Source organism: Colossoma macropomum, unplaced genomic scaffold (assembly GCF_904425465.1).
Source record: "Colossoma macropomum unplaced genomic scaffold, Colossoma_macropomum, whole genome shotgun sequence".
NCBI classification, from domain to species: domain Eukaryota; kingdom Metazoa; phylum Chordata; class Actinopteri; order Characiformes; family Serrasalmidae; genus Colossoma; species Colossoma macropomum.
This window is the reverse complement of record NW_023494784.1, coordinates 24,917,568-25,181,863: the sequence shown is the minus strand read 5'-3', so window position 1 is coordinate 25,181,863 and position 264,296 is coordinate 24,917,568. Positions and strand designations below refer to the sequence as shown.

General features: G+C 39.5%; 5 protein-coding genes and 1 long non-coding RNA gene across 15 annotated transcripts; 2 read left to right on the top strand and 4 right to left on the bottom strand.

The window, feature by feature from the left end:
• Positions 1-1,611: 1,611 nt before the first annotated feature.
• Positions 1,612-17,520, top strand: epsti1 (epithelial stromal interaction 1). 3 transcript variants are annotated; one of them, XM_036565392.1, is made up of 11 exons: positions 1,612-1,972; positions 5,734-5,792; positions 7,354-7,437; positions 7,541-7,614; positions 7,706-7,789; positions 8,335-8,408; positions 10,627-10,711; positions 12,431-12,514; positions 12,982-13,055; positions 13,208-13,385; positions 15,285-15,542. In XM_036565392.1, the coding sequence occupies exons 1-11, from the start codon at positions 1,809-1,811 to the stop codon at positions 15,414-15,416; spliced, it is 1,092 nt and encodes a 363-aa protein (XP_036421285.1). In that variant the 5' UTR covers positions 1,612-1,808; the 3' UTR covers positions 15,417-15,542. The 3 variants fall into 3 exon arrangements, with proteins under 3 accessions (XP_036421285.1, XP_036421276.1, XP_036421294.1); XM_036565383.1 differs by having other exon boundaries at positions 1,613-1,972; positions 13,208-13,389; positions 15,286-15,542; XM_036565401.1 differs by lacking the exon at positions 15,285-15,542 and adding an exon at positions 17,100-17,520 and having other exon boundaries at positions 1,614-1,972; positions 13,208-13,389.
• Positions 17,521-37,300: 19,780 nt separating this feature from the next.
• tnfsf11 (TNF superfamily member 11) lies at positions 37,301-44,437 on the bottom strand. The gene is made up of 4 exons (XM_036565373.1): positions 44,189-44,437; positions 42,058-42,087; positions 39,359-39,485; positions 37,301-39,271 (listed from the first exon to the last, which is right to left on the bottom strand). The coding sequence occupies exons 1-4, from the start codon at positions 44,432-44,434 to the stop codon at positions 38,850-38,852; spliced, it is 825 nt and encodes a 274-aa protein (XP_036421266.1). The 5' UTR covers positions 44,435-44,437; the 3' UTR covers positions 37,301-38,849.
• Positions 44,438-53,349: 8,912 nt separating this feature from the next.
• On the bottom strand, positions 53,350-78,646 carry akap11 (A kinase (PRKA) anchor protein 11). Of its 3 annotated transcripts, none has more exons than XM_036565345.1 (12): positions 78,538-78,646; positions 72,774-72,871; positions 67,809-67,919; positions 67,449-67,502; positions 67,128-67,259; positions 66,437-66,674; positions 61,115-65,405; positions 60,799-60,954; positions 59,189-59,275; positions 58,241-58,287; positions 57,263-57,444; positions 53,350-56,371 (listed from the first exon to the last, which is right to left on the bottom strand). In XM_036565345.1, exons 2-12 carry the CDS (start codon positions 72,834-72,836, stop codon positions 56,204-56,206), a joined length of 5,529 nt encoding a protein of 1,842 aa, XP_036421238.1. In that variant the 5' UTR covers positions 72,837-72,871; positions 78,538-78,646; the 3' UTR covers positions 53,350-56,203. The 3 variants fall into 3 exon arrangements, with proteins under 3 accessions (XP_036421238.1, XP_036421255.1, XP_036421247.1); XM_036565362.1 differs by having other exon boundaries at positions 59,189-59,272; XM_036565354.1 differs by lacking the exon at positions 78,538-78,646 and adding an exon at positions 74,578-74,693.
• Positions 78,647-80,809: 2,163 nt separating this feature from the next.
• Positions 80,810-156,216, bottom strand: dgkh (diacylglycerol kinase, eta). 6 transcript variants are annotated; one of them, XM_036565289.1, is made up of 31 exons: positions 155,979-156,216; positions 154,519-154,662; positions 135,811-135,921; positions 133,982-134,128; positions 130,548-130,628; positions 117,300-117,404; positions 116,031-116,163; positions 111,061-111,167; positions 110,773-110,898; positions 108,981-109,083; positions 104,943-105,105; positions 104,341-104,449; positions 103,425-103,564; positions 101,764-101,845; positions 101,518-101,609; positions 101,327-101,426; positions 98,973-99,273; positions 97,959-98,090; positions 96,725-96,859; positions 94,578-94,695; positions 94,398-94,508; positions 94,181-94,277; positions 93,715-93,822; positions 91,954-92,067; positions 91,676-91,810; positions 91,318-91,584; positions 89,697-89,789; positions 89,372-89,491; positions 89,094-89,199; positions 86,434-86,564; positions 80,810-84,398 (listed from the first exon to the last, which is right to left on the bottom strand). In XM_036565289.1, exons 1-31 carry the CDS (start codon positions 156,024-156,026, stop codon positions 84,312-84,314), a joined length of 3,846 nt encoding a protein of 1,281 aa, XP_036421182.1. In that variant the 5' UTR covers positions 156,027-156,216; the 3' UTR covers positions 80,810-84,311. The 6 variants fall into 6 exon arrangements, with proteins under 6 accessions (XP_036421182.1, XP_036421190.1, XP_036421224.1 ...); XM_036565297.1 differs by lacking the exon at positions 133,982-134,128; XM_036565331.1 differs by lacking the exons at positions 86,434-86,564; positions 133,982-134,128.
• Positions 156,217-157,424: 1,208 nt separating this feature from the next.
• vwa8 (von Willebrand factor A domain containing 8) lies at positions 157,425-255,763 on the top strand. Its single transcript, XM_036565268.1, has 45 exons — positions 157,425-157,712; positions 158,427-158,504; positions 161,324-161,454; positions 161,582-161,692; positions 167,651-167,818; positions 168,550-168,714; positions 168,804-168,853; positions 168,991-169,099; positions 169,192-169,296; positions 170,016-170,147; positions 170,457-170,591; positions 171,250-171,327; positions 175,338-175,498; positions 175,579-175,692; positions 184,440-184,608; positions 184,993-185,070; positions 185,274-185,389; positions 186,273-186,376; positions 186,763-186,869; positions 189,031-189,102; positions 190,260-190,336; positions 191,657-191,732; positions 194,395-194,530; positions 194,616-194,735; positions 195,847-196,052; positions 198,885-199,036; positions 200,358-200,466; positions 200,751-200,889; positions 201,788-201,975; positions 204,410-204,532; positions 204,722-204,786; positions 204,871-204,996; positions 205,204-205,313; positions 207,722-207,876; positions 209,444-209,636; positions 209,733-209,814; positions 210,583-210,787; positions 234,421-234,529; positions 234,649-234,805; positions 240,711-240,819; positions 246,977-247,102; positions 248,521-248,679; positions 253,026-253,124; positions 254,169-254,407; positions 255,248-255,763. Exons 1-45 carry the CDS (start codon positions 157,574-157,576, stop codon positions 255,354-255,356), a joined length of 5,691 nt encoding a protein of 1,896 aa, XP_036421161.1. The 5' UTR covers positions 157,425-157,573; the 3' UTR covers positions 255,357-255,763.
• On the bottom strand, positions 255,384-256,332 carry LOC118804689. The gene is made up of 3 exons (XR_005007010.1): positions 256,217-256,332; positions 255,861-255,942; positions 255,384-255,496 (listed from the first exon to the last, which is right to left on the bottom strand). It is a non-coding gene; the product is annotated as an uncharacterized LOC118804689 (long non-coding RNA).
• Positions 256,333-264,296: the final 7,964 nt, after the last annotated feature.

Here is a 264,296-nt window from a genome sequence, read left to right as displayed (position 1 = left end):
TTATTAAGACAATATAACACAAGGCTGTACATAAACTGAAAAATATATACATCAACATAACACTTCCTAGAGGTTTCTGTGCTGATACTGAAAGTGGCTGAGGCCATGTGGAGACTGTAACCATAACAATGGAGCTCTCAGGTCTGCTTTGTAGTGTTAAAACCACTGGAGGAGTGTCCAAGTCAAGGCCAAGACCTGGACACATCAGGTCAGAGTCAAGACCAATATCTAGACACACTAGAGGTGAGTCCGAGTCAAGTGCCAAGATCTGGACACATTGAGTCAGAGTTAAGACAGAGATCTGGACACACTAGAGGCCAGTCCGAGTCAAGACCAAGATCTGAACACATCAAGTCAGAGTCAAAAATGAAACCAGGTTTGGCTGAGACGACTTTTTTCAAAATATGAAAACAAAAAGAATAAAGCATAAAGAAATGAAATTCATTTGTGGTTCATTGTGCTTTTATTATGAGTCTTTATACATGACACACATTAATAAATAATATTATTTTATAACATTTTATAAATTAACACATTAAAAAGAAGCTTACTGATGAATAACTGAAATAAGAGAATATCAGTAGATGTATATGGGCTACTCATCACAACACAAGTTCAACATGCACACTGTGGACTCTGGAGCAGTGGAAACATGTAATCTGAATTGATGAATTGTGTTTCACTTTCTGGCAGTCTGATGGACGAATCTGGGTTTGGTAGATGCCAGGAGATGCATAGTGCCAACAGTAAAGTTTGGTGGAGGAGGAATAATGGGCTGGGCTCCTTAGTTCCAGTGAGGGGTAATGTTAATGTTATAGCATGCAAATACATTTTAGACAATTGTATGCTTCCAATTTTGAGGCAACAGTTTGGGAAGGCCCTTTGCAGTTCCAGCATGACTGTGCCCCAGCAGACAACTCCATATTAATGGCCATGGTTTTGAAATGGGATGTCCAATAAGTTTATATAGGTGTGATGGTCAAGTGTTCATATATATTTGGCCATATAGTGTATCATGGTATCAGGCAATCAGATAATATTTCAGTTAGCATTAACAAAGCTGATGAACCCATGCTTCTTGAGTACTAGTACTCTGTGTTCTGTTGTAAGGAAACTTACTATTTATTTAGCTTTTATGGATTTTAAACTATTCCTTAAAAAAATCTGAAACCAATAATTATTAATAGCAGTTAACTGTCAGGTAGTGGGTACCATGAGTAAAATGTATAAAATAGACTTAAAAACAAACTGCTTGGCAACAAGGACACTACTGTTTTATGGGCATTATATAATGCACATAATCCTCATTATTAAATCTATCATTAAAATGTCGCTACAACTTAAAGGCAATATAATGGTATGTCATCATGCATTAATTGTCATGAGTGTTGGAGGTGAAGGAGGTGGAATTGGCAGTTTAGGCCACTCATACTGGACCCCATGGGGCCTGACAGGCTGTCGAACAGTGGCAGATTAATATTATTATTATTATTATTATTATTATTATTATTATTGCATTGTTGTCGTCATTAATGATTTTTTAAATCCCAATTACAAAACAACAGTACATTTTGCCATAACACAGGAGCACTTCCCATCACCACCACCACCCTCTGCCCTCTGAACAGAAACTTTATACCAAGCTCTCATTAAAGTGGATGTCACAGGCGAAACTGAATGAGGACACACCTCAGTTAGGCTGGCAGAAGCTCTACTCGTCCCTCTACTGATTCTGTAGTAGCGACTTAGGAAAGGACTAGCTCAGAAGTCAGTTTTATTCCTGTACATACTTGAATCACATTCAGCTCATGAATCCAAATCCCAGCGGTGACATTTGGTCTGTGCCAAAAAGAGGAATTAATTGCGAAGTGGACGACATGCAGGCAGGTGAGAGTGGAGATACCCTCAATAACGACCAAAACCCCCCAAACCCCCAGAACCCTCAGGCTCCAGAAGCTCGGACACCGACACAGTAAGTGAACACCAGAGAACTGAAATGGTCTATTTTGGTCATTGCGCTTCTAATCTTTTCATTTATTTGTGAGCTAACAGCTAACCTAACCTATATTATCCGTCGAACAAGCTAGCTACACTGTATAGACTATCTATGGATTCAGGCAAAAATATTACTCACTATAGAGAAATACTGCGTTGTACAAACCAATGTTCATAAATAGGCTACAATTACGGCTTTATGTTAATTATTTTGCATGAGTAACAAGCCATTTATCTGAAGTCTCTGTTCCTGTAACTTTCTGTTTCGTTTCAGCAGCAGCGCTCGGTGCAGGCGCTGGAGTGTAAACAAACTCGGCGCATGCGCGCTAGCCTGCTGCAAAAATTAGCCTGTGCTGCTAATCCCAGTGCTGTAGTGTAGATCACTATTTCTCCTAACTGAACTCAGGACGGAGCTGTTCTTTATGAGTGGAAACAGCTGTGTTAGAAGAGATAAGATTTAAGAAGAGCAAGATAGTTTTTTCAGTATGATGAGTTGGAGCCAGAGACGGTTGTTACGTTTACTCAGCTACATGTATGTCAAACCATGATGGATGCTTTCCTGAGTATTTTCACTGATTATGCCCTTACTTATGCTCAGTTATTGAAAAAATGAATACCCAGTTACATTTAATCATTAACATTTAGTAACTTATTCCCCTTTTATTATATTTGTTGGTTACAGCATCAATACTGCTTTGTGAAAGATCAAACTTCTGATATATGTAAAAAAAATGTGGCAACCTAATCCAAAGGAAGTGCAATATTAAGACATTATTCTCACTACTTTCTGTTATTTTCGGATTACTTGAGAAAAAAATTCAACATGACTTTAACATAACACAAAGCAAAAAGGAAAACAACACAAAATCATATTAGGTGATGTACTGTGTGCTATTTGTGTGCTATTTTACATCTATTTGAAAATTTCAATAAATATTTTGTTGTATTCAAACACTGAAACACTATGAAACCCTATTATCGTGTGTAGGGGTGGAGTGCATTATGGCAAAACACTGTATAAATGCAAAGACTACTGTAGTGTTGATTTTAACACATTTATAAAATGTTGATAAACATCAAAGAGTCTGCTGAAAAAGGGCTAAAACAAGTGAGACTCGCTCGTCTGGATTAAATGGAGCATGATCACGCCTAGTCTTAAAGTTACTTTAATGTTAAAAAACAGGTTTTTAACTCTAAATGTAGATCACTTTTCTTTCAGTTGTATATTTTCAATTTCTTACTTTAAACTGAGCAAGATTTTGACACAGTACCTATACTTTCGCTTTAGTACAGTTTCTCTGTAGTTCCACTCCTGGTGATGTAGAACCACAGAGAAAGTGGGGACATAAGCATTTTGTCTCATACAAATGGTAACTGATCTCACGTTTAGCGGAATCTAAGTGGAGCAATATGTAGAAATATTTTAAACATAAAGATGAAAACCTTGGTACAGCGTCAGTTGTGTGAGTTATCATTCTGTAGGCCAACTGGTAGTAGGTTAAATCATGTAAGCCTAAATGCCTATGCCTAAAGTTCTCCACAATACGGAGCAGCATTAGCATTCACATAGGTTTTGTATGCATCATTAAAAGAGAGAGAAAAAGAAAGAAAATCTCAAAGTCTCAAAGTCAAGGCTGCAGCGAAGGTAGGAGAGACCTTGCTTGCACTGGTAAGGAGGCTTCTCTACACTGATCAGTCACATGCAAGCGAGGTGATTTTGGTAGGCTATACCGACATGTCTCAGTTATAAGCAGTGTTTCACATTTAAATCTTACATTTAAAAACATTACATCAAAATTGACATTACATCATGAACTCTGGTGCTGCAGCGTCTTGTCATTCTTAACTATTTCTGACATTTTTTAAATGTATTGTGCTGCATCTGGTGGGCTGTGGGTGATTAAAGGTCTCGAAGGGTACTCCAGCTGAGTCCTTAAAGTTCTCAGAAATGAAAAGTGCATTTCTGCTACAAAATTAAACAACCTTCAGTGCCAATAAGTGCAGGCCTTCTCGGCTGTATCCTTGGCTTTGCAATGTGAATTCTGTACCATGAGTTGTTTCTGAGTGAAACATAATATTAGTCAGGGTCTCTTAGCTAGTAGAGCATTTTTGCTCGATAATAGGTGGGGATGATGGGAGAGGGAGGTGAAATATTATGTTGTGCATGGTGATGTAACCAAAAATCAGAAGATGTTATTATATGAGCGAATTTAATAGGAAGATGAAACACTTGTCTTTTATGACTTTAATGACTCTTGCTTAATATGACCAGGGGCATGAAATAACAAGGTAAAATCTGATTTCTGGTTGACTGTGAACTGCAATATTTAATGAAAGATTCACTGTAAATTTACAATATACAAAGCAAAGAACACACCATTTGAATGTTGCACAAGATTAAAAATCCCTATTTAAAGCAATATCTGCCATAAGTTGTATTTAACCATGTGTGAAAAGTGAATGTACATCACAGTTATAACACAACATTGAGTCGCTGACAGAAATTGGCATTATTGTAATGGTGATAATCTGATAAATAAAGGATACGTACAAAGTAAACAAATTTGACCACAGGAAAGAAGATTACTAGGAGTGCAATGTCAGAGTGGTTGTAATATAATCCTGCTAGTAATCACCTTATTTTAATAACATGTCTTTAATCTGATTACTGGGTTTTTTTGTGCAACTGTAACAGCATACAGTTACCTCTTTCTGTCCTGATTATGTAACGCTGTTATGTGCACAATAGCACTGCTACATGCACTATAATTATGCATGAGTTACTCAGTACCTAATCAGCTTTTAAAACCTGGTAAAACTCAAGTTGCTTTGGGAAAGACACTGTTCTTTTATTTGAGTATTTCACAATATTTCACATTCAGTATGGGTTTAGGATATTCTTCTCCCCTTCTCTGGTTAGAGCATAAGATATCATAGGTTGCTCAAAGAGAGGTATGCCAGCACTCTAAAGTTTGCTTTCATTTTGGATGAAAGTTTATTTAATGGTCTTAGGTATGTTGTCCATAATGGTGGTAAGATAAGATAAAATGTAGCAGTGAAAGTTCTGCTGGTTAAAGTGCCACAGGTGTTCATCTGAGGAACGCCAAGATCAGCAGTTCTGACACATAAAGTAAAGCAAAATTTAAATAAGTTAATGTAGTTGGTTTACATTGCTTTACCTTTATTCATCAGCTAGACATTATCGGGCACCTGAGCAAGCTTGGATTTAAAAGACTAGTCATAAAAACTTAGGTAGTGCGGTACATCCCCAGTGAGGATTATGTTTAAAATGTCTTCAAAGGTAAGTCTGTTACAAGGCTTTATGGTAAAATCATTTAGTAACTATGGTAACTATACACTGTTTTATGACCGTCTAGTAAAAATTCTGTGAGGGAATCAGACAGTGAACATCTGTTTAAGATATATAAGATAATGGCAGTGAATCAGCTGTGATACAGATGTGCTTTTTAGGGTGTGGATTGTAAATTTCCTTTGCCAGCAGGGTCTTTCTGGATGGGTTAATTTGTGTCATAGCTGTCTATGGTGAGGTTCGAAGGGGAGTTCCCGATGGTTGTTTGTGAAAATGTATTTGGACTTTGTTTACACTTAAATTGCTCGTGCCCCACCTTTGTTTGGGACATTCTTGGCACATGAGTTAATGGTGTTTGTTAAAATCAGGGCACGGATGGAGTGAGTAAAACTTACCTGCTGTAACTCATTATGTTTCTGCCCACTCAGCTCTGATGGATACAGCATCATACCACCGAATGAATCAAGACGGAGCAAACTGCAGAGGAGTAAGACTGCTATTGCATTTTTTCCATCTTCTTGTCGTCTGCATGTTTCTCTTCTATAATTGTTACCAGCAGGTGCAGTTTCACTAGATAGTTCTGCCTGGCGATGCCTGTCAGGAAAACATATGAGGCTTGGTTAAATGTAATTTTACACACCATTAAAATTTGTCCTTGTCTCTTATTGCTAAGTGTTGGTAGCACAGTCTGCTTGGCCATAATATATTCATGGATCAGAGATTTAAGATTTGTGGTATTAAATAATTTGTGGTATTTATAACAGCCACAAACACGCCTACATGAGTCTATCAGAAATGTCCAGTACTGTCAGAGTAAGTCAGACACCACCTTTGATTTACTTACTTTCCAGTCAAAACAGCCATTGCTATTCATTTTTCAATGCTAGAAAAAAGAGAAGAAATATATGTAGTCGAAAAGAACACCAAAGCCTCAAGAACGAAATAAATCACAAAATGTTTTCAGCTTTTACTGTGTCCACACTTTGCCATTGTTTTTAGAGACTTGCGTTCAGTTTTTTTCCTGAAGTGTTTTTCCACATTTCCAAAGTTCTTAGACATTGGTTGCATTTTCTGTTCTGGGGTGGTCAGTCCATTGTTCTGAGAAAACCGGCAGCTATGTAACAGCTTCTTGACAGCTATACATCCTTTCACACCCATAGTGTTGAGTTGTCTTCTTACAGTGGAAGGATGGACAGAAAAAACACTGGGTTTTTGCAGATCTGAAGCAAGAATGAAGCTTGATTCTTTCTGAAAGGTGAAAGCTTTAAGCACTGTTTATGATGGTGATAGTCTACAAGGTCTTGCATGATTGTTAGAAGTCCCGTTTTTTAATAATTTTTTATTTTAAATGTAGTTCTTTCACTTCTTTCACTTCTATTTTGTCACTTATTTTCATTTGACTTTCCTTATGCAAGTGCTTTAACTTATAGCTAATCTCCTCAGAAATATCTCCTAACGTACTTAATGGCTATTTTGGCTGGAACTAAATAAATCAAGACTTTGTTGAGAATTTTAAATGTTCAAAATGTTCCTTTTTCTATGATAAATACAGACACATAAGGTTTACTGGGTAACTTCAACTTTTAATGATCTGTCTTGCTTCATTATAGTAATATAATATATATTTGAGTGGTTCAGTATGTTAAAGCTGAATTTTGCAGAAATGTTTATATAGCTGTGAACGATCAAGAGAATTGTTGGAGGAAGTATTTTGTGAAACGTCCACTGTGCTTCAAAATCCAGGAACCAGAAGTGTTTCTGAATGACCTACATTTTAAATGGCTATGTGGGGAAGACATGCGTCATACAGAAAGAGCTTTTACACAAACATCATTGCAAACCTATCATTACATTATAAACATAATATATAACATTGGCACTTTTATAATAAACCTTATACCTTTAACAAAATCAGAGCTTTTCAGAGTGTCCTGATGGGGGCTTTACATGTAAATAGTATTCAAACCTTACACTGCAAACATATTCACGATTTAGGGATATTGACAGAACAAATACAGAAGTAGCTCACTTCATCCTTTCTTTTGCAGTGGCTGAGAAAGAGCTGGATGATCTGAATAAATGGAAGGAGGCACATCGGCCTGGCCCCGTTCACTTGGCCCCGGAGAAGCTAGGTATTATGGAGATGTATGACAAATATCCTCTGATCTGCTAAAACAGACACAAAAATCAAAGTGAAAGACGTCCGAGAGCCTGCTAATGTATTCCCTCTCATAGGTGGCAGTGTATCCTTGGCAGAGGTCAGACAGAGACAGCAGGTGGAGGCCCGCCAATCAAAACTCCAAAAGAAGGTTTCGACTTTCTGTTTAAAACAGATATTCATTCTCTAAAGACCGTGCACTCAGGCGTGCTTATATTGTACCACATTGTTATGTTCTGTAGCTCAAAAGAGAAGACATGGACAGAATCAGAAAACAGGCAGAAGAAGAAGAGAATCAGAGGAAGAAGGCCATTCAAAGGGAGAAGGTCTGACATGATGGCAAACTGACATTCTGTATTTTCTACAATGTTCTTATTTGCTTAGATATAGTAAATTCTAAACCTATGAAATCATTGGTATTGGTAATTTAAAGCTGTTGCTTTGTTACATCTTTGTAGTTTCACTTTAAAACTCTAGATGTCACTGCAGGCACCTGTCACATTCAAGTCATCAAGTGCACTGCAATTAAATCAGATCAAACTTTGGACCTCTATGTAGACATGAGGAGGTTTGCTGATTAATGAGTCCAGTTATATTAGAAGCCACAGACAGCGGTAATTCATTTTGTCACACATGCTCTGGTGACTGCTTGGCTGTTCACTTACTGCGATAGTGATTTATATCAGTAGCTGATGAAAATATTTTAAAGTAAATCCTTCTTCACCCTCCAATTTGTATTTTGTGCGAAAGTGACATTATATGATACTTTCTAGTCAAGACTGCATAAATATATGCTGGCAATAGTTCTACGTGTTCATAAGAATAGAGACCTTACTGTTAAGCACTAATAAGTGTCTGAATTGCATTGCAGGCCAATAACCTAGAGTTGAGGAAAAGGCAGGAGGAGGAACAGAGAAAGGAGCTGTACCAACATGATCTACGAATGTATGTTCACATATTTTCATTAGACATTGCCAGATCCCCCATGGTGTTAAGAATGCAGTGCTCAGTTATTAGAAGGAAGCTGGCTGCTGTAGCTCGATTGGCTCAAATCCAAAAATAACAAACCTGAGAACACAGTTTCATGGCACCACAACAGCATTTTTCCATTACAGTTGCTACAGTTGAAGAGGTAACACTGATGCAGGAGCAGTATGAGTGCAGGACGCTGGAGCCGACTGGAAAACCAAAAGAGGTCGACAATATCAATGACGTGAAAGTCCTGAGCTGCCAAACTAAACCAATCATCCACTGCCAGTGTGTTTATTTATAGCTACTGTCACCAGATGATATTTTGAACTGTTCTGTTGTTGTTGGATGTGGTATTAAATTAGTTCCTAACGGTTATGTCAGTAATTAACCAAAATTCAATTAAATGGTACACCTAATGAATTAATACAAACAAATGAAGTACAGTATTAATGGATAATTGTCATTTACATGCAAGCTTACTATTTATAGTAGGGCTGGCCCAAATAATTTGAATATTGGGGTAACGTTATTTGTTGGTTATGTTGTGTCATTATTTACTGTCCAGAAGCTTCATTTTTTGTTAACCCTTTAGACTCCCTGAGGAATTCTAGAACACTCTTGTGGATTAATGATAATTTCATAAGTTACACTGTCAGAAAAAAAGGTGCTGAATCTGTCACTGGGGCAGTACCCTGGGTGGTACCCTTTAATCAGGGAACATAATTGTACCGTAATCAATTGAAATTATATTTTCTAAGTTGTATTGACTCCACACACCCCGTCTCGTCTCCAGGCTTTTTATTACATTGTTCTGTTTTAAAACTTTAGGTTATGAAAAGGTACAAATATGTACTTTTTACCTGGGAAAAACTTAATTAAAGTACACAACTGGACCTTAGAACCACTGTTTTTACATTTGCATTGTTTGTACCTGCATAGTACCTTTATTTCTAACAGTGTAGAGACTTAGAAGTCAATATAATCTATTTAATCATAAAACAAGAAGAACGTGGCAATTACTGGATGGTATATCAGGCTATAAAAAATTGTTTGATTATAGTTTTGAATGTTGAAGGACATTCAGGTGAAGAAGCTGAGTGTGTGCTAACCCACCACAGAGCCAAGAGACAGAGACAAACAGAGATAGTGGGCTAGCTAATCGCTGATTCCTGTAAGATATAAACGACCATAAATCTACACCAATGTAGTTTTACACAGAGAAATAACTTGCTGAATCTTGAGTCCTGAATAAGATTTATGTGTGTCTATCAAAGTTATTTCACACACGACCACCAAAATGTCTTATTTACTAGTGGGAAGCTCAGATTTTTTGTTGAGCCCCAAGTTTCCGAGTTGGTTATTCACCAGCCACATATGAACATTATAAGCTAAAATCTACGCATAAAAATACAAAGGTAAACACGTGATGCTTCTAACTGGATAAAAGCATTCATCTCATAAGCATCCTCATGAAAATGAAAAGAATTCTCTTCAGTGGCAGAAGAACAAAAGAAAACTACATTACTTCCAGTGCACCTCTCTTGTTTCTGACCAAAACCACTTGAACACAAAAGTTGTATATACGACCTTCAAAGTTGTCACTTCAGAGGACAACCTGAAGGCAGCAAAGCAGCAGGTCATACAAGACCAGACTCCTCTCTCTCTGAATAGATAGTGACCTAAAAACCCAGAACAGAAAGCCAACATACAATTTTAAAAAACATATTTAAGATCACTGGTGAAATCTGCAGGGTCTCCCGCTTGCGGCTTTACCAGCAAGCCAACTGTCTCTTTTGGTTGAAGGACGGGACTTTCCCCATAAACAGATGTCATGTTGAGAGCTTTTCAATTCATTTTCCAACTAGTGTTGTCCTGCCTCCTCCTTCATAATTTCTCTGCATTACAGCATCTTTGTCTCTTGGCCTCTTTGGGACATCTGTCATAAGAAGAGATGTGTAAATGTATAATACTATTTGTGAAAACTGGAATATTTTGATTAATCTAAAATGAATGAAAAAACTGTGGTTAATTCATTAGTTATAGTTAATTATGAAATGTTCTACGGATAATAGATAGTATTGAGAATGAGTACTTGTTCTGAAAAACACAAAGTATTCAAAGCCTGTATAATGCTGTTTGGGTCAGCCCTAATGTATAGCTATAATCATTAATGTGACTTTACATTCTGCAGGAGAAGAGAAGAACAACTTCAAAGGCTGGAGAGGTCCAGCTCAGTTCCTATGGCAGCGAGCAACTCCACACCAGCGTCATCTTGGGTAAGATGGCAGCCAAAGAATGCAGTGTGTGCTCCGTAGGCCCGAGTTCAAGCCTTCGCAGCATAGCTGCGGCACTGAGGTTAAAGCCTGAGGCACTGGGGTAATTCACACCAATTGATCTGTCTTTGATACATATTTTCTGAGTAAACACACCCCGCACTGAGGCTTTCATCAACATGGTGCATTTTAGTGCAGAAGAGAGGCAGCCTACTGAGGGGTTCAGCCCCACTCCCCCCAATTATCTCCTTATTACCCTCACGCTAGAGAGAGCTATCTGAGCACATGATTGAATTTTCCCAAATATAAATACACAGGCTTTCTCTTCATGACCAGCCAGTGCAAGGATGCAAGCGCTGCTTCTGCACAGCGAGGCAAGCAGAGTTCAGGGGACTTCCCAGAGTTCATATCGAGCCTGTCTCACAGAGAGCACAGAAGGATGTGTGAGAGCTCAGGAAAAGGACAGACAGACTGGTGTGGAATAACCTGCATTGTTCTAGTGAAAGTACCTGGACAGAAGCCAGAGTCTGAACCAATGGCACAGGCAGTCTCAAAGGATATAATTGGAGGTGTCAGTCACTGAGTCACTATAATTGCATCACTGTCACTTTAGCAGTAAATATGTGTCGAAATATGTATCGCGCAACTGCCTTAGGAAACAACAAACAAAATGGAAGTCTTTTTTTTTAATTACAAAATGACCTTGATTTTGCCATCAGAGTACTAGATTCTTCCATGGAACCGACATGTTGGAAAAAATTAACTGTAAAATCTGCAAGAATACAGTATTTTTGTTAGTCGTTTTGATTTAAGTCTGTGCCTCGGCAGGCCGGGGATGATTCTACAGACAGGAGACTGGAGTGACCATGGGAAGCTTGAAGCCTGGCTGTCTTACTATATGAACCACTTTATGTGGCATTTGACAGCATTGTTAACATTGCATTCCCAGGTCCTGCGGTGAGCTAAGAAATGTTTTCGTGTGGCTTACTGCGTTGTTGTTCTTGTTCATTTTCTCTGGACGTCCAGGACTTCCCTCTGTATGTCGATGGAGGAAAATCCCTCCACTCTAGACATATAATGCATTTTGTGCAGGCGTGCTGCAAAGAGGCACAAGTTTTAGAGTGCTGCAAAGTGCTCTGGTCCTGTCAGTTTATGAGGAGAGGGAGGCCTTTTTTGATTGTGCTTCTCAGCGTATTGATTTAAATGTCTGGAGGCCCTCCAGGCAAAGTAATGAAATGCTCCAACCTAAATGTCGTAGGCCTGCCGATCAAAGTGTTTGTGGAAAGGCAGAGTATTGATGTGGTTTTGTGGCCACTGAGAATTGTTATGCTTTCAGTGATGGTTCCCCAAGACAGATTAATCTCCTCCATATCCTCTGTTTGTGCAAAGGATCCTTTGTGTTGGCTTCCCAGGGTGCCAGGCCCAGGTCGTCCCACCTATTCCCCTTGCTCTCGGGCCATTCCAAACAATGCAGCCCTTGCCCGGTGTCCCCAGGCCGTCTGACCAAACACACAAAGGATCTCTTCATCTCGCTAGCTCTCTCTGGCCTCACCCCTCCTCACAGCGCCTCATTGTACAATGCCTTGAGAATCCCACAATTACATCATGAAAAGAACAGCTAACACCCATCTGACTGTACAGTACCAGACTGAGCTGTGTGGTCGAGTCACCTGCAGTGGGGGGTAGGTCTGTCCTCACTCATGCTGTGACCTCTCTTCACAGGCTCAAGGGCGTGAGTACAAGGAGGCCAGGAAGGCTGAGGAGCAGGATGCACTGGAGCAGATGAAAGAACAGCAGCGGAGAAAGGTGCCACACACTACAAACCAAACAGCTGCCCTTTAAAACATCACCTGCACTGCTAGTTCACAGCAGTGCTAATAAAACTCTGGACCACACCCAAGAAAAAAACACTGGCCTGGCTTGTTCGGCATCAGCATGTGCTCTTGATTACAGTGTTGTAGGTTATAGGATGTAGTAATGGGTGAAATAGTGTAAGGATTTTCCAGCTGGCTATAAAGCGATATTCCTGCGGCTTTGACTGTTCCCATGTTGGTCAAATATAAATTTTATTCAGTGATATTGATCAAGCACTGAAAGGTCCATATGGCTATAATGTGGTTCAGATTGTTCTTTGTATATCAACTGTGTAATTACACTGTTGCGGCATTGTAATTAGTTGATAAACAACTGCTTTCAGGTCTGTTAGGCAGTGTTGTACAATTAGGTAGAAGTTCATATCAAGGATTAACCTTCCATTAACATATCATTTCCAGAGTGAAATTCTGGAGAAAAAACAAAAACAACAGGAGGAGGACAGGAAGAGGCGAATGGAAAGTGAATGTCTGCGGTATGGACACCTAATTCTGAAAGAACTTTACCAAGCCATGAATGTCAGGGTTAATTACCAATTTGTAGAAACATGAACAGCTTCAAAATAACACTGATGTATTGGTCAGTCTGAAAGGTGGTTATGAGGTAGTGATATATGGCTTCCTCCAGGGTGAACTCGGCCTTTCTAGACAGACTGGAGGCGAGAGGATCAGGTAGAGTGTCTGAGTCCAACTCCTGCATCCCAGAGGGTGGTAACATCTGGCAGACGGAGGAACCACAGGACCCTGCCTCATCCCCGGTGCCCTTCCCATCACAGGTCCACACTGACAGTGCAGAGGAGGAGGAGGAGGGTGAGCCAGATTTATGTGCTAGCCATTATGTGTGTTTAGTCTTAGGCCTTTCAAAGTACTTCTGTAATTGTTTCCATTGCAGCGTCTTCTCTCATCAAAAAGTAATTTGTCTTTGTGTGTGATTGATATTATGCAGAGCTCTGCCGTCCCATCCCCAGTAGTCAGGCACCATAAGACAGTGTAGGGTATTATGTAAATAAAAGTAAGCCTCTAAATCCTCCTCGTGCGACAGAAATGCAGTGCATTCAGACGCTGTCTTAGGGCTCCAGAGGCCATGAAGGCACAACAAAGCTAATTAGGTGCACCCACTGAGAGAGAAAGAGGCCATTTCACTGACAGCAAACTGCATGTTTGACAGTGGTTTGACTCGCGTCCAAAATGCATGCCAAGATCATCTGCACCATAAAACATGAGTTATTGACATGCCTTCTTGCATTGAAGTATGATTAGTCTCATGTCTAAATGCTTTTATAGGAGTCATTACTGGAAAAACCGGTGAGCTGGTGAGTCTGGTTGCTCTGTTCTTACTTGTAGACATGCACTCTTCAAACTCGCTACATTCAAGACCAGCATCGTTAAAGCCAGGTTTCAGAACCTAAAGTCTAGAACCTGTCTTCAGGACCAGACAAATAACAAAAGTTAGTCTTTCTAAATTGAAAATGGATTAATATGAAAAACACCAGTAGATAAGCATGTTGTTTTTACTTGTGATGGTTTTAATGTAAATAAGGATATATCCTGAATGACCTGTTGTTATTCACATATATTCTTTAACTAGGTGAACATTCGCTGGGGAATCCTTAACTTTGCTTCTTCCAAAGCCTTAGATTGAGAGATGATTTATAGCTTGATTCAGTGACTGGCCTTAGCCAAAAACTGTGTCCACATTTGAAAATTCCTCCCTCTTTTTGCCAAGAGGGATGGCTCGAGCTGTCTTTTCCGTGAGCTAGCAGTGTTTACGGAGTTCATGCCGCATGACGGAGCAGGATTAATGTGCTATTCACCTTGTGTCTGTCTGCAGTGTTTCTAAGATACTTAATGATACATTACATGGGCATGTTCTGCCTCAGCTACATTTGAATCACTGTGAGGACGCTGACCCTCATCCTTAGCCGTGGTTTGGGGTTAGCCGGGTCCTCCTATTCTCAAACTCTCAGCTCTGCCTCTGATTGCTAGAGACATTCAATACAAACCTCGCTTAGAGCCAAGAGTGTCCCAGGCTGCCTCTCAGCTGGCTGTGGTCTGCTTCAGCTCAGTGCCGTGCTCATGGCAGTGATGGCCCTGGCTGGAGTGGCTCGTAAAGGTCCTGGACATCTGGTGCTCATGCAGTACAGCTCAGACACAGCACATAGCCCGCCTATGAGGTTCTGACGTGTGCTTCCGTTGGGCTCCTGAGCCATGCTTGTTCTATCTGTCTCAATTATTACAGTGATTAAGCCCTCAGCATGTCACCGCTTGCCTTATTCAATTTCCTCCTTGGTGCCTCTGCAAAAGCCCAGCCTGCCCGGCGCTGCTCCTGCTGGGACTAGAGCTGTACGGATGGGACATGCGTCTGCCACAGGACTTGTTTTGCCCATTAGCATGTGGTTAGAGGACCAGGATGGCACTGTTTGCGGAACAGGGCTGGCAGGAGCGCTGCGGTTTAAACAAGCCTTCCCACCCAGTCTGTACTCTTACATGAACTAGATGAACCAGCAGGGAGATTCACTTATGCATTCAGCAGCTAAGCCTCAGCCTCAGTTTGGGATTGGATAGAATGGGATGGGATGGCATGTGTGTTTTCCCATGCTATGCCATTCTTTACTTTCTCCTCATCACCTTTCATTTTCAGTGCCACTTTGCAAAAACTTGTTCTGTGTTATTCTAAGTGATTCGTTCTTTGTGTTTTTCTTGTAGATACTGACTATGAATGGACTGTTATGAGGCTTCAAAGTAACTTCCCTTACTATAAGCGAGAACTCCTGGAAGACATTGTTTCTCAGTGTAATGGCAATTATCAGCGAGCTTACGATCTACTCAATGTTTAAATGAGAACATACTTGGTTCAACCCTATGAACAAGGAGTAAAAGACAAAAATAATATAACGCTGCATTAGCCCTACATGGGTGGGTTTCAAGGAAAGATCAAAACAATAAATGCACGTTACAATAAATTCCCTGTCACTGTTTCCTTCTTCTTCTGAATTACAGCTACAATAAACCTTCCTGTTAAGTAAACTAGCTGAACAGGCCAGGCGTATCATTCTCTTGTTTCAGTTATGAAAGTTAGTAGTGTTGTCTGAGATTTTAAAAACTGGGGTGGGTAGATGAAAGTAACTGATATGAAATTACTCATTCAGTTCAAATAAAAAAAAAATGTTCATGTCCAAGCCCTGATTTATTATGCTGTGAATGACAAGCTCAAATTTTGCCACCGTCATAGGAAGGAACAGACATGCAGTAAACAGAATACAGATCTCTGGCCACATGAGTATTGTGCTGGATCCTTCTGTGCTTTGCGGAAATTCACCGCTTCAGCCTTTGTTTGTGTGAAATCCAGCAGATGTAATCATGAGGAAATGGAAATGCGGCTTCATCTGACACCAAAAGGGGAAGAGTGCAGGTGCATGTGTGTGGCCAAAAGTCAGTGCGGGTTCTGATCCAAACATTACATCCTGCAGCACCGGGCTTTCCCAGGGCTTCAAAGTTAATGGGACATGAACGCTAAAGCCTTTTCTCCCTGCTCAGAGAGGCAAACACTACAAAGACCGGTGTGCTAGGTTCAGAAAGCTGCCTTGTGTGATCACTAGTAATATTGCACCCACCCATGTTGACATTGAATCAAGATTAATCATGGGTGAATACAGGAAGGGTTGAATTTGCACTTCTTATGTTCATGTATCCCCTATTAAATAGGCCATTTCCTCTGATAGCCTGTTTGGCTTTTGATCTGTGAGTGCGTGAGAGAGAGAGAGAGAGAGAGAGAGAGAGAGAAAGAGAGAGAGAGAGAGAGAGAGAGATGATGATGTAGAGAAATGAATGTAAAAGAGGGGTTTTCCAAAGTGTTTCGAACCTACAGAAGGGAAATTAATGAGTTATTTCTGAGGAATTTGAGTTACGCATTTAACACATGATAAGAAATGTTTGTAGGGCAAAACAGCACCTGATTCACAGAAAGACTCGTTCCAAAGGGTCAAACTACGCAACTTGAACAGCCAACGTTCTGCATCCACAAGAAATGTACAGGACCCAGATTAACTCAGATGCAGTAAGGGGGATTTCCTGTGGTTCCTCCCCTGAATTAGGTCACTGTATTACCCATATCACAGAAGAATTTTGGGGAAAAATAATAAAAACTACAGACAGTTTTAAACCACTGAATACACCCTGCAGATCTGGAGGCTATTATCCTTTGGTGTCAAAGACAAAATATATTGATTCTTTACAAAACTACTCCATTAGATTTTTGTTTGACCCTCATCCAAACGTGGTGGAGGCAAAAGGTCAAACTGTGCACTATGAGTAACACATTTGTTGCAGTATTTTTTGAAAATCATCTGAACTGAAAAAAGGGTAATGAAATACAGCCTTGCCTTCCACAAACAAAATGTGACTGAAAAGATTACCCAGCTTTGAATTCCCAATGTCTATAAAGGATTCAGTTTTATTACAGAGGACTGTGACATTTTTCCACTCAGACTTTACACACTGGGCGTCCTGTTTCCTCACAGCTATCTCGCCTTGTCGGAATGGAAGGATATTTCAGGCCAATGGAGGACCTTAATGTGAACTAAGGAAGCATGCCATTCGCAGGACCATAGCACGCAGAAATCTCCACACTCGACCACAACTGAGTCACTATACTTCCTGGGGAAAATCGGCTCCACGAAAGAGAGGCCATGGAGGCACGCCTTGGCTGTTGGTGAACAGTGCTGACAGTCTGCTAAGCTTTTGCACTAACACTCTCTCACACAAACACCCACACAAGCAAACAAATTTACCAAGGACAGAACAAACACATTCACAAGCACTAGAATACGTTCTACCAGAGACAACCTTATACTGATCTAAAGAACCATTCAAAACTTCATATTCTATCTGCTCAGGCTTGGTGCCTTCACAAAAATGTAAGTCATGTATGCAACATTAGGCATGGGCAGGGTGTGTTGTCTTACAAAGTATCAAAGCATTTTTGCAAGCAACCAAAGAACAAAGCACGAATGATTTGTTCCTGACAATTGCTCATCAATTCCACTTCATATGCAGCACAAATGGTCTGTAGTATACATACTACAGTATAATAAACTGCAGATGGTCTTTGGTGTGAAATGACATTTTATTCTCAATTCTCTCACTTTTAAAAGTCATAAAGAATCATATACAGTACTGTGCAAATTCTGAGATGACCATTTTATTCATTTAATTTCCAGTCAAAATGGCCAGTGAGTACTCACTATTAACAAAGCAGCCTCAAATTTTCTTCAATATGTAGTGAGTCCAACCTTTGCCTTTGTTACAGTTTCTATTCTTTTCAGTAGACATGATTCAGTTTTTCTTAGAAATCTGCAGGAACATTTTCCATGCTTCTTGTAAACACCTCCAAAGAAGTTGAAATCTTCGAAGTTGGTTGCATTTTCTGCTTCTCACGATCCAAGTAATCCCACACACTTTTATGGTGTTGTGGTCTGGACCCTGCCCAGTTTCGGTGTTCTAAGGCAGGGGTTCTCAATCCCAGTTTTGGCAACCCCACATTATGCACATTTTGTTCTCATTGAGTACACCTGATTCAACCCATTAGCTAATAAACAAGCTCCTTACTTGTTGGGTCAGGTGTGTTAGAGTAGAGACAACACAAAAAAAGTGCAAAGCATGGCAGCCCAAGGACTGGATTGGGGACCTCTGATCTGAAGCAAGAGTGGAGCTTGATTTTCTCCTTTCACAGAACTGTATATTGTCACTGTCAGGAAAAAACAGTTGCATCTTCAAAATGGAAAGAACGTCTGAATGTAAAAAAATGTAAATTTGGATCATTTCTGTATGTCCTTTCGTTTTTTATACAATTTAAAGCTGGAAATTAAAAAAAAAAGAAAAAAATCAAGTCATATATATATATATATATATATATATATATATATAAACACACACACAGCAGAGTACACTGTGCTCCTACACTCCACAAAACACTTAAACATGGAAAAAGCTGGAGCGGCTTCAGCAGTGATGATACGACAGATCTCATACCACATGCTTATGCTGTCATGGTGGTGTGAAGCCAAAACACAGTACGCTGGTTGGAAATCTGTCACCGGCCTGGCTTGCTTGCCATGAGAGTGTTTGAGGAAAGACTGAGAGGTGATGAGTTCCCTGGACTCCAGTACAACTGTCTCACTCTGTCCTTATAGGACCTCCCCCTTCCATGAAGAGAGGCATAGAGTGGGATGCTGACGCCACGCAAAGTCCCTCACAGCCTGTGTGATTTAACACTCTAATTACCACTAATCTTATTTTGCCAGAAAGGTTTTTTATCTTAACCATTCCCCCACCAAGGGCTGGCCTCATTCCAGCCTAAAGTTGCTCTACATGGAACCTGCACAGCTGCAAGACAAGAAAAATATTTGCTTTCTCTGGTCTGGCACTGGCTCAAAACCCAAGGCCATAGCAAAGCAATAAAGCTGCCTGCTTAGAAAACTCTCTGCTTATACCCACGGTTTGGTTCTCCAGCAACCCTCTTTGGAAAACAGTGCTCCTCAGACTCTTGCTGTGGATTCTCACGGGTAGCAGTAGCTGTCAGCCCAGATGAACTTCCTCTGCCCTGGGTCTCCTCGTCACTCGAACCTGACCAACCTCCCTTGCTCATACGTCCAGAGACGACACCCTAGCCTTCCTTCCATGGAGCACAAAGGGGCACCCCATGCAAGAAACCACTAATGCACGCTTCTGTGGCTGCTGTGCGATGGACAGAGCATGCTGCTAGCTGCTAATTAAAGGCCGTGGCAGTGCTGGAGACCAAGCATCAACAGTTTCTCATTCGTCTGCAGAGTTGCGCTGTCAGTGGCTGTCTCATATTCAGAGCGGATTACTGGATGATAGGTTTGCACGATGACTTGCTTTGTTTGGGCTCACAATTTATGGCAAAGTTTCGCAGTGGTCATTTGTCATCAAAACAAATAAGTGATGCTGGATTATTTTCAGGGATAGTGTAGAACATGTTGCTAAAACAGAAGAACCTTCCTTTGTGTATTCTGTTTTCTGTTCTGAATTACAAGAGCTAACATTACACAGTTGGTAAATTGTAACATAAAACATCCCTATTGCTCGAAGACATGTAGGAAATTGTTAGAGGAAAAATAAGAATAATACAAACAACTGCAATGAACCCAACAACAGAGGTCAGTTCGGTTTTACAAAAACATTCCACCAAATAAACTCAGTGACTTAATTTAGAAGTTGCACAGGACAAAAGCCCTGACCATGCTGTGGTCTTCTGTCTCAGTAATATCCTCAATGATGCATCTGAACTCCCAGCAGTATCCCAGTTTATTCACAGCGTAATCAGTTCAGGAGCCTGGGGGAGGCCTTTGACCAGCAGACAGTCAGGCCACTTTCACAACACTGATTCCACTGTAGCGAGTTCTTGCGTAAAGTCCAATTTCAAGCAATTGTGGTATTCTACCAAAGTGGGTCTCTGAAGACCAAAGCGCTCCAGCTATACTGTACAAAGAAAACGATGGTTTTGATTCAACCAAATACCCTTCATTAATTTGAAATAAATCAAATATAGGAAAATGCCGTACATGTTTTAGTGGTAAAGCAATATTTAGGAAAGGGATCACAACGGGAAAAGAAAACAGATATAAAAAAGCTTGTGCAACTACTCACTGTCCTCTTTGCCATATATGTATTACTATATGTGTATGTCATGTATGTCTGAATTGTTTTAACATAATCCTCTTTCTTCAGGTCTGCTGTCATGTACTGTAAGAGTTTTGAGGAGGTGTTGAACTTTGAGCACTGACCGTAATAAGCACATCTAAACAAGTCAGACAGTTCCTAGCAGGCATGCAGAGCAGCCCACAGAGTACCCAGCGAGGATCAAGCTGTCAAGTCAAGCACTTTATTTTCCACTGACTCTTTGCAAAGATTGTGCTAACTTAAACAGCAGTGCGCAAACACTGCTCTGTACCAACAAATGTTACATTAATTAGGTGGGGAAGTGTTGTGTAAACCGATCTTGTCTCCTGCCTCGTGTATTCTGAGATTAAAAGTCTTTATGGTGGCTCTATTACAGTATTTACCACACAGTATGTGTTGGGATGAGATAAAGTGAAGACGGCAGAACTTGGCAGATGGATTCGCAGACTTTTAGAAAGGATAACAGAAGTAAATATGTGGACAAGAAACATACAAGAATGGCACCAACTGTGTGGCTTTGAACATGTTATTGTAACTTGTTTCTTGAGTTATGGCATATGGCGGAGAGACATCCCATTCATGTTACTCCTGACAGCAGTTATGGCTGTTTTGGAGCACCGCTGGCCACTCCCTAGAAAGTAAGCAGTCGTTGGACTAATGCAAGAGAATGTTGTCATGTCTGTGTTTATAGTCTGCCTTTTGATTCCTGAAGCAATTACACAAATCATTAGATTAATGTCTAATATTTATTCTCAGAAACCATACTTCAAGCGTTCCCACTACATTTCTCAGCTATCACATGACTGCTGATGAAATAGCTCCCTTTTACATGGAGGGGATCTGTTGATCTGTTGACATGTCCAGGACCTTTGTGGTGCAAAAATGAATAGTCAAAAAAATCAAATGTACACAATTTTCTGTTGTTGACCAGCCAGGACGTTTGCCGTCCAAATTTTGCTTCATTAGTTAGCGTTGGAGCCACTAGGCTAACAAGAGAAGTCAAAAGACACCCATTTTATGTAAACTCTAAGGATGTGCATTCTGTCTAATTTTGATATTCGAGTATCCACAAAAGTTAATGAACAGGTATCTGGTTAACCACAGGTTAGTACTTAAGCTGAAATTAACAAAGGGCTGGTGCTGGAGGCTTTTACTCTTTTAGTTAATATCTCTGGGTTAAGAGGCTAAAACGGGGATATATATTTGAAAAAAGTGTATTATTTAAAAAGCTGAGTAACCTAGTTTTCGTGTTGGATGAGTAACGTTAACAGAGGCTGCCTCTTCAGATGAGAACTGTCACAACACTGGATGTTGATGAGGACTCGCCCTCTTACATAATGTATTTTCTCCTCGGTGGATGATGTGCCAACATGTTAGTTTCTCAGAGAAATATGTGTCTACTGTTTCTGGACCTCGCTAGACTTCAGCTAGAGTAGTTAGCCTTGTTAGAAAAAAAGCCACGCTACAGCTGTCTTCTCAATCACATCCTGAACAACATGCTCCGCCTCCCGTGCTTGGAGAGGCACAGTGTAATATACATACTTACTCACAAACACAGACAAAAGCATAGCATTTTACAGCCTTGTTAAAACATAACAGTAATTGTCAGTCTATATTTTTAACATCTTACTGAGATGAAGCCGAACGAGTACCCACATAGTTAGTTATATAAATAGTACTCACAAAACAGAACCTGTCAGAAGTGGTTTTGCAAGCAGTATGACTTACTGTTAAAAAACAATGAAATACATTCACTTCACTGTGTAGCTCAGTGCTGTAGTCGGCCATTTTAGGCAACAGGTGTGTCGAATTCTAAATCCCCCTTATGTGCATGTATGTCATGCAGGAATATGGATACCATAGATTATGTTCACAAGTTATGTTGTTTCTATCTATATTTAACCGCTAATCTTTATTTTATGAACTGATACGTTAAAAATGTATAAGTTCACATAGGTATAAAAAATATAGGCCACAGTAAATCTACCTGCATCCTTAACCGACAAGATCTGCGGTTTGAGCAAGTTGAGAGAAGTTTTGGGATGTATTTACGGAAGGAGTGGGTGTCTTTTGACTTTTAATGTTTGATAGCTAAGATTAGCCTTGTAGATCCAGTGTCAAAGTAAAGAAGCAAAATTTGTACACCAAACGTCTTGGCTAATCGAGGACATCGGAGTAGGTGGGAAATTTTGAAAATTTGATTTATATATTTTTACCAAATCATTCCTTTAACCAGAATGAGAATGGTAACTGTAGGTCTTCTCAACACTGTTGTGTGTAATAGCACATTGTCTACATCAAAAGCATCAAGGTTCAGAGCCAGCCACAGGTTTCAGGCCTTTAAACACTTCAGATAAATAGAGCCGCCCCCTCGCTGTCTGCGACATGGTGCCATGTGAAATTAACATTGTCTAGAGATGAGAAGATGGTGAAGATCAATTAGAGAGTTTAGTCAACCTTGCCCAAAGCTTCAGAAGAACTGCCAGCTCACCTAGCACGGTCATTCAGCATGTGGAGCACAGTGTGGTGGAGTAGGCACCAAATCCTGACCAGTGTTTAGCCTGACGCTCTCCACTCTGTGATTTGTTGAGTCACAGGGAAGAGGGACAGGACCACCGGTGTGAATGAAATTACTGTATTCTTCTCACGCTATCAGTGCACATTCAGCATCATATCCCTGTTTATCTTAGAGCAGTGAGACTTCTGACTTCCAGGAACTAATGTAGCTCGACTTTTGATTGTGCCCATGTAAAGCATAGCTGATTATAAGAATACAGAGGCCTGGCTGGTTCCACTTGTCTTTGGCCAAATATTTCTTGAATGTGCAATGTAGGAGCCCATAGGAATGTGTAGTACTAATGTGACAACAGATTGATGTGCTAAGCTGTGTTACAAATATAGAATGGAATATTTGAGGTGACACAGATAAGTGGCCTCTGTGGTTTCGTCAAGCCTCTGAATCTCAAGCTCTCTATATATTTACAGTCTAAACATCTTTATGCACAGTAAGCAGTGCCTCCGGAAAGCCCCTGGTCATGTTGCAGCCTCTCTAGAACCAGCACTGAATGATTTTTTTTTTGTGATGGTTACCTGATTAAAAGGTTGCATGGTTCATGAGAAGTGTATCACTTTGTACAGGCAAAGTTTGGAGGAGTTCAAAGGGGGTGAAATCTTGTTTCAATATGCTGACAGTCTTGTAACGTAGCAAAATAACCCCATATGAAATAATCTAATGATCTGATCTAGGTTAAGTAAATTCATATTCATCAGTCCATATTCATTGCAGACCCATTTGTACCCCAACATCACATTACAGAAAATCAATCCAGAGAGGGATGAGATGTGAGTGTAAGTTTTATGTTCATTAATGAAACACATTTTTTTCCTCTCTCTCACATCATCATCATCTGCTGAAATGAAGTGCTGTCTGGGATTTGAGCAGCAGCCTAATGGCATTGTAACATGCCTGCACATTTTCCATGGCATCTGAACTGCATCTACCAATCACTCACTTTGACTTACAGGCAGAAGTACACCCTGTACACACTGTAAACCTGAAACCTGACATGGTTGAATGAATGTCTTCCTTCCTGCACTGGTTGTCCGTGTGTTGGAGGGGCTTGGGGAGCTGGGGAGTTTGAAAGGTAGAACACAGAACGTTCCCATGACCATAAAATCACAAGCATCTCGACGGTGTTTGTTCTTAAATTTCAGAAACCTGTGTTGTGGTCTGCTCTGTGTGTGTGATGTAAAATTGCTCAGGAAACTTGGCTGCCTTTAAAATGCTTTGGCTATTTTTGCGCTCTTGCCAAGTTCTACTCACAGTGAGAAAAGGCCAATGATGTGTTTATGGACGGAGTGTGTTAGTGTGGCCTGCAGGTGCAGGGCAGTGACTCTTCTCCTTTATGTGGTCTCTGAATCACAGTGCATTCCCAATACTGTTTACTAAGCTGCTCTACGTGCGTACATGGCTAAAGTGACGTGATTGGCTACTGCGATGTATTATTCATGGTGATAAATTACATATGCCATATCTGTTATTGGTGTAAAAGTAAGTACACTACCATTCAGAATTTTTTAATTCTATAAATCAATTTTAGAGCTGTAGGTGATTCCATAATGACTGATAAAGCTGTACAACACTGAGAGTGAAACAGAATCCATATTCAAGTGGTGAGTGAATCTCACTGGTTAAATAGCTATTCAAATATAATTTTGTGACAAGAAATTACTATAAATAGTTATGAATGAAAGAAGAATGAAAAAGCACAGCATACACAAATCATTTAAGGCCAACACAAATTAGCTGAGGAGATACTTATCTAAATCATTTGTTTAAATTCAACTTGTTGACTTAGAAAAAATGGCAACATTCTTTCTTTCAGCAATTCCGTACTGTTTCACGATACCCTCCCCATCGCATGTTTTTGTACATAACGCAGAAAGATAAAAGTATACTGTCCTAAACTGCATTCGACTAGTGCATTCCATCTTGTCAAAGCTTCCAGACTTGTAATTTAGGACCATTCAAAACAAGGAATGGTTTTTCCATTAGAGTTTCCACACAAGACTGATATTAGTTTGTCAAACCATCCAATACAAAGAGAAAAGATCTGACTGAATGTCCCACAAAGTCCCAGTGAGGGGAAACTGATTAGCTTCAGGATGAACTTTACCCAACAGGAATGAAAGCCCCTGACCAGTCTATCTAGACTTAAGGACACCAGTAAATGCTAGAGATTTCCACAGAGCCCGTTCTGTTATTGTGAAGATGATCATTAAAACTTAATATCTAACAATAAACTGTAAATTGCTGTTTTCTTTTCCATACATTGGATTTGAGGTCGGTATTAATGTTAAAGCTAAGCACCATCGTGCAGTGCTCAGTCTCTAGTCTTCTTAGAGTGAGTGGGCTTTTTGAAAGTGTTTGCATGTTTGGATGTTGCATGAGTATGGCTCCTGTCATGGAGTTCATTACCCAGCCTCTGTAATAACAAACAGATGCGACTGCTGCTGTAGCATACACCATAATGATACCAAACTGATACTGCTCCAGCTAACCACAGAGGCGTATGCAGATATTGAACTTCCTCTATGAGAATTGCATTTTGTTTTACAATGCCGGCAGACAAATCTGAGAGCTGTTTGCAAAAATTAGCTCAGGCGAGGACTGGGATGCCATGTGTTATCTGGATTCATATAAAAGCCCTCTAAACTTTTTGAAGAACACCATTCAGGGACAGATTCAGTCTTCATTTGACGCTCCAGGGGAAGTGCGTAGTGTTAAAGTACATAAACATTCAATGCTTTCGTGAACAGGTAAAATGTTTGAAATATTCATATTCCTCAGTGATTCTTGGCTTAGACCTGCGGTTCTAGCAAAAACATTATGTGGAGGTTATAAAGGTTATAAAACTTTAAAAAGGCTCATAACAATTACTTCTCATTTTCAAACATAGTTCTTTGAAGAGCCATCTACTGAAAGGTTCTTTAGGGAACCAAAGAACCCTTTTATATAGTTGGTGGTCCACTTGGTGGAGAATTGATCTTACTTATGTTACATACAAGCACATCTCCAATGTGCCAATATTAAGAAAGCCATTTGCCAAACGGTGAAACATTAAACTAATGAATACTCAAGCTAATGTTTAATGTGCTTATTGATTATATACATACCAATATTATAACATTTTGGTCCACATTAATAAAGTCAAAAGCCAAAATTGTGAGCACTTACTGCAGTGGGAAAGGGCTGACTCTCATATTCCTTCACTGAAGGCAAAGAATTACTCCATTGTTTATGACATACTGGAATAATTCTCTGCTTAGAGACATCTGTGGTTTTGTGATGGCTGTTTTGTAACGGATGGCAGCTTTACATTATTTTCCCTGTGCTGGTCTCTTGGCATAAGCAGGCAGGGAAGGCAAGGCTGCACCAGTGAGGCACCACATCAATGCTGATTCCTCTGTGATCACTCCAAATGATCTTGCGGCATCATCAGGTTTCTCCTCACTTCTGTTTTTTTTTGTTGGGTTTGTGGGTTGAGAACGGAAATGTGTGATCCTCTACAAGGATCAGACTTCTTAATGCAAGCTTTCATTTTCTCAGCGCATCTCATTTTCATCTGAAATGCAATCTTTCATATCTCCAGTGCATCTGAGCAGCGTGCAGCGCTGCTGTTTGGCTGACAGATTGTTTTTAAAAAATTAGCCATTGACATACTTGTCTGCCAGTAATCCTTATTCTACTGGTCCAGAGCTTTTCTTAGTGTGTCCAATAGTACGAGCAGGGAGTGACTATTCGGTAACACTTCATAATAAGGGTATGTGAACTGGCAGTAATTAAGGCATTTACTAATGAATAACTAATCAGAAAGTAATGAGTCATTAATCAGGAACAAATGAATAAGTCATATATTAACAACCACAAGACTAAATTACTAACGCATGTACTAATGAATGAAGATGAAGGTAATAAAGTTTTTATTCAGTGCCTGAATTAATTAGGAATTCATGTGTTAATTAATGTTGTCCCAAGATCCCCCTGAGACACAGTGCTCTGGAATATTATGCCTATCAAAGTCAACTGTTTTTTTTTTTTTATAGCTCCATCCTCTCATCATCTTCTCCTTCTTCTTCATCATGTAAGCAGCCCTTGTATTTGCCTGTTTCTATCTGTCAGGTCTTGGGTTTATTGTTTTTGATTTCTTATGTTACCTCGTCTGTTTCTACCCAATAAGTGACTGTTTAGTAAAAGCTTACACTGACATTGTTTTGCAACTAGTCCTCATTTGTGACAGTTGCCATAGTTTTAATTCATCTTTCATGTAAATAATATGACATGTTTTAACTCCTGTATTGATACACAGAGCCTCATGAGGGAACAGTTTAGCCTACAGTTACCACTGAACTCAGAAATGAGTTAATTATTGGAGTGTCTTTCTCCTGGGGTCATAAGAATCCTTAATTGTATGCACATTTTTGTGCTTTCCCAGATCTAGTACACCTGATTGAACTCAACTGCTAATTTACAAGCTCCTGTTGTGCTGGTTGAGGTGTGTCAGAGTGATAAAAATACAAAACTATGCAGTGTCAATTCTCAATTCACTATAAAGAAAACAGTGATTACTGATAACTCATGATGAATTCATAATGTTTGTGCCCCCTAAAGTAAAGTGATGAACCAATCACACTTCATTACTCATTAAATACTGATTCTTCATAATGAATTCATGTTTGTGCCCCTGAAAGTGATGAGCGAATCACACTTTATTACTGATTATATACTGATTCTTCATGATGAGTTCATGAGCTAATAAAATAGCAGGGGTTAATCATTTTACTTACCAAAATGACAGTCATTCTTTTGCCCTCTCAAGAACAGCGATGAAGGATAAGAAGCAACAATATGGCTCATATGAAAACATGACATTGACGAAATTCACAGGAATAAAAAGCATATTTTATTATCATCTTATGACTTCTACACAATACACAGAACTAGAGCACGTTAATTTGTCACTGTAACACGGAAAATGAAGAGAAACCAAGACATACTGGTTCTGTAGTTCCACAAACATCTGTAAAACGGACAGAACTGCTAGCTAATTAAAGTCACAAAGATGTTCGTACTGCAGCGGTGTTTCCAAATAACTCACACAAGCTGAAGATCGAGTCTGTGACTCAGCTTTACTGAAAAACTCAGAACGGAGCACAAAAGAAAAGGGAGAATACGACGCTAGGTTATCGCTCGGCTAAGGGCAGTTAGCGCCCTCTCGCTGTCTCGGCTCAGTCTGTTTACTACTAGGCCCTGTGAAGCACTGCCACCGCACACACAGCCCTTCACAATAACAGTCCCTGCCAAAGGAGGAATAACAAATGAACCAAGCAGCATAAAATTAACATGTGATTTTAACCAGACAGAATAGACGCGCCTGATGCCGCATATTACTACTACAATCACACGGCGCTCGTGAGACACACAAACACCTTACTATTAAATCCAAAAAGGTTTATTGCAAATAACTAAGCACAAAACCAAATATTTAAGCTATGTTATAACGAATTTAGAAATAATAGTTCCTGCAAATCCGTTCTGTTTCACCACAGATAACAGCTGCATGTTTTATACCTTAGTCTAAAAAGAGGTGAGGCACGAACATACATACTAGTACTCACAACACTCAGACAACAATACCACTTGTAAATATTATATCTGCGATGTAAATTACATATATAATACACTATGCATATGCATAACTCACCTTTAAAAGTAAGAAAAATGCGAAATATTGCAAAAAGGCGAAAAGAGAAATGTTGATTTTTTTAAAATTATTTCAATTATTTTCATTTGCTTCTCTTAAACGTTGTACTAGAGATATTCACTCAAGACTCTATGGCCGCTTGACATATAGCATTTAATGCAATTACTGCCATTTACTGGCGAAGAAAAATAGCAGTAATTTCCAGCTGCGGAAACAGTTGAAGTGTTACATTGCAAAATGCTGTGTTTCCATTAATAAAACATTTAGATATAGCAAATTTTTTAAAAGAATAATAGATGTATAATGGGAAACACATTTTCATTTTCTGAAGGTGGTATTTCTCAGAATAACTGCAGCATATATTAAGATAATTCACAGTTTTAATTAAATCAAATGCCTATTTTCAGTAAATAAAGTAGTTTACAGTTTATTAAACATACAACAGTTCATGTTTCTGTTGTAACAGTATGACATTGCAGTATGACATAGGTAATCATAAATTGCATGAATAGAATGAAACTAACAGAGCTTCTGGCAGTTTGCCAATGTGTACTAACATTCTTTTTGTATGCTTAATTAACACATGAATTCCTAATTATTTCAGGCACTGAATAAAAACTTTATTACCTTCATCTTCATTCATTAGTACATGCGTTAGTAATTTAGTCTTGTGGTTGTTAATATATGACTTATTCATTTGTTCCTGATTAATGACTCATTACTTTCTGACTAGTTATTCATTAGTAAATGCCTTAATTACTGCCAGTTCATGTACCCTTATTATAAAGTGTTACCGACTATTCTATACAAATTCATGTGCACTTTTCTAGTATTTTTGCGTTTAAAACTGCGATTAATCAACGGTACTAATAACTCAACCACATACATACTTGTAAGAGCTTGTGGAAGAGACATGTGAGGTAAACACTACACCTTTTCATGACAGTCAAAGCAGCTTAAACTCTTTCAGTCTTATTATACATGACAGACACTGCACACATTGTTTGTCATCATGTCATAGTTAGAACCTCGGTTGCCACAACTGGTTTCCAAGTAAACATCTGACATTTCCATTGTTGTTTGACACAGTTGTATGCACTCAAATAAACAAACCACAGAGATACTATCAAACCTGACCCGTAGCTATGTCTGCTATGCTTTACTTCAGCTCATCTTGTCCCCATTTGATCCAAGTACAGATAAGATCCCAATCACTCGGTAAGCCCATCTTTTTGCAGGCAGATTTCGTGCATAGAACCAAACTGTGAAGATATAATCAGTTTGGGGTCTCGTAATTATCTGGGGTACGTAAAGGTTCTGGGAATCTTTAACAAATGCTTGCGGTTGGCTGCTATGTCAGCAAGTAACCAAATAGGTCTTAGTCATTGCTGTGTCTCCGTGTCCCTTACTATCCACACATTATGGTACTGTGGAGAGAAATCAGCATCATATGAATAACATTCAATTTGACCTTCAGCCTGGGTGTGTTGTTGCTGGCAGTTTGGGGAGCTGAGAGATTTAGCAGACATAAGTTTATGTATGCCACGTCCCAGCACGATGCTTGACTCTGTGATTTTCCATAACTTTCTGAGGCCTGAAATGATATCAGTTCGATGAAGCAAGACTATAAATGCAGCTCAGTCAACATTCATGTATTCAAGAGAAAAGACAAAGACTGTTATCAGTCTAATCGGGTCCCACTTTCCCAAAGGCATCTTATGAATGGAGAATAGAAGGGAGGGTCTGAAGGTGGAAGAAAATCTGAGGTGCACTGCATGCTCATTTTTCTTGGACTCTGAGACTGTGTTTTTTAAAAGCTGCTCCTGGCTACGCATCACTCAGCTGTGCTGGCAAACTGTCATTTTGACACGTACAGTCCAGGTGTATAGCTAGAACTTTTAGAATAGAATGGCCAGGTTACACTAGAGATTTCACTGGCATGGTGCCAGGAAAAAAGTAAAGTAGCGCTACTACATAAAAAGTGATGCATTGGTAGTTCTCTGTACATGACTAAACGTGTCAATCATTTCCACATGAATGAAATCTTACATCAACACACACATTTCCTAAGCCACTTATCCTTCTGGGTCACGGTGGGGCTGGAGCCTATCCCAGCAGTCATTGGACGGAAGAGTGGAAACACGCTGAGCAGGTTGTCAGTCTATGGCAGAGCAGACAGACATATATTCACACACACACTAACACCTAGGGGCACTTTAACAAGTCCAACTGGCCTGACTGCATGTCTTTAGACTGTGGGAGGAAACCCATGCAGACACAGGGAGAACACACTGACTCCACACAGAAAGGACCCTGGTCGCCCAGCCGGGAATGGGACCCAGGCCCTTCCTGCTACATCAACACAATTATTGCAAAATATAAACTGAAAGACAAAATTGATGTAATGTATTTTATTTATTTTATGTTAATTAAAAAAAAAACATTTAACGTAGTTAGGCCATCACAAGCATATCACAGCAAGATACAATAATTATTAAATGAAGTGCCATTAGACTCTCATAATGGACTGGTAACTACCCTGATGGCAAATTTTCATCGTAATGTGCAACTTTTAACACTTTTTTCTGCTCACATTTATTTATGATGGCTGACTGTCCCACTTTCTATAACTCAGGTTATGGTCCAGTCTAAGGTGGCTCTGGACACCACTTGGCTACACCTCTAGTACAGACAGAGAGTACAGCTACTACTGTTAATTAGCAAATGTAGTGCTGCTAGAAAATACCAGCTAACCTAAACTATCAGTGAAGGACTGCAAGCACTAATCCTCCTTTTATTATCTATCACGCATAAACCACTGCACACAGAAACAGATCACAAAATATGTCTCTCCCATTGGACACTATAGAAAAAAGATTCCTCTGTCTGCAAAAATGCAAAGTTTTTTATGTCATGTGATATTATGGAACATGTCTTATGTTAAGATCAATAATTATTAAATCTATTAATAATTAAATCTATGAACAAACACATTAATTTCAAATTTACCCTTATTTGAGAGGGGAGTTCTGCATGTCAAACCGACACATTATGATTAGGCCTATAGCCGAAGATAACCAGTTAACCAGTGAAAGATGAGTTAATAAAATAGTAAATCTGAGTTAATAATCATGTGAAACTCTAAACACTATGTTGCATTGATTGAGCTATTATATTACCATATTAGGTTGGATAGAGAGCCAGCCAGCGAACTAAAAAGGCAACATTTCCATGGTTTTAAAAACACCTTACTTGGTATAGAATTACATAATGTGGAGGTTTTTTAAACATCTCATTTACATAAATGCTTCTATAAAGAGATATTGAAGGGTTCTTCAGGAGACCAAAAGTGGTTCTTCTACTGCATCACTCCAAAACACACTTTTTAACCCCTTACATGGTCAGGGCTTGCCGGCGACCCAAGGTTTTATTATACATTTGTATAACCTAATAGTAGCTCAGCTAGCACTGAAGTCCCTGTAGTTAAAAATAAGCTTTAGTATGTAATAAGTATTTAGTATCATATGTGATATGAGGAACAATGAGTATTCTTTCAACATTAATATCACTCCACAGACTAGATCTCAGGACCATTGCACTCTTACATTGCAATTGAATATTGATTATCATGTATGATATGCAAGATATTTCAAGAGAATTCAAAGAATCCAGTGATGTTAGTCTGCTCGCTTCCTGCCACAACATCAAAAGAGATAAGATCATGATGTTAGACACTAACCTGAGAGCTGCTGATGTAAGTGTTATGAAAACTCTTAGAATGATGAAGCCAAGCTCAGTATATCTTTTTTCATTTTTCATAAAGCTCAGTGTGTCTATACACAAAGGTTTCATTGTTGACAGTGTGTGGTTTCAGTTCCATTTTAAAAGTTCAACAGCAAAACCTACTAAAGGAGCATTTTATCTGTAATGATTGCAGCAAACAAAATTAGATCAGCGAGATAACGGTAATGAAATATCATTAAGTTCATACCATCCTATATAGCTCAGTTAAAATCATTACCTCATGCATATCCAGTCATCTTATTCATAAGCCAGGCTCTAATCTAGGATTTACCCTACCTTGAAGGGGAAGGCACCTAAACTCTGGATTGAGACAGGATAACATCATCATGACTCAACAGGGGATTCCCTCTCTAAAGCACTGCATATCCTGTTTGTTACTGAGATAATATGACTGAAGCTCCACTTCATGGCTGTTCCTGAACATCAATCAAAAGATGTTTGTTTGTTTTCGTTGTGTGTGTTATAGTTGTTATTTGCAGTTAGTGCTGGGTGATTTTTAATAACATTCCCCATTATATCATATATAATGTCATATATAATATCATAATATTTTCCAAATATAGCTGTGCATTAGATAACATATATGTCAGCATTAACAAAGTTAATGAGGTAATTCCTCCAGCTAAAAGAATATTTCACCAACCTAACACGTTTGTTTTGATTGGGTTGTTACATGGTTTTTCTTAAATTACACGGAAAGCATCACACTGTACTATAAGTGTTAACCAGACAGAAAGAACATTTACAGAAAAGAAAATTCACTAATTTCTTTCAAATCAATCGGAAACACCCAGTTAATGAGACACAGTATTGTGCAAAATCAGACTATTCATTTTTCAGTGTCAGGAAAAAAAACAGAAAACATATTTAATTGAAAATGACAGAAGTCTCAACAACAAAATATAATAAAACATTTCTGTATTTTGTGTGTCCACCTTTCATTTTCATAATAGCTTCCATTCTTTTTTGGAGACTTCTTTTTTCAGTTTTTTCAGTTTTTAAAAGAAATCTGTAGGAATATTTTCCCATTCTTCCAAAGTTCAGTACTGGAAATTGGTTGTGTTTTCTGCAAGTAATTCCAAACACAGTCAGTGATGTTGAGGTCAGGACTCTTGGGTGGTCAGTCCATTGTTCTGAGAACATCAGTAGCTTGATTTGCTTATTTTCCTTTTTGTTTACTTTTCTCAGTAACGGCTTCTTCATGGCTACACATTCCTTTATATTCATAGTGTTGAGTTGTCTTCTCACGGTGGAAGGATGGACAGAAACTCCTGTGGATTTCTTCTGATCTGAAGCGAGAATGGAGCTTGATTTTCTCTCTCAAAAAGTGAAGACTTTAAGCATTGTTTATCTGATGGTTTTGGTGGTCTACCAGGTCTTGCACTATTGTTAGGAGTCACATTTTCTCTGTACCCTTTAATCATTTTTAAACCATTTTGGAAACTCTTGTTTTTTCACATATTTCCTTTCACTTTCCTTGTGCCAGTTGATTATCTTAAATCTAATATCTCCTGAAAAACAAATAACTTGTTCTCATTGGCTGTTTTGACGGAAATTAAATAAGTAAAGGCTAGTCACTGACTATACCACTGATCACCCTTAAAAAGTGCTACTTTAGGGATTCTTTAGCAAAGTCAATAATTTCTTGTAGAACTGTGACAACTCAACGACTCATTTGAATGCATAAATGTTTATTTGCATTTACATTTTAAAAATGTGATGCAACTATGCTTAGATATAAAATTAGCATCCAGGAAAAGCCTCATCCTTTATGAGCAAGGATGAGTACAGGCTCACCACTTTGTCAAAAATGCATCAACAAAGAATCCAACAGTTCAAAAATAACATTCCTCAGCCAGGATTTTAGGTATTTCGCCTTCTGTAATGCATAATATCATCATGAAATGGACTGAGGCCCTGTAGAAACGTGTGCTGTGGTCTGACGAGTAAACCTTTCAGGTTATTCATGGAAATAATGGATTTTGTGTTTTCCAAGGCAAAAAAGAAAAGGATCCATCCAGTTTGTTACCACGTGAAGTTCAAATGCCGGGGGGGGTGGGTTACTAGTGTGTAACTTGCAGATCTGTGAATGGACCATTAACTCTAAACACATTTTGGAGCAACATATGCTGCCTTCTACACATCGTCTTTTTCAGGAACATCCATGCTTATTTCAAAATGACAACACCAAGCCATATTCTGCACATATTACAACAGCATGGCTGTGTATTCAGAGTGTCCGGCTGTTACACTGTCCTGCCGGCAGTCCAGAACTGTCTCCCATTGAAAATGTGTTTCTTATTAAGCTCAGAATATGACAACAAAGGCCAAAGACACAGCTGAAGACTTCTACATCAAGAGAATGGCAAAAAAATCCACTTATTAAAATTAAATTAAAATTAAAACTGGATCAATTGGCTATTAAGTGCCGTTGAAAGGAAAGGTAATGTAACACAGTGGTAAACGTGCTCCTTTCCTAACTTTTCTAGAATGTGTTGTAGGCATCTAATTTGGAATGAGTATACATTTACCAACAACAACAAAAAAATGTAAACATTAAATGTAGTGTTTTTGTACTGTTTTCATGCAGATCAAACTGAATTTACTAATCACTGCTTTCTGTTTTTATTAGCTATTCATATGCTTTCCCAACTTTTTCGTAATCGAGGTTGTATATTACCAAATATATCACTGAAAAGCAATATCACGGTGTCCAATTCAAGGCATACCAGTACCGATTATATTTTGTCCAATCATATGCACAATATTTTTATACACTAATAAGAAGCAATGCATTGAATGTACTTAATTCAGACTCAATTGAACAAATAAAATGAATAAAATATGTTACATCAACACAGTTTCTTTCAGTTTACTTATGTTTACATTTACATTTGAATTAAGTTTATGTGTTCAATGCATTACTTTTTTAGAAATGTTCTGTAAACAGTCAAATATTGAACATATTATATCACAGGATTTCCTTCATGGAAGTGAGATCACTATTCATTCATTTTTAGAGACAGTACACCTGCTTTTCCAGATCCCAGAATAACAGTTAACCTAATTGTGAGTTGGTCATGCTCAGGGAAAATGAGTGCAGTCATGCAAGTCAGAACTAGTCAAGGCCATTTCAGCCTTGATGGATCACAGTGATTGGAACTGTGCTGTCCAAGGTCCTGAAGCCTGCGGGAGCACTAACAGAGGTCAGCAGGGGGGCCCTTTTTTCACCAGTGTCAACCCTGAAAGGGCCTTCTAGTTACAGCTCCAAAGCGTCACGTGCCACCTATTAAAAATAACTATTGGAGCTTAGTCAGCAAAGGAGTAACGCGTGAGCGTGCAAACTGCTAAGTAACCTTAATGTGCACAACAAAGCTCCCAGCTGCTTCATAAATCTAAATCTAACCTTGGAACAATTTCCTTCTCACCACAGAATCCCATAAAGCAAGGTACCCTGAGTTTGCTAATCGTATAACGTATCAATGCCTCCAATACATGCTGACAAAAGCACCATTACAAAAACCTGCCTTCAGTCCAAGCCCACCAATTATTTCAACCTCCCAGATTCCTTTTTGCAATGTTTCCAACTCACAATATAATTGCAGAGATATATTAGTGATTCAGTATGAAAATCTCACCTCTCAGAACTGAAGTCCAGCAGGGAAACTCAGTTTTCTTACTTAGAATAGCAAATGAATGCCCTCAGTGGCTTTAAACAGCTGCGTTTAATTGCTGACATGAAACATGCCTCTTTATGTGTGAACAGTAAATGCGAAAGGGAAAAAATAGAAACTCTTCAGCTCTAGCAAAGCATAGCCTTAATGTCTTTAGTGAAGAAAGCATGTGTGTACAAATGGTGGAGTTGGCACAGCTTGCAGACATTGTAACACTACCTCTCAGTGCCAAGTATTGTGAAATCAGGCATCTTCACAAAAGTGTAACTACAGCATGGACTGCTGTGTTTGCATTCTGAACGACTTCTGCCTTGTGAAATACTCAAGACTGTAAAAAAGAGCAGTACCACAAGTAGGTGTCAGAACTGTAAAATAACATGGCTGGTTTTCATAAACAGCAGGATTTCTGTTGTTAAACAACACAGCGATAGTGATCGTAATGATGCGTTACAATGTCAAGTGTGATCATTTCAAGACATGTCGGTTTTGAAATATTTTAGATATACAGCCTACACGGCATTTCTTAAACATCAGGGTAAAAATGGGTGGCTGTCAGCAGCATATAGTAAATACGGGTGATAATCAGCCCTATATGTGGCTAGCCCCACTGGCTTTTGGTTTTCTTTAGAAACCACAGTGCTTAGACTAGAGGCCTGTGTTGAGCAACATACAAATGCCTTATGAAGTTTCCTCCAATGAACATACGAAAATGAACAATCCCCAGCCCTTATGTTTGTTCAGTTTGTGAGATAAACAATAGAACGCTGTCAGCCTTTAGAATTAAGTTACTCTGAAAAATAGGCTTTTGGAAAAAAAAAAGACCCAGTGGAGTGGTAAACTACTTCACCCTTTGAATTAATGATTGTAGCATTCAATGTAGTCTTAGTTAGTCTCTAAGGAAATCAGGACTGTTTACAATAAAAAAAACACATTATAAGAAGCAAGCAAATAAACAAAAGAGAAAAAGTTGGTGTATCCACTAAACTAGCATAAATTCCACCAGACAATAAGAACAGAACCCACTATCCTTTGGTACTCAGCTACTGTATGACTGTACGCCTTGTTTAATTGAAGCAGATCGGGGAATGAAACCTAGTGTGGTTGAAGAAGCAGCCAAACTGTATCTTTTTCCACATACTACTAGCAAACTGCCAAATGGAACTTTAGTAAGATTATTCAAAACATTGACAAACAAAATAAATCCAACCTCAAAGGATTCTCCTGTGAACAGCCACAACACCATTTCATTTTCATGAACTCAGAATGCAGCACTTTAGGCATATTTAGAAAAGTATTTTTATTAGTTAAAATGATATAAATAAACATACAAGTAAACAAAACTGAGATATGAAAAATTCTTAAAATTTCGGTTTGAAATTTAAAACTGTATGTTGAACAATAAATTCTGTTTTGAATGAGCATTTGCACAGAATTGTCAAAGAAATGATACATAAATACAAAGTTTCTTTAATGAGAAACCACTCAAAATAAGCTTTAAAAAGGAGCCCTGTGCCTATTGACAAAAAGCACTTCTACAACTGAGCTACAGTCCTGTCATCCAAAACATCTGGAAAGCAGGGGACACAGGCAGACAAACACACTGTACATAATTTTACAATAAGAGAATTTCACAAATGGTCCATTTCTTACATCATAAAAAATAAATAAATACACTTAGTGCATTTTCTCATTTTCTCCAAAAGGAGTAAAATGAAAAAGAACTCTTAAACTAAAGAACTTTTAAATTAGAGTATACCAAACTCAATTTGGTTCAATGTATTCCTCTGTCAATCATTTCAGCTCTCACAATGACAAGAAGACAGTCCAGCTATCTTGATTGTATTTACCTTTGTGTGAATGTTTTGCTCAAAGTCAATCACATAAATCCCACTCAAATGACTACTACTGCGCGAGAGCTGGAGATATCCAACAGCTGTTTTTCTTTAGATCTTGTTTATACTAAAACCCCAGTCAGTGCTAAGCTCTCTCTATGACAAGCTTTGAGTCTACTAACAAGTTTAAAGTTCTATATTTTTTGTAAGTTTTAGAAAAATGATTATCGACCACAGTCCTGCAGACCCCATAATACACTCCACAAAATTGTACTTTCTTGCTGCTTAACACGCCTGACTCAGCTGAAAGGTTAATTATTACCTGAGGAGCTGAATCGGGTTTGTTAGAGAAGGCAAAGAACAATACTGCGCAGTGCCCACAGCTCTCATTTGGCGTTTTAGAAAATGCGACTATGTAGAGCTGTTGTTTAAGGGTCCTCTGTTGTTCCAGTACCAATACCTGACCTGCCACCCACAGCAATCTCTTGGGCTTTGAACTATTACTATAAACTCTTAGGTGACAGATGTCCACTCCCATAGATGCCACATAAATACAAAGGGGCAGCCTTGGAGCTTTTTTAACTTATTACACCGTTTGTTACTAACAAATATTGGCCAAAAGTAAACAACAGCTAAAAGCTTGTTAAACCTCCTTTTTAAAGTGTGCAACTTCAAAATTTTCAATTGCATGCGAGGTTGTGATACTTCAACTGAAGCGCTGTTGAAGTCCACACTAAAAATAGCAATGCCTTCTTAAAACCTGCAGTGGCAGCTAAATCAGCAATTCAAAACTTTGATGCCATACTTAACAGCTTGCTTACAAGTGAAGTCAGATGTGCCCTTAAATGATGTACATTATATTCAATGTTGAACAAAAATAAAAGTCAAAAGTCAGTGATCTAAAATAAGTGCTCAGTGGTTCTTGGTCATTTTGAAAATGTTCATAAGGTTGTAAAATGTGCATAAACAAGTTCAGTAGCAAAAAGAAACAGATGTCAGTTGCTCATTTTAAAAGCACCAAAATAAGTCCCCTCGGGTTCTGGATCCAGCAGCCGTGAATTGGATACATTGACGAAAATGCCATCACTTGCTTTCAACCGAGCGCTTCTTCCCTGTTGCACGCAGTACATGTTGTAGCTTTGGTTACCCCACTGTAATGTCCCTCCACTTTTTGAAAGGAGAACAGGTCTCATCTTGGACTGGGTGTGTATCTCATGGTAAATATACTGGATCAACTGGACATTGCTAACGTCCTGTTTCTTTGTGGCATGGTCAGGGGCATAACGAAAACAAGTCTTGGCGTATACGTAATACAATCCTTGTTCCTCCATCAAGAGTCGCCCATCATGGTATCTGATCTTATTCAAAGTGCCTCGGAGTTCATCCCAGTAGACTGTGGTCACAGCATTAGGATCAGCTGCAAATTCAATCACAGGACGTTTCAGTAAAAAGCACTAAACATGAAATAAAAGCGAAATCAAACTGACTCATAGCATTTACTTACTTTTTGAAAAGTCAATGGGGGTCTTGACAGAAAGGTGAGCTACTGGAATTGAGTCTTTTTTTCTGGGTTTGTCCTTTTTCCTTATGTCTCTAAGCGCATCGGCCATTATATGTTCAGATTGAGCCTCCTGAGAAAGAATAAAACAAATTTGAAGCATGAAGAATAGGTGCATTTTTAGATTATGAAATGAGACTGTTTACAAGGAAGCTATGACTTGGAGCATGTTTTGGATCAAATAGCTAAGCCATAAATGCTCCCCTTTAACAAACAGGTTAGAACAACACACATTTTCAAAATTGCTAAATAACAGTACAATAGTTAGAACAGTAATTACGACACATTAAACAGTTAAATGCACAGGGCCCACTGGCAGGCCCAAAGTTTTATTACACACTTCTATAACCTAAGAATAGCTCAGCCAGCTTGCACTGAAGTCCCTGTAGTTACTGAATTATAAGTTCTAATATATAATAGGCCTGGGATTTAACAGCAGGGGTTAACAGTAAATCTGAGTCTTTATTACCCGTTAATTAACTGTATGGTGTCACACAGCTGTCATACTCAACATGCTTTACATAGATTACGTCTTATTTTGGTATTACTCGAGCAAAAAAATCAGATGTAGTCTGACAGAATCTCTCAACTAATCCCCTCCTGCCAACTTTGTGGGATTCAGTCATGATTCAAGGTCAAGCATTTCATGACTTATAACAAGAGGTTTACATAACAATTACAAGATAAAACCGCAGTCACCAATTACCAAAATAAAGTCATAACCCATGATTAGCTGAGAGTAACAGCACAGAACATGGTAAACATACAGTACATTTTTAGTGAGGGGGTTGTTGCTCTGCAAAAGCCTCTATTGTTACAGTGCTAATGCATTAAACTGTACTGTACAGCTGTATTTCCTCACAGAAGGTCTTATTTACAAGTGCTACTGGCTCCTTAAACTGAGGTTCTATATAGTAAACTGCTGAGGTGTGCCTGTCTCAAAATTATTTTAGACATTTGTAACTCTATTTGTTAACAATTTGAATATTTCTGTCATTAGGCTATTTTTGTCTCACCACTCTCTCAGAGATTGGGTTCTTTTAAGCATCCATCCAAACTGGTAAGAGGTGACAGGTGTTTTAACATCTTGCTACCTATCTCGCTAAAAACTAGGCCGAGAGTTGAAATGAGTTAGATTTTGGGCTTTCTGGCACTTGAAGGTGTATGGGGTTGTAAACCTTGCAGATGACTCATGATTGCAATCACTGTAGTTGTTTGTTTTGTCCACTGATGGGCCAGTGAAGAAAATTACCGAATATAAGTGATCCTCATAATTCCAATCTCTTTCTTGCAAATGCAGCCACTTTTTGAACTTAAATATCTTATTGGTGCACATACGTACAACATACCAAGTGTTTTGAAACACAATACTGTTTTTGACAAAAGTTTCCAAATATTATGACTACCGTCACACAGCAAACATTATAACTCTGCAAACTTGATTAAACAGCCTGATTAGCTGACTTCAGTGCAGAGTTCTGGATGCTTTTCAGATGCTATGACCATAAGAGTTTTGGTTGACCACAAACAAAGTGCAGGCCAGTATATACAACCTCTCCAACTGGACTGCACTTGAGCAATAAAAAACAGAACAAGAGACATGACAGATTTAAACACTGGCTTTTTTAAGTTTAGATTTAGCTTTTCCATGGGATAAATGTTAAAAACAGTATATTCATCACTGTCAAACTACACAAATTGTCAGTTCATAGAGAACAGAGCATGACCAAGAACTCATTACCCAAACCCTCATGTGTGTAATGAGACAATACACTCCTTTTCTAGGCTGTGTGAGTGGTTTATGTTACTCCTCCTTGGGGGGAATCTATGAAATATCTATGATATCATAATAACTAGCTGCAAAATAAAAACTTCTTTACTTTTTTTACTTGTGTCAGCTTGCCTACCATACTGCACGTGCCCAACTATGCAGGCAATTACTACTAGTGCCGATGAGACTATTACCAATGCCACATACCAACATACCAAGCGTTCCAAGACTTTTTCGTTGCTCAAAAAGGAGCATTGAGAACAACATCATCAACATGCAGCTGATATTTTCTGGTTATAAACCATCTTCAGGTAACATAAACATGTCACTTGTTGTAAATGCAAGTGATTTGGCCAATGATATGCCGTTTAAATCCTCATAGTGGTTATCCTGACAAAGAGCAGGCCCATGTTCTTGGGCTTGACCTTTATACATGCAGCCCAACCACCATGGTTAAGGAGATGTTTTACAGCAGCTGTGGTATGCAGCACAATGTTTATCCTCTGCTTTAAACAAATTATGAGAAAACAGCAGCTCTAAGCACATACTCAAGAATGCAACTTGGCTATCATTAACAAAAAAGAACATTACTTCTTTCCAACTACACATCATTTTATGCCCTTTTTTTCTTTACAAGGAAGGTACCAACACTAGTATTTCCTGGTTTCTGCTCATGAAGGAAATGTATTGTTTCAGCAAGTTTTCACTAAGTAGTTTTCTAAAGTTTTAAGGGCAGAGCAGCATAACACAGCATAACACCAATATAAAATCAGGCCAGCTCTGGCATAACTACTAACTCTTACAATAACTATGCTGGTAAAGTAAACAAAAAGACATCAATGAAAACAGTAAATCTTAAAGAACACTAACTCACCTTGACAGTCTCAGTTGAAGACAGGTTCACCTGAAAAACAACAAACACCATTCAGTCACACAGCTGTATCCCATCAAGAGAAACTGCTGCCCATAAAATGGCATTAATGACTCAATACGGGCCAGTTGCATACTTTTGTAATTTGCATAAGCTAATGAAAAACATAGTTCTGTTTACAGGGTGAATCTTATGAAGAAGATATAACAATGTGAAACACATGTCTCTAAAGAGCCTGTTTTAGAACAAGCATGGATAGAAACACAGCTTCTTCCCAGACTTGTTAAGGTGATAAAGGTGAAATCAGGGTTGTTTTATGTTAAATAATGTCTTTAGTCGAACTTTGAGAAGGAAAAAGAAATGAGTGCAAACTTGCAAACTGACATGCTCAGCAAAGTGCAGTGAACAAAGATCTGAAAGCCAAAAACACCACACATGGACAAGAAAGAGTGTCAATTTCATGACTCAGTGCTTACAGGTGGAACTGCCATTAGCGTGAAAGAGAGAGAGATTTCCATATTCTGTATGAAAAGTAAAGAAGCGACTAAAAACTGGCAGCTTTAATGTTCTGTTCATTGGAAGATTTTCTTCCTGCATCTGTTTCCAAATCCAATCTGAGTTTTGTGCCAAACACAACCGAATTTTGTCTTTCTTCTCCTTTGCATCTGCTGCTCGGGCTCTCCGCAGAACACGAAAAGCCTCAAACGCACACTGCTATTTATGCCAAAGACTCGAAAAACAACATGCCATTATTCTTCACAACTTTCAAACAAGAAAAGCTGGGTTTGATTACCGTCAACTACATGTATTGACAAGCCTGCAGCTTTTCCCACGCTTGTTAAACTGTGATGATCAGTTCAGCACGAGAGCCCTAAATTAATCAGCAGAAGAGAGCAGCTGAGATCCTGAACATGTTTTCTTTGCAAACGCTGCAGTCTGTCTCAGGATGAAAAACTTTACACACACGAGTGACCTTTCTTCCAAAGGACCGCATGTGAGATTTATGGAGATTTTTTTCTGATTTATGGTAAGCAAAGACTTCCTAAAGTAAGAATTTCCCCTTTTTTCTCTGTCTCTCTTGTTTACTTTTGGAGAACTGAAGTTCAGAAATGCTCAAGTTTCGACCAAATGGCATGACAACAGATCTTGTCATGTAATGAAAAATAGAAAAACACTGTACTTATGTTCCCCATCTTTTAACAGCATCCCATTCACCACTAATAAATCACACTGACTTCCAGTGACAGCAGAGCGCACCGAGCCGCTGACTGAGAGCAACACTGGCGTTTTACAGGAGATCCAACAACGCTGAACGTGAAATAAGCTTAAAGTGGCATTACGTAGGAAAACACCACACCTCTCACTTACTACTGGTCATAAGTACTCTCAAGGCTGAGGGCATGAACCTGTGATTCCATTAATACGTCCAGTAACAACTGCATGGATTATAAGTATACAGTGAGATTGTTAGTCCTTAGAGAGAGTGCCTATGACCAGCAGTAAGTGAGAGAGAGAACTCTGGTGTTCCTAGACTGTTGTTTTAGTAGCCTACATTAAGCCACGTTAAGCTTATTTCTCGTTCAGCGTTTTTCAATGTCCCCATTTTACAGTCAGAGCAAAACCTCTTAACAAAGTCACAGACTGTGGGGAGTCGAGTCTCAAAAAAGACTAAAAACGCGATGAAGTAAAATCAGTGAACTTATCGAGATGGAAAATCAAGCGTGTTACAAACGCGTGAGGCAATGCTGCACCATCTCAGGCAGAGAAAAGAGCTTTTCAATCAGATTAGATAATCTTCAAAGACATTTGACTAAGGCGTATGAGATAAGCTCCAACCGCCATTTCCAGCTCTCAGAGCAGAGCGGAGTGTGTCGGTCTCCTCAGATTTCCAGACACCAGGTAGGGAGGTGAGGTAAAACGAAACAACACACGCAACACTAACCGCTAAAAACACCTCAGCCCGAGCCCTAAAATTCTGTTTTCAACGACAGACTGTGCGTTTTCCCCTCGAACGTAGCTTAACCAAAGAGAAACCTCGAGATTTTCAGGAGTTAACCTTTCTCTTTTTCCTTTCCCTCCAGCGCGGTGCCGGGCAGGCTGCAGCCGCAGCTCCGGTGCGTGCGAGCGGGTTTACCTCGTGCAGATAGCCGGTGAGGTGCAGCAGGATGGTGACACTGGAGGCGATCTGCAACAGCCCCATAACAGCCAGCGTGCCGAAGATGAGTGGTCTGTGAGTGCTGTGAGCCGCATGAAGCCGCGCCTCGCCGTTCTCCATGGCCGTATGGTTCCGCAGGTAACCGCGATAGTCATTAGCTGCCATGAGCGCTCGCTTCCAATAGTCTTCTGAGTGGCAGGAAGTCTGTAATGAACGGGGATTCATATAACGGTGGGTGGGCAAAGCAGCTCCTCTGCCTGAGTGCACAGACAGCCAATCAGATAATAGGGGGTTCAGTAGTGCAGCAGCTTCAGACACAGCGCTGAAGATGTGTGGACCGCTTAGGGACTCTTCAAACACTTGATAATGATGTGGGAAGCTTATGAAGATGCTTCATAAGATGTTGTTACATTTTGTTTTAAAACGTCTAATGAAGTGCTTAATAGTAAATAGTTGTGTTAAATTAAGATTTATGTGTCCGATTTATGTGTCTCTTCTAGCCAGATAGAAAACAATGAAATAAAGTACTTGGTAATGCATTGAAATTGTAGTATTGCTGGGCATTGTTGATTTCCATATTTCAGACAGTATTTAAATTAGCATCAGTGATGCAAATAAGTTAAGTTAGCATTAATAAAGTTAATAAAGCCATGCTTCCTAAACAATGGTGCTCCATGGTAAAACACTGTCTTACAAACTTTCATAACTTGCCTTGACTGGACTGTTTTCTTCTCCCAAATAACACTAAAAAGGTACCTTACAAAGTACTGTAAACATTAATCAGACACAAACTGTATTTCTAGAAGGGAAAATGACTATTTATTTAATATTTTAATGTATTTAACAGTGTTTTTTCCAAACAATGTGAGGCATTCAGCAAATTACATACAGTAATCACTGTTAACCCCTTTGAAATCACAGGTTTATTACATACTAAGGCTCATTATTCAGTAACTACTGGTACTTTAATGCACACTGGCTGAACTATACTTAGGTTATAAAAGTGTGTATTAAAACCTTGGGCCCTGGTCATGTAAGGGGTTAAATGTCAAGTCCCAGATACCATGAGTAAAGTGCACAAAACAGAATTTAAAACAAGTCACTTGACGACAGGGATATCACTAGTTTATAGGCATTATATCATGAACATAATAATCATTATACATTAAATATATCACTAAAATGATCACTAAAACTGTAAAGCATTTCCATAGTGTGTTGATACTTGAAACTATGGTATACCAATATAGACGATATATTGTGCTTAATAGTATTTCGTGTTGTTATGTGAAGATATGGACATTTTTTACTGTCATCACCAACAAGGCTGTGTAGACCACAGAGAAATACAGTGCTTGATACTGAAGTCCTTAACCGCATTGCTGGATTCCATGCAGTGGAATGGGGGGGTGGGGGCTAGGGGGGTTGGGACACATCTCAGCCACCACTAAGTGATGAGATCTAAAAGAGCTACTGAGTTGACTGACAATAGTGAGTTGACTCACATGGAGTGGGTTGGAAGCATGCAGGATGTGACTCTATTTGTACATATTGGGTAAATATAGACACAAATGAAAATGGTGCAATGTTCATTAGAATTCAGTTGTCATTTGTCCAAAGATGAACCACAATTATGCAAAGTCATTTAATCAGTCACTGGAGGTGGTCAAACTTACCTAACAGCAAAATACTCTTCTACTCTCATGAGTACCTCATGAGAAGTAAGGCTGTCTTTTGGACTCAGAACTGTTTCAGTTTTGCATGAAATGCTGTCATACCAGTCTTGAACTGTGCATGGTGGGATATTACAATCTTTTTACCTGATAAATACTGTAGTATGAAAGCATGAATAAATAAGGTAGCTTTGCAGGAAATAAAGCAGTCTGCAGGAAATTGCTTTTTTTTATTCGGATACTGGACCAAGAACCAAAGCTTTTAGTTCTTTGAGGGATGAAAGAAGTTGAAATCTACATGATCATGACAATCTTCTTCAGAATTTCCTATAAAGGTCCAGTGATGTTTAGATTTTGGGACTGTGAACATCATTGAAAGCATGGTAGGCTCATGAAACCAAGCCTGATTTTTTTTTTTTTACAGGAAAAATGGGAATGTTGTCACCCTTGAATATGGGAAGAGCATTAGGGAAAAGTTTTAGGGTGCACCTGGTCCTGTAAAATGGCCTCATATTCCTTGGTCAATATATGACCATGCAGAGGAATTACCACAACTCATGACATCCAAATACCATTGTGGATCCACTACCATGTTTAATAGTTGGAAACAGACATTGTGGGTTAAAAGCATCCCTTGGCATTTCCCAAACGTAAATGGGTCCGGATGTAGAAACTAAGGCGAAAGATGATTCATCAGACCAAATTTTCCATTGCTCCTTATACCTGATTAAGTGCTTCTGTTAGCCTTGGATGCAAACAAAGCATATACCTATTGTCTGAATTGAGCCTGAGTTGCAGAGGTGCTGATTCAGATCTGTGGCAGTTCTTCTCTGCTGTAGTTTGTGTGATGTTTGGGGCTTTGTTTATCCCTGTTATTGAGTGCCCACTGTTCCACTGTGCCACTGTAGTTTGTAGTGTTTAGTGTTTGGCCTATGTTGTCAGTTTTTTAAACTGTTTGAAATAGATTTGTAACCAATGCACCTGCAATTTGGGGATCAACTTTGTGGTCTGTTAAGAACTTTTAGTTTGCTTGTGTTGCATTGAAAATGTATTCCACCTCTTTTATAACTAGAACATACTGCAAATTCCTGCCCAGCCTGACTTTGTAATTGTGATTTAGTTGACTTCAAACTTCATGTTTCCTCAAAGTTTTAATGTGCTCTTGACATTCATGCCAAGCAGCTAAATTTTTTACTGACAAGCTGTGCTTGTCTTGTGTAATCTAGTGCTATTTCCACAGGAAATGCATGTATCCATCATCTAAAAATATAACATTGTGGTGAGATGGTGAAGGATGGAGAGCATCTCATCTCTAAATGACATTCAGAGAGGAGTTGACCATTTGGTTGATGCACATAAGTGAATCGTCCTTATTTTTATCAGCACTGGTGCTCCAGTTTTGGCTCTCTGAGCTCAAGCACTGTGTAGCGAACGCTTCTCACTGTTCCAAGAAATGTTTTTGTAATGCTTAAAAATAATCGGAAAAATAAAAGTTTGACAGGTTATTTTAAGCAGCTGTAGTGACTATAGAGTGAACTGGAGTTCTGCGAAATCTTAAAAAATCACTGGGTGTCAAAAGAGTTCATGAGCAAAAGTTGGCTTTTGTGTCTTTAACCTAAATCCTGCAACCTCATTGCTCTGAAATCATTTAGTGCATAACCATTATATTGCTTTTTTTTCAAAACCACAAATCGCTCTCTGGTTACTCACTGTGTCATTTTACATTCGTAAATGTATTCAGTCCCAACATTCTGGCAAAGCTGATCTCAGTCCACCTGAATTCTTTTACAGAACTGAGCACAGGACTGGACAAGGAGCTTGCTTGAGATCAGCACACTCCAGTGACCTTTTGAACCCAGCTGGCCAGCCAGGCACTGTTGTCCTCCAGTGCTCCACATTTGCTCTGGAGTCATTAATATACCGTGAGAACCCTTTTTTTGGGCAGTGGGTTTCTCGTGCTTTCAGCTATTTTCCGCAGAGTGCAGGCACTAGGGCTGCGGCAGGAAGGTTTGGGTAGTAGTATTTATACCCCTTTGTTTTGCCATGTGAGCTGTTCTTGCCCAAGCCAGGAGGTCGTTGAACAAGCCGAACCCAATGCTCCATCAGAATGTGACAGGCAGCAAAAAAACATACAGTGTTGAGAGCAAAGCAGCCGAAACCACTGGCAGGCACTTTTCTGTGTGCTGAGCAGGCCTCTGGAGGTTATTATTTGCTCTCCTGTAAGCGGGGTACTGTGCACACAGGATGAGAGAGCGCGAGTGCCAGAATCCTCCGCATGTTTCGCAGACTGTGGAGTCACCATGAGGGCGTTTTTTTTTTCTGCTTCTAGACTCCATGTGGCTGCGCTACAGTATTTCAAGCCAACCACCTTCTTTGCATAAGTTTCATGATATTTCAGCACTTCGAGATGGACAGGAAGTCAGCCATGAATTATTAACACCCCAACTGCAACCGAACCTCATACAGGGAGCGACACGGTTGTAATACTGCCCAAGGAGATTACTCGTATGTTTTTTAATGTTGGCCTCAAGGTTGTAGAGTTCTAGATTTCAATCTACCATGCTCGGCGACAGTACAACAACACTGGCGGTTATCACCATCACCAGTTATGAACCAGTGATGAAGGTCAAACAGAGTAGCGTTGCAGTTTAGAAAGCAAGAGAGGGACATGAAAGAGCTCACTGTTGTCTTTCCTCTCTCTCCCACATCCTGTGTGGTACGTCCATCCCAGAGCAGAAAAAGAGTTCTGCATCTTCTCCCCTCCTACCTCCCTCTCATTCACACACCAAAACACGAGAGTGCTCAAGGAGAGCACATTTGGCGGTGTGAAGCACTGTTTTGTCTCCTAGTGCTGGCCTCTGCACTCTAGACCTTGTTTGAATGAATGTATTGCATAGCAACAAGCGTGTTTACAACGATCCCCATCCGCTAAGACATTGCTCATGCAGCACACAAGGGGGAGTTTGTGGTTTTAACCCAAGTACAAATTTGAAGAAATCAGTTAAGATCCAGCATTTTCATGTTGTTCCAGAGATCATGGACGATGAGACAAATTCAGGCTATTACATATATTAGGGTAAGTTCACAACTACCATAACAGGAGAGTATTGTTACTGTCTATTTTTGTACAATAGCAAGCTAATAAACCAGGCATTGATTATTGATGCCACAAGCATTACAAAACACAAACCAGTGCCAGCATGCCCAGAGACCAGCTTACTTTGACTGTCAAAGAGGAAAGCGGCACACAGAGTCCCCTGCGTAACCTCCTATTTTGATACATGATCCATCTGTTTATGGCCCGAAGTAGACAGATCAAGTGAACAATTGGCTGAAATAACTATAACACACTAAAAGCCTTTTAATCGGCTCTTGAGGATCTGTCTAGGATTACAGCAGTAAGATTTCCAATGAGCTTTTGAGTGAAACCGGATCATTCTTTTGGATAATAAATGGCGCACATTAAAACTGAAAGTAAACACTAATGTTTCAACTGGCCTCGAAGTGGTTCACAACATTTTTTTTATTCTGGTACTTGCTACTGATTTTCCTCAGTTTTACACTATGATACGTCCTCTGCTAGCTGTGTCATTAGTCATGTGATTTTCAGATGAACAATGCGTAGTAGGAACAGTGGTAGACCATTTCAGCTGAAACACTGGTTAGAAGCCTGATAGTCTCTAATTATCCATACATAAACTGTAGCTGCCCCTCTTAGGAGTGTGCAAAGCCACATCCACAACCCTTCTCGATGGACTGCCGCTTATCCACAAGGTCTAAACATGCAATATGTCACCACTTTAGCAGTTCTTCCTCCGCTGTCCGCAGACAGCTTCCTGCTTGTCTTTCCATCAGTTAAGCACCTAATTAGAGAAGCCGCACCGCTGCCCTTTTCAATCTGGCTCCAGCCCTCCTTCCCCCTTGGAACTCTCAGTGAACTGCGCTCAGAGCCAGTTCCAGCTGGCAGAGAGACTTTGCTGCCCTACTGACCGAGCTCTTATTGCTGTTAAGGTGATACTGTACATTTGCTCCACCAATTACGGTCACCACAAACAGCAATAACGTGAGTGCAAATCTCTGAGATGGGCTCCTGACAACCAGCCAAGGATAGCCTCCTGATTCATCCACAAATCCCCAAATCTAATCTCTATTTCCTACACTCCTCTGTATCCATGTAAATAGGGAGGTACTTGTACTTTGGGATTAAGAGTGGAAGAGGCAGAGGGAGGACTGATGTCATGGAAGGAGATGAAGAAGTGTTTGTGCTATCAACATGACATGAAACACATGAGCTCACTAGCTGAAATCATCAGAAGATGAGATGCAAATAGATCAAAGAGGCAGTGAAAAATAGGTGGGACCTTCTTGTCAACCACTTGATCGTGGTGCGTTTCCTCATCATGTTATGAACAACATTGTGTGCCAGCTCCTCTATCCTCCTTGGCTGTTTTCCTTCACACAAGCCAAAACATTTTCAGGAGGGGAAATGTTGAGCTTTCCCCTCAGCGAGATGTTTTCTAATGGCTGTAAGGTCTTCACTTTCTCATGTAAAACCTTCGTTTCTTTCAATAAACACTGATATTTTGAAATGACTCAGCTGCTCCTTGAGTGAGTGAAGGATCTTACAGATCTCTCCAGGCTCTCCCACGGTGGGACTTTTCCATGATAAACATGGCCAGGCTGGTCCGGAGCAGGGCTGCGGGAGAGCCTGAATCCATTCACCCACCCACCCGCACGAGCTTGTTTCCACCCGGCCTGCCCAGCCCACAAACACAACACAGACCACTGCCATGTGCGTCGTCGTGTTGTCTGAGATATCCTGGATACAGCCACTCGATACTCAACTCTGTGAGGTAAAACAATGATCCGTGGTGGAGTAAACAGCTCATTCATTCAGCAGTGATGGGCACGGCTGCTCTCTCGTGTGTCAGCTGCCGTGTGCCCTGCCAGCCCTCTGAATGAGCCCACCACTTGCAGGGTGTTTGGTGACGACTGTGGCACAGCGGTCAAATGTCAACAGGTTCACGCTCCAACAGATTCAAGCAAATTTGGAGGTTATTGTTGCACGTCAAACATAACTGCATTACTTAGTCAGAGCTGGCATTTGACGGCAATGAAAAAAACGAATAAGCAATTACAAGCAATTTAGCGCTCCAAGACTCAAAGGCCTTATTAAAAAAGATTTTATGTGGCACTTTCTCATTTATGTTTAAATGAAATGTTGAGTGCCAGAGGCAAGTTTACGCATTTTTATGCTCTTCATGGACGTTTGTGAAAGGAGGAAATGATTCTGAAAAAACGTTCAGGAGAATTAACGAGAAGCTGACCAATTGGCCTTGGGCGTGGAGTTAATTAATGCAAACTAATGAACGTTCTTAGACAATGTTTTGTCAAAACCTATTAAGAAAACTGACATCTGTTATTGTTTAACTACGCCTATGGCGAAGTGAATCTTTTCAACAATATGCTAATTAAGTCTTTTATTGGAGAAAAAGAAAAACACTGTGAACGATTTAGGTGGAGATCCCCTTTACATGAAATATTTACCATGCTGTATGTCATGAATACCAAGGCGCTGATTCAGGCTTATTCTTTTAAGGCAGTGGATTCGCCCAGCAACACTGGCGTTTTTGTTGGTGTTGAGAGGGAAATGACATCATGGTCTAGGCTGAATCACGACAGACCCGGGGGGTGGGGGTCGGGGGGGGATTCCAGTCCAAGACCAAGCCTGTCTGATGTCAGACCACACGAGTCAGGACGTGAGGCCAGAGTGATGAAGTAAATGGGCCTGTGTTGGATCCCTGGAGCCGACTGCTACCTTGTTTAACAGCCGAGACAGCTGTGCACATGAATGCTATCTCTGAGAGGTCTATTATCAACACAGTAATGATCTTTGTGTTTGATGTGCTGTGTTAAATGTGCTCTTTTGTGAGACTTGCCACCCTTTCACATTCTTCAATCTCTGTGTCATTGCTAAGCCTGCAATTACTTCTGCTTTCTATTCATGCCTCACAATCCCTTCCAGACTCAAGCAGCTCTTTGAGCCAGCTGTTGACAGGAGCTATACATACAGCACAAGAACACAGAGAGGATTATACTGTATCATCACATAATCCAGGAGGCAAAGGGAAAGTTAGAGTCACAGGCCTGCAGTCAGGAGGTTACAAATTGGAACTGGTGAGTACCACAGGAAACTGGCCTTGTACCAGAGGGCTGCTGGGCCTCAGGTCCTGATTGTGCCTGCGAGCGAGGAACAAAACCACAAATTGCTTCACAGGCACGACTGAGGATTTCAATATGGTATTGAAAAATCCAAAAACAAATGTTCAAAACAGTGTACTGAAATTTAAAACTGTACTCCTGATATGCCCTCTTCCAAGCTCTCTTCTCGTGTTTCGCAGAAACCTTGAAAAATAGAACAATTGAAACAGTAACTTAGTTATAGCTTAATGTTGTAGATTTTGATATTTCAATTTGGGGGGTTAAAAATGGAGACATTTTTACATGCGGTACATTACCTTTTATAACATTATTTTTAGTGAGACCACTAGTTTTCATAAGCACATGCTACTCTGCAGTGTTTTGTTTTGAAAGAAAATTAGCATTTTTCTGAACCAAATCAAGCTGCGTAGTGTATAACAAGAGCTCTGTACAGTCAAGAGTTTTAACACACATTATGTATATATGAGAAGTGTGGGCAGATGCTGAAGTCCGATTTCCTGTACATACGTGCCAATATTGATACCAATGCCGATACATAATCATTTATAAAATCTAGAAATATGGACTACAGTTACCTGAATAACCATTACAGAGAAGTATAACTAAATGAATAAAATGTAGACATTTGAGTGCAGCAGACCAGCATTGCTTAAACATTCTGCTCCTCCGGAGTACTAAAATTATGTCATCAAATATCAGTTTGAAATAAAGTTCAAATCTAAGTATTTGACTGATGTCAATGCTTTTTTTAAAGCAATTATCTGCTGAAACTGATGATTCAGATACTATTGATCCCTTATAATCACGTTGAACCTGAAATTATCAGTATCACATCTCTAACAATACAGTAAATGTCACACACAGTCATTTTCCAACCTTTGTTTATCACTTAGAATAGACTGTTTTTGTTACTGTTCCTTTAAGACTGGTGTATATGTAAATGATCTGCGTTCTGATTAGCTGCCCTGTATTGTGCCTCAACACAGGGCAGCTAAAAGCAATGTGAGTGGGCTGAACTGCTCTAGGTTGAATAGGTAGATTCATGTAAATGTTTTTGTTTTTGTGATACCAAAAACAATTTAAAATGTATGGACTAGAGGAGTGAAGGGTACACTTATTACAAAAAAAGTGAAGAAAAGTCCGAATTCCAAGTTTCCCATTATATGGGCCCTTGAAGAGAGCAACATAGTATAAACATGGTAGAAGGATACTGATATTGTTTGCTTAACGAAATAAGAAAACAGCTTCACAGCTCACATGAAAAAGCTTTATTCTTAACCACAGCTTTAACAATAACATTTGTAGTGCTCTTCAGCCTTTAAATGTGTAAACTATTCAGCAACTTCACTAGGGGACAAATAGTGTAATCACCATTATAAGTTATACTGACATAAATTATTAAATATCTTTCAAGATTATACAAATATGCAGGAAAAACAGAGAAGTAAGTGTGTGTTATCTGTCCACTACACTATGAGATGGAAATGATACTGCACAAGTAACAAAATATTTATCTTCCAACTATGAAGTCAACTCTGCGGTACACATTCAGCTTTAAATAACACAAAGAGCATTTAGATCATTCATGAAATATAGGAATGTACATAAAATAAAGTCAGTACACAAGGGTAGCACATCTATGTCTGTTTACACTTACAGCAAGAGCACAAATGCATGTACAATCCCACTGTGAAAGGGGCAGCACTGAAAGTTAGTGTGCAGAATTGCAAATACTGTACACCTTCAATTCATTCGTTCGCTTATGTTTTCATGGCGGTTGACCAAGATTCTCTCTCTCTCTCTCTCTCTCTCTCTCTCCTTTCTTTCTCTCCCACGTTCAGATTTAGATAATACCTACTACGGTCAGCATCAAGGGACTGTACAAAGTTTATGGCAGATTCTTTTACAGATTTCATGTAAACAAAATAGTGCTCTCCTCATTTCCTTCACAATTAGTGTCAGTCGAAAGTAGATTTGGCAGCATGAAAACAGAAATATACTTGCAGTGTTCCACTGTAGCGTTTCACATACAGCTAGCATGAGCAGCCACTGTGCTGTATGACTGGGCTTTAGGGCATGCACATGAGAAATAATCAGCACTGAACATATGATGCCATGAACAGAAGATCCACACTGAAATAGTAATACATGTAAGCATGAACAGATAGCATAGCATGCGTATTACAGTGCATATGTGAAACGATGCGCTCTCTACTGCCCAGATCATTTCCATACTGTCTACTTTGATTTGGTCAACCTAAACATACTGTACGATTTTGAACTGAATCAAAGTTGCAGAAAATACACACATCAACTCATTTAACTTGTGTAGCAAAACTGTATTTTTACTGAATGACTGGTCCCTAGAAGCCTGACATTTCCGCACAGGGCAGGCATATTAAAACTCTACTTAACACAAACTTTGGTGTTTTTTATTTTTTTACCAAGATCTGGGCATTAAGTTTCAAATATACTATTTTGAGGTTCTGATGGAAACGTGGGAAGGCTCTGCTTTGCCATTCCACAGTAAAGTGCGTCCTTCATGGGCAGTGCACATTAAAGTGCAGGCAATGAAGGCGTGGGGTAGTATTTGAAAGATTTTGGTTGCCAGATTACTACTGGAGTGTGATTATCAGCTGAGTAGTGCAGGCACTGTCACCTGTGGTTCAGTTGTAGTTTTAAAATGGAGCTATGTAGAATTTCATTTACATCTGGATGTATATGTATACATAAATCTTTTTACAACCCTGGCATTTGAGTTTTTATTTCTGTAAAACAGAGCGTAACCAAGATGCCATCGAGTTCAAATCTTAGTAGTACACAACATAGTTTTTATGTCTCACCATCTGTGCATCACAGTAACAACTAATGGACAAAAACGATAAAATAAAAATAAATTCTTTACTGGTTAAAGTTCAAACTCTGCCCTCTGACCACCATCTGTAGGTCCCCTTCATTCAACATAGCCATTTTACCTGTTTAGCAGCTTGTCATTTATCCACTATTTAAAACGTTAAATGTTTACTTGACATGGCCATATTTTTAAAAATAACATTTTCTCAATTATTTTTTTGGCAACAGTATATCAAACATTTTCCGAGTGCACTCAAACAAATACATTGTAATTGTTATGGAGAATCCTTCAGAGGATGCGGACCATCTGGGTGTAAACAACTGTTTTACCTTTACAGTCATACAAAAATATATTTACATATATGCTGCATTATCCTCAACATATACTAAGTGCCATCCTAAAATAAAGAACCAAAAAAAGGGAAGGGATGAAAATAGTTATAAATGATCTATGGATGGATTCTTTCAACAGCAACTATTTTTGACCTGTCAAAATATTTACCATGAGGCATGTCATTGGAAAGGTATTTTGAAACCACAAATATTGGTACTGAAGGTGTGTGGGCAAAAATGTGCCAAAGGGAGTAACTACTATAATTGAATAATTGGCCTATAACTGCCAACCACTATAGTGTTTCTGAGTTAATTTGGCTGTCAGTCTGCGGATTTGTCTACAGTGACCAGGAACATAGATATAGGAGCAGAAGTGGTTTGTTTGGCTGGTCCCTTTGACATGTGGAAACATCCCCACAGAGGAAAGGTATGGAGGTGACCTCTTCCTTGCAGCTGTACGGATTCACTTACACGTAGCAACTCAACCACAAAGCCCTTTGTCTCACTGTAACACTTGGTTAGGGCAGGAAAGCGAAACACTGAGGAAGGTGCAATTGATAGCATATTAAGAGTGTGATATGCAGTCTAATGTCAAAACAAACAAAAAAAACAACACAAAGAAAAGTGACAAGTGAAAAACAAAAATACCTTCAGTCACAGCATGTGACACACATAACACACACACAGGTCTCCCAGCGATTACATCAGCCTGTCCTGTGGTGCCCCCAGAGTGGTGATGGGTGCACTAGCAATCCACAATACACACAGACACATTCAACTGGCTAGGCCTCTACATTTGGCAGGTACAATGCACATCACTGTGAAGTGATAGGAATCTTCACCTTTAAAACAGTGCTGTTAACGCTGACGAAAGGTGTGTCGATCGCTAATGTAAGCAGCAGGTGACTGTGGTCTATGCATGTTCTAGAAGCCACTGGAAGAGGGACCTGTGGACATGCCTGGCGTCCACAGCCCCATGCTCTTCCTCGGTCGGGTACTCCTCGTAGTATCTGAGAAGGGCCTGCAGGAGCTCTCCGACTCTCCACTCTCTCTCTCTTAGCCTCTGTACTACAGCCAGAAACTACAGCAGGACAAACAGGAACAAAGCAATCTTGTTTGTAAGATATTTAAATGAACAGTTCAACATTTGGATAAACTGTAGCTGTTGGAAATATGACTCCTTTAACCTACAGTGGTGCTACAGTAGGCTCTAGAGTATGATTTTCTCGTTTAAAGACTAGGAAAACACCCTTTTGTATAATGTTTGCGCAAAGCATGCTGGGTATTGTAGTGACAAAACACTAATGGACAAAACAAAAAAATAATACAAAAATCATGAATCATAAATTCTATTAAACCGATGAGGCTGTGCGATGCAATGCTACAGAATATTACAGGACAATTGCATTAAATGCTAGTTTCAGGCCAGAATACTGCTTTAACGGAGGCTACTAGCTACAAATTCAGAAAATCAGAGACTATCAGCTGCAGTAGGCTCATAGAAGCTTTCATATATTTAAATGACTATTTTAAAAATGCACAAAATGAATGAAACTGACTTTACTACTGAACTCAATTTAAAATTCCTATTAGCATTACTTACATGTATGACATTTACATTCACACTACTCAAATTATCCAACTAAAACAAAGTATTGGTTTATTACTAATGATTACTAAACATACCCAACAGAGCTTTTTTCCAGAGTTGGTGAGAAACTCTAGCTCAATCATTCTGTGTCCTATTTTTCATTTGCTTTGGTGAAAGTGGGTTAAGAGACCAACTTCTGACCACAAAAATTTGACTATAGCATGTTCAGGCTTCATATCGGTGTATGAAAGCGTAGGTGTGAAATGAGGTGTGAAAATAATTTTGCTGATTTTATTTGCTCAACAGTATGTTTTCCCCCTCTATGTTGGCTAACTGTGTGTGTGTGCGTGTGTATATATAAATTCCCCTGGAAATTCTAACCTGCTGCAGCTCTCGTTCCGATTGCTGCCTAAACTGAATGACTGGCAGCTCAACGATGGAAGCTGCCATCCACTGCAGCACTGCCCGCAGCTGTGCATCTGGGGCCTGCCCCCAAACATCTGTACTGACCACCAACAGAGCCCTGTCCCCTTGAGCATGCCCCCTCTCCACTCGCACTGTCCCTGTCAGAGGAAACACACAAAGGCCTGTTATTCCCACAGACACACACATACATAAACACAAACCTACCATCATCATAATCAAGTCAAGTCAAGAGGCTTTTATTGTCATTCCATCTATGTACAAGTACACAGTGGAGCAAAATTACATTCCTCCAGGAACAAGGTGCAACAAGGAACAAAAAGTACAAAAGTACAGAAGTACAAAATTACAAAGTGTGAACGTGCAGACAGTGTGCAAACAAAAATTAAGCTAGAAACAATACAATAAATATGATAAATTAAACAGACTTTAGACACAGTAAACAGACCGGACAGTGTAGCACAGACACAGCACAGATTTCTGGACATGAGGTAGTGGAATAAGGTGCAGACATATTTAACATGGTGTGATCTGTAAGTTACGTCAGATAACATACACATACACCGCAGTTACTGAGGTAGTAAAACAGTTACTGAGGTAGTGAAAACAGTGTAAACACAGTGTAATCACTGCAGATAACTCTTATTTCAGCAAGCCCATTGCATAAACCCACTTCCCACAGTCGCTCAGAAAACAGGGCCAGATGGCTCAGTCTGAATCACCTGCAGACCCACAGAGCTTGACAGTCAGGGGAGAGGGATATGAAAAAACAGCAATGGAGTTTTAACAAAGCAGTGAAACACTCCTGCTGCCAAGCATAACCATTATGAAAAAGTGGCTGGGTCAAAAATGTCCGCAAGTGAAAAACGCAGCACATTACCATTTACCTTTACCAATAAAGACACCGGACTTATAAGAAAAGAATTAATCCATTACCACCCAAGTCGTTCTTGGTCTCTGTCTCCTTCTCCTCTGTGTAGTCACTACAGGAAGAGAAATATGACAGGTGTGAGAGAACAGAACAGAAAGGCACCATTAAGGACAGAGCTAGAAGAGACTTGAAAGAACATGCAAAAGGACCACATGCAATCAAAACCAAGCGAGAAAGAGAAAAATCAGTTTCCAGCAAGCCCATTTTCATACTGAGTCGTTCCACAGTTACAGCCAGTGCTGATCTACAAGCTAAGCACCATACCAGTGAAGAGATATATTAAGTAATCCCTTCTTATTGTTCGATGTTAGATCCTTTCACACAGCAATGTGGCAGTGGGTAAACAATACTTTTTTTCTTTCTACTCTTTTGGTTTTAAATTCAGAGAATGTTGCCACAGCCCAAGGGCAACAGTTTCAATTATACTTAAGTTCATTAAATGGAAACATTGTGCTGCTTACAGATATCAATTTCTTGTTCAATGAAATGAAGTATTGTATAGAGATCTTTGTTGCCATTTTAATGAGTAATTTTCTCAGTGGAACAGTATCCTTATGAAAAGTAGAGGCCAGACCATCTCTACCGTCACTCAGCCATGCAGCATCTAGCAAATCTGACTGCTCCTTTGCCAGAGTCAAGACTTCCCTCCCCCCAAAAAATATATTTAAATGAATGAAAAGGCAGACGGAATGAACTCCCTAACCCTTCCTACACCCACCACTGTATCTACACGCACACAGACACACAGAGAGACACAAACACACACAATATAATTTACTAATTCCTTTTGCTCAAACCACAGAATGAAGAGCAACAAAGAACTGTTGTGCTCCTGGGTTTGTCTCTAAAAGCTGCTGCAGTCACACAGACACATTTTCATCAAAGCTCTGACATCATGCAGTAATTAGAGAAAGGCCACGCTGACTGTACCCAGCATCCTGCTCTGGACCAACCTGTCTGATGGGGAGAAGGACAAATGCTCTTCATAAACTTCACCCTCTAACCCCAGACTGCTCCAGCTACTGCTGTTCCCATTACTGCTGGGGGAGAGGAGAAAAGGAGCACTCAGCACTGGGCAAGCACACATACTACAATTCTATGTCACTACGTGTTTACTATACCCACCTGTATGTTGTATTAGATACAATATAAAGCACTACTCTGCTGTCATTTTTTTTTTTTGATCTCTGTAATTAAATAGTTAAGATGTAAACAAGTCATTCAGGGTGTTTTTTTGTGAAATGCTCCATTCTAGTGAATCTTGCGAAGTTGAAATTGGCAACAGTGGTGGTGATAGGAACCAAACGTCATGTCTCTAAAAGCTTCCTCACAAAAGGTTATTTTTATTAAAAGGTTATGAATACAATGTCTGATGTCTCAGACATTCTTTTACCATAATGTCGAGGATTTTGGCCTAAAATGTATTATATTTATGGTGGTGAGGCACATGCAAGGAATTGTGAGGCAAAATAGTTCCCAAAGAGACTTATTTTTTTAATTTACCACTATTTGACCCTTATCAGCATTACATATATAACTTGTAGGTTCACTGGACGTTTTGGATAATAAATAAAATAGACATTGCAACCCCTGGTTCCTATGACCACCACTGTAAAGAAATCAGAGTTGGTAAATTTTTCTAGAATGGAGTCTTTCACATCAAACCACTCTGAACGGCTTTGTTTATACTTCAACAACTGGATTATGCAGAAATTTTGAAAATCAGTGGAATTTTCATTTAAATCATAATACCAGTTACACAACAAGAAGAGCAAATGGAAGAGCAGACAGATGGGTTTCTGGAGTAGGTTTGATCCACCATCCAGAATTAGTTTCTCTGGAAACACTGCCCCGAGCTGAATGACTTCTGCTTACAACCACACCTTTCAAAAATATTTTGATACCTTCACAGGGCTTTCACTGTCCAAAATAACTACTCATGGTGTGCTTCCATAGAGATAACTGCCTGTGCCAAGAACTTCATTTAAAAACACTCAACCTTGAAAATAAGATAATAAATACAACATAATAAATGTGACTCAACTGAGTCCATCCCTATGCCTTTCTTGCCCTACAGAGAAATTCTCTAAATGTAGCAGGAGCAAACAGTCTTCAAAGAATGAGTATATTATTTATACAAAGGGAAAATCACTCCTTGGTAAAAATGAATCATAGATTAAAAAAAAAAAAACAGAGGTTATATAAAGGCCAAAAGTTGTAGTCTAGGTTACTATGACTGGATTCATGTTCAGCTCAGACAAAATATCTCACTCATTAACGTAACATCAACAAAATGTTCTGGGCTGCAATAACATATGGCAACAACAACATACTCTAACCTCATCTGCAGTTCCCTGATCAATGAATTCTGACGTCCAGGTTAAGCACAAAACTGTTTCAGCTTCTCGACCTTGTCTTTTTATTACGCTGTAAACTCTACTCACAACATTCATATATATTCATATATATATATATATATATATATATATATATATATATATATATATATATATATATATATATATATATATATATATATAAAAAAATCTACATATCATTTTACCTGTCACTTAGGTGGTGGAAGCTACTACTTTCATCTGGATGGTCTTCTTCAAAGCTCAAATTAGACCAGCTGCCAAGACTGTCATCTCCCACACTCAGATTGAGCTGCTGACTGACCGTTGACTCTGTGACATTGACACTCTCTCTCCCAGGGGCACTGGAACATGAACAACAGATATTCATAACAAAAAGGCATATATAATTAACAAAGTTTGAACTATTCAAATATCATAGGACAGAATAATAAAAACATGACATGTAACACAATATAAATTTTGTTAATTTTCAGTGAAAATGGGATTTTTTTTTTTTTTCACCTCAGATTGATGGTTTGGCAGACGTTGGATAATGCGGACGTCATAATCTCTGTGGTAAGACTTTCTGCGAAGCTTGCACCGTCATGACCAATCCCACTGTCTGCATTTAAGCTAGTGCTGCTCAGTTCTTTCTTGGCTTTCTCTATTGCGGCAGACACCATTTCTTCAGCAAAAACTGCTCTCTTATCCAAATCTATGTGAATTTTGGGAATTTCAAGACCAGCCATACCATCAGAGTCTTGTCGCATCCTCCTTTGCAATCCCTGGTATTTAAGACGTCCATCTCTGCTGCAAAACAGGCAGTCTCTTACTTGACAGTATCGGCAAGCCTTGTATGCCTCTGTCAACTTCTCTGTAAAAGAATTTAATTCCAATGTCCTCCTCTCGTCTGCCGTTTGATGGCCTGTATGTCCTAGAGTCACCTCCAAAGTGTCATCAACAATCTTTTTAGCGTAATGCTCGATTACTTGCATAACACCACTGTTGTAATTTCCATCATCTAAGCTGCCGGTGCTGTGGTACTGTCGGTTTTTCTCTGTGTATGGTAAAAGCGAACATGAAAACGTAGTTTTGATTACATTTTCTGCCATGTCTTCAACATTTGACTTTCTGTAGAGACATGAGTCAGTAAGAGATTTAGGAAGCCTAGCTGATGACATTCTTAGCTTTCTTGTGACATCACATGTAATATTGTATGCCAGCGACTCTGCAAAGTTCACAAGTTCCATGTATTCATTCCTATTCATGTTTTCCCCATCCTGACAAGCACATAACATGGATTCACTCGATGAGCTTTCTTTTCCTTGGGTAAGAATAGAAGAGGACGATTCAGATGGTGGGATTCTACAGACATTATGTCTGCCATCATGGTGTAAACGTCGAGTTGAGTGAAGCCTCAAAGGTGATCTCTGTTTTATTTTACGAGCAGCATGAGCCAGACCTGATTTGATCGACCTATAAGCCAATTGACTGGCATACTGATCCAAGATAAGTTCTCGACTTCCCCCTTCTTTCCTAAGCACCTTGATAACGTACCCTGCATACTCATCTGTAACACTTTCAAAGCTTGGGTACTCGGATGACATTCCACTCGAAGTGCTTCTCTGATGATTGAGGACTGGTGCAAGGAAATCATTTGACCACTGAACAGTCATGTTGGTCAAGCGACAGTCTTTCTGGTCACCACCCAAGCGGTTATCTGCCTTACTAGATCCTCTTTTGGCTGCTTTGTGGCGGCAATGGCTGGAACTCATCATCCTCTTTACGTCACTGATGACTTCCCCAGCGATTTCACCAGCATAAGTCCACAAGGAGTTCAATGTCTGTTCCGAGAATTGTGCACTGTGCAAAGCAACACCGCCTTTGCCTTCATCATCCCCTTGCTTTCTTACACCATCACCAAAGCTTATAGTGTCCATCTCAGTTGCCATGGATACAATATGGCATGCCAAACGCTCTGCATAACGTAGAGCTCCTCTTTCAATTGTCCTGTTTCCCACACTGGGAGTTAGTTCTGCATAATGGTCTCCAGAGTTAAGGCCATCTTCCTGGTCATCATCTTCATCTTCATTGTTGACAACTTCCTCAGAAAGGGACCTCATGAGCTTCAGCATGAATTCTGCTTTGTCTGAATCAGAGCCCTCATCTTTGAGACCTGGAGTGGGCTGGTAATGTGGGGTGGGTGGGGGTGTTGCAGGGGAGAATTCCTTTGCAAGCTTGCCTTTGAGTTTCTTCGAGAACTGTTTAATCTGTTTCTCACTAGAGATGTCAGATGGCTGCTGTGGAGTTGATGGTGGTGTGCCTGGGGTTCCACTGGGTTTTGCTCCAGAGTTGCTACTGAATATCTCCTCTGTGGCAACTTTTCTGCTCCCACGAACGCTGACTTCAAAACTTGGCACTTCCAAAGTATCCTTTATCATGGCGGGGTGGACCTCTGGGCTGGATTTGCTGGCTGGACGTATGCATCTTGAGACAGACTCACAACCTGCTTTATCTGTGTTCTTTGATCCAAAACTCAAGTGAGGCTGAGTGGGACAAAAGGATGATGAATCTGCCACACCTCCTTTAGGAACAAAAGATACAATATTCTGAGAGAAACATAAGTCATAAGGTGCTGAACTCTGACATGCCACATCCTGTGACTTTGTGGCTACACCACTACCTGAAGTGGCCATTCGACACCCTATAGTTTTACTCAAGAAATCGGCACAATCTTCCACTTTTTTCTTCACTTTGCTTGTGGTCATGATGTCAAATGCTTCACCCACTATTGTGTCCACCATAGCACCTGAAAAGTTGTGAAAACTTTTTCCAGTTGCAGATTTCCCAGAAGCAGCTCCAGCGTTTCCAAAATTACCACAGGCATTACGAATTTTGGAAATGCCTGGCACTGATTCAGATGGTGTTGCAGTATCTGAGGTGGAGGTCACTGCTCTTCCTTGAGAACAAATGCTTCTTTTGGGGCTGGTCTGGCATGTGTGACTAATGCTGGACTTATAATGACAAGTTTCCTCTGGGTTCTGCAGGTAGGATATAGCCTTGCCAGCTGCAGGGACTGGAACACAACTGGCCATTCCAGATACACAGTACAAAGCTTTCTTTACAGTGCAGCCATCTTCTTCTTGGATCCCAGCCTGCGCATGTGACCGTGGTTCCTGATAACTGGATCGGGCATTGCAAATTTTCATTGTCTGGGATGTGTCTTCAGCACTGACATAGCAGATATTGTCCAGTGACACGCTTATGGCTGCCTGTGTTGTGAAAGTCACATCAGCTTGAGAAAGTTCTATGAAAGCCTCTTGGAGAACTGACTCTGAAAGGTCTGAAGCATAAGAACAAACCACTTCCTCTTCTTGCTCAAAAGACCAGTCTCTTGGGGTAAGAGGTGTAGAAGGATGTGAAAACTGACAAACCTCCATAATGCTCTCAAATATTAGTTCCTCAGCAAGATCACTTGCAAATCTGGTGACAGTGTTATTAAATATCTGCTTTTTTACAAAGAGAAACTCTTTTAGAGCACCCGAGACTGCTTCTCCAACAAGGAAGCTGGCTAATCCGTTTATGGCACGCTCTTTTAACACATAAGCATGGCGCATTCCTATCTCTTGGAAGGCCATCTGGAACACTGAAGAGGTCAGCCTTGCAGCTAAATGGCAAAGTGTTGTAGTGCAGGAGGACACTCCTTTCTGTAAATCTCTTAAGGCACTCCCAATGCTCATTTCAACCAAGTCTGTGGCAAACTTCTGAATCCCATCCTTCAGAGACTGCGACTGTGTTCTGGCAATGGTGACTGTCTCCTGAATATCTGACAGCTTCATAAGATGTCCATTAGTGTTTTTGAATTCTTTATGACACACACAGCTCAAGTTCTTATTAATATTAATGTCAATGGGAGAGGAGTACCCACAAACAGTTCCAAGGATTTCCTTTGAGAGATTGTTTGCAAAATCTGAATACGTTTTATATAAGGAACAAAGGTCCTGTGGTTTGCGCAATTCAGAACCATCACCATCTACTTTCCAAAAACACTCCAAGGCTCCTCCTTCTCCCAGAGGACTGAAAGCCGATGAGCGAACCGGACTGAAAAGTCCCCCACTCTCCTCACAGGAGGTCCTCGTTGGCCGTGGAGAATCTGGGGTATCTGACTGTATACTGTATGGTGATCCTGGTTTAAGTGGAGTGGGTTTCTTGACATTGGCAGGGAGTGTCCTGTGGTCAAACTTGTGAGGATTCATTACTGTTGTTGAGCCACCCTTTGAAGCATATTTACTAACAGAGCTGTCAGACTGCTTCTTTTTCTGGGAAAAGAGGGCCTGTTCCTTTGGCATCTGCACGCAGGACTCGAAATGCTGATCCAGATCATCAAACTGATCAAAACTATCAAAAAACTCACTAACTTCTGAGTCAGAGTCTTCGACTCCCTCTTTAAGAACAGGGATCTTGGGAATGTCAAGCTTTGCCTTTAGACTCTTCTGATAACCAATTTCATCCAAAAAAATTATAGGGCTTGGACTAGAGCAGTCTGACTCATCAGATTCTGTGAGAGATGTGGAGGTAATGCATCCTTTTGGTGGGCTGCTTGGCGTTGAAAGACTCCACGGGCCCTCTGTACCTCCAGACCATGAACGTGGTGCCTTCTGTATTGTTCCTGACACAGCTGCAGCTGACTTTTCTTTATTCAAAGACTTCTTGGAAATGGAACTAATGATGATCCGGGAGCCAGATAAATCTTTGAAATGAGGAGGAAGAGTCTGGGAGGCCACATCCCTCTGGTTCCGCTTATTATAGAAAGCTGCAAAATGATAAAGATCTATCAGAATTAGACAACTAAATTTAAGGAACTGTTAAATCAAACATGAAGTTACATTTATTTTATTCTAATTTATTTCTAACATTCGAATACATAAACATTGAAATTACTCAAAAATGTAAAAAAAAAAAAAAAAATCTAAACGTATTTTCCTAAAGACACAATATTGAACATTGTATCTTGAGACCAATATTTTATGTTTTGCATGTTAAAGGGGCTGTCAACTTAATTGCAAATATTAAAACTGTCTCAATGAAAAAAAAAAAATCTAAACATTATTTCAAGTGAAGTTAAAAGCTAAACTAAAAATTCAGCTTTTCTGCTTGATCAGAATGGTGTGGGCATTTAAGACTGCACAGTGGTCTCACAGTAGCAGATGGTTTGCCTTTTTTAAGTAGCAGAATCATACATAAAGTAGCCCAGCAGAATCATACATAAAGCATGTCTGCTTTACAAAGCATAGTTTTTGCTTATGGGAAGTGAAATGCCATGTCACTTAATGAAGTGTAAGACATAAGTTACCATGTGATTTTCTGACAGTTAAGGGGAGTTTTTGCTACGTTGCTCAAAAGTGCTAGATAGCTTGCCTGCTCACTGGAAGTCTGTCAAGCAGAACTACAGCTTGTAGATGAACCCTAATAGTGCACTACAAAATGTTTCAGCCATTTTGTAATGCTGTTTGAAAACTCAATGATACATTTTTTGATGCTCCATGGCCATTATCCATGATGTTTGTTATATAGCAAACACTATATAATATCTGTGGCATTCTCGTTCTGATTGGTTCAAGAAAGAACTTGGGGTCAGCTTCTTCCAGCACAGTCCCACCCAATTCAAATCCAAAAGAAGAGACACAAAAGTGCAAGAATCTCTCATCTGAAACAACCAACACTGGACTTTACCTGTTACAAGTAAATTCATGCAGTGGCTTATAGCTAAACACATAAACAAATTAAGAAAATTACAGCCCCTTTAACAAACGCAAGACAATATCATGAGTGGTTGGTAATCACCTGTCTCCTCTTCCTCAAGGTGTTCAAAAGCTGTAACAAAGTCCTCCTCAATAGATGAAACAGACTGGTTAGTGTCATCATCCTCGGCTTGACAAGCCTCTGATACGCCCCTCTGCAGTGACTGTAACTCCATAGCATATCTGATTCCTGCTGTATACCGTGTTAGTAGACCCAGGATAGTATTGATTTGTGGAAAGCCCCCCTGCCTTAATATACACATGGCTCTGGATAATCCAGCCTGCATTTAGAGAAAGAAAAAGGTGTTTAGTAGACCACTATACCTCCTAAATATGTCACACATGTACCCAGTAGTGGTTTCAGAAAGTAAATAGTAATCCTGCATTAGTCAGCAGGAACAACATAATTCTGAAATAGACTGAAAACTGTTGTGTTTGGATCGGCCCTATCTTTAGAACAAATATGGGCTTTTGCATTTCTCATGATAGTGTTCCCATGACGTAAAAAAAAGCATTCACAGCATACACAGTTTTTCTTATGCTTAAAATCTATTTGATCAGGTGTTCAGTATGAACATTTAAATCAACAACTAAATGCCATACGTGTTTTGCCACAAAAAGTAGATCTGCTGTCACACATGAAAATGTACCACACAGCTAGAAAACCACAAAAAACATACTTTTCCACCATCAAATGCTCACCTATATGCAGGCATGTATGCTAAATGCTGTACCTGTGAAACGCCATCTTTTCTTTCAAAAGGTCGTTTGGGGTCTTTGAGGAACAGCACTTCTTCATCCTTTAGAGTGTGTACATGCAGTGATCTCAGCAACTCCATCAATTCAGCGGAAAGAGAGGTCAGAGCCTGTAAGCGTTACAATGAAGTGACTTCAGTTACTACTTAAGTAACAAGTTTAAATCCAAGAAGACCATTTAAAACCTGGTATTAATTTCAAAACGTATCCACTGCATGCAAGTCATTACTTAAAGGTAAATATTAGTCTAATGCTCTAACATTATATAACATTTGAGGAATTAAAAAAACAATACTTGCCTGTAGTGTGAAATCCTCACCCTCAGCATGACTAGGCAAGCATACAAAATGGATCTAAAAGAAAGAACAATGTCATGAATTTTTTTAAGCATAATCATTTAAGTTATATGGTCTAGTTTTCAACATTTCTGGAGCAGATTTCATAAAGGTGGGGAAGGTAAAACCTTTCTGCCACTTCAGTTTTGAAGATGTGAATGATCAAGATTATTGCTAGATGAAATTATTTGTTTTTTCATTTTTTAAAAAGAATATTTATTATAAAAAAAATTGCTCCTTTTGCATCTGTATCTGTGATATGCTTTAGTCACATCTGTGGCATAATTAACTATTCAGCCTTGTGTTTGCATGTATGATCCTCACCTCTGGCAGATACTGCGATTCTCTAGTATGCAGCTCTGGCACGACATTGCTTAGCTCCTTACGGTTCTTCAAAAGGCTCCTTAAGGACAGAGCTGAGTTCTCACGGACAGTCTAGCGATACAAATGCAAGACCAAATGAGAGTTCTTTAAGTAACACAACTATACTGGCAACGTAGAGTACAAAGCAGGAAAAACAGAAAGGGTGTTAGTTTAAAGGAATATCCTTATGTTGTTCCTATTTTTTCAGTTTTTTGATTTTTTTGGTTGTTCTGAATTGAATCAAATTTGTTTCAGAAACCTTATTTTTTCATAAATAACGCAAGGAAATTTGGAACATTGGACTTTTTATGCTTCTGGTTGTACAAGACAATGTTTTGAAGTGTATGTGATAACGTTTGTACCATATCTAACTCCAGAAGCACATATTTCAAGCATAAAAATGCTGGAGTATACTTTTAAATGCAGGTAGACAAAAAAATAACACTGTAAGAGTTAAATCAACAACAACGTTAAACTGTATTCTAGCTTTAATAAACATGAAGTAAATACTCTGGAAAACATTCATATGTCATGAGCTAGAAACGTTTTTATTCCAGTTTTGTTAAATGAACAGCCTTTCGGGTTTTCTCTAATAAATGATACTTAGAAGTTTTGGTAGCACTTTACAGATCGGGAATAATTGGGTAATTATATGGTAATGTTATGGTAACATGTTGTACTTGAAAATTACACACTAATTCTCTAGTTGTTAACAAATAATAAGTTAGTAATTGTAGTGGAAACAAGTCAGTAACAAAAAAGTTAAAATAAGGCTAATAGGCTGTACAAATCTAAAAATTGCCTGCTAATTTTCTAGTTGTTCATAAACAGTAAGTTAAGATAAACAAAAAAACATGTTTTATATAGTTATACGTGGTGCGGTTTTCCAAGTCTTTTGACAGATCATTCATTCATTTATAATAGAGTACCAGCATTTTGTTAACAGGTTACACTATGGGAACATCTGATATATCTTCCAGACCAGATTCTATGTAATCTCAACTGCACTATCTGTAGGTGGTATAAGTAAGAAAAACCATTGGTGATTCTAATTCAGTAACATAGTCAAAATTACCCACCCCAGTGCAGTTACCCACATTATTCTGAAGAACTGATGTTATCACCTGTTGTGAGCTGCAGTAACTAAGAAACAAGATGGAAAGAAGCAATTTTGCATTTTACAGCTCTAATACCATTTAATTTCACTGGAAAAACTGTGTCTGTACATTTTATCGCACCTGACCATTTAGACATAACAAGGAAGAAACAAAGCATAAACAAGTGAATTAGGATATGACTGATACCACTTCAGTTCAGCAGAACTACTTCAATGTTTTTGGGGTAATAACGCTAATATAATAAAACTCTACAAGACTTGTATTAAATTTATTATCCAAAAACCCTCCATGAAAAACGGACACAGAAGATCGTGTACCCTGCCCGGGAGAGGGTCACCGGGATCTACCCCTGGAGCCAGGCCTGGGGGTAGCATCCCTCGGCGAGCGCCTGGTGGCCGGGCAGCCCATGTAACCTGGCCGGGCTCAGCCCGAAGAGGCAACATGGAGGGACCATGTGGGCCCACCACCCACAAGGTCCAGCATGGGGGAGCGGTGCAGTGCCACATAGGCAGTGGGAGATTGCAGGGGGCCCTTGGTGGCCTAGGCCCCTGTGGCAGAAACTGGCTCTTGGTACGTGGAATGTAACCTCACTGGAGGGGAAGGAGCCGGAGCTTGTGCGGGAGGTTGAGAGGTACCAACTAGATATAGTTGGGCTCACCTCCACCCAGTGTCGGCTCTGGAACCTAACTCCTGGATAGGGGTTGGTCCCTCTCCTACTCAGGGGTTGCACAAGGTGAGAGGCGCCGGGCGGGTGTGGGGATATTCACGAGTCCCCGGCTGGCGGCAGTGCAGTTGGAGTTTGTCCCGGTGGACGAGAGGGTCGCCTCAACGCGAATTAAAATCGCAGAGGGGAAAACTCTGACTGTTGTGTGTGCTTATGCACCAAACAACAGGTCGGAGTATTCGGCCTTCTTGGAGCGAGTGGGCGGGGTTTGGGACTCCATAGTCTTACTGGGAGACTTCAATACTCATGTTGGCAACAACTGGGAGACCTGGAGAGGCGTGATTGGGAAGAATGGCCTGCCCGATCTAAACCCGAATGGTGAATTCTTATTGGACTTCTGTGCCAGGCATGGATTGTCCGTAACGAACACCAAGTTCGAACACAAGGATGCTCATAAGTGTACATGGTACCAGAGCTCCTTGGGTCAAAGGTCAATGATCGACTTTGTTGTCGTTTCATCTGACTTGGGACCATATGTTCTGGACACTCGGGTGAAGAGAGGTGCTGAGCTGTCAACTGATCACCATCTGGTGGTGAGTTGGATCAGATGGCAAGGAAGACTGAGGGTCAGACCCAGTAGGCCCAAGCGAATAGTGAGGGTGCGCTGGGAACGACTGTCGGAGGGCCCTGTTAAGAATGATTTTAACTCCCACCTCCGGGAGAGCTTTTCTCATGTCACGAAGGAGGTAGGGGACATAGAGTCTGAATGGACCCGGTTCAAAACCTCCAATGTGGAAGCTGCCAGGCATAGCTGTGGCCAAAAGCTTGTTGGTGCCTGTCAGGGCGGTAACCCAAGAACCCCCTAGTGGACACCGGTGGTGAGGGAGGCCGTCAAGCTGAAGAAAGAGACCTTTAGGGACTGGATGGCCCGAAGGAATCCCGACTCAGCAGATAGGTACCGACAGGCAAAAAAGGTGGCAGCTGCAACGGTGGCAGAAGCAAAATCCAGGGAGTGGGAGGAGTTTGGTGAAGCCATGGAAAAAGACTTTCGGTCGGCCTCAAGGAGGTTCTGGTCAACTGTCCGGCAACTCAGGAGCAGTCGGGGTGGCTGCGCCCAAGCTGTATTCGGCAGGGGTGGAAAAACTATGATTTCAAATGAGGATATTGTCGGTCGGTGGAAAGAGCACTTTGAAGAACTCCTTAATCCTGGAGACATGCCTCCCTCACGGGAGTCAGGGCCAGAGGCTTCTGGCGTGCCAAGCTCCATTTCCCTGGTGGTCACTGAGGTAGTTGGCAAGCTCTTCAGTGGCAAGGCACTGAGGGTGGATGAGATTCGTCCAGAGATGCTTGAGGCTCTGAATATTGTGGGGCTGTCGTGGCTGACAGGCCTCTGCAATATTGCATGGACCTCGGGAACACTGCTCAGCCTCCCTGGGAAAGTCTATGCCAAGGTGCTGGAAAGGAGACTTTGACTGATAGTTGAACCTCAGATTGAGGAGGAACAATGCGGATTCCGTCCTGGCCGTGGAACAATGGACCAGCTTTTCACCCTCTCACGGATTGTTGAGGGGCATGGGAGTTTGTCAACCTGGTCTACATGTGTTTTGTGGATTTGGAGAAGGCTTACGACCTTGTTCCCCGAGATATCTTGTGGGAAGTCCTCCAGGAGTATGCCGGGGTTACTACTCCGGGCCATTCAATCTCTGTACACCCGGAGTGAGAGCTGTGTTTGTATACTCTGCATTAAGTCAGACTCTTTCATAGTTAGCGTTGGACCAGGGTTGTGCCCTGTCTGCACTCCTGTTTGTGATATTCATGGACAGAGTGTCAAGGCGTAACCGCGGTCAGGAGGGCATTATGTGTGGAGGCCGGAGGGTGGCGTCTCTGCTATTTGCAGACGATGTTGTTCTTTTGGCTGGATCACATGGATGCCTCCAGCGCGCACTGGAGCGGTTTGCAGCGTGAAGCGGTTGGTATGCGGTCCATGGTCTTAGCCCGGAAAAGGATGGCATGCCCACTCCAGGTAAGGGGAAAGGACTTGCCCCGGGTGGAGGAGTTTAAGTATCTCGGGGTCTTGTTCACGAGTGATGGGAAGAGGGATCGTGAGATTGACCACAGGCTGGGACAGGTGGCAGCAGTAATGCGGTCACTGTACCGGACTATACTGGTGAAGGGGGAGCTGAGCCATAAGGCAAAGCTCTCTGTTTACCGATCGGTCTACATCCTGACCCTCACCTATGGTCGTGAGCTGTGGGTAATGACCGAAAGAATGAGATTGCGAATACAAGCGGCGGAAACGAGCTTTCTTCGCAGGGTGGCGGGCCACACTCTATTTGATAGGGTGAGGAGCTCGGCCATCTGGGAGGAGCTCGGAGTAGAGCCGCTACTCCTCCGCATTGAGAGGAGCCAGCTGAGGTGGTTCGGGCATCTGATCCGGATGCCCCCTGGACGCCTCCCGGTGGGGGTGTATCAGGCACAGCCTACCGGAACAAGACCCCGGGGTCGTCCTAGGACCCGCTGGAGGGATTATATCTCCAACTTGGCCTGGGAGCGGCTTGGGGTCCCTGGGAATGAGCTGGAGGAAGTTGCGGGGGACAGGGTCGTCTGGGATTCTCTGCTCTCCCAACTGCTACCGCGACCCTATCTGGACTAAGCGGTTAACGATGATGATGATGATGAATACTTGTATTAGTATGACATGTAGAGTGGGCAGATATTATACCGTAAGAGCTGGACACTAAAAAATATGAAATTAAATTAAAGGAAGAAAAAATTGCAATGACTTATTCACTGTTTAGTGAGTTTGATTGTTTTTTGGAAATAACTACTAATCAATTATTGTGTGTCAGCTGGAATATTAACATTTTATTTACAGGCTGTTACCATTATTTGTTGATTTTATTACCAACTAGTTACCACTTTAATTATTAACCTAACATTTTCTATAAGTTTAATAACAACTAGGAAATTAGCCTGTCATTTTTAGGTTAGAACAATTTACCATAATATTATCATATTATTACCAACTTATTATCAATCTGTAAAGAGCTACCGAAGTTTCTTATAGAGTTCTTTAAAGATTCATTCATGCCAAGTATTAACATGTGTGGACTTAACAAGATGTTGGTTTAATAATTAGGCTACCTCCTTTCTGATGGTGGCACGGTTCTTGAGTGGAACACCTTTGATCCTGGCACAGGCATCCATGGTAATGAAGGGCAGGGCTGGGAGGCTAGCCTCACCTTGAAGAAAAGAAAGGAGGAATAACTGACAGAGCCTGTTTACAACTTGCGTTAACATGTGTTGTGCGTCCAGATTGTATCTGGATAAACTATGGCTGGATTCCATTTACATATTTCACGAAAATAGCTACATTCCCAGTATAAAGATAGTGAAAATGCATTCCATTTACACTTGGGTTAAATGTGATGAAGATCTGTCTCTGATCACCTCTGAGTGGAGTAATCTGATCATAATCCGCTCACAACGCTTCCTGGATGTGTTTACTCCTGGCTTTTTAGACCATCAAGTGAAATCAGAACAAGATCCAATCACCAAAACGCATGTTAATGCAAGGTGTAAACAGGCCCATACGGATGGTGTCAAAAAGGGATACAATAACACATCACTGAACATGAGTAAAAGGGTCTAAATAGACCTCGAACATGTAAAATAGCACTGTACTATTTTTTTAAGATACGCAACAAAATATCAGTTTGGGCAGTAGCCTATTTTTTCAGCATGACAATTTTTCAAATCAGACGTAACTTACCACAATATATGCTGAATGCATATATTGCTGACCACTACAGAGCCATTACACACACTTCTGTCATAGGCATACCTCAAATTGCAAAAAATAAAATTAATAGTTAATTTCTAAAGATTCCCAGTCCAACTAGAGGTTTTTACCTCCTCAATTTCATATCAAAACTGAAATAAAGATGCACATAACAGCATAATATTGAGTTATTGAGATATTATGTAAACTGGCTCAAGCCTAAGACTAGCTGAAATGAGAGGGTTAATAAATGAGAACCATTACATAGAATATGACTGTAAAGGTACTAAAATATTTATAAGCCAAGGTCTGTAAGGTAAATCTGTAGTAGTAGTGTGCTGGCCCAAACAGAGCTTATCACATTCTCACATAGCCTAAAACATTGTTGTGCAGCTGCCTGATGCAAGATCTTATCTATGTATTGCACAAGAGTAAGCCTATGCAACATAAGATGAGCTAGAAAAAGAGCTGACATAGCTGATGTCTGAAACCTAAGCTGAAACCAACAGTATGAAACAAAAAATGCAGGTCAAGTCAGAGGGCTACATATCTTAAGTTTCATGATCCATGATCACATTTAGGTTATAACAGTACAGGATGTACATATTAAAAGACCTGGAATAGTTCCAAAATAAATAGTAAGCAAGACGTTGACAATGCGTTTGTTCCAAAAATAGAAAAAACTTAATTGGTACTAGCCTAAAGAAAAAAAATCTAGTAAAAGCCAAACAGCAAAACTTTGTAAAACTCTTAGAAAAGATGTAAAGAGATGTCTTTTGGTATCTAAATGGCTCAATGTCATCACTTAAAACAAATGTGTGCCTATTAAAAAAAGGGTTCCTCAAGGGTTCTTTAGTAAAGACAGGTAGAATGGTTATATGTAAAATCATGACACATAAAGAGCCTTTTCAATGCTTAAATGGTTCTTAGCAGATCAGATAATCTGCCATTCTAATAATACTTCCACAAGTTTACAATAGCCTGTTATTGCATTTTCTATTGCATTTGGTATTAATCATCATCATCATCATCATTATTATTATCATTAGTATGCATATAATTATTATGCATCTTCTTCTTCTTCTTCTTATTATTATTATTACACGTATTATTTTTATTACTGTGTATAATCTCCATTATGGAGAACCTGTTAGTTTTGAAAAGTACCTTTAAAAATGTTTCATTAGCACCAAGAAGGGTCCTGCTGTTGTTGCAAGTGACCAGATGTTTTTGTACTGCATACAGTACTGTGCAAAATTCAGAGACCACCCCCTTAAATTATTTCATTTCTAGTTCAAACAGCCATTAAGCACAAATTAACTTTTTATGAAAAAAAGCAGAAAACTTATATTTAGCAGAAAATTACATGGAAATTGTCACTACTAAATATAATACCATTTTTGAGTATTTAGTGTGTCCAGTCATAGCTTCCATTATTTTTCGGTAGACAGCTCCAAAGTTCAGCCTTAGAAGCTGATCACATTTTCTGCTTCTCACCAAACCCAAACACATTCAGTGATGTTGAGGTCTGGAGTCTGGGGTGGTCAGTCCATTGTTCTGAGAGCACCAGCAGCTTCTTTGTTTTTTTTTTCCATTTTTGTCTGTTTCTATAATTTCCTTTTCTCACTAATGGTTTCATGGTAGCTACACATCCACAGAGTAGAGTTGTCCTCTCACAGTGGAAGGATGGACAGAAAAACCTGTGGATTTTTTCAGAACTAAAGCAGATTTTCTTGTATCTCTCAAAGATGAAAGCTGTATATACTGTTTATCTGAGGGTCACAGTTTTGTTGGTCTACCAGATTTTGCATTTATGCCACTTTTAGAAACTCCTGTTTTTTTTTGTTGTTGTTTTTTTGTTTTTTCCTTTGCCTTTCTCTTCCTAATGCAAGTGAATTATATCTGATCTCTTCAGAAATATCTCTTAGAAATAACTTGTATTTTAACAGCCATTTTGAATGGAAATTAAAAAAGTCTCTGACTTTTGCACAGTGTTGCAGAACTTCTTTGGCTGACTGTGTAGTCTTCTTTTGTTGATTACAAAGTAATCACAATGTAAAGAATCAACCACGGGCAAGTTTGAGCATTCAGTCCCTGGAATACAACACAAGAGAAAAGTAGCAAGGGGTCTTTGTTAAAGAGTGTCAGGGGGGAGCGATTTTATATACACCATGCATGCTGTTTATACATACATACACTGATATATGTCAGTATATTTTATTCATAAAGCACATTTAAAACAACAATAGTTGACCAAATTGTTGTACATAAAGAGAATAATATAAAATATCTAAATCTAAAATTAGAGGGTAACCACAATCAGAAACCATCTGGGACCCACAAAGTTAATTAGAAAGAAAAATAATAATTTATAATAATAATAAAAGGAAATGATAATGAAAAAATTAAATTAAATTAAAACACAAGTTTTAAGTCTTGAAAATGGTAACAGATGAGGGATTTTTAATATTTAGGTGATAGGGATTTAGTCCCACAGCTTCAAAGCAGTGATTACAAAAGAGCAGTAACCCTTAAGGTTCTACTGAGACTGTGGAACAGCCCGAAGTAACTGATGTGAAGATCTCAGAAACCTAGGAGCAGAGCAAGAGTGGAGCAAGTCTGCAGTGTAGGAAGGGGCTAGCCCATTAAGAGCTTTAAAAACAAATAAAAGAACAAAGAACAAAAAACTATTCTCACTCTATTATCTAGTCTATTTAGTCTAGTCTATTATCTGCATTCGGTACTAGCTGGAGGCAAACCAAAGACGAAGTCCTACATACAGGCAACTGCAATAATCTAGACGTGAAAAAATGAAGGCACAAATGACTTTTTCCCAGTCCCGAAATGAAAGAAATGGTTTTATTTTTGAAACTGTACGGAGTTGACAAAAACTACTTTTGACAAGAGAGTTGATTTGCTGGTCAAATTCTGCTCCTAGAATATTTACTTTGTTCTAAGGTATTTAGAAACGCCAAAAACAATAATATCTGTTGTTTTTCTCTCTCTCTCTTAAAAATGACCAAGTTTGTAAGTACCTATACATTACTAATCTGGAATAATAAATTATTGTAAAAATGTAAAAAATATAATCCAAAGACAGCCTTAAATGAAACTGGAGAAACAAAATAACGGTACTGAAAGTCTTCACAGGCATCACATTTTACATAGGTAAAATTTTAAGCAGTTTAGTAGATGCAGAGCGACACTCTGCACTGGTAAGAATTTCCTTAACTAGGTCAGGCTGATGCCTTTCAGTACTACTGTGTGTGGGTGGATAAAGAGTGACAGTAAAAAAAAAAAAGACAAGGTGAAAGGGAAACGTTCTTTTACTGAAAGTGCATTAAGAACAGACTCTCCTTTAGAAACACACCAGTGGGAAGAGGTCTGAGTGACAGGGCTCAAGCGCAGTACTCTAAGAGGACCTTGAAATCTATATTTCACATGCCAATTATGCACACATAAACAAAAAGAACAAGTATCCAGACGATACTGATAAGCAATTATTACAAACAGGAATAATGCTTGTCAAAGCACAAACATGACCCAAGCATAATCAGGACTGATGATCCAACATTAGATCCACATTCATCTGATCAAGTATATTGGGAGAAAGGAGAAACAAAAAATGTGCCCAGTAGGGGTACTCCATGACCAGGGCTGGGAACCACTGCTCTAGATGTGTGAGGATTTTCTTGCATTCAGCCACAAAAAAATTAATAAAGTCACATACTAATGCTGGATCACAAAATCTACTCCAATTCATCCAAAAGGCACTGGACGGCACTCCAACACACCAGAGAATGCAGTTCCACTGCTCTACAGCTTCTAGCCGACGTTAAGCATTGGGCATGATGATCTTAGCGTGCATGCAACTGAAGGCCCGAGTCAGCAGTGCGTGCACCTTAAAGTCATTTTGAACTGGAAATTAAAAGACATTTTCCTTCTGTACCGTGACATGGTTTCTGAGCTAGCTGAGCATTTCACCCAGTGATGGGGGGTGGAAGAAGGGGGAAGTGGTGAGGTCATCAAAACTCAGAAGGTGGGCAAAAGTCACTACACTAGAATCAAAGATCATGGGGGAAACAAGAATCTTGTGTTTTAAATGTAATGGTTTGATGGAGCGTGTTTAACATAACCAGTGAAAAAGTGAAAAAAGATCAATTTTGATTTCATGTTGACTTTAATGTAGCCAAATTCACATATTCACAAAAACAAAAGTGGAGTCTTAATATTTGTGAACATACTGTGAACAATCATCTTGCCTATGTCACAAAACAACAAGCGAGAAAATGACAACTGACCTGAAATAAATCACTGTACCAAAACGGCAATGGAAAATGCATCAACATGCTTGATGCACTTCTTGAGCTTTTGTGGGGGGGGGAGACCGAAGCCCTTTCTATAAAGGATGAAGCCCTCAAAAATGAATTACACATTTTTGAAGACACAAAACAGGTTTTTTTTTGGGGTATCAAATGCATTCGGTCATCAAGCCCAAACATAAACCATGGTGGCCTCTCTAGCCTTTCCAGGTTAGCACTTCGATGACTACAGGCCTCTGGCTAGGAACGACAAGCTTCTTTCAAAATTGCTATTTTAACAGCACTATTCTAGCTATGTATCGTATGACTTTATTAAGAATGATATGAGCTTCATTCAGGTGTGAGTTTCCGCCCCTCATATTTGTTTGTTTACCTCTAGCTAGCTAGCACGCTAATGTTTCGCGTTTCAGGCCTGACAGTGACAGGCGTTATACAATGCTAGCTAACTAGCAACCTACGTTAGTTTTATTATTAAACACACAGCGCATCTGCGATATTTCCCTGCGATTAAAACGCTAAAAATATTTGTCTGCTGTTGAATGATAAAAAGACGTGAAGACGGTATTCACGCGTTTAGCAAGGTCAGTTACTGCAGCGTTTGGTAAGTGATTTTATTTCGACGCAGAGATTACCAAAACATCCAGCTAGCACTGAGCCAGCGCAGCAGGTCAGCTAACCGAGCGAGCCTGCTCATCGTCCACACACATAAACTCAGTAATACAGATACTACTTGTAAATATGCCTTATTGCCACTGCATCACAGCCACTGTCATCACTAGTCTCCTCAGCTTTATGTGTTTCTCACCTTTTGCTGTCGGACCCCCGCAGTGAGGCGTTAGCTGTAGCCTTTCTGTTCATGAAAACAAGCCGAACAGACCAGAGCAACAGAATCAGAAACTGTGGCTCTGACAGCCTGAGCCCAGAATCAACGATGGAGAAAGCGCAGGTAGCAGGGATGGGCGATACCGCTATATTTTCCTTTTCGATACCACGCAATACCAAAGCTAATGTCTCGATACAAACACCAGCACTTTTCAGATTGTTCTTGTGCATATTAAAAAGGGAATACTTTCTGATTTCTACAGTGAAAAGAGTATGTAGACCTGTACGTCAACAATTATAAGTCTGTGTACTAGCATTAAATAAACAGCCCTATAAACAGTTCAGTTGAGTAAAATAACTCAATATGATCTGCCATTTTTGAGCACTGACTCTTGTCTAATGTGGCCTGCACAGATGCAGAGGGAGAGGGCAGAAGGAAAGGTAGTTCCTGTCCTGCACACTTATCTGCTACATTATTATTTAATAAAAACAAAAACAAACAAACAAAAAAAAAAAAAAACATTTTCAGCATCAAAGGCTCATAAAATGAAAGTTATTCAGTTTACTGATCAAATAATATACCCATTATCAAGATTTTAATTTGAGGATCAATTCAAACAAATGGCAGGATTGGAAGTATTGATATAATATGATATATATATATATATATATATATATATATATATATATATATATTTTAATTTTAGGTAATTTCCCTAAGGAAAAAAATGCCTTGTAGTCTCACCTCAGAACTATTCTGGGCTCTGGCTTTAGGCTACTCTCAAAAGAATGAAGACCCAAATGACATTGTGTATGCATTCAGGTTTATTGAAGAAGTAAGATGTTGTGTGGTACCATGTTACCACTTGATTGTGTGATAATGCAAGGCTGGATGATTAATCTATATAAATCAGTTTGAAAGAACTGCAATTTTAAATATATTCTTCATTATTCAGTGAATAAACTTTTCAAATTGTAATTGGGAAACTAATATAATAACTAATGTAATAACACAGAGCTTGTGAGCTGGCAGTATGGTGCACTCAGGCTTCAAAAGTACAAAAAAGGCATGATCTTCCTTGAGAAAAAAAGGCCTGGTGCTTAATTTGTAGAAAAGTGTTGCATGTAATTTGCAATCGCAATTTTGTTCAGAAAAATTGCAATTGGATATTTTCCCCAAATCGTCCAGCCCTAAGATAAAGTCAATGCAATAAAATTACTTTATAATTAAGCTATGCACTATAGCCAGTCTAAATCAAGAAGAGCTTTCTTCACCCTGTTCATAATTTAACCTCTTTCTGCAGGTCCCCGCTGGCCATTCCACTGGCAGAATAGAAAATGACTAGGATACTCCCATGTTCCCCTGTAATTCTGATATGACTTTAAGTAGACCACTGTTGGCTCTCTGTGTGTGAAATGTTCTGACCCTGTGGTGAGCTGCTAGCCAGCAATGAGGGGTGAAAGTTGAGAGGTGAGAACCCCCTGCTATGAAAACTGTGTATACTTCTCCATAACGACAAATGTAATGAGATAAAATGGACAGCACAACTGGAGCTTTCTTGGTATCAAAAATCGTGTACAAAATAAACATTTTAAACACAATAAAAACACTTGTTTTGTTGATTTGCTTGCTTACCTATGAGGATGAAACAGTTCACTTCCAGTTTTGTAAATCATACACATTTCTATCTAAACATATTCTAGCAACATTATTGAAGAAAAAATACATAGTTCAACTGAGAGATCTCCAAAACAACCAGAAATAGCTTTTTATGACTGCAGAAGAGGCTAAACAAAAACAAAAGTTTTATTTATTTATTTATTATTTTGACAATCTAAATAAACGATAAAAATGACTGAACAGAGTAGATTCTATGGGCATAGAGAGGAAACTGTAATTTCAAACTGTAATGGCTTGTGTTTATGGATTTGAGTGGTTCTGACTTCAAATATATCAAGAAAGCAACAACAGCCATATTTGTTTATATTCTGATTTCTTCAGTAAAGCAACCTATTCTAATGTTCAGGGGTACCCACAGATGTATGAACTGCTGCTCGACGACAAATATGCAGACATTACTACATCGCATGATAATGCTTATGTATTTATTGATTTATTTACTAAGCTGCATTATACACTGTACTTTTAATGGGGGTCATGAGGAAGTACTGTCTAATTTCTGTCACTATTACTTGATTACAGTAATTTTCAGTCACTAGTTTAAAGAAACATTCACCAAAAAGAATGAACCAAATGACATTGCGTATGCATTCAGGTTTATTGAAGAAGTAAGATATTATGTGGTACCATGTTACCACTTGAAAATGTACAACAAAATCAAATCATTTATTACTCAATCAGGATACAAAAATACACATCTCAGTGACTTCCATATTGTAATAAATAGTTAACCATGCATCTACGATAAAAAGGCACAGAAAACAGTCACTTAGTAGTCATAAAAATTACCAACTACCAAAAAATCATCCAGATATCAATACAAGTGACTACTGTAACATTATATCCCAATGGTGAAAACACATACACATCAGTTGTTTAACCTTAATAAATATGCAAATGCTGTATATTACACACATAGTTTTAAAATTAAAAAATTTAACTGTGCCATTGTAAACACAATGTAAACAAATGAAACTCACATCGCACATCTCTTAATAGGATCATGTCAGCGATATGCAATCCTGCTTTAAAAATTTCTCATGTGAATTGGATTTTGAAAAATCAGGCAGTATACAGCTTTATGTACACCATCTCTAGATAAGCTCAAGCGTGCTTTTGCTTGACGTCTTATCAAAAAAACACTCCTGTTCTAGTGGATACACTCTTGAGAACTCGTTCAGAGACAGATATACATAGGATGTGTGCAGATGAACTTGCTGCAGCATGAGAGGAAGACTGCACTTGGGGATCTGAGTGAAATGAAAGCAAATAAAAAACGCACAGAGGCACCATTATATTGAGGTCAGTCAACCTGCTACAGTTTAGAAATGGAAACACTGTAAGGCCAAATCTTCAGGGGCTTCGTGTAGCTATCAAGTCCTTAAATCTTCCAAGGTGCTATACGCAGAATCATTGTGAAAGTATTACTGGCATTTCACTCCACATCTCTAACAGCATATATGGCACTATGCCTGTGGTACAGGTTTCTAGTGTAGAATCAACGGACATTTTGTACTAGCATCTTTGGTAATGACTCTAGCGAACTGGGGAGATTAATTTTCACATACAGTCTTTGACTCCTTTCAAAGGCAATGCATATCCATTCTGTAAAGTGAAAATAAAAACTACTACATTCAGTTTTTAATTACAATATGTGCATGTTAGAGTGAAGACTCATATCGTACAAAAAACTGCCTAGTCTGTTAAAAGTAGATTTAGAGTCAATCAGCCCTCCTCCTTTTCTTCTCAACTCATGCTGCCAGTCTTCTAAGCACCACTCCTTGCTCCTCACATTCTCTAGACACTTCTTTTAGAGTCAAATAGGATGCCTGCAATTGACTGTGCAGCCAAATTTATGGCTAGTTGTGGAGTTAAAACCTGACTGCAGTTATACTTATGGACATTTGCCAGACTTGGATGATCTTTTATTGTGTTCGCTGTTTTCATTTCAAATTTACCCTGATTCAATATCTATGTTACTTCATGAAAACTTAATGTAGGTGGAAAAGAATAGAAATACTTTGTTTCTAGCTGTCAGTAAGTACTTGGCTGGAATCCACTGAATAAAACAACTTCATCCCTAGACAGATATTCACATGTGATCTACTACCCTCTAGAGGGAGATTGTGATATGACATAAACCTATCATGAAACCTACATGCACTGGTGGTCTGGTTTACTTGTGATTTACAGGACTTGATTTAAGCTAACGCTAAAATGTCCATAGCAAAGAAAAAAAAAAAAAGAGGCACAGCAGGCGGTTCTGCCAGTTCCATAGCACAAGAGAACATCCAGTTGTCTAGCAAATTATCCTGGAAGCACAGTTTAGTAGATATGACTGATGATCTGCTTGTGGAAGATTGTATGAATTTGGAAAGAATATGGCATGATAAGTCTGTCCACGAGTCCACCTTAACCAAAATAAAAGAAAAAAAAAAAGAAAGGAGTGCATGAACTGGTTTTTGTTTTCCATGGAAAAACATCACATAATAAAGCTTCATAGAGAACAAAATGTATCAAAATAAATACAATATTGCACCTTCAATAGAATACAACAGCACTTAACATATAAAGGCGATTACTAAACATTAGAATAATTCACATCGGTATCATGGTGCACTATACACAATCAAATGTGTAAGCTCAATATATCATGTTAGCATTAATCTATACAAACCATTTTCCTTACAACTGGAATTAACAGTTCAATATATTTACAGTGCATATATTAACAAACAAAACTTCACTTACACTAGTATACCCTGTAATGCCATCAACTTAACAAAATTTAGTTCTGGGTATCTTATCAAATTTACAGTTTATCCCTAAATGCAATTTAAGGAGCGACAATCATGAGAAATCTATGCAAATTTGCAGATCAACTGCAATATCTTATGCTCGAAACCTATTCCAAGTAAAATAGATACATTTAAAGTATGTTCGGAGTCAATATGTGGAGAGGCGACTCTTAACAAGAATTTCCACACTAATGCTCTGATAATACATTTTTCTGTTAAATGTTAACTACTATTGAATTTGTAGGAAATGATACTTAAAAGTACTGTTTAACATTAAATGTTGCTGATCTTGGGGGAAAATGACACAAGTATTATATGTTATTGAATTTGGAGGAAATCTTAATGCAAACTAAAAACCTCTCAACAACAAAATATATCGGGCACATTCACTTTGGTACTGTTTTCACAAAGAACTGATATTTCATCTTAGTTAATGTGCTAACCAGATATAAATAATTGACCTCCTACCAATAAAGCACATTTTACAATAAATATGGCACGTGACACTGCTCTTTGACACAGAGGTTTCATGCAGACAAATAAATAGAAATCAAACAGCAGTCTGTTAAGACCACAGGGATGCTTCAGTAGTAACAAATGGCATCATACTAAAGTCATATAAAACTTGTTCAAGTGTTAGTTTGTACAATAAAAAACAAGACACTAATCATGCAGTGAAATAGATATCCAAATCAAGCATAAATACCATGCATCAGAGTGTCACTGTTTCAGGAAACCCCTTTTTAAACTTTTTCCTGGACTGCAAACCACTTTGCTATGATTGCCATTTGATTGCAATGCTTCAGCAGCCATTTTCCTGTCTCCTTAAAATGTAAACAGTGCTGTCGAAAGAAGAATATTGCTGACACATCACATCCCCATCCTACTGTAGCCATCTTTACCGCAAGGCAAAGAGCCAGTGAGCTATTACAAGGCTTTACTTCACCCACAGTGAACACTTTATGGAAGTCCTGTTTTGCTACTCTTGACTCTTTTAAAGATGCCAGAAGTTGCCTCTACAATGAGAGTTGCATACCTGATTGTGCCATCAATGTAGTATGTAAAAAAATGGCTTTGTTTTTTTGTAAATCTACACCCACCTAGATCACTCTACCACTACGTCTCTTTTGGCACCAGCACTCATTCTAAAACAACACATTCTCAGGTTCTCTAAAGCTATGCTAAAGCAATGGGAGAAACCCCTCGAAACTGAGCTCTTTCAGACAACAGAGCTCGGTAAAACGTCCGCTCCTCACGAAGGGAACATGTGCTCAAGCCTCACAGGTCCACCATGGCACTCTTGGCCAGCTCCTTAGTTCCCTGGAGAATTCTCTTCATATGACCCACCTTCGAGATCCCCAGATCCTGTTGAAACGAGGACACAAAGATCCACTGAGAATGACACATTGTTTTCAGTTATGATCTGTGCTCTAGACCAGAGAAAGGCTAATCTTGCAAACCAAATAAAGAACGTAGATTTAGGTAGATGTAATTGTAGGTGATGACATTAACCAGGACTGTATTGTATTGTATTGTGCCTGAATATGAAGAATATTACACGTTAAATCACTGTATTTGCCTACTTAGAAATACACTTTTTTTTAAATTAGCTAAAATCCTGTACTATTATTATTAGTAGAAGTACACCTTCATACTTTAATTAAACTTAATTATATTTAATTAAAAAATAATTAAATTGATTGATTGATAATATACTTTGCCAAGATATAAAGATATTTGATGCAATGCATTTTTAAAAACACAATTCTCAAATTAAATATTTTTTCATATGTCCATCAGGACAGCCCAATAGACAACATAGGGTTTGGCCAGATAAATGATAGGGACATTTGAAATGAAGGGGGCACAACAAAGAGAAAAAAATGGCACAGTCCAAGGAACACTTGTTCTGTCCTTCACTTCTAATGTATACAACGTACAGTGCAAGAGTCCACCCTTCATTAATTCATTTTTGAGTCACAAGGGCCATTAAGTACAAGTTATTCATTTTTGAAGAGATCTTTCTTAGGAGATTAGATATAAGTTAATCTTCGTGCATAAGCAAGGAAAAATCAAAGGAAAATTGGTGAAAAAACAAAACACTCCAAAACTGAAGTTCACATTATATTAAAAGATACTGAGAAAACGAGACTCCTAACAACCGTGCAAGACCTGATAGGCCAGCAAAACTGTGACCATCAAATAAACAGTACTTATAGCTTTTATCTGTGAGAGATATGAGAAAAAAGAGCTCCACTCTTGCTTTAGATCTGAAAAAATCCACAGGGGTTTCTGTTCATCCTTCCTCTGTGAGAAGACAATTGAGCACTAAGAGTCTCAAAGGATGTGTAGCTTTGGAAAACTGCAAGCAATTCACCAGAAATTCTGTTTGAATAACTTGTTGTAATGGCCCCTTTGTCTAGAAATAAGTAATGACGAGCGGTCTCTGCTTTTGGCACGCACTGTATGATACATCACCATTTGTAGACTTATCATAACACATTTACCACAAATAACAAATGGACAACATACAGTCATTCAACTCCACATTAAATACTGTGGAGAATGCTCAGAGTCATGTTGAAAATGGAATCTTAGTTAGTGTAAATCATGTTTATGTGTGCATTTCTGGTGTAGTTTAAGTGAGACAAGTAAGAGTATGACATCTCAACACTGAAATGAATAAACTCAACAAGTGCAAATGATAGCACACCAAAGTGACGATGATCAGTGATGACTTCAGTATTAATTCAGTCATTAATGAGTCAAGAACAGAAGTTTTGCATTATTACACCTTTGCAGCTGTACTTCATCAGTTGAGCTACAGATTTGCACTTGTTTGGTACATTTCATCTAAGCTTTGCTTGATCCTGCTAGTGTCATTTTGCCTCACACTTACACACACATACACCTCTCACTGCATTAAAAGTAACAAACACAAACATGCTGGTTCACAGCTGAGTACGTCACACCAGCCGAGTTGTCCATCACACGACACTAGTTGATGCACATGTGTCACACCATGCTGCAGGTGCAGTCACGCACTTATTTAGCTTCCTCTCAGTGTGGGTTGTGCCCCCCCTCTTCACTCTTTCACCCCCTTTCACTGACTATTCTAAATCTCAGCACTTCCAAAGGCTGTAGCATATCAGGGCCACAAACGGTTTAGTTAGTACGTAAGTAGGTTCAAGTCTCAAACAACACTTGCACAGAGGAAGCCAAGCAGAGCAGTGCAGCACAAAATAGCAAACAGGGGTCAGGTCAAAAAAGACAGAGAAGAGAGAATCAGAGAGTCAGTGAAAAAGGAAAGAAAAGAGAGAGAGAGAGAGAGAGAGAGAGAGAAAGCTCAGATTTGTTCTGAGGGACATTATGAGGCACGTAGAGGGGGGTGTGTGTATACCTTCAGGTCCCTCCTCTCCAGGTGCAGTAGTTCGGAGCCGCGGATGTCGTGGCGGATGAAGGTGTCTTTGTACTCCCCCAAGCTGAGCTGCTCCAGCCAGGCTCCCACCTCCTCAGTGCCCCACCTCTGAACTACACAAGTCAAGAGCGAGAAGCCCCCTTCAGTCTCCGAAAACCCCCGCACACACACGCAGGACACAAGCAGTACAGGGTCAAGGCCGAAATGGGGCAGAAATGAAAAGAAAAAACATCAACAACCACAAAGAGGGGGGAAGGGGTCAGAACAGAAAGAGAAGAACCACAGAAAGGAGTGGCAGCAGCAGCTGGCAAAGAGAGGGTTAAACAGGTTGGCTTTCGGTAAAGGTCTCTGGTCACTGGCACACCCAGAGGATTTTTTTTTCTGGCATGCAGGTTATCACAGTGGGACATCCACCACCGCATTCAGAGCAGACACAGGAGACAGTAGAAAGAGAGAGCAAGAGAGAACGAGAGAAAGAGAGAGAGATTGAGAAAGAGAGGAGGGAGGACGGGAGGCTGAAGCCTGTGCACCCTAATTCTCTATATATCTGGCCCCTGCACCATGGTTCAAACTGTCCTGTCCCATAAAGCCATACGCTGGCTCATCCACAGGCAGGACGCCACACTTGAGAGATAAGTTATCATTATCAGCTAAAGGCTCACTATACCCCAAAACTCAGAAGCATATAAAATTCAATTAGGGAGTAGCACTAATCTGTAACAGACTTGGAAAGAATTTATTATGGCTGTCTAAAAAAAATGGCACTGATATAGGAACTGTAGGCCGATGCTGATATCCAGTGATTTTCATGTACAGTTGTATGCAAAAGTTTGAACGCCTCCTGTCAAATATCTGAACACCTCCGATCAAACAATTTGTTCTTAACCTATTTTGTTGATTTAATAGGTGAAAATAGGTACACATCCTCTACAAGTTACAAATGTAAACATGGAATTTTTCTTCAAATTTTAGTGCACAATATCTACTTATTTCCTATTTACTTTATTTTGGTTTATTTATTATTGAGTTTAACATATTGGAAAGACTGAGACATAAAATATAAAATGAGCCATCAGTATTGCACAGGCCACACTGTTTTTTTTCCAACATGTTAAATTCAGCAAATAAACAGTACTTGTGCATTAAAATGTTCTCTATATAGATGATGTGTACTTTTTTCTCTTACAAAATCAACAAAATATTTAATATGACCAGAGGCGCCTAGACTTTTGCATATGACTGTGCATTCCGATTCCAATATATAAACATTTATAAAATGTAGAAACTGAGACTAGATTAGCATTACACAAAAATATAACAGGGTTACAAATGCAGTAAAATGAATAAAATGCAGACATTTTAGCACAGCAGCCCAGAATCACCTACATATTCTCTTCCCTTCCTGAGTACAATAAATACGTTACCTGCCGATACTGATATGATTCTAATATCATTGCGCATTCTAGGGGTGAGCAATATGACAATATTTATTATTATCTAGACAAATTCCATAACAATATGCTTTTTTCAGTACTGACAGTATCCACAGTATGTTTTTCTAAGCGTATTGTGGCTACCGTTCGTACTTAAGGAAAACTGACCAACTGCATATTTCATAACAAAGAGAGTGCAATTAGCACTGTTTAACTGGATTTAGTGCAGCACAGAATATGCTAAACACTAAATACAAATAATTGTACTCATAGTTTTTCAAAGTAATTTTTAAACATAGCACTAAAGGGCCTTTTTCATCTGTCCCAACTTATCAAACCTCAGAAAAATAAATATTGTGATGCATATCATGTATTGTAAAAAGATTTTCAAGTATTGTGATGTTATATTTTTTCCATATTACCAACCCTAGTGCATCCACAAGATAAAATGTTGAATGTATGTTACTCTAAAAAGATTTTTATTTGGTCAATTCCTCATGAAATGGTTACACCATGTAAAGGGCAGACAGACTATTCATATGGTGTAACAATTTAAAGCGATATACGAGGTTTTGATATGACGGCAACAAATTATACTACATTTTTTAACTGAACTAGCTATTAATTTAATTGCTGGCATATGAATTTAAATGGTTCCAGTGAGCCCAATGGTTCCAACACCAAGCCTCCCCACATATAAGAAAGACCAGTTGATATATCTGTGTATGCATGGCAGTGGTTTCCCTTCTGTGAGCTGAGCCTTGGTTTGTGCCTGCTGCTCATGTGTGGACACATGGGACTGTATCTGACTCACAGGACGACACCATGAACAGAGGAAAGTGCAGGATGTTCATGGATGGTTGGGTTGGACCGAGGACATCACAGAACAGAGAGAACCCTCAAAGGGGGATGTAGATGCTATATGGAGCTCTGTGTCATCAGGCAGGCCACATAGCACTGCCATAATGGCCGTAGGAGGTCAGACACAGTATTCTCTAACAGAGCATTGTGAGCAAAGTCACCAGAAACACTCTCAAAATTAAAAACACCTCGGAATTCAGATCTTCTGGCATTATTCAACAGCACAGCATTCTTGTTGATTTCAAAGCACAATGTGGGAACACAACACACAGCACTCCATGAATGCGACACGCCATCCATGAAAACTGTTTTTGTCTTTCCAGTGTCAGAACACCCACGCATTCTTACCTGACTGTGGGCTGGACTTCTTGAGGGCCTTCTCTTTCTTGAACTTTGGCACGATGCGAAACATACCACTGCGGCTGTTTCTCTTGCCGTACTCCAGGGAGTGGTCCTATCACACAGGACAGAGACCTTTTCACTCCAAATGACTGATCTTTCACTTTGTGGACATGCCAGTAAATGTTGAGGCCAGAATTTCCACTGTTACATGCTCTCCATTACACACAAAGGCTGGTGTTAAATACTGGGTCAAAAGCTGACTCCACAATATTGGCTGATCTCACCTCCTCGTCGTTGGGCTGAAGAATGTGGTAGAGCCAAGGAATCTCAGCCAGCTTGCCCAGCTCCACCTCCACACTCTGCAGAGCGCTGGACAGCAGCTCCTCATCAGGGGGGTCCAGTTGCTGTATGGACACAAAACCCACAACGTGAGATGCTGCCAAAAATCACACACAGCACAGCCATACACTACATTCACCATGCCAAGGTAAATGGTCGAGATCCTGAACATTTAATTCACGCTCAGTGACAGTTAGGGAGGCAATCCTTTCGTAAATGAGGCTAATCTAAGAAGGAAAATGTTACACTAAACTTTTGAAATGTCCTTACCAATGACACTCGTCCTACTAGGACTGACTCAGTCTCATTGTGCAGGGCCTTCACTGTGCTGGCCACCTCAATAGCTGTGTTCCTGGTCAGGCTCTAAAAGAAGGAGACTGTCTGATTACAACAGACCAACAAACATCAATATAACTTTTATAAGTAATATGTATGAACAGCAGGATCCCAGGCAGGGGTTTGGTGCGATACAAATAGAGCATTGTGGTGGTCTGCCAAAGCAGTGTTTCCCAAGTCCAGTCCTAGAGCCCATCTTCAGTTTTGTTCTGCTCAAGTTTTCACTGCTCTAACACACCTGATTCAGCAAGGATCAAAATTTTAGTGAGGTCCATTTCGTAAAAATGTGACCTACATCTCATAGGGAATAAACTAACTGCTGAATATTGATATTACACCAACCGTAAGTTTCTCCTTTAGAGATTTTTTATCAAATCATTGCTCCTTTTTTACCCATCCATAACTGTTATGCACCTTCTCCTTCAATTTGTTCCTTCCCCATCCCTCCATAAACTGATTTGACTCCTACCCTCTTTAAGTTTATTTGATGAATCATTTAACTGTTTTTATATTATTATTTTTAGCTGAAAAAAACATGCTGAAACCTACACTAAATCAAGTAGTTTTGAATTGTTTCAAATTTATTTTATTTCATTTACCCCTCTCCCTCTTGCTCTCTCTATATATCTCTGTCTCTCTGCTTGTCTCTTTTGCATCTCTGTCCTGAAAAAGCACACATTAAACATGCATTATAAAAGGCTGTCTATACCAAACCCCAGCTAAAGGGAAAGGTTGCTATAGATAAGGAGACAAAATACAGCCTTACGTACCTGCTGATTCCAGCTGACAGTATGTTCAATTACATATGGTTAAAACATAAAGATAAACTGTTTAATGGTTAGGTGTACATCACCTCTTATGCTAGCTGCATGCAGTAAATGAACGTTAAGCCTTCCATGTTGTCAATTTTACTCTACTGTTTAAAAGTTTGGAATCACTTGTCATATTTTTTTGTTATTTTATTTAATAATGAAGTGCACAATTTAGACTGAATACACTGGTCAGGGTGTTTCCTACCTTCCGCCCAATGAGTGCTGAGGATAGAACCCAGCACCCACCCGTGACCCAGAAGGATATGCAGGTTAGATGATAATAATGATGAATGAATTTTGTCAGGTTGTCTGCCTTGAGATTTGATCACCACTTTTCATCGAGGCATTCACGATATGCATTTTAGTGTATCTTCGTTCTCAATGTAATAGAGCATTCTTGGTTATTATAGAATCATCTACAGCTCTGTTCATCATTCTGGACGCATCTAAAATTTCTTAATTTTTCCAAAAAACGATTTGGAGCTGCACAATACCAGGATCATATTATCATCATTTTATAGATGCATACAAAAAGGATTTACATAAATGAAACTTTCAAATGGCAGTAAATAACATTATAAATTATTTATTGGCAAAATTGGGATATTCAAATACTACTTGTTAAACTATATGGGTATTCAAGCAGCAAAAATGTTTAAATTGTCCATCCCTAACATGACTCAGGTGTGTGAAAGGAAAGCACTAAACTGAGCAGTGCTGAGCTGGGAAACCCTGTATCTCACCTCAGGGAACTTGGGGTGAGTTTTGTTGATGGCATGAGATGCAGCATTAACAGCATGAGCGAGCTCTTGCTCCAGGAGCCCGTTGGTCTTGGCAGCTTCACAGATCCTGGTGATGAGTTCCTCTGCAGCGCGAGCACACATCTGGATTAGCGTGGCCTCTTCCTCGGTGGCCAGGTCCACAGAGTGCTGAGGGTACAGGTGAGGCCGCAGAGGAGGCTTGTCATACTTCAGCTTGTCCTCCCAAGACTTCAGTGTGTTCTCAAACGCCTGTAATAGCAGAACAAAGCTTCAGAGAGGCACATGGTTTGGGTACAACATGCTGTGAAAGACACAGATGAACATATACAGTAACACTCACCCTGTCTCTGGTCAGCATCTGGGCTCGGTTCTTGTGCTGAATCTTGATGACTCCAGGAGGCTGGATCCAGGCCTCTCCATCCACTTGGATAGGGACGCCTTCATCTCCCAGGATTGTAATCTTCACTGTGCGACACTATGGCACCAACAGAAAAGCAGTGTTTTTTTATATATATATATATATATACATATATATATATATATATATATATATATACACACACACACACACACACACACACACATTAAACATTACACTGCATAGTGACAAAGACACACCTGGGCAATGCGGTGATGCTGGAGCTTGATCACTCTGGACACTGCCATCTGCATACTTCCAAACACAGCCACCACCTCCAAGATTTTATCATCAAATGATGGAGCACAGAATATCTAGAAACGAAAAGAAAATAAAAATCATTGGGATTAATTTTATTCATTTCATATACAGGATGCTCAAAGCCTGTAAGATCAAATTGAGGGCATTTTTGTTTTCACTGTTTATGTACAGTGCTGAGGTTGTCTTGCTAGCTGATATCCTTGATCACCAGCAGAGGGCCCTTCACAAACACATGTTCAACACAACCGCATGTTCAAATAATTCCACAAGTCTTTTAATAGAAAAACTGTAATGCAGCTGCATTACCAATAAAAATATATATTATTAGCCCAACGGTGAGAGTCGTTTATAGGAAAATGACCTAGACTTTCGGCATTGACACACTGGCTCAACAAGCTGTTTGCAGACTTTAGGATGACATTTCTGGAGCCGATCCACTGGATGTCCTGTGCAAGATCACAGGCATGTCATTACTCTTTTGCTCTGGCCTGATGCTTATGTAACAGAGTCTTGGAGAGTGCTGCCAAAGTCCAGTGTAACCCCTTGCGCTTGGTCTGGACACAGAGAAAGCCTTTCATTTCACTGCTAGCTAATAAACTATCCATGAGAAGCTTGTGAGCCACACACAAAAAGGCTAAATGCCAGAGCAGGTTCACAAAGTTTCACTGAAAGTTAGTTGCACTCCCATTCCATAACAGATCTCTATATAACTCTGCAGGTTTCTTTACCGGATCATGGTACAACTTGAAGCTTCTTTCACATGACGTCAAATTTACCCAAGTAAACTGAGTAATCAAACAGAAGCTAGAGCATCCCACTGGGAAAAAATAAAGATTCTGAATTGTGGAAGGTATTCAAATAAATGTTGGGATGTACAGCATAGTAACTCCTCCAACCCAAACATTCTCAAAAATCAAAAGTCAAGACTCACTGTCTACTGGCTCTTGGAAAATTTATAGCCTAGAGGTTACAGAAGGCCAAAGGCCAGTCATCAAATCATTACTCTCAATCCATTTTATAAGAATCACATTTATTCATTTGATTTTTCTGATTATCTCTATTTGACTTCTTTGCTATTTTTTTTCAAAATATCCTTGAAGTGAACTTGATTTTGAACAGCTGTTCATTTGATTTCCTCAATTACACAACATCATACTTAGTTGTTTACACTGCCCACACTCTCTTGCTTTGTCCTCTAAAATTAAACTCATGATCCATTCATCCAGCTCATGACCATCCAAGATCCGGTAACTTAAAATGATCCCAGTAATTAATCAAAAAATTAGGTAAAGCAAGTATAAGAAGTCAAACATTAGTCAAACAAATATTAGTGTCTCTTTTCTTTTATGTAGACTAGTATTTAGTATTTTAGTTAGGTTAGTATTTTGTTTCATATCCCTCAAAATGAGATATTGGTTTATACTATAGATGAAATGATATAGTTGTGAATACCGTAAAGCGCCGTTTCCATATAACATTAACAAATTAAATAATTCTAAAAAAACAAATGATGACAGATGTGTCCCAAGACTACATTTGAGCACTGTATATGAAAGATCCGATGAGCAATGGCAACACCAGAAATTAACTTTTCAGAGTAATTTTACCAAAGAGATAGGATCAAAGTCAGAATAACCAATGTTGAAAGATAAAATTAAGCACAGGTAGAGGAGAGATATGGGGCTACTAGGGTTACTCACATCATCCTCTTTGGTCCCGCCCCAGAAGTTGGTTCCTCCAGCATAGCTGGGGATATTCAGCACAGCGATCCCCTGGAGACTGGGGAGCGGGATGTACTGTCCGTCACACTGCAAAACCCATCACACAACAATGAGCTCAGAACTTCTCTTCAGAGCTCAAATGGGCAGTCGGCCATGAACAAACATGAGTGAATGACCCCTAACAATTCCCTTCTAAGCCATAAAAAGCCCATATCAAACAACTGCACAAAGTACGTCAAACAAGAATTAATGTTCTCTAGTAGATTCATTAGAGTACTTAAGTATCACTAATTTTAGTTTATGGTGTAATCATAATTACTTTAATTAGTTAATGACTGTATGTACTTTTTATAGGCGTCCACTGTGATACTAATTTATGCAGGGATCAGTTTGTACAGTGTGTATGTAAAGAGCTTGTAGCTAACTGATATCTTTGACGTTTTACCTCTAACTGCACTTTCTGCTCCAGGTTCTTGTAGGTTCTCTGCAGTAGCTCCTTAGTGCCTAAGACTCCATACCACATCATGTTCTTGGTGCGGCTCCTACCATAACATTATGGCACAACAAACACATGAAAATCAAGAAACTGCTACAAAAGTTTATGTAAATACCCTCAGAGAGATGTTAGTCAACTGTATCAAGTGTATAGCAGAGCACCTGACCTGCATTTCTCAGGATGCTCCTCACGTTTGTTATTGAACTCCAGTGAGATCTTAGCATCCAAGCCAATTCCAAAGTAGTTGTTCATGACACACTTCTCCAAATACCCCTCTCTATAAGAGAAGGCAAAAATAAGCAGGGTGTTCTTCATTGCATGACATAATATGTGAAAATGCTCTTACAGTGGATCCAGGTCAGGGTCAATGAAAGGTGTAGCTCCAAACGGGTCGATATTGGCAAGCAACATCTTACTTATGATTGAGCTTCCAGCTATGGAGGCAGCAAGTCCTGCACGCAAGCCTAAGGACAAACAGACAAACAGTGTTTCAGAGAAGGTTCAGTAAAGAACATTAAGCGAGTGTAATGGACCTGTATGTGCTGGAGCTGTGTTAAGACTCTTTATTTTGGAAAAATCCTGGGCCCCTATCCTAGAAAGCTAAACTATCCTCAGTTTTTTTTATTTAAAAGAGTTTGATGTGGTATGTAAATGCTGTTAAAGCTTAAGAACATACTGTTCATATACTGGTCCTTATAATGGAAACTGCAATACCAGTCTATTTTGAATTGTTCTTGTAATATTACAATAATTAATGGATTTACATATATTTATCTATTCAGCCTACAACCGCTTAACCCTGCCCCTTCACCCCAACGTTATAAGGAGTGCTTCCAAGTTGTAAGTACCACATTTTTGAAAGAGGCAATATAGAGGGTAGGACAGAGCAGGTTGGAAAATGGTCATAAAATGCATTATGCCATTTTTTGGTGCAGCTTCATTTCCAAAAAAGTTGAGACACTGTGAAAAATGTAAATGTGCAAATCATTTAAACCCTATATTTAACTGAAAATAGTACAAAGACAACATATCAAATGTTCAAACTGAGAGATGTTATTGTTTTTTGAAAACATATATGCCCAGTTTGAATTTGATGCCAGCAACACATTTCAAAAAAGTTGGGACAGGGTCATGTTTACCACTGTGCTACATCACCTCCTCTTTTGACAACACTCTGTAAGCTTTTGGAAACTGAGGAGACCATGTATGCTTGATGTAGGATTCCAGCTGCTCAACAGTTCTCCATTCTTGTATTTTTTGTTTCATAATGTGGCAGGTGTTTTCAGTGGTGACAGGCCTGGACTGCAGGCAGGTCAGTTCAGCACCTGGACTCTTTTACTATAGAGCCATGCTGTTGTAATACACATAGAATGTGCTTTGGCATTGAAATAAAAAAGAACCCCTCTGAAAAAGATGGAATTATATGTTGCTAAAAAACCTGCACCTATTGTTCTGCATTAATGGTGTCTTCACAGATGTGCAAGTCACCACACCATGTGCACTAATGCCCCATACCATCATGAAAACTAGCTTTTGAACTGTGCACTGATAATAAGCTGAGTGGTCTTTAACCCGGAGGACACAGTGTCCATGTTTTCCAAAAATAATTAAAAATTTTGATTCGCCAGACCACAGGACACTTTTCCACTTCCCCTCAGTTTTAAATGAGCTCAGGTGCAGAGAAGGCGGCAGTGTTTCTGGATCCTGTTTATATGTTTATGATTTCTTCTATGCTTGGTACAGTTTTAACTTGCATTTGTTGATGCATTGTGTGTTCACAGACAACGGTTGTTGGAAGTGTTCTTGAGCCCATGCAGTGATTTCCACTACAGAATCATGTCTATTTTTAATGCAGTACAACCTGAGGGCCTGAAGATCACAAACAACCAATACTGGTTTTCGGCCTTGTCCCTTGCATAGAGACACAGTCTTTTTCACAGAGCCCCTCCCATTCCTTACTTCTGAAAGACTTGGCCTTTTGGGATGCTCTTTTTATACCCATACCTTCATGTTACTGACCTGTTGCTAATTAACCTAAATAATTGTGAGATGTTCCACCAGGTGCTTTTTTAGCATTAAAAAACTTTACCAGTCTTTTGTTGGCCCTGTCTTGACTTTTTTGAAACGTGTTGATGGCATCAAATTAAAAATAGGCAAATATTTTTCAAAAAACAATAACATCTCATAAAAATTCTCAGTTTTAACATTTGATATTTCTTTGTACAATTTTGAAATTAAATCTAGGGTTTAAATGATTTGCACATCATTGCATTCTATTTTTTTTATTCACATTTTGCACAGTGTCCCATATTTTATGGAAATGGGGTTGTACATAACCCCACACAAAAGTGGACATAAAATAAATATATATATATATATATATATATATATAAAATATGAGACAAATTTAGGATATGCACCATTTAAATTAATATTTTATGTAACAGTAAATTCTTTCCATGGTCAAGTGGTTCAGTTTTATTGTCCTCATACCTGGGCAGATAATGCGTGTGTTTAGGACAGGCAGGTTCTCCTTGCTCGTGGTGAAAGGAGGGATAGAGAAGGAGCCACAGGACTGTGTGCTGCGACTCACACGTCTCTCTGTAGGTGAACAGGGTGACTTTGCCACTGCAGGAACAAAGAAACATGGCTTTAACATCTAAGGCACATCTGCAGGGAACGCAGAGTCACTGAATAATTTATCATGCAATGAGCAAAAAATGATACAAACTGCATCTCACTGCCCTCTCAGATGCTGTATCTCAACACAACTGAACACTGGAGAGTCATATGATAATGAAAGTGTTTTCCATGACAAATAACAAGACACCAAATAATGACATTCATGTCTTTGCAAGACTCTACAACTTCAGGACACTCATGGCAGCGGCATTCTTCCACGGCATGCTATCAAACAAAAATAGCCCTACGGAAGCTTAGTCACGGTCTGTAATCTTATTGAGTTTCAGGGTTATTTTTCAAAGCATCAAAACTAGTCTAACTCACATAAATAAAATCATAGCAATTAAATCACCAACCCTTCATATGAAGTCAAACAGCAAAAAGATATTGTACAGAAGTTAACAAACATCACACATCAAAGGCAACTAACAACAGCACAACAGCTGTGAGCCGGAGGAGCAACCAGGAACCCCGGGGGACTGAGCGGTCTAGAGAATACACACAGCCTTTCATTGTCTCCTGGACACATTCAAGCAGGAAGCTGACCTTTGTATAAACAGGAAGTACCACTGTCTAGCACACAATGACATACTCCCTATAGAGACAAATATCGCACATAGCCTGTGGAACACACACTTACAGATCATAAACACACATGCCTAAAGCCTGTAAACAGAGCACTTCAACTGTGAGGGGAGAAAGCAGAGTTACACAAAAGCAACTGCACAAGCAGTTTTTTAAAAAGACAAGACACCTTATTCCATATTTATATATCATAAACCTGCTAAAACAGGCTACATTAAGGAGAGTAAAACTATTATGCTCAAAACAAACGATCTATGACAAATAATCTGATTTCTTCACATTGGGTAACGATAATGCGAAGACATACTGTTCATAAGAGGCTGCAAACACTAGAGGGCAGCATCACTATCTGCTCAGAACATCAGTGACTGTTTAACCGAGGATTTTTTCGGTCTTAACTGGAACTATCAGTCAGATATCATGTGTATTGATAAGCCTGGGGGATGCAGGTCGCACTCACGGGGCAGAGCCTCCAGCTCTTTAGTGTCCTCATCCTTCTCATTGTCCTTGTTTTCATCCTCTGTGTCCTTTTTGAACTCGGCAGGAGACTGCAGGTCCTGCTCATCTGTATGGGCATTCTGTTCATCCACCACTACAAGACAGAAACAGCACACATTCACAAGGTCTTGGTGAAAGTGAATGCTTACAGCCTGTTGAACTGATAGTGTAATGACACAAAGTTGAAGAAATTATACATTACATGGGCCAAAATTTATGTGTGCCTATTCTTCACCACTGACTCGCTGCTCTTACTTTTCTTGGTCTGCTCAATGATCTGTTTCTTTCAAACGCAAAATATCACACTGGCATGTCTTCCTCCATTCATAATCATAATATCTGATATTTTTTCACTAATTTTTTTTTTTTCTTGGCCAAAAACTGAAAGCAGAAAACTATGATTTTTTTATGTAAGATGCTTATCATCCTGGGCCACTGGACGATAAGCCAGTGGGGGTACTGGAGCCTATCCAAGCGCTGGAAATTTTTATTTTTATTTTTATTTATTTTTTTAGTTTTTGTACCATTTCAAAATTTATATTATTTTGGTTTTCATGTATGCTTTTGAAATAAACTTCATACAAAAAACCACAAGGTAATTAAAAAAACACTTATAGTACTGAAAAATTAGTTCTGTCAATGACGTGTTGCTCAAAGTTACCAAGAGCTTAGAAGTTACAGGGTGCTGCACAAGTTGGCAGTGTTGTGTGAAGGTATCAGCAGTGTCTTTTTAATCACTTGTTTTGAATTAATCACTCATTTTTTAATCACTCATTTTGAATTAAATCTAACAATTTGTTGACTTCTACATTTTAGCAGTTGGTTAAATTAAAAAAAAATTAAAACCTTTACGGTTAAAACCTCTTGGTGTTTTCATTTTAGCCAAATACCAAAAGAGTCATTTTTAGAGATTTTTGGTAAAGTGGCCAAAATTTCTGTGTGCCTATTTTTCACCACTCTGACTTGCTGTTCTTACTTTTCTCGGCCTGCTCGATGATCTGTCGGACTGCTTTCTTCAGGCTGTTTGCACGGAGCATGAGCTGCTCCCTCGGCCTGAAGAGCTTGTTTGGAGAGTCTTTCTCCGTCACGTTCTCTTCCAGCTTCTCCTTCAGCTCCGTCAGTGACTCCTCGCTCAGGTCCTCCTCCTCCGGCAGCTCCTCCTCCTCCAGCTCCTCCTCTACAATAGGGGGGGTGGTGAGAGAAGGAGGCCTCATGGCCTGGGCCTCCATGTTCAGTGTCTGCAGCAGCAGGTCCAGCTTTTCATTCAGGATTCCACACTGTGACAGGAGAGAATAAAAGTGTTTAGCATGCAGCTGAATAAAAGGCTTACAGTGTACAGCAAAGCCTTCTTTCATCTCAAAAGTAGCTACAGTTAGAAGTAGTAACAGTTAGAAGGAGTTTGAAACAACAGGTAGGTCAGTACATGGGAAAACCTTCTGAAAGGACTTCTTCAAAAAAGTCTCTAATAGCAAAACTGAGGGCTATGATGATCATAGTGCAAGTGCAAAAGCACAGCGTAGTATTTTTGTGTTGGTTGGCATGGATGTTAACCTGGCGCAGAGCAGCACAACTGTAAATTGTAAAAAGGGGTTTGGTTACAATGAATACATTATCAGCAGGCATGGTTTTGGTGGTTGATATCTATCAAAACAAGTCTTCTCATTCCCTTTACCAGCAGAGTGTGCATGTTCCTAATGACAGGATACCACCACCTTCACAGAAAAGGGATGCATTCTATTACTTTTATTACAAATAACTGAGTTTCTCTTTATCTACCTTGTTTGGGGTTGACCTTTTGAACCTTGTCTTTAGTTTGGTTCATTTTGACAAGTGTGAACATTCCACTCATACTTGGGTCTGTATCAAAGAACTGAGCCGTGGTCCACCAAAAATCACAGGTTTCTGTCTGCTTCCAAGTGAACCCTGCTTCAGTTTGCTGCTGGTGGGAATGTTTTGTACGATGGTCGACCCCAAACAAGGGAATTTAACATCAGAGAACGCTTTCTGATTCTTTTAGCAGCACATCAGCTCTGTACTGTCCACATAATCTGCCTGTTTTAACATTTACTTTTTACGAACAAGCTGCTGCTAATAACAACAGCTGAGCAATAAAGCAACAGCAAAGATAAGTGTTTGATTTTGGTCCATGTATTGCGGAACATATGTTTTTCCAAGCATAAATTCGAATGGACAAACCAGGCATAAAGACATCAAGGAAGGTTTATTATTATTGCTTTGACTGTGACACACAGAGACGTTAACTGCCTCTATTTTCTAATTTTTTATTTTCATGGTGGCAAATGTGGGAGTAACAGAGCTTTTGTCTCCCTACAAAACTTCTGACCATTAAACAAAACACTCTCATGTGTAATTTGGTGTCTTTAGCCGTTACAGTGTGAAAACAAACTGAAAAAAGATACAACGTCCCAAAATGCTTTACCAAATAAACTAGGTGTAAAAACAACCTTACTCTCTCTCTGACTTAAGAGGTCAACTTCTACCTGGTGTTATTCAAATAGTATTCTCAATGTCCTTATTAGCCTTATTATAATATTCATTCCATTGTAACTCAATAACTATATCGAACAGCATTGCTTAATAGACTAAACAGTAATTAAACTACTCCCCACTTCACACAATGCTCTACCACTTCAGTTTTATCATTTTCCTATCCATTATAATTACATCCAAAAAACTTTTAATTTTTAAAAGGAAAAAAAACTTTCTGCATTTTACTGTACTTATGTGTATGCTATAGTGCTACGTTTGTACAAACCCATTTCCAAAAAACGGGACGCTTTTAACTGAAAATAGTACAAAGACATCTACAGCCCTCTGGCTGCACTGCATTAAAAAACAGACACAATTCTGTAGAGGAAATCACTGCATGGCCTCAGGATCATTTCTCAAAACTAGTGTCATCCACACAAAATTCATTTGGCGCACTATGAAATGAAAAATACGACAAAGGAGTCCCCGAACTGTTGAGCAGCTAAAATCCTATATCAAGAAAGAATTTTTCTTTCAAAACTACAGCAGTTTCCAAACGCTTACAGAGTGTTGTTAAAAGAACAGGTGATGCAACACAGTGGTAAACATGCCCCTATCCCAACTTTTTTGAAATGTGTTGCTGGCATCAAATTCAAAATGAGCACATATTGCTCAAAAAGCAATATGTTGTCTTTGTACTATTTTCAACTATTCAGTTATTTTTCTTTCTTTATGAAAAGCACATTCAAAACACTCACATTCAGTCATAGATATTTCAAATTCTCCCACAAAAGTGATACTCATGCAGGAGAGAGCAGTGTTAGTGCCGTGTGAGCTTACTTTCAGGGCCATGCTGTCAGCCTCCTCTGTGTTTTCTGTGCTCTTTTCGTAGGACTTCCCCACTTTGGCTACAAAGTCTTTCACTGTTTCACACAGGATCCTGGTAGAGATTGAAAAAGAAAGATTGTTTTTCTCCCTTTAGCTCTGTGAGCAGAACACAAAGGTAGACTGTACAGCACAGGCAGACTCACTTCGCTGAGGATATGACCACAGAGTGCTGATCTGAGTTGAGGATCTTTGTGAGATGAGCAGCGACTGAGTCCTCATAATCTGTGATCTGAAACTAAAGCCACACAGCAGTGTCACAACACAGGCACATTATCCAAGAGTTTAAAGACAGAACTGAATGGCTGAATAAATTAATGTTTACTGTAAGCCCTGATAGGATTCAATGGAAGCTGTGTGTGGACGTTGTTGTGTGTTTCTGGAGCAAGTACCTGGCAGTCCTCTGCCTCCTCAGGTGTGGCAGGGCAGCTGTGTTTTGGAGGTATTTTAATCTCATACGTCATTATACTCCACCTGTGAAGAGCAGAGAGCAGCTGCGCACTCAGCCAGAGCTGCTAAAAACACACGCATGACAGAACAGCTATGTGGAGTCAGCCCAGCATCCTGCTCGCTCAATTGACTTTTCCTGCAAACATTTCATTTGGGTTTGCAACAGAAAGTGTCTCCTGGGACTTAAAGCTGCACTGTGTAATTGTACAGTATGTCAGAAGAAATGCCACAGTTCCAGTGTGGTTATAAACTTTGCACAGAACACTACTGATAACATCAATACATATCCAAACAGGCTGCAAAACGGCAGCCACACTGCCTGTTAGAAGTCTGGGGACACTGCCTTCTTTTGAAATTTTTCAAGTAACATCTGACTGTCGCTTTTCAATGAAGTAATAAAAAGATAACCTGCAATGGTTTTGCTAACTTAAAACAGCTATTTACTAATAATTTTGCTATACTTTGCAACTCTCAGCTTTATTTTGAAATGTCTTTCCTGCTATAAAGAATAAACCTTATTTGAATAAATATTTGCCAGTAACTACTTTTAAAGGCATGTACTTTTTTTTCTTCCTCAAACGTACTTTAAATACGTGATTGTTTTGAGTGCTGATTAGTGCTGACAACTGGGTATAAAATGTGTGGGGTATGACTTTATACACAAGCTAGCACTTTTGTCAGGTAGTTTGTAAACACTGTTGAAGTGTCAGAATGTCCATATATGAAAACTGAGCCGGAAAATGCTCATTTGGAATTCATTGTTTTAGCGATGTCACAAAAACCAAAGTATTTATCCTCCTATTCAAGCCCCACCCATTTACATGAAAGTTAAAAGGAGCGTTTCAGTCCAGATTGCCTTTTGAACAAGGCACAATACAAGGCAGCCAATCAGTACAGAGCTGATTCAAGGGGATAAAGAGATGCTGGAAAAAATGAACTAAAACTGTTTTTTGGTACATAAAACCACACAAACATCATAAGTGGACCTCAGGGATTTTCAAAAATTGCAGCAATTGCACATTGTGGTATGCAAAAAGGTTCCACCAAATGTCACTGGATGGTACTATTCAACTTTGACACTATTATATAACAACACCAGCTACTCATAATGTAATTTACTACTGCAAAAACAGCTTAACCACCACACTGGACAAAGCTTGCTGGGTTGTGTGAGGTTTTTTGGTGAGGGTGCCAGTCTTATGATGTTTAGTGTGGAGCAGTGTTAGCTGGCATCTAGCAAAATTCATATTTTGACTTTTTAACAACCTTGTAATTCTGAGGATCCAGTGACATTCAGAGGGCAAGTGTACACAGGACAAAAGCTAGGTGTTCCCAAACGTTTGACAGGCAGTGTAAATACAGCCCTTTATAGAAGAAGCATGAAGAATAATGAGCTGTACTGTGGCCCACATGCCTGCATCAGATAAAACCCTTCTCAATGAAGCGCTATTTTCCCTGCAAATCCACTGTCTTGACAAAGTCATTTTGTTCTACCTTATTTATCTACAACCATCACAGAGCAAACATTAACCTTAAGACATATCAGGATGTGCGCTGGGTTTGCTTCATTTCTGCAGCTCAGTGTATGAAGAGGCCTCCTTACCTGTCCAGCATTTTGGTGCTGGCCCGCTCCAGTTTAGCCAGTATCTGAGGAAGCTGCGTGTCGTCATCACACGATGGTCCCCAGCCGAGCACCCGCGCCAGATCGTTGCCCGTGCCCAGAGGCAGCACGCCCAGCTGACACTGCCAACAACAGCATACACCCTCAGCACACTGCTTTCCCTTTCTTACAGGCCAGTTGTGCCGTTCACTTACAGGCCTCAGTAACCCCTAGAGATCACTGTTATACCAGCATAAATAAAAGCATGAGGTAGTTTTAGTTTTGTTACTTCTCACTTAAACAAGCAAAGGAACTAAAATTTGATGTTGATGAAAAATTATTGTTTTGCTGAAAGAAAACACTTGAACTCTACTACATAATATTGACATAACCATGTCATATGTCATGTTCTATAATAAGTCATCATGACAGATTTAGTTCAGTAATATAACAGTGCCATATTACCATCACTGGCCACTGCTGTGACAGATGACATAACGTTTGAGGTCATGACGGCTTCTGTCACATGCTCATTTTCACAGTGCACTCTAGTCAGTTGTCATTATGTCTAACATCATGTCATCAGTCATTAGAAATTAGTAATGGTAATATGACACTGTTATATATGGTAACATGACCTATGTTTATAGCATCGTTATGTCAATGTTGTGGATACAAAATTTGTGATGTGTAAGTATTTAAATTTCATAATTTTATCTCTGCAAGATGGGTACCTTTGTCATTTATTTAATTTAAATTACTTATTTTTCAACACAAACGTATGCATTATGTGTACTAAAAACTGGTTTCTTTTATTGCATTGTGAAAGAGAAAAAACACTTTTTTCTTTAAATGACAGCAATAACTCTAGACCTCTAAGGGTTAATAGTGTAACGAGGAACGCATGCTGTAGAATTACCTGCTTGTGAAGATTCAGTTTATCTATTTCAGACAGGACCCAGCCCACACTGCCATCTCCACCACAAACGAGGATTCGAAAGTTATCAAACTTCTGAAATAAACGCAGCCTGCAAAGTAGATGAGAAAGAATGAAGAAATCAAATCAAGTGTCACATGACTTTGGACAACTGACTCAATAAGAACTGTGAGGTCTGCATAAGAGTCTATGGTTCTTCTTGGTCAGCACAGTTAGTTCCAATCCACAGATTCCAAAATAGAGCCAGTCACCAACTGAGCAACTCCTACTAAGTCTAATGTCTAATAATTCATATATATATATATATATATATATATATATATATATATATATATATATATATCAGTATTATATAAGTAAGTGCAGGGGTAACCAATCTACTTTCTAAAGTATTTAGTTCCAACTTACATCAAACTTGCTGCCTACCCCCTTTACCTAACACTGCATCTGATCCAGCCAATCAAGGACTTCTGAAGATGTTAATTAGCTGGAGCAAGTGTGGTAGATTGTGATTGGAACTAGACTCTGCAGGAGGGTAGAGCTCCAGGACCAGGGTTGGAGACCACTGCTTTAGTGTGACTCACCCTAAATGAGGTCCACCATTGATGAGGTCAAAGACCTGAGCCGGGTTGAGCAGCTGTTTGAAGCGGCGCAGGAATTTCACTCCTTGATTGTCTCCACTTTTGGAATTGACAAACACTAGGAGTGGGCTGGCACATGATGGGGGGCAGGTGGCTTTCCAAAAACCTGTCCAAAAATAGGACACAGAAATAGACTAATGAGTTTACACTTACAAACCAGAAGATTCTTTTTTTGTTGTTGCCTGGAAACACTGAAATATTTTCGCAAGTATGAATCACTGCAAGAAAAAAAAAACTTTTTTTCACTTTTACACGTTGAAGGAGGGAATTAAGAGTTATGCAACTGCAGTGACTAACAGCATCTTTAAAAAAAGAAGTCTGAGTCACTTCTCTGAGAGCACGTGTGAATGCTAATTGACATTTCCCTTCCACCGAGGGCCACAGCTCTAATGTTAGGTGCAGGCGAGGCACCGGGTGAGGACACAGCCTGCTCATTTTCAATTAGCATGTTACACACACACACACACCAACAGTGAATTTCAATAAATAAAGACCTAATTGAGAATAAAATACATCATCAAATCTGAATGGGGTAAAGTGGTGTTACACCATTTTTTCTAAATTTCTAAGTAATTAAACAGTTAAGATGAAACACATGAAATGCTAATGAATATGCTGCCTGATGCCTGAGACATAGCTTTCAGATTAGCCTTTGGCCTAAAATGTTTTTAATCTATTCGAGGTGGAGTGGCACATGCAGGCGACTATATGACAAAATAGTACCCAAAGATAACTTATTTTTCACATTTACAATTGTTTTACCATTATCAACATTACATATAAACATAAAACATATAACTCAGAAGACAATGCTGGTTCACTGGTGTAAATAAATAAATATATAAATATGTTTGCAAAGACATTGTGACTTATGGTTCCTATCACTACCCCTGTAAATTACACCACTGTAAAGACCATCAAGTGCATAGATTTCTATACAATACACCATTTCTTTGTTTACATTTAAACCACTGAATTGCGCAAAATAATCTGCAAAAGAAAACAGCTGTATTCCCCTTTAAAAGATACCATATGGCAGCTATGAAGGCAATCAACAACAACTAATTCTCTGAACTACAAAGGAAAAAAACATATTGATATCAAAAACACAGTGTGGATTACTAGAATCAGAATCAGGCTTTATTGGCCAAAATGCATATTTATGATGATGATTTATGATTAGAGTCATTTGTGCACTTAATCATCAAGCACATGATTTTTAGTTACTCCAGAGCCCCCCTGTGTATGTGTATCTGTGTTAGAGCAGGGCTGAGTGAGCTGCACTCTGCTGTTTCAGCCTCTTTCAGCGTGATCACGTGCTGGCAGCATGTGCGCTAAAGCAGCATCTGAGCAGGCCAGCTTCTACAGGCAATTGCCCACTGTGTTCATGACATTCATCACAGGCCTGATCTAGATGGATGTCAACGTCTCCTTGCATGACTGTGTTTGAATGCGTGGGCGTGTGTGCACATGCATGTAAAATGTATCCGTGTCGGTGCACAGTGATGTGACTACGTTCTAGCTGTACATGCTGATGCTGTGGGTAGATGTGAGTGGGTGGATGTATGTGGCTTGGCTTGCTGTGGGGGTGACAGTGGACCCTTGGGGGTTTGGTCCACTCCCTCCGCTCTGTCTCTGCCTCTTTTCCTCTCTTTTTGTCCCTCCTCCCTCTTTCAGCTGAAAGAGATTGAGTCACGAAGCTGCAGCACGTGCCAACGGCAGCCCGCAGCCAATTAAGACACAGCTCTGAGGTGGGGGTTCCCTTGCACGTGAGGCATTGAGGACAGAGGCGAGGCTGCTGGAGGAATCTCCTGCTTTAAACCACATTTACTCAAACACACATCCCCCTGCCTGAGCATCTTATTTTCATTACAATCTCGCAATCAGTCAATTCTACTGGTGCTGTTTTCATTCTTGGGATTCAATCAGCTAATTACTGGGCCCACAAAGCAATCCAATAATGTATTGTTATTGGACTATTACATCACACCATTGATTTCCACTGCATTTACGTCTGGACCCCAACTAATCTTTCCTTCTGTTTCACGCTCCTCCAATGAAAGTGAGAAGCTCTGAACACTGAAGTCTCCTTCATGAGGCTTTGAGGCCAGATCAACAGAGGATGTCCTTAATGATTACATGGGTCTGATTGCACGCACATGCTAAAGTGAAAGAACCTACTCCAACCTCACAGCACACCACGCTAATAATAGAATGTCAGAGGACCGGCTGGGAGTCAATCTGCTCCAAATAACAATTTTATTTAGCCATCAATAAAGAGCAGCATGCAATTTCCTGGAAAACACACCTTCAGTAGCATATGTGCTAAGATGAGCTGGTTGAGCAAACAGTTGACTCTCCACAGCAGGTTAATAATGCAGAGAGAAAGAGAGAGAGAGAGAGAGAGAGGGAGAGAGAGAGACAAAGAAAGAAAGAAAGAAAGAAAGAAAAACAGAAAAAAACACTGGAGAGAGAGGAGACAGAAAAACTAGAGCAAAAATGTGAGATGGAGAGAGAAAATGAAGGACAGAAAGAAAGTGAAAAAGAGAAAGAGAGAGAAACAAAGAAAGGGAAAGAAAGAAAAAGGAAAGAATGAAAGAAAAAGAATGACAGGGAAAAGAGATAGAGAGAGAAAGAGGGGAAAAACAAAGAAAGTAAGATATAAAGAAAATAGAGACAGAGATTGAAAGCTAGCGAGAGAGAGAAACAGTAGAGAGAGAGAGTGTGTGTGTGTGTGTGAGTGTGTGTGTGAGAGAGAGAGAGAGAGAGAGAGAGAGAGAGAGAGAAGAGGAAAAAAGCCACTGTTTGCTTTCATCTTGAATGTTCCGTGCTCTTGGTCTACCAGGGGCTGTTGTGTTTACATGCGCAGAGGACAATTTGCTCGGAGGAAAAGTGACTTTCCACGAGGCGCTGGCACATGACTGCTCACTCGGGGGCTATGTAAAGGGACATCTCAATGCAGCATGTGCTGCTGAGACTCAGAGCAGCCAGAGAGCACATTCTCCTCCTCCACCATCAAATCACAACAGGTCAGAAGGCCAGCAGAAGAAACATTACTCTTTCTGTAGTGAAGACGATTAGCAAACCAAATGAGCTCCATCTCCTCCATAAACACACACACACACAAATGCACAAGCACACCCAATCACAGCCCATCAGTGACCCCTCTTCTCCAATTACTGTCAATCAGACCTCAAACTGCTGTGAGGGTCACAGGTCCACAGTCAATTTTGTTTACGCTTTATGGAAAGAATGCATTTGTCATCATTATTTTAAAAAAAAGAAATCATTCATCTACAATACTGTGTAGAAATCAGTGTGCAGAGACCACTCTTCATTTTTTTTTTTATTTCCAGTGAAAATGGCCATTAAGTACAAATGATTCATTTTTCAGGATATTTCTGCCTTGTGTAAAGCAGGGAAACATCAAAGGAAACTAAGTGCAAAAACAGGAGTTACTAAACTGGAGTAATGACTAAAAGAAATAGAGAAAACAATCCTAGTATCCGTGCAAAACCTGGTAGAACATCAAAACTGTCACCATCAGATAAACAGTACTTTCATCTTTGAGAGAGAGGAGAAAATCAAGCTTCACTCTTGCTTCACGGCTGAAAACAGGTCCAAAGGAGTTTCTGTCCGTCCTTCCACTGTGAGAAGACAATTCAACACCGTAAGTCTAAAAAGATGTGTAGCTGCCGAGAAGCCCTTACTGAGAAAAGGAAATTGGCAAAACAAAAAAAATAAGAAATGATCTCAACTTTGGAGGCGTGGGATGAATAGCCTACGCTTAATGGCTGTTTTGACTGGAAATTAAATGAAGGGGGGTCTCCAACTTTTGCACAGTACTTTAATACAACACCAAGAACAGAGTTTTCAGTTATAGACACTGACAGTGTTCCATTTCTGAATTATAGTGATGAGAAAAAAGAAAATTCTCTCTGGACTCAAGATAAGACACAGTGCGGTAATTAAGAGGCCTACCGTCTGAGTCAATACTGTTGAGGGCAGTGGGGGGGATGATGGACACTTTGCACTGGCCCAGAGGACACTTTCGGGGGTAGATGTCCATGCAGGCTGTGTGCACCTGTTAAAGCAAAGACAAACTCTGAGCTTCAAAAATACAACTCACCTAGAAATGTCACTCAAATAATTGCTATCTGCTATATTGCTAACTGCTATCCCTAATGCCTTTAACCATTTAAGGTCAAAACGACTTTTCTGTATTTGTTCTAGCATTCAATGTTGATAATATCTCAGTGTTGTCATTTTATTTATTAGATACTGAAAGAACATGATCTAACAAAGTCAAGTTTTGTTTATGTTTTTGTTTCAAAAACAAACATTATGAGCAGGAAAAAACATATGAATAAGAATATACATGCTTTTCATTTCTACTCTCATTAAACCCACCAATAATTAGCACTTTACAATCCAAATTCCATTCTGAATGTGCTTGCTTGCTCTCTCAGAAAGTGCTTCCAACAATAAAAAGTAACACAAAGATGCCTTATGATTGAGAACACAGTAGCACTCAGAAAGCTCTACTTCCACATCCTGATCCATTTTACTATGCGCAACTTGGTCATACACATGCTTTAATGACTGGAAGCAGATTTTAATGTGTAAAATGGATTTCTCTGAAAACACAGCTGGAAAGGGGTTATGTTTGACAGAGTTAAACCGGAGAAGTTGCAGTTATTGTCGGCAAAACAAAAGTATACTAACAAAAGTATTTGAAGTATTTGAATCAATTATGAACAACAAGAGATCCAGCCGTCAAGAAATACGACACAGATCAGCACTCGGCAGAACAAGGATGAAGAAGCTTGAAAATATCTTCAAATGTGTTGATTCGAACCTACAGACAAAGAACTTTCCAGGCTGTGGTATTTTGTGCTGTTTTTTGTGTGTGAGAGTTGAAAAATAAAAAGGTGGGACAGAAAAATATGGGCGACACGGTGGCGCAGTGGGTAGCGCTGTCGCCTCACAGCAAGAATGGCCTGGGTTCGATTCCCGGCCGGGTGACCAGGGTCCTTTCTGTGTGGAGTTTGCATGTTCTCCCCATGTCTGCGTGGGTTTCCTCCGGGTACTCCGGTTTCCTCCCACAGTCCAAAGACATGCAGTCAGGCCAACTGGACGTGCTAAATTGCCCCTAGGTGTGAGTGAGTGTGTGAATGTGTATGTCTGTCTGTCTGCCCTGCCATGGACTGGCGTCCTGTCCAGGGTGTATCCTGCCTTCCGCCCAATGACAGCTGGGATAGGCTCCAGCGACCCAGAAGGATAAGCGGTTTAGATGATGATGGATGGGTGGACAGAAAAATAGTGACATCTTTGGTGTTGGTGAACACTTTTGAGAGTACTTTATACAGCAAAAAAAACAAAAAAAAACAAATGAATGGATTCTGGACCAAATCAAGCCTCATCTCTTCCTCGAAGCACAGACAGCCGAAATGAATCTCTTATTTTGGACACATTATGAGATGAACAAATTCTTAGGAAAAGATAATAATGCTTGGAACAGCTGAAGGCATAAGGGAAGAAGCAGCAACGACCAGCAACAAGACGGATGAAAACAATCAGAGGAATCATGAACAAGCCATTAAGAAGACTCTATCAGAAGGCAGGACATTCTGGAGAAACACTAATCATATGGTCACCAGGAGACGGAACTTGACAGCATATACTAATAATATAACTACACGACAGTAATACCTCTCATGAAAAGGAAGTGGTTTGTGCTATCGCAGAGATTTCTGTGATATGAAGTTCTTACCATAGCTTTGCACCATAGACAGCGCCAGTCTTGCAGGCGCAGCACGCTGCCACACGTTTTGTCACACACAGCACACTTGGCACTGACTGGCAGGTTGCCTTCCAGCCACTGATGCGGCATTGCAATCTACGGAACAAAAAACAGACCCTGAATTATAGCAGATGAGTGAGTGTGCCTTCTGACGATTCTCTCTATAATATCCTCTCCTTTCTTCTCCCTCTCCTGTAGCTTCTTTCCTTCCTTTACAGACTGTCTCTTTGAAGAAAATGGCTTGGTGGTAATACTCACCCCATCTTCATCTTCTATGATGTCCTTCCCAATAGAGGCTAGGGTGGTCCATTTACAGTTGTTAGTGGCCCTGACGGCACACCTTTTGTGGGCTTTAAATTTGCACACTGCAAAAAAAGAACAAAACATTCTTGAGTCCCTCTGGTCAGAAGCCCAGGAATATCTTCACTACACAGAGTTCATTCTTTCCATAAGACAGAAAAAATAATCCAAGGACTCAATTAAAAAAAGAGAGATTTAAACCAAATAATAGTAATGAAATGACCCAGCCTGAACTGGATGAAAGTCAAGTAGAAGTGTAAAAGTCAATTCTCACAAACTGCGGCGACAGACAAAAGTTCAAGCAATCACACTGCGCACACACTCACACTGCACGCTCTGTCCCGCTGCCCACACCAGTGGTGTGGGTGAGGTCCAATAAGCTAATGGCTGGCAGCGCTTTGCTGATTTCCTTGGCTAAATTGCATTGCAGGTTTAATCAGATTAAGAGTGTTCATCTTGCTGTGTCCACAATGAGAATTAAGTGGCTGATTGATTGGCTTACATCCTCCATGGTATCACTGCTAGCCCCACACCCACACACACAAACACAAACTGCACACTAAGCCATTTTCCAGCACACACACATCATAATCAATGCAGATATATCTACCCCTTGCTAAGCAGCACACTGTAAAGCTGCATGCTGGTTTCAATACCTGGCTTTTAAAGAAAGTGGGGCTCAGTGCACAACACCAGGATCATATTGCACTGAGAAAGGTAATGCATTGAACTAACTTGACTCAAATGTGTACATTTCCACTTCCACAACACTGTTGTGTAATAGATTTTATTCATGTGAAACTTTCTTCAGCATGAAGGGAACAGTATATGTTTGTCAACTGAACCATTCCTCAACACAACTGTTGCGTTACTGCCAGTGCATTTTTTAGTATAAACTACACAATTTTGGGGGGTGAAATCTAGAGAAATCCTCCAAACTTTGTGTGCAAACCCATTATTTTCTTATATTTTCCCTGCCATATCTTTGATGTCATAAAAAAACATAATAACTCTGTTTACTTGTTGCTTATTATTTTTTACAACATCTGAAATTTTTTTTGGCTGATCTGTGTAGTAATATTATGATGTAAATAACATCAGCCAGGTAAATGCCCTCAGGCCACATTTGATGCTGCTACTACACCTATAACAAAATATGCTAAATAGCCAGTTGCCTTTTTCAGTGTAGCACTTTACTGATCAATGTCAAATAGGCCACTGATTTTTTGTTTAAGAACTGATGAATGTTTGACCCATTAGAGAGCAAATCATGTCATTAATATTGCAAATCCGTCTAATAGAAATGTGTTCATTAACCCCACACAATGTGAGCTTAAGGTAAAACAAAGAAAAAAAACAAAAAAAAAACAAAAACAAACAAAAGGCTAATAAAAATCAGACAACCAAAAAAAAAGTCGGACATTGGCCATCTGTCAATTTTTCTGTAAAGAAATCCGAATTGGCCATAAAAAAAAGTCATGATCTGTGCATCCTTATGGAGTTACATTAATAGATCCTGGGATTTTGCTCTTGATCTTCTCCTTTAAAGTTTAAGGCATTTTCTTACTAAGCTTTCTCATGAAATTGCTGTAGGGGTATATACACATTCGGTCCACGATTTGATGGAGTGGCTGCTGAAATGGAGTGGCTGCTGATTGTTTGCGAACTTTGGTGCTCAGTCAATGGAATTTAATTTGATGCCATAATTAATAGAATGTCCAATCTCCATGATGTGCATCTCATATTTTTGCATATCACAATGCCACAATGTACTGTTACACTGTTACTCTGCTGGATTTGCGGCGACACTGTTAATGACGCTCTTGTTGTAATGTTTCCCTTATTATCTCAATACAGCTCCATCACATCTCCTTGTTTCCTTCCTGAGTGATGCGAGACCAATGCAGAACAGGTGTGCAGTGGTGATTGCGGAAAAGGGAGCAGACCGAGCGGAACATGCTGCATGCACCAAGAGATTTCACTCTCTGCTCCGCTCTCTCTCAATAATAGATGAGACACATCTATTGAAACTAAAGTCTCTGATGTGAAGCCATGGAAAGCCCTCTCTTAGCAGAGCCACATTAGCAATAACCAATGTTTCATCTCTCTACAGCTCTGCACTTCAACTGCAATCTGAGCTGATGTTCTCCCCAAACATTCTCCATGCCTCTGAAAACAATGCTCCAATCAATAAGACTAATGTCATTCTCGGAGCTGTTAGCAAACCATTTATGGACCGTTCCGTAATGCTGAGTGAATACAAGACTGTACGCGATGCGCAGCTAATGGACAGGATGTCTCTGTCAAATTAGAGAGTGAGAAATATCGAGTCTGCCTCTTTTGTCGGGGCCCATGTCGCACATCAATTTTTATTGATCGGCTGGTGCAGGAAATCGAAGGGAAATATAAGCAGCAATGATCGCTCTAAACTCTCCAGCTTCTCCAGCCACTCAGAGCACCGTGTAAACGGGCCTTCCTCACCCGGCTTTAAAGGATCTTCCTCATACTCCTTCAGGTCACCCCCTTCAAGGGCAGGGAACTGCAAAGTTTGCTCCAAAAAGTAGCTTACTTTGCTACAAAAAGAGTCTATGCAGAAGATAAGGTCCTGATGCAGTGGCAGGTTCCACAAGCAAACAGCAACTATTAACAAGCTATGTTAAAAAAAAACAAAACAACCTTGACTGAATAGTAAAGCGAATGAAAAAGTAAGTATATATTACAACACAATTCTGTCTTTCATTTGGAAATGACACATTAAAATCAACTAAATTAAATACATTACGTCTTCAGAGCAGAATGCACTGTTATCTGAAGGCTCCTTCAGACAGATATGCAACGGCATCTCCAATATGACCCAAAAGCAGCTCTAAGCAGTAGCGATATTAACGAGATGGTCAGACAACTGAAATAAGATCATCTCCTCACAGTGAGACATAATTAATACTCTCGAGGACTCGCCGCATGAGCACCACACACAGCACTGAAGAGAGTCCCTTAATCACCATTCTGCAGAGCATGGAGTGGCCAGCCCAGTCCACATCTCCATTTTTCTCCGTGTTGATTAAGAATAACTCATTAGCGATGAATTATAGTTGTTTGGCAAAGTGAAGCTAGGTGCTTTCTCATATATTTTATCAAAAGCATTCAGGCCTTTATTTCAGAGTCAGAAACCCAGAAAGTTATAGGCTGAACAGTTTAAAACGCTGCATTCAAGATGTGTGGAAAACCAGTAAATTCCCAATTGGCATCGTAATAATGAGGTCCGAATGTTTACGTGCTTCAAAGTTGGAAGTAAGGTTTTAACACGCTTTACCCAATGTCTAATGAATGCAATAAGTTTCCAGATGAGCAAAAATAGACTCTTGCCGGAATTAAACCCTGTTGATTATTGGTCACAGCGAATGAGTGTGAAGCTATTCCTGGTTTTTGCAAGAACCAGTGACAAGCAGAGGTGTTTAATGAGCACCATCTGCATATCTCCGAGACTAATTAGCACTATCTTTCCACATGAGTTCAGCCCATTAACATAATGCATGATACTGGAAAGGGTATTTTTAGGGTGAGTGCTTTAACTTGCCAGCAGCTTCTTTGGGGTACTTTCATTGTGTATCATGATGCAGACACAGAGATAATAGTCTCATGTGCGCACACAAATGGAGACACACAATCAGTGAAGCTTCACCATTGCTAATGATCACTCTCCTTTTTCTCTGCCTGCAGCATGTTCTCTTCTCAGTATGTGCTGCTGGGGGTGGGCAACATCAGCTCAAATTTCTATCACAATAATTTCCAATCTTCAGGCAATAATGATGTTATATATCTATTCATGTCCAAAAAGAAATAAAAAATAAACCGTACTGTGCAAAAGTCAGAGACCACCCATTATTTATTTAATTTTCAATCAATTCATTTGTCTAAAAAAGGAGAACGTCCAAGGAAAAGAAAAGACGTTGAACTGGAGTTTGAAAAATTATTAAGAGAACTGTGGAAGACCTGGTAGATAAACAGCACTTAAAGCTTTCCACTTAAGAGCTCTACTCTTGCTTCAGATTTGAAAAAATCCACAGGTGGTTCTGTCCATCCTTCCACTATTAAAAAAACAACTCAGTGCTATGAGTCTGAAAGGATGTGTAGCTGTCAAGAAGCTGTTACCGAGAAAAGCAAACAGACAAAAAGAACAAAGAAGCTGCTGGTGTTCTCAGAACAATGAACTGGCCACCCCAGAGCCCAGACCTCAACATCACAGAATGTGTTTGGATTACTTTTTGGGATTGTGAAAAGTCGACAATGCAACCAACTTCTGGGACTGAACTCTGGAAGTGTGGAAGAACATTCCTACATATTTCTTCTAAAAGAAAGCACGTCTCCTAAAAATAATGGAAACTGTAATGAAGGCAAAGTGAAAACACTGAAAATGCAAAAATTGATAAACTTAATTTTTGAGATTTATAAATGTTCTCTTAACAGAAAATTACATATAATGTTCTCTTCTTTTTTTCTGATGCTAAAAAATTAATATATATTGAATATTTTTTGTTTAATTAACAATAACCGTTCTTGCTCATGTTTACTTTGTCTTAGGGGGTATGGCTTTTTGTTGTTTGTTTTGGTAATCATGGTATCCACATCATGAGATGACGACATGGTATTCACTTTAAAGCCAGCACGACTCTCACCCCTAGTTTCTACCGCATTCTCTCTCTCACATTAAGCTTAACTGCGGATGCGGACTGAGCTAATGCGGCCAAACCCTCGCACTTCTCAGGAGAGACTGTGAGCGCCAAACCACAGCAGGGAGGCATCAGTAAAATATGGCATCCATAATTAAAGAGGCATTAGCATACAGAGAGATGAGAGAGATGGAAAAAGGAAAGGGCAGAGTGGAGAGAAACTGGATAGAGAGTTAGTGAGAAATTGATGGCACTTACCTTCACACGAGAGGCCATGAGAAGTGACCCCTGAGAGGCTGTCCCGGCAGACGTTGCAGAAGGTGGGGCGAGCGTGGGAGCAGGCATACCAGTTGTGCATCCCTGAGAAATGTTCCACATTAAACTGTGCCGTCTAGCAAAGGAGAAGTTAAGACAAATTGGCAGAACCAGGATAAGACTTTTTCGGAGCCCCTGGAAAGAAAGGCACTTTATAACACAAAGGCGAGCAAACTGTTTTTAATCAAGGCATTCTTCCAGACGCTGCACTCAACCCGTGTGCTGTAACGCACTGTACAGCCCCATCAGTGTGAGATGCAGAATTCCATACAGAGCAGTACCACACCATATGCTCCTACGCAGTGTGAGCATGTTCACCACACGCTTCCCTCTTCTACAGTAAAATCCACCAATCAGGCACAATCAAATCAGCCACTGGGAACAGTGCGTTTCAGAGGTACAATCTCAGACCGTTCAAGCAAAGATCTTCCACAGGTAGGACTGTTGGGATTAATCTTAATGACACTATGGATCTGTAATGTAACTTCATTAGCACAATCAATGAAGGGAACAGTTTGTGCCCCACTTGGCAGATGTGTGGGTGCGGGGTGCAGGCAGAGCAGGGGCTCAGGGTGTGGTATTGCAGAGCATCAGACCTTATGTAATCTTTTTCTTGCCCTTCTTTTTAAAGGCAATACATTTTCGCTTTTACTACTACAGAGTCAACAAAGATGTTTCGTTTATCATTTATATACATTTACATAATTAAACTCAAGTCATGCTAAAGGACTTTACGGAAACATACTTTATTCTCATTTTAATGGTAAAATCACTTCTACGACTACATAATTGACCATATAAATACAATTTTCCTCATTTCAGTATCTATTATCACCACCAGCACTATTAACAATGATTACACACAGTTTAGGAGAAAAGAAGTGAGAGTGAAAAAGAACAATATCTATGAGCATTTACATAACATGCCGTAAAAAAAAAACATGCCGTGTAGTATTCCCACAGTTCACTAATGGTAAATGGTGATTCTATGGCATGCTCAATGGTCTACAAGCAGAAAAAAAGCATATAAAAGAAACAAACTCAGCAATGTAATATCACGGCACACATGCACAGTAATATACAGTAAGTCATTTGAAAAAGCTTTGTTTCAGTTTACTACTATCCAAGTTCACGACTCACATCACATCAAGATCAACACCACTGCATGACAAAACGCATGACATATGCAGTAAAGAGAGATCCATGCCTTACCTCGTAATGCTCTCTAGACTGAACCGATTTCAAAGAACTGATCCAGTCCTCCATCTCTTTTCTGTTCTCCGCGCACAGGATGAGTCTTCGAAACGGAGTAATTACCTACGAGGAGAGATAGAGAGACAGAGAGATCCAGGGAGATGAACCTGGCTGGCTGCCCGCCTCTCTCAGAGTGAGGCTGAGGACGAGTGCCCTCTTCTTAAAGCTGAGAGTCAGGACATCCCCCTTCCCAACCCCCCACCCCACACCACACCTCCCTCCAACTCTGCTCTGCCTCTCCTCAGCACTGCACTGCTAGCCCAGCTTGAGTGAGATCCAGGCTGACAGGCGGAGCGCCTCGGAAAATGCTAAAAGCCTGTTTCATAACAGAGGCAGCCTCCGCACTATCGCTCCAGGAGCAGACTACCTCTGTGCTTTTAATACTCGCATTATTTATTGATCACAAGCGTCTTCAGCATCCCCTTCCACTTACGGGTGGCCGAGGAGCAGCATGCCAGCCTCAAGACTGCCAGCGTGTGCTTACACACCCAGCCCACGGGGTCATGCATGAGACAAGAATACGCACTGTTCTCAGAGTTTACTACCATTATCTACACCACAACAAGAGTGCTTCTATAACATAATCTATACCATAACAACAAGGCTTCTATAACATAATCTACAACACAACAGCAGTGATTCTATAACACAATGTATACCACAACAGTAGTGCTACTATAACATAATCTAGAACACAAAAGCAGTGTTTCTGTAACCTAATCTAACACCAGTTCTACAACCGTTTCCAAAAAAGTTGAGACACTATGCAAATTGTAAATAAAAACAGAATGCAATGATGTGTAAAGTATTTAAATCCTATATTCAACTGAAAGTAGTACAAAGACAACATAAAATGTTAAATAAAAAATTTAATTTTATTGCTTTTTAAAAAATGTATGACCATTTTGAATTTGATGACAGCAACACATTTAAAAAAGGTTGGGACACGTTTCATGTGGCAAAAGTTTTCAGTGGGTGGCAGGTCTTGACTTCCGTCAGACCAGATTAGCACCCAGACACAGGTGTCCATGATTTCCAAAAAGATTTTCAAATTCTGATTTGTCAGACAATAGGACAATTTTCCACTTCACCTCAATCCATCTTAAACAAGCTTGGGCCCAGAGAAGGCGTCTGCGTTTCTGGATCCTGTTTATATACATTTTCTTTAACTTGCATTTGTGGATACAGTGATGAAGTGTTCACAGACAATGGTTTTTGGAAGTGTTCCTAAACCCATGCAGTGACTTCCACTACAGAATCATGTCCATTTTTAATGCAGTGAGGGCCCAAAAGTCATGGTCATTCAATACTGGTTTTTGACTTGGTCCCTTGCATACAGAGATTTCTTCAGATTCTCTGAATCTTTTAATTATATTATGTACTGTAGACGATAAAAGTCCCCACATTTTTTGCTGTTTTTACATTGGGAAATGTTATTCTTGAATTGTTGCAATATTTACTTGTGCAGGCTTACACAGACTGGTGAACCCCTCTTCATCTTTACTTCTGAAAGACACAGACTCTCTGGGATGCTCGTTTCATATCATGTTACTGACTTGTTGCCAATTAGCCTAATTAGTTGTGAGGTGTTTATTTTAGCATTACACAACTTTACCAGTTTTTTGTTGCCCCTGTCTGAACTTTTTTAAAACGTGTTGCTGGCATCAAATTTAAAATGGGCATATATTTTTCAAAAAACAAGTTTCAACATTTTTTCAACTTTTTGCTTCAGGTTTTATTTGCATTTAGCACAGCATCCGAACTTTTTTGGAAAATGAGTTTTAAAGCATAATCTATACCACAACAGCAGTGCTTCTATAACATAATGTATCCCACAAGAGCAATTCTTCTATAACACAATGTATTTTACCCCAGTGGTACTTCTCTAATAAATTTCGGTTTCTGTCAGGAATTTTCAGTTTGTTGCATCAGCACCTGGAACATAAATCAATTTTACATTGATTACGTTACCTCTCTAATATTAACAGCATTTAAACTGCAATACATACTGCAATGAAAGTCAGGTGCCCTCTCTGCCAATAACAAAACGAGACTTTTTATGGCATCTTGATGGCCTCTTTTGATAAGCCAATTATGACCAATTATCTCCATGTATGAAAGTAAAGTGCAACTAGACAGTAGAGTGCAATCACTTTGCTCTCTAAAGCAAGATCTGTTGTGCCAACACAAGTCAACATTATCTCTCAGGGAGCTTTTACTGCACATTGACAGCTCTTCATAAAATATCCCTGAATTGTTCTTGACATAGGCTTCATTCAGGATCAACAGCTGGTATCACAGTTACTCCCCTGGAACAACTGTCAATCCTAACCAATTCAAAAGAGTTGGGGAAAGGGTTTAATTTATAACAGCAGTAATAGACTTGCACTGTTCGCATACACAGTACACAACTGATAAAACCCATCTGCTCATAATAGAAGTGCCTCAATCATAAGTTGTTTCATGCATTTTCTTAAAATTAGCCATCAGCCATAACCATCTGGCACAACAAGAGAATAAATTGCTTAGTGATTAGTCTTTGCTATTGCTGTTGCAGAACTGTCAGTGACACTGGCTAGAAGATTGCTGCATTTATGACCAAACTGAACCTCAAATGTTACATAACCTAAACAAATGAATTCTCTCTTGCACAGAAAATTTCCCATTACTGCTACTGATTTGTGTGTGCACTTTTGCATTGGCCTTGGTATGTGGCTCATGAGGTACATTAGAGCAAGAAGGAGGCAGAGTGGAGCAGATAAGGAGTGGAGCATCACAGACCACAACAGCGCTTCTAAAACATAATCTATACCAAGCAGCACGTCTACAACACAATCTGTACTAAAACAGCAGTATGTCTATTCCATAATTTGTACCACAATAGCAGTGCTTCTATAATGTAATATACACCAAAGCAACAGCATGTCTATTACATAATCTATACTCCAGCAACAGTGATACTATAACATAATCTACACCTCAACAGCAGTGCTTCTATAAGACATGCTGTACTGCAACAGCAGCACTTCTATAACAATCTTTATATATCAACAGCAGTGCTTCTACAGTATAATCTATACATCAGCAGTGATTATATAACATAATACATACCACACACAGCATACAACACAGCAATGCTTCTATAACATGATTTATACCTCAACAGCAGTACTTCTGTAACACAAACTATACCTCAACAGCAGTACTTCTTTAACAATCTGTAAATCCACCACAGTGCTTCTGCAACATAATCTGTACATCAGCAGTGATTACATAACATAATATATACCTCAACGCAGCAGTGCTTCTATGACATAATCTGTACCTCAACAGCAGCACTTCTTTAACAATCTATACAATTAACAGTAGTGCACTATAATATATACCTCAACAACAGTGCTTTTATAACAATCTATACCTCAACAGCAGTGATTCTGTAACACAATCTATACCTTAACAGCAGTACTTTTGTAATACAATCTGCACCTCAACAGCAGTACATCTATTACAATCTACATATATCAACAGCAGTGATCCTGTAAGTGTGCTTTTATATGACAGCAGTGCATTTACAACATAATCTATACCACAACAGCAATGCTTTTGTATCATAATCTACACCTCAACAGAAGTGCTTCTTTAACATAATCTCTGCAATGAAAGCACTGCTCCTAATCAGTGTGGCTAATCAAGCTTTTCAATCAACAGATTTTCAACTGAAGCAAAACTTCAGGGACTTTTTGGGTCATATTTTAGTCAATTCACGCATATCTTTCTAGCTAATGTGTTTTGCTCACAAACCCTGATGCTTTGTCTCAGTCAGTTGATGTGGGGGCACAAAAGAGGTGTGAACCAAAGACAGCAAGAAATAAAAAAGAAATGCTTAGAGCACAATCATATGGTAGCATGGCTGTCTGTGTGTCAGCAAAAGAACAGCTTGTTATATGAATGTGTTTGGTCAGCATGGGTGATGACAGCCTTGTCTCTGGGCTTGTTATTTCGTTTCTTCAGTGCTGCTGCTGCTGCTGCTGCTGCTACTGCAGAGTGTTGAAAGCCCTGACCATGCTCCCAGACATGTGCTCGCTCGCCTCACATCTCCCTAACTCATTACTGCCTGCTCCCTACCGCCTCCACAGGCTACAACTGCGCTTGGCCGTTTGACAGCAGAGTCATTAGAGCGCAAAGAATTAGCAGCGCAGAGGGCCAGGGAAAAGAGACGAGCAGGCATGAACTAACTCTTACATCAGTTCAATTTACTTATGCCATTACTTGTTGATGCAGTGCATTAAGACAGAGAAGCTTCAAACTCTAGTTTGTTTTCTGCAGACAACTTAACCACTGCAATAAGGCATGTAAGGGCTGAAATGTCAGCATTAGCCATTAAGTGATGATAAATAATATTAAAAGGGGAAAGAATTTCAGTGTAATTTGACGAATACTGCTTAAACTTTACTTGCTTTAGGCAGAACTCTCAACAACGAAGGTGCCAAACCGATTCTTTAGAGCAATCTATAGAAAAATCATTTGGTTCCTTAAAGAAACTTTCACTGGACAGTACTTTGAAGAACCATTCTATGTAAATGAGATGTGCTGGTGTAAATGTAATCTTTTTTATAGTACAAAGAGCTTCCACATAATGTAAATGTTCTGTACTTTTTTTTAGGGAGAATTCTACTGATTTTTCAGAATTTCTGCATAATTAAATTATTAAGATGTACATTAAGTCATTCAGAGTATTTTGATGTGAAATGCAGCATTTTAGAGAAACTTACAGAGTCAGAATTGATCACAGTGGGGGTGATAGTAACCAAACGTCTGAAGAGTTCCTCTAAACAGTACCACTAAAAGTTTCCTCAGAGAACATTATTACATAAAACTGTTATGATTATGAATATGCTGCCTGATGTCTGAGACACTGTTTTTTAAAAGATTTTGGCTGAAAACATATATTTTAAATATATCCAGGGTGGAGAGGTATATGCATGGCGTTGTAAGGCAAACTAGTCCCCAAAGAAAACTTATTTTTTCAGATTTAACATTATTTTACCATTTTCAACATTACAAATAAAACTCAGAAAACATGCATGGGTTCATTGTTGTTTTTGGATAGCAAAAAAAAAAAAGATTTGTTTTGTAGTCTTAATCCTTGATCACCACCACTGTAAAGAAATCAACCAGAATGTTTCTTGACAGTACAATATAATACATAATACAATATTTCAAATTTGCTGAAAAAATCTGTGGAATTTTCTTGTGTTTGGATTTCAACTAGGACAAAATAGACTATCAAGCCTTTTTCTACTTCATTTCATGCCTTATAAGTAGCAGGACCTCAGCAACTTTATTACAAATGACGCCTTTGCTGAGAGGGAGATAAGATGGTTTCAGCAGGGGCAGTGTTCTTTTGGCAAATGTCCAGCAAGTTTTTGCCTGGGTCTCTAACGGGATGCTAGCAAGACATCGGAATTCACAAAGTCTCCTTTGTAAATAGCAGCCAATGCCAGAGTGAAGATCTACTGCTATGAGATCAGTTGCTTTTCATGACCTTGTAAATGACAAGGGGTCTATGACAGACAAGCATTTAACAGTGGGAGAGCGGAGATGTGAAGTGTCGTTTAGCGTCGGGCGTGTGGAGGAGGTTAGTGGCGTGCCCACACACCGCTCTAATGTTTATTTATATACTCTCCATAGATACAGCAAATCTCCACAACAAGCCCCACAGTGAATGCTACTGTACTGCAGACAGCACTGCACTGTTGCAATGCGTCTTCATGAGAAAGAGCTATGAAACAGTATCATAAGCCTTCTGAGCGATTATGAGATTATCATCAATAGAAATTTTTTCGAGGGAGTTTCCTCTTTTCCTTTAGAGAAAAAGGCCCTTGCACACTCTTTCACCACAACAGGCACAGAACATACCTATCAATTTCCATTTGTGCCTTGATGCAGCGATCACATTAGCATTCATCTCCCCCCTGTTACACAATCACGGACAACTCCCAAAGCATCGCGCCTCAGCCAACCACTTACTCTAAAAGCCTCTTCAAAAGCTCCACTCAAAGACACAGAAGCAGCACCACAGAGTGATTTCTCTTGTCCTCTGCCACTGCAACTCGTGATTACATTAAAATAGGGTTGAGTCAGACAAGCAGGATGAGGGACACTGCCTGTGTGCCGGAGGTCAGAGCAGGACGGGGGCCTGAGTCCTTTTTTTACAGTCACTGAGAAAGCAGGAGTGGGCAGTGTGTTTGAGACAGAGAGGAAATCAAATCCCACAGCTCTAAATCAGCAGCAGTGGGAGACGAATGGGAAGGTAGTGGCAGAGCGAAGAGAGCAGAGCTCATAGCGAGAGGGGTCTGGCGACTAGTGTCAGGGGAAAGACCAGCACTTCCTTCAATAAGCATTAACAAGCCACTGTCACAGAGTAACCATGTGGGACAAGCCACAGAGTAGATAAAACAGGACATGATAGGACACCGATGGCCGCTACAGCATAAATACATACAGATTTATTCACTGTACATTCCTTACACTATGGAATGTACATTTATTTATGCTGCACTAGCATTTCAGTGGGCTCATATCAAAACATCCTTTTTTTAAATCATTTGAAAATGCCAGCTACCCTTTACATTGTGTGAACATTTCATGACCAGTGGACAAAGAGAAATGGTCCAAATTAGATCACATGTAAAGTCTTCTTACATTAACGTATGCAAATTAATGTTAAAGGGCACATATGCTACACTTTTCTTGCATTTTATTATGACATTTGTGTGGTTTTATGTGTATTTTTGTTATATGACTATTTATACCCAATCCTTATCCCTTACCATTAAACAAGCTTTAAGACTGATCATATATAAATGAGCTCTCTTCTGATTGGCTGTTCTGCATTGTGCCTCATTCAAAAATCAGTCCAGGCTTAAATACTCCTTAAAACTTCAATAATAATGGGTGTGGCTTAACTGCTGTAAGCTGAAAAAGTGGATATAAGTAAATAAGTTGGTACATGTGACATCACAGAACAAATTAATCTAAATGGGCTGTTTTTGAAGTATATTTACCCGGTATGGACTGGGTAGTGAATGGTACATTTTAAAAATTTAACATTTTTACATTACTTCAAACTTCTTTATTTTAAAAAAGTGAGAGAAAGTTGTTTATTGAATTTTAAGAAATTGAATTTGAATTTTTTTCACAGAAATAGTAAAAGCAAGACATTTCAATCTGAATTCTGAAATTCAAGTCTGTTAAAACGCTGCAAAGAGTTGTCGTTAACCTAATGTTTGTGCTGTTATTAAGGGTGGCTACTGTAAAGATTCCAAGATCTCAATGCTCTTCAATATTACGCGTGTATTCTTTATTTTTACATCGGGATGTATTTTTCCATCAGTGAACTTCATCATCAGTGACCAAAAAAAGTTTCCAGCTAGTATACTGAAAAATACATGTGTTCTGTGATGGGCAGAATCAACTGTACAATGTCTTTCATTCTTTGCATGTGACACTGCAAAATGTAGTGGTTGCTGATTTTTAACATACGAGAATTCTAATATTATACTATAATCATATCAATCATTTCCATTTCAGCCATATCACTAAAGAGCTGCGGCAAGCCACAGTTACGGAAAGTGGTTAATCATATAATAGTGACTGTGACTTCCTATCCGATTCAATTTCAAATGTAGTTGTCTCAGTGATAAAAATTTGTTCTGATGTTTTAATTGCTTAACCACATTGAAATGTGTTTACTGTTTCAAGGTCAGTCAGTTTAATCAGCATAAAAAACAAGTGATTTTCATTATAACACTTTCATTATGAACTGCCTCCACTCAGTCTCTCACAAATAAAAACAGGCTGTTGTACAGTTCATTACAAAGACATCCAACAAGTTATTTTCATTATAACACTTTAATTATGAACTGCATCCACTCTGTCTCTCACAAATAAAAGCAGGCTGTTGTACAGTTCATTATAAAAACATATTCGTTCAAATTGTAGCTTCAGTGTAATATGTGGAGCAGAGTTGACTGATTTTGATCTGGCTAATAAATAAACATTTCCACATGAAGTAAAGCATATCTATTGCCCTGTGTAACATGCATATAGTAGCAGCGAGGTAGTGCATATAATTAGAACAGCCTCATGCCTGCTTTATTTCATATCAGCGCAGTCACATATTTCCTCTGGGCAAAACTGATTATTATTTCATTATATGTAGCCACATCTATTTATGGATTCTAATCTGGGATGTGCCGCACTAATTCTTCTCTGAACAGCTTCTAGAAGCACTGTACCAGCTATTTTGACAAAGACTCGCCTTACCCGACCTTGTTATAAATCACTGAATTAGTGAGAGCATGTGGAGTTCAGTTTATATGATACACAAAAAAGGAGAATTCATAAAATTTCTTATATTGAATTCACATTTGTCTGTCATATGCTCTCCTTTACAGCTAGGTGGTAATGTACCTCCTGTGCTCCTCACTGTCAATTTAAAAGCCATCGTGACTCCAACTTATCAGCCTGCACATAACTGTACAGCATGCATGCTCATACTGCTCTTTCAATACAAAGAGACGCAAATGTATTTCCACATTTCCCAGCAAAATATGCTTCATATGAGGGCAGTGTGAGTTCATGGGCTACAAATACAAAATGCAAGAAACAACAACAGATCCATTTCCCCATAATCAACTAAAAGCTCTCCTCAGCAACTGACGAACTGAAAGTGAATAATGGAATCTCGCATGTCGCCGGAGCCAAAAAGCACTTGCTGGAATTCACGGCTTGCCTCCCTCACGTGTACCTCAAGGTGCTCCGCTCTGCTCTCCGTCTTCAATTTAGAACAGCCCCCTCCCGAAGCCACGCGAACAAACATATGCACATGCACAGTGTAGCAAAACAGACAAACTGGCAGGGTGTCACAGAACAAAGCCAAGCAAAGCCGAGGTCATCCGTAATCTAATGTCAAGTTCCCAATCCTTACAGTGGTTGAAGAAGCCGTGTCTAACGCTTGTGCGTGAGGAACAGGATGCAGTATTCACCCTCTCCCTTTGCCTTCAACGTCCTCTCGCGTGTATGTGCAGGTAAATCTCACCAGCAGTCTTCCTTTAGTTATAGAGCTGCCTTTTCAGTAAATATACGCTCCTGTCCCCTGTATGTGAGCAGGCAGGCAAAGCCCGATCTCTCCGTGTCTTTTTCTGTCTTTCTCTCCCTGCCTGACTGCTCCAGCCCCCTCTACCGCTTGAGGAACTCGACACACATGCATATACATGCGCGCGCACACACACATAGAACAAAAATCTACGAACAAAAGGAGATTTATGTAGACCACCTTTTGTGAGCATCTTAAAGAGACACCAGCCTCAGCCTTAGTGAACACGCACACATATGCTGTTCTCATGCTTCACTGAGGCTGCTCTTTGCTCTTTTTTTGGTCTCGGAGCTGAACGCTTTGCTCTGTCACTGCTCCACTGGACCAGCAGCCAAGTGAAGTGGAAGACAGTCATTAAAACGAGAGGAAAGCACAGACTAACTCACCTCTTCCCCTTCAGTCACTCCATCTCTCTCTTTTTCTCTCTCACTCTTTCTCCCTCTCTCTCCCTCCTCCTCTGTTCTCCTCTTGTATCCATCGCTCTGCCCTGCCTCAGCCCTCCACTCACAGTGCTGCTCTTACCATGGAGGCGTTCGCTCGCTGACGTCACGCAGAGGATTTCCTTTTGTTCCCCATGCAGACCTCTCTCCCTGCAAGCCCTGCGCTCGCCCTCTCTCTCTCCCTCTCTCTCAGACACACTTGGTAGCTGTACTATTATTAGAAACGGAAAATAGCCTGACTACAAAGACGCAGATAGCCACTCCAGTGGGAAATACAGTTACATGCTCCTCAAAGATGTGGACCATTCTAGCGAATGACTTCAAACTGCAGTCCCACAGTAAAAAAAAAATTAAAAACAATTAAGTATTCATACCTTATTTACAAGGATTATGTAAATAAGGTATGAGCTATCTCATACCTTATTTACATAAGCTATCTATTTAGACTGAGGGTATTCACTGAGATGACAATAATAATAATAATAATAATAATAATAATAATAATCTAAACATATAAAATATAAAAAATAATAATCATTACAGAGTACTTTCAACTTGGAGATGGCTGTCCCAAACCCAATAATTTCAACTTGTGAAAATAATACTTATTTTTCTACATTCTTTTGCATTTTTTGCAATATTGTTTTTAAAAATACAAAAAATAAAAAATGCTGTCCAATGTTTTCACCTCACTACCAAAACAGAAAGAGTTTTAGACCACAGGCAGAGCCTTATTTTAACCACACCTGCACCCTGACCCTCATGGTGAGCATTTAGAGCCCATTGTGTTGAAGTACTACTACCAAAAAATACATTTTCTGTTATTAAGGTAAAGTTTCAGTAGTGTTATGATTGTTTTAGAAGTGACAAAATGGAATGTTCAATCATTTGTTTTAAAAAAGTAAACATAATTAACGTGTAGGGTCACTCAAAGGATTTTAGTCTAAAGTCAGTTAAAAGTCCCAAATGTGTTTTCAACTCTGACTTTGAATCTAAGCAGAATGAGCCATATAGTCACTTGCATCTCCAAAATGTAACTTTTCAGGAAAAAAGTATTTTTGGACAATTTCCATTGGTCCATTCTTCATGAAGTGTTAATATAAATGGCAACTGCTGTTTTCAAATGGGGTTAAAAAAAATTATTAAATAAAAATTAAAACTAGGGATGCATATTGATATCAGAATTATATCAGTATTGGCAGATAGATGTTTAGATTTGACTGATATTTGGTGACGTATTTATTGTACTCCACGTAGGCAATGCTGAGCTAAACCAGGCAGATGTAGTTTTAAGTTCCACATTTTCTAAATATTTATGTTTCTGCATCGTTACTGACAGATACATACACAAAAAATAATGAATATTAGCATCGGCCAAAAACTCCCATATCAATGCATCCCTAATAAAAAGTAACAACAAAGTTGCGAGGTCTTGATATGACAGCAATAATTTATCCAAAGAGCAGCTCTTTAATCGAGACAGCACAGAGAAAAGCATTTCACTGAAAGACCCGACAATAAAAGAGCAATCAAGAGCTGTTGTAAATCACTGTTGTAACAGCAAAACCACTATTTATACTGAGGGAAAATGTAACACTAAATTATTAAAGAGGAGTCCAGGAAACACTGAAACACCATTTACTTTTAAGAGCTTTCAGGCTCTCTGAGAGCAGAGAGGCACCCTTCTTAAAATATGTTTCCTAATGACTTGAGTTAGTCTGAATTATTTCAATCAACATAAAAAAATCTGTTGTTTGACCACAAAGCAAATCACAGAAGGAGGTTTCTTCTGGAGGCTGCAAAAAAGTTTGTTAAAAGCAGGAAAGGTTGCAAAGCAGCACAGAGCACGTGCTGAACACTCACGTCCACACGATTACGAGCCCACACCATAGTTAAACAATAAGACTGCAGTCAAGTCATCCGAAACATGCTCAGTGGAGCGCTAACGGCACTGCTGCTATGAATAACTTCTCGTTCTCCTTGGAGCTTTCTTAGTCTTTCTCTATGTCTTTTTATAGCCATGCCTGGGGAGAGGAGCCACTAAAGGACACGGCCACACGCTCTATTCCTCAGAAAGTCTGATATTCGCCGACGGCCGCCGCTTGTTTTCCCTCCCGCACCCTTACGCCCACTGGTGCACACTCATACATAGGAGACTGTACTAACGTATCTAAACAAGGGCACTCTTGGAAAAAAAAATCTGCCTGTGCAAATATTTGGGTGTGGCTACTGAGTTTGAGAAATCTTTCCAGACTGAAATATTCAAATGTTCATCGTCAAGCTTCATAATAAACTGTTACATTTATATAAACCAACAAGCCATGAAATGGCAGAGTTAGTTTCTCAATTCTCAAAAAAGTGACTATTTTTTGCTGCCATCAGTTGCATCTATAATGGAAGCTACAGATTCAGGGCAGTTTAATGTAGCACCAGCAAAAAAAACAAGGATTAGCATTTAAGTTGCAATGAAGTACTTAATGGATATTCCTAATTAAGGGTGGGTAATACAGCAAAATTTTAACATCATGATGTCATGAGACAAGGCATGACACAAAAATGCAGCGGCAAAACAGTAGTGCCACATTTTAAAAGGCTATGAAAAGCTAAGTGCAACAATTTTTTCAGTATTTTTGTAAAAAATAAACTCTTCACAAGGAACAGGAGAAAAAAGATCTGGCGTTTTAGGATAAAAGGGCTGTCACTATTGATTATGTGAGTAATTAAGTAATCTAGAGATTACTTTGACGATTACTCAAGTAATCAGTGTTTGGTTTTGGCCAAACAATAAAATTAAGCTTGAGTAAACAATAGCATAGAGAACTGAAATGATGCAATATCAGGTTATTTGCAGGTATCAGCAAATTCAATTTAATGCATTTTAAGTGTCTTTTTTAAATACTACTTGGGCCAGCTCTGATTAAACATCTGATTAAATATTTGAAGCATCTGAAGCTTTTAACATACATTCACATGGCATATTCCATACTTTGTATGTTGTAGTTTTACAGTGAACTCTTTGACAAAACCTAACTCTGAATGTTATTGGAGTAGCCTGTTGGCCTGTTATCTGTCTCTGAGCTCTTCAGTCTAGACTTGGTGAAGCAAAACCTTTTGTGTCATATATATTTGCCTCTTTCAGTGATGCTCACAAAACCAATTTAAGTGCAAATAGCTCAAAAACACTTTGCCGGACATGGCTTTATAATGCCAAGTAGATACCCTGTTGATCATTCACATTGCAAACTAATTACTAAGCCGATTCATGAAGAACGTAAATGTTTGATGGTTTTTATTACTGAGTAATTGTGACAGTCCTAATTGTTACATAATTTATCACGATCGTGACAACGTATCATATATATATCATATCCTCCAACCCTACTTCTAATTTGCTTTTCTCTCCGTTGTGATACTACAGTTTTCATACCCCCGATCAAAACCAGACTCAGTATAAGTTAGTGATCCCACCACTCAGGCTTGACTACAAGAAGCACAGTAATTAGAGCAGGACAGAAACGGACACTGTTCGTGCTGCACTGAGTGACTACAAGCCTCTGTTTACACGTTCCTGCTGTGTTGATGTAATCCACCAAAATGGTCACCTACCGTGAAACTGTTGTTGACATTCTTTGTGCTTGATTCGGCAACACTGGCATCTGAGAGATCCACCTCGTCGAAGATGAGTGACTGTGGACAGCAGAACAGAGGAATGGTAAACACAGATGATTCCAGTAGTGTGACAGCTTGACCTCTGACATTTAGGTTTGGAAAGGAAAAAAAAAACACAACAAGAGGAATTTCAGCTGTTTAGATCCAGCTAACAAGACACATGTGTTAATCTGAGTGTTGACAGAAAGGAGGAAGCACTTCAGACTGAAAAACAGTAATGCACTGAAATTACTTCATTCAAATGTGTACATTGTTTCCAACTGAATAAAACATATTACATTAACACAATCTTGCCTTCCAGTTCACTTGGAGATAGTTGTGCTGATGTAATATATTTTATTCACACAAACCACAATATACACGCAATTAAAGGAATGGTTCAGGGAAAAATCGAATTTACACAATTGTTCATTTACTCCAAATGCAAATCTTCTCTCAATCCGCTCAAACTGCACGTAGGTCTGTGTTAAGATCACACAGACATGTGGTTTGGGACACAGTATAACTTACCGTAAACTATAATAATGAATAAAGTAGTTGAATGCAGCAGGCCTCCATCCTGAATGAAGACCTGGTTGCAGTCTGAGTGGGTTGAAAAAAGTTGGAGATGTATTTAGAGAAAAGATTTGGGTGATTATTGACTTCTAGTGTTTGTTACCAATGTTAGCCTCATAGCTCCAGCACTAAACTAAAGAAGTAAAAATATGGAGAGCAAAGATGTCTTGGCTAATGGACTACGTCTGGGGTAAGTGGAAAACTGTATAAATGTGCTTTTTTGCTGAACCATTCCTCGAATGCATTTTATTCATATCCTCTACATGAACATGCATGTACATGGTTTTGCTGGGTGGGTTCATTCATTATGATCCTCTTTCTAATAGCAGTGGATGACTGAAGCACTGACGAGGGCATGAGACATGTGGGCATTCACACAACCTTCAGTGCCTCACTAACAGTTCTCCTGGAATACAGTGTTGCAAAAAGTTCCTCGAGAGGACAAACTGTTTTTGTATTTGTGGAAGGTCGACAATATGTAACACCTAGAAAGTCAAAAGTGTAAAAACAGAACATAATCAAGTAAAAAATGCTTTGCTTGCTCAGGCCACTTCTCAGAGATGGGCTTCAGGCAAATCGAAGGCTTGCAATTAACGCCTGATCACGTTACGGCACCTAATCTGTGTTTGAGTGCTGATTGGCAGATATTTGAGTAAATGATGACTGTGTACTTGGGCAGTGTAAGCAGTGTGACATCCTGTTTATGATATGATCTGCAGGCTTGGCTGGCCTGCAGGACTGAACGAGTGAGCAGACTCTGCGCTGGCTGCTTGGCTGGCTGGACTTCACCAGGCCTGCAGTATCTGTCAGAGAGCAGGGTGCCATGCCAACACAAACAGAGTCTCCCCCCATCTCAGCACAAACAGACGCCTGGCCACCTCGTTTCTGCCTGTGAGGTCACCGTTAGAACTCCCCCGCTCCTGTCTCTTTCCCTCTCTCACACAGGCACTCTTCCCTCGCCATGGAATCAGAGAGATTTTTCCTTTTTAAAGGTCCAAGTCACACCTGAGACACAGGGTCAGAACATTTCAGTATATGGATGCAGACCAGAAAGCCTAAATTAGGTACGAGCTACAGAAACTGAATAAGGCTTACAATAACCAAAAATGTAAACCTGCAAATTTAGGGGCTAATAATATAGTAGAAACTTGAGATAACCAGGAAAATAATATGTACCACATGTGCATCAGGCCTACCAAGTCATTTTTATCCATTTCTACTTTGCAAAGTTTTCAGTAATTTTTTCCCAGATCAGTAGGTTATATTCTGACTTGCTATTGCGATAGACTGGGTCAGCTATCTTGCTGCACCTCACACCTATCTGTGTGTGTAAAGTTAAATGGCAGCTAGCTATAGCCTGTTTTTTTCATAATCAGGATATGATCACGTGTGAGTTTCATTCCTTAAAACATACATTATTCCAGTGGATTATTTAGCCTACCCAGAGCTGTGGGATGTACAGCAGAACATGCTAGCTGCTGCTTTTAAACAGAAACCCAACGGAAATGGCCAGAAATTGTTTATAATATATTTAACCAGTGTTGCAGGTAACGTGTTACAACGTTTTTCAGGCATGTGATTACTTTTCCTGTAATGAAGTAGCACAATGCATCACAGTTTTTCTTTTAATCACATTACAGACATTATCCACTTTTGTTAGAATTTGGTTACGTGTTATCCATACGTCTCTAACAGTACAACATTAACTCTGATTGATTCATTGAAAACATTCATTTCATCTGTAAAGATTATCCATGCCTGCCCTCTTAGATAAACTGCGAGCACATGTGCTATATGTGACAGCTGACTGCACGACTTTGTGAATATGAACAGTGCAGCATGAGGGCCATAAGACGCTAATATGAAACTGATGGATAAGAATAAGATCCCATGCTGAAGACCAGAGAGTTTCAATACCACTTAAACAGGCCAGACTCAATTTTTGTTCAGGAAAAGCTGTGTAAGTGTTACATTTTATTCATAAAGATGTTATTTTTTAACTGTTTCTAGTGGCTATTTTTGTTTTGTTCAAAGGCAGTGATAGTTTAAATGCTGTTTACTCTGATTGGCTATTTCTTTCTGAATACTTTGAGATGGATTACATTTTTTGAGTAACTTCCCTGACACTGTATTTAACCAACATGAAACAATATGTTGCTGGTTTACAAATAATACAAACTATATTCTAAAGGCTTGTCTGCACAGTGGGTCAGGGGTGCACGGCAACCATGGCACACACCATAGCTCTGCTACAGCTGAGACGCAAAAATCTGGCAGGTAAGTCTTTCTGGAGGTCCTGAATACCTCCTCTCTTCCATGCAGAGAATGTGAGACGCTGTCTGAATGCCGTCCTTAACCCACAGGTCAGAGCAGAGTGCTGATGCTGCTATATGAATGACAAACATAAAGGAGACGGTAATGGCACACTGAATGGCTGTCTCTCTTTAGTCTCTTTGTAGATCAGATGCGGGCTTGAAATCAGTGAAGACAGTCTCTTCTTTCAGACACAGAACACTGACACACAAGGCCTGGCTCCACAACACTTCTCTTGTACTGCCTATAAGACGAGCAGACAGTGATGACATGATGTTTCTGCAGCCGTATCGCAGCCATGGTGTTCTCAACCATTGCAGGGCTCACTTCCCACTTCAAGCTCAATGGGGAGAACAGGCATCTTTAATTAATGCCAGAGCGAACTGTCCAGCCAAATGAATGCAGCAAATGGCAGTCAGTGATATCTCAGGCATGAGGGTAAGATAGAGGTGGGCGTCCACTGCCAGAGAGGTGTGGCTCCTGCTGCTGCTGTTGTTGCTAACCCGAATCGCCACCAAACCTTCCTCGGATCCGCTGGCACCCAGAGAGGGCGGTGGGCGGCGTGCACCGGACCAGCAGACGGACAGCACCCTCCAGCACACGCGGCTACGCGAGACCCGGTACTGCCAGCGGGCCAGCACACCACCCGTCTGCCACAGGGCATCACACACACACGTACAAATACATGCATACACAGTGGTGTTAAAGTGGTGTCTACAAGGGTTTTTAGTTTATCCCTTATTCCTTTAAAACACTGAGTACCAGAATCAACTGTAATTCAATTTTATCTAACCATTTTTAAACCTCTTTTTTACTGTGCCTTTAAGACTGGTGTATGTAAATGATCTCTGTAAAACAAACTGTTATATTCAGACTGAATCACTCAGGATATAAACTTCAGCCACTCCTTTTGGGTGTCTGAATGCTTTGAAAAGGCTGCAAATACATACTCGCTTTGCAACAGCCAGAAACGTTCGTTCTCCCACAGTCTCTCTGCTATACACTGTCTGCAGTAATGACACTTTATCACTTCATTATGAGTGGACAGGCTAAATTGCTGAATGGGAAGTTATATGTAAATCATTTCACAGATGTGACATCACAAACATGATGAATTCAAAACTGTCTTTTTGTAGCTTACTTTTCGTACATAAACCGAATGGTACATTACGAAACAATAACAATTCTGAAATAATACATAGATTTTGTGAAAAGCAAGGGATTTTTTTATGAGCACTTTAAGAGCAATGCAGGAATGCACAGCATTCCTGCATGAGAAATCAGTGCACAGCAGGTTTCACCACCCAGCTACCCTACATTGCTCTTTACATCGTGGACAGCTCAGCAGTGGGCGAAGGACGCTATAGCTATAACTATTGTGTTATGTTGGTCAGTGTCCCACAATAGCATTAGGTGTGAGGTCTTAGTGTGTAACTATTAGGGGTACAAAAATGCATTGATGAATTGCAATATGTCAGTCTGAAGGTGGCAACTGATTATTACATTGATTTGGAATTTTATAAATCAATTATAGCTGAATATAATAACATTAAATTAAGTATGCACTCCCTTTTTGGTCAAAGGGCTCTTGAGTTGAACAACTTAGAGGAACTGTGTGATAAGGGAAGACACAGCTAAGCATTAAAAATGATCAACTTTTAAATTATGAGAAAATTGGGTTAAAATAATATAAATAATAATAAACTGTTTTCTTGTCTCTGTTTTACTACTGTGTAAATAGTTCCTCCAGTCACATTCTTAAACAAAACAAATCTTGGTGAAATTACAGATTGCATGGTGCGGCTGAACTGTTTCCTGAAGAACTGTAATGAAATCAAACCTTTCAATTATATTAAATTTACACTCTTAGTAGGGTATAGGGTAGGGTAACATCTTACGATACCAACACCATACAATACAGATACCTTGACTTCGATATCAGTTGATGCTTTATTAAGATACCTTCTTTTGAATTCCAAAGAGAAACTGGGTGTGGCTTAAACCAGAAATGAGTGTGAGGTACTGGAAGTAGGTATATTTATAGTCTGCAACTGATTACAGACAAATCCAGAAGTGCTTATGTTAAGGAAATGCATGTGGAATGTAACCTACACAGCCAATTACCAGTCTAGTTTTTGAAAAAGCATTCTTATAGGCTCCCTGACACTGATAAGACCGACTATGTAGGTACCAAAATTTGGTACTGAATGACACTGATTTTTCGAAATCAGGTAGTAATGAAACAATTTGGTTAGCACCATAAAAGTATTGGTACCTGGCTCTAATCGCTAATAAAGGTATAAGTAAGGGTATAAGTAAGCTATGACCTCACCTTGGCATCCTTGGCGTAGTAAAGCGTCCGGCCACGGAGTTTGAAGTAGCGTTTTTTCCAGCGCTGGAAAGAGCTGGTCTGTTTCAGGAGCAGGCCTTCCTTTACACTCGTCTATAGAGGAAGAGAAAAGCAGAACACAATCTGATGAGCACATTAACCTCTTCACAGCCAACACACTCCACACAGCATTATATGGGCTGACGTGGTGCACAAGAAGGGATCAGTGAAGAGGTGGAATCATTAGCATGCTGGAAACTAGTGGTGCACAATATGGACATAAAATGTAATCTTCAATAAAGCTGCTGGATGTTGAGAAGTGAGCATTTGTGATTAAAATAGTGAATTTCTGATGAGGTGTGCAACAAGAAAACATATTTTTTAATCTAACTATCCTCTCCTTTTTCTTTTAGGTACAAATACAAAATTACAAAAGTACCTTTCACTATCATGCAAAGTGCAAAATAAAAATAATGAAATACTAATAGCTGCTTACATCGCAACTAGGGACGCACTGACATCGGTACTGGTATCACTGGTATTCTGTAAAATAGGCTGTAGAGAGACTGAATTGTCCTACCTTGGACACCACCTGGTTTTAGTTTCAGTGCTCAGTGTCAACAGTGCTGCTCTGTTTCTTTATGCTCAGTACTCGGCACACAGCATGTTATATTAAATGAAATAGCTTTACTTGAAATTATTCACAGGCAGAGCTGTGCTTTCTGTAGGGGCTGTGTTCCATGTAGCATGGACGGAGCATTTTTGCACAGTGTGTGTATATAAATTGTAAGCTTTGTCCATACATGATGGTCTATTCAGATGTACAGTGTGAGTCACCAAAGAACACTAAAGAGTTCTAAAATCGCACGTCTAACTATAGACATTCAGCTACAGCTCAACCTGCCACGCGAAAGACTTCAGATGTAAAAATCCACAAGTGAGCTCTTCGGATGCTTTAGCCTCTGATGTGATTCCTGCTGTTGTGAGCTATGGAGACTGATGTTGAAAGAGAAAGATCAGGGTTCAAACCTATGGAACACACTTTGCCTACAGCTGTACAGAAGTGCCTTTCTGATGTGGAACAAAACCCACGCATCTCCACTGGTGCGCTACTCGATCCACAGTAACTAATATAGCATAGGTAGCTAATGCACTTAATCAAATCAGCTTGATTTTAATGATTTAACTGTTAAAGTACATTGCACTCATTTATACCGACAACTACTTAATTCTAAGTAAATTACTAAGCATGGTATCTGTATCGCGAATGCAAAAAAATATGTACTCCTACTCAGTCTGAAAAAATAGTATCAATGCATTCCTAATATAAACTGAATTTTCTGCATTTTAAGGCTGCTAAAAACAACTATGTACACACACACACACACACACACACACACATATATATATATATATATATATATATATATAAAATCATTCAGTCACTCTTGCACTGTGCGTTTGTTGTGCACACTCATCAGGCAATGTTAACTGACAAATGTCAGAGCTTGTCAAAGTAAATGTCACTTATAAATTGGTTATAAATTATAACAATCTGTAAATTATAAAATGGTTTACTCTGATCAAAGTGAGGTGCTTTGTTGTGTTTCATGCTCACTCTAACCAAAGAAGCGTTGCTTAACAAATGTCTGGTTTGTTAACCAAATGTCTCAAGAAGCACTGCCACCAAAATAATGCTTTTACTTCATAAGCTGACAGACGGAGTTAGATCTTTTTCGCTAGAAAGCATTCTAAGATAAAAATGATGTGTCCTTAAAACAAACCTTATACTCACAGATAACCATTACAAGCCTATTAATGTCCATGCACTAGAATAAAAATGCTTGTGCAGTATAAGAGTTGTAAAGCTGAATATGAAACTGCCAACAAGTTTAAATAAAGCAGAGGTTAAAAGTGAGGCCAGCTTCTGGAGCCATCCCATGGGGCCATGTGAGTGTCTGAGCCTTTGGACAGTGACCACGCCTCTGTATTTATCTCCAGGAAGCCTTGCCAAGATCAAGTGTGCTCCAACAACAATTTCACGCTTGAGAGTGAAGAGACAAGGCGAATGGCAGACAAGAAAGGAAGCCCATTACCCAAAAGATCCAGGCAATCTGAGCGGCACAAACACTTCTGTGCAAAGTGCTGCCGCATCCCAATCAACACACATGCAATCACCCTTAAGGACCTCAGAGGACTAGACTCAGTTCACAAAATCACAGTGCTGCAATGTTTAAAGACATACATTACCATACATTAGCTCAAAGAAGAGATGGATGCCCAATTATGGCTATCAGTGAAAACTAAAATAGCAATTCTCTACTCTCCTCACATGATAACAAAACCTGACCTGAAGCTAAAAGCCCCAAAACCACATTCAGAAGTTTTACAGAGATGGAAGCTGCTGTATTTTATCATTAAAAAATATTACAATATGTTTTTTAGTGTGTATATTATGGGTATCACAGCTTCCAGAAACTGAACAGATGCATGTTTCATAAAGTTTTGTTGATTCTCTAAGTAAATTTGTCAGTTAAAACATCCTGCACCATTAAATGTAACTTTTAAAGCACAATCTATTTATTTACTGAGTTTAATTAATTGGACTTAATAAAACATAAAATATAAAACGTGCTATATCTTTTGCACAAGCCACATTTTATGTCTTTTTTTCCAATATGTTCTCTGTAGAGAATGTGTAATTAGTTTCATTTAGAAAATCAACAAAATAGGTAATAGTTACCTTTTATTTTCGATTATTTGATGCTATTTACTTAAGCAGCTGATTTTGTTCATTTTAGAATTTAAATTTTTTTGGCCCATTGCAGAGCAAATAGTGTTATTTATGCTGCAACTTTGGCTAATAGAAAGCACTGGAAATGTACTAGTATGTTTTATGTGCTGGAAATATACTAGTCTGTTATATGTGTATAATCATCTGTCCAATGTCAATCATATTTTAACAATTATCTTCTGATACCGATATGATTCTGACATCTTTGAACACCCCTAGTATAGATCAATTATGGAGAGACAATAAACAAAACAACCAGTTTATATTAACTGCACAAACTGCAAAGTGACAAGCAGCTAATTCAAGTCAGCTTATTATACTGCTATATGGATGTTAAGTGTTTTTATAATAGTGTAATAAGCTGACTTGAATTAGCTGTTAATTAGAAGGAAAATTAAGTAAAAAGTCAGGATGGGCAAAATGGCAAAAATATCACAACAGTTAAAGATATTTTAACTTTCGTGCTATTTTGCCATTTTGCCCACCTTGACTTTTTACTTAATTCTCCTTTTTTAAGTGACACTACAAGAGCAAAGCATCTACCACTTACCACAACAAATGTAACCAATATTGTACAAAAGCAGGGGGTGTTGTTACAGGGCAGAGGTGAAGTAAGGCAGAGGCGGTTGTATAGACGGAGCTGACCTGAGGGGTCACAGTGTCAGCCAGTCGATTTTAGTAGAACTGTTCTGTCATTTCATATTATACCGGTCCCAACCAACAATAAACAAGCGCTACAGACCTCGAAGCAGTTGTGCTGCTTCCCGTCCATTCATCTACAAATATAGCAGGAACATGGAAGAGAGAAAAAAAAAACAGGAATCCACAGACTTATAGGGGAGGGAGGCTATTTATAGTAGAGGAAATATGCTCTCTGTGGGGAGAATTGCAAACAGAGGCGCAGGCTTCGATCTGACATCCTGGTGCACAGCTGTGTCAACTTAAACAGCAAGTCAGTCCACTGGCGCATTCACTGGCACTACACTGCCATTAAAGCCTTCTACTCCAATCTGCAGTAACACTGCTGAACTCTCGCCATCTTTAACAACACACCTCTTCACACTTTACTAAAATGACACTCAGTACAACTACAATAGTGAGGTTATACTGAGTTGAGCTTTGAAATTGCTGAGATTAGACATGCGCATTCTGACTCATTTCAGTATTTGAGCATCTGTGGGAGCTAATACACGGACATTCAGTAAACCAAGGAGAAATGAAAAAAACTTCAGTCAATATCAGCGTATCATAAAAAAATCTTTTCTCACTGTAATTAAGCTTTCCGCCAGTCCATTGGCACCAGATGGCACACGTTTGAAAAAAGTAATTTAGAAAAATAACTAACATAAGATGACTTTTCAATATCATATATTTTCTCTGTGATGCATCGTAACAAACATTGGAATAGTAAGGGTGCAATCATTTCAATACAGTATAGTAAAATAAAAACATGAACACTGAAAACAGTGTATTGAAATTGTAACCCGTATCACAAAGCAATCGTGAAAATTACTGTCTACAACCAAAACTAGGCATTTGTCTGCATCCTATCCGTCCTATCTATTCTTGTATATCACTTTTTGTTTTATCACTTTTTGCATGAGAATGTGCTACATTGCAATCTTTTGTTTTAAAATTTGTTTTTTTGAGTCAAACCAATGTGTATATAATTACAGTACTGTGCAAGAGTCAGAGATCAACTTTTCATTTATTTAATTTCCAGTACAAAATTGCCATTGATCATTTTTCAGTGTCAGAAAAAAAGCTGAAAATTACACAGAAGCCTCAACAACTAAATCTATATTTTTTTCAGTATTAAGTGTGGCCATCCTCTATTACAGCTTACAGTCTTTTTGGGACTTACTTTCGGTTTTCCAAAAGGATATTTTTCCACACATCCAAACTTCAGTCTTAGAAGCTGGTGTATTTTCTGCTTACTGTTACTCCACCTCTCAGATCTTTTTTGTCTATTTAAATTTTCTCAGTAACAGCTTCCTGACAGCTACACATCCTTTCAGACCCACAGTGTTGAGTTGTCTTCTCACAGTCCAAAGATGGATTTTTTTCAGATCTTTTTTGTTGGTCCACCAGTTATTGCACAGCTGTTAGGACTCTCATTTTCTCTACATATTTTATCCATTTTTTTAACTCCAGTTTTGGAACCTCCTGTTTTTTCACTTCTCCTTCAGCCATCTTTTAGATGCACAGAAAGAAATCTGAAGGCAGTTAAGGTGAGTTTGGGTAGTTGGGTAGTAGTTGTGAATGTTAGTGCCTGTTTGAAGGGGAGCAGAGTGTCAGCGACTCTTTGGGAACAGCTTTCGCTGGGGAGGACACAGCTGTAACTCGCTGGTTTAAAGACTGGAAAGATGGAAGAGTTAAAGTAGCAGTAGAGTGCACAAAAGAGAGGACAAGTTAAATACTGACAGATCTAATATTATAGGCTCTGTGTAATTTTCTGGTAAATATATGTTTCCTGCTATTTCCTCTCACTGAAAAGAGAATTATGTAATACTTACTGGCTATTTGACTGAAATTAGCAAAAAAGTGATCTCTGATTTTTGGACACCACTGTACATATCTGAGAAGCGAAGAATTGTTTTTTTTTTTTTGGGGGGGGGGATGTTCCAGTTTTCTCATATCCAGTTTCATTCACTAGTTAGGATTCACCCAATCATACAATACCACCAGTGCAAAGAAGGCAAAAGCAAATGCAAGCTTCCTTTGTCATGTGAAGGCAGCCAGCACATCTTTTCAAACTGCTGCTCAAGCAATGTTGTCGGACAGCTGAACGGACTTGGAGGAGAATGCTAAGCACCAGTTCTGTTACGTCAGCTAACAGATGCCTGCACTGGCTAGCAACACACGGAATAAAATGGGGAGAGGGAGGGCTATACTACCCACCCAGAGAGAGCAAGGCCAATTGTGCTGTCTTGGACTCCTGGCTACGAATGGCAACACTGGGGATACATCTCCTGGTGATAGGGCTTGGCTGTGCCACTCAGGAGCCCAGTAAAGACATTTTTAACACAGAAAATATTGAAAATCGAAAAATCAAAATGTCTGAATTGTTACGCCTCTACTAAATAACGATGTCAGTATTGAAATGGTTAACATAGCACTTATAATACTTTACACATAATGGAGCACACTTGAAAAAAGTCTCACTGCTTCAGGGTGGACTGATGTTTACTTTTGAGTTTAACACTCTCAATAAATAGCCCAAGCTACTTCTTCATTTTTACACTCAGCTTGATGGGTGGAGTGCTGTTCACATTGTGAAACACTACAGACATGCAGCTAAAGCGCCTAGCAAACTTCTGTGAATAAAGCAGTGGCTTAATGCAGTCCTGCTTAGAGTTCAGATTCAATCAGATGTTTACTTGCTCCAAATAAGAACATCTTGCCTTTATCAACTGCAATTTCGCAACCTAACGCCTTCAATAGATTAGGGTGATTGTAGCTTCCTTTTAAGGACTTTTACTGTGTTCCATGAAATAAACTTCAAAGAGATGGCGCAGAAGGCCTCAGACTGCCGACTAATGTCACACTCCCAACTAAGGTGCGGCTAAACATGCTAACACAAGCCAGAGGCATATTCAGAATTAGATCACCTGTAACTACACACCAAGGGTGTTCACTCATAAGCTGACGATTATTTTCTGTTCATGGCTAGCAGCCTAACGTTACTCTGTGAAAGAGGTCAGGAAATGCCATAGCAGATGGATGAGAGGTGCAATCACTGGGCAATTTGCCTAAATCCAATTTCAGCACTAAATAACAGAGGCTTCATGAAGGCTGTATGACTACACTCTTCACTCTCTCTCTGCTACGTGCTCCTAGCAGCATAGCAGCTAGAGGACATACCAGAGCAATGGGAAAATGCTGTGGCTAAAAATGAAGAGAACTGACAATATGAGCCAAAGCTGTGTTTTACTGACTAATATGATTGTCAGCTTTCAATTGTGACACTTCTTAAACTCTTAAAAAACAACAAAAACTCAGAGTCCTAAATCTGTCATATTAATACTGGTTATTTTATTCAGTAAAAACGTATAGTGCTGACTGAAATATAATATAACTCCAGAAGGTACTTTTTAAATGCTTTATTGAATATTTCAAGCATTATCGGAACAACAAGAAGCTACATGCTTACATATTGAAATGATCTATTTATATTAATTTCCTGTTAAGTTAGGAAACAGCGTTTGAAGCAGGAGGCATTCTGAATACTTTAATTCTAACAGCATGATGTTATAATCAAACTAATAATTGTCCAGGTATCTTCAGCTCTGTTCATCATTCTGGACACAGGTCATTTTTTTCATTTTTTTACAGCTTCTAAATTCCAAACTATTTGATAGGTGTGAAGTTGTGGAGTGCTATTATCATATTAGAATTGGGGTTTTTTTCATGTGATTCCAAACTAAAGGTTAGGGTTTGATACATTTTAGAAGCTTTTGTTATACTAACTTTTGTGCTCAGAGCCAACAGTTTAGGCTTTATTGCTGTAATATAATTAAACAGGTGGTGACTCATATTGGGTTTCCCAGTGGAAGATCTAAGGTTTTGCCCTGTCATCAGGAGATTGTTATTGAGTTCAAATCCCTGCGAGTCACTAATTATTAGTGATATTTTTGATGATCAAATCACAAGTCATCAATATTGGCTGATTTTCTATATACCCTCTAGACCATCAATTTGTGATATTTCATGTGTTAATGTCCTAATTCTAGATCTCTAATTATAAATTATAAAGACTGGTTTGGCTATATACAAACCAGATATATAAAACATAACTTTTTCAAAGCCACATCAGAAATTCATACTTTTTTTAAGCAAATTCAGAAACACGCGCAGTCATTTGAGCTTGACTGCATAGCACAAGATCCTCCCCTTTCTCCAACCACTTTACTCTGATAGGATGTAACCAAATGTCCAGTTTTAACACAAAAAAAACCCATCAATTTTGGTTTCCCAGTGGCAATAAAGGTTTCGCCATTATTGTCAGGGGGATGCGAGTTCAAATCCTGGTGTTGCTATTATTATATTGTTAATATCGGCTGAGGTTATAACCCTCTATATTTACAAATATGATTTAAATCCCCCCAAAAAATTGGTCTTCACTCTGGCATACTAGCCAAACACAAGGGTCTTAACAGAGCACTAGAATCAAAGCAGTACTCTGTATTATCAGACACCCTGACATCAGATATCAGAATCAATCCCATCCTTTTTACTCTGATGGGATGCACCCACATGCCTAGTTTTGACATGAAAAGTCAAATACAAGACCCTAACAAGAGGCTGAGGATTGCATCAGTGATACAGTGTTAAATTTCTACACATTCGTTTCTTCAATTTTTCAAACTGCATTTTCTGTATTAAAATTATTGCGTCCTTACTGCATGTTATTATTGCTACTCTTGCATTTTAAAGTACTTTGACAACACAAAGCCAATGATGTTTTCAAACGGTTAAAGGAGAAACATTAATGGTCTACTTCAATGCTCCATTTATTTGTTCGTTTTTGGTCTCCATAGTTCCTTTCCTTGTCTTCAGTTTTCTTCCTGTTGCCAAGTAGGACAAGAATCAATCTATTAATAGAGTGTTTCTTCACTAAACTGTGAGAGGGAGAACAGCACTGAGCCAGACACAACTGAGTAACCCCACTGTGCCATACTGTACACACACACACACACACACACCCACACACACACACAGCCCTCAGTAACTCTACCACAGCACAGTGTGTAACTCCACACCTCAATCCTAGTGACACTGACACACAAAAACACCACACACACGCACACACAATAGACAAAGGCGGCAACGAGGGCAGCAGCTGTGTTGAGGGGATAAGAGCACAAAGCAGGAGTTCCTAAGAAAGTGAATGAAGAAAACAGGCCTTCATCCTGTCCCTGAGGATATCCAGCCTCAGTATCTCACTCGCTGGCACACGCCTGCAGTGCCTCCACCATCTACCCACCCACACACACATACACAGGATGTGCCAAGCACCCATATGGGTGATTTAACGCAGTGAATCCAACTCCTAGATCATTTCATAGTACATCCATGTACAAGGTGCACATGCTTATCTGAACTGAAATTCCAAAAAAAAAAAAAAAGACCAATAGAAGTCTCAACCTCTGCGTGTTATATAAGTGGAATCAGTCAAATAGTTAATTTATGACTCTTTATCCAATGTTTAGAGAACGTAAGTATTTTGTTAATATTAGGAAAAAAAGGCTGTATTTTAAGAAGGACAGCAGGTGATTCCTGAAACTCCTCAGAAATACTGTGTCCCATGTCGGACTACTATCTGGCATTGTGTCCTTATTTCGGCAGCACACTGACAGTGTTCCTCAGTTAAAGGAGCTCATTTCAGAACTCACTTCATAGCCTTTTCAACTGAAGGACTGTGTTTGGACTAGACTGATGAGAAGAACACTTTGCCCTTCTGGCATGCTGTGTTATCCTTGACTTTAAAAGATATGTTCTCTTCAGATGTAGTGACATGTTTTTGCTTCACCCTCACCTGTAGGATAATACAAGGCCAGATACATGTCCATACTCACTCATCCTCATGGTCTCAAAGCCTAGACATGCAAGCTCATTAACTAAAAATTCAGACAGATAGCTAAGAACATTCTGAGCTGTCTTCACTACTTCATTTACTGTGTATAGGTTTCCTGAAGATATAATGAAAGTGTAATCTGAGGTATCAATGAATGAAGGTCATTTATCATCGCCACAGCGATGATCTTTGGGTTTGGGTGTCTGTTTTGTTTTTCTAAGTAAAAATAAGTATACATTGTCTACGGAGACATACTGGAAAACATTTTATGTTAAATGTTGTTGCTGAAAAAGTTACAGCATTTTTTTTTGTTCCAAATAAGAAGAAATCGTGCACTAAAATTTCATGAAAAAATATTTAAGCTTATTCTTGTTGAGGATGTACTACTTGTTTTCACTTAGAAAATCAATAAAACTTTAAAAGGGGGTATTGAAACTTTCGCATAAGACAAAGATATTTGTATAGACCACAAAGATCCCAAAAAAGCCCTGGTGGATACATTTCGGCAGCAAAGAATCCTACTGCACTGTTTGACTGGTAACAGACATGGCAAAAGTACGAATGATACAGTAAAAGTATAATATGGTAAATGTGATGTGCAATTACCTTGTTTTATTCAAATTTACCGTAAATCACACTGAGATGCAATTTTATGAATGTATTTTTATTATTATTATTATTAGTAGTAGTAGTAGTAGTAGTACTACTAGTATTGGCATTCCCAGACATTTTCATGAGAAATCATAAAATTATATTATACATTTGTTCATATAATCATTTTTCCTAACTAAACAAAATGCTGTGAAAATATCATGAGCTAGTGTTGGCCAATTTGGCTGAGCCCTAAATGGACGTGGACCACGCAGGGTATATATAAAATGAAAAAGATCTAGCGCATGTTGGCTGGTGATTGGTCCTGTAAATAAGTCTGCTTTTGAGCACTGTGGTGACTGTGGCTTTATATCTGGAATATTGGGCTTGTGGGGGGTTCTGTGGCAAAGACACCATACAAACTGCTGTGCCAGGGAGTTGAAACGATGCAGCTTTTCTCTGTTGGTAATTACCCACAGGCTACTACTAATGGCCAGTACATCAAACTCCCCCACTAAGCGTTCCAGCCACTCTGAAGACATAGCAAACTACTGCTGCCACAAATGGCTTTGGGTCTAATTGGAAGCTAGCTCCAGGATTGCCAATTCCCAAGAACCGTTTGCTCTAAAGCAAGCCAAAGATTTTGAAACAAGATCTAGCGCTTTCATGTTTGGGTCAATACTGAATTCAGAAAACAGATTTTGTGGTTAGAAACCAGACTAAACACGCATGGATAATTCACTGGTCTTCCTAAGCTCATTTGAAGGCAGTAAGTGCTCTAAAAAGGCAGTTTGTGCTAAGACAAGACTCTAACCAATGGCATGATCTACATCTCAGTGGTGACAGATGGTTCTGCTTTAAGCTTGTGAAAGCCAGATGTATTTTAGGAATGATATGCAAAATTACCCAAAAAATATCTTGCCCTATAAATCTCAAAGTCTACTGTGGTCCACTTTGGAGTAAGTTAACTCTGTGCTTTGATGGTGATGAACTTACATCTGCAGAGGCACATGTTCACACATTCTCACCACAAAACAGAGAAAACTCACGACTCTCTTATTTCATGACAGGCTAGTGAATAAAAAAATTACATAGGGACACATTTCCACCCTAGTGATAACTTTTCTTGCTTTGTGTTAGTAAGCATGATCAGAGCCCCACATTAACACAAACACTCTTCTCCAGCCCTGCAAGTTAAAAATACCACTTCCAGTGAAACTTTTCTGCATGGTTTAAACTGGTCCAGCAATTACACCTTGTCAAATGTTGGCACATAATTTTCCCATCTCCAACGACACAGAGCCATTGTGTACAGCGTGAAGCAGCGCACAAGGTAACAATTACACTGGTCAGGACGCTCAGGCGTGGGGAGGAGAAACAAATGACAGCCACTGAAACACTGCTATACAGTCAGCAGGGGAGGGAGGGGGAGGAGAACAGCCGTTAAAAACGCTTAACAAAAAAGCCAGCTCTGTCCAGTCACCCCTGCCCGACATACACACTCAGTATATACATACAGTACAGTCTTGTTCCATTTATACAGACATGGTGCCATCAAATACCAACAGTCATGTCACAACCATCCATAGATTCCCCTCTACACTGGAAGACTGTATAGATGGCATTTAAGGCCAGTAGGTTATGAGGGTTTGACAAGGTCACTCAACTCAGAAGACAAATCAGTCAGTCAATTATTGCAAAACGAAGTCATGTGAGGCAGGAAATACATCAACCAGGCCCAATTACGATGAAATGAAAATTACATAATGAGGAAAAAATACTGACCGTCTTCAGCCTCCAAGAGCAATTTACTCTGTAATGCTTCACTTACAGAGCCCTTGTGAAAGAGGAAGGAATAGCATTTCATTGGAGTAGCTTTGTCTAATCGTGTGTCTCCGACAATACTCCAGTAAACGACACTCTGGTTGCAGGGGTGCCTGGATGGCTTCCAGTTTTCAACTCCCTATGTTATCAACAAAGCTGATCTGTACAATCCCCTCCATAAACCACATATAGCCTATAGTGTATGGGATCATGAGACATCAGCATTTTCACTAGGAAGACAAATCAATATTTGCCACTAATCTCATGTTTTCTGACGTAAATCATATGCAACACAGAGTAGAAGTTGGCAATATGATGACATTTTATCATTATTGTGATAAATATTGTTATTATGACAGACAATAATGAGGATATCCTAAGGATATCATTTGTATTTAAAGAACATTGACCAACTGCATGTTTCATTAAAAAGTGAACATAATCAGGCCACTTTATTTGATTTTAATACAGTGCAGTATATAAAATGTTGAATAGAAACCCTCAGAACAAAACATTGTATCTCCATTTTTACAGGTTTTGTTTCACAATTTGAAAATTCCACGACAAATAGACAGAACAAAAATCAATACTCACCCAAGACTTCATAGTCTAAGTGGTTTAGGACCCAGCAGACTTACTGTGAGCTATAAAACTGAATAAAACATCACTGTATAGATAAACCTGGTGGGCAGCCACTTCAGACAGCAGGTGTTGAGCCTTAATTCAACTTCCCAATGTGTGCACGCACATTACACAGGGACAACAGAAATCACAACAGTAAACTAGTATCCATACACCTGCATAATCTGTGTGTACACATGGGGAGCCAGATTGTATGGGGGAGTCAGGCTACAGGTGGAGTTTTGTTCATTTTTAAAGCTCACTGAAAGTCATACTGTGTCCAAAACCACACTGACAAGCCTGAACGGCCTTAATGAAAAACTGGATGCAGTTTGAGAGCAATTTTTTGTTTATGAAAAAGATTTGGGTGACTATTGACTTGTAGTGTTTGTTAGCAATGTTAGCCTTGTAGCTCCAGGACTAAACTAAAGAAGCTAAATGTATACACCAAACATGTCTTGGCTGATTGGCTACATCTGGGTGAGTGGAAAACTGTGTAAGTTTATTTTTTCACCAAACCATTCCTTTAATTAGTGCTGTACTGACTCTGATTGTCAGTTGTCAACTGAGTATTGTGAAATATGATCCTCAGTTCTCAAACTTAAATAAACAGCAGAAACTCACAAAGTCTACAATAATATAAATATTGTAGTGCAGGAGGGGCTTCCCAGAATTCAGTGTGGTTTTCTTTTCTGTTAATCACCACTTATTTTTCTCATTTGTCATCAGTTCTTGTCAAAAGATTTTCTTGTGTTGTCATGTGTTAGTCTCATGCTAAGGGTTAGGTCTGGACACGCTGCTTTTGTTATTTTAACCACGGTGGTGTTTTGTGGTCAAATTTACCAGTTCAAACACAAATGGAAAATGACTCACCTTAGCAGTCTGTGTCAAGATGGGCAAGATACTAATAGACTCTCAAAAAGGAAACACACACACACACACACACACACACACACACACACACACCATTTTAACCGCTTATCCTTCTGGGTCGCAGGGGGTGCTGGAGCCTATCCCAGCTGTCATTGGGCAGAAGGCTCAAAAAGTAAACAGCATTCTTCATTTTCTATGCTTTACCAGTTTTGCTAAACCAATAAATTTGCAGGACCTCAATATCTGAGCATATTATTGACCAACTGATATATCAGTCAAACCCAAGTATACACTCCATGCCTGTGGCACTTCCAGTATCTAAACAGCAGTACATCCCATTCACGAATTAGAGCACAGGACACATGGACTCGTCCCCACAGAGCACATCTTCCTAACTTAATAACAGGACCTGTCATGACTTGACTGCAGTTCTTTCTCCATTTAATGCTCTCTTTCCTTCCTTCTTTTGTCATTTTAATGGGAAAATGATCCAGGCAAAGGTTCAAGCAGAGTAAAAGTAAACCTTGTCTGATATTTCACAGAGTTATCATTTCAATCTGTCTACAGCTTCCTGTTTCATTTGTTTCATTCTCCTACTCAACATTAATGTGATTTGTGATCAATGAGATTGTGATAGGCTGTGTGGGCTATTGTCTACCCTGGCATCACTGAGTCCTAAACACAATATCTGCTCTGTGCACTCTAAGTTCTAATTGCACTATCAAATTCTCTCATTCTACGCTTAATCACATCACTGCAGATAAAGCAGGGGGACAACAGGGTAACCCAAGACTTTCGGTGCATTAACAGTACAGGGGGCTGGTATTCATTAGGAACTCAGACAGTCACGCTGTTTGCTTAAGTCAATTTCATAAGATTACACAAACTTATTCACATCCTCAATTTAAAGGTAAAGTGCAAGGCAAGCATTCCTTGTGGGTCTTTATTAGTACTTATTATTTATATTTAAAAGCAGTTAAAGCAGATAGTGTAAGTATTGTCATTCATGTATTCTGCCCTGAGCAAGAGGTGGTGGAACAGAGGTCTCTAATTCACTTTAGCCCAATTTAGTTTAGTGCAACTGATGCACCTGAAGCTTCCCAGTGAAATATATCGTTGACATATTCCATAAAACAAATTGGCTATATTGCAATCTATTACAACACACCATATGGGTTCCATGCACTGGAGGTGTCAGCTCTTGATCTACAGTACTGTGCAATAGTCACAAACCATCTTTCATTTACTTAATTTCCAGTAAAAACAGCCATTACGTACAAGTTGTTTATTTTCAGCATCAAGAAACAGACATTGTTAACTTCCTATGATCACATAAGCCTGTATTTGTTTACATATGTTTGCTTTTTATACATATATGGGGTGGGGGGTCCTTCCTTTACTTTTCTCAATAAAAAATTGATCACAAAAAAGTCTCAAGAACTAAATATAACATCAACATTTTTCACTATTTAACATGTTCACTGTTTGCCTATTTTTTATTACAGCTTCTATTCGACAGACTTGCTTTTGTTTTTTCAAAAAAATCTGCAAAGTTTCTCCAGACTACAGTCTTAGAGGTTGGTTATATGTCAGTCGTTGTTCTGAGAAACATAAGCAGCTTCTTTTGATTTGATGTTGATTTTTCTGTTTGATTTGTCTTTTTTCTTTTTTGTCTATTTTGTTTTTTCAGCAACAGCTTCCATAGTGGGAGGATGGACAGGAAAATCTGTGGATTTGTTCAGATTTGAAGCAAGACTGGAGCTTGATTTTCTCCTCTCTCTCAAAAATGAAAGCTTTAATTACTGTTTATCTGATGGTGATGCTAACAGTTTTGGTGGTCTACCAGGTCTTGCATGTTTGTTAGGAGTCACTTTTTCTCTATATCTTTTAACAATTTTTTGAACTGCAATTTTGGAATCTCCTGTTTTTTTCTTATTTTCCTTTGACCTCTCCTTTCCTTATGCAAATGCAGATTATATTACATCTAATATCCTTAGAATATCTCCTGAAAAATGAATAACTTCTACTTAATGACCAATTTGACTGGAAAGTAAATAAATGGGTGGTCTGTGATTTTTGCACAGTACTGGCTAGTATGTGTGTGGAAACAAAAAGTCTGAAGCTCCATAGTTGTTAAACTTTCTGTCTTTGCTCAAACCCTTTGCAGACGCTCACCAAATGATCAAAGAGCTCAGAGCAGGAGTGCTGCAAAGAAGACCTTAAACTGTCCTCCCAGCTACAACTGGCCTCAATCAGGTGAGAGAAAAGCACTATGTCTGCAGTGTAATGTGAGAATTGCTACACTGCTAAAAAGAGGAAGGTTTGACCCTATAATATCTTTTGCTATATCATTGGCATAAAGGGGTGGTTTCTGAATATGGATTATGTCCATCAATGCATTAAATTGTAATTCCTGTGGTAACTGCCCACTGATCATCTTATTTTCATTTATGGTTATGATTAATCTTGGTTTAGTTAGCCAGCTTAAAGGCTAAAGGTTGCATTTACAGTGGTTGCTGGAAAATGCCTGAAGTCACAAACGATGTACAACGTTGGTCTCTGTGAATAATTTACCTATAGGAATGATCAAAGTCACTAGTACATTAGTACACCTGAAAAATGTATTTCATTGCCTAACTGAGAGAAATACCAAGAACTGGGCTATAAAACTAATACATGCCACTCACCCCATGCTATGTATAGCACACTGTCTCAAGTTTGTAGAAAACCTGTAAACTGGCTTCACAAATAGACAGACTGTTGCGTGGGAAACCTACTGAATAAACAGAGTGGTGTTGCTACGGAAACTAAATCTACAAATCACGAGACAAAAAAAAGGAATGGAACAGCCTTTTTCTTTATTTCGTTTGTTTTGTCTTCACGTTTGATATAAACTTCTAAGGCTTGTTTACTCCAGTTTAACCGTTACTGAAAGTGACTGAGCCTCTCTGTAACAGTGCTGCTCCCAGCTTTCTGCTCCTACACATTAGGCTGATGAAGATATACCTGGTGGTTGCCATGGCATCAGCAAATCAGGGTGAAAAACTGTCATTGCACCCCCGCAGTAAGAGATCCATAGCATCTGGACAGCTGTTTGCGTGTGCGTATGTGTGTGCGTGTCGGTGGCCGAGGCACAGGCAGGAAGCCACAGACAGTCTCTATGATGAGCCAAGTTGAGCAAACAATGAGGTGGAACAGCACTCAGAGGCTGCGTGCTCCATTACCGCTAATCTGCACACATCACAGCCCAGTGCGCAGCCTACCAGCCTCCAGAGAAGTCCAGTTAAAACACAGGAGAACAGAGAATCTACTATGAAAATGTTGTTTTCTCTCATTCTTCTTCAATTTCTCATTCTTCTTCTCTAAGACAAGGACACGTACAACAAGCCGTTCTCCTTCACTGCACTTAATGATTATCTCGTACTTTCTCAATTTTTAGGTGCATGCACTTTTATATGCAAGCTCTGTCACCCTCTTGTATGTGTAAACTCATATACTAGCCATACATACTGCGGCACTGGGCCTTGTGTGTGTGTGCATCCCGGAGTGAGGATGCAGATGGCCTGGTTAGGATTCTTGACAGGGCCGAGAGCGAGCCGCTCTCTCTAACGTTATCACAGCAAAGGAAGTCGCTTTTCATGGCACATTGCTGATGACTCCAGAATTCAGCAATGTCTCTGAATGTTCCAGCGTGGTGAGTGGTGAAAAGCATTATAACATCAAAAACTTATGCTGTCTAGAAAAACTAGAAACATGAACTCGAAAAAGCAGCAAACATGTCCTTTGATGGAAGTGACCTAAAAAAAAATGAGCCAAGCATTTGTGTCTACTAACGTCTTGCTACGGGAAGTTAGGAATGGTCTCTTAAAGCTCTCTTGAAGGTGCACAAGGCCATATAAAAGGAAATCTTATCAGATGGCATGTAAAGGTTTACGCAATGTCCAAAGAGCATAGTGCCATACTATTTTTTGTGCCTTGGTGCAGCATTGTTTACACCAGTGACACTTTTCTGTTTACAGTTCAAATACAGAAATGTTTAAAGAAAGGCTTTTAAATTTAGGAAGCTATAAATGGTATAAGCAGTTGCTTAGGGCCCCCAAGAATGCAGCAGCTAGAATGTAGATATGTACTTATTTATTCATTCCTGCTATTATGTTGTATTCTGTTTTATTGTCTTTATTTTTCCCGTATCTTTTTCCAAATCAGGATTAATGGAGCCTTAATTCTTTTTCACTCATATATGCAAATTATTATGATCACTATGTCGTGGGCCCCCAAAAGTTCAGAACGATCCTGGCTGAAAAGACATTTTGAAGTGACTCTCACGTTCTTGTTAGCATTTTAAAGAGTCCCTATTTACCCATCTGGTGTGGTTTAAACAGGCTCTTAATTAACATGTCAAAAGATAGGCCTTCCCGGCATCAGTTCGCGATCCAAAGCAGCAAGCCTCTAAATATAGCCTTCTTAAATAATGCAGCGAGGCTGGAGAGCAGCAGTCAATAATTGAGGGGACCTCATCCTGGTCAAAAAAGGAACTTTTTTATGGGGCACAGTTCAAGTGCACACACTAGTTTTGACTAATTTCACCTAATTGATATTGCGAGGTGGGATCAAGTATTTAATTTCCTCGAGTGACTGATAGCACTGGAGCAATTAAATGAGCTCTGGGAGAACTTAGAGGTCAGTAAAAGCAGGCTGCACGTCCAGCAAGGGAACTTTTTCCACTTGTACTTTTTTGACTCGTCTAAAGAGAAGATTTAGTGTAGGTGTGATCACTAAAGCAGAGCATAATTTATAACCTGCTGCAAGGCTGAATAAGCCAGGTTTGAAGAGTTATGATGATGCGTGCACAACAGCATAGATTCAGATGGGACTTTGTGTTACATGGTTATGCACAACACGTAGTGTGTCTTAGGTTCTGAATGAAAAATACATTTCCCACTAAACATTACTTAATTTAACTTGCCTACTTGCATATATCCACTAGTTAGAATCAGTTGAAATAAAAGTTAAATAAACAAGAGCTCTCTATTCCCTGATATCTTATAATACCTCAGCGCTACCTAACACAAAATCCTCCATTTCAACAAGTGGCCAAGCAACAGCAACAGGTCTGAAACCTTTCGAAGTGGGAGGCCTTCGCGTTTACCAACACAACATGAAGTGAATGGCGAAACGGTGTTGATCAAAAAGAGAAGGCAAATCGTTTGTTTTTTGTGTCGTTCTGCTCTGCCAGCCGGATCCATTAATGCCATATAAGCCATAAGCTAACACAACCTGTGGATGCTCGCCATACAGAACCAGCGTCGTGTCTCAACTCGTCACAAAGCCGAATGGAGAACCGTCGCTTTAGGCTACTGCACAGATGCAAATGTCAAAACCTTGTCAGAGAAAAAAATGCATACTAGACCGTTAGTTTGGGGTTCCTTACCTTGCTTCGGATCTGCCCAGAGGTGGAGACTTTCCTGATGAGTTTCTGCGGCCCCTCTTGCTCTCCCTCGCTGTCGGAGGACTCGTCCACCGGCCCTGCTCCCCCGACGGCTCCCGGCGGCGCTGCGGCTCCTCTGGGCTCCTGCTGAGGGAGAGAGGAGGCACGGAGCTCCGCGTTAGCTCCGCCGAGTGCCGCTCCCTTCCTCTCCGCCAGGCGGGAGCTGCTGCACAGCGGCTGGAAGGAGCCTCTCTTCGCCGTCATCTGCCTCCCTCTCTCTCACACACTAGCTTTTCACTGCCCTCCAAAGCGCAGGCGAGCAGCCTTTAACTCACTCCGCCACCCTCAAACGAGCACATGGACGGCTACCGTGTCCGAGCAGTGATCATTTTCCCTCAACACTACACTTACACTGCTCTCCCGCTCTCTGAAGGCTGTGTATAACCCACAGGCTCAGCCTACATGGAGTCAGAGAGGAAATCTCTGTAGCAGACCCTAGCGGTGGCTGAGCTCTGAGGAAACTCCAACTGCTGCCAGGACTGCAACACATGTCCCTCTGTCGTACGGCTGCACGCCTGTAGGACAACTTTGAGACAGGCTCCATACGCTCAACAGACTCAGCACCATCCAAAACCAATTACAGCGGGCTGACACTTCTGCTGTCCCGCATCCAGGCCTGCGCGACACGGCTCTTCCAAAGAAATCTGGACGAAATAGGGGCCAGCTCAAAAGTATTATTTAGTATTTAATATTATTTAATTCTAACTGGTGACCCTATACAGCGCTCTGACAATCCTCTACCGGTTTCTAATGTCCTATTTAATTAATTAGGCTTAAGTGAGGCTAAATCATTGTTCATTTTCAAAGATAAACTGAGTCTGACTAGACCTGCAAATCAAATGGATTTACTCACATTGAAGAGGATTTCTGACATTTTAAAAATAATCCCATTTTCTTTATTTCTTTCATTCTTTAATTATTCCTCGCTTCATCTTTCTTTCTTTCTTTCTTTCTTTCTTTCTTTCAGGCATTATGCTGTTGTATATCCATTATGCTGAAACAGTGCTAATAGTGCTAACTCTTTGACTGTAATCTGATTTATCAGTTCAACAGTCCCGTGTGGCAGTCAACCCTTAAACGGTAAACTCCAGCCTGTAGCGTTTAATTTCACTAAACCTTTTATATTAAAACAGATATCCTCCAGCAGGCTAAATGTGGCCAAAAAGAGACCGATAAACTCGTATTTCTGAATCTCATACTCCACAACGAACTCAACAAAAACAGGAAAGAAAAAATCCTTCTCGGTTTCTATAGCAGCGACATTAGCGCCATGCTAAAACTGGACAACATTCTCGACTATTAGACCTTCTTTAAACCTCTGACTGATCACTCACTGCTCTCCGACTCGTAGCAAAAGAACAGTTTTTACTTCTTCTCCGAGTAGGAAATGTACGGATACTCACCAGCTCTTCCCACACAGGGCTGCGGGTGTACTGGCACTCATCTTCCATAGTCTAATCCCTCTCTGCCCTCCTGCCTCCAAGGACGCGCAGTCAACTACACACGATTTTCACCAAAAGTCAAGCCGCCTTTGTGATCGAGTAGCCGGGCATATGGGTGGATTCTTCAACTGGCTGTTGTTATTACGCCTTCCACACTCCTCCACTTATCACCTCCCTCCTCCTCCTCCTCCTCCTCCTCTGCCAGGGGCTTCCAAGGGCTGAGCCTCCTGGCCACGTGATAAATGTCAAGCCGTAAAAGGAGCTGCAGTGATCTCCATGAGCTCATCAGATCTGCCGGGCTGCTCGGCTGAAATGCTTGGACCCCTTTAATGAAAAGTACAGTGGTGTTTAAAGCGGTTATGTAGTATTACAGTGTGGTGAGCGCGCTTCCTATGACACTGGAGGAAGAGGCATGAATTACCACCTTTACAGGCTGCAGAAATTACTTGATGAAACACAGGGGAACTATAATGGGTTTGACAGCTTTAATTATTATTTCGCACAAAAAGAGAAAAAAAATTAAATATCCGTTCATGAAAGGATAATAAATCTTTCGTAAACCCACAGGCATCTTCTAGGAATTGCCTTCAGCTTAAAAATACTTATATGCATAAATAGTGATGTACTAAAATTCACTATCCCAGGTTAAAACCAGATTTTGCCTTAACATTGACTAGAAAGCATTTTCAGGAATTGCAAGTTTTTACATACATTTATTAGTATTACACACACACACACACACACACACACACACACACACATATATATATATACATATATATATATATATATATATATATATAGGATTTTAGAAAAAAATTGTAATTGTTTAGAAATAGACAAAAAATGCAAACTACTACTACTACTATTACTACTTCTACTTCTATTACTACTGCTATTACTACTACTACTAATAATAATTAATAATAATTAATCATTTAAATAAAGTAATAACTTTCAACAACGTAATTACACATAACATTATTATTATAATGGTTCTAATTATTTTTGTGTTACTATTTATTATTATTGTTGTTAATGTTGTTCTTTTTGTTGCTTTACAAAATAAATAAAAAGCGAAGAATAATTAATATAATAATAATAATAATAATAATAATAATAATAATAATAAGCATCATCACCGTCATCATCATCAGAAGAAGAAAAGATATCAGTAACCTTATCATTATTATTGTTATTTTCTGATGTTCTTATAGTGTACTAGTTCATGTAGTTGTTATGTAGTTCTTGTCGTTTATTCTTTAATTATTATTCCTGTTGTTGTTGTTGTTGTAATAGACACTTTAGTCATCTTTCTTTTTCTGTTTTCAAAATTCTGAAACTGTTTAGCTTTCAAAAGCCTTTGTTTCTCTTGGAACTAGATATCGAAACGTGTCGCGTTCCGTACGGACAGATTATGCGACGGACGAGTTCTGTTCTGCAACTATTTTCTTCCTCCCTGTCGGCGTCCAGTGAGTGAACATGGAAGAACCCAAACAATAGTGATATTTACACTCCGTTAACCGTTTAAAGAACGGTTCTTAAAGAACATCAATATGCATGCGCGTATCTTATTCAAAGGTACAGTCGCAGCTGTGGCTGCGAGGAGAATCCGTAATATTCTGGGGCCTGTCGCGGCAAAAGAGGGCTGGAAATACAGCGCACGAGAGGTCAAACTACTGAACACAGCTTCAGGTCAGTGAACTTACACTGCTGAAAAATCAGTTACAGCTCATTTGTCCTGCTAAAACAATTATATCTTAGTTGTGCCGCTAGAAAATCAGTTACAGCTCAGTCATTAGTAACAGCTTAGTTATACTGCTAAAAAATCAGCTATAGCTCAGTTATGCTGCTGAAAATTCAGTTACAACTTAGTTATACTGCTAAAAAATCAGTTATGTCTAAGTTATACTGCTAAAAATATCAGTTACAGCTCAGTTACACTGCTGAAAATTCAGCTACAGCTTAGTTATGCTGCTGAAAATCCAGCTTCAGCTCAATTACACTGCTGAAAGTTCAGCTTCAGCTTAATCGTCCTGCTGAAGATTCAGCTTTACTCTCAACCAACTAGACCAAACATACTCTGACAGCTCCAGACTCCATGGCTCTTTGTCAAGCTTATCTGCGTTTATTTAGCCAGACTACACCCCCCCATCCCATCTTCCATCTAAAAACAGCTATCTTTTATAGTCAGCCTAGTGTGGTTAACAAGATAAACAAATGGTTGGCATCATTTTAATTCTTTTGTGTGCTGAATGTGGCCTGTGAGAAGCAGTGGTTGTTATTATTGTTTTGCTCTCATCATAAATACTATGTATTTGTAACTACTTTATGTAGTATGTACCTAACTTCTGTATGCTGCTTCATTTGTCTGTATGCTTTTTCATTTGATACTTATTTGATCCACAGGTGACACTGTGAAGATAGGGGATGTCTCGTACCAGCTCAAAGCACCCAGAAACCCTGAACTTGTGCCAGTAAATCACAGTATGTGCCATTTCAAATATAATTTAGCATTGGGAAAGCCTTGCTCTGAAACAGAAATAACTTGCCTGAACTCATTAGCAGTTTGTCATGGATTGAAGTATGAACAACAGACTGTCATATTCAAGAATGACTGAACCTGGTTTAGACAGATAGTGGTGGTAGGAGGCCATGTTTTTATCTTATCTGTAGATTACAGTATGACTATACAGAAAATATGTGTAATATACAAAAATTTACATATTCAAATTGTATACACAGAAAAAAGAAAATATACATTAACAACAATGTAGCTTAATTAAAGTACTGGCTACATAACCTTTCTGTACAACACAGTGTTTTCTCCTATAATGTTGGATAAGATGGAAGAACGTGCAAGATCTGAGATCTTTAATCCATACAATATCCCTCCTGAGTCTTTTGTCCATGCTTGTGGAATCTCCTTTTCTGTACTCCACAGGTTTTTTTAGTAGGGGTTTATGTCATGAACTAGAGTGGTTAGTGAATTAGCCAGTCCTAAGCTTTAGTGAAATCAAGGCACTTTTTTGTTTGATGCAAGCAAATACTTGATTCTGGCAATCTGTCCAAATAATGTCTAGTTGTACTTTTGGAGACCTGTAGATTCTCTTCTCTTCTCTTCTCTTCTCTTCTCTTCTCAACTTAAGAATACTAAGAGATGCAGGTGTGCTTAAAAAAGATCAAATATGAATGACTGCGTATGCCAGTTATCTTTTGTTCATAAAAAATGTTTTTTGAGAAATTGCTTTTTTCATAAGGATTTATTTTTTTCTGTTCTTTACTGATTAGTTCAAGATCACAAACACCACTCCAGCTCATCTCAGAGGTATTGGATGGTGTTCTATTGCTCAAAAGAACGCAGTTCCACTATTCCATGTATGGAGATTATACAAGCTATATCTTGAATTAAACAAATTTCTCAGCAACAGGTGCATCTAGAAAGTAGCAGAATTCACTAATTAGAAGGGGTGTCTGGATACCGTTGTACATACTGTACATTCTATAAAAATATATGTAAGCGAAAAATAACCTACAGCTGCCTTTTTAGTCTTTTTTAACAAGGGAGCCAATAATTCCGGAGCACAGTTTGTATATATTCTATATTGAAACAGTTTAATGTAACAAATTAATATTGGCAGTTCTTTCCACCACATAAGTAGTAGCCTTTTGCTAGGATAGAGTCATAAAACCATCTTAATGTCAACACAGCTTTTTCAGTATTTGCCAGATTATCCTGAATGTTGATTTGTTCCAGCCATTCTATAAAGCATTTCATACCAGTCAAATATGTTGAATTGTATTCTTTATTTCTGGCTAATTCCAGTTTGTTTAGTTGTTCTGCTGTCACAGCTGCTGGCCAAAAACCTCACTATAACTTCAGCGATACAGCGATTCAGCGTCAACGATAGCTTCGCAATTTAATATATTCCTGCTGTCTACATCAGGTCAAATATTGTCTGATAGAAGTGTAATGGAAGTTATTACTTAGCAATAGGAGTTCAGTGAAATTATATCATGCTGTTATCACAAATAAACAGTCCAGGTTGATCATTTCTCAGCCAATCAGTTCGTGCCATTGGGACTAACTACTTTGAGAATAATGTGTAGGTAGTAATCAAGGGTGTGTTTATGTTTGACATTAAATCAAAAGATGTAAAATAAAGTTATGTGGGTAAACAGATCCCAACTGGTTGTTCAGATTTAATTGCATACACTTTGTTGTGCTGTTAGTTCAAACAAACCACACCAGACCGCTCCTCCGCGGGGTCTCAGTTCTCTTATTCGGTGCACTCCAGGGTTTGAAAGGCAGCGTTCTCACTTGTTCTAAGGAAGTGCATTAACAGTGTAATAGCACCAGGAACCTAACCTGCCAAGTGTGAACACATCCCAAGTCATTTGTCAATGCAGTGTAATTGAGGTGTGTTAGAATTAAAGGACCCATATCATGGGAATCTGAATTTTACTCACTTGTAAACATAAAGTTTATAACACACTGTTTACTCCCCAGTCTCCCAAAATATTAGCCTAACATATATCCACCAATATCAGAGTACACTGCACTGTAATGAGTGCTTCAGCCTCTCTCTGAATAAGGCACAAACAGGGCAACCAGTCAGAACAGAGATCACAGAAGTACGTAAATCAGTCTTAAAGGCACAGTGAGGGGAAAAAAAAATATCGTTTAATTTTAGAGGATAAGCAGTGGTTGGAAAATGGACATGTAAAAATGAAATATGTTTTTGGTACATAAACCCACATATGTCATTAAAGGACCACAGGAAAACATATATACATATACAGTAGAAGAAAAATGTAGATTAAGGGCCCTTTATTGGTCTCTGTTAGAGGAAAAAATATTCAGACAAATAAAAGATGATAAGTCGTGCAAATGAATTGCATTTTGCGATGAGACGTCTCAAACATTCACCATCTGACAATGGATTATATAGACATAACACACAGTATGAAGCTCGCGATTGATTACAGAGTAAAACCTTACCAAATATGGATTAACATGATACTTAAAAAACAATGCTTACATAGGAAATATCTGCACCCTGTATGTGTCTTAAAAAAGATTTTTATCAACATGTTGGGTAATATGTCTTCTTTGTTATGTTAACCAATACTTTGTTGCCAAACCAATACTTTGTTGACCTGATTTCTGACTGTTTAGATGATTTTTCTTTTATAGTTTACTTTGACTGATCTTTAATTAGGACAACAGGTCCTTTATGCCTTTTTGGCTGTATGTGATGGTGGTACATTGTTAGTATTAAAGTAAAGTTGTATGTTTCCTGTAGTACCAGAGTCAATGCCACAAGCAGTTGCTCAACACCTTCGGTGGATCATGCAGAAAGACCTCCTTGGACAGGATGTGTTCCTCATTGGTCCCCCTGGTCCACTGCGGCGGTCCATCGCCATGCAGTATCTGGTAATTACTACCTGCAGTCCTAAAAAGAGTCCTAAAAAGAAAACTGTCTCATTGTGCACATGATCCTTGCTTTTTTGACTCAAATGCAGGCCTACTCTACACATTTTGTCTTGATCATTTACTCTAGGAGCTGACCAAGCGGGAGGTCGAGTATGTGGCTCTGTCCAGAGACACCACAGAGACTGATCTCAAACAGCGCAGAGAGATCCGCTCTGGCACTGCCTTCTACATAGACCAGGCAAGTAGGAAGTCATAGCCTCTACATCAGTCCACAAGCTGTGCTTACTCTTGTTGAACATATAATTATGACTGTTGCCCATGATAAAGCAGTGATTATGTAGTCAACCCAGGTCAAGCCTGTATTTTACTCTTCTTCACCCTGCAAGAAAATGTAGTAGTTTACAGGTGCGCAGTGCATATGCAATGTTTTACAAACCTCTAGCATATTACTGGAAATAACAAGGCTCTGCTCGCCTCCCAGAGTAGAAATACAGTTCTACAGTTGTGAGAAAAAAGTTTATCTGAAGTGGCTTTTAAAATGTGATCTGAACTGAACTGATGGTCTGCTGACCCATTTCCCAAAAAAATGTTGAGACAGCAGGCAAAATGTAAATAAAACAACAGCAGTGATCCACAAATTCCTTTTGACCTGTCTTCCATTGAAAACAGTACAAGGGCATATTTAATGTTTCTACTACCATCTGCAACATGTTCCAAAAAAGTTAGGACAGGAGCATGCCTACCACTGTGTAATGTCATGTGTCTGTTTAATGCTTAGTAATCGTTTGGGGTCTGAGGACCCCAACTGTTGTAGTGAACATATAAGGTAACTTTTTTCTGTTTTTAATTGATGTAACATTTCAGCTGTTGCACTTCATAATGCACCATATGTTTTTACTGGTAGAAGGGTCTGGACTGCAGGCAGGCCAGTCTAGCACCTGCACTCTCTTAGAACAAAGCCACACTGTTTAGCACATGCAAAATGTGGCTTGGCATTATCTTCCTTGAAAAAGACGTTGTCTAGATGGCAGCATATGATGCTCCAAAATGTACTCCTCAGAATTAATGGTGCCTTCACAGATGTGCATGTCACCCACTAATACCAGGACACTATCATGAGAACACTATGATAGACACTGGCTTTTGAACTTTGCATTGATGACAATCTGTATGGTCTGTTTCCTCTTTGGCCTGGAGAATATCAATTATTTTGAAAAACAATTTAAAGGTGCACTCATCAGATTACAGCACACGTTTCCACTTTGTCATTCCATCTCATATGAGCTTTAGCCCAAACAAGTTGGCGGTGTTTCTGAATGTGGTTAATATATGGCTTCCGCTTTGCATAGAAGAGCAGAGCTTGCTTTTGCAGATGCATGGTGTTTATTGACGAGGGTTTTCCAAAGTCTTCCCAGACCCATGTGCTTATATTCATTACACAAGCATGTTGGTTGTTAATGCGTTGCCATCTGAGGGATCAAAGGTCATATTGGTTTTCAGCCTAGCCCTTTACACACCCAGATTCCTCCAAATTTTCTGGATCTTTTGGCAATATTCTGTGCTATAGGGAGTAAAATGCCTAAAATCCCTGCAAATGCACATCTAAGAATGTTTTACCAAAACTGTTCGCACATTTTTTTTGGCAAAGTTGCAAGCCTCCACCCAACCTTACACATAGAGGACAGCCTTTCCTGGATGCTCCTTTTAAACCCAGGCATGCTTGCATTACCTTTTTAAGATGTTTTGGGAACATTTCATAACATTAAATTGCACCTAACCCAGCATTTTTGTAATGTGTTGCAGGTCTCAGTTTCAGAATGAGCATATATTTACAAAAAACTGTGAAATTTAAATAGTAGAACATGAAATATCTAGTGTTTATACTGTTTTCGTTTAAATAAAAGTCAAAGTTAATTTACAAATCACACCTTTTTTATTATTTATTTTATTTACTGTCCCAACCTTTTTTGGAATTTGTTTTATAATTTAACAAGCACCACATCCATTTACACAACAAATGGTTTAAACAATCAAGGATCTTAATGCAAAATGTATGCATCTAGTAACTAATCATTCTGAAATACTATGTTTTTCTATTTGAGCTGCTGTGTTAATTTAGTCCTGTGTTTCTGGTCTTCATATCCTATGACCCACTCTCTTGAGTTAAAGATCACAAATAGACACCCTGACATTCAGCTGTAGAGTCTCCTGTACAGCTTGGTCTCTTGGTCTCCCAGTGATTTGCAAGGTGCCCACAGTTTGTATGCATGCACTATGCAATATTTTGTTTTCTGACTTTATTATTTATTATGACAGTATTTCACAGGATCAGATCATGTTTTAGGAGTTACTGATGTAGAAATCTAGATAATTCAAAAGGTATTTTTTACGTTTGTTATTTTTCCTAAGAACTGTAGTTTTTATTTTGATGTGCACTTTATTACAGTACATTACATTAGTGGATTGGCAGCTCATTTGCTAGATTTCATAGTAGGCAGATTACCTTTCTTAGATGAGGACAAATTGCATTCTCCAAATTATTTAATTGTTTGTTTGTTTACTATTTATTTTTGCTTACAAAGTGAGAGTTCTGAACAGTAACGAATCAAGCTGATTCACTAAATGGAATGCCAGTTCATGTAGTTTAACTCTGGGTTTTTAAACTTTCACACCTCCGGGCCTGCATATTTATCACTAGAAAGCATGTAGGCCCACAGGAACACAAAACTCAACTTTTTTGCTTAAAAATAAAATTTAGTGATGGCAAGTTGAGTGGAATGTTTCAGAAAAACTCATTTTTATTTGTTTTAATTTATTATTTTTTTTGCACTAGTCACTTGCAAGTGGACAACTGAAATGTTGGGGGGGTGTTTTGTTTCTAGAGACAAGAGTCAAAGGTGCCTTTGCATGCTATTGTTGCCGGATGTGTGTTAAGATTTACAGTTTAAAAACATTTTATATATTTTTATTGTAAGTTGTGTTAGTTTTTCATTGATTTTTACAACGAAGTTAAAGTAAAATCACTGGCCTACTACAAGCCACTGTTCTGCCTTCAATATCATACAAAGGAGAACCTAAGGGTGCTTTGTGGTCCACTTGCGGTCCATGGTCCAGTGGTTGAAAAACTCTGATTTAAGTGACATTCACTGAAGCCAATAGACATGCACGATTGGAATCAGCCAAGATTGGCATTGACAGATTTTTTTGCTCCGAATAGCCAATCAGCAATGAGCCAATTTATTATATTGATTTTGGACAATCTGTATTGCACTCTTATGACATATATAATGTGAGGTCGGCATGTGCACTCATGCTGTATTTCAATACTCCTGCTACACCTGTACCAAAATGTTGTAGTGTAGTTATATGTGACTCAGTGTGAGAAATAACCAGCTACTCTGGCTTTCAGTGTAGTATGTTATTTGATGTATATTATTTAAATAAGCTATTGTTTTTTATTTAAGAATTTAAATTATAGTTTGGCCCCTTAAAGTGCAAATAATAATTTATATTATGAGATTGGCGAGTAGAAACTACTGAAAACGTTCTAGTGTGTTTCAAGGGTTCATTTAGCCCACACAGTGTGAACTTTGGGTTTAAAAAAAAAAAAACACGACTAGTAAAAATTGGCCAAAAAATGAAAATTGTAGATCATGGTCATAAATATTCACAATTAATTCAGGAGTTTCCTTTACCTAAAGAGAGACAAAAGCTATGTGAAGATGGATTTCTTCAAGATATGGTGATGGCTTCTGTTTGTTCTTGGACCCCAAGATGTCCACGTGTTGATCTTGAGCTTTTTAGGCACTTAATTATTTGCTGCTATTGTTCTATTGGGTGTCTCTGCACCTTAAATGAATTAAATAAATGAATGCTTGTTTTGGAAAATTGTATTATTACTTAGTGGTAGCGGTATCTGTTTTAATTAGCTTTTACTATTAAATTTTTGGGGCAAGTCTTCGCTTCTATAGATTTGAGAGTAATATGGACGATTAACTTGTGGTCAGTATTCTCTGTGTGCCTTGGCAACAAGAGTTTAAAAATTTAAATTATTGATTGGCCTCCATGGTGTTTGTAGTAATCAGCTTGTGCCTTAATTACAGAAACATGAATAGCTTGCATTGCATCATTAATGGTGCAGTTTAAGCTGTCATTAGTGTCCCAGCCTACTGGGTATAGTTTTTGATTGTTAAACTCACATGTGTGATGGATGAGCGTAACAGCACAGTGACACAGTGTATGTATGTGTATCTTTGAGATTAGGCAGGGGGAGAGATGGTGGGAGGGAGTGTTAACTGGAGCATCGGACTGCTCTCAGGGGTTCTGTGCTCTTTTTTAGACCCATATTCCAAGCACTGAAAAAATGGCTTTCAGCAGACTATTTCTGTATTAATAGAAAGTATCTCTCAATTGAATTGAAAGCATTTTGTTTTAAATATTTCCAAAAAGTTAAGGACCGTCTGAGGTTTCTATTTAAATAGACGGGCAGTAGTATGTACTCAGTGACTGCCCAAACTGACCTGAGCTTTAATGTTTAGCGGAAGAGAAAGGTCATTTCAAATACAAGTGTGTGACTTAATTTTAATGAATCATCTAGTCAGTCAGGTGCGAAGCAACAACCTACAAACAGTAGGTTTGGTGCCAACAGGAAGACATTTCACTTTTTCCCACCCAAAGGCTATACTTGATGACCCCCCTCCCCCCACCATTTCAATTGATGGTCACCAAGGTATATATGTTCCATTTTAACAAATTATAATGAAAAAAATCAGTTTGTCTTGTGGTCATTTCCATAACATAAACATTTACTTTAGCCAAGTTTAAGAGGTGTTTTGTAACAAAACACAAAGAAGAAAAAAAAGCAATCTAAGATTTAACAATACTTAATTAAGTAAACAAATAAAATGATGAATGTGGATATCCATGTATTCAAATCTTCAACACCCCTACATGGTCCTTCCCACAGGTCTGAAACAAACACTGTATTTAGCTGTGATGCTGACACCTAAACATTTTTGTTTATAGGGTTCACTGCAATTCAATTCCACTTTGCTACGTTCCTATGGGAAATTGTATTGGATGTCTGTGGCTTGTGTAAATAGCTGGAGTGCAGGAACAGAAGTCAGCTGCTCAGGGGAAGTGATGTACTTCGTGTATTTACAAAGGTGACGTCATGTACCCAGCTCTTAGCTATTCCATCGCAAGCTGAATGGGAGGCTGTCAGGGTGCAGGAATTCTAGGAAAAGTTATTTCTGATGAGCTCACACTTTCCACCTTAGCCTCTTGTCTTTTGCTGCGCACTCAAAGTCATTGGTCTCCTAAAAATGTGCAAGAGGGAAGAAGGTTTAGGGGAATTTTCCTGGGGTTATAAATGATTTGCTGTTTCATTGACAAACATAGTGCAAGGCTGGTGTGTGGCTTTAGCTCACCTCCCTGTCCTGCGTCAGTACCGTTTTCTAGTCATTATGGGATTATACTGTCCATGATGGAACTGGGTCCAGAGTTAAATTTGGAGCATCTGTCTGCATTTTTATAGGCCCTATTCCCACACAATCAGGCATATATTTATATGTTAACCTAATTATATGCCGACTTGTTTTGTGGTCACCGGAGTAGCCTAGAATTTCCTGCCTTTGACGTCAAGACTGTTTGATTCTTGCACGCATATGTTTGCATGGTTGCATCTTCATAACTCAAGAGATCTGGTTGTTCTGCCCACGATTGGTCAGAATGAGAAAACAGCAGCTTGTTCAAAACAGGAATAAGCTGTTCTGGGTGGTGGGCGAACTAACTCAAAGATTTTATAAATAATGTGGTTACAAGATTTCCCCTACAAGACTAAAGAACCTTATTTTGAACTTTGTGTTGTTGTTGTTTTTGGATGTAGGTGTTTCACATCATTGCATCACAGTATTGAAAAACTTTTTTTGGACATATGGAGTTGATTATAGCAGTGATTATTTTTTTTTTTTTAACTCTTATCTACAAGAAACTCAGCTTTTTTTTTCGATGACTCATTTAACCAATCAAGGAGTTGAACGGTAAGCTCTGTGTGGCATGCGAGGGCACAAAACCGCAGAACCCCAGTCACTTACACCGAGACTGAAGCATTAAAAGTGGGGGTAAAGTAAACTTTAGACTGTGTGCAGATTACTGTATCCAATGATGATGTGCTGAGCTGTAGCTGTGTGTGCAGTGTGCGGTACGAGCAGCGACAGAGGGCAGGATTCTGGTACTGGAGGGCCTGGAGAAGGCCGAGCGGAACGTGCTGCCCGTTCTCAACAACCTGCTGGAGAACCGTGAGATGCAGCTAGAGGATGGCCGCTTCCTCATGTCCGCTCAGCGCTATGACAAATTGCTGCAGGTGAAAACACATTCCCTAAACTTCAAACATTTTCATTATACTTTTATCCTTTGAACCCTAGACCCTTTACATAGGTATTAATCTTAAGTCCTATTCAGAAACTACTATTTAACAACACTTTATTTGAAGACTGCCTACAAAAGAACTTCATAACACATGCATAAGCACTTGAAGTTATATTGATAAAGCAATACTTGTGTGTTTATGAACACTTTATGACAGTGAGTGAATGTCTTATGAAGTAAATGACATTGTATTTATATAAGGGGTCTTAAACTGAGGTGATGGAATTTTGTTCCATTTATAACACTGTTGATTTATAACAATGCTAAGAAGCATCATTCCCAAGTACTGGAGGTCTAGGGCAGAGACTTTATTTGTAATTGAGTTAATTAAGTGCTGTTATTTTTGATACTTAAGTATATTTAAAAGCGAATTTGCCTTTGTCATTGAAGACTAGACTACAGTGACTTTTTCTTCATAAAACATGTCATCTTGAGATCCTGGCATAAGCTGTTCATAAATATTCATAAATTATTAAGTGCTTATGCATGTGTTATGAAGTATGTATTAGTAGATTAGCCTTCAGCTAAAGATACCAGTTATTCAGTAACTTCTATAAAGCTTATATATAATTTATATATACTCAGGACAGACAGCATCTGAAATGTGGACACACATACGGGCTCTACATGAAATGTAACCCCCCATTCTGCATGTTTGTCTCTTAGGAGCACACTAAAGAAGAGCTGGACTTGTGGAAGATTGTCCGTGTGAGTGAGGATTTCCGGGTCATTGCCCTGGGCCTGCCTGTACCACGATACAAGGGCAACCCTTTAGACCCACCCTTGCGTTCTCGCTTCCAGGCCAGAGACATCTACTACCTACCTTTTAAGGTGCTGAGGTCACGCATGTATTACCGCCTGAAGTCTTCTCAACTGAAAGTCACTGAACGGGACACTTAGTTTGCTTCTCTTTTTCTTAGGACCAGCTTGACCTTCTATATAACATTGGACAAAGTGTACCAGCTGAAAGGTATATAGGAATTTAGAATGATTTCTTATAGGATAATATAATCTCATGTTATTTCATAGGACAATAACTTTCTATACATTTATTTAATCAGCGATACAAAGTGAGACTTTAATGGACTTGCCGTTCTTTCCTCTCAGAGTGTCCCAGCTCTTGTCATGTGCTACAACTCTCTGCTCCCAAGAATCTGCCAACCTGGGTCTTCCAGACTTCCCTGTGGACAATCTCCCACCTGCTATCAAAGTGCTGGTGAGTTCCAAATAGGGGAAAAACCCAAATCAAGTACAAATATTCAGCCCATTCATTAAGAAATGGCTAAGGATCTGTTATCACTGTTGCAGGACCTGTTTCCTATGCTGTCAGCTCAGCAACTCATCCAGAGGCTCTATCCATATGAGGCCATGCTGGGCAAGGAGGGACGTAATGCTGTGGAGGGTGTGCTCAGTGTAAGGGTCTCTCTTAATCTCTCTCTCTCTCTCTCTCTCTCTCTCTCGCTCTCTCGCTCTCTCTCTCTCTCTCTCTCTCTCTGTGTTTTTCTGTTTTTTTTGTCTCTCTGTATCTCACTCTGTCTGACTCTCTGTCTCTGTCTCTCTCTCTCTCTCAAATTCACATTCAGAGTAGCTTTATTGGCATGACTGTCTCAAGTACAATATTGTCAAAGCATATAACTTTAAAGTTGAATGTACTTTGTAGAACTAATAGCAATTATATAATTAATGATAGTAATAATGATAATAATCTCTATCACACTCACTCTCTCTCTGTCTCATTCTCTCTATCTGTCACTCTCTCATTTCTTCTTTCTTTCCTTTTTGCATCTCATATTTTCTTTTAATCTTTCTTTCTTTCTTTCTTTCTTTCTTTCTTCTAATCTTTACTTTTTATTGGCTTTATTTTATTTTTTATTTTTTCTGTGATTGTACAAGTTTCAGACAGCAGTGTATACTCTTTTGTAAAAGTCTATATTAATTATCACAGCTGCAGTAGCTTGCACCAAATAACCAAAATCAGAGTAAAACAACCAATTCCAGCACTTTCAAACTCTGTGCAAAATAAATGATCAGTCCATTCTGTCCTCTTATGCCCATGATGATAAGAGTTTTTATCTCAGAGGGAGACCTCACCACCTCCTTTATTCTTTCTCTCTCTCTCGGTCGGTTTGTAGCGTTTTGAGCTGCTGGATGGGAATAGGCAGTCGTCTCCCCGTGCTGTGGTGCGTGTGGAGCCTGGACATGACACGCATACAGGACAGGCAGCAGTCACCCTCAACATTGCAGACAAAAACATCACCTTCCAGGTCAGGAGGCAGCAGAGCTTCTCTGTAAATTTCACTACATGGTCCTTAATTAAAAACAAAAAGGAATTTGGCCGTGAGGCACTACTTGGGTTAGCATTAACGTCACAAGCACACTTTGAAGATAATGTTTTGTTTGAACACATTTCAGCCTTTTAAGTAGGGATTAAGAGCATGGAAACTTGTGGGAAAATGATATAGATCAATTAAATAGACTGTTTATCTATCTTAAAGCCAGTTGCCGGTGTGACATGCACAGATCTGTCTATGCATTTTTCTCCCTCTAATGGAAATGCTGCTTCTCCGCTGCAGGTTCCAGCAGGGCCACGGCCGCCACGGCCACCCAACAGCAGTCCCGCCTTCGTCAGCACTCCCTCCCACGCTCGCCTGCTAGCCGAAATGATGCAGTCGCACCTCGTCAAAGACATGTGTCTTATTGGAGCCAAGGTACACAAGCAACTTCCTGAGAGCACAGCAGGGAGAGTTGCACCAATCTGGACTTCTAACTAGAAAGCTGATGTGTACATGCACTGCATGAACAATAGAGAGAACATAGATAGCTTAAACTCTTTTCTAGTCTTTTAAGGTAATAAGAAGAGATCATCAGGCTGGGTTTCCATTGTGTTTAAAGTTGCACTGTGCAAGTTTTCTTTTTTTTGTTACAATTATAATCAGTCAGAAGAGGCGGAAAACATGCTAAAATATGGTGTCCATGTGCTGGTGCAACTTACCCTGTAAAACATGATATACAAAAACCTGAAAATCAACACCATACTAATGAAAATATTATGACAGCAGTAGCTAACTCCTATCTTCAGAAGACTGATGTTCACATTTTTACTGAGTTCTGTTTGAATACTCTATCCATTCGGGAAAGGGGTCGGAAGCACAACTGACATTACAAAATGTCCTTCCACACTTTGCATACCATTACACATTTTCACCAGCGAGGTGTCCAGATCTTACATAGTGTAGTTTTAAAGTAGTGTTTCCCCTTAATCTGTTATGTTAGCTACACTGAGTGTGTGATTGGTATATAAAAGACCTTTCTGCAGTATAAACTGGTCTTTGTGAACAAATATGTTTTTCCTTTGTGTCTTTCCAGGGTTGTGGCAAATCTGTAATTGCCAGAGAATTTGCTGAGATGCTGGGCTATAACACTGAACAGATCATGCTCTACCAGGTATAGTAGGAGATATCACCTTGTTTCATATGGGTGTAATTATGTACAGATTGCAAAATGCAATATGTATTGTGGACCCTGTGCTCTTAGATGATATATTTGTTGTATAGAATTGAAAAAAGATATGACATGGTATATAAGATTTTTATGTGATTTATTTTTTATTTATCATTTAAAAAATATGCCAAACAATCTTAAGCAAGTACTTAAACCACATTAATGTGTTTTACCTAAAATGCCATTAGTTTTACCATTTTCCAGTTCGATTGCCAAAGCAAGGTGGTGGCACATTCAGTGAAAACAAGTAATTTTCTTTGAATAATTTTAAATACACAGAGTATAGTTTTGTCTTACTTTTATAGTTGTCTCTCTTCAGGATTGAACTTGTGAAGTCATGATGATAGGCCCAACACTTAAATCAGGAGTGTCCAGTCCTGATCTGCCACCCTGCATAGTTTAGCTCCAACCCTAATGTAACACACCTGATCCATGTAATTAAGGCCTTCAGTAGCATTGTAATATTAGAGCCAGGTGTGTTAGATGTGAACTTTTCAGGGTGGTTGATCTCCAGGACCAGGACTGGGCACCCCTGACTTGGATGGTTTCCAATCTGGAGCCCCTGTGGTTGTCTCTTTCAGGAAAATCATGTGTTTTTAACACAATGCAGTAAGTTTGTGTCAGTATGTCTGATCTCACAATTTTTTAATAGGGTAACTGCTTTAAATTCACTATACTGCCTTGCAACCCCATATAGAAAATAACATTTTTAAATCAATAAAATTATGAATATGTTTATTGTAACATCCATCTTATTTGAAAACCCTAAAAGGACTGTTCTGTGTTGTATAGCATACAACTAACTGAAAAAAAGAACACAACACTTAAAGCATGGTAGGATGGTAAACTTCAAAGGTCAGGTGGAAAATATTCTTTCCACTTCAGGCTACGTTGGTATGTATAGCCTGTAATCCTCAGAGTTTTATGGATGGATATTTGTGTTGCTGGCACATGAGCTGCAGCTGCAGACAGTGCTGTTTACAGAGGAATGTTTGTATATGCTGAGGAAACCAAAGCGCTGGCTCAGGGAGCAGCACACTGAGCCTCAGCAGAGTCATGCCAGAGGTCATGCACTCTGAGGTCATATATCCCAGTCATCCAGCACTCCTCACCAATCATGCACGAGGAGGGACCGAACCACCCTCTGATTGGAGGAATCTTGATTCCTCCACTGACATCCCCACAGACCTGATTTCAGAGAAAATGGGTATTTTCAGATATGAAAACATCTTTAAATAGCCATCCGTTTATCTGACAGTTCTTTTCTATTTTGGGCTCAGAATCATGTACTGTCCATTGTCTCCACTCAGTGTCTTCGAATAACAGAGCTTCCCTTGTTCTGCAGTCGGAACACTTGGCTCATTGAGGTACCTTTTCATTTGTTGCGTAAGACGTTACTTGTAGTACTTTACTTCTCCCCAACACTGCTTCTACAGAATAAAAAGGAAGGCTTATATCATAGAGCCATGTGACTCAATTGCAGAAGTTGTTTTTGAAGACCTTGTCAAGTGAGAGCTTTTCCCATAAAAGCCTTGAAAGGCTGTTTAACACTCAGGACTTCACCAGACCTGCCAAGTCTGAGATTACTAAAATCTTCTCTGAAAGATTCTATTATGTGATAAAGTCTTTGAACCTGTGAGTCTATTATGTGAAGACTGTTTTAACACCACACCCACCCACGCTCAAAAACATTCTCTTCAAGGGTCCTGTGAGCATGCTGGACTCATCAGAGTACTCTCTTGTTTTGAAAGCCTTCAAACAGCCTGTGAGAAGCTGCTTAGAGAGAAGGGTAAACACTAGAGGTACAGGTAGTAAAACCTTGGCGCCCACGTGTGTGTATGTGTGTAAGTGTATGTGTGTGATGGTCTGAGTGTGTCTGCGTGCACGTGCATGTGCAAAAGCTGTGGAATGCCAGGAATGCTCTCGGCACAGTCTGATGCAGGCAGGAAAAGGAAGCTGCCTGTGCATCACGCTGTGGATATTTTTAGCTGGAGCGGGTCAGGGGTCCCAGCGTCCGGGGGGAAAAAAGGAATTTTTGTGGCGTAATTCATCACATCAGTTCACTGAATCTTATTTATTTGTCTCCATAGCACATCGGTTGTCCCTAATGGGTTACAGTGTTGTATTTGTAGTGCTGTTGTGGAAAAGGCCTGCTAAAAAGAGTTCAAATCCCCATAGCCAGGTGCAGTTATTTTCCTTGTGGGGCCTCGTTCAAACTTCTCTTTCTGCTTGCCTGGTAGATTCACTGTGAGATAGATGATAGTTATGTAACAGAGCTTTTTATTGTTCCCTGCGTTTGTGAGATTTTCCTTTACATAGTCAGGCTAAGAGTACTCTGGTCTTATGGTTAACTCTTAATAAATGGGTCTTTTCAAAAGTAGGGGGAATCAAACAGTGTTTGCAGTGTATCTGAACCAGATATGAAGGAATAACTGCTGTATGCGAAGTACTGGAAAGTAACAATACATTGTGATATAAAAATGTGATATTGTGCATTGTGAAGATGGGCAGTATCAGCTGTGTTCTGTTAAAGAGACGTTCCACTAATCTTTCAGAATGTCTGCATAAAATTGGATTGATGTGAAATGCACAGTACTAGAGAAACTGAGTCAGAATTGTTAACAGTGGTGGTGATGGGAACCAGACGCTTCAGTTTTTAGTGTGTTTAGTGCATATAAATATTCCATCAAAGTCATTACATAAAATGGTTAAGAATACGCTGTCTGCTGCTTGAGACATTGTTTTCTGTTAGTTTTGAGAAAATTCTGAGATTATTAATAAGTAATTTTGGTGGAAAGGTACATGCTGAGCACTTCTTTTTCCCGATGTAACTTGTTGGTAGTGGGCTTTACACATACAAGAAATATCAATGCTATATAATGATGGATAACACTTTTATTAGAGAAATAAAAATGTATTTCCATTGTATGTTAGCTGTCCTTTTCACAAACATATTACATCCAAAATTGTTACAAATGGATATTACAGTATTTTGGAATTAAACTCTCCATTTTCTGTATTATTAGTATCAGCATTATGCAAAAAACTCAAACACATTATGCAAAAATAATCATTTTTGTTTGCAAATAAATTGCCTATATTTACGTTGTTGACATTGCATCCCTTGGTCTCTTCACCGCCACTGTAAAGAAATCAGACACTGTAAAGAATGTTTCCCCAGAGGAAAATGTTATTGCTAAAATGTTGCTTTTTTATGGCTCAGGAGACTTAATGGTGGTTCTCTTAAAATTCCTTCAGAGAAAGAGATTAGACAAAAAGCAGATGTGAGATGCAGGAGAGATAAAGGAGAGATGAGAGTTTAGTTGCAGATAAAGATGAGTGTTATTATCTTGGGAAGTCAGAGCATGATGTATGACTGAAATTTCTACTGAAACTCAAAAGGAGACACGTGAGACTACTGTAGTCTTTTTCTACAGAGAAATAACTAAGCAGCAGGACACTTAAACAAAAGTCTTTGTTTTCTTTCTTTTTGATCTTCCTGTTGTCTATGAGACACTACAGAGACATTTAGGAGATCTCTTTTTTATATATTTCCAGTGACTCTGTACAGTGCATCATTTCACATCAGATCTCTCTGAATGAAATCATTCATTGAACACCAGTGAAATCGCAATCATCTTAACCAACACCAGTATGTTCCGAGTTTCATTAGTAGGCTGTGCAGCGACATGGATACAGTCATTGTTTTTTCAGTCAAATTTTATTCAAAATGTGAGAATATCAAATTGCTAACCCAGTATCAATAACTGAATTGAATCATGCCCTGATGATCATGTGTCATTATACCCCTAACCCAGAGCCTTATCCAGTGGACACTTGCTGTGAGGTTAAGTCTCCCTGCGCCCTCTTCTTGCTCATCTCTCACCAAACACCTGTGGATGTAATGTTTGAGTCTGTGTGTGAGTGACTGTGTGTGTTTGTATGTCTGGTAGGATATGACCGCACGGGACCTGCTCCAACAGAGGTACACTCTGCCTAACGGGGACACAGCCTGGAGAGCCTCCCCACTGGTCAGCGCTGCTCAGGAGGGCAAGATGGTGTTCCTGGATGGAATCCACCGTGTTAACCTGGGGACTCTGGCGGTGCTGTCTAGGCAAGCCCCATGTGAATCTATTACTTATGCAGCCTTGTGTTGTGCTAGGACACTGAAATATGTGTGTGATCTCTACTCAGGCTGCTACATGACCGGGAGCTGGCTCTGTACGATGGCACTCGGCTGCTGAGGTGGGACCGCTACCAGAGCATGAAAGAGGAGCTCCATCTGACTGACAGTGAGCTGCAGGACAGGTGCAACACTCACCCCATTGGCCTTATACACATTATAAGCATATACACAGCATTACACTGAGATAATTACATACTCGCAGCACAGTCATTGGAAACACAGCACAGGTTGCTTGAAATCCTGTGATCTAACTGAACACTTACAGAACACTTTTCGCAGTTGCCTTTGATTGGTCAGATATGTGATATTCTACCATAAACATGTTGTGTGCGTGTGTGTGTGTGTGTGTGTGTTTGTGAGGCGATGATAGAACAGACCACATTACCTTATACACACAGAGGCAGAGAGACATCACAGACCATTAGAAGCCTGACAAGTGTTTCCCTGCACTGGGATTAAACTGCTCTCCTATGTGAGGGCCGAGTAACTAAATCATTAAGCTAAACGGCCAATAAACACACATGCACAACTCAGAAACTGTTTCCTCCTGAGCTGCACGCCTGTAAAAACGCATCATTATTAATGTTCTCACACCCAGTATTGTGCTTTAAGTGTGCAAGGCAGCATTTAATATTCAATATTTAATAACAAAACATTATATATATACATATTGTTTTTGTAGCCTTTATATATATATATATGTATATATATATATATATATATATATATATATATATATATATATTATGTCTTGTTCAAAAAACAGTCCAGCGTGAAAACCTCAGTGTGGTGGTACGGAGCTAAACTGCTGTTGGCTGTGGATATATGTAAATGAGTTGTTTTTTGTGACATCACAAGCATAATTAATTTAATTTTGCTGGTTTTACTTTCTGTATGTGGACTGTGCAGTGAGGGGAAGTGTATGCTGAAACTTTAAGTATGTTTAAAAACTACATTTGTTTCAAAAAAGTTTGCTTTTTTTTTTTTTTAAACATGGGCTTTTAAATATGTAACCAATACTTTAAGATGCATAAGTACATGTTACTTGTCTCAGCCCTGCCTCGCTTAGGAAATGGATTAACACGGTCATCTCTGTTGTGGACAGCCAGAGCTCGACTACGGCATTGTTCCCAGTGGAAGCAACTAGTGTTAGTGGTTGTTATCACGTCAATGGCAGGGTGTTGTGTGAACGTATGAGGATATGAATGTGTGCATTCCTAGCAGAGGGTATTTGGCTTAAGTCTGTTAATTGCCTCATGGTTTTTTCCCACTAATCAACACCCATGAGTGTGCTGATCTTCTCATGAGAGTCGCATCAGAGATGATCTTTTTTCATTTAAAGGCACAAATTCAGATGCACATTTGTCATCACTGGCTTAGCATGCATGCTGCATAATCATGAAATATGACATACAGTGTGCTGAAAGAGTCAGAGACCCTTTATTTGTTTAAATTTTTTAGTCATAACAGTTATTAATATTTCTGAGGAGATTAGAAATAAGCTAAAATAAGTAGGGAAAAAATTGATTTTCCAAAAAATCAAACAATTAAAAGGTAAAAGAGAAAAAAGGGAATCCAAAAAGCCATGCAGGACTAGGTAGACCACCTATACTGTCACCATCAGATAAACATTATAAGCCTTCACCTTTGAGAGAGTGGAGAATGAGGTGTGGAAAAATATTCCAGCAGAGTTCTTTAGAAAAAAAAAAACTGAAAAGAATGGGAACTGTAGTAAAGGCAAAGGGAATTCTGAAAAATGTCTATCATATTTGCTTTTGTGTAATTTTCTGTGAAATATATGTTCTTGCTATTGTTATGATAGCAATTGTTATGAATAATGAATAACATGTACTTAATTGTTGTTTTGACTGGAAATTAAATCATTGAAGGATGGTCTCTGACTTTTGCACGGTTCTCTAGAGATAGTAGTCATCACCCCTTAAATGGTTCAGCGATATTACTTCCATTAATGTCAGTACATTTTGTAACCAATATTTTTTGCGTCTAATGGTCAGGGTATTTGTTGCAGTAGCTCATGTTGTCTGAGACGAGACTTGGAGTGTGCTGACAGCTCAGAACTGTCTGAAAGTACAGAGACGTGTCTGAGGTGTTGATTAAATCCAAGTGACATCACCTCCGTGTAGAGGCACTGTCTCGGACCAGCAATTAAACACATATCCGCATTTAACACTCTGCTCTCAGGCAGGGAGACTGGGCTATAAATTAAAGTCAAGACTCAGTGTCCATGTCTGGGTGAAACGCTGACTCGCAATGAGATGCATTTCAGCCCATGACAATGGACGCTTTCATCTCTGGCCACAATAACAGGAAACTGCCCACCAGAAAGGCAAGCACATTTTATTTTGGAGGTTGACTTTATGAGGTTTGTCTTGGTTGGCAAGTCAACATTCACTGTTTTTCTGTCTGTCCTCATTCGCCTTCAGATGTGCAATCTGAAAACTGAAAAACGGAGATGTTGTGGCTCAGCACAGTTTTCATGACAAATCACACTATGTAATAGAGAGTTAATCAGCAGCTGTTGAAGTGCTACCGTTTAAACATTTTATGGGTGGAACTTTTGTTATAAGGTGAAACAGTGCATTGCAAACAATGTATTATGACAAGACTGTTCATTTCCTTAGTGCTAAGAGATCTAACTCTTTCAACTATAGTTTCACACTATGGCATACAAAACAATCTGGTCAGTCTATTGACCAGATTGCTTTCATTATCTTTACACCTCGCAAACTCTGAGCCAGTGTTTTGTTTTGGGCCGTGTGGACTGAATTGAAAAATGGAAAGAATACACCATAACAAACATTCCACAGTGTTTTTGATTTGTCCTCTGGCCGTTTTGGAAGAACTAATCTTCATGCTTGTATCAGGAAAAAAAAGTCAAATATTAAGAGTTACTGGTGTTTATATGGGCTTATCTCAGTGTTCATCCCAGTTCCCTTTTAGACCCATGAAATATCCACACATTATCACAGCAAGAATGGTGTAAACCTTCGGCCCACAGAATCAGTGCTGGGCATGTCTTGCTGCTGGAACTCCACCTAGACGGCCAGGAAGGATGTTTGCGGTGGCGCGTCTGAGGCTGAAATAAAGCTTGTTCCTCTTCCTGCGTTTCTAGCCAACGTCCTAGACTTTACTTCATGTGGTTCCAGTGCTGCTCTTAATTAACCACATGCGCGCACACACACACACACACACACACATACACACACACACACACACACAGTCACACACTTATCACCTTACTGTCCTGTTAATGAATAAACTCACCAAGTTAGCCAGAAAAAGGACAGGGAGGAGATTGACCTCATGGAGTGGTGCTGATTGAAAGGACAAACTGGGCTTTCCCACCTACTGGACTCTGTTAGTAATGCTGCCAGCTAGTTTCACTGGGGTAGAGATAGGAAACAATATTTCCCTGGCTTTTTTGCTGTGGTGGTTGTTTTTTGTTGTTAGTTTTACTGCATTTGTAATTCTTATGGCTTAAAATGGATAGGATGCAGTCCCCCTCTGCCATCAGAGCAAGCACTTTTATACATCATAATTTGACTTCAGTTAGCTGTAATCAGTAGGTTGAATTTGAGAGCAGTGGTTAAAAAGGGCAACAATTACAATTTAAAGTGGAGCAAAATATCAAGGAAACTTAATCATGATGTGTCTCTAATTTAGAGTAACTTTGATTTTGAAACCAGTGATGTACAACCACAACGTAATCAGCAGTCATCGCCACAAAGTTGTATTAACATGAAAAGGAAACACTACAGATTTTTTTTGTACGATGCATAATGCATAACCAGCAAACAGACTCATGGCATGAACGACAGCAGTGAAAAATTGTCTGTTACTGAGACATTTAGATATTATATGAGGCATATATTACAAATTATGCACCCAACTCGCCCCACTCATTGCTTTATTCAGTTATTTAACCCTTGTTTATTGATGATTTTTGCTTTTATTAACGCTGCAACAGTAGTTAACGTTATTTCTTTTTTCCTTCTAATTACCTTCTCGTTTATTTTGTTTACCTCATTAATGAGGTATTTTGCAAAAATATTTATTAGGGATGCACAATGATATCATAAACATGTCGATTTTGGAAGTGCTTAAATGAAAACAATGGCATCAGACAGATGGTTAGATTTGACTGATATTTCAAGCCAATATTTGATATATTTATTGTACTCTGGAAGAGCAGAATGTTTAGGCGACACTGGGCTACTGTGCAAAAATGTCAATTTTAATTATGTTTTTAATTCCAGAGGTAAATGTTATATGTCTCTAAAATGCTAATCCAGGTACATTTAATCCCATTTCCTACGTTTATAAATATTTATGTATCTGCATCAGCATTGACATTAGTAAATATGCACCAAGGGTTGGAGTGACACATGGCCATTGGTGATGCTATGATGTGCACTAACCAAGCGGCATGAGCGGCAAGTGCCACTCGTTACCGGTTATTGATGGTAGGTGCCATTTGCTAAGTGGCATATGCTAGCATGTGTCATTTCCGGACAGTAGACTTGCCACTTCCTGCTGTGAGATGCGAATCAGGGACTGAACCTCTGTAAATATGTTTTTTTTTTTTTCTTATTGCCCATAGTGGCATAATTTCTGAGACTTCTAACGTAAATTTACTTATCTTTTATCTTTCATCACAAATATAGTCTATATGATATATAGACGCCTACAGCAAACTTGATACTCAGTTCATGATTATAGTGTTCATGTTAGTGCTGTACCTGTGTGCTAGTATTACCACGCAGCAGTTAATATGAAAATATGCCGATAATATAATCTTGACCAGTCTCTTTTCAAGCAGGAATGTGGGCTACTATGGTGTTGCTAGGCAACATGGGGTGGTTAATCTGATGAGGAGGGTACTGGTATAATAGTGAGGAGTTTTGTTTTTGGCTCTCTCACCAGCCCCCCTCCCCTTCTGTCAGTAGGTGTTTCTATGTATTACATGCAGGGCTCTCCATTGTTTATAAATAGCTGGAGCTGTCCAGTGTGATTACGTGAAAATGCTACCAGGAGCCACGCGATTGTCAGCTGTACACTCTCAACTGTGACAAAGATGGTTGGCCATGGCGCTTGACATGGACATATCCGATCGTTGTTGACAGATCAGTGAACTGGCCGCATTTCTTCTAGGTCCCACGTGGACATCGCCCATCAGCTGCATATAGTTATGCCTGTCTTCAGTAACACATTGTAATCAAGGAAGAAAAGCTTAATAAGTAGCGTGACTGAATGAATACCTGCACATGTGCCACCTGCACATCTATTATTTCCACTGGCTTGTGTTTGAAGCCTATAAATAACTGAAGAGTTTCATTTCAAAATGCTGTATATCCATTTGTAACAATTTTGGATATAGCAATAAAGGTGGTGTTCATCATAATAAAGCATTGATATTTCATATATGTGTAAAGCCCACTCCCAACTGCATATATCATGAAAAAAATAACAGTTCTTGAAAGTGATCCATAATGCATTTAGAAAAAAACCCTTCAACTCTGCATTCTGCAAAAGCTTGTTTTTGCTTCAAGAAAAGCTTATTGCATTTATTATTGTTAGATATGTTGTCAGAGTGGGGTGTATTGTGTGTTGGGGATGGAGATATTTGCCTAAAACAAATAGTTTAATGAACAAGATTAGGCAAGCCTAATTTTGCCAGACCACCAGGCCACATGCTCTCTCCTCTGCAAATTTTGGTTAATAATGCCAGGGGTGAAGCAGCCATTTTAAAAATGAGGGGGGCACAGTTGAGTTGTCAGTACATGACACCCCTCAAACCCCACACCTCATGCTTGTAGGTTCAGTATTACTGTCATAAAGCCTGTAGCAGTATGTGCATTTTTACAGTCAAGCCAATTTGAGTGCTTGGGGCAGCAATATACAAACATACCCCACAGAGAAGTTAACCAGCTCACATATGGTGCAAAATTAGCCCTTCAAAGTTTTTAGCTAGATGCACAATTTACTCCAAGAACATAAAACTATGGTTACGATCCAAAATAAGAAGCTGACCCATTGCTGACCAGTGGTGAGGTAGTTACAAAAAAAAAAATTAAATTAAAAATTGCTACTTCGGGGCTCCCGAGTGGCGTAACCGTCTAAGCGTTGGCCCTATCATCAGAGATCGCGAGCTCGATCCCTGGTGATGCTACAGCCATCCGTAGCCGGGAGTCCAAGAGAGCACAATTGGCCTCGCTCTCTCTGGGTGGGTGGGATGGCTGCCTTTCTCCCCCATCACTCACTAAGCGCGATGCTAGTCAGCGCAGGCGTCTGTTAGCTGACGTAACAGATCTGGCGGTTGGCGCTTTCCTCCGAGCGCGTTCGGCGGTCCAGTGATGTTGTGTGAGCGGCAGTTCGAAAAGAAGCGGTGGCTGGCTTCACAGGTCTCGGAGGAAGCCTGTGTTAGCCTTCACCCTCCTAGCGTTGATAGCGTCGTGTGTGATTGGGGGAGTCCTAACTAGCGGGTGGAATTGGCAAAGACTAAATTGGGGAGAAAGCCGGGTAAAAATTGAAACTGTAATGGGATCACGTTACTTCCAGGAAAGTAATCTCACATTTCTCGTTACTTTACATCTACAATATCCCTGGCAAACCAAAATGTTCCAATAAATAATGCCATTGATCTGTTGTCATTTACTGTCCTTTTATCTGCTTGGATCATCTGCCCATTGTTTTAAGAGAGTACAATACTATACAAAAAACTTGTGAAATGGTTCACCTCTATGCAACACTTCACTGCCAAGTTCAATACCATCTAATCAGATTTTGGGAATATGCTTTTCAAACTATTGTAAACCAGCCTTCCTACCTAACATCACCAACCAATTTAAATCTGATTAGCGATATTAAATTTCAGACACTGTTAGCAAGCTAGCTAAGGTGCAAATGTGTGCCTTCGAGTACATTTAGCAACAGTCAGTTAGCAAAACAGTGGACAAAACATCATAGAAGGCTGTCAGATTCACGTTGAACAGACATATGCATGTATAAATGTTTAAGTTAGCTTCCTCAGTCTGACAGCTGTAGGTTTTCTGGCTAAGCAAACTTGACTAGATACCTGTGAGACAGAGCGGTTTAAATTACTTCAGATTTAACAGAATTAATAATCGCACATAACCTGGGCTTCTTGTTGAGGTAAAATGAAATTAATATTTTAGCTGTGTTAAAACATCATGAAATAGCAGAAATGAACCAACCAGTATTACAGGGTGGTAGAGTGAGATGAACAGGACCGTTTCAACGGGCAGCAAAAAAAACAAAAAAAACAATGAACTTTAAGGGGGCGAGGTTAAAGGTTATTTCTCACCGGGTATTATCACCAGAGCCGGTTAATGAAGAACTTGGCCTCTTCCTATTTCCCTCGTTGTATTAAAAACACTGCAAAATGCCAGAGGGCGCCTGCGAGCGAGTTTCTGGTCACTTGCCCAGAGATTTTGCTCAAATGCTCCATATTAACTAATTTATTTTGGACTCACTCGGGGGCGCCCTCTTGCATCTGAGAAATCCGAAGACATTACAGAGTGGTAATTCTCCTCTCTACAAGATCTCTGGTGTAGCATGACAAACCACTACCAGAGTCTTCTTCTGATGATGAATGGCAGTCGGCAGGCTAACTTAGGGTGTATTAGCGCCACATGCTGAGGGCTAGCTACCCTCCTCACGCATGTGTGTTTCAACATAGTTTGTGAGTTAGTTGGTAAGTAAGCGAAAATGCTTCTTTTAGGCCGGATTACTAGGCAGTCCATCAAAAATTACATTGACTGTTCTTGTGCTACCATAAATTTCAACCAAGACTAAATGGATAAAAGTGCATTTTGTCATTTAGCCAAGCCTAAATAGACAAAAGTGCGTTTGTAAGAAAATGGAGCTTAGAAAGGTTGCTCAAAAACATGAAATTCCAAAAATTATGCAAATATATAACATTTTTTTACATTACATAATTTTTATATAAAATAAATACGCAGTATGAGTTACTGACAGTGTTAAAATACTTAGTATGAGTTACTGACAGTGTTTATCAGGGATGGGTCTTGCCTTTTCAGTATATGGGTACAAGCTAGAAATCCTAGATACAGACTAAAAACTGCATCTGAAAACATCTGAAAAATCTTGCTGTAAAAATGGTCACTACTTTGTCAAAAGCACCAACAATGAGGGTGTATGATTGTTAACATGTTTATTTCTCTTTATTGTTCAATCAGAAATGTATTTCATGCGATAACAAGCAGTAGTTGGACGTGTTGAATGTTTCAGATGTATTCTGCACTGCATGATTCGATGGAAATGGCTCATTTAGCCTAAGCAGAGCAGTGAAATCTTTGGAAGTAGCAAGCTGAAGCTGTCTGTACTTTTAAAGAGTGAAAATATAAATGAAAATGAGCAGCAGAAATTATGTAGAACTTATTTATTAAACATAAAATGGTAAGTTATGATTTTACCAATAATTTACTGTTTTTCTGGAGGCTTGTCGATAATCGGTCCACCCCTATTTTAAAGCTAATAACATTTTGTGCTGTGCAAATGTGTGATGAATTTACATAATTGGGGGTTACATAAATGGTTCTCAAGGCCAGTCTTAGGGACCCACACTTGATCCAAATCATGAGGAGTCCCCATGATTGGAGTAGAAAACCACTGAGCAGCGTCAGCCTCATAGCTCCAGTGCAAAACTAAAAAAGAACTGTTGCAGATTTGCAACATTTGTGGTTAATTCAGTTGGGGTGTAAATTCAGATTTTTTGTCAAGCTACTATTTCATTTGCTTAGGAACTTCTAGTGGATCTACCTAATCTCACTGTTGCCCCATGAACTGCTTTTATTTCTCTTCTCAGGTGCATCTTCCCCATCCATCCATCATTCCGGGTGATTGCGTTGGCCGAGCCCCCAGTGGCAGGCAGCAGTTCTCAGCAGTGGCTCAACCCTGAGCTACTCACCATGTTCTTCTTCCACACAGTCAAGCCCCTCACCAAATCCGAGGAGGCTGCGGTCATTCACGGCATGGTTAGTCCACAACAACCCTGCCTTTAATAGCAGAGCTAAATGTAATGACGAGTTGTTTTGCTGTATTTAAATAAAGAACAGTGTTTCAAAAATCATGCTATATTCTTCCGACTGTTACTAAATCTGACTTACTTTTTATATTTGCTCTCAGATTCTCCCTCTGCTTTCTCTCAATTCTCTCCACTCATCCATTCAGCTGTGAGATATTGTAAACACTAGATGTAGGGCTGCCTAGATGACCTTCAGGGGTTTGTCAGTGTTGACAGAAGAGGATTGACTTGACCTTGCTTTGCCCCCTTGCCAAAGCTTTCATCTGCTACATGCACACATTCGTACAGGGCTTGTGCTAAGGGCACTGACCTGTGTTTGCTGTATTTCATGCAGACTCCAAATGTTCCTAATGAAGCAGTGGAGCAGTTGCTGCATCTCACCCACAACCTGAGAAGAACCAACGACCCGACAGTAAGATATCACACACATCTTCTTCTAATATCAACACGGATATACTGGTGCATCTTACTGAAGCTGTACTTCAACCTATTTTACTGCTGAACAAATGCTCATATAACTCAAATTGCTCATATGCTTGTTTCTGATTTTTTTTTTTTTGGGAGGTATAATAAACTAGATTAATCGTTGTGTGTGTGTGTGTGTTATCTGTCTAGGCCCAGTCTCTGGCATCCTCATTGTCCACCAGACAGCTGCTGAGAATCTGTCGTCGTTTGTCTCAATATCCTGAAGAAAGCATTGCCCATGCTGTAAACAAAGCCTGTCTGTCCAGGTCACCTATATACATCTCACTTACTCTCATATGCTCTTATTCTTCTGTATGTACTCACAGATGCACACATATGCACACATATAACCAATCGCTGCCAAATAATTTTTTAAAAAACTTTTGTTGCACATACGTATAAATAAACTGGATCCCTTATGAGTAATATATTAATTATGGAACTAATTGAATAATAATTATGTATCAAATAATTAGTGCTTCCTAAGGAGCTGTTAAAAGATAATACATTATGTGTATACATACTCAGATTGATTAGTAAATCTGCAGATTATTCCAAGATTAAGGTGACTAGCACATTACCTTGTGGCTAGTGTGTTAGTTTGGTGCTAACATATTAGTTTGTGGCTGGAGCATTTTTGTGATGTCAAAAAAGCATTTTTGCAAAATGCAGTTACATGTATCCACTTATACAGCATGCAGCAGGTTAGCTCCACCCATTCACACTGAAGTCATAAGGAGTGTTCCAGCATAGACTGCTTTTTGAAAGAGGCAAAATACAGGGCAATCAGAAAGGGGCTATTTACATGTATTAGTATTAAAACAGCATTCTGAGAGATAAAGTAATATTGGAAAATGTCCTATAAAAGTTAACCTAGATCCACACAGCTGTCATAAGTGGACCTTAAGGAAAAAAAAGCAAAATAAAAGAATAATGTGGAATATGACCCCTTTAAACATTATTGAATAAATGAAAAACATTAATATGACATTGTGATTGCATAGGTATAGATGCAGTACATACATATCGTACATATCAAAATATGTACATATAATTTTCATTTTAATTGAATTTTAATGAGGCACTGTACTAATTGCTATGGGAGAACACTTCAACAGTGTGAAGCTTGTCTGTCTGCTATATGTGTAGGTTCCTGCCCAGCTTGGCACGCTCCTCTCTGCAGAAAAACCTGGCTGATTGCTCAATAGAGGAGCACACTGACCCAGCAGCAGAGCAAAAACAGGACCACACCTGTAAGTTACCATACACACAGAACACACTGAGCACATGGACACTGTTCACTTTTCAGTGTGACAATGACAATTTTAGCATCGCTTGCAAGCTTTTAGCCTGTGCTATTTTCTAATTCTGTCCACAAGAATGGAGTTCTGGATGTTTGATTATAGCTGTGCTGTGTCCTGTCTAGGAAGAGTAGATGGTAGAAATAGATTTTTTTGTGTGTATGTGTCAAAAAGAGGCTACATTTCAAAGTGCTTATCTGAAAGGTCATCGCAGTGGCTGAATGGTCAGCCTTTTTTTCTCTCTCATCCCATTGTGCTCTCTCTCACTATTTCTCTCTCTTTCTTTCTCTCTCCCTTCTCCCACTCACTTCATCTATCTTTATCTCCTTTCATATCAGCTGTGGTAAGAGATGGAGTTCTCACCATAGGCAAAGTCTCCACTCCTGTGTATAGTCCTGACGAGAAGATGAAGGTGCCTGATGTGCTTTTTTATGAGAATGCTCAGGTGAGCTCATCAGCTGGCCATTGCTAGCATGTAGTGTTATCCTCTTCTGCTCCAGCTCCAGCAGCAGACCCCAGACTGAGCAAGAGCTCTTCTCATTATTATATACTATTAAACTGCAAGTGCTGAAATGATTAACTGGTCGCCATGATTGAGGCTGCAGTGCTGCAATCAAGTTAAAAACAGCCTCTGTTCATTCTGCTGCTAAGCGACTATTCCTACACAGTCACTTTAGGAAAAAGTAGGCCTACTTGTGATTACATTACAATTTAAGGAATTGCCCCTTAATCTAGCGAAAGAGGATTTCTGCAGCTCCCATTCATTATCTTTTAAGTTTCGTTAGATGTTTGATTGCTCCCACAGTTTAACAGTGCAACCTCCGTCTAAAATAGGACCCATGTAAAAAATTATTTTTTTTTTGATAGCTAGGCCTCCCCCGGTCACACAAAGCTACCAAGCTACCAAGGCTGAAGTGTAGCACATGCTTCCTCTGAGACATCTGCATCTATTCAAACTTCCACTTGAGGAGAACGCTAACTGTCACATTAGTTGACAGTCGTCTGCATTGGCTAGTATCACAATGAGTGATGGGGGAGCACTATCCTGCCCACCCTGAGAAAGAGAAAGAGGTCAGTTATGATCTCTTGGGCTTCTGGCCACTCTCTTGGGATAGCCGTGGTGTCGCCAGGGATTGAACTTGCGATCTACTAACAACAGAGTAAACAGTTAGACACTTAGAAGCCCCAGTCTGATTTGTAATTCTACACATTTCCATCATTCCACATTGATTAGTTCAAGTGAGGGACCTGAAATTCCAATTTATGGCTCCTGCAAAAGAAGGTTGACCATTATGATAGTTTGTGTTGAAATTCACTGTGATAGAGTCTGGCATGTGAACAAGAAACCGACCACTCCCGACCACTCCTTAGTAGTTTTCAAATTTTTAATGAGCCACTTCATGTCCGTGTTTTATCAGCATAATTTCTCTGATACTGATAAGTCTGTGGGACCACAACCAATGTATACTTTGGGTCCTAGTCTAAAAAAGGTGTGCATTCATGTGTCAGAAAATAGAGAAGAAGGGCAAACAGATTACCAAACTTAATAAGTATTTGAGAACATGAACATTCTTCATTTTAGACTTGTATAGCACACTTGATGTTCATTGAAGTCAAAGCTACTTTTTCAATCAGCCTGTATTAAAATAAGTCCTTACTGAATTATACACGACCACCCCCTGGTTTATATACTGGGTGGAATTTGGCATTATGTCTAGTATGTCTGCTTTAGCTCTTTGATAATGCCACCCTACGAGTGTGCCAGCCAGGCTACTTCTGCAGCCGCATCGAGATGTTTCCGTCCTCGTAAGGAAAAGGAGCAAGGGATGACCCAGATACACCTCCCTCTCTGACACTTCTCCCCCGCTGTGCCGTTAGAGGACGAGAAAAAGGCAGATGAGGCGGAGGAGAAAAAGTTGCTCCCTGTCCCACTTCCGAATGACCTGCTTTTTGTCTTTCGAACATGCCCAGGAAAGAAGTAGAGCATGCCACCGAGGCATAAATGAGGACGCGTCTCTTAGATATGGCAGTCTGCTCTGTCCACATGTTTACGTAGTTCTTTTATAGATGTTATGCACAGATGCATAATATCTTTTATGGATGTTATGAATAGTTTGTAGGTTTACTGAAAGCATGCTATTCCCTAATATAATCTGAAAAACAAACTGAACATTGGAGTTAAGATTATAACTGCAGTGTCCTCTTTCTGTCCATTTACTCCACTTGTTTATTTTACAACAAACAGCCAGGAGAGATATGCTTTTGACTTGCTCGTTTATTTCATGCAGAAATGAATAAATGAAGAAAAGGTGCACTTTATTTTTGAAATATTTATTGTGATTGAATGGAAATGTAACGTGTTGAAAAAAGATCTAAACCAGTGGTGGATAAGTCAGGTCTGGCACCGTTTGGTGATTTTCTTGCTTAAACAAACCTGATTCATCTCGTCAGTTCATTTCCAGGTTTATTTGGTTTGTTGGAACAGGAAAATCACCAAACTGTGCTGGACTACAGATCTCCAGGACTGGAGTTACCCACAGTGTTGGCACTGACTTTTCAAATGTTTTCATTATGTCCTGTCTTGTGGTCTTCTCTCTGTTCTATAGCACATGATGGTTATGGAGGACATGCTGAAGGACTTCCTGTTGGGGGAACACCTGTTGCTTGTGGGCAACCAGGTAAATAAGAGGCATCATCACTTAATATAAGGTCATTTAGTGTAGTCACTGTCCCATTGCTGCCAGTACTGTGTACCCTCTTGTTCCATAGCAGTCTCAGACATAGGCAACATAGACGACTGCCTATCAGAGGCGGCTCTGGCATGTAGCAGGGTCTTTCTACTTCCCATTTTCCTCACTGCTTAAAACATAATGACAGGAGCGTGTCATGTAAATACGTAGGCAGTATCTGAGGCATCAGTAGCTAATCATTATGCCTGAGCATCTTAATGAACCGTAAGTGTGCAAATAGACAACTGCCATATTCAACTAGGCTTGAAGTTCAGATTTATAATAAAAAAAGTCATTTTAATGGTGAATACAAAGCAAACATGCAAACTTGTCACCTTTTGGCAAAATTTGCAACTTAAGTCTCAATACTACCACAGTTAGCGAACAGTGAGAGTTTGACAGCACAGACGTGGGCCAGCATGACCTGGAGTCATGAGACAGTGTTGTGGTTGTTGCGTGTAGAGCAAAAGCATAACGACTGAGGGACAGGGTGTACTGGGACTCATCATGCCCCACAGTGACTGGACTTTCGCCCACTCCCTGCTATAGTTAACTCCCCCATCCCTGGAGGGAGCACTCGGACTCGGGGGAAGGAGTGGGCGTGTTCACGGCTGTCACACTGCCACCAACATGCCAAATAGACTGACATTCATGCAGTACAGCACTTTGAGTGTTGACATCAATGTGTTTGTGTGTTTCTTTTTTTTCTGCATGTGAATAGTTTTGACTTGATGCACTTTATTTGCTGTAGATTAGGGCTGAAAATGGATCATTTTAATTGAAAATGCAATTTCAAAGGTTGTAATTTTCAAATTGCAAGAGTTGCAATTTTATTTTTAGCTTATATTATCAATAACGTTGTCCTAACCAATTTCAAGTGAGTAAATATAACCTAATAACACAGAGCTGCCTGCAAATGAGTAGTTTAAATCTCATTCCCATTATTGATCGGAAAAATCGCATTTACATTTTCCCCAAATTGTTCGGTCCAACTGTAGCTTAAGAAAAAATTGTAGGTATTTATACATGGCACCGCTCCAAAGTAAAAGAGTCGCAGTACTGTACATTTACGCTGAGTAACATAGTCTTCTCTGATTTGTTGACAGGGTGTGGGGAAAAACAAAATTGTTGACAGGTTCCTGCATCTAATGAATAGACCCAGAGAATATCTGCAGCTTCACAGGTAAAAGAAATGTATTGCTTTTGTATGTTCCAAACATTTCATACATACAAAAACGTCCATTACAGTCCAAAGAAGGGATGACCCATATCTAGTTACATTGTATGTAACTGGCAGAATTGATCAGTAATTTAGTCATATGACCTTTAGAGTTTTACCACACAAATAAAGTAGAGGACAGTATCTTAATAGCCAGCCACTGGTTCCATCTCTTCCTAAGTCTTTGAAGTAGTAAACAACTGGTTATTATGATTTATCGAAAGAGATTTTTCCATTAGGTTATGAATCTTCTCTTGTACACTTGCTCAGTGCTGGACTGAAAAACGGTTCCTTTTTCCAAGGGTAGAGTGAATTATTTTTGTCCCTTATAAATTAGGACACCTGTCTGTGGGACAGAGGGAATCGTAGCTCTTAAGCTGCACTGTTGCCTTTGAAGAACTCCTATTAATAGATGGAAAAACAGCATGGATGTGGGAGTCGGAGATTGGCAAACGGGCCTTGTTCCCGTTCCAGAAAAAGGTGCTCATAGTTTCTGAGCTGCAAAATGAAATATTATCATTTTGATCTTCAGTTGAACCTCTATTATTTAGTGCTGTTTAAACTCAGCATGGGCATATGGTGTTTCATAAAAGTTGTGTTTGTTGTAAAAGAGACCAATTTTTATCAAAGAGACTAAAACCCCAGGTCAAGCTGTATTGTGATGGATCACCCACTGAATAAGTAGCGCTTGCCTCTGTCTGTTTACTTCTTTGGACAATGAATGTTAGAACAGAGACTTCACAAAGGATCACCTGTCCACAGATTAGATTTAGCATCTAAGTAGATCATGTGGAGTGGGCTATAGAGTTCTGAATTTAAAAGATGGCTTCTCAGTGTGGTCCAGCTGTGTGCTGTGAGATGTAAGATAGTCATCTCTTTTTTCTTTGTTAATCCACTCTTTTATCTCTGTAGCTACACAAAGTTAATGCAGCACTCTTTTCAATGTTATTTGAAAGTCAATCATGTTCTTATGCCCTGGTTAGCTACTACAGAACTCTAATATTAGACCAAAGTCATCACTTCAGGGATTCTCCCTGCCAGTAAGTCTGCTGAGATATGCTTCACATCTGAAACCTACAGAGACGAGAGCATATCCGTTAAGGATTTGGGTCGCTTTGTTTTATAATTATAATGAGACCTTGGGAAAAAAATGCTTTGCAACTTCAACTCAATGTAGAGAATTTATTGGCTGTGTCATTCCTTTTGCTCTTGGATCAATACAGTAGAATTGCAGATATTAGACATATTACATAGTGTGTGACTCTTTATTCTTGGCTTCTACAGAGACACTACGGTTCAGACATTGACTCTTCAGCCATCTGTGAGGGATGGGATCATTGTGTATGAGGACTCCCCTCTGGTCAGTGGCCATTTCTTTTCCTGAGTCATGTTCTTATACGGTTGTCACCATTGTCTGCTAAAGCCGAGACTAATCCCTCTGGAGACATCATACCTACACTGTTAAATAGGGATGTAGCAATATGGGAATTGTGGGCTATTGCCAATGTTCAATATTTTTCATGTACATATCAAACGATGCAGATACCAATGGCAGTTCTTCTATTGTTACGATGTCAAGCTTGTTACAATAGAAGAATCCTTTTTGGTGCTATAGAACCCGTTTTAAAAAGGTTCTATACAGAACCATCTACAGCACATTCTCCATTAATCTGAAGAACGCTTTCATGATGCAAAGAACCCTTTAGTCATGCAAAGGGTTCTTTGAGTGTTCATGGTTCTGTGTAGAACCATATTCTTTACTAAAGAACCTTTGAGTAACCATAATTTTTATGTGTGTACCATAGCAATATCCAGCTTACATTTGGTGCATTTTAACAAATTCCAGGGAGAAAATATTCTATATTGTTATAAATAAACATAACACACAGTGTCACTGATGCAAAGCATTAGCCCTTTTCCATGCAGCCATTTCTGTGACCTAACCTTCTCCTTAGCCAAGTCCAGGAGGCGCTTCACAACAAAAAATTGGAAGGTTTAACTCAATCACTTATTCACTTATTTGATGCCTCGTTTGAATATGTGATTAAGTAAGCAAATGCTGTGCTGAGTCTGGATATTCACACACACACACACATTTTCTAAGCTGCTTATCCTTCTGGGTCTCGGGTGTGCTGGAGCCTATCCAAGCAATCATTGGGCGTAAGTTAGGAAACACCCTGGACAGGTCGCCAGTCTATCTGGATATTCACATATGTATTGTATTTCTTCACAATACTAAAGGAGGTGGATTTCCTTTTCTACTTTTATAAATATTTATGTATTGGTATTGGTGTCTGCATTGGCAAATATGTACATGAAAAATATTGGATATTGGCATTGGCCCACTATTCCCATATTGTTACATCAATATTTAACAGTGAACTGGTTCTATATAGCACCAAAAAGTGTTCTTCTTTTGTAACAAGCTTGACATTGTAACAATAGAAGAACCCTTTTTGGTGCTATATAGAATATAGAATATATAGAAATATTTATAGAAAAAGGTTCTTTTTAGAATCATCTACAGCACATTCTCCATCAATCTGAAGAACTCTTTCATGATTCAAAGAACGCTTTAATCATGCACAAGGTTCTATTGAGTGTTCCTGGCTCTATATAGAACCACTTTCTTTACGAAAGATAATTTTTAAATGTGTATATTTTGTGGCAGTCAATATACACCCAAGGATAGCGTGTGTATGGGAAATACAGGAAATATCGGTCAAATCTAAACATCTGTCAGGTACCAATATTTTTTCCGCAATTGTCTGCTGATTCTGATATGATTCCGATATCATTGTGCATCCCTAGGTTCTTGGCTTGTGGTCCTAGGAAAACATTTAATCGGTCTAAAGTTTTTTCAAAATCGGCATTCCACCATCTCATAGCAGAATTGGCGATGGTTTGCCGTTGTCCGTTGTTACCACCAACATTGTCCGTTGTTACCACCAACATGTAAATGCAGCACTACAGCATTACATTATGTGGAGGTTCTTTAAACTTTAAAAAGGGTAATCATGCTTACATATCTCATTTGTCAAAATCCATCCATTGAAAGGTTCTTTAGGGAACTACAAGTGGTTCCTCTTTGGTGTCTCTATAAAGAACCCATTTTAGTGCCTTGTATTTTCAACTGTGTCTACATACTATATCTGTGGATGGTGTAACAGTGTAATGAAGCTAATGCTCATAAATCAAAGCCACATAGTACGAACCCACATTGCTAGTGACATTAATATCAGCAGTTGGTCTTTGCCAAAGTGCCAGTGTGTGCCAGCCACCCCTCAAAGGATGCTCTGATCCAGCTTGAGGGAAACAGTGTTAAAAGATTCATGAGTGAGCCAGTGGACAGTGTGTACTAATGCACCAAACCAGTAGTCTCCGCAGTCTAAGTGCTGTCTTGTTAGTGTGAGATGGTGGCATTTAGGTGTACTGTTTGTGAACTGGGTCTGTGGGTGTCCTTTTCAAATGGGTTTTAATGATGCCTCTGCTCAATACAGGTTTGAGGGAGATGAAAAGAAGCATGTAGCTCTGAGTTTGGCCCCTCAATTAGCACCCAAGGCAGCTCTCTGGGTATTAATAGAGTCAGCTTTGAAGTGCCCATAATACCCTGAATTATTTCAGTGCTCTAACACTGTCTGCAGAACAGATAAACACCAGCCATAAATGATCAGAGTTGGGTTATAAAAGAAGCTAAATTCATCTAAATGTAAAAGGTGCTGAACATCACCTGAATGCGCCTCCGAACAAATTGAGTTTATATAATTAGGGACTTGCCTCAGCATCCCACGTCTGATAACCACACTATAAGTCTTTTCAGAACTAACCTTCTACTTTTAAATTGTCCTAGTTTCTGTGTGTTCCCTGTCATTACTGTCAGCTTGATGTAGCTGGAGAGTGAAATGTGGGACATTGTTCTCTGCAAGAGATTAATAGCTGAAATACAGCCACCAAAGCAGGATGTCGTGATTATGCGTTAATGCTATGAAAATGGAACTGCCTCCTTTTGTGTTGGTCTGAAGGTGAAAGCTGTAAAGATGGGACACATCCTGGTAATAGATGAGGCAGACAAAGCCCCCACTAATGTCACCTGCATCCTGAAGACTCTGGTGGAGAGTGGAGAGATGATCCTGGCTGATGGAAGAAGAATAGTTTCAGGTGATAAATAAGGAAAGAAGGCGTTTTGCCTTATGTAAATTTTTCTTGAGTAGAAAAAACAAATTATTTTTTCTTCTCCATGCAGACCCTTTGGAAGCCGTTGCGAGGCCTAATGTGCTAGCCATGCATCCAGACTTCCGCATGATTGTTTTAGCTAATCGACCAGGCTTTCCTTTCTTGGGAAATGACTTCTTTGGAGCTCTTGGTGAGATGTCTTACACACTATTTCATATGGTGCTATTATTTAAAACCTGTATCATGATATTTAAAGGCTTGCAGCCCTGAACTGTTTTCAGCACACCTGATTCAACTCATATGTTCATTGTCAGATCAAATCAGGTGTTTTAGAGTAAATAAACTTTTCACCGTGCTGTGCTGCAGCACATAAAAAAAAAAAGCTTTTTTTTAGGAACTTTGATGTGTGCTGAACTCTGTGCAAGTCTACTTATTGTACACGACTGGCCACTTAATTAAATACACCTACCCTGTATCTATACTCTTGGTCCATTTTATCAGCTTCACTTACCATGTGGGTGCACTTTGTAGTTCTGCAACTACAGACTGCAGTCCATCTGTTTCTCTGCATACTTTTTTTCAGTGTTCGTCAGGACCCCCACAGGACCACAACAGAGCAAGTTTTATTTCGGTAGTGGATCATTCGTAGCACTGCACTGGCACTAACGTGGTGGTGGCATGTCATTAGGTGTTGTGCTAGTGAGAGTGGATTAGACACAGCAAGGTTGCTAGAATTTTTAAAAACTGTCCACTTGCTGAGCACTCTATTAGACACACCTACCTTTTTGGTCTGCCTTGTAGCTTACTTTGTGTTAGTATTCCTCTAGTCTTACATCAGTGGTCACAGGATGCAGCCCACAGGATGCTGTTAGATGGATATTTTTGGTTGTTGGACTGTTCTCAGCCCAGCAGTGACACTGAGGCGGTTTAAAACTCCAGCAGTACTGCTGTGTCTGATCCACTCACACCAGCATAACACACACTAACATGCCACCACCACGCAAGTGTCACTGCAGTGAGTGATCCACCTCACAAACAATGCCTGCTGTGTGGTTGTCCTTTGGGGGTCCTGACCATTGAAGAACAGAGTGAAAGGGGGCTAACAAAGTATGCAGAGAAACAGAAGCATAGTAACCTGTAATTGTGGAAATACAAAGTTTGCCTATATGGTAAGTGGGGCTGATAAAATGGACAACGACTGTAGATACAAGGAGGTGTACTTAATGAAGTGACCAATTAGTGTATAATGGATTCTATGCAGTCATGAAGTATAACCATTTTTATCTTGGGTTTTGTGACAGGGGACATTTTTAGTTGTCATGCAGTGGACAACCCCAAGCCTCAGGCAGAGTTCGCCATGCTGAAACAGTATGGGCCTGACGTTCCTGACGCTGTTCTCCAGAAACTGGTTGCAGCATTTGGAGAGCTGCGTGCCATGGCAGACCAAGGAACCATCACCTACCCTTACTCCACTCGTGAGGTGGTTAACATCATCAAACATCTACAGGTACATGTCAATCAGTACAAAAAACACACACATTTCCTTTATAAAGCAATAAAAAAATCTAATTTACACAATTTCTCCGTTACCCCAGATGTCATCAGTCAGCCAAGACATGTTTGTTGTCCAGAGTTTGCTTCCTTAGTTTTTCACTTTTCTACCAGGCTACTGTAGCTAATAAGTAATGAAAGCGTACCCCAACAATTAGTATCATGCAAACTGCTGGTCTGAATTATTGACAGAAAAGAATCAGGCTTCAGCATGGCCGCTGCTACTGTTTTTAGATGTGCAGTGTGCTTTTATGGACAGTACAATGTCATACAGTTTCAGAAATCACATAAGCAGTGTATTTCAGATTATGTAGCATCTCAGCATTGAATTGGTTCTATTACTTGTTACCTACATTAGGCTTGTGGCTCAGGTAAAAAAAACCAAACAAGAAAACATTAGACACCAAACATAATTTGTTTTATTTTTATTTTAAACTGTCGCTTTAATACTGACTTCAAAAGATATGTGGTAATGTGAAGTTGAACTCAACTGTGACAGCTGGGGGTTTCCTACTTCAAGAGTTTGCAGACACTGTGGGTGTCTCCGTTTAAAAATGAATGGGGTGATGTATTATGTATGAGGGGTGAGAGGGTGTGTATGCGAGAGCTGAGCACCAGGCTGCTGGAAGCGGCTGGAGAGAGATGATGCTGTAGAGCACTGCAGGCTGTGACTCCTCACCCACCCACTCACTCACTGAGCTGACACATAGAGGCCATGCTGCCATTCTGGGCCACCTGTCTCTGGGATTTAAGCACACACAACATACACACACACACAGGCACACACACACACAGGCACACACACACCAGTGGCTTCCTTCCATCCTCCTCTCTCCTCTCCTGTTCTCCATTCCTCTTCCTCGTCTTCCTCCTCCTACTTCCCAGGCTGACAAGGGAGAGGCTGTCAAACCAGTCTGCCTTATAAATCACAGAAAGCAAGTAATTTTTCTTTTTTGTGTACTTCATCTTTTCTTTCTTTGCCTCCTTCTTCATCTTCATCTTTGACCTTGTTTTGTCTTCTTTTTTTATTTCGTCTTCATCTTTTTTCTCCTTCTTCTTCGTCTTTATCTTTGACCTTTTTCTCTTTTGTCTTCTTCTGTCTTATTTTTCTTCTTCTACTCCTTCTTCATATTCTTCTGCTTCTTTTTTCTCCCTCTTCATCTTCTTTCTCTTCTTCTCCGTCTCATTCTTTTTCTCATCATCTTTGTCTTTTGTCATCTCCTTCTTCTCCTTTTTTGTCTTCTTTATCTTTGTCTTCTTTATCTTTGTTGTCTTCTTTCTTCTTTCTTCGTCAGCGTCTTTTTCTACTTTGTCTTTTCTTCCTTTTCTCTGTCTTCTTATTTTTTTCTGCTCCTTTTTCTTCATCATCGTTGTTGCTTTTTCTTCTTTTTCTCCTTCTTTTTCTCTTTCCTCTCGCTTGTCTTCATTTTATCTCTCTTCTTCCTCTTCTTTCATCCATAAAAGCTGTAAAAGGGGCAAATTCACATGTGCTCCAAAGCCTGTTAGAACAAAGCCTGGACCATTCTTGTAAATAATTTTGCCAAACTAAAGTAATCTTAAACAGAACAAAAGCACAAGATATGCAGTGGTTCATGCTCTTGGAAAGGAAGTCTGGAGTGAAATCATTACATAATCCATTTATGCACACAGAGCTTGTTGTCATCCTTTCACACCTTTCATGTCTGGTATGTGTAAAGAGACAAGTTGTTCCTTTCTTAACTTTCCATATTAATCATGTTGTGTTTGAGGAAAGAGTATTTTTATCTGCTGAAATCTCTTGTACTCTGGATTTGAGCAAATAGGCTCGAAAGCTGTGCAAGTCTCTCTCTGTGTTGGGCCTTATGATAACTCAGCCCAGGTCACTGAACCCCAGATCAGTAAGTGTGAAAACCAGAAAAAATGGTCTTTCCACTTATTGATCCAGTTACTGCAAGTGAAGGAACACAGAAGAGCTCCTGCAGTGGCTTGTAAAAAAAAAATGCCCAGCAATCTTCCATCTTTAACAACAAACCAACAGCACATTTAACTTTGTTAGCCTAAGATTAGAATCAGTGATTTGAGCTGCATGGGTTAGCTCTGCCAATTAAAAGCGTATGGATTTTCTTGTCCAGAGTCACAGTGATCACTCCTATAGATTTCCTGCAAACATGTTTATTACACTCTAAAGTTATGTGTCACGTCTTCAGTCTAGATTGATTTGATTGCAAGTATTTAGGATGACCTTTTGGGAATGAGCTGACATCCGGCATCCAGCATGGCGTACATGACCGCCTATAGTACATTGGCCTGTTTTAACCTCTTAAAATCCAGGCTTATGACATACTAAGGCTTATTATTCAGTAACTACACAGACTACAATGCAGACTAGCTAAGTTATTCTTAGATTATAGAAGTGTGTAATAAATGATGCATCTGGGAAGTTATTTTCTAGGCCAGAACTGATAAAGGTTTGTGTGTGAGCATGTTGAGCCTGTCGCTATGGTAACAGAGAGGGACGTAAATCAGTGTTAGAGTGAGCAGAGGTGGTATTGACAGCAGCAGACCCTCTTCCTCAGCTCACTCTCACCAGGGCCACCCTCATTAGTCACCTGGACCCAGCACAACTCACAAGAACATTTGACCTGCCTTTGTCTAATGTCCTTTGTCAACCTGTGATTGTCTGCAGTTATACAAAACTGGTGTGAGATTCTTCTTTCATGGGTGGTCATGCAAATCAGCAAGAAAAAAAACTTTGTCAGTATGAATGTTTTGTATGTTAATGATACTCATTTTATGTTTCTCACTCTAGAAATTTCCAGAAGAGGGCCTGGCTAATGTGGTGAGGAATGTGTTTGACTTTGACTCCTACAACAAGGACATGAGGGAAGTTCTGATTGCAGTTCTGCACAAGCATGGCATTCCTATCGGAGCCAAACCCACCAGCGTTCACCTGGCTAAGGAGTAAGAGCCTCAGGTTCTTCCTAACACAATGTGACAGGTCTTCACTGAGAGCCACAGCCAAGTCATCACACACACGTGCAGGACGCTACCTTTTATTTGCTGCTTGTGTCCTGCGGTTGATGTATGTAACTCTAGTGAAGAGCTGCCATGCAGTTCTTTAATGCCTTTTTTGTGCTCTTAACTGAAACCCATACTTGAATAACAGTTTTCACTTCTGTTTGCTGCACTTTCACAAAGGACAAATGAGTTGGTTATAATGTCATCTGATCTCGATCATAAGCTAACTGAAATAATAAGACCTTGAGATAATGCCTTTTAAAACTGACTTTTGGCTATTAGTTTGTGAAAAATTCATTAATTAGTAATTATATTGATTCTAAAGTCCTATACGATGTATCATTCTGCCAAACACTGATATTTTCTCTACTTTCTGTACCTCTGAATAATAATTTAAAATGCATTACCTCAACACATTACATGACTTGTTAGATAATGCATTTTCCTCTCTCACAATCCAGGAATATTTAAGTTATTATTGCTCCGTAGTGTACATATCTTGCTTTTAATAAAGGAAAATATTTGTTTCTTCTGTCTCATGCTTGTCTTATTTTGAAATTTTTAATTTGAGAATTTTGCAAACTTTAATAATTGCTTTAGAAATTCAATCATAATCATAATCAAAATAACAAAGACAGTTTTAACCAAAATAGTGAAGAAACAAGTATTTTCTTTCTTAATTAAAAGTAAAATACACTACATGGAGTTTCTGAACAAATTGCTTTACGAGGAAGTTGATTTTCTTAGCTTTTTCTCCTCTTTTAGATCTTTTTTCCTTCAGCTATTTGTTCTTCAACTAATTGTCATCAGGTTTATTATTATAATTTATACCATACGCTGTTTGTCTCTGATAGGAATGGAATTTCATTCCACCTGCATGAACTCAAGAATAGCAATGTAATGCTTTCTGGGGAAAAGCAAGTGGCCAGTGAACAGATGTGCATGTTGAGTGCTGTTTCATTGCACAGAGGGAAGAAAATGAAAAACATCTCATTAAAATGAAGCATTTGTGCTGTTGGGTACTTCCAGAACCTTTCATTAACATCCTGTTTTATTTATGCTCTTCACTTGCTAGTTGTTTGATAGCAAGCAGTTGTGTTGACTAAAGTATGCTTGAGTTATGGGGCTGGGAGAAAGGTAGGGAGACTCTCTTTAAATAAGAGTTGATGTATCAAGTGGCTCATGAGTGTACCTCTAGAGAACTGAAGGCTTACAACTGTTAAGCTTACAACTGTCTGTTGAAGCCATATTCTTCCTTTCCAAGGTTGCCATTGCCAGATTGCAAAATGACTGGCTATTGGAGTATTAACCAGGGTGGCAGTCCACGACGGAAGCTGCTTTGTCCTACTGAGTCCCATCGTATTGATATCAAGGTATCACACATAGAACTACTAAATCTAGAGATCATCTAGTGAGGTGGTTCTGGAATACCCTTGCCTGCATATTTCTCCCACTCTAATGCACCTGATCTAACTCATCTGTTAATTAACAAACCCTTTGTTTGTTAATGAACTTGTTTGAGTTGAAGTAGGCCTATTAGAGCAGTGCAGTGCTCACATTACAGTGTGATTCTCCAGGACTAGAGCTGAGAACCAATGTTCTAGTGTTTGGCTATGCTCTGCTGTTTAAAGTAACAGTGATGCATGGTTCTCCCTAGGGCCCGGTGTTTTTACGAGTGCAGGGTTACCCACTGGAGAGGCATGAGTCCAGAGCCATGAGCTTCACCGAGGAACATGCCCACTGGCAAATCCCCATGAATGAGGTCAACATTGTCTGTGATGTCACCACTGCTAACGGTACAGAGCTGTAAAAATGTATCGGAGTATCAGTTTGAAGGTGCTGATACAAATGCATCAGTTTTGGAATGGCAGAATCAGTTACAATTGATTATGACAGCATTCAACATAGTATGCACTAGGGGTGCAGAGATACACATAAGGTTTGATATGATTTCTGATATTTTTCTGTGTTCAACATTTTGTATGTTAAAAGTGACTTGACTCTACAGAATTCTAATTATATGCTTTGCAGATTTGTTTGGCTCGGATAAGTAGAATTTCTCCATAGGAACTTTTCTTTACTGCCTGCTGTGCCACCCTCCAGCAAAATAAGCCATTAAACAACAACCGCTAGAATTTATAAGTCACTTCAGAAAAAAAAAACTCTTTTGAGTATTGGTTCATGTGTAGCATAAGCCCCATGCCCTCCCCATCCACTTTAATCTGATAGGATGCAGTATGCCTACATTTGATCACTGACAGTGTCAGTACACTGTTTCACATTGTATTTTTTGATGCTGTATTTAGTATGCATGCCAAAATGAGCCAAAAAATAAGTGACAGAATAATTCTCAGGCTATTTTTAAACATATTTCAGTCTTTGCCTAGGGTTGTAAGTCTCTGACCTCACAAAGATTAGAGTCGTTTATGATCTTGGTGTGTTTTTTTTATTGTCTGTTTCACTACCGTGTAAACAGCCCTCCAGTAGCATGTGTATTCAGTGATTTTAATCACATCAATTTGTATTATACCCAAAGAATCGGATTGAGCTAAGTAAAAAATGAAATATGATAAATTTGTGATTTGCATTAAATTATTTCCTAAAGAATCGTAATAAAATTGATTTCAGTGACATTTTTATACTGTATTCACTAGACTGAAGTTCCAGGGTGTTGATAGGTTGTTTGTGATGCAGATGTGATTTTCGTGGCCACCTGTAACCCAGTGACACTGTACTCCATGCGGGAGCGAGCAGACACGCTGCACTGCATAGAGCTGTATGATGTCTTCCCTCGCACTATCAGTGGAGTGTGGCAGCCGTTCATCACTGTGGCTGCGCTGGGCAGCCCACTTCAGGGCCAGGTGGTGCTTCACGAGGAACAGGTGTGTGTCCTACCACAACACAAACACACACATACAGCACTGTGCAAAAGTCTTAATGCAGACAAGAAAATTGCTTGACTGATTAACCAAGTAGGCATTGGATGGTAACTGTAAATACTGGGCTTCCTCAAGGAGAGGTGTGGAAATGGTTAAGTTGACAGGCTAAAAACATTGACATGAAATAGCATTGTTTATTTTCTTATTTGTATTCATTCTAATCTTAAGGTGTTTTTTGCTTACGGTCAGATAATTAGCTTTACATATCATCCTCTCAAGACTTTTTGAACAGTACTTTATAACACTATAAAATGCACAAAACACTTACTCTCAATGCACAGTATAGAATTAATTCCACCTGCCGGAAAAAAATTCCCCACTTACAACGCATCACCTGGAGAATGAATATATGGAGACTCTTGGCTGTTATTATGCCTCTGTGGTTAGCTCAGTGTGAAGCCAGCAGATGGTCAGTGTATGCATTACTTCATTTTATAATCTAAGTAGTATAGTAGTTGTTCTGTAATTATGGTTCAAATCTTATGTGAGGTTGTGAAGCACAACTCAGTTTTATTTGTTCCTTAGTACTTAGATATATTAGGTTTGTGCTGTACTAATAAGAATTTTAGAAGTTATCTGAGGAAATAGTCTCAATGAGAGTTAGATGGTTTTGGCTTAAAGACACATTAGGAGACTTGTAACAATTTTCCACTGTTAAGCCTTTTGAAATAAGTCGCTGTCAGTCCTTTTAACATGCCTTTTTTGTTTCCCGGTCTGAAAATAAAGTCATATCCCTTGCAGGTATCCCTCACAGCATCTAACTGCACTTCATTTACCTAATAAGGCACCAGAGCTACAGAGCAGAAAGGAAACAAATAAAATCTGAATTTACATCCACATACGCAGCTGCTACATATTAACAAAGGGGGAAGAGGAAACCTCTAAAAATACTTTTTTGGAAAAAAGTGTGTATGTGTGTGTGTGTATGTGCGCTAAAGAGAGAAGGGCTACTTATTACTTTTGTAATAAAATATGGGATTCCAGACATCACGAGGAGGGTCATCTAGAGGTCGTGGCTCTCCCAGTGGAGCAAAAACAAAGCCTGAATGGAACAGTTCGGCCCGTAGTCCTGACAGCTCTCCTTAGCCAAATCCACCATTTATCTAGCCCTGACGCAAGAATCTATTCTTAGCTCAGACAGTGTGCACTGTATGTCAAACAGGCCATAAGGAACCCATTAGGACTCAAATGCAGGGAGGCAAGGTCTAAGCCGCCTCACTTGCCTTTCCCATAAAAGTAAATTGAAGATTAAGCAGATGCGTCATGAATGAAGGCTGGCCTGGCCAAGTGGCCGTCCCGTATCTTCAGCCCCACCGACACCAGCGTCCAGATCACAGATTTTATCTGCCAGAAGTTGGAAGTTACAAAGGCTTGGCTGCCTATAAGAATAACACAGGCCCATGCTGCTGCTCTCTATTTAGATATGAAGCTCGTTAGGGAGATAAGGCCTACTTACTCAATTTTTCTCATAAATCTGGAGTGTGCCACTCTAACCATTCTGGCCCTGTTGTCCCCATGTTCCCCTTCCAGCCTCTGATGCAACTCTCTTAGTACTACTTACTTTTCAGAGCCCCAAATAAGGATGCTCCGCATCAAGTGCTCATTTTCTTCTTTTTTGTCCTTTTCTCAGTAATGGCTTCTGACAGATACATATCCCATAGCATTGAGTTGGAAGAATAGACAGAAACACCTCTGGATTTTTTCAAATGAAGCAAGAGTAGAGCTTGATTTTCTCCTCTGTCTCAAAGACGAAAGCTTTATGTAATGTTAATCTGATGGTGACAGTTTTGGTGGTCTACCAGGTCTTGCATGGTTGTTAGGTGTCTTTTCTCTACCTCTTTTAATAATTAGTTTGAACTCCAGTTTTGAAAACTCTTGTTTTTTCCCTTATTGTCTTTTGACTTTCCCCTTTATTATGGAACTGAATTATATTTAATCTCCTCAGAAATATCTTCTGTAAAATTAATAACTTGTACTTTATGGCCCTTTTGACTGGAAATTCAGTAAATGAAGGGTGACGTTTGTAGATATTACTTAGATTAAGGGTGCACAACTCCAATCCTGGAGGGTTGGTGATCAGCACAGTTTGAAAGTTTCTCTACTCAAACTCACCCACTAAACCTGTCAGTTAACAGATTTGTTAAATCAGATGTGTTTGAGCAGGTAATTCACCAAACTGTGCTGCATACTGGCCCTCTAGGACCAGAGTTGTGCACTTCTGACTTAGAGATACAGTAAGTGCCAGGCTGCTAACAACCTGAAGTATGTTTAAATTTGGTGAATAACCCGTGCATTCAAGAGTTGAGTTATGAAAAGAGTGGAAAGACATGGTTTAACTGAACTCTCCCTAAAGGCACTCTATCCTTTGCTTTTGTAGAGTAATACAGTCTTGCACATTGACCTGGTGACCGGAGCAGTGAGACGACTGGTCCTATCTCCAGTTAAAGAAGAAGAACCTGTGCGCAAAACCTCCAGCTGGTGGAACAGTAAAGACAGTCAGGTAAGCGTCTGCTGTGCCAGGCCAGGCATATTTGTGTTTTCAGCTGTGGCCAGTGAAAAGTGTTTAGTGTTTGATGCTAAATTGTAAACATTTTGGTGAAAAAAAGAGAAACGTCAGTAGCTTGATGTTGTTCAGGGATAATATTCCTGCAGATTATGCCAAAAACTGTTTTTTTGTTAACTGCCACAGGCAGGATACAGAATGTGCCGGGAGTTTGCCCACAAAAACTGGCTTCTGTTCTACAAGGCTGATGGGTGAGCTCTTTGGTTTCTCCCTCTGTTTTGCACTTGCTGCTATGGACCTGGCTTAATGACAAGTTCTGTGCCTTATACTGACAGGAATCAGCTGGATGTTCTGGATGTGCTGGAGGGTCAAGTCCACACTATTTCTCTCCCCATCAAGCTTAAGTCTGTGTTCCTGGTGGCTGAGGACCGCTGGCTGCTTACTGAAAGCAAGACTGACAGGTACCTTCTCTCTACTCCACTCCACTGCAGGACAATGGAATATAAGTAAACTGTAGCATTCTGCTGCTGCTCTCCTCACCAGTGGTAGTTTGAAGTGTTTGGGTTCTAATGCATATTTTGTTATCTCAGTTAATGCTATTACTTTATTCATTATCAGTCAGTGTTTTTAGATTTGATGCAAATGTGTTTCTCTTTTTGTATATGCAGGAAGTTCCTGTTGACTAAGCCCATGCACATGGGAGCAGAAGAGTCAGGTGTATGTCAGCTGCACACCATCAGTGAGGAGGCTGTCAGCACTGGCTTTGGCAACTGCACAGGTAGAGCAGCTCTGTAGAAATACACTGTATTAGTGTAACTGGTAGCTCCTCAAGACACTTTGGTAAATTCATTTTTTAGTGGCATTTGGGGTGTTGGAGTCTCAGAGCTGTTAGAATGTGTTCCCAATGTTCTAGCAAAACACTTGGGGAGGCTAAGTGTTCTGATGGATTTTTGCTGGCCATAATATTCAGCTGTTTTGCCAGGGGAGTAAATTTTAATAATAATTGCAAAGATTTATGACAGTAGTTCTAGCACTTAATCAAGAAAAACCTCAAGATGGATAAGAGTGTAAAAGTAACATTATGACAAATATCATGTATTTGTCAACATTCTGGCAGGAGTTGTGTTGGGATCATTTCAGAGGCACTGTGCTATTCTCTGATGAAATTTCTCTGATTTCAGATAAGTGTCACATGCACCCGTTGTGTAATTGTCTGGCAGTCTACAAACTATTTAAGGGTTTGTCAGTTATAATCTCATGACTACAGTCATGGCTATGTAAACTTAATGAGTGATCTATTTTTAAAAGTTTTAACCATAGATATACAGTCAAATGTAAAAGTTGGGACACCCCTTGTAAACTACATGTTTTGTTGAAGTGAAAATGAGTTAACACATCTTTAATTCTCTTGACTGACCAGCTCAGCAGATAGCTCATATAACTAACAGGCTAAGAGGTGCCTCCAATATTATTCAAGGGTAAGGGGCTTTATACACTGAGCATGATTTACTCCGATGGCTATAAACTAATTGGAGCCCGCGTATAACTGATGATATCTTGGACGTCAAACGGTATTTTTCGAACTGCGAAAATCTGACCTTATTTATATTCACCCTCTGTTTGATTTTTGTGAACTTTTGCTGGAAACAAGAACTCTCTGACCAGTCATGGTGCTTCATCACTTGTGGAGCTTCATCTTCAAGAGCAGCTCACGGATGATGCCAAAGCGCTGGAAGTTTTAGCTCCTGAATGAGGCAGAGAAACTCTGTTCTCCTTTCACTTTTCCAAAGTGAAAAGCATCATACACAAATGATTGCCTGGTTTGTGAAAAGCAAATGATATCTTTCAGCTTTCAAATAATTGATCAGGTCAATAATTGCTCCTGCTTTATTGAAATAAAAACCAGCGGCCACATTGGCCCTTCACAGATAAGATTGGACACCCCTGATTTATGGCTATAGGTTTTGGCGTTAACAACAGGGTGTTTTTCTGTAACAGTGCATGCCTGTTGGTGAGCAAGGATGAGGAACGAGTAGCAGAGGGTGTTAATCATATTCTACTAGAAGTGAATCTACAAATTTCCTTCAAATCCAAGGCCACTATAGGTCATTTACACTGTGCACACAGTCAGTGACCATCTTTGTCAAATCTGTTTTCATCTGGCAATAACATGTACTTCACATCTGCTGATTCTGGTTTGACATCTCAGGAGTCTACAGCCTGACGTTGGTTAAAGTTTGGGCTGCACAGGAATACATTTAATTAGCCTGCCAACTAAATTAGATGCAATCAAAGTGGCTGTGGTTGGGATTTATTTCTTGTTTGCTTGTGTGCATGTTTGCCTAAAGTGCAGGAACAGAATGAAGTCCTTCACCCATGTTTACAGAGCGTGCACACATCTATCTTCAACCTTCCCACCTAATGCATGACTTTACACAGCCATCTGTCTGTTTCCATGTAGGGTGACACTTATCCCATAGTCTTATTATTACAGGGCTGGTCTCAGCAACGCATTAACTTTGCAGGCCTGATGAATGATGCCCATGATTTGAAGGCTTTATGCCTCATTTAATGGAAAATGACCCATGTTTATTTTTAAAGTCTGAAATAGCAGGTGAAATAAATTGCTCAGCCATTGTTTATCTCCTCCTGGAATGTTGTTTGTAGAAGATGAATATCTCAATGCTCGTGTCCTCTGATGAACAGCCGCTCCTCACACAGCCTTCAGCTGAAAGAGCACAGCTCGCTCTACAGTCTGACTTATCACTTTATATGGCTTAATAAGTGTCACTGACACACATGCTTAGGAACAGTGCAGAAGCAGTTATGAAGATGGATGTCCTTGTCATAGAGAAAGACTAACGCTACCATTTAATGCATTGCACAGACCCTTAGGGCTTGACCTTTGCTTCGAAAAATGAGCACATTTTGGATGACGTCAGGCTTTTTTCAGTCATCACCAGGCGCATCTTAATCAAGCACAGAGTCTGACAGGATGTCATGAAGAGTGGTCAAATTATGCTCCATTAGAGGGAAGTGTTCAGGTGTCATAAGTCAGCAGCTGCAGAACAGAGGAACAACCCAAACTCTCCTGAGGCCTTTATGTCAGGCAGCAACAGAGTAATGGGCATGTTTGTGGGGGTTGATGATCTACTTAGGCTGTCTGTCTTCTTTGTTGTGGCTCAGTGATGGAGCCTGCTGCCCCTCAGGAGGTGTCCAGTGAGCAGCTGCCCAACGAAAACCTAAGCACTGCCCTGGGACAGAAGATCGTCTCGCCTAACCGCCTTGTCTGTGACACCAACACCTACGCCAGTGTCGTAGTGGGCTTCCCAGATCTCCTGGTAAGTAGCTGTCAAAACATGCCAATCATCCATCCATTTCCCTGAGGTACGACATGTTCTTTCAGAACTAACTAGGGAGAGGTGGTATGAAAAAGTCCTGTCATGAAATCGAAGACTGAAATGATCACAGTTTTAGGTATTATCATGGTATTGTTAAAATAAACTAAAGATGATGATAAATAAAAAAAACACTGATACATATTAATATAATTTCACTACAGGTTTTATGTAGAATTGTCATTGAACATTCTATATTTCTGTATAACATTCCTTATTAGAATTTGAATAAATGTGTTACCAGCACCAGGGCTGTTTCTGTTTTCTGTTCAACCTGTGTAAGCTTACAGCACTGTGCAAAATATTTAGACACCAAAGGAAAATGAATTTAAAAAGTTATTCATCTGGGCTTTAAGCATTTGTTTTCTCAGAAAAAAACACTAATATTAGAATAAATACAAATAATATTAATGCAATATTTTTACTATTTCAGTGTCTTTGTTCAACCACGTCCAAACCTCTCATTCGGGCAGCCCAGTATCAAATGTAGTTAGCGTCCAACTTCTGGTTTGGCTAATTAATCCTTCAGTAAGTTAAATCAGGTGAGCTGGTTGTGGATTTGTACAACCAAGGCAATGACTAAGGGCATCAAAGAGAAATCTGGAACTAATCCTGTGTTTTTCTAACCAGTCAATGACTATTTTTTGAGAACACAAAATTCTTATTACTTTGCATTAAAGGGCCTGTATTTTGGAAAACTGAACGTTCCTCACTTTTTTGAATTTTTTTTTTATGTAAACAGTACTGAAGTCTCAAAACATACTGTTGAGTCCCCAGCCCAGCAGTTTTGCTCTGCCGAACTACGCTGAAGTTATAAGAAATGTTTCCACCTGGAATGCTTTTTAAATCAATCATCACATATCAGTCTTAAAGGCACGGTAACAAAAACAGCCTGTTTACTTCTAAGTGAGAACGAGAGGTTGGAAAGTGGTTATGCAAAAATGAATTACGACCATTTTCGATACATAAAACCACACAAATATACGTAAATGTAGAATATGGGCCCTTTGATGTTTGCATTTATTCTCTTGAAATATGGCATTTTTACAAGCAAAAATAAAAACATTCATTGCCAAGCTAAATGTTTTTGAACAGTTTTCTTTTGAACAGTACTATAAATGCACAATGTGCACATATTAACATTGAAAGTGCAGCATGAGTGAAACAACTCTAGAGCCATGGTTCTACACAGATTTGCAAGTTACTGAACATGCATTGCATATTTCACCTGCGTTATCCTGGCATATGCTCTGCAGGGAGACTGTAGCAATAGACAGTTTACTTCTGCCTTTGTATGGTGTGATTTGAAATATTAAAATTGTAAACATTTAATATCATGGTACAGCACAGGGGAATCCAATCTTATCCATAAAGTGATAATGTGATTACAATCTGTAGGCAATAGATCTGAATAGTTCAGATTACAGCAGGTGGCTTTACCGATTCACATGAATATTTCATTTGTATGCAGTTGTTTTGTTCTGGAGGTGTTTTATACATTTTTTTGCAGTCCCCGAATGAGGTGTACAGCTTTAAGAGGACATCACCCCTTACAGAGGGCAGAGGTCCTGACATGTTTTTTGGGTCGAGCCGTCGCACAGGGCCTGCGAAGAGGGTTAACTGTGTCAGCCTGGTAGGAGCCAATCAAGTGGTGCGAGCTCTACCCCAAAAACAAGTACCTCTAGCTGACATTTACCCTAGAGGTGAGTCCACATTATTACCCATATTAACCAGTCCACATATCTGTCCTTTAGATTGACCAGAAAAGTGATCATGACTGATACTGCTTTCAATCACAGATATCACTCCACCTATGACTGCTGCGTATCTGGAGGTGACTGACCTGAACTCCAAAAAAGTTAAATATATTCCAGTACCGAGGTAAACAGTTTTTTTAGGAGAATGCCATGCTAAACAGAATTTCTCTACATTTCTCCTTGTATATTTACACTGCTTGGACATGCAATAAGAAACCTGATTCTGATTTTTTTTGACACTGCAGCTCCACCATCTGTTCAGCTGAGATGGTGTAACAAGAGTGTTGAAAGCTATTAAAGAACATCAGGGTTTTAAGCTGCATTTGTTTGCATATATTTATTCTTAACAATGTGTCTGAGTTGTACCGATAAAAAAAAATGATTCATTTAATATTTGTTCACCTCATCAAGTGGAATAGAGCCAAGATCTTACATTTTCTTATATTTTATTTTTTCACCTTCAGGTCTACTTCTAATGTTGAGACGTGGCTTTATGTACCAAAATCATTTCTACATGACCATTTTCTAGCCTTTCTTTATCCTATAGAATTGAATAGGTTGTTTTTGTTACTGTGCCTTTGAGACTGATATATACAAATAACCTCTCTTCTGATTGGCTGTGCTGTATTGTGCCTCATTCAGAAAGTAGTCTGGGTTGAAACAGTCCTTTTAACTTCAGTGTGAGTGTGTGGGGCTAGACTGCTGTAGGCTGCATGGGCAGATATATGTAAACAGTGTTCACACACTATATTGAACTCTTTTTTAAAAAAAATTAAGGAAAATTTGTTTTCCAAGATATGGATCATTCTTTCCCTCTATGCAAAAAAATGCAGCACAATGTGCAAAAAATGTGGCACAGTTTCTTAATATCTTACCATGTTTACGTTTTCAGGACTACATCCATGTCTCCCTACATGGCGTGGATCTCTAAGGTGTCAGACACTGATGTGGTGATGGCTCCACTGGGCACAGGTGGGGTAGTGACCGTAGACATGGCCGGCTATGTGAGACTATGGGAGACAGGATTAGATCATTTGCAGCGCTCTCTGCTGGAGTGGAGGAACATGATTGGCTCTGAGGATGGACGACCTGTGCAGGTAAGAGGATCTTTGCAATGAAAGGATAAATCATTACATGCGCTCACTTTTTGGGTACACCTTCCCTGTATCTACAGTCACTGTCCATTTTATCAGCTCCACCTACAGTATTTGTGCATTTTGTAGGTAACAATCACAGGTCACAGTCCACCTGTTTCACTGCATAATTTGTTAGCCTTCCTTTATGCCGTTCATCAGTGGTCGTGACCCCCACAGGACCCCCACAGAGCAGGTATTATTTGGGTGGTGGATCAGCACTGTAGTGACACTGACATGGTAGTGAGGGTTGCACCGGTATAGGTGCATCAGATACAGCAGTGCTGCTGGAGTTTTTAAACACTGTGTCCAGTTACTGTCCACTCCATTAGAAACAAACAGCTTGTTGGTCTACATTGTAGATGTAAAGTCAGAGATAGTAGCTAATCTGTTGCCGCACAGTTTGTGTTAGCCATCCTCTAGTCCTTCATCGGTGGCCTGTTTCTGAATGCTGTTGGATAGTTTTGGTTGGCAGACTATTCTCAGTCCAGCAGTGACACTAAGACTGAGATAAAAACAGAGGAACAATCTGTAGTTGTAGGACTAAAGTGTGTCTGTATGGTAAGTGAGCTTGATATAACTTTTGAAAGTATTATGTTATGAAGATACATACAGTATTGTACCAAAGTCAAAGACTACACTTTTGTTTATTTAATTTCCAGACAGTAAGTACAAGTTATTAATTTTTCAGTGTCAGGAAAAATAGCTGGCAACATCTTTATATCAGAAAATTACACAAGCCTCCAACACTAAGTATAATGTCAAACTTTTCTTTTATGCACTCTAGTGCCACTTTAACTTTTCTACCATTCCAATCTTAAAAAAAACGGACAGTTACAGCTGTGTCCCCCCAACAAAAGCTGTTCCCAAAGACTCACTAACACTATGTTCCCATTTAGACCTTAACATTCACACAAGCAACTACCCAAACTTACTCTAACAGTCTTGCGTATTTTTTTTCATGTGCATTTAAAGAGTCTAAAGAAGATATTTCTGAGATTATAAGATCATCCACTTGCATAAAGAAGGAGAAAGGAGTTCTTTCAAAACAAGTTAAAAAAAAATTATTGTGATGTACAAAATGGCACTCCTAACTACTGTGCAATACATGGTAGACCACCAAAACTGTCACCATCAGTACTTAAAGCCTTCATCTCTGAGAGAGAGGAGAAAATCAAGCTCCACTCTTGCTTCAGATCTTAAAAAATCCACAGGTGTTTCTGGCCATCCTTCCACTGTGAGAAGACAACTCAAGACTATGGATCTGAGAGCATATGTAACTGTCAGATAGCTGTTACTGAGAAAAAGATGTAGACAAGAAAGTAGAAAAAATCACTACAACACTAAAACTGGACATTTGAGATATGTAGTAAGGTTTTATGCATATGAAGTGAGGTTTTATGGAGTCTAAATTTGTAATTGTGATTACTTGGATCACTGAACCAACTTCTAAGACTGAACTTTGGGGGTGTAGAAAAATATCCCTACAGATTTCTATGAAAAACTGAAAGAATGGAAGCTGTAAGAAAGTCAAGGAGTCACACTAAATGCTGAAAATGTTGTTTTTTAATTGTTGAGGCTTCTGTGTATTTTTTATAATTAACTACATTAAAGAGTGGTCTATGACTTTATCTGCATGGTTGCTTGTCATTCCAGACTTCATAGTACTTTTATTTTTAGAATGAAAACGCTGACTACATTTCATTTATGTAGGCTTCTCAGGTTATTGCAATACCTTAACTTACCATGTGGTGGCAGGCTTAGATCAGAAATGCAAAAGCGTTTTTTTTCCTTCTACAAGTCAGTAATTTCTAGTAAAAGTGCATTTTGGCTTTCAGTACAGTGGTAACATGAGGAAGTGTTAATGTGATATTTTTGTATTTCAGATTTACAGCTCCTTTCTTTCTTTCTTTCTTACTTTCTTTCTTTCTTTCCTTCTTTCTTTCTTTTTTGCTGTTCTTTTAGATCTGGGGTGATCAATTCCAGTCCAGATCAGTTTGGTGATTTTCCTGCTCCAAAACACCAACTATGCTTGAACAATACCTGATGAGTTGAATCAAGTTCATCTGAGCAGGAAAATTTAAACTGTGCTGAACGCCAAAGTTGATTATCCCTGTTTTAGATCATGGAATTTTAACTTCTCATTTGCTGGGGTCTTTTTCACATTTCCATTTTATGTGTTTAGTCTTCTCTTCACCATTATCTCATAAACACTTCCAGACATACTGTCTGTGTTATTTAAACTAATTGGAACTTTTGAAGTTCTTTTTCTCTGCAGCAGTTGTTGTTCCCACATTTATTGTTTAAGAGTTTTACATTAATACTTTGTTATGTGAGAAGAAGCTTGTCAGGATGGTTTTGTGGCTGAAATTCTGTAGTGTTCCCCCTGAAGCTGCCAGATGTGTGGCTTTTTGTGGCAGTGCTCCAGCGCTAGCCTGTGTGATTTAGAGATAATGGCTGGTCGAATGTAATTGGGCTGTTCCATGTATTAGGATAGTGAAGACAAGGACATATAGTGTGGAACCCTGATCTGTAAACTCCAGTCTGTTTACTGAGTGACATATCACTTTAATACCAGTAAAGACCAGAGGAACGTTAATAAAGATTACATGAAGGGCAGCATATTCTCACATTCAGCTGGTTCTTTGAAATATGAGCTTGACGAGTAAAGCTCTCATGAACGCTCAAAGTCAGTCCACAGACATGAACCCTTCTCTAAAACTGGATATCGGAGGTTGGTGCACACAGTGAATAGATGAGTTGTGTGGCCACGCACCTCAAACCTGGCAACGGATATTTACCAATGGGGAGGTCATGCGTCACTCCGCTCTCATTAATTCCATTTCACACTTTGCAGGGTGTGTTCATCTGGGCCGTTATACGTTATACACACCCTCAGTCCTTGGCCTCTAGATAGACACATGTCCCTTCAGGAGCCAAAGCACAGGGCTCTTACTTTTCAAGCAGACAGCACCTCAGCTCTTTTTTCTTCCATCAAATATTTGCCCAGATTTCTGTCCTCGCTGCTGTTCTGCAAACACCTTTGAACGCTGTTTTCTGAACATAGTACCACAGTTATGTTGTGTAGTTAGTGCAAGTGTATGGTATGTTGCGTGTGTGTTCACACAGGGTGTGTAAGATGGAGAGAGGGAGAGAGAGAGAGAGAGAGAGAGAGAGAGAGAGAAAAAAAAACAGCACTGAATTTGGCATCTGTGTCAGGTTCACTACCTTTGTGATCAGGGTTCATCATGAGGCCTCATGCTGTGGGACTGCGAATATCCTATAGAATACTCCAGCATTTCTCTAATCTCTATATGCTGTACTTGTATCTTACGGTTCTTTACCACAGACACTAATTTTGACCTATTTCCATATGCTTAGCAAAATAACAGAATGCCTGTTGACTCAAAACAGACTTATAATAGAAGCTTCAAACTCAGCTTCAGCACCTGCCCTTTGAGTACTAGTATAAGGCTGCATTCACAAGGACATTTTGCTATCCATTGAAACGCATCTCTTGCCATTGATTTAACTGAAAACAAAGTATTGACAGACAACAGATACGATCTGTGACAGTGCATGAAGATAAAAAGCAATGCACTGAATTTTTGGTCCTCAAATATGTTTGGCTTTAATTTAGTGACTCTATGTAATGTAGTTATGTATGTGTAGTGTAGCATGTTCAAGAAATGTGTGTCATGCTGGTCCCAGCTTATGTGTATGCAGCATTATTCTCTGAGTTTTTAAAAGAACTTTTGTTGAGAAGGCGAGGTTAGTTTTGTTGTGTGTTTATGCACATACAACAGGATGAACTAGGCAGTCTGGGCTCAGATGCGAGTGAGTGAAGACCTGAGCCAATGCTAGTGCTAGCTGTTAGCCTAAAGCCTTGCTTTCTGTACGGCATGGCTGGGACCAACTACAGTCTTTAATAAAGCACAACTTGTACATAAATCGCGTGTCTTTAATAGCGTTAGAACGCTACAGAATTTACTTATGCACTTTGACATTGAAAGTGCATAATTATATCTGTGTACATAACTACACAAACAAACTGTACAACTTCAGTATAATGGAATGTGATCCCAGGACTGACTGGGAATACCTGGTTGTGCCATTGGGCATGACACTTAACCCCCACTCCTCCCACCCAAACCCAGATCTACTGTACTGCTCCCAAAGTGGGCTTAGTTAGGCAGAAAAACTACTAGTTTCTCTTGTCAGGATCAATAAAGTACATAAAAAAGTCATTGCCTTCTATGACCAACCAATCTCTTGCGCCTCTATATTCTACATTTGTATCACATGTTCCATTACCTTTGGCACAAATTTGCGTTTTTCGACAAAATATCTTGTGAACGCAGCCTAAGTGAGTTGTGTCAGTGGCTTTTCTGTTTTCTGAGTATATTGAAATTATTGTCTGTGATATCTGACTTTATGCTACATATACAGTAGATTAGTGGAAATTCTAGAGTATACCTTTAACTGCCAGTGCCAAAGGAACTCTCTCAGCACCCTAGACTGAGCCTAATCCCTCCCTCCTCTCACACGCACATACACACAGACACACCAGAGTGCTGGCTGTGTTGGGCCAGCTGGACTCAGGCTCTGTGAGTGTGCTCAGCTGGACAATCTGAGTGGTCCTCAGTGGGATTAGAGGAGTTGAACATCCTGGATTTGAGAAGCAGTGTTGACCTTCCCATACTTCAAGCATGGGCCTCTGCCTCATGATGTTTGCTGTTGGCTTTGGGCTGTTGTGCTGGGCTTCAGTACAGCTCAGTTTGAGTGACTGAGCAGATGCTGACTGAAAGATCGCACTTTAGTGAACACTCAGGGGGGTCTAAGACTTTGTCAGACTCCAAAACACTGCAAAAAAGGATAAAGCATAGCAAATTTAGCAAATGGCTGTTGGTTTTCCTGCTGATATTTAGACAGATTATTAAAATCTAAACCAGACTGAGAATGTTTGTGATGTGATAAAATAATTTAGATATGGCGTAATGTGATAAAGACAGGTGCATGAGTTACAGTAATGACCTTGGGACCTCTCAGGATTAATGTGATTTGTCTCTGTCTATCTATAAACGTTACCTTCCATACGCGGTTGTGAGGTGGTTTTTGCCCTCAGAGGGGCCTTATGGAGAATGCCTGTTCTCACCATTCAGGCCTATCTGACATTAGTGCTGTTTCAGACTCAAACAACTGCTGAAATACACTCCTACAATAAAGAGGCCACAAAGGATTCTTTGGAAAAATCAATAGAAGAATCGCTTTTGATTAATTGTAATCAGTAGTTGTTTAAAGAACTAATGAGATTTCTGAGTGTGAAGAACCTTTTACAGAACTCCCACTTAATATAAAGGTTCTATTCCAATCTGTACTGTTTTCCTAGAACCATACCGCCAAGTCAAGTCTCATCTAGGGTACTCTGTTTTTAACAGTGTACTATAGCAAAATTATCAAATGCATGTTAGTGTTCACACTGGCATTTACTGCTCATACTATAGGACATTATAGGTATTCCTCACACTGAATATCTGCTGGGCTTCTCTTGTCTAGATATCTTTCCTCTATCAGGTCTGGAAATTTCTCAGTATTGGAGTAAGTCTTGCATGTTGTCGTTTTGGCCTGCCTTCCTCAGATCTCTCTGTTAAAGGAGTTACTGGAGAGGGTGACGGAGACATTCCTCCACTGGACTCCAGCAAAGAGAGCGGCTCTCTCGGGCTCTGGCTGGGATCACTGCCACCACTGCTTCATTCCTCAGCTCTAAACTCCTAAACCCCCCACCCCCTGCTGCTGTCACGTTTTGAGTTTTTATTTCCCATCTCTCACCACTCTGTCTCTGTCTCACTCACAACTTCACTGCCATATTTTCACACTCTGTTCCACTGCAGCATTCTTGTGAATGGCACCACTGTTGGAGACTATAGCTGGGCATTCTAGCAGCCCGAGGTGTTTTCCCCTTCTGTTCGCTCTGTCTTGGGGCTTCTCTGATAATGAGCCTGTAAATCTCCCTCCATTCTTTCTGGCTGGACCCGCCTTGTGTGGATTTATAGCAGGCCCCTAGACAGTGTGAATCAGCCTCTCGCTCGCTGATGTGGCTGCCGTCATGCATCCAAATACTGCGTGGTGGGAAGCTGAGGAGAAATGCTGGCAATGCCGTGGTTCTTGTGACGTTCACACACTCTTCAAGAACCATGCTTTCTGTGGTGTTAGAAAAACGTTCAATAGTACTGATATTAAAGGTTTAGTGGCAGTATCCCATATGCATACCACTCATAATCGAACACATACGTTTTGTCCGGTTTACAATTACTTTCTTTTGTCAGTACATCAGAATGAAGCAGTTGAAAAAACACACCACTGGTCTCAGGTGTACAGTAAGTGTGTTTGATTGACGGTAGCTTTGTTTGCTGCTGAATCTGTGGCAACCTGCCCAGACAAAGCCTGTGGAGCAATAGTTGTGTCAGTTGTTCCTTGCTGTCTTTTATTAGCATTTCCTCACTTAATGCAGTCCTGCTGCTTGAGAGTAAGGCTGTCATGATTTCCTGATTAAACTTGAGTGCTTGGTTAACAGAAATCATTGATTAAAATTTGAATCAGCAGTTTTTTTGTCTCAGCAGGGTCAGATGTGATCTCGTTATGCTTCTTAGGACAACCTGTTAAACTTTTGGTGCTCGATTTCAAGGAAATTGTGGTTGGTATGGTGTAGTGGGTAACACCTCTGCCTTTCACTCTGTAGGATGGGGCTTGATCCCATATGATATACTAATACAGTCCTTGGGCAACATTACCTTTGCCTACCTGTATAAAATGCTCAAGCTGTAAGTCACTCCGATAATTAGCATCTGCTAAATGGTGTAAACGTAAATGAAATCTGTTGACCACAAGCGTACTCCCCTTTAAAACCCACCCCCAAATTCCTCTAGATTGTACTCTTTTAACACATGGAATACAGTGATAACATAAGCCAAACAAGCAAGCTATCAAAACGGTATTCTTAACTAAAGGAACTGTTTTTCTCTCGTGAGAGGTGATGTTTATTTTTACTGCATTTAACTGTTCGCAGCACACGCAACATACATCTGTATGCTCAACTGCAGTTTTTGAAGGAACTTGTCAACAGTGTTAACTAACATTACATCCATTGGATTGGTTTAAACATTTCCCACTGATTTGTTTCCACCCACATTTAGCCCAAAATTGCATATGTTGCTGGTGAAATTTTGCTGCCAGAAAACAAAAAATGTGAAATTTTGACCTCATAATAAAACAAAAAAAATCATTTTGAGATCTTATTTTCTTGGTGTTTTTACTTAGTATGGCAAAATAATTACTACTAATAATTACTTATAATAACTCATATAATAAGAAGAAGAACTCATTATTTTGGCATACTAAGCAAAACTTATTCAGACAGTCATATTTTGAGATGAAAAATCATTTGACATTGAAAGTAAAAATGTGGCAGAAACAGAGAGAAATGAAAAAATGATTTACATACAAACTTTTTATTTCTCTTATGTGGCAAAAATGTGCTCCCATACAAAACAGAGGTCCTTATTGTGCTGATAAGTTGTTTATTAGGAAGTGTTCATTTACATAAAAGTAGATAAGCCTCTATATTGGCCACCCCTTCCAGAGCAAATTGTCTATAGACTGTCAGCAATTTATTTTACTGAATCTGCTCCATAGTTTTTATAGTTTTAACCAGCCTTTTTGAAATGAGGTCATAACTCTGTCCTGTCAACCTAATCCCATGAAAGAGTGCATTATGAGCTCATAACAATCTGTCAGTTCTCTATTTTTCCACTATCTATAGCTAGAGCTTCACTCCTCTCTCTAATTAAAGCCACGTTATTAGAGCACACACCCCCACACGCACACTGATGTCAGGCCTATGGAATGTCTGCCTTTGTTTCTACACTCATGTTGTTCCCTGAGGCACTTGATGCAGTGATTGTGGTATATTGTACATGTAGTTCTAATGTTCACTTGTAGCATTTTGCAGTGTTTTGTAATGGCAATGTAAAGATTGGTCAGGTGATTGTTCAGTCGCATCAATTTTTGAATATTGTGTTGTAATTAATCCATTATAATAATATTCAGTAAAATATGAGCAAATTTTTTTATGAGCTCATTATTTTCATTTTTTTACATTCCTCCAGTCATATTGGTATATTTATTTATTTTTTATAAATTTGAAAGATTGAAGCATTGCCGAAATATTTGTGATTGATTCATTGGGATCAGAAATGTACAGTACTTCTGGAGTACTTTGGACAGATGAACACGTAAATGAAGACAAGGGATTAACAGGAATGACCTGCAGTTGGAAATTCCACTGGGCTGTAAAGGAGACCTTTCTCAACTGTGTAATAGACAGACAAGCATTAGCTTCAATACGCAGTAGTGAAGTGGCATATGGCCTCAGGGGAGCCATGTGGGGAATGCCTATTCCTGCCATTCAGGCTGCTATGACGTCATTGCTCGTCGCTAGGCCAGCCATATATGTTCTTCAGTGAGACAGAGCCACATGCTTTCCTACAGTTTAAAATCAGCAACCAGTGAGAGAGAGTCAGAAAGTCAGTCTTTCAGGTGTAAGCTGAGACTCTGTGTGTAAGTGTCTGAAGGGAAGTGAGTGGACACTGACTCACCTCTGACCGCCACCCAGCCTTAAAGTGGAGAAGCACTCATGATGGTATTAGACAGCAGATGACATACACTGTATGTTTGAAAATGACTGTAATGATTATTGGGAAAATACATCATACCTTCTGCATGCTTGAAATGCACTGTATATTTTGATTGTTTGATTAACCCTTGAGTGGGGGTGGGCGATTTTTGTCTACTCAGTAAGTTGTAACAGACAAAAAAACTACCATGAAAAACTATAGTTTTTCAGACTACAAATAGTTTGTAATGATTTGTGTGCAGCATTTCACGCAGTGCGCTACACTAATTCCAGTTAAATCACACTAATTATGTTATTTTTGTAACGAAGCCGAATGAATGCTGTTGGTCAGTGTTAAGTATGGATGATAGTCATAATATGCCCTGAAAACATATTGTGAACTAATTTGTCACAATAATGCTAAACATCATCATATTGCCCAGCTCTGCCCTTGCGAGTTGAGAGTTATTACTTTAGTTTTGCTATACCTTTCAAATGTAATTACATAATTACATGTTTAATTACATTTACAATTCTTTATCAACAAAAGGATAGTTTTTTTTTCCATAGAACAAGACTGTATACACAGCAAGAACTTTTCATCAGACCTACAAACACAGATGTGATATTGAAGGTTTAGAATTCACTCTTATAATGATATCATTTATCAGCTTGGTTTAATAAGCTTTGAGTAAAAAACAATCGGGATCTAATTTTAACATGTCTTTGTTATCACCATTAATAACTGTGAGATGTAAAGTTTAACCAGACATCAAATGATTGCCATTCTTTGTCTCAGGCGATTGTGAAAGAATTATTCTGTGGTGTTTGATTGTTCTGTTTTCTGAGACTTTACCTCAACTATAATATTCTTCAGAAACAAAAGTGCTTGGTGCTCTTCAGCCATACATTATACTGAATATTGTATCATTACTGAGCAACTACAAACTGGTATTTGGAAATAGTTTCTAATCAATTTTTCTTTATTATTAGTTGAACTACCTCTGTTATACAAGAGAGGGAGGGTGTGGGCTCAAAAAAGCCAGCTGATGGTGTTTGTGGTGAGAGGGAGATTTTGTAGATGTTTATCAAACTGTCTCACATTAAAGAGATCGATTTGGGGGTGTGGAGGTGGCAACAGTGTCCCTTTAACCTCCGGGACATTCCGTCTGCTGTCTGCAGATCAGTGCCTCAGATTAGGCTGTGTATTCTATACATGCTCTCCATGTAGGGAGCAGGTGTGCTGTACGCGGCCCCCGTGTGTGTGCATGTGTGTGTTTGTGGTAGTGCGGGTGTGTAAGAGGAGCCGGAGTCATGTGGCTCCGGGTGTTTGACGCAGACGCATGCCGCTGCCATAGTGGCCACTGTCCTCATTCTCTCATGTCTGTGGAATGTTCAGTGTCATCACCATCCCCGTCCCCCCGTCCCCCTTGTCCCCCCTGTTTACCTGCTGCATTTGACCCAGAATTCAGGCCTTCATTTATAAGAGTAAGATGAGCTCCAGCAGAAACAGAGGGGCGCTAGGTAGAGCTGCATGATATGGACAGGTATCATAAATTTGCATTGGTGCTAGGGGTGTAATGATGCACTCCGCTCACGATTTGATTTGGTTCTCAATACTGGGTTTGTAATGTAAATTTTGAAGATAAATGGTGATATCCATATTACACAACCTACTGATGAGACTTGGGTTTGGAGTATATTGTATGATATTAAATGTGGTGTGGGTTAAGTTGGGAGTGTGTCGTATGATATTGAATGAGTGGGTGTGGGTTAAGACCTCTCTGTTCAAATAGTGCAGTTGCATTAGATGCATAATTAAAAGGCCCATATCCTGCATGTTTCTTGGATTTTATTTAGTTTAGATCCTCTTATAACATTTGTGTGAGATTTCATGACCATTTTCAACATTTTAATATACCTTAGAACTAAACAGGCTTTTTTGTCACTGTGCCTTTAAGGCTATTATGTAAATACCCTTTTCTTATTGGCTGCCTTGTATGTCTGCCTGATGCAAAAGCAGAGCCCACTCTGATAACTTCATCATGAATTAGTGGGACTAAACTGCTGTGGGCTGGAAAGATTAACGTAAGTATGTTTGTTTTTATGATACCAAAAAACAATGACTTCTTAACAAACTGTTTTTGCTGCTTAGTTTCCATGGCATGTTTTGAAACTTTAAAATGTTTACATTCTACAACAATGAAATGGGCCCTTTAGCTTATGTGCTGCTGATATCACTCATCTCCACATCGCATTTTTGCAGCACAGGAATGTCATGATGTATTATTATGTTCCTAATCGCTATATATTGCATCATTTTGATGAAAATGTATTGATATTTGTTCTATGACTTGATACAAAGCAAAGCTTATCATAAAACTAGTGTTGTCAAAGTTAACCCATTAATAATGCAACAATGCAATAAATGATTAATTGGTGCTAATGTTTTTTTTCTCAAGTGTTTTCTTAGTTTGACCATCTGTAGTTCCACCCACAAGCCCAGCTGCTCACATGCTGTTGCTGTGACTCCGCAACTGCTTTTTAACTGCAATTTCCACTGAGGGCTCTCTTGATAAAAGCACTGTCAGTTTCAGCTACTGCAGTGCTGTGAATTTCTTTTTCATTGAAGTGCATAGAGTCCGAAGTATTATTTACAAGCAAAACACATCACTGATGCCGATTAGGAAAGAATATATTGTATAGCTCTAGTGTTAAGTGGCATTCTACTCTGAAGGCTCTGTCTTTAATGTGCCTGCATGGACTCTCTCCATCGAGATGCTCCTTAGTGGCATGAAGAATTTACTCCCCTGGCACTTTTGGCCTGAAAGCTGAAAAATGACCTGCCTACCTCTTTATCCCTTGTAACCTGCACTCTCAGAGAGTGTTGCATTTGTGTTCCAAGCGTATTTGGAGGTTGATTATTAGTGAAGCCAGATTTCCATGATGCCTTTTCTATAAGTGTTAAAGTAATGATTTGATGGTATGTGGGTTTCATGCCAGGCTGTTGCATTAATCACAACTAGACATTTTCATGATCTAAGTTGAAGTGACTTGATTAAGCTGTTATTCCACAGATCAAACTTTTACATCTTCAGGCCATTCAGACTTTAGTGAAACAGCAGCTAAGGATAATGTTCTCAGTGTTTGTTATTGCAGCAAAGTTGGCTGTCACCGTTGCGTAATACGAGTCTCGGCAGTGGCATTAGTGAGTAAATGGATGAGAAAACTTACCCATGATATAATTAAGAGCCCCCGTGGGCCTCATGCAGTCAGTAGCTGGTACAGCGAGTCTGTCTGTATTGTTTTACTCTGTGTGTGGGTTCTGTGCTGGACACCATGGCCTCCCAGTGACCAGACCGCTACTCTTTCTTACGGAGAAGCAGGCTCCATGCAGGGCATTCCTCAAATTCCGGCCCAGGCTGCTGCTGTGCCCACTGGTCTGTGTGGCCCTGCTCCAGCATGTAGGTCACTCTCTGAAGACACGCTGCTCAAACTGGATCAAATACTAATTGTATAGGCTAATTACAGAGTAAATCAGTAGTATTTGGAAATTTTTATTTTATTATTATATATTGTATTATATTATTGTATTATTTTTTCTACATTAATGTTTGACCTGACTGTGCTGAATGCTGCACATCAAAAGATTGGAGACAGCTACCATTTCTAAATGAACAGTACTGTGCAAAATTCAGAGACCACCTAATTAGACCAATTAATGTATTTAATTTCCAGTCACAAAAGCCATTAAGTACAATATATTTATTTTAGAAGATATTTCTCTAAAGATTACATATAAGATGATAAAGTGAAAGTAAAATTAAAATAAGTGGAAAAACCGAGTTTCAAAACATTGCTAAAAAACATAGAGAAAATAGGATTACTAACAACCGTACAAGACCTGGTTGCCCACCAAAACTGCTACCATCAGATAAACACTACTTAAAGCGTTCGTCTTTTAAAGAGAGAAGAAAATCAAGCTCTGCTCTTGCTTCAGATCTGAACAAAACCACATGTATTATCTGTCCCCCCTTCCACTGTGAGAAGACAACTCAATGCTATATGTCTGAAAGGATGTGTAGAAGAACATTCAGGAGTCAAACAAAGACTGGTAAATGCTGGTACTCTTACAATAAGTTTGGGATTATTTGGATTGTGACATTTCTTTGAGAAACTAAAAGCAAGTCATTTAAGAAGATTGAAAGCTGTAATAAAGGCAAACAGTGGACACACTAATTACTGCAAAATGTGAAATTATATGTAGTAAATGGGGCTTTGTTGTAATTCTCTTTTAAATTACACCAATGTAATTTTATTACACCAATATAAATTAAATTAAATACATATTTTCTGCTTTTTCCCCTAATCCTGAAAATAAATAACTTGTATTTAGTAGCCATTTAAATTAGAAATTAAATAAATAAAAGGGTGGTCTCTGACCTTTGCACAGTACTGTATTCTATGAGCAAATTTTCTTTGTTGGTTTGCAATAGCTTAACATATTTAAATAGAAAACTGATTAGATCTTGTCATCTTTCCTTACAAAAACTACTGATGAAAAATGTCATATCTCACATGTTTTATACCCTTTATGTTATGGCACCACTCATAGGCACTCAAACTTTCAGATGTTTAAACTAGTTTTGGGGCAGCATATTTTCAATATGTGCTTTAATCAATAGAAGAAAAAAATGAAAGAGAAGTCTTGTGCATGTGAATACACTTATTGGTATAGCAGAGTGTTTATATTCTTATTGGTATAGCAGTAGTGTTCTTGCCTGGATCAGGGATTGACCCCTGGTCTCCCATGTGTGGGGCAGTGGTGTTGTCTACGCCAGTGGTTCCATGCCCAGTGACAGTGGGTCATTTAGAGGGGCACTTCCCCACCAATCAGTCATCACGTACATTCTTTTATTGTGGTGTGTGGCCAAAGAAAAAACTGTAGAAACTACATTTAAACTACTTTCAGGGCAACATATTTTTAGCAAATCTTTTTAACACTAAAACTGAAAAGAAAACTGTCAAATCATTATTTTGATAAAATATATTCCTTATGACAAAAAGACACTCAAACGTGAAGCTGAGCATTCCAGAATGTTCTCAAAATATTAGTTAATAGCTGTTTTATCTAGTCGTTTGCAAGTTTTTTTTTCTTGCTTATAAAAGTAACGATGGAAATCAAACATTGCTCAAAACATTTCATAAGAGGACAAGGTTTTCCCAAACTTCTGATGGGCTGTGTACATTGTTTATACCTCTGAGGTCAGAACCTGCTGAATGTGCCTGGCTACTTATATAGAGGCTCTGTGTGAAAATGAGGAAATTCTGAGAATTCATATTTTAGTCTGTGTGTGCACTTCATATCTTTACATCTGAGTGCAGTCAGACGTCTCTGTGTCAGCAAACACTGAGAGGCCTCAGAGCCGCTGAGCTGAGACTGGATTTCGAAACAAACTTACATGTAGCAATCAAATGTAACATCGAGGCCAGCCCAGGAAGCAGACCACAACACGCTGCCTGCCTATTTGAAGTCTTGATACTTAAGGCTAATTTGGCAGTGATAATGAAGTACTTGTGGTACCTACAGAAAAAACAGCCTTAAACCCTCCAGGTATCCTGCCTGCCTCATTTTCTCCAGATGATGTTTTTGCTCAGACAGGCAGCAGGATACTGTTTTAACTGGTTCAGAGCCCATGAGAGTGAGAGACTGTGTAGCTCAAGGTAAGCATTAGTGAGGCAAATAGACTGTAAAAGAAAATTACATTCATAATAAAAGCTTTATAGTATTTAAAATGCAAAGAGTATGTGTATGTGTACGTGCACACACCCGCCTGTGTGCTTATGGGTTTATGAGTACATCTGTTGGCTTTTTGACATTGAGTGATGTAACTAATTACTGACAGTGACTGATCTTAAAATATACATTAAGTGGGATGAAAAGCCTGATTTAGACAAATGTCCCACTTTTAGATGTCTCTTGTTGCCATTTGCAAGGCTGACCCATTTAGAGGATATATAAAAGTGGATGCAGATACTGGCTGCTTTATTAGGAACACCATTCTAATGATGTTTAGGACCACTCTTTGTTCTCAGAACAGCCCAAATTCATCATGGCATGGATTAAATAAGGCTCTGAAACACATTCCTTAGGGATTCTGGTGTTGATATGACTGCATCAAATAATAATGCAGATGTGTCAGCTTCACACTCTTCCTGTTCTAACACATCTCAAAGGTGCTCTACTGAATTCAGATCTGGTAACTGTGGAGGCCGCTGAAGTACACTGAACTCAATAGGCCTGTTTACACCTTGCATCAACATGAGTTTTTGGTGATCGGATCACATTCGGTTTCACTTGACTTCATGAAAGGCCAGGTGTAAACACCCCCAGAATGTATTGTATAGGTTATGATCGGAAACCTTAAACCACATTTGGAGGTGGTCAGAGATGGAACTTGACTACATTTAACACAAGTGTAAAAGGAATACGTTTTTGCTATCTGTATGCGATTAAGTAAGCGGAACTGCATCTGCTGATGGAGGGTATGCGAGGCTGAAGTTATCCCTAAGCCAAGGGCTTCCTTGCACTCTGGGCCAATGAAAATGTCAGAGCTAAGCTTGTGGGCTCATATCATAACAGGGAAAAAGAAGTAAACAAAATAAAACAGAAACAACGTATGTGTTGATGTGCTTTTTATGTGGGAAAGTAAAATCGGATATTACTGCATACACATTTTGGTGAAAAGTGTAAATGAAAGTTTATCCAGATATGATCTGGACATGAAACACATGTTAATGCAAGGTGTAAACAGGCTCAATGTCATGTTCATGTAACCAGCTTGAGACAGCTTGATGGCCATAAAGGGATGCATTTAGTCAGCAAAAATACTCAGACAGTCTGTGGAAATCAAACAGTGCTCAACTGGTATTAGGGGGCCAGATGTGAACCAAGAAAACATTAGCCACCAGTAGCATGAACTCTTAACATAAGGCAGGTTGGGTCCACGGATTCATGCTATTTACGTTTACAAATTCTGATCCTAACATTTTTATATCACAACATTCATCAGACCAGGTGATGTTTTTCTAATATTTAAATGCCCAGTTTGAGTCTACAGCGGTCTGTGGCCAATGTAGTCTCAGATTCTTGTTCTTAGGTGACAGGAGTGGAACCTGATGTGGTTTTCTGGAGTTGTAGCCTATCCACTGCTAGGATGAATGTGCTGCTCTTTCAAAGATGTTATTCTGATCACCACTGTTGGAAAAAGTGGTTATTCGAGTTCCTGTCAGCTCAAGCAAGTCTGGCCATTTGCCTCTGACCTCTTTTATTAGCAAGGTGTTTCCACACACAGAACTGCAGCTTACTGGATGTTTTGTTTTTCTCACTGTTCTGTAAAAACTCTACAGACCGTTATGCATGAAAATCCCAGGAGATCAGCAGTTCCTGAAATACTCAACAAGCCCCATCTGGCACCAACAGCCATGCCACGGTCAGAGACATTTTTCAGCCGTTCTAATATCTGATGTGAGCAGTTGCTGAAGCGCTTGACCCGTGTTTGCACATTTTTATGCTCTGCACTGCTGCCACATGATTGGCTGATTTGATAATTTCATGACTGGACAGGTGTTCTTAATAAAGTGGGCGGTGAGTGTATGTCTTTGTATAGAGTGCATCATGCTCTGGTCTCATGTAGAGATGCTTAAAAATCAACTTCAATGCATTATGGTCATTTTTTTCTTTATTTTCATCATGCCCCACAATGTTGCGATAATGGCAATGGGACAAGAGAGACAGTGAGAGAGAAAGAGAGAGAAGGGACACTTACTTTAGGCTGCTTAGAATGCTGGTATGTCTCTATGTTTGTCCAGTCCTAATCTAAGCAAGCGAGGATTTTTTCAGCTGTCTCTGGAGAAAAACACTCTCTTTGTTCTCTCTTTCTCCTTCTTCTCTCTCTCTGCCTTGAGGCACTGCAGGAGAGCCAGGTTTTATCTTTGGTTGCTCACCCTACAGAATCTCAGAGAAAACAGCAGCAGCAGCTCTTGACAGTTGTTGTGGTTACAAACACCTGGCTAATTTTCACCCGCTGTGTGTCTCTGAGTGTAGAGATAGATAGTGAATGTGTGATACATACTGATGATTCATGTAGCCACTAGAGATGAAACGATATTAAAATTTCATATCACGATTTTCATGACCAAAATTATCACGATTATCGGTATTATCGCGATATTGTTCAAATTGTTCAAATCACAGAGGAATTGCGTGACCGCGCTGTGAGCTGCAGACAGTGTAGAACGCACACAGTGTGTCTTCACCTGTGGAGCTGCTTCTCTAAAAGCATTTTAAAACTAAAACATAACTTAAAATTAACATGCATCTGAGCTGCGGCAGCAACACTCCTAAAGTTTAATCTCTGAAACTCTGCTTTTCCTAAAAGAGGCACACAGCGTTTACTCGCGCGAGGTCCCGTCTCAAAGCACACTATCTTCCCTATGTAGTGCACTTCGTGGATCATGAAATAGCAAATCCTTCACCCAAAGAGTGCAAGAAACGGTCGACTAAGTCATCTATAATCAACATTAACAACAGGTTACAAATTCCCTATTTTAAAACTCAGCTGCTTGTTAATGATGATCGTGTTTGTTTGAACAGTAGTGCCCTATGTAGGGGACACTGAGTGATTTGAGACGGTGTTACTCTCCTCTCCGACAGTAAACACTGCAAGCGAGACGAGAAAGGGGAGCTGTGCAGATTGAACCTCTGCAGCGTCTCGTTCCAGAGCTTGTGTGACTGTTAACTCAGAGCTCATTTTGGAAACTCTGCTCCACAGAAATGTGTTAAAAGCTTTAGTTTCGATTCACAGTTGATTCACCGATTGTTTTTTTTTTCTTTTTTTTGACGCTAAAAGCTTCATTTTATATGATTAACGAACCATAAGCAAAAGTTAAACCACACAAACCATGACATTTCTTCTATTTCGAAGTCCCCACAGACTTCTCCGTTAAAGTTAACCTTGCATTCTTGCAGGTAGCGGGTGGTGGTCGCGAAGATGACTCGTAAGGTTTGATGTGTTGCCCCCTTTCACCGCTATTTTCTTTCGGCCTGTTCTGCAGACAGGGTGGTCATCTTCAATTAACTTTCCTTCTGCATTCTTATAAAACCCAAAATATGACCAAACGTCAAACTTCTTAGAAGGCTGAAATATCTCCGAATCTCCGAGTTTTTCACACCGCGGTAATCGACCGCGGTTTTAACGATACTGTAAAGTTCAAACGGTACTACTAACCGTCATTAATTTTACCGCGGTTTACCGTGAAACCGGTAACCGTTTCATCTCTAGTAACCACGCATCCAGTGCTGACATTCTCATACATTTCACTTACACTGCTTGGTGTCGGGACACCTTGTCTGTATTTGAAGTTTGAATTCTCACACTTGTACACTCATACTCTTAAACATTTAAGTAGTTACGACAAAAAGTCATGAAAGGGCTTTGATAACATAATATTGTTTCCCAACACACTAGGTGCACAAAATTGAATTTCTGTACTAGTGCATCGGCTAATAATTAACACAGTTAAAAACAGTTGAAGTGAAACTGAACTTCATGCATGCTGTGCTGTGTGAGCCCTGTATAAAAGGCTACAGCGATTAACACTGGAGGGTTTATATTCATCAGTTCATACTAGCTGCATTTTAGATATTTGCTGTATGTTATGGGAAAATAATTCAACAGATGGATTTCCTAAATGAGTAGGCCTTTAGTAATTTGTTATAAATGTGACTCCCATTGATTACCTCCTGAATGTGTGGCCCCTTTGGACTCATCTGTAATAGATATCTCACCCTGTATTTTATAGCCTTTTCCCCTCTACAGCCAGCCTGCTAAATTATTGGTCATAATTGTCAGCTGTTTTCTGTTTATCTTTGCATATGTCTGCTGCTGATATCACACTTAAAAAACATGTTTTTCCAAGGCACCCTTTCAGCCACTCCTTATATTGCCGTATCAAAAAATGATTCAAACTGAGATACCAGTGTATTGTATTGACTTGAATTATTAATTTTCTGAATTCCTACTTTCTTAATGTGAAGAACAAGTTTTGAATATTTAATGATTTAACAGTTTTCTCTTCCAAAATATATTTTGAAAAGCTAGATATCACCAAATGTTTGACAGGCAGAATATGTATTGATTGATCCTAACAAAGAGATCAAATAATTTTACTGTTACTGCAAGCAATAGGCTCCAGATCCCCCTGCGACCCAGAAGGATAAGTGGCTTAGAAGATGTGTGCGTGTGTGTGTGTTACTGCAAGCAAATGACTTTCTCACTTCTCACTGTTCTCAGAGGAGTTAATGTGTGACTAGCCATCCATGTGGAAAGAGTTGGAGAAAGATGAAGCAGCTTGATATTTATAATATAAAATCCTGGCTGATTCACTGCCACGTCACAAATGCACATGCACTCTCACACCACCTCCTCCTGAACCGATCTGTCGCTGATCCTCTGGGGAAATAAGAAGCATGTGTGTCCCCTCTTAACCTTACTGTCCCTATATTACCCCTCTGCAGCTCAGCTTCTGCCCGAACTAAGCACATGATATAGAATGCAGCATCAGAATCTGAAAGAACCACTGCCTGTATTATGAGGAGGCTCAGAGTCAAACAGACTCACAGTTCAGCATCAGCAGGATTTCTGTCATGGGTCTTAAGAATCATCTTGCTGTTGAGGCACTTCTGTCCATCTGACCATTTAGAGAACTGATAATCTTTAAGCCGCTCCTGTGCTAAGTGTCTGTATGCTGCCTGTTAAAGACACACACACCTATCATAAAGTGATGAGGGAAATTTGTGATGTTTCAAAAAGTATGTTGAAATATAATCTAGCATATTTTAGCATACTGCTCAGTCTTAAGTCAACAGGCCAAGATGGGACACTCTTAATATACTCAAGAAAACTAATGCATATCATTGCTGTTGTATCAACACCTCGGTTGTTCCCTGTTTTTGTTTTTTCACACCATTTGAAACCATTAGCTGCCCTTCATATTGTGGGAATATGAACAGACAAACAGAAATGATCCAAAATGATCTTGAATGAATCATTTTACAGTAATGTACAGGACTTGCAAAAGTCAAAGACCATGGTTCATTTATTTTTTATAGTCAAAACGGTCATTAAGTTGATGTTTTTATTTTTTTGAGGAGATATTCCTGAGGAGATTAGATGTAAAATAATCCACTTGCATAAGGATCAGCAGAACAAAACAGAAAGCTTTCAAAATGTTTTAAAGGAGTGCAAAATGATTACAATTTTGTAGAGAAAATGCAGCTCCTAATAATCATACAAGACCTGTTAGACCATTAAAACAGGAAAATTTGAAAAGCCAACAATGAAGCTCCTGGTGTTCTCAGAACAATGGACTGGGCACCCCAGAACCCTAACCTCAATGCTGTTGTAGGTGTTTGGGATTACTTGGATTGTGAGAAGCAGTAAATTCAACCAACTTCTAAGACTGAACTTTCTCCTGAGAAGGATTATAAAGGCAAAGAGTGAAAAATACTGACCATTTTGATATTATGTTTAGTTGTTGAAGCTTCTGTGTGATTTTCTTTTAGAAATATGTTTTCAGCTTTTTCTCTCAGGCTGAAAAGTGAATAATTAGTGGCTGTTTTGCCTGGAAATGAAGAATGGACTTTTGAACAGTACTGTACATTAATGTTTTTTTACGACAGTGATGATAGACTGCTTGGAGACCACCAATACGACCACAGGTGTGCTGAAACAAATGGCTGTGACCTCTGTGTGTGTGTGCGTGTGTGTCCTACTGCAGTTCCCGTGTGTTGCCGTGTAAGCAGACCTCTCTTGCCCTTTGCATCGCAGCCCCAGTGCTGCATAATGGCCTGAGTGTGCTGGCTCCAGCACAGTTTGGTCTGCCTGTCTCCACACCTGTGTCCAATCCACACAACCCTGAAGCAGCAGCCATCAGCATGCAGCCTTCAGACACTGTGCTCATAGAAGATCTAATAGAAGATCTGCTTTGAGTTATGCTTTCCTTATGAACGTTTTGCCTTAAGTGTGATTCAGTGTTATTCTAGAAAGAGCTATGAATTCAAATGAGCTGGTTGACTAAGACACTGATATGTAACACTTTTAACCCCTAGACTGCAAGGGCTTGTATGTAGGCCCTCACTTCAGTTTCTCACTCTCATAACTACAGAATAGGAACAGAAATTTCTGACTTTTCTTTTTTTTGTATTTTTGATAGAGTAGTATTTGAATTTTCCAATGGGAAATATTTTATATTGCTATGAATAGTTAAGGGGAGATTTAAACTTTTGCCTATTACTGTATGTGACTGAACATTTAGTATTTAGTAGAACACTTTATTTGAAGGCTTTCTACATAGGGACTTCATAACACATGCATAAGCCTTGACTAACATATTTATAAAGCAATACTTGAATATTTATAAACAACTTTGCCAGTAATCGCAAGATGATAATATGAAGTAAATGACATTGTGTTGACATAAGCGGCCTTAAACCAACGTGATGGACATTTTTTTTCCGTTTATAACACGGTTATGAAGCATCATTTCCAAGTAATAGAACTTATTAAGAGGACCAGATATCAGTTCTATGGAAGATTTTCTTGCAAATATTCCTATCTGCATGAATATACATAGTCTCATACAAAAATCCTGTACTTGAGTTAAATTAGAAAATTCTTTGGTAAAATATTACTAGAGTAAAAGGTCCCTGTCTATAATTCTGCAAAAGTAAAAAAGTACAACATTACTTGCTTTTAAGCCCTGCGATGGACTGGTGACCTGTCCGGGGTGTGTCCTGCCTTCCACCCAGTGACTGCTGGGGTGGGCTCCAGCTCCCCCCCGCGACCCAGAAGGATAAGCGGCTTAGAAGATGTGTGTGTGTGTGTGTGTACTTGCTTTTAAATGTATGAGAAAAGTATCAAATGTGCTTTGAGTTATTACAGTTGTCTGTAGCCACACAAGCCTCCCTAATAGAACTCAAGTAGAAATATACAGAACTGAAATATGGTGCTTTTAACTAGGCCTCTGCCTTAGAAGTTCTACTACTTGAAAATGGTCTTTCATAACAATATTATATAAGTACCAAATGTCAGTCTCTTTAGTTTAAGCACCCTCATGTCAATACAATGTAATTTACTTTATACATCATATGACATCTTGAGATAAATGGCATAAGCTCTTTATATATATATTGAAGTGTTGCATTATAAATGTTATTCAAAGCTTATGAGTGTGTAATAAAGTCTCTGTGTAGGTAGCCTCTTAATAAAGTGTTATCAAAATATATGTAACTAGAGACATAACACTGGCTGCTTGGGTACCAACATTGTCCACTTTTTTTGTGTACTACACATGCTGTATTTGAGTACTGGCTAAGTAAACAAATGCTAGTTTTGAAGTCTGTGTATTTGAATAACTTACTGCATAACTGACTAAATAGTTCCAAAGTAATAAGAACTTATAATAATAATAATATATAATATTAAATATAATAATTTGTAGTAGTTACTAAATAAAGTCTTAATCTAAGCCTTCATTTTAAGGATTTACAGTCCTCTGCTCTTGTTATCTGTCCCTCTCATTCTGATAGAATGGTGTGAGGTTAAAGGGGAGTCGAGGGACAGTGGGGCGTTTATGTGCCACTTCATAGTGACTGTATGTTGATGGTGTGTGAAAGGCTGTCAGCTCAGCACAACTAATACTGGTCAGTGGAACAAACAGGGTGGGCCTCAAGACAACTGTTCCTCTTAGATTGCACAGGACTGTTCTGAGTGTTCTTCTCAACATGACTCAGCAAAATAAAACACATTCTGGTAACTGTATGTCTGCTATCTACAACATTCCTTGTCATGGCTTTATGGCCTTGTTGTTTTTGTTCAGGCCCAAAATGCAGTTTACTTGTGACTTAGTGGTATCAGGACTGATAGTCCCTTAGAAGCTTGCGTGAGCGCTGTGTAATAGTGATCACTATCTTAATCTCATGGAAAAGCACATGCTGTAGCACTGGCTGCTTTTGTTCTCATTGGGGGACTCTTAAAGAGGCAAGGGACAGATATGCTTACCAGACCTAAGCCATTCATACTATGCTATTGCAATGCTTTTAACCACTAATAGCACCCCAGCATGGTCTGTGGAGGAGTGTGTGAAGGTCATGAGAAAGTCCCAGTCTTGTAGACGCGTGTGTGTGTGGGCTTCAAAGAGCCGCCCAATGGCTGGTGCTGTTAATGGCCTGTGTGAAGGGAGATCAGAGAGGATAGAGAGAATAGTTCTGCATGTAGAAGAGGCTTGATACAGAAAGCTGCTGTTCCAGGACAGGACTGGGTGGAGATGAGGGGTTTTCCGGAAACATGAGGGCTCTATCATCCTAATGTCTGTGTAAAACTCTGATGACATACCTAGAGCAGTGTGTAGATTCAGCACGGGAGATGATTTACCTTTACTCTGTGATGATGTGCAATGTACTTTCTATAGAGTCTGGTAGGTTTCATCGCTCAATGTGTTCAGGAAAGAACCGTTTCACTCACATACAAAAATGTCAAACACAGATCATTGCTTTTGTGTCATGTGCAGGGGACTGGCAAAATAATTCAACAGGATGCCATAAACTACTTTGCTCATAATGCTCTTTGTTGGCACTGTGTGCAGAGCAGGCATCTTCTTGCTACTAGCTAGCATTAACTTGATAAACAAAAGTTTTTCGTTGGACTGAGCGTAGTGAAGTATTCACGGAAGAGCGGAGAGACGATTTTTATGCGATATACATTTGCTGATCTAGATAACTAGAACTGGGTCTGTTTGCTGTAACTAATAAAGGATGTGTATTTGTACATGAAGAGATCTGATTCTCGTGTTATCTTGTTTTCAGATCACCATTCAGCGAGACAGTGGTCATGATGTCACCTCACCAAAACATGGCAAGATTGACCCCGTCAATGCACCCCATGTAGGGGGTAATCAGTGGGCAGGAGGCACAGGTAGGTTGCGTTCGTAAAGCTAGTCTCAGAATTACCATTGCATTGCAGTTCAGGGCTTTAAGTAGAACTTATTCTAAGGTTGATTTTGAGGTCGTAAAAGTATTTATTTTGTGCTGTAGGGGGCAGAGATACAGCAGGGCTCGGGGGGAAAGGAGGCCCATACCGACTGGATGCTGGTCACAAAGTGTACCAGGTCTCCCAGGCAGAGAAAGACGCTGTGCCTGATGAAGTGAAAAGAGCTGCTAGGGAAATGGCAGAAAAAGCTTTCAAACAGAGGTACCCTTCCTCTCTCTCCCTACTCACCTGCTACTCTCTCCCAGCCTTTGGACACTTAGAGAACTTTCTTGAAATCCTAAAAAGAATCTTCCCTCACTTTCACACTAAGTTTCTGTTATTCTCTCAAATTTGGATCGAGCTTGGAGCTGAGAGCTGAGGGTATCCAGTATCCAGTTGATGACTTGTTAATGCCTCTTGTTAACTGTCAAAAAAAGTATCTCCAGGATAGTAATTTTACAGAAGAAGGCGAAACTTCTTTAATTCTAATTGAAGTTAATGTAAAGAGATTTTAGTCCAAGTAACTTTAAAGCCCTTTTAGTGGTCATTCATCATGAAATTGTAAAAAACAAATAGAGATTATTTTTTTTCAAAAATATGTTTAACAAAAAAAATTACACAACAGCCTCAACATCTTAATATAATATCAAAATCTTCAGTATTTAGTATGTCCACCCTCTTTATTAAACCTTTCATTCTTTTGGGGAGACTTGCTTTTAGTTTCTAGATGCAAAGCATCTCATGGCCCTGGAGCCATATTACAAAACTTCCTTTCTTTTTGTTTTTTAAGTTAAGGTCTGCCAGGTCAAGGTAACGTTTTTCACAAATTCATATTACAGAAGCAAAGCTTATCTTAATTTGGAAATTTTATCTTACAGCATCTTATCTGAAGTTAGGAAATCCTAAACCACTCGATCGAGTCCACATTCAACTGTTATGTCTGTTACCAAGCGACTGGCGATACATGCACAACTGAAACATAAACACATCATCAAAATAATGTTAAAAATGCATGTTACAGGTACTGTCACTAATGTAGAAAAAGTCAAACAAAACTAAAGTGCAATTAACTGGGTGTTGAAGAATATTGTGACAGCGCTTTGTCCTGTTTATCAGAGCGTTGCCGCTCCCCATTTTCTTTAGCCGACCGCACTAACGTTATTCCTCCTAATAAACAACCATATGTTCAGCTGTATTTTGTCATTATTCACCTTCATCACTGTAATATTAGAAAAGAAAAACGTTAGAAAAGAAAAATGTTAGACAAGAAAATCATCTCACAAGTGAAACCACAGTTTTGCAATGTAGCTAAATAAATTGAACGTCAATATGCTAGTAGTTTTATACTTATCGTTGTGACCAAAAGGCTCTCAATCCTCCAAGCGCTGTCCCAACAACCTGTCTTTAGTTCATTACATTAAATTAAACTATTATTGTGAGACTCTTGATTTGGCTTAAGTCCTGTGGTGCTGCTTGCTGTGAGGGAAAATTAAATATTAACTGTTATTTACACAACCTGTCCAGGGTGTATCCTGCCTTCCGCCCAATGACAGCTGGGATAGGCTCCAGCACCCCACCGCGACCCAGAAGGATAAGCGGCTTAGATGATGTGTGTGTGTGTGTGTGTGTGTGTGTGTGTGTGTGTGTTATTTACACACAACCTAAATCACGAGTGTAATCTGTAATGTCCATATGCCTGTGTGATGCCTGTGTGCATGCGAAGGGGTGTCGGATTCTGCCCGGAAGTCGGAATTTGGCGCAACACATAGTCCACCAAAAAAGGGACCCTTGCTTAAGTTCGCTACTAGGAATGTGTTTTTGTTATGGTCCGCACCAAAAAAGAGAACTCAACACCAGAGAACACTTTTCTCAGTGCACTTCAGAGCCGCATGGTCTGCACAATCCGTCTGTTTTAATGTCTGACTCTTTATAGACATTCATATCGATCCTGCAGCTCGAGCTGCTGTTAATAACAGCAGACTAACAACATAAAAGCAAAGAGATGCATTCAATTTCGGCTCATGGATCACTGACCGAATCTCGCAGTGGACCTGATTGGTTAAATTTATGTTGGTAAACCAATCACAAAAAAGCAGATATCAAGTAAGGTTTGTTAATAGTGATTTATTTGTGACGCAGCGTCTCTACTTTCTGTTTCTCTATTTTGTTGGCGGTAAATGTGATAGTAACAGATCTTGCATCCCTGCAAGACTTCTGACCAATACAAACACCTACTTGTGTAATTCAGTTTAACCCCTGCAGGGTGAAAAGAACCAAACCAAATGAAAAAGATACAACATACCAAAAATTCAAACACTGTTGCAGACTTTAAAAAATGAACTGGGTATGAAAACGGCCTGATTTTCTTCAGAGATGTTAGCAAGCAGAGGCAAAATGAACACTGATACTGTTCATGCATAGATTTATAGATACATGTTATTAGCATGAAATGAAAGACCTGTGGCCTAGTTGCATTTTGTCACTCAGCTTAATTTTTCTTGCTTTTTTTTCATTTTGAACAACTTTTTGTTTAACTCGCTTCGAAAACTTTAAGTATTGTTTATCTGATGGTTTTGTTGGTCTGCTAGGTTTTGCAAAGCTGTTAGGAGTCCCATTTTCTCTTTTTAATTGAATTTATGATCTCCAGCTTTGGAAACTTCTGTTTTTCACTTATTTTCCTTCTCCCCACTTCCTCCTTCCATGGAGAATCTCAGAAATATCACCTGAAAATGAATAACTTGGCCATTTTGACTAGAAATTAAATGAAGGGTGGTCTCTTACTTTTGCACAGTATTGTGCATGTGAGTAATGACAGGTAGATGCTGAGATAGAGAGAGGCTGCAGGAGACAGAGACTTTGTGACTGACTGCCTCAGAACCCACAGAATGCTCCACCAGAGCCAGCTATCCCAAATATGCACCCAATGAATACTGCAATTCATGAGAGTGAGAGAGAGAGAGGCCGCACAGAGCAGTGTGAGAGGGGCCTAGTCATGAAGGAAGCTTCTGTTTATGCCTTTTGGCTCTTTCTTGCTCCTTGTGTCCACACCCAAGCCGCACATGCAAAACAACTTTCACGCATAAACACACAGGACCACTGCACCTTACAGCTCATATTTAATAACACAGGTTCACCTGACGAAAAAAGTTCGGAAACAAGTATCAATAAATGGCAGCATTAGAGACCCATCATTAATTAATCTGTAAGTGAGTTAGTTCCTTTATGTAGTCTGATAGTAACACATTTAAAATCTAAAGAATGTGAGAAATGTAACTAGAATGAGGTTCTGAGTACATGCTTCTACCTGAAACAGCAGCAGAGTTTCTGGTGTAACTCAGTGTCTCTGAATTTGGTGCATTATATGTGTGAAAGCAGGCTGATGTCCTGGTTGATTCTTCATGCTTTTACTGTTTTGAGTTTTCTTACAATAATCTTGAGTCTGCATCATGTGAAACCTACTGCATGCTTTGTGTCACGTTCTCAGTGAACAAATCTCAGTAAAATTGTATTGTGGTAGGGGTTTTCACAGGAAGTGGGATGCCTTTGACTGCGACACATTAAACTGCTAAAACCACCAACAGTCATACAGCATGAGCAGGCCTCTAGCAGATTGTGATGAAGACCTTCTAAGACTTACTTAGTTTCTTCTCTTTTCCACAGGTGTGAGGCAGAATTGGGAAGCTTACGGAGTTGTGTCAGATTTTATTTTCACTTTCTCTCCCTCCCTCTCTTTGTTCTGTCTATATCAGGGCCTCCCAATCCAAGTCCTGACCACATGTTTGTGCTTTGTCTCATCTGTCTGTCTGTATATCCATCTAAATTTTCTCTCCCCTCTTGTACTCTATGTCTGTCTCTCTCTCTGTCCCTCTCTCCATTTCTCTATATCTATCTTTTTTCTGTCTCTTTCCGTTTTTTCTCTCATGCTTTGTCTTGCTCTCTCCAAGTATCTCTCTCTGTCTGTCACTCTCACCATCTTTCTCTCTATATATATATCTTTCCCATTTCTCCCCTTTCTTTCTTGTCATTTTATCTATCTATCTATCTATCTATCTATCTATCTATCTATCTCATTCCTCTCTCTCTTTTTCTTTCTCTCTCGTTCTCTCTGGTCATGCTGGCCTCTTCTCTCTGGTCTGTGGACAGGCTTGGAATTTAGGAGAAAATAGCAGCGTGGCCTGTCCCTTCTCCAATAACGCAGCACAAAGAATGTGAGCGTCTGAGGCCAGTCACGAAACCCACAGCCATTCACCACTCTAAATGCATTTGTGTGAGTGAAAGAGAGAAAAAAGGAGCAAGAGAAAGACAGAAGGGCAGAGCAGGGAGTATATGGTGCGCTTGCAAAGCAAGCATAGAGGTCGCTACTGTTTTGGGTTGAGGAGGTTATCAACCCCTAATCCTGACCTACGCTGACTGTCAAAGTAGCAGGTCAGCAAACCACTCTACAATCAGCCCGCGGGAGCTTTATGCGGGCTTTTCGCACATCTGCTCCAGATGGCAGTGGGAGATGAAGGTCGGTTATTTCTTTTGACATGAAACAGTGTGTAGCAGTGTGACGAGATGAGACAGCCCCCCCTCTGATCTCACGCCTTGAACAACCAAGTGCAAGCACACACCTGAGCTCATACGCACTCAGCGCTGTGGTCTACACATATTACGCTCTGCTTCCCATCCATGACTTCAAACAGCTCTCCAACACACCCCTCCCCCTCTGACCCACACTGAATTGCCCTTGTAGCCCAGCTGGATCACAGTGCTGTGGGATTAGCATGAGCCTGTAGGGATTACTGGCTTTAACTGCAGCATGTCTCACCTGGACAGCCGTTCACGCCTGCTGAGAAATACACACAGAGCTGTCAGTCAAATACTGCAGCCATCAGGGCCTGGCCAAGCTCCAAACACCCACTGCTCACACCCCCAATAGAGCGCTGATCCAGGATGAGTGTGGGTGGGGCAGCGTGGTGGATGTGCTCCCAGCAGGGCTGTTGGGGCTCGTCATACACAACAACAGTGCTTATTAGGGGCCTCCCACACTGAAGTGCTCCCTATTGTTCTCACTGATGGATGGCTGTGTTAAAGAGGCTGTAGTCATGCAGCGTCACCTGACATCTATTAAGCAATGGTGTTCACTGCTCACTGTGAAGATGTTTTAAACCTGTAAGAAATATAGTTCTCAAGACCTATTTGAGGATAATTTTTATCTGACATTATAGTAACATTATAGTAGTCTATGAGTTGAACCAACACAGCAGAATGAAATTAAACCCCAAAATAATTTGCTAACCATTATTAACATAGTAACTCATGTGATTTTATTTTTAACAAATACATTAGTTATCTTAGTCAACACTTAATGTGAAAATTAATGCAGTTGTCACTTGTTTACTATTAGCTAAGCCTTATTAATATTGTACCTGATGTGTTATTTGTGTTATTTAGTAAACACTTATTGTAGTGTTACCAAAACGTCTATTGTAAGGAGTACAACATGTTTACAAAATGGTTGAAGAATTAAATAATGAGCACCTAGGTTACGTTGTTTTCCATGTAATCATGGAATAAGTAATGTTGGGGATTATTATAATTATGAAAAGCTCTTTCTGTTAGAAATTGTAAGTATTAGAATTTAGAAATTGTATTTGTTTGTTTGAGGGGGGTGGTGGTAGTTGCCAAACAGCATAACATCCAAAGACTATTGCATTCAAACATTCAAAGACTATTTAAGTACATTAAAACAGAGCACAACTTGAAACAGTTCTTTTATTCTCAGTACAAGACTACTGTAAGCTTCAACATATGTGTGTTTGTTTCTGTTTCTTTTTTGCTGCCATGGTTGCTCTGTTGTTGCTCTGTTGCCTGTCACAGGCTGTGACATTTCATTCTGCTCTGTCTGTGGTAATTTGGGGATATTACGCAGATTATCCTTTTTGAATCTCTTACATATTAATTATAGAACGTCTTTGGGTAAAACTAATCCAGCTTGAATACAGCTTTATAGTACTTTGTACATACCCTCTAATAATAAAACAGCATGATGTTCTCAGTTGCTGTTAATGCTGCTCTTTGGGTGTAATGACATCTGTGGTGTTGAAAAGCATCTCCAGTACACCACCTGTGTTGTATGTTTCAGGCTGAAAGAGATTGAGATGAGTGAGTATGATGCTGCCACATATGAGCGTTTCTCTGGAGCGGTCCGGCACCAGGTCCAGTCTCTTCGTATCATTCTGGACAGCCTGCAGGTAAACATCCACAAGGAGTCAGAAACAGAATTGTTTATATTAACCAAGTAAGAAATCACTTACAAGGAATTAGTCTTGATTGTACAAAACTCATTTTCAAAGACGTTGGGACAGTATGTCAAATGCAAATGAAGACAGAAAGCAGTAATGTGTAAAAACACATTTTGACTTTTAATTGACTTGAAATTTAGACTAAAATTATTTTGATTGAATTATTTTGAGTGACCCTATACCTTAATTAATGTTTATTTTATTAAAACAAATTATTTAACATTCCAACTCAAAAATGCTGGCCAGTACATGACTAGCAAACACAGCTTTAAAGATTTTTCATTAAAACATAAAGTTGAATTAAGTGCAGAAAATCAGTTGTGGCAATTCTTAAGTTTACACACTGATTTTCAGACTTTCGGACACATTTACTTCAAAACAGCGGGATCTAACTGCTCAGCATGTGGCTATAAGGGCCAGGGATGCAGTCTCACTTCCTCTAAAATGCAGGGGTGTGGCTCAACCTTTTGAGTTTCGGTAGTGATGTTAAAACGTCTCTTTATTTTCACAGGTTGAAATTCAGGGGTCAGGGTTTGGGACAGCCTCTCCTCATAAAGAAATGACCCTATAAATGATGATTTTGTATATTATTAGTTTATTACTATCTCAAATAATACATTGGGTTTAAATGGATCATAATTCCTGTGAATATCTAACATCTGAATATTTTTTTCTGTGGGACTGCAGTTTGAACTAATTCAGTAGAATAGTCCATATACAGAATGCTGTAACTGGAGCGTTTTCAAAGTCTAGTGAAAATTGAACTTGACAGTGATATCTGTGCTTATGAGTGTGTGTTTAGTGCTTTAAAGGCTCTATCTGCTTTACCATTTTTCCTTCCTGTGACGTGCATGTACACGCACAAAGGAGCATCATCTCTTCCCTCTTACTTTTATTCATAAATCTCCAAACAATCCTCCTCTGACACGGAGTGACCCCGAGTGATATCTTTTCTGCCCTGCGTGACCTCTTTGAGTGGATGTCCGGTGACGTGGGCCACAATGGTGCAGTGAAGCAGAAAGAGAGCGGCTTTTGGGCTGCCTTTCATCAGCACTCCTGGGGTTTCCCTGTGCAGTGAGAGGGAGGACTGAGGTAGCAGGATCAGGTTCCTCTCTGGCAGCTTCACACACAAGCTCTGCTCAAACACCAGACATGTTTATGAGAAATCACTGTGACAGGGATTCCCACCTAATTTACTCTCCCTCTTCTCCCTCTCTTTTCCTGTCTGTCTCTTGCTCTTCCATACACATGCATTCACACATTCATGGCCTTTTTCAATATTTCTTAAAAGAGGTCTGCTGCTCTTTGAAACAGTGCTATCTAATTTCGCCTGAACAAAACTGTGATGAAGATTTGGCAGCTGGCCTGTGTATGTGTGGTCTAGCCAAGGCACCTTGGCATTGTTCTCCACAGATCCATCTTGTACAGACAGAGCTGCAAAGCTGGAGTTACCGTCCATTTCCAAGCCAAAGGCACATTTGTCTACACTTATTCGCTTTTTTCCATCCAGGCCTGTTCCAGTGTGCTTGTTTAAGGCCATAGCTTGGCACAAAATCAAATTTACATAATACCCACCTTAGCCTGAATGTAGCTGTCAAGCCAAGATGTGTTTGCTGTCCATAGTTTGCTTCTTCTTTCGCACTGGAGTTACTAACATGTAGTGAAAGTTTGACAAAGAATGTGTCAAAATCACATTCTTTGCCTTAAACAATGTAAAATAATCTCAAACAGACTTGCAAATCTATAAGAATGGATAAAAGTACACTATATTACCATTTTTTTATTATTGAGTTTAGATGTTTCTGCCACACCCATTGCTAACAGGTATATAAAATCCAGCACATAACCATGCAATCTCCATAGACAAACACCGGCAGTAGAATGGGTCATACTGAACAGCTCAGAGATGTTAAATGTGGCACTGTCATAGGATGACCCCTTTGCCACAAGTCAGTTTGTGACATTTCTGCCCTGCTAGATTTGCCCTGGTCAACCGTAAGTACTGTTATTTTGAAATGGAAGCGAGCAAGGCTGTCAAGTCCCAAACAGCCTCTATAAGCAACATCATGAAATGAGTTTCTCAGGGATCTCAAGCCTGAGATCACTATGTGCAGTGTCAAGCGTCAACTGGAATGGTATAAAGCACTTTTTACTTTATTAACTTAAAAAGGTTAAGTGATGAAAAGATAAAAATATGCCCCTTTCCTCTGGTAAAGTGAATCTAGTGTGCTGTACTCTGACCTCTACTCTCATTTAAGGTACACAATTGGAACTTATGGACCATGTTGTTCTTTTGATGGTACAGTTGCTTTGTTTGTACATTGTGGAATCAACATGTACTAGTACCCTTTTTTCTGACAGTGTAGCAGCTATCTTGAATGAAGCTCTAGGTCAGGTACGGTATGAGTGCTAGTTGTTAGTTATAAGCCTACGCTAGTTGTTAGTTGTAGCTGTAACCTTGTAGCTCCCCATTGTAAAACTAGACAAGCAAAACACCAAACAGGTCTTGGCTGTTTAACTACACTGGGAAAACTACAGTAGTATCACAATTTTTACTGAACATACACTTTAAGGCATCCTGTTCATTTGTGATCATGTAAGTCTCAACATTTGCAGCATATCACATGCTGTTGCAATCTCCTACATTCCTTCTCCTGGTAGATGATTAGATGGGTAGGTAACTGCATGCACACACCTGAGCATCACTGTGGTATGAGAGAGAGAGAGAGACGTTTCATTTCACAAAGCACAAACAACCACAGTGCCTTTTCTTCAGAGGAATGCACAGACAACTGTAAAGCAGGAGAACCAAAGTGCATGTTTGCTTGCTTGCTGTTGCTCTGTAATCAGTGTGCATTGTAGCGTATGTTTTTCCACAAGTGATTCTCCCACACAACTGCACTGTATACTCACACTCACCCCGCACTGCTCAGATTTATGCAAGTGGAAACATTCTGGTAGTATGAAAGTACAGCACACAGTACATAACAAGGTGAAATGACACAGTCAGTAAAAAGAACTTTTTGATAGGCAGCATTATCTTTGAAAATGGCATGCATTAAATCAATGCCAGCTTCTTTGTATCCCTCTAAATAAGAGCCAAAAGGAGAAGGAGTTATTTTCTCCTTCGCACCTTTTTTTTCATGAGCATGTGCTAAAAGGGCTCCTGAAGGGAACTGCCCTGCTATCATAAAAGACATCAGCTCTGTTAGATGCTGTGTAGAGTGTTTGCAGCTCGTATGTCTATTCTAGAAAATGCCAAAATATGGTATAGCTCAAACTACTAAATACTACGTAGTAAATATATTGCTACATACAATCACATGCAAAACTTTGCCCAATCTTGTCAAATGACATATTTAGCCTATTTTTAAAAACACATTAATGACACATTAAGTAACAAGCTTATTTATTGCATTTTTCTATAGATTGTAATGAATTGTTTATTTATTTCTGAGTTTAACATACTGGGGAAAATATAAACTGTAAAATGTGCCAAAACATTTGCACAGGCCACATGTTATGTTTTTTCTTTTCAATATGTTCAATTCTGCTAACTGTAATTGTGCAATATTGTGATGTTCTTTGTTGCATATTAGAAAAACCTTGGTGAAGCCCTGATGTGATATACTTATTAGACCCAAAATAATTTGTGAGTCCCCTGATTTATCAGATCAGCCACAGAACATTCGTTTCTGATGTCTTGGTCAGGATGTTTACACTAAAAAAATGTATTTATTTAATAATTATCAATTATGTATAACAATAAATTGGAATTTTACCAGTTTTCCAAACATTCTGCATAATTCTATCACAAAGATGTCAATACATTCATTCAAAGTGATTTGATGTGAAATGATGTATTGGCAGAGGAAATTAGCCAAATGATAGGTGAACATACACGAGTCCTCTGAGTTTATATTTTAGTAATATTTTCCCTTACAACTCACCTCTACCCATTCACTATGAATTTGTTTATTTAATTATTTCTTTTGTCAAAGCTTATTGTGACAAACTATTATTAGGCGTGTCTTAGATTTCATGTAAAAACTTTGTAAATTAGTTTTTATAGATATTAAATGCTTGGTTCCTATCACATCTGTTGTGAACATTTCTGGCTTGGTTTCTCTATAGTGGTACAACTCCGCATCAGATCTCTCTGAGTGCATTTGTTTACATTTTAACAGTTTAATTATGTTGAAACTTTAAAACATCAGTGGAATTCCTCTTTAAAGGGTTTACTTCATTTTGGGGGGCCTTTTGAGATATCAGTTATGCAAAAAACAATAAAGCAATAACAATTAAAAACAATGTTGTGCAGCTTGAACCACATCGTCCAAGGTCACTAACCTTTTGCCTTTGCTTTTATGGAGCCACTATTACACAGCTGACAAAGTCTAATCCTTCACCTCAACTTACTGTTCCTAGTGAATCTCTAGGTAGTTTTCTGACTGTGAGAAATGACACAGAGTAGCCCCGATGATCTAATCTATTCTGGGAACCTCTGGACTATAGTAAATATCTGTGGAGAATTGCAACAGCTTGCTGATGATTCCCTCTCTGACACACTAAAAAGGCCACGGCATTGTGGCTGTAGCTCTTTGTTCTGTGTTATCTGTGAGTGAATGGTGGGATGACACAGAGGACAGTGTGTGGGATGATGTAGCAGATTAGAGAGCTCAAGAGGGCTCAGGATCGAAATGGGAAGCACATGTGGAAATGCCTTCATAGGTGATAGTTGATGTTCTGCTCATTGTCCATAGCTGAAGAGGTTAATGTGCTGCAGAGGTCATGATCACGTCTGCAAATCCTGATGCTTTAGAACGACATTCATACATCATTGCTGGAAAAAAGGCTTACTTGCTCTAGGGCAGCGATCTATTTAACCTCTTTTTCTACTACAGTTTATGTCCAGAAATTACCAGACACCCCTTCTAATTAGTGAATTCAGCTGCTTTATAGTGCCCCCATTGCTGATACAGGCATTTAATTGCAAAAACAATTTGTATAATCTCTATAGGAAAGCATTGCAAGGAGAATGGAATACTCTAGATCAGCCGCACATAAGCCATAGATCATTTTGCCTAATGCTAAGCATCGGCTAGAGGGGTATAAAGCCCCCTCCAGCAATGGGCTGTGGAGCAGTGGAACCATGTTCTCTGGAGTGATGGAGCTCCATTGAATGTGTTTGGGATGAGTTGAAGTGGCATTTGTGATTCAGAACTAATCATCCAACATCAGTACCTGACCTCACTACTGCTGTTGTGGCTGAATATGGTTAAATCCTCACACCAATGTTCCAACTTCTAGTCTAAAACCTGTGTGCATGGCAGAATGCAAAATGCATTTCTCTTTCTCATGCATATGTGTTTGAGGGAAGGCCATGCAAAATGTAGCAGGATCACGCACAAAGTGTTGAAGATAATAGACATGCACCTGATTACATACTCTGTATTATTCAGTTGGTTTTGCATTGATCTTCCTCCATGTTTTATAAGCAGGTGTAAATGTCCTCCAATCATACAAGCAGCCACAGTGGTAATGAAGGCTCGACTCTTGAACATGTGCTGAAGGAATATTTACTATGAGAATAAGATTGTTTAAACTCTTGGGACCAGATGTATGTATGTGAGATGTGGCACAAAAGTGCCGCAATGCAGCCGCAATACCATGTTATTGTTTCACAAACTCTATTTTCTTAGCTTGAGTAAAATAACAGCATTGCAGAATTTTCTGGTAGGAAGACTGCGCTTATTAACATCACTGTCTCTTCATCACCGAATGTTCATTTTCTCTTGTTTCTCTGTGCTGTCTTGAGTGAACAGTTAGTGGGCAGGGCCACATGCACTTTGCATAATAAGCTGTAGTCACATTGTGGGCACACATTGCTGCCACATCACATAGCACATAGCTCACCATTTGCGCTCATATGTACATCTGCCACATAATATATGATGTTGTTCAAGAAAGTCTTTTATCACATTCTTGGTTTAAAATTTTAACTATATTACTGCTGGGTTATTCTTGTTAAAACCCATCCCTGATGTTGCATGTTCTAATGGTGATTGTAAAAAGGTGAGATGTGACTGTGCTCTTTCACTCACAGGCTAAAGGGAAGGAGAGACAGTGGCTAAAGAACCAGGCGCTGGGGGAGCTGGATGATGCTAAGATCATCGATGGCCTGACTGGAGAGAAAGCCATTTACAAACGCAGAGGAGAACTGGAGCCAGAGGTGGGAATCTAAGGGTGGGGGCTGTTGTCTTTTGAGGCTCTGAAAGTGGAAGGGCTCAAGGAAGCTTTATTCAGACAAGGAAGTTCCCACTGATTGCAGTCTGATCAAATCCCTGACCCTTCACACATACTCACAAACACATAATTGCTTCTAAGCATGCACAGTCATTCGTATATGTGCTGACATTCACACTTTCAGCCAAGCTCCTTGGTCTCAGGGGAGGTGCACTTACTGCTTTAATTATGACACATAACAAGCCAAGCAGTGAATGGTTTATATCACACCCATAGACGTCTACACATAAAGTAAATACTTTTAGCACTTTATCTTATTCATTCCCGGCCGTTTGGAATACAAAGAGAAATGATCGGTGGAAATGAAAGCTTAACCTTTCCACTACTTGACTATATACAGTTAGTTGTGTGCAAAAGTTTGGGTGCCTCTGGTCAAATTACATGTTTTGGAGATTTTCTAGTGAAAATAATTTTACACATCTTCTACAAGAACATAATTCTGCACTTTTTTCATTCACAATTAATGTTGATTTGCTGAATTAAGCATATTGGGGGAAAAAATATAAAACGTGGCTCTGCAAACGTTATAGAGCATTTAATATGTAGACAAGCTTATTTTTCCATAAAAAAATAATAAAACATGTCATTTGACCAGGGGTGCTCAAACTGTACACAATTGCATACGCCTGTATATCACACCATTTTGAAATAAGTTTACCAAGTGTCTTATGGGGATTCAGAACAAAATACAGAGGAAAAATAAGACCAAAATAAAAAGACAATAGGATTTGTTATATACAAAGGGAGAAAAAAAAGTAAGGATTGACATCAATATGACATTTAACTTAAAAAGAAATAAAACATAACTCCCAGAAGAAGAATGGTTGGCTAGCTCTTCTGTTTATAGTTAAAGTGCAGAATGTGCCAGCCTCTCAGTAGTGTTTGTAGTAACTATTCAGTGCTGAAGTTTTACGGCTTGTCTCTGTGTTTCCTCTGACATGTTATGCTCTTTTACTTCCTAATGTTGACATTTTTCCTAAACAGCAGTTTAAACCCACATTTAGAGAATCTTTTTGGAAAACACTAAAGACGCAAGGGTCAATTACCATCTTAAAACGTTTAGATGTTCCATTGAACCCACAATGTCTGTTTTATAAATTAACTCACTTAGGAATTAAGAAGGTGCCCTAATTCATTATGTAATGGCTTCTGTAAAATCTATTAAAAACCTCATAGCATATTATACCTTTCAGGAGAGGAGCCTGAGCAAACAAAGAACTGAAATTGAGGAAACCACACAGCAGCTGTATTAAAATGATGGATGCTCTCTCAGATCTGGTCTAAGTGTCATTTCTTGCTTTCTTTGTCTGTGTTGTGTTTACTGGACTGTGTCTCTGTCTGCAGTTGGGCACTCCACAGCAGAAGCCCAAGCGCTTACGTCTGCTAGCAGACATATCAGGCAGCATGTACCGCTTTAACGGCGTGGACGGACGGCTGGAGCGCTCTATGGAGGCTGTGTGTATGGTGATGGAGGCCCTGGAGAGCTACGAGCACAAGTTTAAGGTGAGATACCCAGCTGCTGTCAGTCCTCCGATCACTGGCACATTGGGTTCTTTTTAGAAGAACATGAATTAAGCAGATGGAACATCTACTAATTTGCCACCACCCATACTCTCTGTGTTTATTGCGTAGAAAACGTAACAAACAACCGAACAGAAATGAAATTTGTATTTATTTACAGCAAGCTGTCTCCATACCAACGCACCACGGAAACAATCACTGTGCTCACTTCCTCTGAGCAGTCTGCGCTGCTGTGTAACGGGGCTATCCCCAACCGCTGACACATTGTGATGGAGGTTGCTATGGGAACAGGGCTGATGGAGCTGAAGATATCTTCAAAAGCGACGTGTGCTTTAGTCAGAGCTGTGTCTATAGCGACAGATGTGCAGGGTTAAGCCTCAGTGGTTAGTTCTCACTCCATCTCTCCTCCCTCTCTCTCTTTCTCTCTCTCTCTTTCTCTCTTTCTTTTTTTCTTTATTCCACTTCTCTCTCTCCTGCTGTCTCTCTTTTTCCACTGTCTTTCTCTGTCTCTCTCTCCCCTTCCATCCCCCCCCTCCCTCTCTCTCTCTCTCTCTCTCTCTCTCTCTCTCTCTCTCTTTCTCTCTCTGAAGCATGTCCAGCTGTTGGAGGCACAGGAGGCAGTGAATCACTGTCTTACTGGAAGTGGCTCCCCCGTGTAGCGACAGCAGCACAAAGCCAAGCTGTTGTCTCTTTTTTTATTTCCATCTCTGAGAGTCAGTGGGAGGAAGTAATGTGGAAGGAGTCTGGGAGAGTCTTACAGACGCGCATTATGTCACCGAAAATGAGTGCGCATTAGCACAGAGACATGTTTTGTTACTGCGCTTACAGAAGCTTTTTATTTCAGTTGCAGTGGTCTAATTCAAGACATGTGGGGTTAACTGGGACTGGGATAAATGAGGCAAAAGGAAGAGAGATACATGAGACCACAGTATCCATGATCTCCATGCTTGTGTGGGTGGGGTGGTGGTTTGGGGGCGCCAGACACTACGGCCCCATCCTTCCCTTTAGTGTCTTGTGCATGCATCCAGCTGCCCTTTCGTATATCGGTCTTTGAGTGCCACTTATGTAACCCACATTATATAAAGCTCCATCTGTCAGCTAATCTGCTTGTGTTTTCCACTGACACGAGCGTCACTCATGCATACATCTCTTAGCTGACACTTTCTCTCTGTCATACCTGTAAAGTTGTCCTATAAGTGTCAGAACGCTTATGTGTTATTCCTCATTATGTTGAGTACATATTCACAGTGGTTTGCAGTTAATTTACTTTTTTTGTCCTTATTAGCAATCTTGTTGATGTTGATTTTTGATTTCTGTCGCCTACAGTATAATTTCTTTCCATATTTGTTGATCTTCACATGTGTGGGCTTATTTGAATGCTGCCTTCACACTGTGCACCTTTCATGTCTATCTAGGCCATCTTTCTTTCATCATCGGAAATAAGGCAATACTTTACTGTAGGACAGTGTTCAACACACTACTTGACACGTACATAGAGTTGTATGCATAAGCTGGGGCACCCTGATCAAATTTCATGTTTTGTTGCTTTTCTAAGTAAAAATAGCACATCCATATCACATACAGAGAACATACTTCTGCACAATTACTGTTTATTTGCTGAATTTAACATTGGGACAAAAATAAACTATAAAATGTGGTCTTTGCAAAAGTTATAGCATATTTTGTTTTATTTATTTTCAATACGTTAAACTCAGCAGGTTTATAGAGGTTTTGCACTAAAATTTACAGAAAGATGTCATGTTTTACTTTGCTTCCTGTAGACAATGTGCTCACTTATTTTAACTCAGAAAATCAATAAAACATGTAATTTGACCCAGGTGTTTAGACCTTTGCATACGACTGTAAGCCCTATGTGACAACGGAAGTAAACAATTCCAAAAGGTGTTATTTGTCATAAAGGTTTCATTCGCCAACTTTGATGTCAAGTTGACATGAGATCTATGTCAGGTGATGCATATTAGTTTTTTCTGATACTCATTTGTGTCATTACACTTTCAGTGTGTGTGGCAGTGACATAATACTGATAATATGACATAGCTTGCCAAGTCAGGCTAGTTGAACAAAAGTGAGCTTTCTCTGTGATCCTGTGACTCTTTACCATTCATTAAGACAGTGGTGGACAGTAACGAAGTAAATGTAATTCGTTACACTGTACTTAATACTGTTTTCGTGTATCTGTACTTTACTGAAGTATTTCCATTTTGGGTGACTTTTTACTTTCACTCCACTACATTTCAAATATCGTTCCTTTTGGCTTATGTGTGTATAAAAACATAACATTTTTTCAAAGTCAAAACGAAAGAAGCGTGAAGCAAGTACACCAATCAGGGTACAGCGCGCACTTTGTTTTGAGCTTGTCTTGACCTGTTGGACATACTGACCCAGTGCAAGCATACGGTTCAACGACAGCGTTTTAGGGCCACTGTTCATAAAAATAAAAATAGTAGACTTCGAGAATTAAGTCATAATATTTAGAAAAAAATTCACAGTATTTCGAGAATAAAGTCGCAATATTTCGAGAATAAAGTCATCATATTTCGAGATAAAAGTTGTATATTTGGAGGATAAAGTGGGCTAACTGTAGGGGGCCTGCCATAACGCGTTGGGGTCTCGGTTGCTGTACTGGCACGCCCACACACTCCTGTCTCTTTGTGGATCAATCATTTTGGTTATCGTTCTCATTGTCTGTGAAACTTCATGCCCTCTTTGAATGGCGCAGAGATGTAGACACGTTTAGCCCTGTAGATGACCCTGCCTGCGATTCTCCTTCAACAAGACAGGCAGACAGTTTCCTCCGAGTCCATCTGGTTCTTTATTCTAAATAAACGGTTTCCTGCTTTCAGCCGTTTCTTATACTAATAACAGGCTGGTGCTGATGTGTCAGGAGAGACAGGGAGACTGAGTATTTCTTTATGGGTGAAATCGATATGAAAGTGTAACTCCACAAACTTATCAGCACCCCTCATTATAACACGAGGAGGTGCTGCCTTCCCTTCGCAAAGCCTTTGGCCACAATATTGCAACCTTTCCTGGTATTAATGCCACTTTAATGTTGTATTTCTAAATATTTAAAATTTCTTCTCTAAATATTACGACTTTATTCTCAAAGTCTACTATTTTTATGTTTATTAACCGTGGCCCTAAAACGCCATCGTACGGTTCAACGTCGACGGTTCGACGTATGATTATTTTAATAGACATTTGCATCAGACTAATTAATGACATTCTATTAAAATATTGGTTTACTAAGCGTGACACTAAAGTATTTTCACCTAAAATGAGTTAATGAAACAAGAGTTTTGTTACAAAAATGGTAATAGGACATTAAAGTCATAATTAATCCTTTAGTACTTTTACTTTTGATACTTGAGTACATTTGAAGGCAAATACTTTTGTACTTTTACTCAAGTGGAGGTCTAAAGGGAGGACTTCTGCTTTTACTGGAGTAATATTTTACCTTGGGTATCTCTACTTTAACTCAAGTACCTGATTTGTGTACTTCGTCCACCACTGCATTAAGATTTATAAGGTGTCACATCATCAGCATTGTGATATATACTAAGCTACAAAGTCAGTTATGTACTATTTCACCTTAAAAAGTGAAAAAATTCATGTCATCTGACATAGGTATGTCAGTTTGACATCAACATTGACAAAGGCAGCCTTTATGACAAACAACACCTATTGCAGTAAGCCTTTATTACTGTTATATGAGTTGTCATAATGAGTTTATGTAGATGTCATACAGCCTTTTAAAGAATGTTTTACAGTAAAGTATTATCTAAAAACTAAGAAACCTGAAAAGAAAATACTAAATGACTTTTTTTTAAATCTTATTTTTCTTCACGTTGTATACATAGCCTGCAATGTTTCTTTTTCATATAGGAATCTTTGGTACTGTTGATGCTTTCCAATAAAAAAGCATAAGCTTCTGTACAAGTCTAATAATGAGAATACAGTTATGAGTGTACAGGCGCTTACACACTGTTATCTAACACAGAATATCTTACAGTTATGAAATACTGTGGGTGTCTGTTTTCTATTTTAAGAAAATAAATAAATTAATACTGCCAACTGCATCACCCTGTAGTTAGGTAATAACTGATTTGTGTAACTTCTGCTTTAAGTTTCTTTTTCCAACTCTCGCTGTCACCACACTGTATTTTAGGGTTGCTTACATAAATGGAAAAAAGCTTTTGAACGTAGGGTAGATGTCTATGTATGTGTCATTCTCAGGCTGGAATTCGCAGTAGTTTCCTGGTACACTAAGATCACCTCTCTCCCCTTTCCTGTTTTTTCCTCTATAGTATGACATTGTGGGACACTCAGGAGATGGCTTTGATATAGAGCTGGTGAGATGTGAAAAAGTGCCCAAGAACAACAAGCAAAGGCTGAAGGTTTTGAAGGTATGTAGCCTGCCTGTGTACTGCGTGCCTTCTCTCATGTTCTTTCCCTTTGTTTGGAAATTGACTTCCTGGCAAGCCTTTTTGGAATGAAGTCATTCTTCTGATCATGAAACATGAAGCATGGCAGGATGAATGCACACAGACGCATTTCAACTCATAAGGGTTAATTCCACGGTGACTGCTTATTTGCATTCAGTGAAACAATCTTAGTCAGACTTGAGTTTTGAAACCCAAATAGTCTTACTGCTAAAGAGACACACCACCGCAGCCTGCTCTGTTCTAGAGTCTGAGCTTTGTTACAGTCTGGTAAAGAACAAATACAGCATGAGTAATCAACACATCATATAAACACCTGTCTGTACAGACCTATTTAGTGTCAAGCAGATGTACAGTTCCACAGTATATGACCTGAATACTAGAGTTTCAATCAAAAATCATTTTGGAGCACATTTTTTGTTTGTGCATGTGCTACTAATTCATGTTTGGAATCAATGCCTTTGATAATAGATAGCCAGTTTGTTTTCGGATACATGTTTAAATCATTCTGATATGCCAGTGCTGTTCAACTGTTCAACAGGTTTTAAATAATTAGTAGGTCATTTGCTTTATGTAATTATAGATGTGTCAATAATGATGAACAGACACCTATAGGATTCCAAAATGACTGAAAAAGCTGTTTAACACCAGCAACAATACTGATGTTATCAGGAACAAGTTCTATCAGCATCAGTTAAAATAGAATTAATATCCAAAAAGCTTCATATTTCAAGTGGTGAATAAATTTTAAGGCACATAGCTGCAGTACATTATTTTCCATTTAACTTTTTTGCTCCTTACATTCTTGACATATTGAATAAAACATGAATAAATACCAGTACAATAATAACTTAGACTAAAGTTGTTATTGTATATAAAATGACAAAAGGATTAATATAATAAATGATTCCAAACTTTTGGACAGCACTGAATTAATTAATTGTGTTTATTTTAAAAACAGTAGAGGTGTAACAGGGACCCTTGCTCTCTCTGGTGTCTTGTTCGCAGACCATGCTTGCTCACTCTCAGTTCTGTATGAGTGGAGACTACACACTGGAGGGCACAGAGCATGCTGTGAAAGAGCTGGCGCGTGAGGAGGCAGATGAGCACTTCGTCATTGTGCTGAGTGATGCCAACCTGGAGCGCTACGGCATCAGCCCTGACCGTTTTGCCCGAGCACTCACCAGCAACCCGCAGGTCCACGCCTTCGCCATCTTCATCGGCTCGCTCGGAGACCAGGCTGACAGGTGACTTAGACCACATATATATATATGTATATATATGAAAATTCATGTGTTTGGCAAGTATTAAATTTCAGTTTTATTGAGAAAATGTTAGGGCTCAATCAAGCCACAGAGTGCATCTCAACAGTGCCGTGCCAGTACAGAGCTATGCGGTGACATGGCCTTGGGTGTAAAAATACAAATATTGAATTATATTGGTAATTACAGCCCAAGGTCAGATCTTTTAAGCTCAACAAAAGAGCGCTTTGAAATGTAATTATAATGTCTTTTTCTTAAGGCAAACTATTACTTTGTTGTGGCTTGTATGGTTAAAAAAGGCTTCTAAGGCTTGCAGGCCCAATGAAAGAGTATAGTCCATAGGCTCATGTAAATGACTTTGTTTTGTTTTGCGTGGCAGCAAAGGCACATGGGACGAATGTGCCAACATGAATGTGATGCCACTGCAGTCAAAGCACATTCTGCATGGCCTTAATCTGTGCCTGCAGTGACTCCACTCTTTTTTTTTTAAGCCCACCATGATTTAAAGGCCAGGCCTTTCAGAACATGTGTCCTTCTCAAGGGACAGAATGACAGTAATGAATGGTCAGTGAAATAGGAAAGAGGGGGCAGGAGGGTGAAAGGAGCAGGGCGGCACTCCACTTTCAGCCCCCTTTTCCCCCTCAAAGGCTTTTTCCCAAGCTCCTGCCTCTTACAAAAGAGCCTGTGTGAATGACAGCCATTGTCAGCCCATTGAGGCTTAGGAGCTCACTTTGATAGCAAGCAAAAGCACATTTGCATTGGTAATGTTTTTCTGGGGGGGGGCTGGCTTGGGTGGGGGGTCTTTTCTCTGTCTCCGACACCCAGGCTCCAGAGAACCCTGCCGGCAGGACGTTCTTTTGTTGCTATGGACACGAAGCAGATCCCCCAAATCCTGCAGCAGATCTTCACCTCCACCATGCTGTCCAGTGCCTGAGCAGTCCCAGCCGAAGAAGCACCTGTACTCCACTCCTGACCTGGGTGCTCCTGTACTGGCCTTAAGGTCACACTACATGTCCTGTCCTGTGTTCACAATTGACTGTCATCTACAGGGGATGCCATGATGTGCTTTTAACCCTTTGAACAGATAACAACATAAGTATTCAGTTATTAAAATTATTATAAGGCTTATTATCCACTATGAATGCACTATGAATTCCTTAACTCACTGCCAGCTTCTGACAGTTTGAAGGGATTAAGTAATATGTTAACATTAGGATACACCTAATGTGAGTTTACTGTTGATTTATTTTGTTTGTTTAACATACTGTATGAACATATCTATATGTATATGTGAAGATGCTCTCAGGTGAAAAGGTTGGACAATAAATATCATTTGACATACAGCATGTCCGACTATAACCTTTGTGCCTTGTTAAAAGAGGCCAGTGTTACGTAAGGCCTGGTGTTTATCTGGGATTTCCCAGGATCCTCTCCTCACCTTCTGATTGCAGCCTATGAGGGAGAGAAAGAAACATCCTACTCCTCCGTCACCCGAGTCTGTCCTGTAATTCTCTCTTCATCTGGAGAAACAAGAACCACAAATGCAACTTTACACTGCATTCCTTAGCCACCTCCAGCATCAACACCCAAGCTTTGGTACAGCGTCTTTGACACTGGGGGAAAAAAAATCATTAGGCTTATAATTGGCAAGGTCAGCACTTTCAACCTGTCGTTAATACTTGCCTGACACTGGAGCAGGACTGAAAGCTTTAAATGAAAAGAGCAGCTCACATAAGTAGCAAGTCCAGATAAACTGTATGCAGTTTTGGCAGACCACGCTGATGGTATTTTTACCTTTCTGGATTATAGCCCTCTGTACATCCTGTTTTTTTGAATGAACTTGAGTAAGTTTCTTTCCTCCCCTTCCTGTCTCTTTTGACCTGTTGGCTTTGCCCGGCTGGGCACTCGTCAGTAGCAATGCTGATTGGAATGTTGCCACCCTGACCCTCGGCATTCCCCACATGACTGCATGTGCTCCTTGCGTAAGTCCTCCAGCCCACAAATCCTCAGCTCTGTCGGGATGCGTGTGTTTTTCCTGTGTTCCATGTATGTCAACAGAGCAGCCCTTTTCCTTCCTGTGCTGCTGGACGTGCTGACGCCGGGCCAGGCCTCCCTGCACTTCTCCGGAGGGCCGCAGGATTCCATCCCCAGGCTCCAATTGCACTGCACTGGCTGAGTGTTGCTGGGGAGAAAGTGGGGATTGTAATTTATAGGTGCTGGCCGGTGTGCTGCTGTGGAGAGTCAGCAGGTGGCAGGAACACTGAGTGTGTGATGGAGTGAAGATGGATTTGGCTGCTGGTCACGTGTATTTTCACACAAAACATTGGGTGTGTAGAATGGAGGAGCTGTACTGTGCATTTAAGGGCAAAACCCCAAAGAGAAGAGAGGGAAATGTGTGTTAGTATATGTGTGTGAGTGCCTTAGCTGCAGTCTGCAGTAGGTTAGAAACAGCAGTGGATCAGTCACTCCACTTGCCATGCCAAGCCGTTATTAGAATTATCGCAGTTGTTATTAATTCAAACTGCATTTATATTGATATATCAGCAGATATTTGATGAAAAAAAACATTGAGTTGGGCAGTATCCACTTTTTATACCTTTAAACCATCTCCAAATATTACTGCGGTATACAGTATTTATTAGCGGGGGGCATCGTAAAAGCATTTGTCACTTTTGTGCCATCTTGTCCTGTGTTATTTCAAAATTGAAAATAGTCAAAAGTTTTGTTTGCTTAGATGGTCACCAAATAAGTGAACGCAGTGCACAATTTTGAAGTCATCATTCAATAAATGTTCAGCCTCTATTCAACAATTGCTAGATGTTAAACAGTGCTGTTAACTAGGAGAGCTGGTTAAGATTAGCTTAGCTAGCAATATAACAACTCTGCTCACCACAGAACATATTCGATTCTGGCCAACTAAAGCCCAGACACATGTTTATATGATAATGATTCAAATCTGAGGGAGTGGAGTCAAGCAACTGGGGTTCACGTGACAGAAAGGTGAAATTAAACCTATTCTTTGATGTTTAGATCTGAATCTGATTGGCTAACTTAATGTTAGCTTAGTGAGCAGGCTATAGACCCAAACAGTGCCACACACTACAGTACGTTTCATTTTTACTAACTGGTGCTCGACTGACACAAGTGTAGGTGATCAAAACTAATGTCTGAGAGAGCCGACATGGTTTCTGTTTTTTTTTTCTGGCTTTGATTTTTCTCCTCTTTTTTTCAGTGCCTCCTATCTATGAGTTTTACACCACCAGTCAGTGAGCACCTCTAAAATATAAATGATTGTAATGTGTTTAAATAGGCATTCAGAAGTGGAATAGAAATTTGACACATCATAAGTATAAAATACCGTCATTTTTAAATAACAGCATTATCAATACAGCAGTATACTTTATTACCATTACACTGCCCAACCCTATGGCACTGAACAGGTGTTTGGATATGGTCTTTATTTTAATCCAATACTTGATGACATAATTATTGGGGAAGGCAACTCTGGGCTATTGTGCTAACATATCTGGATTTTATTCATTTTACTGCATTTAGATTTCTATAGAAATAAATATAATTTTTGTAATGCTAATCCAGGTAGATCTAATCCCAAATATCCCAAATTCCACATTATATAAAATGTTATGTATCAGCATGGGCAGATATGTATATCAGCTATCAGCATTGGTGCAAAATTCCTATATCAGTGCATCCCTATACTGCATTTACAGCAATACAATATAATGTTTAGGATTCAATCAAATGTTTTAAGAGATTGTTTAAAGTAGGATGTTTTGCACATGGTCATATCCTGTGATTGTGATATAGTCTGTTCCTAGATCTCAACTTGCCTGTGTATCATATTTAAAAAAAAAAAGATCAAATAAAGCTTCAGAGTAAACACTGTTGTCTTTTCCTGACCTTGGGGATTTAGAATGGAAAAGTTGACTGGAAGTGCGTACAGTGTCTTTTCATCAGTAGCAGCACCCTGCTGACTGTGTTATGTCTGATATTTGGAGTACAGCTGTTTCTAGATAAGCGCAGAGTCACTTGACTCTGTGTAGTAGCATGCACCATCAAAGACTTTTCACTGCTAGCAGAGGCGGCTGGACAGTTTTGCCTCTTTCGGGTCACTTTTTCCATCTGCTAAGGAACAACATGAAGGATCACCAGATTGGTCTGCTGTGTTTTACTGTCCTGCTATTCCATTACATCTACCTCTGGGATGGTTATGATTATAATTACATAGTGCTGTTAATGCACACTTCTCCATTCGCTCTGAAAATATACACGCTTTATTTCTTCCTTTTCTTCCCTCTTTCATCTCCCTGTCCTCTCAAGGCTTCATAGCTTTGCCATCCCAGCGAGTATAACGTCTGGAAAAAGTTGATCATTTGTCCGGAGTAGCTGAATGTAGTGTGCATTATCCTGAGCTAGCGTTTGCTAGTTAATTCCCATTTGCTTTAACTTTATCATGGAAAACATGCTCGACTTGTACTCTGAAGTAGTCGCCTGCTATAGAGGTGAAGTACAAAGTTTGCTGTTAATTATTTACACAGCAAGCAAGTATGCCAGTCAAGGTCAGTCCTTACAATCTAAATGTTGGTCTTCCTTCTTAAGGAAGTTGTCAGTGAAGAGAGTCTAATATTGTGTTGTATAGTGCTGTGCACAATACAGAAACTACCCTTCGTTTATTTACTTGCCAGTCAAAAAGTACAAGGTTTTTTCAGCATCAGGAAAAAAGGAGAGGCTGTGTATTTAATGAAAAATTACACAGAAGCTTCAAAAACTAAATAAATTTTTCAGTATTTAGTATGTCCATCCTTTGGCCTTACTACAGCTTCCCTTCTGTTCAGGAGACTTAACATTTAGTTATTCAAAGAAATCTGCAGGGATGTTTTTTTTTTCACACTTTCAGTGTTCAGGCATTTTTTGCTTTTCACAATCCAAGCAATCCCAAACGAATTCAATGATTTTGAGGTCCGGGTTCTTGAGTAGTCAGTCCTGTGTTCTGAGAACACCAGCTGCTTATTTGTTTAATTTGAAAAAGAAATCTCTTTTTTGTCTATTTCCTTTGCTCAGTAATGGTATACTGACAAAGTACATTTAAAGCTGTTGATCTGCACAGTAAGAATTCAGTAGCTTATAAACACATTAACATTAGAATAAGTGCAAAAAATAAAGAAATACATAAAACATGAATACAATATATTTTCCTCATTTACAGTATTTACAGCTAGTTTAGGTCATCAGTCCTTCATTAAATTAAATCAAGTGTGCTGCTGATGGGATTTAACAAATAGGCCAGCTGGAACTGCTACATAGAGAGGAAGAAGCAAACCTGTGATTTTCTAAACATCTCACAAAATGTCAGTAACTTGGGTTTGATTCCCCGGCCGGGCAACCAGTGTCCTTTCTGTGTGGAGTTTGCATGTTCTCCCTGTAGCTCTGAGTGCTCTGGTTTCCTCCCACAGTCCAAAGACATGCAGTCAGGTCAGTTGGACACACTAAGTTGCCCCTACGTTTGAATGTGTGTGAGATTACACCAATCAGGTATAACATTATGACCCCCTCCTTGTTTCTACGCTCATTGTCCATTTTATCAGCTCCACTTACTATATAGGTGCACTTTGTAGTTCTACAATTACAGACTGTAGTCCATCTGTTTCTCTGCATACTTTGTTAGCCCTCTTTTACCCTGTTCTTCAGTGGTCAGGAACCGTCATGGACCCTCACAGAGCAGGTACTATTTGTGTGTGTTGTGCTGGTCTGAGTGGATCAGACACAGCAGAGCTGCTGGAGTTTTTAAACACCTCAGTGTCACTGCTGGACTGAGAATAGTCCACCAACCAAAAATTTCCAGCAGATGAGCTATCGTCTCTGACTTTACATCTACAAGGTGGACTGACAAGGTAGGAGTGTCTAATAGAGTGGACAGTGAGTGGACACAATGTTTAAAAACTCCGGCAGCACTGCTGTGTCTGATCCACTCATACCAGCACAACACACACTAACACACCACCACCATGTCAGTGTTACTGCAGTGCTGAGAATGATCAGCACTGCAGTAGTACCTGCTCTGTGAGGGTCCATGGGGGTCCTGACCACTGAAGAACAGGGTAAAAGAGGGCTAACAAAATATGCAGAGAAACAGATGGACTACAGTCTGTAACTGTAGAACTACAAAGTGCACCTATATAGTAAGTGGAGCTAATAAAATGGACAATGAGTGTAGAAACAAGGCGGTGGTCATAATGTTATGCCTGATCAGTGTATATATGTCTGTATGTCTGCCCTGTGATGGACTGGTGACCTGTCCTGGGTGTTTCCTGCCTTCTGCCTGATGACCACTGTGAAAGGCTACAGCACCCCCTGCAACCCAGAAGGATAAGCGTCATAGATAATGTGTGCGTGTTTGTTTATTGTGATGTTAAATAGTACTTTTACAGGCAAAAACTCACTTAAAGCTTTGAAAAATAGTTAACAGATTTCCTGGCCCAGTCTAAGAAGAAAATTAGATTTCAAATGTATTTTTATAGTGGACATTGTAAAACAGCTTTACAGAAATCCAGTGCAAGCCTTTTACGCTGTACTGTATATACAGCAGGTCAGTGTCTATTTCTACATAGTCTTTTCCGTAGCTGAGTTGTGTGCTTCTGTTTCATTGAGCTGTGTTGTGTCATGACAGCTTGGCTAAATGTGACTAATACACTTCCAGTACACCTGTTGGTGCTATTTTTTACACCTTTATGCTCTATGTTGAGAAAATACAATGTCTAGACTTCTAGGATATCATGATAACTATTAGCAAATGTTTGTTTTCACACTGTCACTTTTGCGTGTCCAGTGTGCTGCCAGTTTCTACTTGCTGCCTTTGTTCAAGCAGTGGCATGCAATGTTTTTTTTCTGTCTGTGTCAGAACCTTGTTACACTTGTCAGCATACCTCTGAAGACGGCACAAATGACAAAGACTGTACTGCTTTAATATCCGTGAGCACATGTAATACCATACTGTACGTTCTGTCATTTTCCCAGAGGAACCCAGTCATTTTGACACATAATTACAAAGTTTTTTCCTTTGACAACGTATAGATTTGACCTGTATTTGTGTACTGATTAGGGTCTGTGTTTTCTCCTCTGCTTCTCTTGTTCTCAGTAATGGGAGAGTGATTTGCATGCAAGGATAGCGTTTGGTCTGACCCAGAGAGAATGTGACTGTATCATGACTGTATTGTGTAATGACCTGTTGTCACTGTACAGTCAACCTCATCACCAGGCTATTAGTCAATATTATCTAAGCAGTCTTCAACACTTGGAAGAATGTGACCTTTGCTTTCACTCTGTGTTCTATATAAAGATAAGCTATTTAGCAATGTACTGCTTAGTAACATGCTAACTGGAAGTAACACTAGGAACACTACAGAGTGTACATGCAGTAAGTAAACAAAAATACAAAAATAGTACGTATGTGTCCAAAAGTATCTGGACACCCGCTTTTTTTAGTGAATTCAGCTACTTGAGATGCAGGTATTCAGTTGCACCCATAGCTTATATAATCTCAATAGCAAAGCATTGCCAGTAGAATGTGATGCTCTGCAGCAGCTGTACCTGCCCAATGGCAAGCGTCGACACGAGGGGTATAAAGTCCCCAAGCAGTGGACTGTGGGGCAGTGGAACTGTGTTTTCTGGAGTGATTGAGCTCAATCCAGTACGTCATCCAGTAATGATTCTCTGAGCAATGTTCCCAAATCTAGTGTAAAGCCTTACACTCTCACTATTAATACCCTTGATTTCAGAAGAAACACTGAATGAGCCAGTGTCTATAAGCTTTTACAGTGTGTCATCGTAGAATGGGCTTGATGAACTTAAAAAAAAAACAAATGAATGTAGATGACTTGTGTAGTATAGGAGAGGATTATTTCAGAGCATATGAGAATGTGATTAGAGCTGTGCACGTGAGTGTGTGTGAGCACGGGTAGACGTGCCAAGTTTGTGAGCATAGTGGTGGGAAGCATGTGCTGTGCTAATGGGCTTCTTGATGCTGCTGATAGGCAGCTGAGCACTGTTGAAGGGAAACAAATACTAGCCTGTGCTGCTGGACCTTAGTAAAGCCCAGCAGTGCTGCACTGATGAGGCTCTCTACTGCGCGAAAGCACTGAACATTGACCAAGCCATACTAGAGGACACTATAAATATCCAGCCTTTTCCTGTCGCATCTACACTGTATGTCAAAAGTTTAAACCATGACTTCTTTTGAAATCTGAATCAGTTAAATATCTGCAAAGGCCTCAGAAACATCAAAGAGCTGTGTATATTTGGCAACCCTCAGCTTCATGTTCATCAAGTGTCCTTCTTGGTATGACAGGCAGGTCATAACTAAAAGATGATTTGTTATGTAGGCAGTAAAACTACATGTTGTCAAATGCTGTAAATAGTTCTAAGTTCTGGGAAAAGAAAACATGACAAAATAGGAACCTGATGCAAATCAAAATGCTGACTAATAGTCATATTCATGATGACAGGAAAAAGCTAGGTTCTAACCATATGGAGGAAAAGTATATGTACATGTATTTGCTCATATTAAAATATATGTGCAATAAATATGTTTTAAAATATACATGTGGAAGATATTTGTGAATATTTTTGAATATTTAAATATATGCCAATTTATGCACATATGTGTCAATACATTGAAATATGCACATATATAGATGAAATATATGTAGTAGTGTCAGTTTTAATATTTACTTATGGAAAGATTTTTACAAACTTGACACATTTTGAAAAGTAAATGTAAATATATTTCCTTAGCATAGGGGTGGATTTACATGTGTGGAAAAATACACGTTTACGTGAGGAGATTGCATCAATGTCAATCGTATATTTGATGGGCAGGTTAATTGATTACTGATTAAACCACAGTGGTGAAATCCACACATCTCTGCAGGGTTTCAGAGTTTTCTTCATGTTAATCAGTGACAGTTGTGCTGGATTGTTAACTGTGTACAGCCGTTCCAAACCAGGGGCAGCAGTGTGATTCAGAAAGAGCATTAGCTAATAGGATTTTCTCAGTCATTCATCTTCTGTTTTTCTGATATCCATTAACTCCTGCTGATGGCAGAGGCTGCTGTTTGTCAGAGCAAAATGTATCAGTGTATAATTTTTCTGTCAAAGCAGTACATTATAATGTTAGCCTGCTGAACAGTGTTTGTGAGTGGTGCTGAAGGCTGCTGAAGGTGTGATGGTGGTTCTTTCATGTGTTTCCACTAGAAGGAGCATATAGCCAATGCTGTCGTTACTAGGCAGTTCATCTGCTGTTAAGCAGCCACAGAGACTAACCAGTGAGTAAAACTATTCAGCCTGAGTTCTGAGCTCTTCATTTACTACAGAAAGGCTCACCTCACAACAATCCACAGCAACTCACTAATGCAAATAATAATTTCCATTATTCATCTCTATTATTTTCATGTAGTGTAAGAAAAGGATGGGCTAATTTCTCCTTTCAGTGTCCTCCTTTTCTCAGACGAGACATGTTTGATGTAAGAAATTTGCGACTTTAATACACCACTGGAGCTACAAGGCTAATGTAGCTTACAATGGAAGTTTATACCCTCACTTACTCTCACCAGACTTCAATTCCACACTCTCATAACAGCATAACTTCCATAATAGTAATTGAATAATTCACAGTAGTTGATTGATAATAAACTGTGAGATAATTGTGTCTCTAAAGTACAGAGAAATTTCAGGCTTCAAGATGACTTCCTCTAGTGGTTTAGCTTTGGGCAGACTTTTTCCATTTTAATAGAAAGTAGCATGTTTATTTGTATTTGCTAGCTGAAAGATACTTGAGTGAAGATGTTAGGGATTGTGG

Excerpts from the sequence above, each read along its gene's own strand:
- epsti1 (XM_036565383.1), top strand. The coding sequence starts at position 1,809 with ATGAATCCAAATCCCAGCGGTGACATTTGGTCTGTGCCAAAAAGAGGA. Across the intron at positions 1,973-5,733 it reads GAAGCTCGGACACCGACACA|CTCTGATGGATACAGCATCA; the intron begins GTAAGTGAACAC and ends CTGCCCACTCAG. Across the intron at positions 7,790-8,334 it reads AGGCCATTCAAAGGGAGAAG|GCCAATAACCTAGAGTTGAG; the intron begins GTCTGACATGAT and ends ATTGCATTGCAG.
- tnfsf11 (XM_036565373.1), bottom strand. The coding sequence starts at position 44,434 with ATGAATCCCCGTTCATTACAGACTTCCTGCCACTCAGAAGACTATTGG. Across the intron at positions 39,486-42,057 it reads CTTCAACTGAGACTGTCAAG|GAGGCTCAATCTGAACATAT; the intron begins GTGAGTTAGTGT and ends ATTCTTTCTCAG. Across the intron at positions 39,272-39,358 it reads CCCCATTGACTTTTCAAAAA|CTGATCCTAATGCTGTGACC; the intron begins GTAAGTAAATGC and ends TTGAATTTGCAG.
- akap11 (XM_036565345.1), bottom strand. The coding sequence starts at position 72,836 with ATGGATGCCTGTGCCAGGATCAAAGGTGTTCCACTCAAGAACCGTGCC. Across the intron at positions 67,503-67,808 it reads AATCGCAGTATCTGCCAGAG|ATCCATTTTGTATGCTTGCC; the intron begins GTGAGGATCATA and ends TCTTTCTTTTAG. Across the intron at positions 66,675-67,127 it reads GAAAAGATGGCGTTTCACAG|GCTGGATTATCCAGAGCCAT; the intron begins GTACAGCATTTA and ends CTCTAAATGCAG.
- dgkh (XM_036565289.1), bottom strand. The coding sequence starts at position 156,026 with ATGGAAGATGAGTGCCAGTACACCCGCAGCCCTGTGTGGGAAGAGCTG. Across the intron at positions 103,565-104,340 it reads AACTGAATCTTCACAAGCAG|TGTCAGCTGGGCGTGCTGCC; the intron begins GTAATTCTACAG and ends TGTTGTTGGCAG. Across the intron at positions 86,565-89,093 it reads GAAGTCCAGCCCACAGTCAG|TTCAGAGGTGGGGCACTGAG; the intron begins GTAAGAATGCGT and ends TGACTTGTGTAG.
- vwa8 (XM_036565268.1), top strand. The coding sequence starts at position 157,574 with ATGCATGCGCGTATCTTATTCAAAGGTACAGTCGCAGCTGTGGCTGCG. Across the intron at positions 175,693-184,439 it reads GACAGTGAGCTGCAGGACAG|GTGCATCTTCCCCATCCATC; the intron begins GTGCAACACTCA and ends TTCTCTTCTCAG. Across the intron at positions 234,806-240,710 it reads GAAAAAGCTTTCAAACAGAG|GCTGAAAGAGATTGAGATGA; the intron begins GTACCCTTCCTC and ends TGTATGTTTCAG.